The 243902-nt window shown below is 44.6% G+C and overlaps 6 protein-coding genes across 39 annotated transcripts; 2 read left to right on the plus strand and 4 right to left on the minus strand.

Moving 5' to 3' along the window:
- The first annotated feature begins 59903 nt into the window (after window positions 1-59903).
- On the plus strand, window positions 59904-62699 carry ERVV-2 (endogenous retrovirus group V member 2, envelope). The gene has a single exon (XM_054466015.2). It carries the CDS (start codon window positions 60282-60284, stop codon window positions 61887-61889), a length of 1608 nt encoding a protein of 535 aa, XP_054321990.1. The 5' UTR covers window positions 59904-60281; the 3' UTR covers window positions 61890-62699.
- Window positions 62700-84237: 21538 nt separating this feature from the next.
- Window positions 84238-121149, minus strand: ZNF160 (zinc finger protein 160). Of its 7 annotated transcripts, none has more exons than XM_063658353.1 (8): window positions 120984-121046; window positions 109126-109209; window positions 103933-103992; window positions 103684-103780; window positions 102822-102877; window positions 92661-92787; window positions 91744-91872; window positions 84238-87886 (listed from the first exon to the last, which is right to left on the minus strand). In XM_063658353.1, exons 6-8 carry the CDS (start codon window positions 92692-92694, stop codon window positions 85701-85703), a joined length of 2349 nt encoding a protein of 782 aa, XP_063514423.1. In that variant the 5' UTR covers window positions 92695-92787; window positions 102822-102877; window positions 103684-103780; window positions 103933-103992; window positions 109126-109209; window positions 120984-121046; the 3' UTR covers window positions 84238-85700. The 7 variants fall into 7 exon arrangements, with proteins under 7 accessions (XP_063514423.1, XP_063514422.1, XP_054321983.1 ...); XM_063658352.1 differs by having other exon boundaries at window positions 103569-103780; XM_054466008.2 differs by lacking the exons at window positions 102822-102877; window positions 103684-103780; window positions 109126-109209 and having other exon boundaries at window positions 120984-121149.
- Window positions 121150-125648: 4499 nt separating this feature from the next.
- ZNF415 (zinc finger protein 415) lies at window positions 125649-151469 on the minus strand. 16 transcript variants are annotated; one of them, XM_054462078.2, is made up of 5 exons: window positions 151407-151457; window positions 141181-141262; window positions 135789-135946; window positions 134787-134907; window positions 125649-128659 (listed from the first exon to the last, which is right to left on the minus strand). In XM_054462078.2, exons 4-5 carry the CDS (start codon window positions 134818-134820, stop codon window positions 127128-127130), a joined length of 1566 nt encoding a protein of 521 aa, XP_054318053.1. In that variant the 5' UTR covers window positions 134821-134907; window positions 135789-135946; window positions 141181-141262; window positions 151407-151457; the 3' UTR covers window positions 125649-127127. The 16 variants fall into 16 exon arrangements, with proteins under 16 accessions (XP_054318053.1, XP_063514044.1, XP_063514045.1 ...); XM_063657974.1 differs by having other exon boundaries at window positions 135789-135911; window positions 151407-151427; XM_063657975.1 differs by lacking the exon at window positions 151407-151457 and adding an exon at window positions 151300-151317 and having other exon boundaries at window positions 135789-135911.
- Window positions 151470-158152: 6683 nt separating this feature from the next.
- On the minus strand, window positions 158153-194869 carry ZNF347 (zinc finger protein 347). Of its 10 annotated transcripts, XM_054462056.2 has the most exons (6): window positions 194749-194869; window positions 180565-180741; window positions 174959-175019; window positions 170478-170604; window positions 169918-170049; window positions 158153-163347 (listed from the first exon to the last, which is right to left on the minus strand). In XM_054462056.2, exons 3-6 carry the CDS (start codon window positions 174971-174973, stop codon window positions 161099-161101), a joined length of 2523 nt encoding a protein of 840 aa, XP_054318031.2. In that variant the 5' UTR covers window positions 174974-175019; window positions 180565-180741; window positions 194749-194869; the 3' UTR covers window positions 158153-161098. The 10 variants fall into 10 exon arrangements, with proteins under 10 accessions (XP_054318031.2, XP_054318033.2, XP_063514034.1 ...); XM_054462058.2 differs by lacking the exons at window positions 180565-180741; window positions 194749-194869 and adding an exon at window positions 180233-180307 and having other exon boundaries at window positions 169918-170046; XM_063657964.1 differs by lacking the exons at window positions 180565-180741; window positions 194749-194869 and adding an exon at window positions 180233-180307.
- On the minus strand, window positions 181345-209034 carry ZNF665 (zinc finger protein 665). Of its 3 annotated transcripts, none has more exons than XM_063657970.1 (4): window positions 208915-209034; window positions 202225-202284; window positions 194749-194875; window positions 181345-187567 (listed from the first exon to the last, which is right to left on the minus strand). In XM_063657970.1, the coding sequence occupies exons 2-4, from the start codon at window positions 202237-202239 to the stop codon at window positions 185673-185675; spliced, it is 2037 nt and encodes a 678-aa protein (XP_063514040.1). In that variant the 5' UTR covers window positions 202240-202284; window positions 208915-209034; the 3' UTR covers window positions 181345-185672. The 3 variants fall into 3 exon arrangements, with proteins under 3 accessions (XP_063514040.1, XP_054318037.2, XP_054318035.2); XM_054462062.2 differs by having other exon boundaries at window positions 202225-202280; window positions 208915-209033; XM_054462060.2 differs by lacking the exon at window positions 194749-194875 and adding an exon at window positions 207233-207420 and having other exon boundaries at window positions 208915-209022.
- Window positions 209035-212864: 3830 nt separating this feature from the next.
- On the plus strand, window positions 212865-231292 carry LOC129019475 (zinc finger protein 160-like). 2 transcript variants are annotated; one of them, XM_054462068.2, is made up of 4 exons: window positions 212865-213059; window positions 216409-216487; window positions 219775-219901; window positions 228593-231292. In XM_054462068.2, the coding sequence occupies exons 2-4, from the start codon at window positions 216473-216475 to the stop codon at window positions 230122-230124; spliced, it is 1674 nt and encodes a 557-aa protein (XP_054318043.2). In that variant the 5' UTR covers window positions 212865-213059; window positions 216409-216472; the 3' UTR covers window positions 230125-231292. The 2 variants fall into 2 exon arrangements, with proteins under 2 accessions (XP_054318043.2, XP_054318044.2); XM_054462069.2 differs by lacking the exon at window positions 219775-219901 and having other exon boundaries at window positions 228593-230124.
- Window positions 231293-243902: the final 12610 nt, after the last annotated feature.

Raw genomic sequence — 243902 nt, forward strand, 5'->3', positions numbered from 1 at the left:
TAGAAGTTCTTTAGTGTCATTTCTGACTTTAGTGTGACTTTCTGTAACATTTTCCAGATGTTTGTCAATTTGATGAAGATATATCACTTCCTACTTCACTATTTTTAGGTAACATTATTTCCTGTTAAATACTGCCAATTTTTTTTGCATTTATGAATGTGGGCACCTTATTTTTCTCTTCATTCCTATAGCTGATATAAACTCTGGCAGTGGATTTCTTAATATTAAATGTCACCTGCATTTGGGGCATAAATTATATTTGTTCATTATATATTATTTTAAATTAATAATTACAAATTTTTTGATAATATTTTACATAGGATTCTCTTATGTATATTCAGACTCTAGTAGTTTATGTACTATTTATTACAGTAATTTTATTATTTTTATTTTTTTGAGACAGGATCTCACTGAGTTATCCATGCTGGAGCACAGTGGCATGATCTTGGCTCAGTGCAACCTCCACCTCCTGGGCTGAAGCAAGCCTCCCAGTTCAGCCCCCCAAGTAGCTGGGCCCACAGGCGTGTGCCACCATGCCCAGCTAATTTTTAAAAATTTTTTTCTAGAGATGGGGTTTTGCCATTTTGCTCAGGCTGGGCTTGAACTCCTGGGCTCATGCCCACCTCACAAAACATGTCAATTTCTTCAATGGATATGGTTCTGTTTGGATTTTCTGTGTCAACTAATGTCAATATGGGGAGAGTATATTTCCTAGGAAGTTGCCATTTCATTAGATAATTCTAAAACTTATCTGCAAAGGGAGAGAAACTAGAATAGCAGAAACATAAGAAAAAGAATAAAGTGGGTGAAATCATTGAACATGGTATCAAGATTTGAAAAGTAGTAAACATAGAGGCCAGGTGCAGTAGCTCATGCCTGTAATCCCAGCACTTTGGGAGGCCAAGGTGGGTGGATCATGAGGTCAGGAGATCGAGATCATCCTGGCTAACATGGTGAAACCCCATCTCTACTGAAAATACAAAAAATTAGCCAGGTGTGGTGGCAGGCACCTGTAGTCCCAGCTACTCGGGAGGCTGAGGCAGGAGAATGGTGTGAACCCAGGAGGCAGAGCTTGCAGTGAGCCAAGATCACGCCACTGTACTCCAGCCTGGGCAACAGAGCAAGACTTGGTCTCAAAAAAGAAAAAGAAAAGAAAAAGAATAATAGTAAACATAATCAAGATTGGGGACGGGTGTGCTGGCTCATGCCTGTAATCCCAGCACTTTTGAGAGGCTGAGGCAGGCAGAGCAACCTGAGCCCAGGATTTTGAGAGCAGCCTAGGCAACATAGAGAGACCTCATCTCTACAAAAAAATACAAAACTCAGCCAGGCATGGTGGCACATGCCTTTGGTCCCAGCTACTCAGGAGACTGAGATGAGAGGATCATGTGAACTTGGGAGGGGGAGGTTGCAGTGAGTCAAGATCATGAACACTGCTCTCCAGCCTGGGTGACAGAATGAGACCTTGCATTAAAAAAAAAAAAAAAAAAAAAGAGTGCATGGCATTGGTGGAGAGCAATATATATATCCATGGAACAGAACAGAGAATGCAGAAATATTTCCCTTTTGACTGATATTTGATAAAGATACCAAGGCAGGCTGGGTGTGGTGGCTCACGCCTATAATCCCAGCACTTTGGGAGGCTGAGGCAGGCGGATCATGAGGTCAATAAACTGAGACCATCCTGGCCAATGTGGTGAAACCCCATCTCTACTAAAAATACAAAACTAGCTGGGTGTGGTGGCCTGTGCCTGTAGTCCCAGTTACTTGGGAGACTGAGGCAGGAGAATCACTTGAACCTGGGAGACGGAGGTTTCAGTGAGCCGAGATCATGCCACTGCACTCCAGCCAGGCAGTAGAGTGAGACTCTGTCTCAAAAAAAAAAAAAAAAAAAAAAAAGATACCAAAGCAATTGAAAACAGGACTTTCAAATAATGGTGCTGGACCAAATGAATATCCACAAATGAAAAAAGATGAATCTGCATCTAAATTTTACACTCATTCAAAAAGGATCATATTGTTAAATGCAAAATAAAGAAACCATAAAATGTTAATCTATCAAGAATTAGAAAAACATACTGTAAATTAATTGGGAACAAGCACACCAAAGAGTTCATAGATATGACATCAAAAGCATGGATAAAAATGAGAAATGAAACTTTGTCAAGTTAAAACTTCTGGTCTGTGATACCAATGGAACAGAACAGAGAACCCAGAAATAAGGCCACAAGCCTGCAACTATCTGATCTTTGATGAAGCTGACAAAAACAGAAACAAGCAATGGAGATAACACTCTCTATTTAATAAATGATGCTGGGATAACTGGCTAGCCACATGTAGAAGACTGAAGCTGGACCTCTTCCTTATACCACATAAAAAATTAAGTCAGGATGCATTAAAGACTTAAATGAGAAATCTCAAACTATAAAACACATGGAAGACAATCTAGGTATTACCTAGATTGTCTTCCTAGGCAATACCATTCTGGACATACAAATGGACAAAGATTTCATGACGAAGACACCAGAAGCAATTGCAACAAAAGCGAAAATTGACAAATGGGATCTAATTACACCAAAGGACTTCCACATAGCAAAAGAAACTATTGCAGTGAATAGAAAACCATACAGAATGTGAGAAATTTTTGCGCAAACTATGCACCTGACAAGAGTCTAATATCCGGCATCTATAAAGAACTTACACAAATTTACAAGAATAAAACAACCCCATTAAAAAATGGGCAAAGGACATGAACAGACACTTTTCAAAAGAAGACATATGGCCCATCCCAATGGCTCACACCTGTAATCCCAGCACTTTGGGAGGCCAAGCCAGGTGGATCATCTGAGGTCAGAAGTTCACGACCAGCTTGGCCAACATGGTGAAACCCCGTCCCTACTAAAAATACAAAAATTAGCCAGGCGTGATGGCTCACGCCTGTAATCCCAGCCACTTGGGAGGCTGAGGCAGGAGAATCACTTGAACCCAAGAGGCAGTGGTTGCAGTGAGCTGAGATCGTGCCACTGCACTCCAGCCTGGGTGACAGAGTGAGACTATGTCTCAAAAAAAAAAAAAAAAAAAGAAACATAAAAAGAACCCAGAGCACAGGAAAAGGGAAAGAGGCCTGTGTGGCTGGAACAGAGGGAGTGAGGCATTCACTAGCAGGAGATAAGGTGAGAGATGTTCTGCGGGAGCAGATCAGGTAGGGACAAGGTCTTCAAACCACTCTCTCCCACACCACAAAAGAACCTGGAAATGATTTATTTCCTCACCTGTTTTAAGTAAACATTTAATTTTTTTCTTTCTTGTATAAAATGACACATAAATCTGTCATATTTTCTATAATCCTCATAAATGTTGATATGTTAGCTAAGCCCGAGGAAATCCAGGGTTGCCCTCATCTGAGATGTGCAGTACTGCAGGGGAATGCATTTGGGGAGTTCAGGAACTAATTTTTGGACATATGATGGTAGAGATGCCAGCTGGACCCCCAGAGGAGAGTTGAGGAGATAACTAGACACAGGATTGTTGAACTCAGGGGAGAGGTTTGCAGGAAACACGGAGCCATGCAAGTGGGGTTTAAAGCCATGAGATGAGATGATAAGGAAAGGCAGTGGGTGTGGACAGAGATCAGAAGTCATCCAAGGACTTAACTTTGGGTCACTCTACATTCAAAGAAAGAAGTTCAAAACACAGTAGAAGAGGAAAATGTGAAGTGATCAGGGAGGCAAGAAGAAAAGTAAAAGAAGCAGATTTTTTAAGGTTGATGGGATGTCTTCAAAGCCAAGAAAATAGAAGAGAAACTGATCAACTGTACCACATACTACCAATAGGAAGAGAAAGATGAGGACAGGAAGTTAAATATTGCATTTAAAAATGGGGAGGTTTGCTGGGCGTGGTGGCTCACACCTGTAATCCCAGCTCTCAGGGAGGCAGAGGCGAGAGGATAGCTGGAGCCCAGGAGTTCGAGACCTGCCTGGGCAATATAACGAGACCCCGTTCTCCACAAAAAGGAAAAAAAATAAAAGACAAAAAAAGTGTAAAAATGGGGAGGTTGGCTGGGCTCGGTGGCTCACACCTGTAATCCCAGCACTTTGGGAGGCCAAGGCGGGCAAATCACCTTAGATCAGGAGTTTGAGACCAACCTGGCCAACATGGTGAAACCCCGCCTCTACTAAAAACAGAAAAATTAGCTGGGTGTCATGGTGCATGCCTGCAATCCCAGCTACTACGGAGGCTGATGCTGGAGAATTGCTTGAATCCAGGAGGTGGAGGTTCAGTAAATAGAATGTACCATCGGGTTTCACACTGAGACATTCCATTCCCAGGGACGAGCAGGAGACAGATGCCTTCCTCTTATCTCAATTGCAAAGAGGCCTTCCTCTTTCACTAATCCTCCTCAGCACAGACCCTTTATGGGTGCCGGGCTGGGGGACAGTCAGGTCTTTCCCTTCCCACAAGGCCATATCTCAGGCTGTCTCAGTGGGGAGAAACCTTGGACAATACCCAGGCTTTCTTGGGCAGAGGTCCCTGCGGCCTTCCGCAGTGCATTTTGTCCCTGGGTACTCCAGACTGGAGAATGGTGATGACTTTTACCAAGCATACTGCCTGCAAACACATTTTTAACAAAGCACATCGTGCACAGCCCTAAGTCCATTAAACCTTGAGTCAATACAGCACGTTTCTGCGACCACAGGGTTGGGGCTAAGGTTACAGATTAACAGCATCTCAAGGCAGAAGAATTTTTCTTAGTACAGATCAAAATGGAGTTTCTTATGTCTTCCTTTATCTACATAGACACAGTAACAGTCTGACCTATCTTTCTTTCCCCCACAAGATAGGAGAGTAGAAGGGAAAAAAATGGCTTTATTTTGTGTGTGTACATGTGTGTTTATGTGTTTTTTAAGGGAGAAGACCACCATCTGGGTACACTGATGAATATAAGTCCTTTGAGCCGGGCGTGGTGGCTCATGCCTGTAACCCCAGCACTTTGGGAGGCTGAGGCGGGTGGATCATGAGGTCAGGAGTTCGAGACCAGCCTGACCAACATGGTTAAACTCCGTCTCTACTAAAAACACAAAAATTAGCTGGGTGTGGTGGTGGGCACCTGTAATCCCAGCTACTCAGGAGGCTGAGACAGAAGAATTGCTTGAACCCAGGAGGCAGAGGTGCAGTGAGCTGAGATTGTGCCATTGCACTCCAGCCTGGGAGACAGAGTGAGACTCTGTCTAAAAAAAAAAAAAAAACGAAACAAAAACCAAACAAACGAGAAAAAGAAAATAACGCCCTTGAAGTAAAAACTGATGACATCATGGAGGAAGGATGCCACACTGTCCTGAGACTGCAAGTGGGGCTGACCCGTGGTGCACAATCCCAGGGACAGCCACAGCCATGGGCAGGGATAGACTATTCCCAGTCACTACCGAGTAGAGATCACAGGCCCTGAGGCCGGTGGGTGGGCCCATTGGAGATCACTTTATTTCGTTTTTTTTTTTTTTTTTTTTGAGACGGAGTTTCACTCTTGTTGCCCAGGCTGGAGTGCAGTGGCAGGATCTCGGTTCACTGCAACCTCCGCCTCCCGGGTTCAAGAGATTCTCCTGCCCCAGCCTCCAGAGTAGCTAGGATTACAGACATGCGCCAACACACCTGGCTAATTTTGTATTTTTACTAGGGATGGGGGTTTCACCATGTTGGTCAGGCTGGTCTCGAACTTCTGACCTCAGGTGATCTGCCTGCCTCGGCCTCCCAAAATGCTGGGATTACAGGCATGAGCCACCATGTCTGGCCCCGTTAGTCTTTAGACAAAAAAATAACAAACTGTTTTTCCTGCTCTCACAACACAGAATACTTCACCTCTAATCACCAAAATGTATATGTGGTTTTTCTGCACAATGACTTGCTCCAGTGGCTCTCAGCTGGGTGTTCTACACTTTAACTCAATTCTGACAGTGTCTACAAGGCCATAGCATTAGATGCCACAGGTTAAGATCTCAGTCCCATAAGCAGGTCCCTCACTTCCGGTGCTGTATGCAAATAGCAGTTGTCACTTACATTTCTGAGTGACTTAATAAATACTGTGGTTCTCATAACCACTGCTCCAGTTTAATTAAGTTGGTAGCATAGCTCCTCCATATGGCTGTTTATCTGTATCCTTTGTAATATCTTTTTTTTTTTTCAGACGGAGTCTTGCTCTTGTCGCCCAGGCTGGAGTGCAGTAGCGCAATCTCTGCTCACTGCAACCTCCGCCTCCCCGGTTTAAGTGATTCTACTGCCTCAGCCTCCTGAGTAGCTGGGATTACAGGAACCCGCCACCATGCCCAGCTAATTTTTGTACTTTTAGTAGAGATGGGGTTTCTCCATGTTGGTCAGGCTGGTCTCAAACTCCTGACCTCAGGTCATCTGCCCGCCTCAGCCTCCCAAAGTGCTGGGATTACAGGCGTGAGCTACCGCACCCAGCCTGTAATATCTTTTATAACAAATGAGTAAAGATAAGTATGGAGTTTTCCTCAGTTCTGTGAGCAGCTCTGGCAAATTAATAGAACCCAGGAGGGGGTCAAGGGTTGCCTAATTTATAGTTGGTTAGTCAGAAGTTCATGTTGCAAACTGAGACTTGCAAGTGACACCCATAGTGTGCCAGCCTTGTGGAACTGAACCCTCAAACAGTGGAACCTGATGCTACCTCCAGGTACACAGTGACACAGCTCCGTTACATTACAGGACACCCACCTAATGTATGATGGAGAATGGGTTGTTGGTTGGAGAAATCCCCACACATTTTGATGATCGGCAGTGAAGTAATCTGTGTTGAGTCTTCACTGTCACATTGAGTGTGACAGGAGAAAAAGACAGGAAAAATGCTGTTTTTCCCCTTAGTTCATAGACTCACCCATACCCTACCCTATCCCAGGAAAAGAGAGTGACCAAAAACTAAATGCATGAAGTCACCGCCTTTAGAATGAATAGGGATTTCAAAAGAAGCTATAGCCTGATACCAAGATAGGAAAAATGCACATCTTATAGATAGGAGTTTTTGCAATTCTCACCAATATCCACATATTTTTTAAAAAATTTAAAATTTGTTATATTATAAACACAGAAATCAATATGTCACAATTTAATCAACACATCCAATCAACTCCCCCTATTGCTCATTATTCTGTTTCCCTCCCTCCCTTATTCCTGACACATCTCTCATTCTCACCTTCTTTCTGTAACTCTTGGGAGCTTTTCTGTTTCCCCGGGTTTCTGCTCCTCATTTTGCGCCCCTCTCCTCTTCTGCTGTTTCTACGCTTCTTCCCTCTATTCCATCTCTTCCACCTTCTGGAACTTGTTTCACCTCTTTCTCCCCAATCACATGATTGTCCTCCATCTCCATACCTTTCTGCCTCTGTCTTCCCCCATCTCTGCTTCCCCTGTTAAATTCTCTTCCCTGTTTACACCCCTTTGTCCTCAGTCTCTAGCACCCTCAGATCCCTAGGCTTACACTGAGGTCTATGATCCATTCTGAGTTAATTTATGTACAAAATGTGAGGTCTTTGTCTGGATTTTTTTTTCTTCTGCATTTGGATTTCAAGTTGTTCCAGCACCAAAACTCACTCAAAGAGACAATCTGAACAGGCCTATACCTTTTAATGAATTTGAATCAATAATCCCCAAGAACCTTGTGGGGTTCTCTCTGCTGCCCTCTGTGCCACTGCTGCCACTTCTTGCTGTCCCAGCACCTTGCTGCTGTCTGCCCTGGCTCGAAATCACTCCACCTCTTCCCGACTCTATCTCTCCCTATCTTGCTGTCCTTCGTCTCTTTGACATCAACCTTTTCTCTACATTTCTTCTTTTATTTTCTTCTTCTTTTTTTTTGAGACAGAGTTTTGCACTTGTTGCCCAGGCTGGAGCGCAATGGTGGATCTCGGCTCATTGCAACCTCCTCCTCCCGGGTTCAAGCAATTCTCCTGCCTCAGCCTCCTGAGTAGCTGGGATTACAGGAATGCGCCACCACCCCGGCTAATTTTTGTATTTTTAGTACAGACGGGGTTTCTCCGTGTTGGTCAGGCTGGTCTTGAACTCCTGACCTCAGATGATCGTCCTGCCTTGGCCTCCCAAAGGAGCCTCGGCCTCCCAAAGGAGCCACTGCGCCTGGCTTTTTTGTTTTGGTTTGGTTTTTTGGTTTAGACAAAGTCCCGTTCTGTCGCCCAGGCTGCAGTGTAGTGGTGCAATCTCGGCTCACTGCAACCTCTGCCTCCCGAGTTCAGGTGATTCTCCTGCCTCAGCCTCCTGAGTAGCTGGGATTACAGACCCACGCCACCAGGCCCAGCTAGTTTTTGTTTTTTGTTTTTTGAGACGGAGTCTCGTTCTGTCGCCAGGCTGGAGTGCAGTGGTGTGATCTCGGCTCACTGCAACCTCGGCCTCCCAGGTTCAAGCGATTCTCCTGCCTGAGCCTCCTAAGTAGCTGGGACTACAGGAGTTTGCCACCATGCCCGGCTAATTTTGTATTTTTAGTAGACTATTTTTAGTAGAGACAGGGTTTCTGTCTGACCATGTTGTCCAGGCTGGTCTCGAACTCCTGACCTCGTGATCGGCCCACCTCAGCCTCCCAGCGTGTTGGGATTACAGGCGTGAGCCACCGCACCCAGCAATTTTTGTATTTTTAATAGCGACGGGTTTCGCCCTGTTGACCAGGCTGGTCTTGAACTCCTGACCTCAAGCGATCTGCCCACCTTGGCCTCCCAAAATGCTGGGATTATAGGTGTGAGCCACCGCGCCCGACCCCCAAATTTAATTTTAATATAGTCAGTGGAAAACTCACTCGTGGAGGAGCAACTTCCATTCCGGTGAACTGCTTCCGGGTCTGCAGGAAACTGCACGCACAGGGCGGAAACCAGGATTGGACAGGTCCAGCCAGCGAGATGCAGAGTGGGGAGAGAGGAAGGGAGGGGGCGGGGGCAGAGCGGAAAGGCGAGACCTGTGCTTTCCTCTTCTGGCTGGCTGGGCATCTCTATTTTACGGGTTTAGGGGGCGACATTTACCAGTGAGGCTGAAGCAACTCGGCAGGATCTCCCTGGGACAGAGCAAACTGTTGGTGATTGGATCCAGGAAAATTCTTGCTATCGAAATTAAGCTTAGCAATTTAATTTAAAAGCCCTAGAATTGTCTGACAGGAATGTAAGCTGGAATGTGAAAGGCAAACCCTCCATGGGGTGATGGTGGAATTCTGTGCTGTTACCCCACAGAACAAAATAGAAATTGTTACATTTTCTAGTCTCCATTCACTCCAGAAAGAGTCAACCCTGTACTCGTTTCCAGAGACTTTCATAGGGACAACACCTGGGGTGCAAGGCGTGGGAAGATAGGTCTGTCATCATCCGGATTCATCTTGCCTCTGCCCAAGAGCCAGTGCATTGAAAACAGTGGGGGTTTGCAGCAAAGAACGAGTTTAATAATCGCAGGGCTAACCAGGTCAAACAAGTGGGAGAGAGGGAAGTTAATTCTCAAATCCGTCTCCCCAAAACCTGGAGACTAGGGATTTTGAGGATAATATGGGGAGCAAGGGGCTAGGTAATTGGTGCGGCTGATTGATGGAAGAGGAAATCTTAGGAGTGTCCAAAACAGCCTTCCTGAGCTGAGTCAGTTTCTGCATGGGGATCACAGGATTTGTTGGTGCCAATTCTCTGGGACCAGTGAAGAAGAGGCCCAGGTGGCCTGAGCTGCTCTGCCCAATTGGAAATGTCTGAAAAATACTTCAAAGATCAATCTTAAATTTTGACAGTAATGATGTCTATAGGAGCAATTGGGGAAATTACAAATCTTTTGATCTCTATGATAATGACTGGTTATTGTTTATGCCTACATTTTAGCAGAATTCAGGTAGCTTTCATAATCCTAACCTTGTTGCCTTTTTTTTTTTTTTTTTTGAGGTGGAGTTTCCCTCTTGTTGTTCAGGCTGGAGTGCAGTGGCGCGATCTTGGCTTGCCGCAACCTCTGCCTCACCGCAACCTCTGCCTCCTGGGTTCAAACGATTCTCCTGCCTTAGCCTCCCAGGTAGCTGGGATTACAGGCATGTGCCACCGCGCCCGGCTAATTTTGTATTTTTAGTAGAGACAGGGTTTCTCCATGTTGGCCAGGCTCGTCTCAAACTCCCAACCTCAGGTGATTGGCCTGCCTCGGCTTCCCAAAGTGCTGGGATTACAGGCGTGAGTCACAGTGCCCAGCTCTTTTTTTTTTTTTTTTTTTTTTTTGAGATGGAGTCTCCTTCATTTGCCCAGGCCTGGAGTGCAGTGTTTGCCCAGGCCTGGAGTGCAGTGTTGTGATCTCAGATCACTGCGACCTCTGCCTCCCAGGTTCAAGTGGTTCTCCTGCCTCAGCCTCGTGAGTAGCTGGGATTACAGGCGCCCACCACCATGCCCAGCTAATTTTTTGTATTTTTAGTAGAGACGAGGTTTCACCATGTTAGCCAGGCTGGTCTCAAACTCCTGACCTCAAATGATCTGCCCACCTCAGCCTCCCAAAGCACCAGAATTACAGGCGTGAGCCACCATGCCTGACCCTAGTGCCTTTCATTAGTCTTACAAAGTTGGTTTTAGTCACCCAAGAAGGTCACTTTGGGGAGGGTCAACTATCATCCTTGCTTGAAAGTCATAACTATAAACTGAATTCGTCTCACACTTAGCTGGACCAACGTCCAGGAATGAAGAAACACAGCTTGTGTGGTTAGACGCAACAATTATGTTAGATTTCTCTAATGATTTTGCAAAGGCGGTTTCAGGTTCAGTGATAAGTTAGATCACCAATTTATGCTCTAAATAACAAGCAATAACTTTTGAAAAGTAGATATTACATAGCTTTTCCTTACACATGTTATTTATTTATTATTATCTTTTTTGAGATGGAGTCTCACTCTGTTACCCAGGCTGGAGTGCAATGGTACAATCTCGGCTCACCACAACTTGTGCAATCGATTCTCCTGCCTCAGCCTCCCGAGTAGCTGGGACTACAGGTGCGCACCACCACACCCAGCTAATTTTTGTATTTTTAGTAGAGATGGGGTTTCTCCACGTTGGTCAGGCTGGTCTCAAACTGCTGACCTCATGATCCACCCACCTTGGCCTCCCAAAGTGCTGGGATTACAGGCGTGAGCCACCGTGCCCAGCCTATTTATTTGAAACAGAGTCTGGGACGGGCAAGGTGGCTCACACCTATAATGCCAGCACTTTGGGAGGCCAAGGTGGGCGGGTCACCTGAGGTCAGGAGTTTGAGACCAGGCTGGCCAACTTGGTGAAACCCCATCTCTACTAAAAATACAAAAATTAGCTGGGCGTGGTGGTGGGCGCCTGTAATCCCAGCTACTCAGGAGGCTGAGGCAGGAGAATCCCTTGAACCTGGGAGGTAGAGGCTGCAGTGAGCCCAGATGGTACCTATGAACTCTAGCCTGGCAAACAAGAGCAAAACTCCATCCCAGAAAAAAAAAAAAAAAAAAAAAAGGCCGGAAACGGTGTATCATGCCTGTAATCCCAGCACTTTGGGAGGCTGAGGCGGGTGGAACACGAGGTCAGAAGTTCGAGACCAGCCTGACCAACATGGTGGAACCCCCATCTCTACTACAAATACAAAAAATTAGTCAGGTGTGGTGGCACATGCCTGTAATCCCAGCTACTCAGGAGGCTAAGGCAGGAGAATCGCTTGAATCTGGGAGGCAGAGGTTGCAGTGAGCTGAGATTGCTCCACAGCACTCCAGCCTGGGCAACAGAGCGAGACTTCATCTCAAAAATAAAATAAAATAAAATAAAATAAAATAAAATAAAATAAAATAAAATAAAGAGTCTGGCTCTGTTGTTCAGCCTGTAGTGCACTGGTGCAATTATGGCTCACTGCTGGAACTTCCAGGCTCAAGTGATGCTACCAACTCAACCTCCTGAGTAGCTGGGACTACAGGCATAAGTCATCGCACCCTGCCAATTTATTTATTTATTTATTTATTTGAGATGGAGTCTTGCTCTGTCACCCAGGCTGGAGTGCAGTGGTGCAATTTTCGCTCACTGCAAGCTCCGCCTCCCGGGTTCATGCCATTCTCCTGCCTCAGCCTCCCGAGTACCTGGGACTACAGGCGCCTGCCACCACACCCAGCTAATTTTTTGTATTTTTGGTAGAGACGAGGTTTCACCGTGTTAGCCAGGATGGTCTCGATCTCCTGACCTCATGATCTGCCCACCTCGGCCTCCCAAAGTGCTGGGATTACAGGCGTGAGCCACTGCACCTGGCCAATTTTTTTAAAAGAAGGATGGGGTCTCACTGTGTTGCCCAGGCTCGTCTCCCATTCCTGGCCTCAAGCAGTGCCCTCACCTCAGCCCCCCAAAGTGCTGGGATCATAGGCGTAAGCCACTGTGCCAGATTTTTTTTTAAATTTTAATTTTAACGTTTTTGACATGGAGTCTTGCTCTTGTTGCCCAGGCTAGAGTGCAATGGCACAATCTCAACTCACTGCAAATTCTGCCTCCTGGATTCAAGTGATTCTTCTGCCTCAGCCTCCCGAGTAGCTGGAATTATAGGTGCTCACCACCATGCCCAGCTAATTTTTTGCCTTTTTAGTAGAGACGGGGTTTCACCATGTTGCCCAGGATGTTCTTGAACTCCTGACCTCAGGAGATCCACCTGCCTCGGCCTCCCAAAGTCCTGGGACTACAGGCATAAGCCACCGTGCCCAGCCAGGAAACATAATTTTAATGTTAAAATTTTAATATATATATATTTAAGATCTTTTTCTTTTTTTTTTGAGATGGAGGTTCACTCTTTTCGCCAAGGGTGGAGTGCAATGCTGTGATCTCAGCTCGCCACAACCTCTGCCTCCTGGGTTCAAGCAGTTCTCCTGCCTCAGCCTCCCAAGCAGCTGGGATTACAGGCATGTGCCACCACGCCCAGCTAATTTTGTATTTATTTATTTATTTATTTATTTATTTTGAGATGGAGTCTCGTTCTGTCACCCAGGTTGGAGTGCAGTGGTGCGATCTCAGCTCACTGCAACCTCCGCCTCCCGGGTTCAAATTATTCTCCTGCCTCAGCTTACTAAGTAGCTGGGATTACAGGCACGTGCCAACATGCCCAGCTAATTTTTTTCTATTTTTAGTAGAGATGGGGTTTCACCATGTTGGCCAGGCTGGTCTCAGACTCCTGACCTTGTGATCTGCCCACCTTGGCCTCCCAAAGTGCTGAGATTGCAGGCTTGAGCCACAGTTCCCGGCCGCTAATTTTGTATTTTTATTAGAGACGGGATTTCTCCATGTTGGTCAGGTTGGTCTCAAACTCCCAACCTCAGGTGATCCGCCTGCCTCGGCCTCCCAAAGTGTTGGGATTACAGGTGTGAACCACTGCGCCTGGCCTTATAGCTTTTGTTTTCTCTTTCTCAATGTTTCTTTTTCTTTCTTTCTTTTTTTTTTTTTTTTTTTGAGATGGAGTCTTGCTCTGTCTATTGCCTAGGCTGGAGTGCAGTGGCACGATCTCGGCTCACTGCAACCTGCGCCTCCTGGGTTCAAGCAATTCTCCTGCCTCAGCCTCCTGAGTAGCTGGGATTATAGGCTCGTGTCAGCACTCCTTGCTAATTTTTGTATTTTTTATTCGTTTGTTTGTTTTGAGACGGAGTCTCGCTCTGTCGCCCAGGCTGGAGTCCAGTGGCGCGATCTTGGCTCACTGCAAGTTCCGCCTCCTGTGGTCACGCCATTTTCCTGCCTCAGCCTCCCAGGTAGCTGGGACTACAGGCGCCCACCACAAGGCCTGGCTAATTTTTTGTATTTATTTTTTTTTAATAGAGATGGGGTTTCACTGTGTTAGCCATGATGGTCTCAATATCCTGACCTCATGATCTGCCCACCTCGGCCTACCAAAGTGCTGAGATTACAGGCATGAGCCACCGCTCCCGGCCTTAGATCATTCCTTCATTTTCTCTTTCTCAGTGTTCTGTCATGTGTGGATAACAAGGCCTATAAAATAGACAGGCCTATGACTATTCAGAAGTCATTTGGATTTATTTTTCACTAAAGAAAATTAATTGCCAGGAGCGGTGGCTCACGCCTGTAATCCTAGCACTTTGGGAGGCCGAGGCAGGTGGATCATGCGGTTAGGAGATCAAGACCATCCTAGTTAACATGGTGAAACCTTGTCTCTACTAAGTGTACAAAAAAAAAAAAAAGAGAGAGAGAGAGAAAAGAAAATTAATTTTGCAATATTTCTAAAAATATATGGCAGACAGGTTATTTTCTTTCATATGAACGCTAAAGAAAGTACAACTCAATTATCAAAGTTTAAATAGGCTCATTTCTATTGGCAATAATTCTATGGCAATCCCTAACTTAGCATTTAATAGGAAGTATGCTTTTCTCTCACATCATTATAATTTGGTATTGTGAAATATTGCTAAGTAGCTACATTCCCAAAAATGAACTTTGAGCCTGGACCTCTATGATCCCATGCAAAACAATGAGTTAATTGTGAAGCTTCTTGTGAACCTCAGAACAGTAGATGAGAAGCTGATTATAACTGAAAATCACAATTTCATTTAGTATATCGGAAATTTTCTTGCTTCCAAAAATATCCAGGAAGCAACATGGTCATGCTGATTCACAAAAAATTTAAAAGAATATTTCCCGAATCACAGAAAGATTTTGACGTATCTTCTGTAACATCATTGTACAAGAAATGCAAATTAATAAGGATTTTTTTTGAGACAGAGTCTCCTTCTGTTGTCCAGGCTTCAGTGCAGTGGCATGATCTTGGCTCACTGCAACCTCCACCTCCCCGGTTCAAGCAATTCTCCCTGCCTCAGCCTCCCAAGTAGCTGAGATTACAGATGCCTGTCACCATGCCCGACTAATTTATTTTATTTTATTTTTTATTTTTAGTAAAGATGGGTTTTTGCCATGTTGGCCAGGCTTGTCTCAAACTCCTGACCTCAGGTGATCCACCTGCCTCAGCCTCCCTAAGTGCTGGGATTACAGGCATGAACCACCATGCCCGACCTAGAATTTTTTCAAAACAGTTTAAGTAGAAACTACTTTTTTGTTTGTTTTGTTTCATTTTGTTTTCTTGAGACAGGGTCTCACTCTCTCTTTCAGGCTCCAAGGCAGTGGCAAGCTCTCAGCTCACTGTACCCTCAACCTCACAGGTTCCACTGATCCTCCCAACAGAGCCTCCTGAGAGCTGGGACTACAGACACATGCCATGACATCCAGCTACGTTTCTGTATTCTTGGTAGAGATGTGGTTTCACCATGTTACCCAGACTGGTCTTAAACTCCTGAGTTTTGGCAAACCGCCACCCTCAGCCTCCCATTGCACTGAGATTACAGCTGTGAGATACTGTGCTTGGCCTTCACAAGAAATGTAAGGATATTTTCTCAATCACAGAAAGATTTTGACATATACTTCGGAAAATCAAGAGTATCAGAGACGGGTCTCAACCAACGTCGAAAGTTTATGTTGCCAAGGCCTAGGACACACCATGACACAGCCTTCTGATGACATATGCCCAAGGTGGTTTGGGTACAGTTTGGTTTTGTACATTTTAGGAAGACATGAGACATCAATCAATATATGTAAGATGTACATTGGTTCACCCAGAAAGGCGGGACAACTTGAAACACGGAGGGGACTTCCAGGTCATAGATAAAAGACAAATGGTTGCACTGAGATTCCGATTAGCCTTTCAATGGACATGTGATTTACAGGAATAGTCACTTATGCTTTAGTCTGACTTAGTGAAACAACAGGACAAAGAAAGCAATCAGATATGTATTTGTCTCATGTGAGCAGATGGTTGACTGTGTTCTCTCTGTCCTTTGTCCACAAGGAATTTCCTAGTGGACAGATAGCAAGGGAGGTATGTAGTTTCTTATCTTTGTAGCATTATTTTATTTTATTTATTTTATGTTATTTATTTTATTTTATTTTATTTATTTTTATTTTATTGTTTTGAGATGGAGTTTCGTTCTGTCACCCAGGCTGGACTGCAATGGCGCGATCTCCGCTCACTGCAGCCTCCGCCTCGCAGGTTCAAGCAATTCTGCCTCAGCCTCCCGAGTAGCTGGGATTACAGGCGCACACCACCATGCCCAGCTAATTTTTTATATCTTTAGTAGAAATGGGTTTCACCATGTTGTTCAGGCTGGTCTCAAACTCCTGGCCTCAGGTGATCTGCCCGCCTTGGCCTCCCAAAGTGCTGGGAATACAGGTGTGAGCCATCGTGCCTGGCCTCTTTTTCATTTTAAAATCTTTTGGAGAAAGCATTTTAGAAGAAAATTAGTCTCTGGTCTCAGGTTTTTTTTGTTTGTTTGTTTTTGTTTTTTAATCTCTTGTGGCTAGGGTGATTCATTCCTAGATGGGTAGGTCCCAAGTTATTAGGAAAGCTCATTTTTAGCAGGTTGTAAAGTCTCACATTCTACAAGGAGAAAACAGGGGTAGGAAGGTAAAAAAACAACAAACAAAAAACAATTCTGGAAAATTTATACACATGATATTACTCTGAAGTCCATACATCAATAGGCAGGTATGAAAGTTGCTATATATGTAAACTGGTTGTTGTTATTTTCTTCTAAAGTTTCAGTTGTCTAGCTTCAGTCTGCAGGGCCTTAAGAAAGCACAGTTTAGTTTTCAGTGATTTCTAATCAAGAAAAGTGGGAGAAAAAAAGAAAGAAGAAAGAAAATTGAAAACATATTTTGCAGATTTGTAGCTGGAAAAATATTACTAATAGAATTTAGTCCAGGCGAGGCACAGTGGCTCACGCCTGTAATCTCAGCACTTTGGGAGGCTGAGGTGGGCAGATCACCTGAGGTTGGGAGTTTGAGACCAGCCTGACCAACATGGAGAAACCCCTTCTCTACTAAAAATACCAAAAAAATTAGTGGGCGTGGTGGCGCATGCCTGTAATCCCAACTACTCGGGAGGCTGAGGCAGGAGAATTGCTTGAACCCAGGAGATGGAGGGTGCGATGAGCCAAAATCACGCCATCGTACTCCAGCCTGGGCAGCAAGAGTGAAAATCCATCTCAAAAAAAAAAAAAAAAAAAAAGAATTTAGTCCAAACTGTAGAAAATAATAAAAATTGAAAAACACAGGCAAGACTAGAATCTAATAACATGTGAACTGTACTTTATTTTGAAACAAACTTCTCTCTCTCCAGTTCCTGTTTTCATTAAAGCCAAATAATAGGATAAATTCATTTGAAAAATAAGTTTTAGTCTTATTATACTTAGCCAGAATATTTGCATAAAGTCAGCAAAAAATAATTATTTGCCATATAGGCTCTTTTTCTTTTTTTTTATATGAACTTTGCTGGAACTTTATTCTATAAGGAATCTCAAATTTGGCTTCAATGCCTTAAGCCATCCTGTGCCTGCAAGTACCTGTATTAACTTGGTGAATTCCTAACCTTGAGATCCCAAGAAAATCTGGGTCTTCTAGGCCTGTCAGAAGGTGACACTCTTTTTTTTTTGAGACAGTGTCCCACTCTGTCACCAAGGCTGGAGTGCAATGGCACAATCTTGGTTCACTGCAACCTCTGCCTCCTGGGTTCAAGTGATTCTCCTGCCTCAGCCTCCTAAGTAGCTGGGATTACAGGTGCTCACCACCACACCCAGCTAATTTTTTTACTTTTAGTAGAGACGAGGATCCACCATGTTTGTCAGGCTAGTCTCGAACTCCTGACCTGGTGATCCTCCGACCTCAGCCTCCCAAAGTGCTGGGATTACAGGCATGAGTCACCACGCCCGGCCAAGGCCAAGTGACACTCTTTACTTTCCACAGGTCCAGAACCTGTATTGGAACTGAGTAGACAAGGTATGAAGCTAGCATTTGCAAGGGGCTTTTTTTGGCTCTATAAATCAACTTTGATTCCTTAAACGAGTCTGTATGTGATATGCCATTCCAGTCAAAACCTTGGTAGACTAACCAATGTCTCCAACTGTGTCCTGTTTAAAAAAAAAACCAAAAACAGATTCTTATTACTCTTACACAAATATCTATACTGCATTAAGTTAAGAATACTCAACACTAAGCCAGGCCCAGTGACTCACACCTGTAATCCTAGCACTTTGGGAGGATGAGGCAGGTGGATCACCTGAGGTTGGGAGTTTGAGACCAGCCTGACCAACATGGAGAAACCCCATCTCTACTAAAAACACAAAAATAAGCCCAGCGTGGTGGCGCATGCCTGTAATCCCAGCTACTCGGGAGGCTGAGGCAGGAGAATTGCCTGAACCCGGGAGGCGGAGGTTGCGGTGAGCTGAGATCATGCCATTTCACTCCAGCCTGGGCAACAAGAGTGAAACTCCATATCAAAAACAACAACAACAAAAAAAAAACAGGCTGGGCGTGGTGGCTCACGCCTGTAATCCCAGCACTATGGGAGGCCAAGGTGGGCAGATCACGAGGTCAGGAGATCGAGACCATCCTGGCTAACACAATGAAACCCCGTCTCAACTGAAAATACAAAAAATTAGCTGGGCATGGTGGTGGGCACCTGTAGTCCCAGCTACTTGGGAGGCTGAGGCAGGAGAATGGCGTGAACCCGGGAGGTGGAGCTTGCAGTGAGCCAAGATCATGCCACTGCACTCCAGCCTGGGAAACAGAGCGAGAGACTCTGTCTCAAAAGAAAAAAAAAAAAAAGAATACTCAACACTAGTTTCTAAATTTGGGAGAAATCAGGTGGAGAGAAATTTGCCCCCAATATTGTTCATAGGAGTATACTTTACTCAATTGTTAAAAGCTGTAAAGTACTCAAAAGAAGTTTTCTTGGCTCTTTAAAACAACGTTTTAAGCAAAAAGTCATAAAAGGATGATTTCAGTCTTCTATTAGTTCAGCTCAGGAGTTAACTCCTGTTTGACTGAAATTGATGAATATGGAAGTCTTGGAAGTTTTTTCTGTATTCTAGTGTCACAACCTGTAAAACTTGCATTCAAGAGAACTCGTCATAGTCCTATGTTGATTATGAAATCACTTTTTTTTTTTTTTGAGACTTATCCTCACTCTGTCGCCCAGGCTGGAGTGCCGTGGTATAATCTCAGCTCACTGCAACCTCCGCCTCCTGGGCTCAATCAATTCCCATGCCTCAGCCTCCCAAGTAGCTGGGATTACAGGCACCTGCCACCATGCTAGGCTAATTTGTGTGTGTGTGTGTGTGTGTGTGTGTGTGTGTGTGTGTGTGTCTGTGGGTCTGTGTGTCTGTGTGTGTGTATTTTTAGTAGATACAGGATTTCACTATGTTGGCCAGGCTAATCTTGAAGTCCTGACCTCAAGTGATCCACCCAGCTCAGCCTCCCAAAATGCTGGGATTACAGGTGTGAGCCACTGCGCCCCAGCCTAATAACTAATTTATTTTAATTAATTAATTTTTTTTTTTTGAGACAGAGTTTCGCTTTTGTTGCCCAGGCTGGAGTGCAAAGGCGTAATCTCAGTTCACTCCAACCTCTGCCCCCCAGGTTCAAGCGATTCTCCTGCCTCAGCTTTCTAAGTAATTGGGATTACAGGCATGCACCACCACACCCGGCTAATTTTGTATTTTTAGTAGAGATGGAGTTTCTCCATGTTGGTTAGGCTGGTCTTGAACTCCCAGTCTCAAATGATCCGCCCACCTCAGCCTCCCAAAGTGTTGGGATTACAGGCATGAGCCACTGTGCCTGGCCCCCCAGCCTTCTTTTACCTTGTTTTACACATTGCCTTTCAATAAGCTTTGAATTAGACAGAAATTATTTACCTTTTAGGAAGAACAGAGTTTCTTTTAGAAAGAATGTTTTTCTTGTGTGTGTGTATATATATATATATATATTTATTATTTATTTATATTTAATTGGAACATACTCAATTAATAAATATCTATTATTTTATTTAATATGACTTTAAATTCTAAATTATGACAGGTTTGCCTATAAGTATTTATTTTATTACATTTTCCTTGAAGGGCCTTGGAGAAAAAGGGAAGCCTAAGTAAGGTTTGATTAAGACAAGTCAACAAACACTGCTTTCATTGAGTGAGAACAAACAATTGAGTAATCTTTGATGAGACAAAGGGTGGGAAATTGGAGCTTTTTCCTATGTAAACAAAGAGGCTATCGTTAGACTTGAAGTAGTTTGGGGAAAGTGTGATTATTTAAAGTAAGCCCTTTGGTTGGGCAGGGGAGTGGTTTCTGGTAGTTTTTTTTGTTTTCGTTTCTTTTTCCCCAAGGCACAGTCTGAAGAGGTCCTGAGAACACGTGCCCCTCTGGTGGGTCCTTCAAACTTTGCTATTTACTAGGTTTTTTTTTTTGTTTTTTTTTTTGAGACAGAGTCTCGCTCTGTCACCAGGCTGGAGTGCAGTGGCGTGATCTCAGCTCACTGCAACCTCCGACTCCCTGGTTCAAGCAATTCTCCTGCCTCAGCCTCCCGAGTAGCTGGGATTACAGGCATGCACCACCATGCCCAGCTAGTTTTCGTGTTCTTAGTAGAGACAGGGTTTCACCATGTTGGCCAGGATGGTCTCGATCTCCTGACCTCGTGATCTGCCTGCCTTGGCTTCCCAGTGCTGGGATTACAGGTGTGAGCCACCTCCCCCAGCCTGCTATTTACTAGGTTTACAGGGTTGTAGTAAACGTCCACATTGTCACCACATATTATATCATCAAACAGAATTCTAAAAGTGATAAATACATGTGTTGTCTTTGAAAAATAAAACTTGGGAGGCTGAGGCAGGAGAATTGCTTGAACCCGGGAGGCAGAGGTTGCAGTGAGCCGAGATTGCGCCATTGCACTCCAGCCTCAGCAACAGGAGCTAAACGCCATCTCAAAAAAAAAAAAAAAAAAAAAAAAAAGAAAGAAACGAAAAATAAAAACAAAACTAGAGATAATAGAAACAGTAGCAGACTTGCCCCCTATCACATACAAAAGACATCAGTAATTGTTGGGAGATATGGCTCTAAATTTCCAACTTCAGAAGTCTATGTAACTGTTAAATTGAATAAAAAGCTAGAGTTATAGTAGGAAATAAAGTGTTCCCTTTTCCATTTTTCCGCTGATCATGGAAAAACACATTCTCACAGCTTCATGAATTCTTGGGTCACAATTAGATAATTCAAGCACTAATTTACATATCAGATCCCTGTCACATTCTCACATTGATCTAAATTTTCTTTTTCTTTCTTTTCTTTTTTTTTTCTTTTTTTTTTTTGAGATGGAGTCTCACTCTGTCACCCAGGCTGGAGTGCAGTGGTGCTATCTCGGCTCACTGCAACCTCCGCCTCCCAGGTTCAAGCAATTCCCTGCCTCAGCCTCCCAAGTAGCTGGGACTACAGGCACCTGCCACCATGCCCAGCTAATTTTTGTACTTTTAGTAGAGACGGTGTTTCACCATCTTGGCCAGGTTGGTCTTGATCTCCTGACCTTGTTGATCTAAATTTTCTTGACATCCTTTTAGCTACCAGCTGAGCCCTGATGAAGATGTTTTCTTTTTTTCGAGATGGACTCTCACTCTGTTACCCAGGGTGGAGTGCAGCGGCATGATCTCGGCTCACTGCAACCTCTGCCTCCCAGGTTCAAGCAATTCTACCTACCTCAGCCTCCTGAGTAGCTGGGATTACAGGTGCTTGCCACTACGCCCAGCTAATTTTTGTAGTTTTTAGTAAAGACAGCCATCTTGGCCAGGCTGGTCTGAAACTTCTGACCTCAAGTGGTCTGCCCACCTCAGCCTCCCAAAGTGCTGGGATTACAGATGTGAGCCACAATGCCTGGCCTGATGTTTCCTTTCTCTTGATGAGAAAAATAAGCTTAGGAGAATAAACTTTGTTTGTTTGGGTATTATTTGTTTTGTTTTTGATACATGGTCTCACTCTCTCATCCAGGGAGTACAGTTGTATAATCACAGCTCACTGCAACCTCCCCCTCATAAGTTGTAAGTTGTAGTGATCCACCTCAGCCTCCCCAGTTGCTGGGACTACAGGCACATGCCACCACACCCAGCTAATTGTTGTATTGTTTGTAGAGACAGGGTTTCACCATGTTGCCCAGGCTGGTCTCAAACTCCTGAGCTCAAGTGATCCACCCACCTCAACCTCTCAAAGTGTGAGGATTACCCATGTGAAACACCATCCCCAGCAGAGAATAAATAATAAGGTGAAGAAAGTTCTGTTTCTTTCTGTGACCTGGGGTGAAGAAAGTTCTCTTGTTTTCTGTGACCTGGGGGAAAAAGCTGTATGTAAATTTGCATTTAGATTGGTTATGGAGAAAACATACATAGGTGGATGAATTAGATACTCTTTCTTTCTCTCTCTTTCTTTTTTTTTGAGATGGAGTTTCACTCTTGTTGACCAGGGTGGAGTACAATGGCACGATTTCAGCTCACTGCAACTTCTGCCTCCTGGGTTCAGGCAATTCACCTGCCTCAGCCTCCTAAGTAGCTGGGATTACAGGTGTGCAGCACCACACCTGGCTAATTTTTTATTTTTAGTAGAGACGGGGTCTCGCAACCCCTTATTTACTGAGAAAGCTCACAAGAACTGCTAACTCTAATCCCCATGTCTAACAACATGGCTTTCTCAACTTTGAAAGGATAACAGCTATCCATTGGTCTTAGGACCCAAAAATTTTGGTGCAACTCCAAATAAAAGTAATAACCATGTTTACTACCATAACTATCCTCACCCTAACTGCCTTACACCATGTTGGTCAGGCAGGTCTCGAACTCCTGACCTCAAGTAATCCACCCACCTCGGCCTCGCAAAGTGCTGGGATTACAGGTGTGAGCCACTGCACCCAGCCTAGATATTATTTCAAAAGTCAATGTGTCCACAAACCAGCTGAAAGTGTTGGAGTACACAGGTAGCCAGGCATGAGCAGGCAAGGGAGCCCCTGGGAAAGGCATGTTTAGAAATGCAGCCCACTGACAGTCTCCTTGAAGACGCTGCCCACTGAGACTAAGCAAAAAAAAAAGGCAGTGGACCATGTGTGTATCCCCTGCACCTGGCCTTGTGGCCCAGGAGCGGACTTATCAGGCCATAGCCAGATATAATGGAGGTAGGGAATTTTCCCCAGTAATGTACATGTGTACTGCTCTAATAATTTTCCCTAGAATAGTCTTTTGATGATTATAATACCAAAAAATAGGCCGGGCGTGGTCGCTCATGCCTGTAATCCTAGCACTCACCTGAGGTCAGGAGTTTGAGACTAGCCTGGCCAACATGGTGAAACCTCATCTCTACTAAAAATACAAAAACTAAGCCAGGCGTGGTGGCAGGCACCCATAATCCTAGCTACTCTGGAGGCTGAGGCAGGAGAATCACTTGAACTCAGTGGGTGGAGGTTGCAGTGAGCAGAGATCATGCCACTTCACTCCAGCCTGGTAGGAACTGCGAAACTCTGTCTCAAAAAATAATAAAAAATAAATAAATACATACATACATACATAAAAATAAGACTGGATGTGGTGGCTCACGCCTGTAATCCCAGCACTTTGAAAGGCCGAGGCGGGCGGATCACTTGAGGTCTGGAGTTCAAGATCAGCCTGGCTAACAAAAATTTGCTGGGCGGGGTGGCAGCTACTCTGCCACCAGCTACTCTGGAGGCTGAGGCAGGAGAATCCTTTGAACCCAAGAGGCAGAGGTTGCAGTGAGCTGAGATCATGTCACTGCACCCTGGGTGACAGAGTGAGACACAGTCTCAAAATAAATAAATAAATAAAAATAAAAAACTTATCTCCTTTTCCTCAAATATTATCCTAGGAAACAAAAAACCACACACCCCTGAATGGAGACTTGAGGTGCTAATGAGACATGTGACATGTGTGCCAGCATAGAGAGTCACAGCACATTCCTGCCCAGAGGACTTCTGGAAACATGCTTATTAGAAACATCCCTGCACAGCCCCTTCATGAATAATCACGTCAGATTCTCATAAAAAGGCTCTGCCCAGGATGAGTGGGGACAGACTTCTTTTCAGGAGCTCACCCTGTTTCTTCATTCAGGGCATCTCTTCTTTTTAAGCTCCTGTCTCTTTAAATAAAGGGCACTTACCCTTTAACTCTCTGCATGTCTCTTGACTGAATTCAAGAAGACCGAGACCCAGAGGACTTCCACGCCCCTCCTGGTAACGTCTGCTGTTTTCCCCTGGTGGCCTGTGAACTGTTCTTCTGGGTAAGTGCCAAAAAGATGGTGCCAGATTCTCTAGCTGACGACCTCTGCTTCTTTCTGCACTGAAGAACCTCCTGCCCTAATGCAGTTCTTCCAGCTTTAAGGGGAGGGGTTTTTCCTCTCGGGCTCTGTTCACTAACAACTGCCCAGTACCATTTCCCTTCAGCCACTGTCACTCTGCTTCCTCTGGCTGATTTCTCAACTTGCCCTGAGGGGTGACAAGCAGAGGAGGGAGGACTTTAAACTCCACAGTGAGTAGATCTGAGACATGGGGACCCTCCCTGCAGGAGGCTTGTGAAGGTGGCAGACAATCCACCCTGGCTGTGCAGTGACTGGGGAGCTTCATATCTTTCAGCTAAAACTACTATCCCGTGTTGAGTCGGCTCCTCTACTTGCTGTTCACGGCAGTTCATTCTCCTGGACACAATATGCAGCCCCTGGTGAATAATCCCCCAGGTCACTCTGCTTATTCTTTGCTGTCCCTGTCCTTGCCGCCGGGCTTCCTCGAATTCCTCCTGTGTGCAAGTACCTTGTAGGGCCTGCTTGTCCGGGACCTGCTGCATTTGCTTCACTGCCAGACGCCAGAAGGCTTTGGGGACTTGTGCTGAACTTTATACTTTTTTTCTTTGAGAATGAGTCCCACTCTTGTTGCTCAGGCTGGAGTGTAATGGTGCAAACTTGGCTCACTGCAACGTCCGCCTCCTGGGTTCAAGCAATTCTCCTACCTCAGCCTCCCCAGTAGCTGAGATTACAGGCATGTGCCCGCATGCCTGGCTAATTTTTGTTTGTTTGTATTTTTTTTCAGACAGAGTCTTGCTCTGTTGCCCAGGCTAGAGTGTAGTGACATGATCTTGGCTCACTGCAACCTCCACCTCTGAGCTCAAGCGATTCTCGTGCCTCAGCCTCACAAGTAGCTGGGATTACAGGTGCAGGTCACCACATCCAGCTAATTTTTGTATTTTTAGTAGAGATGGGGTTTCACCATGTTGGCCAGGCAGGTCTCAAACTCCTGACCTCAGGTGATCCACCTGCCTTGGCCTCCCAAAGTGCTGGGATTACAGGCATGAGCCACTGCACCCAGCTCTAATTTTTTTTTCCTTTTTTTTTTTTTTTTTTTTTTTGAGATGGAGTCTCACACTTTCGCCCAGACTGGAGTGCAGTGGCGCGATCTCGGCTCACTGCAACCTCTGCCTCCTGGGTTCACACCATTCTCCTGCCTCAGCCTTCCCAGTAGCTGGGACTACAGGTGCCTGCCACTACACCCGGCTAATTTTTTGTATTTTTAGTAGAGATGGGGTTTCACCGTTTTAGCCAGGATGGTCTCGATCTCATGACCACGTGATCTGCCTGTCTCGGCCTCCCAAAGTGCTGGGATTATAGGCGCTAGCCACTGTGCCTGGCCTAAATTTTTTTTTTTTTTTTTTGGATGAACTCTTGCTCTGTCATCCAGGCTGGAGTGCAGTGACATGACCTTGGCTTACTTCAACCTCTGCCTCCTGGGTTCAAGCAATTCTCCTGCCTCAGCTTGCTGAGTAGCTGGGATTACAGACATGTGCCACAATGCTCGGCTAATTTTTGTATTTTTAGTAGAGATGGTGTTTTGCCATGTTTGCCAAGCTAGTATCAAACTTCTGACCTCAAGTGATCTGCCAGCCTCAGCCTCCCAAAGTGCTAGAACTACAGGTGTGAGCCACCATGCCCAGACTTTCAACTTCTTGGCTAAAAGAGGATACAGAGCTTCCAAACAGAAGGCCCAATTAATCCAACAACAATTAATCTCATTCTTACTCCAGGAAAACTCAGGCTCTCACCTGAGAAAATACAAGTCATTCAACAAATACCTCACCCTAGCATTCAAATGCAACTTAGAACTTTCCTGGGGCTAACAGAGATTGTAGACTTCGGGTTTTGGAATATGAAGAAATGGCTAAGCCCATTTATGAATCTCACAAAGGAGGGAATGATAAAGAACCCTCATCATGGGCACCCTCACAAGACCAGGCACTTATCCAACTTAAAATTAGTCTACTGCAAGCCCCAGCACTGGGGCTGCCCCAAGTAGACAGCCCCTTCCAGCTTTATACATATATATACATTTTTTTTTTTTTTTAGACAGAGTCTCACTCTGTCACCAGGCTGGAGTGCAGTGGTGTGATCTCAGCTCACTGCAACCTCTGACTCCCTGGTTCAAAAAATTCTGAAGCCAGGCATGGTGGCTCATGCCTGTAATCCCAGCACTTTGGGAGGCTGAGGTGGGTGGATCACTTGAGGTCAGGAGTTCAAGACCAGCCTGACCAATATGGTGAAACCCTGTCTCTACTAAAAATACAAAAATTAGCCAGGCGTGGTGGCACATGCCTGTAATCCCAGCTTCTTGGGAGGCTGAGGCAGGAGAATTGCAAGAACCCAGGAGATGGAGGTTGCAGTGAGCCAAGATTGCACCACTGCACTCCAACCTGGTGACAAAGCAAGACTCCATCTCAAAAAAAAAAAAAAAAAAAAAAAAAAAAAAAAAAAAATTTCTGCCACAGCCTCCCGAGTAGCTGGGATGACAGGGACCCACCACCACGCCCAGCTAATTTCTTGAATTTTTAGTAGAGACAGGATTTCACCATGTTGGCCAGGATGGTCTCTATCTCCTGACCTCGTGATCTACTGGCCTTGGCCTCCCAAAGTGCTGGGATTACAGGCATGAGCTACTGTGCTCCAACTTTACAAAATGAAAATAGAAGGATAGCAATGGGAGTTTTAATACAGACTCTGGGTCCCACAAGGTGCCTGGTGGGCTATGTCTCTCAAAGGCTTGATGGTGGCCCAAAGATGGCCTAGCTGCCTTAAGGCAAAAGCTACCACCACTCTCAGTAGAAGGGGCTTCCAAAATCACAATGGGCCAAATCACTGAGATCTTTACCTCACATCAGATAGCCACTGTGCTGGAATGAAAAGGCTCACACTGGTTGATGGGCAGCTGACTTTTAAAATACCAAGATCTTCTGCTAGCGAATCCAAAATCACCATTCAGGGATGTCACACTCTCAATCCTGCCATTATACTACCCCTTCCCAAGGACACGAAGCCCCTTCACTCCTGTTATGAGGTAAAAAGCCAGGTAGAGTCATAATTCCTCATCAAAACTTGGAGAGATGGGTCACCCGGGTCTCAACTAACTCCTTTATGGAAAGGCTCCTTTACTGTCTTACTTTCCATCCCAACAGCTATCAACATTTCTGGCATCTCCAGTAGGATACATCGGTCCCGAGTAAAACTGTAGGAAGGTCCTGAAGAACCAACAACAGAATCAGCACCTGAGCATTCTTGTGAGCCACTGGAGAACTTAAAATTCTCTTCAAGTGAAAAGATAAGTAAAGCCTTCTCTCCTTTCACCCAAAAGGAAGGTCATCTCAGTACTGGGAATCTTGGTTGCAGTGGCATTGGTTATTCTCCTTATTTTGGCCCTCGCTTGCATGCTACCCAAAGTTCTGATAACAGCCTGTTTTATCACTAAACACTCCATCATCTAACCATTTAATTATTTTACCTCCTATTTTCATCACTTTCATTCTGCTTTCAGAAACTTAAGGGAGAATTGGCTATAACATGGAAATACCTTTTCCTTTATCTTTACCTCCTTCACGTACCCCTACTCTCACAAGCACAATGGGGTGATAATTCCCTTGTCAATTTTTCCAAAATAAATGCTTTGGGAAACCACCTAAGCAACTGTTGGATTTGTCATGGCTTCATGACCAGGTCCTCATCTTACCAATGTATTTTGTTGAGAAGTCTTGCTTTAAACCTAACCTTAGGTTCAGAAATTCCTGATGGCCAACATAAATCTGTTGTGCTCTATTCACTTGCTAACTTAGTGTACCAAGCCCCTTGTCTGGATCTCACTCCACCTTTGAATCAAAACTATAAAACTTTTGTGTATATGTTCGTATGCTCTTCTCTAAACCAAACGCGTTGTCCATGCCCTCAAGGACACTGTGACTGGAATGCCATCTTTGAGGAGGGATTCTCCACTCCCACTATTCATCCCATGAGTTTTTTCCTCAACAGGTTTCCACCCTATCTTGACTCACTGGTGTCCAGCTGTCCATAAGCAAATGAATGGTAATCAAGACAAGTCACCCCAAAATTGACGGACAGCTTGAGGAAGAAAAGACCTAATAACTTGGAGGGTTCTATATTTGCCTCCCAAGGCACACAGGGCCCCCAGCTGGGCCAAGAAATCCTGTCATTGAGAAAAGACCTCTATCCCCTACATGCAATTCCAACTCAGTGGAAATTTCTCTTAAATAGGTGGTTCAACACCAGCATCCCCCAGTAGGCCTGTACCCCTTTTGGCTATATATTTTTATGTAGGCCAATACAAAACAAACTGCACTTTGAGGGAAGTCCTAAGATAACTTATTTAACCCCTCCTCTTGCAAGCCTTTTTACTTGTATCCAACATATGAAGAAATGTGCTGTGGGACTTTTGAAACCATGAGGAATAGGTGTAACCATTTATAACACCACCAAACCAAGATAGAAAGGAGCTCTGAGTCTAATATTGTCAGAAATAGAAGTGGCTATAGGAATTATCATTCCATGGGGAGGGTTCACTGATCTTGAAGTCACCCTTGGAAATCTCTCCACACAAATAGGAAACTTGGCTAAGGATATCAGAAATAACTCAAGGTCTCCCTACACCCTCTAGTAAACATGGTCATGGACAACAAGATTGGTCTTAGATTACCTTTTAGCAGAACAGGGTGGGTCGGTGTGGTGATCAATAAGTCCTGCTGCACTTATGTCAATTACAGTGGGCAAACAGAGGAGGGTATAAAAAAGATCTATGACCACGCTACATGGCTCCTTGACTTTAGAACAGGAGGTGTTTCAGCAGGGGCCATTTGAAAGGCTGTGAAGTCTGCTCTCCCCTCTCTCAAATGGTTCATTTCTTTACTCTGATGAACTACATTTATACTCCTCCTTCTCCTTTTTGGCCCTTATCACTTTAATTTACTGATTAAATGTGTCTCTTCTAGGATACAGCAATTTCACATACAGCTCGTAAAAATGGAAAAACATCAGTGAATCATCCCTGGGTCCCCAGCACCTACAAGCATGTCTCTCTCTTGGATGTCAGTGGGTAATGATTCCAGGAAACTACAGAGGGGCTCCTTCCCTGACAGAGAGCAAGAGAAGGAGACCCTGATGATTTCTTCATCACATGTCAGCAGGAAGTAGTTACAAAAGACCCACGACATCCTTACACCCAAAGCTTTTCAGGGTCTCCATCTCTTAGGGGGGGAAATGTTAGTGCAGGCAGGTAGCCAGACATGAGCAGGAAGAGAGCCCTTGGGAAAGAAATCTTTAGAAACACAGCCCACTGATGGCCTCCTTGGAGATGCTGCACTCTGAGTCAGCAAAAAGAGGACAGCAGCTACATTGGCTACATCTGGCCTTGCAGCTGGGCTTGTTTGGCCCTGAAGAAAACTTATCAGCCCAGCCAGAGATTACCAAGGTAGGAGCTATTCCCCACTAAGGAGCATGTATATTTCTCTAATAATTCACGCTAATACAGTCTTTTGTTCATTATAATACTAAAAAACACCCCGTATGCAGATTTTAGATGCTAATGAGTCAGGTCACATGTATACTAGCATGTACACTCAGTGCTTATGTGCCCAGAGGGCTTTCCAAAACATGCTAACTAATAACAGACCTGCATAGTACTTTCATGAACAATTATGTAAGATTCTCATAAAAAGGGTCTGCCCAGTATTAGTAATGGCACATTCACTCTTTTGAGCAGCTTACCCTGTTTCATCTTTCAGGGTGTACTGTTTGTATAGGTTAAAGCGCTCATAAAAACTCCTTCTAAGGCACTAGTGCCGGCTTACTCTCCCAAGCAGCCAGTTCTGTCTCTTCTTGATCTCCTGTCTCTTTAAATGAAGGTTGCTTAGCCCTTTAACTCCGTGTGTCTCCTGACTGAATTCTTTACATCAGTAAGCCCAAGAACTGAAGAACTTTCACACCCCTCCCAGTAACAAAAGGTGTGTAAAGGATTTAGTGTATCAAAACTAGTAAATACAAACTGCACTCAATTATCCAAAAAAATCATACAAGAAATGCCCTTTACTTCATTTTAAAAAGTGGGAAAATATAATTAAAAGCAAAATAATTTTCTGTTGACCCAAAAATCCTCTCTCCACACACACACATGCATGCACACACACACACACCCCACAATAATCCCAGTTGTTGGGTGGTGAATGCCTCTACCTTAATCAATACATGTTTTGAAGCCATCAGCTTCTATTTTCTCATGAAAGATGATGCCACAGAATCTACTCTTTGCTCTGCCTGGTAGATGAGGAATACAGAATTCCTTAATCTTATCAGAAACATGTAAATTGACTGTTTTTGCATGATATTTACTAAATTTCTTTACTCATCTACTGTGGACACCTACCACAATATGAAATAGAGACCACTCTTGGGCTGGGCGCAGTGGCTCATGCCTGTAATCCCAGCACTTTGGGAGGCGGAGGCGGGTGAATCACGAGGTCAGGAGTTCAAGACCAGCCTGGCCAAGATGGTGAAACCCCATTTTTACTAAAAAATACTAAAATCAGCTGGGCATGGTGGCGGGTGACTGTAATCCCAGCTACTTGGGAGGCTGAGCAGGGAGTTGCTTACACCCAGAAGGCGGAGGTTGCAGTGAGCCAAGATCACACCACTGAACGCCAACCTGGGTGACAGGGCAAGACTCCATTTCAAAAACAAAAAAAAAAAAACAGAAAAAGCAGTGGCTCACGCCTGTTATCCCAGCACTTTGGGAGGCCGAGTTGGGCAGATCACGAGGTCAGGAGATTGAGACCATCCTGACTAACACGGTGAAACCACGTCTCTACTAAAAATACAAAAAAATTAGCCAGGCGTGGTGGCGGGCACCTGTAGTCCCAGCTACTTGGGAAGCTGAGGCAGGAGAATGGCATGAACCCGGGAGGCAGATCTTGCAGTGAGCCGAGATTGCACCACTGCACTCCAGCCTGGGTGACAGAGCAAGACTCCATCTCAAAAAAAAAAAAAAAGAAAAAGAAAAAGAAAAGAAATAGAGGAAACCACTCTCTTGTATTATAACTTACACAGATTGAGCTTCTTCTCCAGAACCATAAATATTAATAGCAATACTAATTAAAATATTAAGTAATTTTATGTAAGTAGGTGTAGAATTAATAATTCATTATTATTTTCAGCTTTGAAATAAGTAAAATTACAGAGAATGGATTTTTCATTCATTTACTTTAATCATCATGGATTAGAGATACAGCTATTAAAAGTGCAATCGAGCAGCACTATTCACAATAGCAAAGATATGGAATCAACCCAAATGCCCATCAATAATAGATTAGATAAAGAAAATGTAGTACATGTACACCATGGAATACTACGCAGCCATAAAAAGGAATGAGATCATGTCCTTTTCAGGTATATGGATGAAGCTGGAAGCCATTACCTTCAGCAAACTAACACAGGAACAGAAAACAAAACATTGCATGTTCTCACTTATAAGTGGGAGCTAAACAATGAGAACACATAGGCCCAGAGACACAAACAACACACACTAGGGCACAATGGAGGGGTGGAAAGAGGGAGAGCCCCAGGATAAATAGTTAATGCATGTGGGGCTTAATACCCAGGGGATGGGTTGATAGGTGCAGCAAACCACCATGGCACACGTTCACATATGCAACAAATTGCATGTCCTGCAGATGTGTTCTGGAACTTACATTAAATTAAAATAAATAAATACTCTATTGCTTAAAAAAATAAAAGTCCAGGCCTGGCATGGTGGCTCACGCCTGTGATCTCAGCACTTTGGGAGGCTGAGGAGGGCGGATCACAAGGTCAGGAGTTCGAGACCAGCCTGGCCAATATAATGAAACCCTGTCTCTACTAAAAAATACAAAAATTAGCCGGGTGTGGTGGTGTGCACCTGTAATCTCAGCTATTCTGTATCTCAGCTAATTCTGTATCTCAGCTAATTCTGCTGAGGCAGGAGAATCACTTGAATCTGGGAGGCAGAGGTTGCAATGAGCTGAGATCGCCCCACTGCACTCCAGCCTGGGCGACAGAGCGAGACCCCATCTCAAAAAAAAATAATAATAATAATAAAACTCCATTTGAATATAACCATACAGATAGAATAGGCCAGGTGCAGTGGCTCACACCTGTAATCCCAGCACTTTGGGAGGCTGAGGCAACGGGATCACCTGAGGTCAGGAGTTCAAAACCAGCCTAGGCAACATGGCAAAACCCCATCTCTACTAAAAATTGCGCCACTGCACTACAGTGTGGGTGATAGATGGAGACTCTGTCTCAAAATAAATAAATAAATAAAAATGAAGAAGAATAGACTGGGCATGGTGGCTCATGCCTGTAATCCCAGCACTTTGGGAGGCTAAGATGGGCGGCTCACCTGAGGTCAGGAGTTCTAGATCAACCTGACCAACACAGAGAAACCCCGTCTCTACTAAAAATACAAAAAATTAGCCAGGCATGGTGGCGCATGCCTGTAATTCCAGCTACTGGGGAGGCTGAGGCAGGAGAATTGCTTGAATCCCGGAGGTGGAGACTGCAGTGAGCCGAGATCGTGCCATTGCACCCCAGCCTGGGCAATGAGAGCAAAACTCCATATCAAAAAATAAAAATAAAATAAAAGAAGAAGAATATAACCAGGCCAGGCACGGTGGCTCCTGTAATCCCAGCATTTTGGGAGGCCAAGGTGGATGGATCACAAGGTCAGGAGTTCGAGACCAGCCTGGCCAACATAGTGAAACCCCTTCTCTACTAAAAAGACAAAAATTAGCCAGGCATGGTGGTAGGTGCCTGTAATCCCAGCTACTCAGGAGGCTGAGGCAAAAGAATAACTTGAAACCAGAAGACAGAGTTTGCAGTGAAGTGAGATCATGCCACTGCACTCCAGCCTTGGCGATAGGGTGAGACTCCATCTCAAAAAATAAATAAATAAATAAAAAGAAAAAGAATAAAGGATGAAAAGGAATGAACAAAACCTCCAAGAACTATGATATTATGTAAAGAAACCAAATCTATGATTCACTGGTATCCCTGATAGTGATGGGGAGAGTGAAACCAACTTGGAAAACATATTTTAGTATATCATTCATGAGAAATTCCCCAACCTAGCTATAGAGGACAACATCCAAATTCAGAAAATGCAGAGAACCCGAGTGAAATACTTCGCAAGAATATTATCATCAAGATGTATAACCATCAGATTCTGCAAGGCTGAAATGAAAGAAAAAAAAGGAAGTTAGAGAAAAAGGTTGGGCCAGTTACAAAGGGAAGCTTATCAGGTTAACAGTGGATATCTCGCAAAAACCCTAGGAGCCAGAAAAGGCTAAAGGCCATTATTCAATATTCTTAAAACAAAGAATTTTTTTTTTTTTTTTGAGACAGAGTTTTGCTCTTGTTGCCCAGGCTAGAGTGCAATGGTGGGATCTCGGCTCACTGAAACCTGTGTCTTCCAGGTTCAAGACATTCTCCTGCCTCAGCCTCTGGAGTAGCTGCGATTACAGGCATGCACCACCATGCCCAGCTAATTTTGCATTTTTAGTAGAGACGTGGTTTCTCCATGTTGGTCAGGCTGGTCTCGAACTCCCAACCTTAGGTGACCCACACACCTTGGCCTACCAAAGTGCTGGGATTACAGGCATGGGCCACTGTGCCTGGCCAAAACAAAGAAATTTTAACCCACAACTTCATATCAACCAAACTAAGCTTCACAAGTGAGGGAGAAAAAAGGTCCTTTCAAACAATAAATGCTGTGGGAATTCATTACTACCACACCTGACTTACAGGAGTTCCTAAAGGAACCACTAACTATGGGGGAAAAAAAAGACTATTACCAGCTACTACAAAAATACACCAAAAGACGCAAATCACTGACACTCTACCAGCTATCATTGTGATGACAGGACCAAATCCACACATATCTATACTAACCTTAAATATAAATGTGCCACATGCACAACTAAGAGACATGGTGTGGGAAACTGGATAAAGAACCAAGACCTACTGGTATGCTGTTTTCAAGAGACCCATCTCACATGCAATGACACATATAGGCTCAAAATAGAGGCATGAAGAAAAATCTACCAAGCAAATGGAAAACGGCAGGGATTGCAATCCTAGTTTCTGATTACATGGATTTATTTATTTATTTATTTATTTATTTATTTATTTATTTATTTTCTGAGATAGAGTTTTGCTCTGGAATGCAGTGGCACATTCCCGGCTCACTGCAACCTCCACCTCCTGGGTTCAAGCGATTCCCATTTCAGCCTCCTGAGCAGCTGGGATTACAGGTGCCTGCCACCAAACCTGGCTAATTTTTTATATTTTTAGTACATATGGGGTTTCACAATGTTAGCCAGGCTGGTCTTGAACTCCTGACCTCAAGTGATCCACCTGCCTTGGCCTCCCAAACTGCTGGGATTACAGGAGTGAGCCACCATGTCCGGCCTCTGACAAAACTTTAAACTAACAAGAATCAAAGAAGACAAACAAAGGCATTACATAAGGATAAAGGGTTCAATTCAACAAGAAGACCTAGCTATCCTAAATATATATGCACCCAACAGAGGAGCACTGAAATGCATAAAGCAAGTTCTTAGAGACCTTCAAACTGACTTCAACTCCCATACAATAATAGTGGGAAACTTTAACACCCCATTGACAATATTAGATCACTGAGATAGAAAATTAACAAAGATATTGAGGACCTGAACTCAGTACTGAATCAAATGGACCTGAGAGATATCTATAGAACTCTTTACTCCAAAACAACAGAATATACATTGTTCTCCTTGCCATATGGCACATACTCTTAAATCAATCACATAATTGGAAGTAAAACCCTCCTCAGCAAAGGCAAAATAACTGATGTTATAACAATCTCTTGAACATATTCCATTCAAATTAGAAATTTAGACTAAGAAATTTACTCAAAACCACACAATTATATGGAAATTGAATAACCTGCTCCTGAATGACTTTTGGGTAAATAATAAAATTAAGGCGGAAATCAAGAAGTTCTTTGAAACTAATGAGAACAATGATACACAATACCAGAATCTCTGGGACACAGCTAAAAAGCGTTAAGAGGAAAATTCACAGCACTAAATGCCCACATCAAAAAGTTAAAAAGATCTCCAATTAACAAGCTAATATCACAACTAACAGAACTAGAGAAACAAAAGTAAACAAATCCCAATGTTAGCAGAAGACAAGAAATAACCAAAATCAGAGGTGAACTGTAGGAGATTAAGACACACACAAAAAACTTCAAAAGGTCAACAAATCCAGAAGGTTGTTTTTGAAAAAATTAATAAAACAGATAAACCATTAGCTAGACTAATAAAGAAGAAAAAAAAGATTCAGATAAACACAATCAGAAACAACAAGGGGGATGTTACCACTGGCCCCACAGTAATACAAAAAATTATCTGAGAATATTACAAACATGTCTTTACACATAAGCTAGAAAATCTAGAAGTAATGAAAAATTATTGGACACATACACCCTCCCAAGACTGAGCCAGGAAGAGGCTGAATCTCTGAACAGACCAATAATGAGCTCTGAAATTGAATCAGTAATAAATAGCCTACCGACTAAAAAAAGCCCAGGACCAGAAAGATTTACAACTGAATTCTACCAGAGCTATAAAGAGCTGGTATCATTCCTGCTGAAACTATCCGAAAAAAATTGAGGAGGAGGGACTCCTCCCTAATTATTTCTAGGAGGCCAGCTAGCATTATCCTGATGCCAAAACCTGGCAGAGATTAAAAAAACAAACAAACAAACAAAAAACCACTTCAAGCTAATATCCTTGATGAACATTGATGCAAAAATCCTCCACAAAATACCAGCAAACCAAATCTAGCAGCACATCGAAAAGTTTATCTAGCCAGGTGCAGTGGCTCATGCCTGTAATCCCAGCACTTCGGGAGGCCGAGGTGGGTAGATCCTGAGGTCAGGAGTTCAAGACCAGCCTGGCCAACATGGTGAAACCCCGCCTCTACTAAAAATACAAAAAAAAGTAGCCAGGCCTGGTGATGAGTGCCTGTAATCCCAGCTACTTGGGAGGCTGAGGCAGAAGAATCACTTGAACCTGGGAGGTGGAGGTTGCAGTAAGTCAAGATCACATCACTGCACTCCACCCTGGGTGACAGTGTGAGACTCCATCTCAACAACAACAACAAAAAAAACATATGGACCTAGAAAGAGATCCTGAATAGCTAAGGTAATCCTAAGCAAAAAGAACAAAGCTGAAGGCATCATGTTACCCCACTTTGAACTATACTGCAGGGCTACAGTAACCAAAACATCATGGCACTGATACAAAAACAGACACATAGACTAATGGAACAGAATAGACAGCCCACGTATAAGGCCACACACCTACGACCATCTGACCATGGAAAAAGCTGATGAAAACAAGCAATGGAGAAAAGAGTCCCTATTCAAGAAATGATGCCATATGCAGAAAATTGAAGCTGGACCACTTCCTTACACCATATACAAAAATCAACTCAAGATGTATTAAAGATTTAAATGTAAAACCCAAAATTATAAGCGCTCCAGAGGACAACTTGGGCAATACCATCCTGGACATAGGAACAAAGATTTTATGACAAAGACACCAAAAGCATCAGAAACAAAATCAAAAATTGACAAATGGGATCTAGTTAAACTTAGGACCTTTTGTACACATTAAAAACAACTGGATCTTGGGTAAACTCACTCAAGAACTTACTACCAAGGCAACAGAGCTAAGCCCCCAAAATTTGGGGAAAAGCAAAAGAAACTAACAACAGGGTAAACAGACAACCTACTGAACGGGAGAAGATTTTTGCAAACTGTGCATTTGATAAAGGTCTATGTGATGGTTAATATTAGGTTTCAACTTGATTGAAGGATGCCTAGATGACTGGTAAAGTATTGTTTCTGGGTATGTCTGAGGGTGTTGTCAGAGGATACTGACATTTGACTCAATGGACTGGGCTAGGAAGACCCACCCTCAATGTGGGTCAGCACCATCCAGTTGGCTGCCAGTAAGGCTAGAACAAAGCACCCAGAAGGTGAGATAAGCTGGACTGCTGAGTCTTCTGGCTTTCATCTGTCTCCCACACTGGATGCTTCCTTCCATGTGTCCTGCCTTTGGACGTTAGACTTCAGGTTCTTCAGCCTTTGGACTCTTGGACTTATAGTGGTTTGCCAGGTGCTCTTGAGCCTTTGGCCACAGACTGAAGGCTGCATTGTTGGCATCCTTACTTTTGAGGCATTTGAACTTGGACTGGGCCACTACTGGCTTCTTTCTTCCTCAGCGTGCAGATAGACTATTGTGGAACTTGGCCTTGTGATCGTGTGGGCCAATTCTCCTTAATAAACTCCCTTTCTTATATACATATATCCTATTAGTTCTGTCCCTCTGAAGAACCCCAATACAGATTTTGGTATCGGGAGTGGTTCAAGAGGAACAGAATTTTAAGGATGTATATCTTTAGTTGATTTGGGGTCTCTAGAGTTGGCTGTTTAATCTGATTAGACCCCAAAATGCTAAGGACTCTACTTCGAATAGTATGGAGAACACTGGTAGTTATTGGCATAAGCTGTTTAATAGTTATGTAAAATAAATGCATTTGATACATCTGATTCACCACTCCTGAGAGGTAAGGAGTTTAGTGACTCTATACATGATACCTTTGACCATATGTTGAGAATCAAGGAATATAATGAAGTTGGTTGATTGCTCATAAGTTTGCTGCACAAATAGATGAAAGAAAAAAAACGAGCTCAGGGATTCCATCTCCCAGCACCAGAAGCGCATATTTAGCCTCAAATCTAAGATTGCCCCGGGTGGGAGTCTAATCTCCTTTAGACAAAGGGCTGAAATTGAGGAAAACCAGACACAAGCTCATACCATGCAAGTGGATGACCTGCAATGAAATGTGACTGTCAGCCTTGTCAGGTGTCTACTGTTAAAGTGAGGCCATTCATTGGAAAATAATGATAACCTGTAACTTGGAATGAGGCTGTGAGGAAGGACCCTGATGAAGCTGGGGGTACTGAGCCTCTAAATTCTGATTTATTTATTAATTTTTTTTCCAGAGGAGACAGCCTCCCTACCCTCAGTGGTGGCAACTTCCCCTTCCTCACCCAGGCTGCCATCAGTCTCTCCACCTTTGTCTGAGGAGATTAACCCTGCACTGGCTGAGGCAATGGCAAGGGTCTACCCTGGGACAGTTGCTAGGCAACACTATACTGATTCTCCTCAGGACCCACAATTTTTGCTTCCAGACCTGTCACTAGACTCAACTCCTGGCAGGTTCCTAGAGGGGAGGTTCAGAGTGTGACCCACGTGGAAGTGTGCTATACTCCAGAAGAAGTGCTTGAGTTTTCTAATTTATGTAAGCTGAAGAACAAGTATGGGAATGGATATTAAGGATGTGGGGTAATGTTAGAAGGAACACAAAGTTGGCTCAGGCTGAATTTATTGATATGGGCCTACTAAGCAGAGATTCTGTATTAAAAGTTGCAGCTCAGGGAGTTAAAAAAAAAAAGGTTCTAATATTTTATTTGCTTGGTTAACTGAAACATGGATTGAAAGCTGGCTTACTGAGTGAGCTGGAAATGCCTGATCTCCCTTGGTTTAATGAAGAGGACGGGATCCTAAGCCTTAGGGAGATTGGAATGCTAGAGTGGATTAGTCAATTTAGACCTACTCATCCCAATTAGGAGGGTCCAGAAGACATACTCTTTACCAATACCTTGTGTTGACGAAGAGAGTCAAACTCTGTAAAATATTTGAAAAGATTTATTCTGAGCCAAATATGAGTGACCATGGCCCATGACACAGCCCTCAAGAGGTCCTGAGAACATGTGCCCAGGGTGCTTGGGGTACAACTTGGTTTTATTTTAGGAAGGCATAAGACATCAATCAAATACATCTAAGAAATGCATTGGTTTGGTTTAGAAAGGCAGGACAACACAAAGCAGGGGGTTTCCAGGCTAAAGGTAAATTTAAACACTTTCTGGTTGACAGTTGGTTGAGGTTATCTGTAGACCTGGGATCGATAGAAAGGAATGTTCAGGTTAAAGATAAAGGTTTGTGGGCCAGGTGCGGTGGCTCACGCCTATAATCCCAGCACTTTGAGAGGCTGAGGTGGGCGGATCAAAATGGCAGGAGTTCAAGAGCAGCCTGACCAACATGGTGAAACCCCATCTCCACTAAAAATACAAAAATTAGCCAGGCTTGGTGGCACATGCCTGTAATCCCAGCTACTCAGGAGGCTGGGGCAGGAGAATCGCTTGAACCCGGGAGGTGGAGGTTGCAGTGAGCTGAGATCATGCCACTGCACTCCAGCCTGGGCAACTGAGCAAGACTCCATCTCAAAAAAAAAAAAAAATCAGAGCTTAGTCCTCACTTGTGAAATAGATTTGTGAAGGGAGCACCTGCATCCTTGGAGAGCTCTGTGACTGATCTTCTCTGTATGCCAGATCTTACAGTGGGAACCAGTCACTCAATTGAAAAACTTAAATGCAGTGAGGATAACTGGATCTTAAAGAGGTAGGGGCCAACTAGCGAGACTTATGGCCCCTCAATCAATTTCCAGACCTGAGCCAGTTTACAGATCCAGGACCCCTTGAATGAAAGGGAAGCTGGATTTCCTTAAGAAAGGATCTCACTGCATGACCATTTATACTGTCAATCTTTCTCCCACCCTTTTCCAAGGAGACCTCTGGCCTTTTACCAGGGTAAATGTGCATTGGGGAAATTGGAATGATCAGACCTTTTGGGGACTAGTGGACATGGCTCTGAGCTAACGTTGATTCCAGGGGACCCAAAACATCATTTTGGTCCTCAGTTAGGGTACAGGTTTATGGGAGATCAGATAATTAATGGAGTTTTAGCTCAGGTCTGATTTACAGTGAATCCAGTGTGTCCCCAGACTCATCCTGTGGTCATTTCCCCGGTGCCAAAATGCAGAAATGGAATAGACATACTTAGCAGCAGGCAGAATCCCCGCATTAGCTTGCTGACTAGTAGAGTGAGGGCTATTATGGTGGGAAAGGCCAAACGGAAGCCACTAGAGCAGCCTCCATCTAGAAAAATAGCAAATAAAAAAAATCACAGGCCAGGTACAGTGGCTCACACCTGTCATCCCAGCATTTGGGAGGCTGAGGGAGGTGGATCACGAGGTCAGGAGTTCAAGACCAGCCTGACCAATGTGGTGAAACTCTGTATCTACTAAAAATATAAAAATACAGCCTGGGCACGGTGGCTCACGCATGTAATCCCAGCACTTTGGGAGGCCGAGGTGGTCGGATCACGAGATCAGGAGTTGGAGACCAGCTCCAACAGTAAAACCCCATCTCTACTAAAAATACAAAAATTAGCTGGGCACGGTGTCATGTGCCTGTAATCCCAGCTACTCAAGAGGTAGAGGCAGAATCGCTTGAATCTGGGAGGTGAAGGTTGGAGTGAGCTGAGACAGCGCCACTGCATTCCAGCCTGGGTGACAGAGCAAGACTCTGTCTCAAAAAAAAAAAAAAAAAGACAAAAAAACCCACAAAAATTAGCTGGGCGTGGTGGCGCGCACCTGTAGTCCCAACTACTTGGGAGGCTGAAGCAGGAGAATCGCTTGAACCTGGGAGCTGGAGGTTGCAGTGAGCCGAGATCGCGCCACTGCACTCCAGCCTGGGCAATAAAGCAAGACTCCGTCTCAAAAACAAACAAACAAAAACAACAACATCACATCTCTGGACTTGAAAGATCCAGGGGTGGTGATTCCCACCACATCTCCATTCAGCTCTCTTATTTGGCCTGTGCAGAAGACAGGTGGATCTTGGAGAATGACAGTGGATTATCATAAGCTCAACCAAGTGGTGCCTCCAATGGCAGCTGCTGTACCAGATGTGGTTTAATTGCTTGAGCAAATTACCACACCTCCTGGTAATTGGTATGCAGCCACTGATTTGGCTAAATGCTTTTTTTTCCTTCCATTCCTGTCCATAAGGCCCACCAGAAGGAATCTGCCTTCAGCTGGCAAGACCAGCAATATACCTTCCCTGTCCTGCCTTGGAGGAATATGGGCTCTCCAGCTTTATGTCATAATCTTGTTCACAGAGATCTTGATCAGTTCGTTTTCATAAGATATCACACCGCTCCTTTACATTGATGACGTTATGCTGAGTGGACCCAGTGAGCAACAAGTAGCAACCACACTGAATTTATTGGTGAGACATTTGTATGCCAGGGGATGAGAAATAAATCTGGGTAAAATTCAGGATCCTTTTGCCTCAGTGAAATTTCTAGGGGTCCGGTGGTGTGGGGCTGGTCAAGATATTTCTTCTTCTTCTTCTTTTTTTTTTTTCTTAAATGGAGTTTTGTTCTTGTTGCCCAGGCTGGAGTGCAATGACTCAATCTCGGCTCACTGCAACCTCTGCCTCCCAGGTTCAAGCAATTCTCGTGCCTCAGCCTCCTGAGTAGCTGGGATTACAGGTATTCGCCACCATGCCCGGCTAACTTTTTGTATTTTTAGTTAAGACGGGGTTTCACCATGTTGGTCAGGCTGGCCTTGAACTCCTGACCTCAGGTGATCCGCCCGCCTCAGCCTCCCAAAGTGCTGGGATTACAGGTGTGAGCCACTGCTTCCGGCCAAGATCTTCCTTCTAAGGTGAATGATAAGTTGCTGCATTTGGCCCTTCCTACAACAAAGAAAGAGGCATAACGCCTAGTGGGCCTGTTTGGATTTGGAGACAAGACATTCCTCATTTGGGTGTGTTACTCCGGCCCATTTATCAAGTGACCCAAAAGGCTGCCAATTTTGAGTGTGGTCCAGAACAGAAGACTCCACAACAGGTCCCAGCTGTTGTGCAAGCTGCTCTGCCACTGGGCCATATGACCCAGCAGATCCAATGGTACTTGAAGTGTCAGTGGCAGATAGGCATGCTGTTTGGAGCCTTTGGCAGGCCCCTAAAGGTGAATCATAGTGGGGCCTCTGGGATTTTGGAGCAAGGCCCTACCATCCTCTGCAGATAACTACTCACCTTTTGAAAGACAGCTCCCAGCCTGTTGCTGGGCCTTGGTAGAGACTGAATATTTGACTATGGGTCACCAAGTTACAATGACACCTGATTTGCCTATCATGAACTGGGTATTTTCCGATTCATGGAGCCATAAAGCTGTGCATGCGTAGCAGCATTCCATCATCAAATGGAAATGGTATATACGTGACTGGGCTCAAGCAGTTGCTGAAGGCCCAAGGAAGTTACATGAGAAAGTGGCTCAAATGGCCAGGCATGGTGGCTCACACCTATAATCCCAGCACTTTGGGAGGCCAAGGTGGCTGGATCGCTCGAGGTCAGGAGTTCCAGACCAGCTTGGTCAACATGGCAAAACCCCATCTCTACTAAAAATACAAAAATTAGCCGGGTGTGGTGGTGCATGCCTGTAATCCCAGCTACTCAGGAGGCTGAGGCAGGAGAATCGCTTGAACCCGGGAGGTGGAGGTTGCAGTGAACTGAGATTGTGCCACTGCACTCCAGCCTGGGTGACAGAGTGAGACTCCATCTAAAAAAAAAAGAGAGAAAGTGGCTCAAATGCCTATGATTTCTACTCCTGCCACCCGCCTTCTCTCCCTCAGCATCAACATCCTCACGGGGGGTTCCCTATGATCAGTTAACAGAGCAAAAGAAGACTAGGGCCCAGTTTACAGAGGGTTCTGCATGATATGCAGGTACCACCTGAAAGTAGACAGCTGCAGCACCTTCTAGGACATCCCTGAAGAATAGTGGTGAAGGGAAATCTTCCCAGTGGGCAGAACTTTTGAGCAGCACACCTGGTTGTGCACTTCGATTTGAAGGAGAAATGGCCAGATATGTGATTATATACTGATTCATGAGTTGTAGCTAATGGTTTGGCTGGATGGTCAGGGACTTGGAAGGAGCATGATTGGAAAATTGGTGACAGAAAAATCTGGAGAATTTCCATCCAAATGTTGATGGACCCGAGTGGTCAAAAACAGTGAAGATATTTGTGTCCCACATGAATGTTCACCAAAGGATGACCTCAGCAGAGGAGGATTTTAATAATGAAATGGATAGGATAACTCATTCTGTGGATACCACTCAGCCTCCTTCCCCAGCCACTCCTGTCATCACCCAATGGGCTCATGAACAAAGTGGCCATGGTAGCAGGGATGGAGGTTACACATGGGCTCAGCAATATGGACTTCCACTCACCAAGACTGACCTGGCTATGGCCACCGCTGAGTGCCCAATTTGCCAGGAGCAGAGACCAACATTGAGCCCTCAGTATGGCACCATTCCTTGGGAGTGATCAGCCAGGTACTTGGTGGCAGGTCTTCCATCATGGAAAGGGCAGCAGTTTGTCCTTACTGGAATAGACACTTAGGCCAGATATGGATTTGCCTTTCCTGTGATTCTCCCACCTTGGTCTCCCGAGTAGTAGCTGAGATTATAGGCGTGCATTACCACGCCCAGCTAATTTTTGTTTTTTCTTTTTTTTTTTTTTTGAGACGGAGTCTCGCTCTGTCACCCAGGCTGGAGTGCAGTGGCGTGATCTCAGCTCACTGCAAGCTCTGCCTCCTGGGTTGACGCCATTCTCCTGCCTCAGCCTCCTGAGTAGCTGGGACTACAGCTGCCCGCCACCACACCTGGCTAATATTTTGTATTTTTAGTAGAGATGGGGTTTCACCATGTTAGCCAGATGGTCTCAATCTCCTGATCTCGTGATCTGCCCGCCTCGGCCTCCCAAAGTGCTGAATTTTTGTATTTTCAGTAGAGACGGGGTTTCACCATGTTGGCAAGGCTGATCTTGAACTCCTGACCCCAGGTGATCCGCCCGCCTCGGCCTCCCAAAGTGCTGGGATTACAGGTGTGAGCCACAGCGCCCGGCTGACTGCTGAACTTTTTTTTTTTTGAGATGGAGTTTCGCCTTTGTTGCCCAGGTTGGAGTGCAGTGGCACGATCTCAGCTCACCACAACCTCTGCCTCCCAGGTTCAAGTGATTCTCCTGCCTCAGCCTCCCAAGTAGCTGGGATTACAGGCATGCACCACCATGCCTGGCTAATCTTGTATTTTTAGTAGAGACGGGGTTTCTCCATGTTGGTCAGGCTGGTCTCGAACTCCCGACCTCAGGTGATCTGCTCACTTTGGCCTCCCAAAGTGCTGGGAATAATAAGCCACCAAGCCCAGCCCCAAGAAAAAAAGTTTTTTTTTTAAAAGCTGAAGCCTAGAAGAACATATAGGTGACTAAAAATTAGACAAAAAGAAAAAAAAAAAACAGAAAAAAAGTCAATGTAATACACTGCACTGACAAAGTGAAGGACAAAAATCACGTGATCATCTCAATTGATGCGTAAAAAGTATTTGAGAAAATCCAATACTGTTCATGATTTTAAAAAACCATTTAAACTAGAAAGAGAAGAAAATATCAGAACTTGAGATTTAGCTGTGATTTCTTGGATACAATATGGAAAGCACTGGCAGAAAAGCAAAAATAGATGAATGGAACTACATCTAAGTGAAAAACTTCTGTGCATCAAAAGAGAATGCTCCAGCAAGGATGTAGAAGAGCGAGCTCCTGTTTCCCAACACAAAAGTAAAATCTCAAAACTTGCAGGTTAAAATATCACAATAAAACATTCACTGAAAAACATGTTTTAAATCTCATATCGATGTATAAATACGTTACTATAAATCTTGTGCTGACTCTTGCCATGAACTGAGAACGGTGGTTCTCCACTGAGATGAGCAGGAGGAAGGAAGCTGAACAGAAAAGAGGATGTGTTACATCTTAGTGCCTAAGCTATAAGTTTGGAGTTTTACTATAAAACATTCACCATGTGATGTTCAAAATAAAATAGAATATTTAATAATTATTGGGTTAAAAAAATGGTTCAATTCTCTCCAATGGCAAAGAAGCTCTGATTCACTGTATGAGCAACAGTGATAACCATTCTCACCTAAAACACGGTTCACAGGGATTCCTCCAGGAATACAACATCTCTGTTCTGGTCTGTCTGAAAATAGTTTAATGTATCTCCTGCTGTTTGACATTTATGTTGACTTCATATATTAAAATGTGTGGAATGAAAAAATCCTATCACTGATGTCTCCATCTAAACTTTCCATTCCATTCCGTCATTAAGAGTTTGAACTCAGAAACACAGTGACTCACTTGTTGAGTTCCAAATATAATAAAAATAAGGAGGAAAGATTTCCCCATAGTGTACTCATTTTAAAGCATTCAACAGGAACTTGTGCATATTAATACCTGACTTCATGGGCAACTTCTTGAATCCTGGTCTACAAAGAGGTGGAATACATCCAAATGTGGCCCCTAAACAATCCCTGCTCCCCAGAAGCACTGAAACCACAAGGCCCACACCCCATCTCCAATCCATGTCTGGGTGTCAGCCCTTCCAAGACCATGCCCAGCAGAGCCTCTTCAGAAATTCATGTCACTAGGTCATGCAGGATGGAATCTAAGTGAGATGAGAGGGACTGAGGGAAGGCATGCGTGAGTGAGCAAACATGTCAGGCAGGATGTTTGAAAGATTTGCAACTCCAAAGAATGACATTTTGTTACAGTAGGTAGCTTACCTGGTATGAGAGGGAGAGGGCTCCCCCTCCCCATTCACACACATCAGGAATGAGGCAGGCAACCATCAGGTGATGGTCAGGTGGTTGTTAACTGTCTCTCTAAAATAATAATTAGTCACAGCCGGCGCCAGGGAAAGGCATAGATAGAAAACACCTGAAACTGGTGATCAGCCTCTTCCCATGAGATCTCAGGAGTTGGGCAAGTGGACTAAAGCATGTGCATGTGGACAGCCCACCCCAAGGAAAGGACAGCCCACCCCAAGGAAAAACAGCTCACCCCAAGGAAGCAAGAACGTATGCCAACATATAAAACTCTAAGTCAAAAGGTCAAACTGCACATTTGCCTTTCAAATCGTCCACTTGGCCCTCTTCCAAGTGTACTTTCCTTCCTTTCATTTCTGCTCTAAAGCTTTTTCTTTTCCTTTTTTTTTTTTTTTTTTTGAGTCAAAGTCTCACTTTGTCGCCCAGGCTGGAGTGCAGTGGTGTGATCTCGGCTCACCACAACCTCCACCTCCAGGGTTCAAGCGATTCTCCTGCCTCAGCCTCCTGAGTAGCTGGGACTACAGGCGTGCACCAGTAGGCTTGGCTAATTTTTGTATTTTTAGTAGAGACGGGGTTTCACCATCTTAGACAGGCTGGTATTGAGCTCCTGACCTCAGGTGATTCGCCTGCGTCGGCCTCTGAAAGTGCTGAGATTACAGGCATGAGCCACCGCGCCCAGAAAAAAATTTAATATGTGTTATATTATAAACAGAAAAATCAATATGTCACAATTTAATCAACTCATCCAATCAACACCCCCACCTTGTTCATTATTCTGTGTTTCCCTCCCTTATTCCATACATATCTCTCATTCTCATCTTCTCTAACTCTTTCGTTCTTTTCTGTTTCCCCCTGGGTTTTTGCTCCTCATTTTGAGCCTCTCTCCTCTCTTGCTGCTTCTCTACTTCTTCCTGCTATTCCATCTTTTCCACCTGTTCTTCTCCAGTCTTGCAACTTGTTTCACCTCCCGTCCCTCTTTCTCCCCAATCACTGGATTGTCCCCAGTGTCCATACATTTCTGCCTCTGTCTTCCCCCATCTCTGCTTCCCCTGTAAAATTCTCTCTTCCCTGTTTACACCCCCTTGTCCTCAGTCTCTAGCACCCTCAGATCCCTAGGCTTACACTGAGGTCTGTGATCCATTCTGAGTTAATTTATGCACAAAATGTGAGGTTTTTGTCTGGATTTTTTTCTTTTTTGCATTTGGATGTCCAGTCGTTCCAGCACCAAAACTCAAAGAGAAACAGACAATCTGAACAGGCCTATAGCTTTTAATGAATTTGAACCAATAATCCCTGAGAACCCTGCTGTGGTTCTTCCTCTGCTCTCCTTGTCACCAGCTGCCCCTTCTTGCTGTCCCAGCACCACGCTGCTGCCTGCCGTGGCTCCAAATCCCTCCTCTCTCTCACTTTCTGTCTGAGGAGCCTCCCCTCAGCTGCCCCTCTCCCTACCTTGCTGTCCTTCATCTTTCTGGACATGGAGCTTTTCTCTGCATTTCTCCAGTTGTTTCCCCATCCTGTTACTTTCTCGGCTCCTTCTTTCACTCTTCCTGTCTCTTTGCGAATCCCCCACGCATCCTCCATTTTGCCATCTGTTTATGGGTTTCGCTCATTCTCTGTCTCAGTTTGTCTACTTCTCTCACAGTCCCTGTTTCCAGATCCCCTTGGCCCACACATTCACAGGAGGGTTTGGAGTAAGACGCCTGCATCCCGCAGGGGCACATTTTCCAGGGGGTGGAGCTGGGAAGGCAATAACACCGGGTGTCACAGGACAGGCCCCAGGCACCTCCCTAACGCGGGCTCAGGGGAAGCGGGGACTGCAAACGAGAGGCCTGGGGAACAGCAGGGCCCGACACGAGGAGGAGGGAGGTGGGGGGCGAAGGCGCCTTAGGACAGGGGTGGGGTCTGCAGGATCCCGCCAGGCAGAGGACGCAGCCTCCCTGGGACTGGGGCTGCGGGGCCCACGAGGGCGAGGCTGGAAAGCGCCCAGGACGCGACTCCACCTCGCGGGTGAGGACTTGAAAAAGTGCGGGGCAGGAGGAGGGGTCAGTAAAGGGTTTTGAACGGAAAAATTTAAGGAAAGAACATGTCTACATGACCTGAAGGCAGAAACACCGGCGACGGAACCAGCCTCAGAATGATTTTACCCCAAATCATTGAAACGACCCCAAGAGTCTCATAGCGATGTTGTGACTTACTAGCAGTGAGGGGAGCGGTATGAGAATTTTCAGGGGTGTACGAACCTCCAAATCCGGGGTATGGAGGTGAGAGGACTGCGAAGCCCAAGTGTAATCTTAATAATAGACAGAGGGAAATCCACGGGCCGCCATACAAGGTTCACTCCGCGCGATGTGTTTCCGGGTCTGCAGGAAACTAAGCGCAGAGCGGAATCCTGGGCTGGTCCCGCGAGCGACAGCGTCCGGAGGGAAGAAGGAAGGGGGCGGGGCCTCCGCGGAGGGGCGGGGCCTATGCTTTCCTCTTCTGGCTCCCATGGCATCTCTATTTTTCGGGTTTAGGAGGCAACATTTACCAGTGAGGCTGAAGCAACTCAGCAGGATCTCCCTGGGGCAGGGCAAACTGTTGGTGATTGGATCCAGGAAAATTCCTGCTATTGAAAACGTTTAGCAACTTAATTTAAAAGCCCCAGAATTGTCTGTGAAGGGGATGCAAACTGGAATGTGAAAGGCAAACTCTGCATGGGGGGATGGATCAATCCCGTGCTGATGTCCCACAAAACAAAATAGAAATCCTTTATTTATTTTTTTTTTTTTTTTTGAGACTGAGTCTTGCTCTGTCACCCAGGCTGGAGTGCAGTGGTGCGATCTCGGCTCACTGCAAGCTCTGCCTCCCGGGTTCACGCCATTCTGCCTCAGCCTCCCAAGTAGTTGGAACTACAGGCGCCCACCACTACGCCCGGCTAATTTTTTGTATTTTTAGTACAGACGGGGTTTCACCGTGTTAGCCAGGATGGTCTCGATCTCCTGACCTCGTGATCTGCCTGCCTTGGCCTCCCAAAGTGCTGGGATTACAGGCGTGAGCCACCGCACCTGGCCCTAGAAATCCTTTTATTTTCTAATCTCCATTTACTCCAGAGAGTCAACCTTGTACTCGTTTCCAAAGACTTTCTTTGTTTTTTTTTTTTTTGAAACGTAGTTTCAAATCTGTCAGCCTCGGCTTCCCAAAGTGCTGGGATTACAGGCATCAGCCACTGGGCCTGGCCTCCAGAGACTTTCATAGACGCAACACCTGGGGTGTTAAGCATGGAAAGTTAGGTCTGTCATCACCCTGGATTCATCTTGTCTCTGCCCAGAAGAGACAGTGCACTGAAAACAGGAGAGTTTTGCAGCAAAGAGTTTAATTATCACAAGGCTAGCCAAGTGGAACAAGTTGGGAGAGGGGGAAGTTAGTTCTCAAATCTGTCGCCCAAAAAGTTGGGAGACTAGGGTTTTGAGGATAATTCGGAGAGCAAGGGGCTAGGGAATTGGTGTGGCTCGTTAGTTGTGGAGAAAATCATAGGAGCATTCAATACAGGCCTCCTGGAGCTGAGTCAGTTTCTGGGTGAAGGTCACAGGACCGGGTGGTGCCAGTTCTCTGGTACCAGTGAAGAAGATGTCCAGGTGGCCTGAGTGACTCTGCCCAATTGTAAAAGTCTGAAAAATACCTCAAAGACCAATCTTAGGTTTTCACAATAGTAGTGTTATCTACAGGAGCAACTGAGAAATTACAAATCACTGGTTATTGTTTCTGTCTACATTTTAGCAGAATTCAGTTACCTCCCATAATCCTAACATTGTAGCCTTTCATTAGTCTTAGAAAGTTGGTTTCAGGCACCTGAGAGGGTCACTTTGGGAGGGACTAGTATCATCCTTTCTTCAAAGTCATAACTATAAACTGAATTCCACCCATAATTAGCTGGGCCAATGCCCAGTAATGAGCAAACACAGCTTGTGTGGTTAGAAGCAACAATTAGGTTAGATTTCTCTCACTATCATGATTTTTGCAAAGGCGGTTTCAGGTTCAGTGATAAATTAGATCACCAATTTTTGCTTTAAATAATAAGCAATGGCCGGGTGCAGTGGCTCATGCCTGTAATCCCAGCACTTTGGGAGGCTGAGGCGGGTGGGTCACCTGAGGTCAGGAGTTCAAGACCAGCCTGGCCAACATGGCGAAACCCTGTCTCTACTAAAAATACAAAAAGTAGCCGGGTGTGGTGGTGCATGCCTGTAATCTCAGCTACTTGGGAGGCTGAGGCAGAAGAATCACTTGAACCTGGGAGGCAGAGGTTGCAGTGAGCCAAGGTTGTGACATTGTACTCCAGCCTTGGCGACAAGATTGAAACTTCCTCAAAGAAAAACAAAACAAAACAAAAACCTAAAACATCTGATGGGAGAAAGACCACACAAACAATAACACAAAACCCCCAAACAATATGATTACTGAGTGTTCTAATGGTAAGGAGAAATTTAAACTAGCTGGTTATTAATCTTAACTTTAGCCAAGACAGAACCCCAAATTCGCCTACATACCTACGAATGGGTATACCATCCTAGGAGCAGGAAAAAAACTCAAATTCACCTTCCCAATTGGAAGCGAGCTTAAACTTTAGAAAGGAGTTACCTGCCTTCTATTGTCATGGAAGCAGGAAAATGTGCCTTCCTTATTGGAAGCAAGTAAAACTCCAGAAAAAGATGTACAGCAAAATAAAGTTAAGATCTCAACCAAATTTTGGTAGATCAGGGATTATCTAGAGAGGGAGCTCCCAGGCCTCAGCCAATTGTCCTACTGGTTTGAGCCATAAGGATAGCTCAATCTGGTACCAAGCACCAATAGGAGATTGTCAAAGGTCAGGGCCCACTCCACTCAGAGTTACTTCCTTGGGTCACCAATTTGTCAACCAAGAGTACCTGAGACAGGTCTCAATCAATTTAGAAAGTTTATATGGCCAAGGTTAACAACATGCCTGTGACACAGCCTCAGGAAATCCTGATGACGTGTGCCCAAGGTGGTCTAAGTACAGTTTGGTTTTACACATTTTAGGGAGACATGAGACATTAATCAATATATGAAAGATGTGGGCCGGGCGCAGTGGCTCATGCCTGTGATCCCAACAATTTGGAGGCCAAGGTGGGTGGATCACAACGTCAGGAGTTGGAGACCAGCCTGGCCAACATGATGAAAGACTGTCTCTACCAAAAATACAAAAATTAGCCGGGCATGGTAGCACGTGTCTATAATCTCAGCTACTTGGGAGGCTGAGGCAGGAGAATTGCTTGAACCTGAGAGGTGGAGGTTGCAGTGAGCTGAGATAGGGCCACTGCACTCCAGCCTGGGTGACAGAGTGAGACTCTGTCTCAAATTTAAAAAATAAAATAAAATAGAAATATATGAAAGATGTCCATCGACTTGGTCTGGAAAGTCACACAACTCAATCAGGGAGGAAGCTTCTAGGTCATAGGTAGATAATAGACAAACTGTTGCATTCTTTTGGAGTTTCGGATTAGGCTTTCACTGAATTCGTGATTTACAGGAATAGTCACTTATGCCTTAGTCTGGCTTAGTGAAACAATAGGACAAAGGAAAAAATCAGATACACATTTGTCTCATGTGAGTAGAGGGATGACACTGAGTTCTGTCTGTCCTTTGTCCACAAGGAATTACCTTGTAGGTAAATTTTGAGGAAGGTATGTAGCTTTTAAAAATCTTTGTAGCTATCTTATTTAGGAATAAGGAATAAAATGGGAGGCATATTTGCCTGACAGAGTTCCCAGCTTGACTTTTCCCTTGGCCAAGTGATTTTGGGGTCTGAGATTTATTTCCCTATTACACCTCCTTGTAATATCATTATCAGAGAAATGCAAATTAATATGGATTTTTTTCAAATAACTTAAAGTAGGAACTACTTTCTCTCTCTGTGTGTGTGTGTGTGTGTGTGTGTGTGTGTATGTGACAGAATCTCATTCTGTCACCCAGACTGGAGTGCAGTAGCATGATCATGGCTCATTGCAGCCTCAACCTCCCCAAGCTCAGGTGATCCTCCCACCTCAACCTCCTGGTAGCTGGGACTACAGGCATGTACCATCATGCCTGGCTAATTTTTGTATTTTTTGTAAAGACAGGATTTTGCCATGTTGCCCAGGCCAGTCTCAAACTCCTGGTCTCAAGTGATCCTCCCGCCTCAGCCTGCCAAAATGCCAGGATTACAGGCATGAGCCACTTAGCCCATCCAGGAAGTACTTTCATCTCTTGAGTATATATTATAGCCTGTGTCACAAAAAAAAAAGAGGATGTACATATTCTAACACAGACGGAACAATGAAAATGTTTACTACTGTCAAAGAACAAATTTGGACATTGGTTAGAAGAGATTCTATTCAAAAAGTATATTGTGGTAGGGAGAATGCTCCAACCACAAGATCTGCAAATGTTTGAGTCACAAGAAATGGGCTTTTCTTTTCTCTATAGAAGGAAGCAAGGCTAGAAAGCACCAGGTACAGGGCAGAGGATGAGCATCTGCTGTGACCTATTCAGGGAATTTTTTTTTTTTTTTTTGAGACAGAGTCTCATTCTGTTGCCCAGACTGGAGTGCAGTGTCATGATCTCAGCTCACTGCAACCTCTGCCTCCCAGGTTCAAGCGATTCTCCTGCCTCAGCCTCCTGAGTAGCTGAGACTACAGGTGCATGCCATCATGCCCAGCTAATTTTTGTATCTTTAGTAGAGACAGGATTTCACCATGTTGGCCAGGATGGTCTCAATCTCTTGACCTCATGATCCGCCCACCTCGGCCTCCCAAAGTGTTGGGATTACAGGTGTGAGCCACCGCACTCAGCTCAGGGAATGTTTTATCCTAAGGTCAGCCTACTCTTGGGAGGGGATATTAAGGAGGAGAAGTCGTTCTAAATCACAGTGGCCAAGTGTGATTAAGGAGGAGAGGCTGTTCTGAATTTCAGTGCCCAAGAGTGACTCAACAGTCAGAGGCTTTGAAGAGAGAAGCCTAAATAAGGTTTGATTAAGTCAAGTAAACAAGCATTGTTCCCATTGATAATGTGGACAAACAACTGAGTAATCTCTGATGAGACAAAGGATGGGAAATTGGAGCTTTTTCCTATGTAAGCAAAGAAGGTATCATTAGACTTTAACTACTCTGGGGAAAGTGGGGTTCAAATATGAACTAAGCTCTTAGGTTGGTCAGGGGAGTGGTTTCTGGTAGGTTTTTTTTCTGTTTTGTTATTTTTCCCCAAGGCACAGTCTGAAGAGGTCTCGAGAACATGTGCCCTTCTGGTGGGTCCTTCACCCTTTGCTATTTACTAGTTTTACAGGGTTGTAGTAAACTTCAACATTGTCACCACATATTACAACATCAAACAAAGATTTTAAAAACTAATAAATACATGTGTTCTACTTGAAAAACAGAACTAAAAGTAACAAGAACAATAGCAAACTTTGCTCCTTACCTCAGTTTCTGAATGACATTGAAGGGTCCTCAGTGTGCATTTTGGCTGTGTGGTATTCATTTCTATCACATGCAAGACACTGATCAGTTATTGTTGGAAGATACGGCTCTACATTTCCAACTTCAAGGGTCTCTGTAACTGTCCAATTAAGCAGAAAGCTAGGGTCATATTAAGAAAAATAGTGTGCCCTTATACATTTTTCTGCTGATCATGGGAAAACATTCTCACAGCTTCATGAATTCTTTGGTCACAATTTGAAAATAAAAACACTAATTTATATGTCAGATCCATGTCACATTCTCATATTAATCTAAATTTTCCTGACATCCTTTTTGGTACCAGCTGAGCCCTGATGAAGGAAGGTAATTCAGAGATATTTTCTCTTGTGATCAGAGAAATAACCTAATGAGAATAAACTTATTTTTATTGGGTTTTTTTTGTTTTTTGTTTGTTTGTTTTTGAGATAGGGTCTCACTCTGTCCCCCAGGCTGGAGTGCAGTGGCATGATCACAGCTCACTGTACCCTCCACCTCCTGGGCTCAAGCCATTCTCCCAGCTCAGCCTCCTAAATAGCTGGGACTACAGGGTCACGACACTATGCCCAGCTAATTTTTTTGTCTTTTTTGTAGACATGGGGTTTTGTCATGTTGCCCAGGCTGGTCCCAAACTTCTGAACTCAAGTGATCTGCCTGTGTCAGCCTCCCAGTGTGCTGGGATTACAGGGCACCACCATGCCCAGCTGAAAATAAAATTAAGGTGAAGAAAGTTGTTCTCTGTGATCTCAGGGGAAAAGCTTTAGGTAAATTTGCATTCAGGTTGAATAGAAGAAACATACAAATGTGGATGAACTAGATACTACTTTAAAAGCCTTTCTAGCGCCAGGCGCATTGGCTCATGCCTGTAATCCCATCACTTTAGGAGGCTGAGGCGGGCGGATCACGAGGTCAGGAGATCGAGACCATCCTGGCCAATGTGGTGAAACACCATTTCTACTAAAAATACAAAAATTAGCCGGGCGTGGTGGCATGTGGCTGTAATCCCAGCTACTCGGGAGGCTGAGGCAGGAGAATCGCTTGAGCCAGGGAGTTGGAGGTTGCAGTGAGCCGAGATCACACCATTGCACTCCAGCCTGGGTGACACAGTAAGACACCATCTCAATAAATAAATAAATAAATAAATAAATAAATAAATAAATAAATAAATAAAGTCTTTCTGCCAACAAATCAGCTTGGAGTAGGTAGGTAGCCAGGCATGAGCAGTTAAGGGAGCCCCTGGGAAAGGAATCTTAAGAAATACAACCCACTGGGCCGGGCACGGTGGCTCACTCCTGTAATCCCAGCACTTTGTGGGGCCGAGGCGGGCGGATCACGAGGTCAGGAGATCGAGACCATCCTGGCTAACACGGTGAAACCCCGTCTCTACTAAAAATACAAAACAAGTTAGCGGGTGTGGTGGCGGGCGCCTGTAGTCCCAGCTACTCGGGAGGCTGAGACAGGAGAATGGCGTGAACCCGGGAGGCGGAGCTTGCAGTGAGCCGAGATCGCGCCACTGCACTCCAGCCTGGGCAACAGAGCCAGACTCCGTCTCAAGAAAAAAATAAAAATAAAAAAAGAAACGCAGCCCACTGACAATCCCCTTCTGACAGCAAAAGCAGGACAGTGGCTACATTGCCTACACTTGTGCTTGTGGCTGGGCTTGTCTGGCCCAGGAAGGGAATTATCAGGCCCTAGCCAGAAATAACCCAGCTAGGGGATTTTGCCTATTCAGGAGCATGCGCACTCCTCTAATAATTCATCCTAGAATGGCCTTTTGCTCATTATAATACTGAGAAACACATCCCCCTTTTTTCAAATATGATTTTAGAAAAAAATAAATAAGGGCCGGGTGCGGTGGCTCATGCCTGTAATCCCAGCACTTTGGCAGGCCAAGGCCGGCAGATCACGAGGTCAGAAGATCGAGACCATCCTGGCTAACACGGTGAAACCCCGTCTCTACTAAAAATACAAAAAGAAAATTAACCGGGCGTGGTGGCAGCGCCTGTAGTCCCAGCTACTCGGGAGGCTGAGGCAGGAGAATGGCGTGAACCCGGGAGGCGGAGCTTGCAGTGAGCCGAGATAGCGCCACCGCACTCCACCCTGGGCGACAGAGCGAGACTCCGTCTCAAAAAAAAAAAAAAAAAGAAAAAAAAGAAAAAAGAAATAAAAGCCACACCCCTGGGTGGAGATTTGAGATGCTAAGGAGACATGTGATGTGTGCATGAACAGTCAGAGCACATTCCTGCCCAAAGGACTTCCCACAACATGCTTACTAATAATGCCTGTGCACGGCCCCTTCATGAATAATCATGTCAGGTTCTCATTAAAAGGGTCAGGCCAGCATTAGTAAGGACAGACTCCTTTTCAGGAGCCCACTCGGTTCTGTCGTTCAGGGTGTCTCTTCTTTCTGAGCTCCTGTCTCTTTAAATGAAGGGCATTTACCCTTTAACTCTTTCTGCGCATCTCTTGAATGAATCCAAGAAGACCAAGAACCAGAGGACTTCCACACCCCTCCGGGTAACATCTGGTGTTTTCAGCTGGTTACCTGGTTACCTCGCCTGGTTATCCGGGTAAGTGCCAAAAAGCTGGTGCCAGATTCTCTGGCTGACGACCTCTGCTTCTTTCTGCACTGAAGAACCTCCTGCCCTAATGCAGTTCTGGCAGCTTTAAGGGGAGGGGTTTTTCCTCTTAGGCTCTGTTCACTAACAACTGCCCAATACCATTTCCCTTCAGCCACTGTCACTCTGCTCCCTCTGGCTGATTTCTCAGCTCACCCTGAGGGGTGACAAGCAGAGGAGGGAAGACTTTAAACTCCACACTGAGTAGCTCTGAGACACATGGTGACCCTTCCTGCGGGAGGCTTGTGAAGGTGGCAGGGAATACACCTGGCTGTGCAGTGACTGGGGAGCTTCACATATATACTTTTTTTTTTTTTTTTTTTTTTTTTTTTGGGACAGAGTCTCACTCTGTCGCCCGGGCTGGAGTGCAGTGGTGTGATCTCGGCTCACTGCAACCTCTGCCTCCCGGGTTCAAGCGATTCTTCTGCCTCAGCCTCCCGAGTAGCTGGGACTACAGGTGTGTGCCACCACGCCCGGCTAATTTTTGTATTTTTAGTAGAGACGGGGTTTCACCATATTGGCCAGGCTGGTCTCGAACTCCTGACCTCGCGATCCGCCCACCTCGGCCTCCCAAAGTGCTGGGATTACAGGCGTGAGCCACTGCGACCAGCGCATATCTTTTAACTAAAACTGCAATCCTGTGTTAAGTCAGCTCTTACACTTGCCGTTCATGGCCGTTCACTCCCCTGAACACAATATGCCCCCACCGTTGATTAATCTCCCAGGTCACTCTGCTTACTCTTTGCTGTCCCTCTCCTCGCCGCGGGGATTTCATGAATTCTTCCTGCAGGTGCAAGCCTCTTGCAGGGCCTGTTTATCCAGGACCTGCTGTGTTTGCTTCACTCAGGCGCCAGAGTCCTTTGAGGGCCTATGCTGATGTTTATACTTTTTTCCTCAGAAATGAGACAGCTTTGTCCTTTCCCTTGCCTCCTTTTTCACTGGAGGGACCAGCACTGGGAGGATGCCTGCTTAAAGAAATCCCTCATTTTGGCTGGGCACGGTGGCTCATGCCTGTAATCCCAGCACTCTGAGAGGTTGAGGGGGGTGGATCACCTGAGGGCAGGAGTTCAAGACCAGCCTGGCCAACATGGTGAAACCCCATCTCTACTAAATATACAAAAATTAGCCGGGCGTGGTGGTGCACGCTTGTAATCCCAGCTACTTGGGAGGCTGAGGCAGAAGAATCGCTTGAACCCGGGAGGTGGACATTGCAGTGGGCCGAGATCGCACCATTGCATTCCAGCCTGGGTAACAAGAGCCAAACTCTGTCTCAAAAAAGAAATCCCTCATTTATTATTGGGTCCTTCTCCGCCTGCCTACTCTTCAAGAATGCCTCATTCTGGGACTCCTCAACAGAACTGCCTGGCTCCTCCAGAGGGTCACCTGTGACCACTTCCTTACTCTCTAGTTTCTCTGTACAACCAGGGTTTCCAATGGGCCACAGGGGACCTCTTTCTCCACCTCATTAGGCCATTGTAACAGACCCATGAAGTACTCAGGTCCTTTTTGCTTTTTGTTGAATAAGCTGATAGAAAATGCTTCTCACATTCCCCTTGCTGTTTATGTGATCATATAATCAACTTAACAGCCCAGTTCACTAACTCTGAGCCCCAGGGGGGCTTCCATGCTTTTTAAGCATTTTTTTCTGTATAATCCCCAAGGAACCTTTTAAGAGTGGGGGAAGATACAACATCTTTTCCGTTCCTGTAATCATCAGTATTAGCCCAATATCATTATGTATTAAGAAGACCTAGGCCGGGCGCATTGGCTCACGCTTGTAATCCCAGCACTTTGGGAGGCCAAGGTGGGCAGATCACCCTAGGTCACGAGTTCGAGACCAGCCTGATCAACATGGAGAAACCCTGTATCGGCCGGGCACGGTGGCTGACGCCTATAATCCCAGCACTTTGGAAGGCTGAGGCGGGCAGATCATGAGGTCAGGAGTTTGAGACCAGCCTGGCCAATATGGTGGAACTCTGTCTCTACTAAAAAATTAGCCGGGCCTGGTGGCATGGATCTGTAATCCCACCTATTCAGGCGGCTAAGGCAGAAGAATCGCTTGAACCCTGGACACGGAGGTTGCAGTGAGCTGAGATCGTGCCACTGCACTCCAGCCTGGGTGACAAAGTGAGACTCCATCTCAAAAAAAAAAAAAAAAAAAAAAAAGAAACCCCATCTCTACTGAAAATACAAAAATAGCTGGGCATGGTGGTGGACACCAGTAATCCCAGCTACTCAGGAGGCTGAGGCAGAAGAATCTCTTGAAGCCAGGAGGCGGAGGTTACCGTGAGCCAAGATAGCGCCATTCCACTCCAGCCTGGGCAACAAGAGAGAAACTGTCTCAAAAAAAAAGGACTTTAGAAGTCCCTTCTCTGCAGAATTCAGCAGGGGCACAACTACTGGGCTTCCTGCAGAACCAAGGTCACTGGGAACACGAGAGAAGAGAAGAGAACTACTCTCATGGCAGACGTTCTTCCACCCATCCTTACCCAACACGGAAGAGTGGAAGGCATCACTGCTGGGCATCCCTAAGAAATCCTTCTGAGCAAAACAATAGGAAGGAATGCAAACAGGAGAGCACATGGTAGGGCTAATTCCAGAGCTCCAAGGTGAAGGACACTTCACCCTTGCAGGCAGAGGCATGAGACACCTCATTTAGGTCAAGGATTGGAATGCCTGACCTTTATGAGTCACCAAATAGGTAAAGGGACACTTCCTCTATCCTGCATTCTCCCTTGTCTTGTCTTTCAGATGAGTAATCAGATATTTATATCCCAGGATTCCCCTCCTGGATCCCCCTGGAATCTGGGATAAGGTTGATCCCCACATTGTAAAACAAAAGAGACTGATTTTCCTTTGCAATATAGTTTGGTCAAAATATGAACTAGAAGGGCCAAAGGTGGGGAGCTTAAATGTTAATACCATATTCCAGCTTGACCTTTACTGCCAACACCAACACAAATGGTCAGAGGTCCCTTATGTGAAAATCTTCATGATCTCGTGGGAAAACCCTGATTTTTGTAAAGGCTGCAAAACAGGCTCAAAACAAAAAGAAAAAGAAAAGAAAAAGGAAACAGTCAAGTGCAGTGGCTCACGCCTGTAATCCTAGCACTTTGGGAGGCCAAGGTGGGCTGATCACCTGTCAGGTGACCAGGTGGCCAGATGACCAGGCTGACCACCTGATCAGGTGACCAGGCTGGTCAGGAGTTTGAGACCAGCCTGGCCAGCATGGTGAAGCCCCATCTCTACTAAAAATACAAGAAAATTAGCCGGGCATGGTGGCAGGCACCTATAATCCCAGCTACTCGAGAGGCTGAGGCAGGAGAATCACTTGAACCCAGGAAGCGGAGGTTGCAGTGAGCTGAGATCGCACCATTGCACTCCAGCCTGGGAGACAAGAGCAATACTCCATCTCAAAAAAATAAAAATAAAAAATAAAAAAGGCCAGCCACAGTGGCTCATGCCTATAATCCCAGTACTTTGAGAGGCTGAGGCAGGCAGATCATCTGAGGTCAGGAGTTCAAGACCAGCCTGACCAACGTGGAGAAACCTTGTCTCTACTAAAAATACAAAATTAGCTGGGCATGGTGGTGGGAGTCTGTAATCCCAGCTACTCGGGAGGCTTAGGCAGGAGAATCGCTTGAACCTGGGAGGCGGAGGTTGCGGTGAGCCGAGATCCCGCCATTGCACTCCAGCCTGGGCAACAAGAGCAAAACTCCGTCTCAAAAAAAAAAAAAAAAAAATACAAGCCATTCAAGAGTTTGGACAAAAGGAACTGCCTGCTCTCAACCCTTTCAGGAATCAACACCCATTATACCAACCAGGGTCAAAAAACCTGATCAAAACCTGGAGAGACGGGTCATCTGGGTCTGAACTCCCTTATAGAAAGGCCCCTTTACTGTCTTACTTTCCACCCCAACAGCTATCAACATTTCTGGCATCTCCAGTTGGATACATCAGTCTCAAGTAAAACTGTGGGAAGGTCCCGAAGAACCACACAAACAGAATTCAGCACCTGAGCATTCTTGTGAGCCACTGGAGAACTTAAAATTCCACTTCAAGTGAAAAGATAAGTAAAGCCTTCTCTCCTTTCACCCAAAACTAAAGTCAATCTCAGTACGGGGAATCTTGGTTGCGGTGGCATTGGTTCTTCTTATTTTGACCCACACTGGCATGCCACCTGAAGTCCCGATAATAGCCTGTTTTCTCACTAAACACTCCATCTAACCATTTCATTATTTGTCTCTCCTATTTTCACCACTTTCCTTTTGCTTTCACAAAGGTTAAGGGAGAATCAGCTATGACAGAGAAATTCCTTTTCCTGTATCTTTCCCTCCTTGCCATGCCCCTACTCTCACAGGCACAGTGGGGTGAAAATTCCCTTGTCAGTTTTTCCAAAATAATTGCTTCAGGAAACCATCTAAGCAACTGTTGGATCTGCCACAACTTCATCACCAGGTCCTCATCTTACCAATATATTTTGGTAAGAAATTTTTCTTTAAACCTAACATTTGGTTCAGGAATCCCTGAAGGCCAACATAAATCTGTTCCGCTCCAGGTTTCGCTTGCTAACTCAGCGCACCAAGTCCCCTGCCTGGATCTCACTCCACCTCTCAATCAAAGCTCTAAAACGTCTTTCTATTTCTACAACTGCTCTTCTCTAAACCAAACCTGTTGTCCATGCCCTGAAGGACACTGTGACAGGAAGAACACCTCTGAGGAGGGATTCCCCGGTCCCACCATCCATCCCATGAGCTTCTCCTCAGCAGGCTGCCACCCTAACTTGACTCACTGGTGTCCAGCTAAACAAATGAACGATTATCGAGACAAGTCACCCCAAAACCGCTGTGCAGCTTGGGAAGGAAAAGAGCTAATCACATGGAGGGTTCTATATTCGCTTCCCAAGGCACACACTGTCCCCACGTGGCCAAAAACTACTGTTCCCCTGGGAGGGCCTCTATCCCCTACATGCAATCGAACTATTCCAGCAGTGTGGAAATCGCAGTTACACAAGTGGTTCGACAGCCACATCCCCCGGTGGGCCTGTACCCCTCCTGGCTATGTATTTTTATGTGGACCGCAAAAAAATAAACTGCCCTTTGACGGAAGTCCTAAGATAACCTATTCAACCCCTCCCACGGCAAACCTCTATACTTGCATTAATAACATCCAACATACGGGGGAATGTGCTGTGGGACTTTTGGGACCACGGGGAATAGGTGTGACCATTTATAACACCACCCAACCCAGACAGAAAAGAGCTCTGGGTCTAATACTGGCAGGGATGGGAGCGGCCATAGGAATGATCGCCCCATGGGGAGGGTTCACTTATCATGATGTTACCCTCAGAAATCTCTCCAGACAAATAGAAAACATAGCTAAGAGTAGCAGAGATAGCATCTCTAAACTCAAGGCCTCCATAGATTCTCTAGCAAACGTAGTCATGGACAACAGATTGGCCTTAGATTACCTCTTAGCAGAGCAGGGTGGAGTCTGTGCAGTGATCAATAAATCCTGTTGCGTTTATGTCAATAACAGTGGGGCGATAGAGGAGGATATAAAAAAGATCTATGACGAGGCTACGTGGCTCCATGACTTTGGAAAAGGAGGTGTTTCAGCAAGGGCCATTTGGGAGGCGGTGAAGTCTGCCCTCCCCTCCCTCAACTGGTTTGTCCCTTTACTGGGACCAGCAACAGTTATACTCTTACTTTTTGTCTTTGGCCCTTGTTTCTTTAATTTACTGATTAAGTGTGTCTCTTCTAGGATAAAGCAATTTCACATGAAGTCCCCCCAAATGGAAGGATATCAGCTAGCTGTCATTGGAGGCCCCAGCACCTATAAGCACATCTCCCCCTTGGATGCCAGTGGGCGAAGATTCCGGGAAACTATGGAGGAATTTCCTCTCTGAGACAGAGCAAGAGAGGGAGACCCTGATGACTTCTTCGCCCCATGTCAGCAGGAAGTAGTTACAGAAGACCCACGACGTCCTTACACCCAAAGGTTTTCAGGGTCTCCATCTCTTGAGGAGGAAAATATTAGGGTAGGCAGGTAGGCAGGCGTGAGCAAGCAAGAGAGCCCTCGGGAAAGGAATCTTTAGAAACGCAGCCCACTGATAGCTGTAGTGATGCTGCCCACAGACAGTCAGCACTTCTCTAATAACCCATCCTAGAACAGCCTTTTGCTTTTTTTTTTTTTTTTTTTTGAGACAAGTTCTTGCTCTGTCTCCCAGGCTGGAGTGCAATGGTGCAATCTCGGCTCACTGCAACCTCCACCTCCCAGGTTCAATTGATTCTCCTGTTTCAGCCTCCTGAGTAGCTGGGACTACAGGCATGCGCCGCCATGCCCGGCTAATTTTGTATTTTTAGTAGAGATGGGGTTTCACCATGTTGGTCAGGCTAGTCTCAAACTCCCAACCTCAGGTGATCCGCCCACCTCGGCCTCCTAAAGTGCTGGGATTATAGACGTGAGCCACTGCACCTGGCTACTCGGAACACTTCTGAATGGCACGTTCATGAATAATCATGTAAAGTTATCATAAAAACATCTGCCCAGCCATTAGTAGGAGTAGACATATCCTTTCAATCAGCCCACCCTGTTCTGTCTTTCTGGGTGTACTGTTTTGATGACTTTAAAAGCTCCCATAAAAACTAAGGCATTAGGAGCTGGCTCATTCTTCTGATGTCCTCTCTTTTTAAATAAAGGTTACTTAACCCTTTAACTCTTTCTGTGTGTCTCCTGACTGAATTCCTTCTTTGAGGAAGACCAAGAACTGAAGGATTCCCCACGCCTCGTGGTAACCATAGCTCTATGAAGGATTTAGTGCATCTGAACTAGTAAATACGGGCTGGGCGAGGTGGCTCACACTTGTAATCCCAGCACCTTGGGAGGCTGAGGCAGGCGGATCACCTGAGGTCAGGAGTTCGAGACCAGCCTGGCCAAAATGGTGAAACCCCATCTCTATTAAAAATACATATATTAGCCAAACGTGGTGGTGGGCACCTGTAATCTCAGCTGCTCGAGGGGGTGAGGCAGGAGAATCGCTTGAACCAGGGAGGCGGGGGTTGCAGTGAACTGAGATTGCACCACTATACTCCAGCCTGGGCGACAGAGCAAGACTCTATCTCAAATAAATAAATAAATAAATAAATAGATAAATAAATAAGCTAGTAAATACAAACTGCACTCAACTGTCCAAGAAATACTCTTTATTTATTAAACATTGGGAAAATATAATTAAAGGCAAAATAATTTTCTCCTCACCCAGAAAACCTGTCCACAAAGGAAAACAATAAATTGATAATCCCAGCCCAGTTAGTGGCTGGTGAATGCCTCTACCTTAATCAATACATGTTTTGAAGCAATCAGCATCTATTTTTTCATGAGAGATGACTCCAGAGAACCTGGTCTTTGCTTTGCCTGGTAGGTGAGGAATACCTTAATCTTATCAGAAATATATAAATTGGTCGGGTGTGGTGGCTCCCGTCTGTAATCCCAGCACTTTGGGAGGCCGAGGCGGGTGGATCACAAGGTCAGGAGATCGAGACCATCCTGGCTAACACGGTGAAATCCTGTCTCTACTAAAAATGCAAAAAATTAGCCGGGCGTGGTGGCGAGTGCCTGTAGTCCCAGCTACTCAGGAGGCTGAGGCAGGAGAATGGCGTGAACCCAGGAGGCAGAGCTTGCAGTGAGCCAAGATTGCACCACTGCACTCTAGCCTGGGCGACAGAGCAAGACTCTGTCTCAAACAAAAAAAAAAAAAAAAAAAAAAAAAGAAATATATAAATTATCTGGTTTTGCACAATATTTACTAAATTTCTCTACTCACCTACTCACCCACTGTGAAGACAGCACAATTTGAAATGGACACCATTCCCTTGTAATGGAACACAGACTCAGCTTCTGCTCCACAACAATTAATAGTAATAGCAATACTAAATGAAATATTAAGTAGTTTCATGTAAGTACATATACAATTGATAGTTTGTTATTATTTTCAGTTTTGCAATTGGTACAAATTCCACAGAATAATTTTTTTTCTTTCTTTCTTTCTTTTTTTTTTGAGACTGAGTTTTGCTCTTGTTGCCCAGGCTGGAGTGCAGTGGTGTGATCTTGGCTCACTGCAACCTCCGCCTCCCAGGTTCAAGCAATTCTCCTGCCTCAGCCTACTGAGTAGCTGGGATTACAGGCATGCACCACCACCCCCACTAATTTTTTTTGTATTTTTAGTAGAGACGAGGTTTCTCCATGTTGGCCAGGCTGGTCTTGAACTCCCGACCTCAAGTGATCTGCCTTCCTCAGCCTCCCAAAGTGCTGGGATTACAGGCGTGAGCCACCGCGCCCGGCCTTTTTTTCTTTCTGAGATGGAGTCTGGCTGTGTCACCCAAGCTAGAGTGCAGGGGCGCAATCTTGGCTCACAGCAACCTTCACCTCCCAGGTTCAAGCGATTCTCATGCATCAGCCTCCCAAATAGCTGAGATTACAGGTGCCTGTTACCATACCAAGCTAATTTTTGTAAGTTTTGTAGAGATGAGGTTTCACCATATTAGCTAGGCTGGTCTCAAACTCCTGACCTCGTGATCCACCCGCCTCGGCCTCCCAAAGTACTGGGATTACAGGCGTGAGCGACCGCGCCCAGCCTCTATCTTAATTTCTTCTGTGTTCATGAGCTTGTGGCAGACATGTGGCTCTCCACTGTCCTACCTAGGAATTGTGCCTTAGGAATTAGAGTTTGAATTGAAAGAAGCCACCTTAATGGTGTTTGGTTGTTGTTCATTCTCCTCCGGCTGGCAGGAGATAAGGACAGAGTCCCCAAAGCTGCTAGAGAGCTTAAGGTGAATATAAAACATTAAAACTTCATTTACTTGAAAAGCCAGCAGCCAAGAAGCTGCTCAAGATTAATGCCAATGATGTCTTGCTTCCTGGCATTCAGGAACATTCTTTTCCCCTAACCCTGACTCTTTCCTCCCTCTCTATCCCAATCTCGGTCACCTTAAGGAAATGTTGAGTATTCTGAACATTTTGGGGGAAAAGAGAGATTCAAACTTTTGTAGCTCTGTTGGTAAGAGGTCTCGCAACCACCATCAGAGGAGAAATGTTAGGTGCAGGAGTGTCTCAAACCACCAAGACCTGTGGGGCCAAGCATGTATGGGGCCCAAAGGAAGAAGCCACTGAGCCTCAGGACCCTCCAGATGCTGGGAGGTACATGCAACAGCAAGCAGTATTATGCTTGTATCAAGCACTCAAGGACAAAATAAGGCCACCTAGCTGTCCCAGCCTTCCCTGACATGATTTTCACCTATGGCTCTGGGTTTCTTTGGGGACCTTCAACATAAATGTAATTCCTCCTTCTCCTTCATAAGCTTGAAATAAGAATAGGTTTGCTAGCAGTCTTTTTTTTGAGACAGAGTGTTGCTCTTATCGCCAAGGCTGGAGTGCAGTGGCGCGATCTCAGCTCACTGCAATCTTCGCCTCCTGGGTTCAAGCGATTCTCCTGACTCAGCCTCCCAAGTAGCTGGACTGCAGGCGCCCGCCACCACGCCCAGCTAATTTTTTGTATTTTTAGTAGAGACAGGATTTCACCATGTTGGCCAGGCTGGTCTTGAACTCCTGACCTTAGGTGATCCGCCCACCTCAGCCTCCCAAAGTGTTGGGATTACAGGCTTGAGCCACCACCCCCAGCCTGCTAGCAGTCTTTTTTAAAAGACTGGTGCCACTCCTGTTTATAAGACAATAAGAAGGCACCAAGACCTGCACCCACCAGAACCCCACCCCAGAACCGACCTCCAGTGCAACCATGCACACAGTCTCCAGAAGGTGCCCCCACCCCTGACACAGCGGCATTGTCTCTGCCACTGTGGTGAATGCTCGCATGGAGGCAGGGAACACAGCACTCACTGACACTTTGCCGCAGCTGCTGCACTTCAGCTCCTGCAGCACAGATTACAAACCTTGAGAAGCCAGGGAACAAAGTCAGTGTGCAATACAAGTTTCTGAGATTTAGAGCATGCACTCCAGGAGTTGGGAGCTGAGCATTGGTGTCCCTAAAATCTTCCAGAAACGAAACCGGTTGGCTAAATCCACCTTCTACCACAATCAAATGCTCAAGGTCATCAAACAGAATAAAAGGAAAGGCCGGGCGCAGTGGCTCACGCCTGTAATCCCAGCACTTTGGGAGACCGAGGTGGGCAGATCACTTGAGGTCAGGAGTTCAAGACCAGCCTGGCCAACATGGTGAAACCCTGTCTCTACTAAAAATACAAAAATTAGCTAGGCGTGTGGGTGGCACATGCCTGTAGTCCCAGCTACTAGGGAGGCTAAGGCAGGAGAATAGCTTGAACCTGGAAGGCGGAGGTTGCAGTGAGCTGAGATCGCACCATTGCACTCCAGCCTGGGCAACAGAGCAAGGCTCCATCTCAAAAAAAGGAAAAATAAAAGAAAAATAAACTCATCCAAAGATCAGTTTCCTCAAAGACTGAAGGTAGATAAGCCCATAAAGATGAGAAAAAAAATCAGCGCAAAACCCCTGACGACTCAAAACGCTCCAGAGCTTCCTTTCCTAGAAGCAAACAAATCATCTTTCCAGCAAGGATTCTGAACTAGGCTATGATGACTGATATGACAGAAATAGAATTCAGTATATGGATAGGAATGAAGATCACTGAACTACAGTACATTGGAACCCAATGCAAGGAAAGGAACCCAATGCAAGGAACCCAATGCATTGGGTTTCAATGCAATTTGACAATCATGATAAAACAATGCAAGAACTGACAGACAAAGTAGCCATTAGAGAAAAGAATGTAAGCAATCTGATAGAGCTGAAAAACACATAACAAGGATTTCATAATGCAATCACAAGGACTAGTAGCAGAACAGACCAAGCAGAGGAAAGAACCTCAGAGCTTGAAGGCTGGCTTTCTGAAATGAGACAGCCAGACAAGAATAGAGAGTAAATGATGAAAAGGAACAAACAAAACCTCCAAGAAATGTGGGATCATCCAAAGAGGCTGAATCTGTGACTCTCTGGTATCCCTGAAAGAGATGGGGAGAGTGGACCCAACTTGCAAAACATATTTTAGGACATCATCCATGAGAAACTCCCCAACCTAGCTATAGAGGACAACATTCAAATTTAGGAAATGCAGAGAACCCCAGTAAGATATGGCACAAGAAGATCATTCTCATGACATATAATCATCAGATTTTCCAAGGTTGAAATGAAAGAAAAAATATTAAAGGAAGGTAGAGACAAAAGTCTAGTCACCTATAAGACCATTAGACTAACAGTAGACATCTCAGCAGAAACTCTACAAGGAAGAAGAGATTGGGAGCCAATATTCAACATTCTTATTTATTTATTTATTTATTTATTTATTTATTTACTTATTTATTTATTTAGAGATGTAGCCTTACTGTCACTCAGGCTGGAGTGCAGTGGCATGATCTCGGCTCACTGCAACCTCTGCCTCCCAGGTTCAAGTGATTCTCCTGCCTCAACCTCTCAAGGCCTGGGATTACAGGTGCCCACGATCATGCCTGGCTAATTTTTGTATTTTTAATAGAGATGGGGCTTCACCATGTTGGCCAGGCTGGTCTCAAACTCCTGACGTAAAGTGATCCATCCATCTCAGCATCCCAAAGCACGGGGATTACAGGCACGAGTCACTGTGCCCAGCTTAATATTCAACATTCTTAGAAAAGAAATTCCAAACCAGAATCTCATATTCAGCCAAACTAAGCTTCATAAGGAAAGGAGAAATAAAATCCTTTTCAGACAAGCAAATGCTGACGGATTTTGATACCACCAGACCTGCCTTACAACAGCTCCTGAAGGAAGCACTAAAAATGAAAAGTAAAGATCATTACCAGCCACTACAAAAACACACTGATGTTCACAGATGAGTGATACTATACCAGCTAACACGATGACAGGATCAAATCCACACATATCAATACTAATCCTAAATGTAAATCGGTTAAATGCCCCATTTAAGAGACACAGAATGGCAAACTGGATAAAGAGTCAAGACCCAGGGCCGGGCACAGTGGCTCACGCCTGTAATCCCAGGACTTTGGGAGGCCGACGCAGGTGGATCAGGAGGTCAGGAGTTTGAAACCAGCCTGACCAACATGGTGAAATGCCATCTCTACTAAAAATACAAAAGTTAGCCAGGTGTGGTGGTGCACACCGGTAATCCCAGCTACTCAGGAGGCTAAGGCAGGAGAATCGGTAGAACCCGGGAAGCGGAGGTTGCAGTGAACTGAGATCATGCCACTGCACTCTGTCTTGGGTGACAGAGGGAGACTTTGTCTCAAAAAAAAAAGGGTCAAGACCCATTGCCATCCTCTCTTCAAGAGACCCACCTGCAATGACACACACAGGGACAAAATAAAGGCATGGAGAAAAATCTACCAAGCAAATGAAAAACAGCAGAGGTTGCAATCCTAGTTTCTGACAAAACAGACTTTAAACCAACAAAGATCAAAAAAGACAAACGGGGCATTATGTAATGGTAAAGGGGTCAATTCTTCAAGAAGACTCAACTATCCTAAATACATATGCACTCAACAGAGCAGCATCCAGATTCTTGAAGCAAGTTCCCAGAGACCTTCAAGGAGGGTTAGATTCCCATATAATAATATTGAGAGACGTTGACACTGCACTGACAATATTAGACAGATTATCAAGACAGAAAATTACCAAAGACATTCAGGGCCTGAACTCAGCACTGGATCAAATGGACCTGACAGATATCTACAGAACTCTCCACTCAAAGGCATATATGTCCAAGAATTTATCCATTTCTTCTAGATTTTCTAGTGTATGTGAATAGATGTGTTCATAATTCTTTTTTTTTTTTTTTTTTTTTTTGAGACAGAGTCTAACTTTGTCACCCAGGCTGGAGTGCAGTGGTGCGATCTCGGCTCACCGCAAGCTCCACCTCTCAGGTTCACACTATTCTCCTTCCTCAGCCTCCCGAGTAGCTGGGACTACAGGCACCCGCCACCACGCCCGGCTAATTTTTTGTATTTTTAGTAGAGACGGGGTTTCACCGTGTTAGCCAGGATGGTCTCGATCTCCTGACCTCGTGATCTGCCCACCTGGGCCTCCCAAAGTGCTGGGATTACAGGCGTGAGCCACCACGCCCGGCCAATTTTGTTTTTTTTTTTTTTGAGATGGAGTTCCACTCTTGTTACCCAGGCTGGAGTGCAATGGCACCACCTCGGCTCACTGCAACCTCCACCTCTTGGCACTACAGGTGCCTGCCACCACGCCCGGCTAATTTTGTATTTTTAGTAGAGACGGGATTGTGCCATGTCAGCCAGGCTGGTCTCGAACTCCTGACTTCATGTGATCTGCCCGCCTCGGCCTCCCAAAGTGCTGGGATTATAGGTGTGAGCCACCACGCCCGGCCACGTGTTTGTAATATTATCTCATGGTTGTTTGGTTTCATGTGGAGACAGTGGTAATATCTCCCTTGTTGTTTCTGATTGTATTTATTTGAATCATCTCTTTTCTTCTTTATTAGTTTACCTTCACAAGACTGAACCAGGAAGAAATTGAATCCCTGAACAGACTAATAACAAACTCCGAAATTGAGTCAGTAATAAATAACCCAGCCAGGTGTGGTGGCTCACACCTGCAATCCCAGCATGTTGGAGGCGAGGTGGATGGATCACTTGACGTCAGGAGTTCATTCCCAGCCTGGCCAACATGGTGAAACCCCATCTCCACTGAAAACACAAAAATTAGCTGTGCGTGGTGGTGTATGCCTGTAATCCCAGCTACTCAGGAGGCTGAGGCAGGAGAATCGCTTGAACCCAGGAGGTGGAGGTTGCAGTGAGCTGAGCTCACGCCACTGCACTCCAGCCTGGGCAACAGTGTGAGACTCTGTCTCTAAATTAATTAATTAATTAATTAATAACCTATCAACCAAAAAAGGACCAGGGCTAGAAAGATTCATAACTGAATTCTACTAGATGTATAAAGAAGAACTGGTATCATTTCTGCTGAAACTATTCCAAAAAGTTGAGGAGAGATTCCTCCCTAACTCTTTCTACGAGGCAAGCATCATCCTAATACCAAAACCTGGGAGAGATAAAACAAAAAAGAAAACTTCAGACTAATATCCTTGATGAACATTGATACAAAAATCCTCAACCAAATACTAGCAAACTGAATCCACCAGCGCATCAAAAAGCTTACCCAACATGATGAAGTAGGCTGCCTAATTTTTGTATTTTTAGTAGAGGTGGGGTTTGCACCATGTTCGTCAGGCTGGTCTTGAACTCCTGATCTCGTGATCCACCCACCTCAGCCTCCCAAAGTGCTGGGATTACAGGCTTGAGCCACTGCGCCTGGCAATAAATTATATATTTCTAGAGATTTATTCATTCTGCATAATCTTACTTTATTGGCATATATATATATGCCAGCAAAGCCTACTTGATCATGTTGGGTAAGCTTTTTGATGCACTGCTGGATTCAGTTTGCTAGTATTTGGTTGAGGATTTTTCTATCAATGTTCATCAAGGACATTATCCCTGAGATGCAAGGTTGGTTCAACATACGCAAATCAATAAATGTGATTCATCACATGAACAGAACTAAGGACAAAACCCACATGATTATCTCAATAGCTGCAGAAAAAACTTCTCAGGCTGGGTGCAGTGGCTCATGCCTGTAATCCAAGCACTTTGGGAGGCTGAGGCGGGCAGATCATCTGAGGTTGGGAGTTCGAGACCAGCCTGACCAACATGGAGAAACCCCGTCTCTACTAAAAAAATACAAAATTAGCCAGGCATGGTGGCGCATGCCTGTAATCCCAGCTACTCAGGAGGCTGAGCCAGGAGAATCACTTGAACTTGGGAGGCGGAGGTTGTAGTGAGCTGAGATTGTGCCATTGGACTCCAGCTGGGGCAACAAGAGTGAGACTCTATCTCAAAACAACAACAACAACAACAACAACAAAATATTATATATATGCCAATAAAGTAAGATAATGCAGAATGAATAAATCTCTAGAAATATATAACTTAACTGCCAGGCGCAGTGGCTAATGCCTGTAATCCCAGTACTTTGGGAGGCTGAGCCGGGTGATCACGAGATCAGGAGTTCAAGACCAGCCTGACAAATATGGTGAAACCCCGTCTCTACTAAACATACAAAAATTAGACAGGGATGGTGGTGCGTGCCTGTAATCCCAGCGATTCAGGAGGCTGAGGCAAGAGAATTACTCGAACCCGGAAGGCAGAGGTTGTAGTGAGCTGAGATCACGCCATTGCATTCCAGCCTGGGCGACAGAGAGGTACTTTGTCTCAAAAAAAGAAAAGAAAAAGAAAAAAAAAAAAGAGGCTGGGCGCAGTGGCTCACGCCTGTAATCTCAGCACTTTGGGAGGCCAAGGCGGGCGGATCACGAAGTCAGGAGATCGAGAACATCCTGACTAACACGGTGAAACCCCGTGTCTACTAAAAATACAAAAAATTAGCCGGGCGTGGTGGCGGGCGCCTGTAGTCCCAGTTACTTGGGAGGCTGAGGCAGGAGAATGGCGTGAACCCAGGAGGCAGAGGTTGCAGTGAGCCGAGATCGTGCCACTGCACTCCAGCCTGGGTGAGAGTGAGGCTCCGTCTCAAAAAAAAAAAAAAAAAAAAAAAAGTCCCAACAAAAGAGACCAAGTATAGACACATAATGTGTAATCACTGCATAATTCTACTGAACATTTAATAAAAAATTAACACTGAGAACAGTGGTTCTCCATTAAGATGAGCAGGAGGAAGGAAAGCTGAACAGAAACGTCTTAGTGCATAAGCTGTATGTTTGGGGTTTTACTATAAAACAAATATATTAATCATGTGATGTTTAAATAAGTAGAATATTTCACAATTACTGGGTTAAAAAATGGTTCCATCCTCTCTAATGGCAAAGAAGTTCTGATCCTCTGTCTGAGAACAATGATAACCATTTTCACCTAAAACACATTTCACAGGCGTTCCTCCAGGAATACACAGACTGTGGTCTGTGTTCTGGACTATCGGCAAATAGTTTAACATTTGCTGTTTGACATTTACATGGACTTCATATCTTAAAATGGGTAATGAGATGAGAGCATCTTATCACTGATGTCTGTGTCTCAGCTTTCCATTCCATTCCCAGTCATCAAGAATTTGGAGTCAGAAGGCCAGGTGCGGTGGCTCACGCCTGTAATCCCAGCACTTTGGGAGGCCGAGGCAGGCAGATCACGAGGTCAGAAGATCGAGACCATCCTGGCTAACACGGTGAAACCCCGTCTCTACTAAAAATACAAAAAAATTAGGCGGGGGCGTAGTGGTGGGCGCCTGTAGTCACAGCTACTCGGGAGCCAAGATGTTGAAACCCCATCTCTACTAAAAATACAAAAAATTAGCCAGTCATGGTGGCGGGCACCTGTAGTCCCAGTTACTCGGGAGGCTGAGGCAGGGGAATGGCGTGAACCTGGGAGGCGGAGCTTGCAGTGAGCCGATATCGTGCCACTGCACTCCAGCCTGGGTGACAGAGCGAGACTCCGTCTCAAAAAAAAAAAAAAAAAAAACAGAATTTGGAGTCAGAAACACAGTGACTCACTTGTAGAGTTTCAAATATAATATAAACGAGGCAGGAAAGCTTTCCCCTTAGTGTTCTAATTTTAAAGCATTTAGCAGGAACTTGTGCACAGTAATATTTGACTTCAGGGGCAGTTTCTTGAATCCTGTTCTGCAAAGAGGTGACATGCATCCAGATGTGGCCCCTAAACAATCCCTGCTGCCCAGCATACAACCCACACAAATATACAACAAGAAAACAAAACTGTAGACCAGTATCCCTGAAAATATTGGTGAAAAAGTCCTCAACATAATATTAGGGGGCCCACACCCCATCTCCAATCCAGGCCCCAGTGGAGCTTCTTCCCAAGTTCATGTCACTAGGTCACGGGCAATGGAATGTAAATGAGATAAGAGGGACTGAGGGACGGCATGGGTGAGTGAGCAAACATGTCAGGCAGGATGCTTCAGACTCAAAGACTTGCAACTCCAAAGAATGACATTTTGTTATTGTAGGTAACTCCTCTGGTATGAGCAGGGCAGGGCAGGGCAGGGCAGGAGAGGGCTCCCCCTCCCCATACACACATCAGGAATGTCAGGCAACTATCAGGTGATGATCAGGTGGTTGTTAAACAGCTAAAATACTAGTCACAGCTGGCACCAGGGAAAGGCAAGCTCCTCATAGATAGAAAACACCTGAAACTGGTGATCTGCCGCTTCCCATGAGATCTCAGGAGCTGGGCGAGTGGACTCAAGTATGCGCATGAGGACAGCCCACCCCAAGGGAAGAATCAGGGAAGCAAGACTCTGGAAGTATGCCAATGTATAAAACACCAAGTCAAAAGGTCAAACTGCACACTTGCCTTTCAAGTCACCCACTTGGCACTTGGCCCTCTTCCAAGTGTACTTTCCTTCCTTTCATTTCTGCTCTAAAGCTTTTTTTTTTTTTTTTTGAGACAAGGCCTTGCTCTGTCACTCAGGCTGGAGTGCAATGACATCATCTTGGCTCACTGCCAATCTCCACATCCAGGGCTCAAAAGATTCTCCCGCCTCAGCCTCCCAAGTAGCTGGGACTAGAGTCACGCACCACCACACCTGGCTAATTTTTATCTTTTTTGTAGAGATGGGATTTTGCCATGTTGCCCAGGCTGGTTTTGAACTGCTGGACTCAAGCAATACGCCCACCTCAGCCTACCAAAGCATTGAGATTACAGGTGTGAGCCACTGCGCCTGGCCATTTCTGCTCTAAAACTTTTTATTTGTTTATTTATTCATTCATTTATTTATTTTTGAGATGGAGTTTCGCTCTTGTTGCCCAGGCTGGAGTGAAATGGTGCGATCTCGGCTCACTGCAACCTCCTCCTCCCACATTCAAGCGATTCTCCTGCCTCAGCCTCAGGTCAGGCTGATTTCGAACTCGAGACCTCAAGTGATCTGCTGCCTCAGGTCAGGCTGGTCTCGGACTCTCGACCTCACATGATCTGCCGCCTTGGCCTCCCAAAGTGCTAGGATTATAGGCATGAGCCACCGTGCCTGGCCCTGCTCTAAAACTTTTTAATAAACTTTTGCTTTCACTCCTGCTCTAAAACTTGCCTCAGTCTCTCCTTCTGTCCTATGCCCCTCAGTTGAATTTTTTCTTCTGAGGAGGCAAGAATTGAGGTTGGTGCAGACCTGTATGGATAGGGATTCACCACCTGTAACAATTTCAGAAATAAGAGAAATAAAAATCAACCGATACTATTACTTTACCTGAGTAAGAGCCATCCCTGTTTCCTTTTCTTTCCCTTCTTCCTCTTCTAGGCATCTTCCTTGGGTAACATGAAAAAGCCTTTAGAATTCAATCCTGAATGTCTAAAATATGCCGTTTAATGACTGGAATCAACACCCTCATTTTTGTGCCTCAAACACCCATTCAGGAAAGCCCTCACTGTGGAAAGCCAGTTCTCTGGGAGTCATTGCACCAGATGGGACACAGGGACGACAGGCTCCTACAGGAAGACCAACAGGTGAATTTTGGGCCCATTTCTTCAGAACTCGCTCCCCTCCCAGAGAAGCCCACACACACACTGCAGCAGTAGGGATCTGGGCTGGACTGAGCTTCTCTTCAGGACACAGACCCAGCCCTGACCAAACCCCATGCAGAGCACAGCCCCTCTCACCCATATGTGGATCACAGGCTGATTTCAGCCCTTAGAAACGAAGGGCGGAGCCTGGGTGCTCAATGCTGAACACCCATGGAATCACCTTTAAATATTATTAAGGACAGGTCCCAATGTATTTGAATGAAAACTTCAGGTAAGGGGGCACCAGAGGTGTACCTGCAAAATGCCCCAGATGCCTGCTGGACTCCCAGAGGAGAGTTGAAGAGACAACTGGACACAGGATTCCAGTGTTCAGGGGAGAGGTCTGCAGGGAACATGGAGCCGTGTAGGTGGGTTTAAACCCATGAGATGAGATGATAAGGGTAGTGGGTGTGGGCAGAGATCAGAAGTCCAAGGGGTAAGCTGAGGGTCACTCCACATTCAGAAAACAGAGCTCAAGACATACTAGAAAAATGTAAAGTGATCAGGGACGCAAGAAGAAAATTAAGAGAAATATATTTTTATTTTTTTAATTAAACAATTTTTTGACATGGAGTCTTGCTCTCTCGCCCAGGCTGGAGTGCAGCGGCACGATCTCCGATGACTGCAACCTCCGTCTCTCGGGATCAAGTGATTTGCCTGCCTCACCCTCCGAGTAGCTGAGATTACAGGCGTGCAGCACCACACCCGGCTAATTTTTAGTAGAGACAGGGGTTTCACCATGTTGGCCAGGCTGGTCTCGAACTCCGGACCTCAACTGATCCACCCGCCTCGGCCTCCCAAAGTGCTGGGATTACAGGCGTGAGCCACCGCGCCCAGCTCCTTCCTTCACTCTTCCAGTCTCTGCGAATTCCGACCCGTCCTCTACTTTGCCATGTGTTTATGGGTTTCCTTCATTCTTTCCTCTCACTTTTTCTAATTCCCTCTCAGCCCCTCTCTCTGTTTCCTGATCCCTTTGGCCCACACATTCACAGGAGGGTTTGGAGTAAGACGCCTGCATCCCGGAGAAGCACATTTTCCAGAGGGTGGAGCTGGGCAGGCAAGAACACCGGGTGTCACAGGACAGGCCCCGGGCACTGCGAAGGGGAGGCTGGGGAGCAGCAGAGCCCGGCATGAGGAGGAGGGAGGTGGGGGGCGATGACGCCTTAGGACAGGGTGGGGTCTGCAGGAGCCTAGGACCAGGCAGAGGACGCAGTCTGCGGCGCTGCGCTCCAGGGCCGACGACGGAGAGGCTGGGAGGCGCTCAGGACGGGAATCCACCTCGCGGGTGAGGACTTTAAAAAGCGCGGGGCGGGAGGAGGGGTCAGGAAAGGGTTTTATGGGGGAAGAAGACGCGAAAGGCAGGGGACAGGGACTGGTCTCAGAGCGAGTTTTACCCACATGGCGAGGTCTGTATTTACCTCGGGTGAAGGGCGCGATGCGGAGATTTTAAGGTCAGCAGAGCGGGTGTGGAAAAGGGGGACGGCGAATCGAAGGCTTAATCTACACGTAGGTCTTGCTCGGCGGCGTCACCTTCACACACCGCGATCCGCTTCCGGGACTTCAGGAAACTGCACGTGCGCGCAGAGCCCGGGTAGCCTGGGGCGGAGCCGGGGGAGAGGCGGGGTCTGCGGAGGGACCGCGGGGGCGGGGCCTGTGCAGTTTTAAGGTAAAAAGCATAGAGTTGTGTGGGCCCCTTATGTTGGAAAGCAAAATGTTTTCTTCCCACCAAGATGAAAACGGTTTATCTCAAAACTATTTTTGCCAGCGGGTTGGACCCGATCCTGCTAGGGAGTCTCCTGCAGCTCAGCGGTCTGGGAACTGGGAATTCGGTGGGGGGAGGGGGGTCCAGGAGGATCAGTGAGTGATTAGATCCAAGAAATTTCCTGCAATTCAAATTAATTCGAGTAACTTACTTTAAAAGCCCTGAAATTATCTGTGAAGGGGATGCAAACTAGACTGTGAAATGCAAAACTCTGCCCGGAATGAATGTGATACGTAATGCTATTGCCCAAAGGATCCTCCTTTCCATTTCTATCCCACACTTGTCCCAGTAGAAGAGGCAAGTCTGTGCTTCCTGAGACTTTTATAGGACAACACCTGGACCGTGGGCTGTGGACCGTGGAAGGCTAAAACCCGCACTAAGCTAGATCACCAACTGCTGCTTTAAAACACGCAATAACTTTTAAAAAATAGATATAAATTGCATTGTTCTTCCTTATACTTGTTATTCGGTTCCACACTTGACAAAACCTCAAATAACTTTGAGATAAACTTCTTTTTTTTTTTTTGAGATGGAGTCTCGCTCTGTCCCCCAGGCTCCTGGAATGCAATGGCGCGATCTCGGTTCACTGCAACCTCTGCCTCCCAAGCTCAAGCGATTCTTTTGCCTCAGCCTCTGGAGTAGCTGGGATTACAGGCGCGTGTCACCACGCCCGGCTAATTTTTGTGTTTTTAGTGGAGACGGGGTTTCACTATGTTGGCCAAGCTGGTCTCAAACTCCTGACCTCAAGTGATGCGCCCACCTCGGCCTACCAAAGTGCTGGGATGACAGGCATCAGCCAAGGAGCCCGGCCGAGATAAACTTTCTTTAAATCATAATATGCTTAAATCGATAATATCTAAACATAATTTTTTTTTTTTTGAGATTGAGTTTCGCTTTTGTTATGCAGGCTGGAGTGCAATGGCATGATCTCGGCTCACCGCAACCTCCGCCTCCCGGGTTCAAGCGATTCTCCTGCCTCAGCCTCCCAAGTAGCTGGGATTACAGGGATGCGCCACCACACCTGGCTATTTTGTATTTTTAGTAGAGACGGGGTTTCTCCATGTTGGACAGGCTGGTCTGGAACCCCCCAACCTCAGGTGTTCCACCCGCCTCGGCCTCCCAAAGTGCTGGGATTACAGGCGTGAGTCACTGCGCCCGGCATTTTTTTTTTTTTTTTTTTTTTTTTTTTTAGGATTAGGAAACAGACGTCAGAAGCAGCCAAATCAGGTCTGTAAGGTGGATGCCTAATGATTTCTCATTGCAACCCACTGTTGCAAAACTGCCGTTGTTTGATTAGAGGAATGACCAGGAACATTGTCATGGTGGAGAGGGACGCTGGTGAAGTTTCCCTGGACATTTTTCTGCTAAAGCTTTGGGTAACTTTCTCAAAAATGCTCTAAAAATAAATAAATGTTATTCTATGTCCCTCTAGAAAGTCGACAAGCAAAATGCCTTGTGCATCCCCCACTGCCAAAAAAAAAAAAAAACAAACTATTGCTATGACCTTTGTTCTTCACCGCTCTGCTTACTTTAATTAATTAATTATTGAGAAAGAATCTCACTCTGTTGCCCAGGCTGGAGTGCAGTGGCGCAGTCATGGTGCACCACAACTTTGACGTCCTGGGCTTAAGTGATCCTCCTACCTCAGCCTCTCAAGTAGCTGGAACCACAGGCACACAACACCATGCCTGGCTAATTGTTTTGTAATTTTTTGTAGATACAGAGTCTCCTTATGTTACCTAGGGCTAGTCTTGAACTCCTAGGCTCAAGCAATCATTCTGCCTCCATCTCCCAGAATGCTGGGATTACAGGTGTGTGCCACAGAGCACTGGTTAGCCTTTTGCTTTGACTGGACTATTTCCACCTCTTGGTAACCATTGCTTTGATTGTGGTTTTTTCAGCATTGTACTGGTAAAGCCATGTTTTATCTTCTGTTAAAATTCTCCTAAGCTACCTGGAGTTCAGACAGCTGCACTATTCCTTTATTTTTTTATTATTATTATTTTTTGAGACAAAGTTTCACTCTGTTGCCCAGGCTGAAGTGCACTTGTGCAATCTCGGCTCACTGCAACCTCCACCTCTTTGGTTCAAGTGATTCTCCTGCCTCAGCATCCCAAGTAGCTGGGATTACAGGCATGTGCCACAACGCCCGACTAATTTTTTTTTTGTATTTAGTAGAGACAGGGTTTCATCATGTTGGTCAGGCTGGTCTCGAACTCCTGGCCTCAAATGATCCACCTGCCTTGGCCTCCCACATTGCTGGGATTACAGGCATGAGCCACCGCACCCAGCCCTGCACCGTTCCATAGAAAGAGCTTGTGTATGGCCGGGTATGGTGGCTCATGCTTGTAATCCCAGCACTTTGGAAGGCCAAGGCAGATGGATTGCTTGAGCTCAGGAGTTCAAGACCAGCCTGGGCAACATGATGAAACCCCATCTCTACCAAAAAAAAAAAAAAAAAAAAAAGAGGAGGAAAACATAAAGAGTTCATGTAGACCAGGTGCAGTGGCTCACACCTGTCCACCATTTCCCAACTGAGCTACTGCAGCTCCCTACCTCCTGGGAGCAAGCTACCTAGGAGACACTCCATCACCCACTTCCCTGTTTTGGCTGGGCCACACCCCTGGCTACTTAAAGCCCGAAAACACGGTGCGTGAACCAACCTCGTTGGGTTTTGGACATGTAAGTTACCTGAGATACCCACCACATATATACCTCTTCAACGTAACTCCTCGCTTGCTGTTGGACACTGGTGGGAACGGTGCATCTTACGGCCAGAGCTCTGCGTTACCCTGTAACATGAACTGCCCATTCTCACTCGGGTGCTCACAAACCTTACCAATAAAATTGGACAGGCTCAATAGAGCTCAACTATAAAATGGAACTGGCATATTCGAGATGAGGCACAGCAGAACCTCAAGGGACCAGTATACTCCATGAACAAATGGGTAGCTTACAAGAAGGGTTCAAACAATCCTTAAAGGATCCTCTGGCTCCTCTTGTGGCTACCTGGTACCCAAGATTCACATATATGCCCACCAAGTGTATGGCATGGTTTACTGATGTCTCTGCAAAACAATAAACACACAGGGTCTACTGGGCTTCAGCCCAGTGGATGGCCATTCTTTGACCCAGTGAACGGCCATTCAGCCAGTGGGTGGCCATTCTTGACTAAGATTAGACATAGACATTCTGCCAAATTAGCCAAACTGCATGCATTGGTAATGGCCCCTGCAGTCCACATCCACCACCGTATCTCATCACATTTTCATGACTCATGAGCCATGCAGACTTGTGTGGAACCCTTTAATGCTGCAGGACAGCAGGGGCTCCTTTGGTCCATCCAATCTTCGAAACTGTTGTATTAAGACCTTTGTTTCAACTCCATCAATTTCCATTTCCATTTTACTCATCCCATTTTTTTTTTGAGACAGGGTCTCTCTCTGTCACCCAGGCTGGAGTACAGTTGTCCAATCAATGCTCACTGCAGCCTCCACCTCCTGGGCTCAAGTGATCCTCCCATCCTGGCCTCCTGAGTTAGCTGGGACCACAGAAGTTCACCACCACACCTGACTAATTTTTGTATTTTTTTGTAAAGATGGGGTTTCGCCGTGTTGCCCAGGCTGGTCATCCCATTTCTTAATTACCATCTAAAGATTTCCACTCTGCTGGGAGGAGAGCCATGACTCTCCCCTACCTTTCCCCGCTTAGTTTCATTTTATGAATGCTTTTTTTTTTTGAGACGGAGTCTCGCTCTGTCGCCCAGACTGGAGGAGTGCAGCGGCACGATCTCGGCTCACTGCAACCTCCCCCTTCCAAGTTCAAGCCATTCTCCTGCCTCAGCCTCCAGAGTAGCTGGGATTACAGGTGTGCGCCACCACACCCAGCTAATTGTTTTGTATTTTTAGTAGAGACGGGGTTTCACCGTGTAGGCCAAGCTGGGCTAGATCTCCTGACCTCAAGGGATCCACCCACCTTGGCCTCCCAAAGTGCTGGATTGCAGGTGTGAGTCACCATACCCAGCCCATGAATGCTTGCTTTATTCACCTTTTTTCTTAATGATGATTTTAAAATTTCCCCCTTCATGAGAGAAGTCCTTTGAATCTCCACTATTTTCCCTCATCCATTCTCTTCTTAACTTGATATTAATTGGCACTTGAAAGTTCCAACAGCAGATGTGGAGACAGCAAATTTGATAAGGCTTCCTGAGCTGTCTTTTGGTTTTGTAGAAGTAAGGTACCGTGGGATGTATACATTAAAGGAACAAACTTATTTTTCTCCCCTTCCTTACTTGTAGTTCTCAAGAATAACTTCAGAATGTATTGGGAAGGTAACACCCTGAAATATGAAGAAACTGGCCAAAGCAGCCTGGGCTCCATTCCAGAGCCTCCTGCCCCCCTTTCAAAGAACAGGATGTCCTTCAGTGCTTTAGGGTGGCTCATCACGGGGCCATGTGCCCTAAAACCTAGGGTGGGTGCTCTCTGGGGTCCCTCAGCATCAGTGTCGGTGGGACACCAGTAGATGAGACTCCATCTTCCCCAAGCAGTTTTCCTGAGCCTTGGGGGACCAGCTTGCAATGAATCAATCCTAGGCTTCTACTGCCCCTTGTTGCCTGTCAGTAGTAAACTCACTTTATTGAACTTGTGTGCATGGGTTCTGTCTCACTGTAGTCAGACATTTGGTAACCAGTGCGAAGTGAACCTACTTCACAGGCAAGGAGAGTTTGTAATCCTCCTACGCTTGGCAGTGGGAATGTACAATGGCACACCCACTATGGAAAACAGTATGTTGGAAAACTTCCTCAATAGGGTACCTACAAAACCTTACAGCAAACATCATATATCATGGTCAAAAAGTGAAAGTTTCCTTCCCAGGGTTGGGCACAAGGCAAAGATGTACACTCTTACCACTTCTATTCCACATAGTGTTAGCAATTCTTGGCTGAGGGTAGTGGCTTATGTCTGTAATCCCAACACTTTGGGAGGCTGAGGCAAGAGGACTGATTGAGTCCAGGAATTTGAGACCAGCCTGGGCAAGATGGGGAGACCCTATCTCTACAAAAAAAAAAAATTGAAAATTGGCTGGTGGCTGGGCGAGGTGGCTCACACCTGTAATTTAAGCACTTTGGAAGGCTGAGGAAGGAGGATCCCTTGAACCCAAGTGTTCAAGACTGCAGTAAGGTCTGACTGCACCACTGCACTCCAGCCTGGGTAACAAAGCAAGACCCCATCTAGAAAAGAATAATACTAGTAATTGAAATAAGAAAAATAATAGAGACCAAAAAGGAAGGCATAATAGTGTACACGATGTGATGGTTGTGGTAAGCTAATGACCCCCACCCCCAAAGATACACATACAAAGGATTTCTGTATCAATAGCCCTATACCCTGTATTACATGGTATCTCAAAGCAGAGTTTGCAGATGTGATCTGGCTGAGGATCTTGAGATGGCAGAATATCCAGGATTATCCGGTTGAAGCAACATAATCACAAGAGTCCATATAGGAAAAATACAGGTGTACTTAGAATCACAGAGAATTGACAATGCTTGCATAGCAAAGAGACAAAGAGATTTTATGACACTACCTTCTGACTGTGAAAACGGAGGGATGTAGACCATGAGGTAAAGGATCTAAGTGGCCTCTGGAACCTAGCAGGGGTAAAGAAATAAACTCTCCCCTAGAGAGTCAAGAAGGATCATAGTTCTGTAAACCTGTTTGACTTCTGACCACCACACATTAACAGCATAAATTTGTGTGTGGTTTTTTTTTTTGAGACAGAGTCTTGCTGTGTCGCCCAGACTAGAGTGTGGTGGCGTGATCTTGGCTCACTGAAACCTCCGCCTCAAGCAATTCTCCAGCCTCAGCCTCCCGAGTAGCTGGGATTACAGGCACGCGCCACCGTGCCCAGCTAATTTTTGTAGTTTTAGTAGAGATGGGGTTTCACCATCTTGGCCAGGCTGGTCTCAAACTCCTGACCTCATGATCCACCTGCCTCAGCCTCCCAAAGTACTGGGATTACAGGTGTGAGCCACCATGCCCAGCCTAAATTTGTGTTGTTTTAAGCCACTCACTTTGTGGTAATTGTTACAGCAGCAATGGGAAATTAACAGTTATGTAGAAAACCCTAAGAAATCTAAAAAATCTGGAGAACGAGATTTTAAGGAAATAGACTACCAAATTAACATACAAAAACTACTTTATTTCTATATACTAGCAATTAATACATGGAAATTGAAAATAAAATACAATACTCCTCTGGTTTGAATATCCCCAACAAAACTCATTTGGAAACTTGATCCCCAGTGTGGCCATATTGAGAGGTGGGGCCTTTAAGAGGTCATTGGATCATGAGAGCTCTGCTGTCAAGAATGAATCAATCCATGCACAGATTAATGGACTGTGTTATCACGGGAGCAGAAGTGATGGTTTTATAGGAAGAAGAGAGACCTGAGCAAACAGTATACTCAGTGCTCTCACAATGATGTGCTACATTGCTTCAGGATGCTGCAGAGTGTCCACCAAGAAACCCTAACCAGCATTGACCAAAGGTCAAAAAATGTCTAGTAAGGAGACCTTTATTTCTTACACAGAGTTGCAGCCTGCAGGCTGGGAAGCATGGTCTCTACCAGAAACAACACAGGCAGTTCAGAGGAGGCAAGCTGCAGCAGGAATTTATACTGAATAGGAATATGTTGGATATTAAGTAAACATACTCAACAGGTTATGGGAGGGTCATGCGTGTGTGATAAGCAAACATACATGTTCCCAGTTTATCTACCAGAACAAAATAAAATTCTCATTTTCTATATTCACTCTTAAGAGGAAACTCATGAACATTAATCTTTTCAAATTATATCAATATTCCAAGAACATCATGAAGAAGGTTTTATCTTTATTCTCCACCTTTTTTTTTTTTTTTTTTTTGAGACGGAGTTTTGCTCTTGTTGCCCAGGCTGGAGTGCGGTGGTGTGATCTCAGCTCACTGCAGCCTCAGCCTCCTAAGTAGCTGGGATTTACAGGCATGCGCCACCACACCTGGCTAATGTTTTTGTATTTTTAGTAGAGACGGGGTTTCACCACGTTGGCCAGTCTGGTCTTGAACTCCTGACCTTAAGTAATCCACCTGCCTCAGCCTCCCAAATTGTAGGGATTACAGGCGTGAGCCACCATGCCCAGCCAACTTTTTTTTTTTTTTTTTTTTGAGAACGAGTTTCGTTCTTGGTGCCCAGGCTGGAGTGTAATGGAATGATCTCGGCTCACTGCAACCTCTGCCTCCTGGGTTCAAGCGATTCTCCTGCCTCAGCCTCCCAAGTAGCTAGGACTACAGGCATGCACCACTAAGCCCAGCTAATTTTGTATTTTTAGTAGAGATGGGGTTTCACTATGCTGGCCAGGCTGGTCTCTCCTGACTTCAGGTGATCCGCTTGCCTTGGCCTCCCAAAGTACTGGGATTACAGGTGTGAGCCACCGTGCCTGGCCTAATTTATATTTCTCATATTCTTACTATGTATTTTCACTTCATGGAAACCAAGATGCATAGCATGGGTCTTATTTGGCACACAAGAAACTGATATGGAAATAATATGGTGCATATGCATCAATGGCAATGCAGATTTTGGGGTTTAAGAATGTGAAATTAACTTTCAGTAAGATTTTCATCATACCCCAGTAAGTATCCTAAGCCACAGTGTGGGGCACATAATTCAAGCACAAAATGCGTTTATAGGTTTCCAAAACTGTGTTATTTGATTTCACCATGAAAAAATTGTTCTTGATCTTTTAAGAGCCTAGTGGTGCACTGCTATTATGTTATGAAGTATCCTACTGAGACAGGATAAAACTATGTTGGCAGAAAGAATGTGATTCATTCATAGAGAAAAACCATTCTATTTTATTAGTTAAAACATTATATCTATGATACATTCTGAATAAAACATTAGCAAAATGTGCTTCAAGCAGATAATGTGAGCTCTACTAAAGAGTATGTTACTCTACTTCTGTTGATTAAACTCTTCACTCTGACAACTATTCTCTCTTCAATTTCTTTCTTTTTCTTCTTTAGATGGAGTTTTGTTCTTGTTGCCCAGGCTGGAGTGCAATGGCATGATCTTGGCTCACCACAACCTCCGCCTCCTGGGTTCAAGCGATTCTCCTGCTTCAGCCTCCCAAGTAGCTGGGATTACAGGCACCTGCCACTACGCCCGGCTAATTTTGTATTTTTAGTACAGATGGGGTTTCTCCATGTTGGTCAGGCTGGTCTCGAACTCCCGACCTCAGGTGATCCACCCGCCTCAGCCTCCCAAAGTGCTGGGATTACAGGTGTGAGCCACCATGCCTGGCCTCTCTCTTCAATTTCAAAACAAGATCAATTTTTCATCACTCTTTGCTAAACAACAGGTATTGCTCTTTAATGGATAAGGGGGCAATCTTTTCCCCTGCAGTATTTCTACCACACAGTGTCTAATTATCTATTACTCTCCTCCCACAAAAATCCCAATGTCCTAGGGTCTTGGCCTGCTCCATTTCATGTTCAGTTGATAGACCATTTCTTTCCTCTAAGCCACAGTACTCTCCTGGTAGGAGAAAGGCACCCTGAACATTATCAGAATGGTGAGTGACATCATAGTTTTACATTGCTTTTCGCCACTCCCAAATGCTAATTCAGGTGATACTTAATTTTAAAAGCAAAGTCCTCCTTCTTCACAAATTGGATAGAAATAATCCTTCACCTAATCAATGATCTTCACCCAATCAATGATCCTTCCATCCCAATGATGTTTCCAAGAAACCACCATGGAAGGTGTGTATGGATGCACAATAACAGATTTCAAAGTTCACACTGAAACTCAACAGTAGGCTTTCCAAGAAAACCTTAAATAACTCAATGAAACATTTCATAAGGTGAAGGTAACTGACTGCCTACAAATATCCTGCAACCTTTTCATATGTGAGTTAAAAATATATAATTTTTAGCATATTTGGACTTGTGAGTATTCTGCAGTGTATAATATCAAAGGCAAACAGGGAAACCAGAGACTGTTATTCCTCATAGGAATCCTCACTTACCGTCAGTCACTGGGTAATGGCCTCAGGATGCATACTACATTTGTTTGGTTTCATCAAAGATATAAATCTTGATGCCTAGTAACCTGCGAGACTGGATAAACCCTCTGCCACATATGTTTACCGGATGTCTCTTGCTTATGGCCTCTCATATCCATTAATGCTTCAACTCATGAGGGACTGGCCACTGTCACTGCATTTGTAAGGATTCTGTCAAGAATGAATTAACTGATGTGAAAGGAGTGAATGGTACCTAATGACCTCACCACACTCATTTGTAAGGTTTCTCTCCGGTATGCATTCTGTGATGACTTGCAAGATTTGAACTCTGCCTGAAGACCTTGCCACACTCATTACATTTGTAACGTTTTTCTCCAGTGTGGATTGCCATATGGGTAGTCAGACTTGACCTTACCCTAAAGGCTTTCCCACACTCTGTACACCTGTAAGGTTTCTCCCCAGTATGAATTCTTCGGTGATTTGCCAGGTGCGCATTTTGAGTAAAGACCTTGCCACATTCATTACATTTGTAAGGTTTTTTCCCAGTATGGATTGCCTGATGGGTGGTTAGGCTTGAACGAACACTGAAGGCTTTCCCACACTCATTGCATCGGTAAGGTTTCTCTCCGGTGTGAGTCCTTTGATGATTTGCAAGGTGTGAATTCTGGGTGAAGACCTTGCCGCATTCATTACATTTGTAAGGCTTCTCTCCAGTATGGATGACCTTATGGGTAGTTAGGTTTGAATGCATACTAAAGGCTTTCCCACACTCATTACACTTGTAAGGTTTCTCTCCAGTATGAATTCGCCGATGAGTCGCAAGGTATGAATTGTGCCTAAAAACCTTGCCGCATTCATGACATTTGTAAGGTTTCTCTCCAGTATGTATTGCCTGATGAAAAGTTAGGCTTGAACGATCACTAAAGGCTCTGCCACAGTCATTACACTTGTAAGGTTTTTCTCCAGTATGAACTCTCCAATGCCTTGCAAGTTGTGACGTTTGAGCAAAGACTTTACCACATTCATTACACTTGTAAGGTTTCTCTCCGGAATGAATTCCTCGATGACTTCTAAGGTGTGATTTTTGAGTGAAGCTCTTGCCACATTCAATACATTTGTAAGGTTTCTCTCCAGAATGGATTGCTTGATGGGTAGTCAGACTTGAACGAACACTGAAGGCTTTCCCACACTCATTACACTTGTAAGGTTTCTCTCCAGTATGAATTCTTCGATGATTTGCAAGTTGTGAATTTTGAGTGAAAACCTTGCTGCATTCATTGCATTTGAAAGGTTTTGTTCCAGTATGGATGACCTGATGGGTAGCTAGGTTTGAATGCATACTAAAGGCTTTGCCACATTCATTACACTTGTAAGGTTTCTCACCAGTATGAACTCTCCGATGCCTTCCGAGGTATGAATTGTACCTAAACACTTTGCCACATTCATTACATTTGTAAGGTTTTTCTCCAGTGTGGATTGTCTGATGGATTGCTAGGCTTGAACGAACACTAAAGGCTTTGCCGCACTCATTGCACTTGTAAGGTTTCTCTCCAGTGTGAATTCTCCAATGACTTATAAGGTGTGAATTTTGAGTGAAGAGCTTGCCACATTCATTACATTTGAACGGTTTTTCTCCAGTATGAATTAACTGATGGGTAGTTAGGTTTGAATGTCCTCTAAAGGCTTTTCCACACTCATTACACTTGTAAGGTTTCTCTCCAGTATGAATTCGCCGATGAGTTGCAAGGTATGAATTGTGCCTGAAGACCTTGCCACACTCATGACATTTGTAAGGTTTTTCTCCAGTATGGATGACCTGATGAATAGTTAGATTTGAACGAACAGTAAAGGTTTTGCCGCACTCACTGCATTTGTAAGGCTTCTCTCCGCTATGAATTCTCCTATGACTTGTAAGGTTTGAATTCTGAGTGAACGCCTTGCCACATTCATTACATTTGTAAGGTTTTCCACAACTGTTTGCTTTTCGTCTTTGTGTGAGTAATGAAAAATGGTTAAGTTCATGATATTTTTTAGACCTGTGGGTTTGGACACTAGAAGGAATTTGTTGAAGTGGTGACACTGAGGAACCATTGTTGGTAGACTTCTCAACTTGATTACATTCGTACATTTTCCCCTCACCTTGAAATAGCTGCAGTTCAGGCAGATGCGAATGAAAGCTTACTCCAAGCTGATTGTTCATAAGCTTGTTTTCTATGTCTCTTCTATCGCGTTGATCTCTTTTACCTTCTTTCTGGGTCATAAGCACTCCCTTGTAATTTCCTGTGTCATCTCTCCATTGACACTCAAAGTCATGCATATTTTTCTGGGGTTCCTTGAAGGAAAAGTCTTCAATTTCAGGGCTTTCGTGTCTTTCCAACACCACTGTGTGGAATACTGCTTCTGTACTGCTCTTCTCTTTTGGTAGCAAATCCTTGATTGTACATTTAGGAGGGATATCTACAAGATATAAAGAACCACATAATTTCCAATTAATTACAGTATAGAAATAAATATTTTACACTGCAAACATATTCCACCAAAAGTAATACTTATATCGAACAGACTTTGGAACTTCAGAACCATGAATTTCAATTGTTAGGAACAAAAATGTTTTTTTTTTGAGACGGAGTCTCGCTCTGTCACCCAGGCTGGAGTGCAGTGGTGCGATCTTGGCTCACTGCAAGCTCTGCCTCCTGGGTTCACACCATTCTCCCGCCTCAGCCTCCCGAGTAGCTGGGACTACAGGCACCCGCCACCCTGCCTGGCTAATTTTGTTTTTGTATTTTTAGTAGAGACGGGGTTTCACCATGTTAGCCAGGATGGTCTCGATCTCCTGACCTCGTGAGCCACCTGCCTTGGCCTCCCAAAGTGCTGGAATTACAGGCGTGAGTCACCGTGCCCAGCCAAAAGTAGTATTTTTTAACAAAGCAAATGCAGTTGCATGTAATTCAAATATTTGGGAAGGGCTGGCCGTTGTGGCTCTTGCCTGTAATCCCAATGCTTTGGGAGCCTAAGGTGGGAGGATCACAGGAGGCCACGAGTTTGAGACCAGCCTGGGCAACATAGCGAGACTCCATCTCTACAAAAACAAAATAATTTAAAAATTAGGCCAGGCGTGGTGGCTCATGCCTGTAATCCCAGCACTTTGGGAGGCTGAGGCGGGTGGATCATGAGGTTAGGAGATTGAGACCAGCTTGGCCAACACGGTGAAACCCCATCTCTACTAAAAATACAAAAATTAGTCAGGCGTGGTGGCATGCGCCTATAGTCCCAGCTTCTCAGGAGGCTGAGGCAAGAGAATTGCTTGAACCTGAGAGGTAGAGGTTGCAGTGAGCCAAGACTGTGCCACTGCACTCCAACCTCGGCGACAAAGCAAGACTCCGTCAAAAAATAAAAATAAAAAAATTAGTTCGGCATGCTGGCGTGTGCCCCCAATTCTGGATACTCACGAGGCTGAGGATGCTGGGTGCAGTGGCTCACGCCTGTAATCCCAACACTTTGGGAGGCTGAGGCGGGTGGATCACCTGAGGTCAGGAGTTCGAGACCAGCCTGGTCAATATGGCGAAACTCTGTCTCTGCTAAAAATATAAAAAATTGGCTGGGTGTGGTAGTGGGCACCTGTAATCCCAGCAACTTGGGAAGCTGAGGAAGGAGAATTGCTTGAACTCAGGAGGTGAGGTTGCGCCATTGTACTCCGGCTTGGGCAACAAGAGCAAAACTCTGTCTCATCAAAAAAAAAAAAAAAAAAGAGGCTGAGACATGAGGATTGCCTTAGTCCAAGAGTTCAAGGTTACAGTGAGCTATGACTGTACCACAGCACTACAGCCTTAGAGACAGTGAGATGTCTTAAAAAATAAAAAAATAAAAAAAATTGGGGCAGCCTAGATTCAAACTACCTATGACCAAAACACTCACACTGTGAATCCCATGTTAGCCATCAGAGGATTATTTCTCCACCAGGACCTCGTGGCACATACCAATTGGCCAAAAACATATGGCTATCTCAATTGAAGAAAAATAAGTTATACACATTTAAAGCATACTCATTATGCACAAATACATACTAAAGTACAACACAATATATTATAATGGCAAAGAGCTCACAGGAAACATAATTAAGAAGCAGGAATTTTGAACTGCAAAACCATAATAGCACTAGGAAAATGAATATTCAATAAAACTATGTCAGAAAAAAATGTGTTGAAATACTTGTTATACTATCTATATCCACACAGAGCAGAAAATTTTGCAACATTAGTAAGTGGTACATGACAGTTATATTTCTTTCTTTTTTTTTTCTTTTTTTTTTTTTTTTAGACAGAGTTTTGCTCTGTTCCCCAGGCTGGAGTGTAGTGGTGTGATCTCGGCTTACTGCAACCCCCGCCTCCAGGGTTCAAGTGATTCTCCTGCCTCAGTCTCCCGAATAGCTGGGACTGCAGGCATGTTCTATCACACCTGGCTAATTTTTGTATTTTTAGTAAAGATGGGATTTCACCATGTTGGTCAGGCCGGTCTGGAACTCCTGACCTTGTTATCTGCCTGCCTCTGCCTCCCAAAGTGCTGGGATTACAGGCGTGAGCCTCTGCACCTGGCCTGACAGTTATATTTCACAATACATGCTGAAAACCATAATGTATTAATTTTATGAAAATCAACTAATAAGATATTCTAGCAGCCTATGATAAAATGAATTGAGAGGAATAACTGCATATATAAAATGTTCTTGTTTAAGGCCATGTGTGGAAACTTAAAAAAAAAATTATTGGCCAGGCGCAGTGGCTCATGTCTGTAATCCCAGCACTTTGGGAGGCTGCACCAGGTGGGTCACCTGAGGTCAGGAGTTCGAGACCAGCCTGACCAACGTGGAGAAATCCCATCTCTACTAAAAATACAAAATTAACCAGGTATGGTGGCGCACGCCTGTAATCCCAGTACTTGGGTGGCTGAGGCAAGAGAATCTCTTGAACCCAGGAGGCAGAGGTTGTGGTGAGCCGAGATCACACCATTGCACTCCAGCCTGGACAACAAGAGAGAAACTTCATCTCAAAAAAAAAAAAAATTATTGTCTGTGGAATAATAAACAGTTTTCTCTTAAGAGAAAGAAGGATTTTTATTTAGAACCAACACAGATAATAAGAACTGGAATATGATTTTTTTTTAAATTCTATATTGACAAATTATAGTTATACATATTTACAGGAAACAAACTGATATTCTGTTATAGGTACACAATGTGGACTGATGGAAACAAGCTTATTACCATATAAGTCATCTCAAAATCCTATCATTTACTCCTAATGTTTTCACCCAGTGATCAACATCTCCCTATTCCCTCCAGTCCCCAACCTGTGGTAACCCACACTCTACTCTTTGCTGCTATTAGTTTTATTGGTTTAGATTCCAAAAGTAAGTGAGAACACGCAGTACTTGTATTTCTGTGCTAAAGCCTGGAAAAACAGAATACGCACCCCATGTAAGAATGAGGATCAATGAGAGAATGATTTTGTTAGGCGTCTTTACGGTTATGCTGAGAACAATCTCAGAAGACAGAACCCACTTGTTTATCACACACCCCCATGAAGACTGGCAAAAGCAGAATGGAAGAAATGGCTGAGGGACCTCAACAGGCAGAGACGGCTGGAGACTCTTCCATGAAGTTTGGGACAGCAGATGCCAAGGAGCAGCAGCCAATGTTTCCATCTCCTGAGCAGGTCTTCCACGCACAGGAAATGGGGTGGAACATAAATAGGTCTAGATGTCAGGACTAAGGACTATGGAAGCTTCCCCTCTGACCCACATGGACTAAGAACTGGGCACCACATGGAATTAAATACAGAGGGAGAGACCAAGAAAGAAAGCAGTCTCTTCAAAAGGACCATAGAGTTCAAATGACTTTGCCTCTATCTCTAAGGCAACTTATTTTCCCAAAGAACTCTCTCATTTGCAGAGAGTTTCCCACTTTATTTATTTATTTATTTTGAGATGGAGTTTCGTTCTGTCACCCAGGCTGGAGTGCAGTGGCATGATCTTGGCTCACTGCAACCTCCACCTCCCGGGTTCAAGCAATTCTCTTGCCTCAGCCTCCTGAGTAGCTGGGACTACAGGCACACGCCACCACAACCGGCTAATTTTTTTTGTATTTTTAGTAGAGACAGGGTTTCACAATGTTGGTCAGGCTGGTCTCGAAATCCTGACCTCAAGTGATCTGCCCGCCTTGGCCTCCCAAAGTGTTGGGATTACAGGCGTGAGCTACTGCGCCCCCTCCCACACTCTGGTTAATGAGTGGCCTTCTCTCTGCCCATGTGAGCTCTTACCTGTGACCACACCTTTGACACATTCCCGCATTCTTGGTTTTCTTGCTATTTTCACACAGCTCTTCACAGTCCAGGGCTCTTTCCCTTCCTCCAACATGGAGATAATATTCATATCAAAATGACACAGTCCTGTTTATAAAAAGAAAGGAGCACAATGTGCCGGGGCTTTTCCAGAATCCCAGCCCTATGTTTACATGAGAGGACATTACATGTGGATCTAAGAAAACTTGAAAAATTCATCCACTGGACCAGGCACGGTGGCTCACGCCTGTAATCCCAGCACTTTGGGAAGCTGAGGTGGGCGGATCACAAGGTCAGGAGATGGAGATCATGATGGCTAACACGGTGAAACCCCGTCTCTACTAAAAATATAAAAAAAAATTAGCCAGGCGTGGTGGCGGGCGCCTGTGGTCCCAGCTACTCGGGAGGCTAAGGCAGGAGAATGGCATGAACCTGGGAGGCGGAGTATGCAGTGAGCCCAGATCACGCCACTGCACTCCAGCCTGGGCGACAGAGCGAGACTCCGCCTCAAAAAAAAGAAAGAAAAAATCATCCACTGAATGCCTCCTTCTGAATACGCAGGAAACACGGTACTGCTGATAGAAGGCTCTATTCCACCAACAACTTAATCCAAAGCAGAGAGGTAGAAAACAGGAAATCTGACATTTCAAAAGTCTAACACAATGTATTATGCATACAGAAGCTCTGAAACCTCAAATGATGCAGCACAAAGGAGGCAGAACATCTGAAAAAGGGGAAGATTAAAGTCCAGGTTTCCCATGATTAAGCTTTCCATTTCAGAGTCAACAGGACTTCAATCTCAGTCAAGCAATGCAGGGGCTCTCCAGGGACTCACAAGGGAAAATGCAACAATAGACAAGAACAGATCTTGACTTCTGCAAGAAAGTCATCCTCACCCAGAGAAACAAGGTTCCAGTAGTTCTCCAGCATCACGTCCCTGTATAAAATCCTCTGAGCAGGGTCCAGGCATTTCCACTCCTCCTGAGAGAATTCTATGGCCACATCCCTAAATGTCAACCGTACCTAAAATGAAAAACACATTTCACCAAGTGGCTAAGGGGAGAGTTCAAAATTTCACATAAAAGGAGAAGAGGAGAAAACTGTGAGAATAGGTTAAATTGAAGTGGGTGAGCTGACAGATCCAGATTGTGACAATGTGACACACAGATTTGGTCCTCATCCCCCTCTCCTGACATGAGAGCTCACTTGAAATCTGTGGAGTGATAAGTATCTTTTTGTACATTAATGGGATAATTGGTGGCTGGAGCACCTAGGTAGCTTCAGGATGGAGCGGTCACTGGAACTGAGGCTCGGTGGGTGGTCACTGGAAAGACTGAGGCTCGGTTAGACTAAGCCTCTGTCCTCTCGGGAGGGCAGAGGGAATGAAGGTTCAGCTGATCACCAATGCCAATAATGGAAGCAATGCCTCCATAATGGGGCCTCCATGAAAACTCAAAAAAGACAGAATACGTGAGAGAATACATCCCAGCTCCTCACTCCTTTCCCATATCTCAACTAATAGATCACTTCCATCTAGATGTTCATCTGTGTGCTTTGTAGCATCTTCTATAATAAATGGGTAAATACAAGTAAAGTGTTTCCCTGTGTTCTGTGAGCCACTCAAGCAAACTAATCAGTTCCAAGGAGGGGGTCATCAGAATTCACAATTCACAGCTGGTCACTGAGAAGCACAGGCCACACCTGTGTTTGTGACTGGCATTAAAGTGTGTGCGCCGTTGTGGGATTGAGCCCTCAGCCTATGGGAGCTGACCCCATATCCAGACAGACAGCGTCAGAATGGAATCAAATATGGGAACACTTATTTGGTGTCTGTTGCAGAATTGTTTATTTGATGTGTAGAGGAAAACCCAATACATCCAAGATCACAGAAGTATTTGTATTATGGAAGCAAAGTAGGAGAAACTGAGTCTGTTTTTCCCATATTTTCCTACACATTAAGGAATTTGAGCAAGTTATGTCTCCCTAATTCTGTTTTATTACTCTTTTACCTAACAGGTTGTGATATCCTCTATATCAGTGTCGATTTCTCAGTTTTATGGGCAATAAGTATACAAATAAAAAACTGAAAACAAGGTTATCTCTATGGAAGTGTTAGATATTATGTTTGACATACTGAGTGATATTCAATATCTACATGAACTAAATAAGCACAACAGATATCTTAAGAAATGATAATGCGGCCGGGCGTGGTGGCTCACGCCTGTAATCCAGCACTTTGAAAGGCCGAGGCGGGTGGATCACTTGAGGTCAGGAGTTCAAGACCAGCCTGGCCAACATGGTGAAACCCCGTCTCTACTAAAAATACAAAAATTAGCCAGGCGTGGTGGCAGGCGCCTGTAATCCAAGCTACTCGGGAGGCTAAGGCAGGAGAATCACTTAAACCCAGGAGGTAGAAGTTGCGGTGCGCCGAGATCACGCCACTGCACTCCAGCCTGGGCGACAGAGTGAGACTCCATCTCATAAAAAGAAAACTGTACTGAAGTGATGCTGTCTATAAGAGAGAGGAGTAGGAAGTCCCAAGCACTACCCATGGAGACACAGATTTAATAACACTACACGGACCAAATTGTCTTTGTGGGAAATCTGGCAACCACATCAGAGGTCAGAACTCTTTTGAAACACCTACTCACCTGAGGCCCTACCCTGGCATGATGTAGTATCACTGTGAGAAAACCACACTTCCATTTTCTCCTGGGGAGAGAAAGTATGGGAATATCCATCTAACATTCTGACTTTTTTTTTTCTCTTTTTTCCTGTAACACAACACAAGGCTCATAACGTTCTGACTTTTCAGGGCACTGCTAAGGGACAAGTTTCTGTCTTGCCTGAATATAAACACTGAAGTAACAGGACCCCAGGTAAGGAAGCTACTGAGAACAAAGCCATCCATCATAAACCAGAGCTTGTAGCAACGTAGGCAGACACTAGGTGGCGGTGCAGCCCCCAGCTTACTAGGACACCAGCGAGGCTGCGGAACAGCCAGCAGACAACAGAGGCATTCCTGCATACAAACTGGCACAACCTCTTTAGTTAAGCTACAATCAAAAAGTCCACAGAGGACGCATCCCTAGAAAAGGCTTGACGGATCTCCAGAGCCTCTAGTCAGGATGACTGTAGCATGTCTTCCCTGAAGGAAGCCAGAATCAAAAACTACAAGCGGCTGATTAGTGAAATGCTGTGGTCCCAACAGGAGATAACGAGATATCAAAAGAAGCCGGGCACGGTGGCTCACACCTGTAATCCCAGCACTTTGGGAGCCGAGGAGGGTGGATCACGAGGTCAGGAGTTCGAGACCAGCCTGGCCAAAATGGCGAAATCCCGCCTCTACAAAAAATACAAAAATTAGCCGGGTGTAGTGGTGGATGCCTGCAATCCCAGCTACTCGGGGGGCTGAGACAGAGAATCGCTTGAACCCGGGAGGCGGAGGTTGCAGTGAGCTGGGATCTCACCACTGCACTCCAGCCTGGGCGACAGAGTGAGACTCCGTTTAAAAAAAAAAAAAAAAAAGCAAAAGAAAAAAAGAAACACGGACCATATGCAGCAACATATTAAATCACCACAAAGTAATACTAAAGAAGCAGATATATGTATATACATTATCAAAGAAATAACAATAAGACTCCTAAAGTTGCTCAATGTATTAAGACAGTACTCATAAACAACTTCAGAAAATCACAAAAACAATAAATATGAGATTATCAACAAAGAGATAACTATGAAGAAGAAACAGAAATTCTAGAGCTGAAAAACATAACTGAATTAAAAAACACACTAGAGCCAGGCGTGATGGCTCACGCCTGTAATCCTAGCACTTTGGGAGGCTAAGGCGGGCAGATCACGAGGTCAGAAGTTCGAGACCAGCCTGGCCAACATGATGAAACCTCGTCTCTACAAAAATACAAAAACTTAGCTGGGCATGGTGGCGGGCGCCTGTAATCCCAACTACTTGGGAGGCTGAGGCAGGAGAATAGCTTGGACCCAGGAGATGGAGGTTGCAATGAACTGAGATCGCACCATTGCACTCCAGCCTGGGAAACAAGAGTTGCCATCTCGGGGGAAAGAAAAATACACAAAATTAGCTGGGTGTAGTGGCATGAGCCTGTAGTCCCAGCTACTCAGCAGGCTGAGGTAGGAGGATCATTTGAGCCTAGGAGGTTGAAGGTACAGTAAGCTATGATCATGCCACCGTATTCCAGCCTGGGCTACACAGTGAGACCCCGTCTGTAAAATAAATAATAAATAAAAGGAGAAAATGAAATAGAAGAATGATGAAGATAGCCAGGCATGGTGATGCGTGCCTGTAATCCCAGCTACTCAGGAGGCTGAGAGAGAAGAATCAGTTGAACTCAGGAAGCAGAGGTTGCAGTGAGCCAAGATCACACCACTGCACTCCAGCTTTGGGTGACAGAGTGAGACTGCATGTCAAAAAACAAAAAAAAGAAAAGAGAAAAGAAAAATGAACAAATGAACATAGCCTAAGGGAATTGTGGAACACTATCATGTGTGTCAACTCCAATGTCAAAGTAAGAAAAAGGAGTATAAAAGAACTTAACCTACTGTGTCTGAGTGAAAAAGAAAGAAAAAGTCTGTATACCCTCGTAAGTAGTAAGGCAATTGGAGCAGTAATCAAAAAAAAAAAAAAATCCTAGAACAAAGACCAGGAACAAATGCATAATTCATAAGCACTGTACAATTCTACTCAATGTTTAATGAAGAATTAACAATTCTCAAACAATTCCAAATAAGTGAAGAAGAGGAAACAACAAAAAACAATTGTATGATAACACCCTTAGTCTGACACCACCCAAGCAAATATATGACAAGGAAACAAAAGTGTAAGATATTATTCGTGATAAACACTGATGCAAAAGCCCTCAACAAAATACTAGGAAACCAAATTGTAAAGACATTAACAGAATTATAGCCCATGACCAAGTGGACTACACACTGGGAAGACACGAGTGGTTCAACAGAAGAAAGTCAATGTAATACACCACACTGACATGGGGAAGGACAAAAACCACATGCTCATCTCAATCGGTGCAAAAAAAAGTTATTTGACAAAATTCAACATAGTTCATGATAAAAGTGCTCAACAATTCGGGCACGGTGGCTCACGCCTATAATCTCCGCACTTTGGGAGGCCAAGGCAGGTAGATCACCTGAGGTCAGGAGAGTTCGAGACCAGCCTGACCAACATGGTGAAACCCCGTCTCTACTAAATACAAAAAATTAGCCAGGCATGGTTGCACATGACTGTAATCCCAGCTACTTGGATGGCTGAGGCGGGAGAATCTCTTGAACCCGAGAGGCGGAGGTTGCAGTGAGACTGTGCCACTGCACTGCGCTCCAGCCTGAGCAACAAGAGCAAAACTCCATCTAAAAAAAAAAAAAAGGCTCAACAAATCAAGGAAACTTCAGAATATTAGATTTGGCAAAGATTTCTTGGCTATGACACCAAAAGCAAACACAACAGCAGCAAAAAAAAAAAAAAAAAAAAAAGGGACTGCATCCAACCAAAAAACTTTTGTGCATCAACAGATGCTACTAAGAGTAAAACAGTATGCCTGTGACAAGTCCTAGCCAGAGCAATCAGGTGAGAGAAACAGAAGGCATTCAAATAGAAAGAGGGCCTGTAATCTACAAAAAAGAGGGCCTGTAAAACTACAAAAATAGTTTGCACCTGTAATCACATCACTGTGGGAGGCCAAGGTGAGAGGATAGTTTGAGTCCAGGAGTTCGAGACCAACAACATAGTGAGACTCTGTCTCTATTTTTTAGCAACGACAACAAAAACAACAAACGAAAAGGAAAAGGAGGAAGTCAAATTATCTCTCTTTGAGAAGGATATGATTCTGTATCTAAAAAACCCTAAAGATTCCAGTAAAAGACTCCTAGACCTGATAAATGACTTCAGCAAAGTCTCAGGATTTAAAATCAAGGTACAAAAATCAGCAGGATTCATTTTTTTTTTTTTTTTTTTGAGACGGAGTTTTGCTCTTGTTGCCCAGGCTGGAGTGCGATCTTGGCTCACCACAACCTCTGCCTCCCCAGTTCAAGCAATTCTCCTGCCTCAGCCTTCCTAAGTAGCTGGGATTACAGGCATGCACCACCACGCCCAGCTAATTTTGTATTTTCAGTAGAGACTGGGTTTCTCCATGTTGGTCAGGCTGGTCTTGAACTCCCGACCTCAGGTGATCCGCCTGCCTTGGCCTCCCAAAGTGCTGGGATTACAGGCGTGAGCCACCACGCCAGGCCCAGTCAGCAGTACTCTTAAAACCAATAATGTTCATGCTGAGAAACACATCATCAAGAATGCAATCCTATTAAAAATAGCCACACCCCTCAAAAAATGCCTAGGAATATGTCTAACCAAGGTGGTGAACTATCTCTATGAGGAGAACTACAAAATACCAGTGAAAGAAATCAGAGACAACACAAACAAATGGAAAAGCATTTCATGCTCATGGGCTGAAAGAATCAATATCAATGAAATGTCCAAACTGCCCAAAGCAATCTATAGATTCAACAGTATTCTTATTAAATGACCAACATCACTTTTCACAGAATTAGAAAAAACTTCTAAAATGTATATGAAAGCAAAAAAGAGCTCAAAGAGCCAAGACAATCCTAAGCAAAAGGAATAAAGCTGGATGCATCAAATTACCTGCCTTCAAACTATATTGCAAGGCTACAGTAAACAAAACAGCATGGTACTGGTACAAAAACAGACACATATACCAGTGGAATAGAACAGAGACCCCTAAAATAAAGGCCCACACCTCCAACCAACTGATCTTCAACAAAATCAACAAAAATAAACAACGAGGAAAGGATACCCTATTCAATAAGTGGTGCTGGGAAAACTGGCTAAACATATGCAGAATAATGAAACTGGACCCCTATCTCTCGCCATATAAAAAAATTAACTTGAGATGGATTAAATACTTAATATAAGACCTCCAAAATCCTAAAAGAAAACCTAGGAAATACTCTTCTAAGACTTTGGCCTAAGCAAGGCCTAAGCAAGGAATTTATGAAGACCTCATAATATATGCAGCAAAATAAATGCAGCAAATAAAAGGAATTTATGAAGACCTCATAATAAATGCAGCAAAATAAAAAATAGACAAGTGGAACTTAATTAAAGAGCTTGTACACAGAAAAACTATCAACAGAGTAAACAATCTACAGAATGGGAGAAAATACTTGCAAACTACGCATCTGACAAATGACTAATATCCAGAATCTATAAGAAACATAAGCAAATCAACAAGAAGAAGACAAATCACCCCACTAAAAAGTGGGAAAACAGCATAAACAGACACTTCTCAAAAGAAGTCGTACTACTGGCCAACAAGCATATAAAAAAATGCTCAACACCCCAATCATCAGAGAATGCAAATCAAAACCATAATGAGACACCATTTCATACCAGTCATAATGGCTATTACTAAAAAGTAAAAAAAAAAAAATAACAAATATTGACAAGGCTTCAGAGAAAAGGAAACACTTTTACACTCATACACTTATGGGAATGCAAATTTGTTCAGACCATGTGGAAAGCAGTTTGGAGATTTCTCAAAGACTAAAAATAGAATTACAATTCAACCCAGCAATCCCATTACTGGATATGTACCCAAAGGAAAATAGATTGTTCTATCAAAAAGACACCTATATTCATATGTTTATTGCAGCACCATTTACAATAGCAAAGACATGGAATCAACCTAGGTGACCATCAACAGTGGATCAGATAAAGAAAATATGGTAGATATATACCCTATGGAATATTATACAGCCATAAAAAAACAAAAAATCACATCCTTTGCAACAACATGGATGCAGCTGGAGGCCATTATTCCTAGCGAATTAATGCACAAATAGAAAAACAAATACCGAATGTTCTCACAGTGGAAGCTGAACACTGAGTGCACACGAACACAAAGATGAGAACAATAGACACTGGGGACTCCAAAAAGGAACAGGAAGGAAGAGGGGAAGGGCTGAAAAACTATCTATCGGGTACTATGTTCACTACTTGGGTGATGGGATCTTTGGAAGACTAAACCTCAACATCACAAAATATACCCACGTAAGAAACCTCACGTGTACCCCCGAATCTAAAATAAATAGTATAAAATGAATCAAATAAAAGTATGTACCAATGTACACACAAAAATTCAAATCCATGAGACACATTCTGTGGAAAAATGAAATTGCTTTACCTACTATAATCTCAGAAAATGCTTCTAAAATCAGATGTGGCCAGGTGCAGTGGCTCATGGCTATAATCCCAGCACTTGAGGAGGCCAAGGCAGGAGTACTGCTTGAGCTCAAGAGACCAGCCTGGGAAATACAATGAAACCTCATCTCTACAAAAAAATCAAGCTGGGCATGGTGGTGCGTGCCTATAGTCTCAGTTACTCCAGAGGCTAAGGTGGGAGGATCACTTGAGCCCCAGAGATCAAGGCTGCAGTGAGCTGTGATCACACCACTGGACTCCAGCCTGGACAACAGAGTGAGACCCTGTCTCAAAACAATAAACAAACAAACAAATAATAAATAAACAGATGTATAGTAGTTTTCCCCCATACCAGCAATCAATCAATTGCGCAGCAGACACCACCTCGGTGTCCTCCAACCCCAGTTCAGTTTCAACACCATCTACCTGGAGATAGTGGCAAATCCCACAGGTTGAGGGTTCAGTCCCACTTCGGGTGCCAATAGCAAGCCCCAGGTTGTTTTTCCTGTGCTTTTGACAGACTGACTATTAAGCAGGGTTCCTGTAACTCCCTCATTGGGTTCAATTAATTTGCTAGACCTCACAGACCTCAGGGAGACACTTTATGTACATTTACCCATTTATTATAAAGGATATTACAATGAATACATATGAAGAGATGCATACAGTGAAGTATTGGAAAAGGGGCTGGAACGTCCATGCCCTCCCTGAGTATGCCACCCTCAGGATTCTCCACGTGTTCACCTATCCTGAAGCTCTCTGAACCGTGTGCTTTTGCGTTTTCATAGAAACTTCATGAAGTAGGCATGATTAAACCATTGGCCACTGGTGATCAACTTAACCTTCGTCACCTCTCCCCCTCCCTGGTAGCTGAGGAGTAGAGTTTAAAGCCCCAATCTTCCAATCTTGCCTTGGATATTCTGGTGACCCAGGCCCCATCCTGAAGCTTGTTGGAGGCTGCCAGCTATCAGTCAATACATCAGCACGCAAAAAGACAAGACTTTGGAAATTCTATAGATTTTAGGAGCTGTATATGCCAGGAACTGGGTCAAAGACAAAGGCCATGTGAACAATCCACTGGTAGATAAAGATAAAGCATACCATTTCATTTCGTAAGGCCTTCCAAAACAAGATAAACTGAACGAATAATTGAGAAAGGGGTAAGCAAAGAAAGATCATTTTTACAGTAGAATAATGTGTAATTGAAAGGAAGACAACAGTGCGTATATAAAGAATTAAACCAAGCCAGGCACGATGGCTCATGCCCATAATCCCAGCACTTTAGGAGGCACAGTCAGGAGGATGGCTTGGGCCCAGGAGTTTGAAACCAGCCTGGGCAACATAGTGAGACCCTGTCTCTACAAAAAACAAAAACATAAAAAATTAGCTGGGTGTGGCAGCACACAACTGTGGTCCCAGCTACTCAGGAGACTGAAGTGGGACAACTGCTTGGGCCAAGGGGGTCAAGGCTACAGGGAGTCATGACTGTACTATAACCGAGTACCCTCATTTTTCTAAGAAAAAGGGAGTGAGTTATTATTTTTTTCTCTTATTTTCTCTTTTCTCCATTTTTCCCTGTTCCCTACTTCCTACTTAGCCCTTCAGAAATACACTTATAACCTTTTACCTCCCCTTCACCAGATACTCTCTACAGGGCAAGTTCATCTAACTATGTGCTTCGAGCTCCAGAGGGGAATCTCACTTGCCAGGTTACCTCGAGAAACAGAAATCAATCTACAACCCAAAGTCCTGCTACAAAACTCTCTCCCACCCGGAGAGTTTCAGCCACTTTTACAACCTAGTTCTGCCCACAAAGGCACCAGTGGCTGTCAGCTCAACCCCCCGGTACATAAGGCACAGAAGCAAGTAAGGGGGACCCCCACCTGCTTGCTTCCTCTCCTTAGTGCCATTCATGCCAAGCCTGCCTTTTAAAAGCGCCTGCTTTCTGCTCCAAAAGCAACATAGTACCTTAAGGCAGGAAGCCTGTACTTCTTCCCCAAAGCTAGCTTTGGAATAAAAAGTCACTGTCTTTCTACCAGACCTTGCTCTTGTTAACTGGACTCTGCAAGCAGCGAGCAACTGAACCTGCATGTCAGTGACAGAGCCTCTGTGCTCCAGCCTCGCTCCAGCAACAGAGTGAGACCCTGTCTCAAAAAACGTAGTAAAAGTTAAAAAGAAAATAAACCGCAGAATACAACATAGCTCCTGAATTCCAGGAACGGAAAATGGAGCAAAGTATAAAAATTCATTTCCTATATACGCATCCACAAAGTAATGCAACCCACTCAGACTCACAAGGAATAAGAAAATGAAAATAAAATGGGTTGCATTATCCCCAGATTTTCATAATATCAAATGAACACAGTGGCAAGTTTGCTTAACGAGGGGGAAATCTGACGTGGCACTGGTGGGAGAGGGCACCTCTGCACCTGGGGGAGGGATAGAACCTTGCCAGATCTAGCAACACAGGAAATGCACCATCCTAGAAGAGATCACTCTTCCAATCACCCAGCCTGGAGGAACCCGCCACGATCTGTAGTGAAGTCGACATGGTCACAGGCAGCCAGGGCAGCACCTTTTTTTTTTTTTTTTTTTTTTTTGAGACAAGGTCTTGTTCCATCACTCAGGCTGAAGTGCAGTGGCACTATCATGGCTCGCTGCAGCCTCAATCTCTGGGGCTCAAATGATCCTCCCACCTTGGCCTCCACAAGTGCTGGGATTACAGGTGTGAGCCACCGTGCAGCACCCTGTGTGGCATTCTTTATAAAAGTAAGAAAGTTAAAAGATCCACCTGTCTTCATTCCCAGAATGCTCCAACAAGGATGTAGAAAAGTGAGCTCCTGTTTCCTAACACGAAAACATGTCAATGTTCAAAACTTGCAGGTTAACATATCACAACCAAACATTCACTGAGGAATTTGTTTAAATCTCATAATGATGTCAAAATACATTTCTACAGGACTTGCACTGACCCTTCTCACAGAATTGAGAACAGTGGCTCCCCACTAAGATATGAGGGAGGGTGGAAGGCTGGACAGGAAAAGGGATGCTTTACCTCTTGGTGCATAAATGTATCGTTTCACTATAAAACAAATATATACATGATGCCATGTTTAAAATAAAAGAAACAAAATGTTGACTCATAACTGGTAAAACAAAAATACAGTTCCATTCTCTCTAATGGCAAGGTTGTTCTGCTCATATGCCATTCTCACCTACAATACCCGAGGGACAAAGGTTCTTGTAAGAACATCACAGTCTCCGTGGGATAGTTTCTGACACTAGTTTAATGAATCTTGTGTTGTTACACATTTACATTGATGTCATACATTAAAATGGATGATGGAATGAAAGGATCATCTATCTCCAATGTCAGTGTCTCAACTTTCCATTCCGTTCCCAGTCTTTATGAGTTTGGAGTTGGAAACCCAATGACTGACTTGTTCGGCTTCAAATGAAGTTACCAATGAGGCAGGAAAGCTTTCCCCGTAGTGTTCTTATTCTATGCCAGTGAGCAGGTACGTGTGCACAGTAATACCTGACTTCATGGGCAGCTTCTCTTATCACGGTTTACACAGAGCTGACAGTGCATCCAGATGTGGCCCCTGAACAATCCCTGCTGCCCAACAGCACTGACACCATGGGACCCTCACCCCGTCTCCATCCATGTCTGGGTGTGAGCCCTTCCCAGGACCATGCCCAGTGCAGCCTCTTCCCAAGCTCATGTCACTCGGTCGCGGGAGATGGAATCTAAACGAGATAAGAGGGACTGAGGGAAGGCACGGGTGAGTGCCAGCAAACATGTCAGGCAGGATGCTTCAGACTCAGAGAAGACTCGCAGTGCCAATGCCAGGCATTTCAGGAAGAAATAAAAGAACAATCCACCAGGAATATCACTTTACCTGAGTAAGGGCCATCCCTGACTCCTTTTCTTTCCTCTTCCTCTTCTTCCAGACTTCTTCCTTGGGTAACATAAAAGAGTCTTTAGAAATCAATACTGAATATCCAAAATATGCTGCTTGGGGCTGACAATCTATACATCCCCTTCATGTGCCACAATCACACGCACAGAAGATCTCACCCTGTGGAAAGATGGTCCTCTGCGCCCCACTGCACCAGGGGGAATACGGGGATGAGAAACTCCTACAGGAAGAAAGTTTCTGACCCCTTACTTCAGAACCCGCTCTCCTCCTGGAGAAGCCCACACACACACTGCAGCGGTGGGGAGCTGGGCTGGACTGAGCTCCCCTTTAGGACACAGACCCAGCCCTGACCAAACTCCATGCAGAACACAGCCCCCTCACCTCTCTGTGGATCCCAGGCTGAGCTCAGCCTTCAGAAACAAAAGACAGGGATTGGTACTATGCTGGCTACAGAATAGAGTCAACTTTAAATATTACTCAGCTGGGCTCTAAAACACTGAAATGAAAATACGTCAAGTGGGTACAAGAGATGTTTCTGCAAAACGCCTGGGCACTCTAATATGAAGCCAGGGTTGAGCTCCACTGAGGGGGCGAGCCCAGCACAGCCCCACCTTCTGGCTCTGCTCTCCTGTTGGGGACTTGTTCTCACCAGCATCCAGACTGGATATTGAAGGAGCAAAAAGAATCACACAGAACAGGCAACATGGACCAGAGGTGGGGGTGAAGGTGGGGCTGCAATGTCAAATAGGAGGCTGTGGGACATCACAAAGGTTTCCACGGAGGAAGTGATGTCAGAACAAAGACCTCAGGAAGAAAGGCTGCTTGTCACTTGCAGCTGAGAGGCCAGAGAGTTCTAGGCAGAGGGCCAGCCCACATGGAAGCCTTGAGGCAGGAGCAACCTTGGCTCCAGGAAAAGGAAAGGGGCCTGTGTGGCTGGAGCAGAGGGGGCTGGGAGGACACAGGAAGGAGATGACGTCCGAGAGGTCCTGAGGGGGCAGATCACGCACGGAGAGGTCTTCAAACATTCTTTCTCCCATACGTCAAAAGAATTTATGAAACCACGTATTTCCTCACCTGTTTTAAGTAAATGCTTAATTTTTTCTTCATTTTACAAAGTAACACACTTACAACGTAGTATCTTACATATTTTAAACACGACAAGAAGTTCAGCTGAGCCCCAGGAAGTACAGGGTTGCCCTCAGCTGAGATGTGCAAGACTGCAGGGGTGAACATGTTTGGAGGAGTTTGGGAAGTCACTTTTATTTAATTAATTAATTTATTTATTTATTTTTGAGACAGAGTTTCACTCTTGTTGCCCAGGCTGAAGTGCAGTAGCGTGATCTCGGCTCACTGCAGCCTCCGCCTCCTGGGTTCAAGCGATTCTCCTGCCTCAGCCTCCTGAGTAGCTGGGATTACAGGCGCCGGCCACCACGCCCGGTTAATTTTTTGTATTTTTAGTAGAGACAGGGTTTCTCCATGTTGGCCAGGCTGGTCTCAAACTCCTGACCTCAGGTGATCCACCTGCCTCGGCCTCCCAAAGTGCTGGGATTACAGGCGTGAGCCACTATGCCCGGCCAGGAAGTCACTTTTAGACATATGAAGATGGAGATGCCTGTTGGGACACCCCTGTAGAGTGTTTTGGAGACAACTAGACACAGGATTCTAGACCTCAGAGGAGGGTCTGCAGGGGACATGGGGCTGTGTATTAATAGGTGGGGCATAAAGCCATGAGATGAGACAGTAAGGAAAGGCAGTGGGTGTGGACGGAGACAAGAAGAGGTGTAAGGACTGAGCCATGAGCACTTGCACATTCAGAGAACAGAAAGTTCTGGAGACACCAGAAGAGGAAAGCAGAAAGTGATCAGAGTGGCAAGAAGATTGAATAGATTTGTAAAGGTTAACGGGGTGTCATAAAAGCCAAGACAACAGAAGAGGAAGTGATCAGCTGTGCTACATGCTACCGATAGGAAGAAAAAGATGAGGACAGGACATGAATTACGGCATTTAGGAATGGGGAGGTCACTGATGACTGAAAAAGGAAGAATCAGTGGAATGCTGGATGTGAAAGCCAGATTCAAGCAACAATTCAAAGGTTCAAGCAAGAATTGAAGACAAAGTAAAACTAGGTTTTAGAATATTATGCTCTTAAATAGAGCATAAATAGGTACTTATTACAGACGGAAATGTAGTTGAAAGTATTTTTTTGTCTTAAAGATGGAAGAGTAGAAGAAAAAAAGGCTTTATTATGCGTTGGAGATCTGTTCAGAGAGGAAAAAAATCGTTCATACTACTCTGACACTCAACACAGAATATTTTACCTCTAGTCACCAAAATGTGTGTCATTTTCCCCACAATGACAGGTTCTCCAGCAGACTCCCAGGTAGGGAGTCCTGCCGTTTTACTCAATTCTGACACTGTCTACAAAACAGAATCAGACACCACAGCTCGAGGGCTCAGTCGCACAAGACTGCCCTTGCTTCATATGCTGTACGCTCTGACTGACCTGGTCAATGTGCTTCCCTAACACTTTCCTTGGGTTTGAGTAACTAGTTAGCACAGCTTTTCCATCTGGCTGTTCATCTGTGTCCTCTGCAACATACTTTATAACAAATGAGTAAACTAAGTGTTGTCCTGAGTTCGGTGAATGACCGTGGCAAATTACTATAACCTGACGAGGGGGTCAAGTGAATCCCCAATTTACAGTTGGTCGCCCAGAAGTTCAGGTCTCAACCTGCGACTTGTGACCGGCATTTGAAGTGGGGGGCAGCCCTGTGGAACTGACCAACCAGTAAACAGCATCTGATCCTAATTCTAGCTGGACCGTGTCAGAATTGAGTTGAACTATAAGGTCACCCAGTTAGTGTCGGATGGAAAATGCATTGCTGGTGGGAAGAAGTTCCTCCACATTTCGGTGATGAGTTTTCTGTGTTGAGTGTTCACTATCATATTGACTATAATCAGCATCATATAATACTAAATATTATGTAATCAGTATTACATTAACTCATATTCTCGCCCCTACCCAACCCCATCCCAGGGAAAGGGAGGAAGAGGGTGGCCCACAAATGAATGAGTCAAGTCACTGCCCTCTGGCTAAAAAGGTTACAAGTGGAAGCTAACCTCTGATGCCATAATTATAAAATTCATAGCCTTATAGACAAGTTTTGCAATTCTCATCTTTATCTGTGTATTTTAAGCATATTTAAAATCTGTTAGATTATAAAGACAGAAATCAACATGTCACAACTAAATTACCCATATTCAATCAACTCACCACTCACCTGAACCAAGGTCCCCTGCTTCTTCCTTCCTGTGTGTTTCCCTCTCTCATTCTGTACATATCTCATCCTCACCTTCCCTCCCTGGCTCTTTTTTTTCTGTTTCCCCCCAGGTTTCTGCTCCTTATTTTGAGCCCCTCTCCTCTCCTGCTCTTTCTCCCCTTCTTTCCTCCATTCCTTCTCTTCCGCCTGTTCTGCTCCATTCCTCCAACTTCTTCCACCTCTTATTCCTCTTTCTGCCCAATCTTTTCATTGTCCCAATCCCTATCTCCACATATTTCTGCCTCTTTCTTCCCTCATCTTTGCTCCCTCTCTGTTCCCCCTATTAAATTCCCTCTTCCCTGTTACACCCCTTGTCCCCACTCTCTGGCACCCCTAGATCCCAAGCCTCCCCATACTGTGGTTCTCCCTCTGCTCTCCTTGTCACCAGCTGTCCCGTCTCGCTGTCCCAGCACCATATTGTTGTCTGCCCTGGCTCCAAATCACTCCTCCTCTCCCCCACTCTCTGTCTGAGGAGCCTCCCCCTTTCTGCCCCTCTCCCTATCTTGCTGTCCTTCATCTCTCTCTGGAGACCCAGCTTTTCTCTACATTTCTCCAGTTGCTCCCTGTCCCACACTTTCTCAGCTTTGTCTTTCACTCTCAGTGTCTGTCTGCAAATTCCCCACCCATCCTCTGCGTTGCCATCTGTTCATGGTTCTCACTCGTCCTTTTCACTCCTTCTGTTTTTCTGTTTCCTCTCTCTTTCTCCTGATCCCCTTTGGCCACATATTTACAGGGAAGGGGATGGAATAAGATGCCCACCTACTGAAAGCACATTTTCTAGTGGAGTGGAATCAGGGACAAAAGAACATTGGAGGTAAACAGACAGGCCCAAGTCACCTCCTTCAACGCTGGGTCAGAGAAAGCCATGCTTATGAGGGGGAGGCCGGCAGGATAGAGGGCAAGGCTCAATGAGAGCAAGATGGGTGGGTGTCTCAGGGGAGGGGTGGGATCTGTGGAATCCCAGGACCAGGGCGAGGACTCTCTTGCACCGGAGCTGCGGTGCTGCTGTGCAGACGCAATGAAGGGCGAGGCTCAGGGGACCCAAAGGGTGAATGCACCTCGCGGGTGAGGACCTTACAAGGCACAGGATGGGAAGTGAGTAAAGGGTTTCAAGCAGGAAATGGCGTGAAAACTGTCTACATGGCCTGAAGGCAGAAATATTGCAAGCAGGACCTGTCTGTGTGGTTCAATGGGAAGTGACCCCTGACCTCTCATGGACACCTCTGAATTTACTTGGGAATGAGAGAGCCATGAGGGGATATTAAGGTCTATAGGACCCAGAGTGATGGCTCACGCCTGTAATCCCAGCACTTCGTGGGCTGTAATCCCAGCCCAAGCGGGAGGATCACTTGAGCCCAGGAATTTGAGACTAGCTCAGGCAACACAGTGAGACCTCCTGTCTACTAAATATATATTAAAAAAATTATTTAAACGTGGTGGTACACACTGGTGGTCCCAGCTACTCAGGAGGCTGAGGTGGGAGGATCGCTTGAGCCCAGGAGGTCCAGGCTGCAGTGAACTACAATCACGCATATATACATGTATGTCTCTGAGGACGCCTGCAAATTGAGTATGGATGTGCAGGAGCCTGGGAAGCTCAAGTTTAACCTAAACAGAGGGAAACTCGCGTGTGAGGCCTTCACTGCAGGTGATCAGCTTCCAGCAGCTGCTAGAAGAGCTGGGTCCCCTGTAGGTGGGGCCCAGGGCAGGCGCCTGGTGCAGAGGGGCCAGGAGTTCGGAGGTGCCTGAGGGATGAAGTGGGCAGGGGGCTTGGGGAAAGGGGGCGGCGCCCGCGCTTCCCTCCCTCTCACTCCCAGGAGTCTGTTTCCAGAGCTTTAGAGGAGAGACCTACCAGCGAGGCTGAAGCCACTCAGTGGGCTGGGAGCTGGGATCTCTCTAGGTTGTCGGGGGGCAGTGTTCGGATCCAGGAACGTTTCTGCAATTAAAATTAAGCATTTAAAGAAATGCTGTAACTGAATGAGATGCAAACTAGAATGTGAAAATGCAAAACTTGAGCTTAGCAGGGAGTGTACAATTCCATGCTGATCAGCAGAACCTCCTTTCCATTTCTATTCCCTGCGCACCCAGGAAGGACAGTGTCAACTTCGGTTCCAGAGCAGGGATAAGGCCTATGTATTAGTTAGGTCAATAACTTGCTTTTTAAAAAGCAGTAACTTTTTACAAATAGAAATAAATTCCATTGTTCTTCCTTTATCCCATTCCACTCTTGAGATGACACAGCCTCAAATACCTTTGAGATAAACTTTGTCATCATAATATGCTTATGTCAATAATTTCTACATATAGTGTAAGTTGAAATTCACTTTACACGCATTCCAAAAGTACTTGAAGAAATAGAAGAGAAACCAAAGAACACAGATTACAATATTTAAATAAAAATTGTTTTCTAAGTACTTATTTTAATCTGTTGTAGAAAAAAAGCCTGTAAAATCGTCTTCAGAAAACATTTACATTTATATTCACCTCAAGGGTAATTAATTTTGCAAGATTTTAAGTGTATTTGATAGGATTTTTTTTTTTTTTTTTTTTTTTTGAGACAGAGTCTCCCTCTGTCACTCAGGCTGGAGTGCAATGGTGCGATCTTGGCTCATTGCAACCTCTGCCTCCTGGGTTCAAGCAATTCTCCTGTCTCAACCTCCCAAGTAACCGGGATTACAGGTGCACGCCACTATGCCCAGCTAATTTTTTTTGTATTTTTAGTAGAGATGGGGTTTCACCACATTGGCCAGGGTGGTCTCAAACTCCTGACCTCAAGTGATCCACCTGCTTTGGCCTCCCAGAGTGCTGGGATTACAGGCATGAGCTACCATGCTGGCTGGATATTCTCCTTCATATGAACCCTATACAAAGTAAAACTAGATTATCAAATATTAAATGCATCGTATCTACTAGCAATAATTCTTTATGTCAACATCTGTGAATTTACCTCTACTTTGAAGTATGTTTGCCTCTCACATCCCCACATGTGGAAGATTTCATCAACGGAAAAGTGGTGATTAATTGAAAATACAATTGTTTAGACAGGAAAAATAGCATATTTCACAACTACATCTACACAGTTTCAAAAGATATGGTGTCTAGGATAGATTTGGGGACTTTTGCAAGGTAGACAGCTCTGTGTTATGCAATATTGCTAAGTACCTATGTTGCCAAGAAAACAGTTTCAGCATGGACTTCCATAATTCCAAGCAAAGAAATGATTTGATTTTGGATCTTTTCATTAAATTGAGAATAGTAGGGGTGAATCTGATTATAGATGAAAGCCTTGAATCCATTTTGTATATGCAGAGTTTAAATGCTTATAAAATTTTCATTGAAGCAAAATCAACATATTCACAAGAGATTTAAAAAGGATATTTCTGGCCGGGCACGATGGTTCATGCCTGTAATCCCAGCACTTCACTTTGGGAGGCCGAGGCAGGTGGATCACCTGAGGTCAGGAGTTCAAGACAAGCCTGGCCAACATGGTGAAACCCTGTCTCTACTAAAAATACAAAAATTAGCCAGGCGTGGTGGCAGCGCCTGTTATCCCAGTTACTAGGGAGGCTGAGGCAGAAGAATCACTTGAACCCGGGAGGCGGAGGCTGCAGTGAGCCGAGATCCTGCCACTGCACTCCAGCCTGGGCGAAAGAGCAAGACTCCATCTAAAAAAACAAAAACAAAAAAAAAAAAAAGAAGAAAGGATGGAGGGGGGAGACTTAACCTTTGCTATTTGCTAGGATTAGAGGGTCAAAATCAGCTTCTACATTGTCAACACACAACACCAAGTGAAACTCAAAAATAATGAATACACATATATTTGAAAATTGGAATATGACAAACTTTAAACTTGCCCTGGTACCTTGGCCTTTGAGACTTGGCACTGAATCCAGCCTGGGCAACATAGTAAGACCCCATCTATACAAAAAAATTTAGAAATCATCCAGGTGTGGTGATGCATGTCTATAGTCCCAGCTATTCAGGAGGCTGAAGTGAGTTTGAGATTGCAGTGAGCTATGATCACACCACTCCAGCCTGGGCGACAGAGCCTGTCTCAAAAAACAAAAAACAAAAGAAAAAAGCTTTGAAGGGCACTCAGTCTTCACTGTGGGTGTACTGAATGTTCCTGTCACACATAAGAGACATCATTAACTGCTAAAAGAGAATTTCAGCTAATTGAAAAAATTAGATGCACCAAGTTTATTTCAAAGCCATATACATTTAAAATTCCCTTACAATTGTGTAATAGATCAACAATTGAAATATAAGGAAACAAGGCATTAGTGATGCACATGCTCCAATGAGACCCCGATATCATACAAGGTAACACTCCAAACTATCATTTTATCTTCCAAAATGCATCTGAAAGCTTCTTGATCTACAACACAAAATACTCCAAAATACCAAAGGTAACCCAGAAATTTATCTCTGAGATTTTTCCTATAATTCCTCTATTTTAAAAAGTATTCTTTATGTTTAAGGGAATGGTTGGCGACCTAAATTACCAGATACCCTTCCTCCACATACCCTGGTCCAGGGTCCTTGAAACGTCCCTGGACCTAAGCCCAGAGTTCTCTTTCTTCCATCCCGGTGCCTGGCAAGTAGAAATGGAAACGATGTTCTGATAGTTGTCACTATGAAACTGAACACAGCACAAGTAGAAATTTCACCTTTGTTTCATCCTCTAAACAGACAAATCAGGTCCCGGATTAATTAAACGGTTCTAATTGCCAGTTCCAGGATGAAACCACTGCCCCACAGGGACCATCCGCTGATGCCCCTGCACCCCTCCTGATACCCTGAGCTGAGTTGTGATCCTCTTAATGGTAGGATGCCTGTCTCCACCTGCAAACAAAATGAGTTTTTCACTTAAATCGTTTTCAATGTAAGAGTAAAAAAACCTTAGCCTTCAATTAAGTGGCCCAGTACAACTCTGTTCTTTTGCGTTAAATTGTTTGAAATGTTGGATTAACTGAAAATAAGCAGGAAGCATCCCCGCCTAATTTCAATTAGCTGAAATTTTATTTTAGCAGTGCAATGCTGTTGATCCAGTCTTAGTGGAGAGAAAGGCTGGCATAGCAGAAAATGACCTGGGGCCAAGAGGAGTAGAGCCCAGACCTGCTCCTTTCCCGGCCCTGCCCGCTTCCCACAGCCCAGACTGCACTATAGCAGCTTCCACCCTCCCATCCCGCCGCCCTCTTCCACCCCTTTCCCATTGCCCAGACCCCGCCCCAGGGCAGCTTCCACCCTTCTCACCCCGCCCCCTCCCCACTGTCCAGGCCCCACCCCCACAGTAGCTCCACCCTCCCACCCCGCCCTCTTCCACCCCTTTCCCATTGCCCAGACCCCACCCCAGGGCAGCTTCCACCCTTCTCACCCCGCCCCGTCCCCACTGTCCAGGCCCCGCCCCCACAGTAGTTCCACCCTTTCCCATTGCCCAGACCCCACCTCATGGTAGCTTCCACTCGCCCAACCCTGGCCCCTTGCCACTGTCCAGGCCCCGCCCCCACGGCGGCGTCTACCCTTCCTACCCCGCCCCTTCCCAATGCCCAGGCTCCGCCCCACAGCAGTTCCACCCTCCCACCCGACCCTCTTGCACCCCTTTCCCATTGCCCAAACCCCACCTCACGGTGGCTCCCACCCTCCCCACTCTGGCCTCTCCCCACTATCCAAGACCCGCCTCTCGCTGGCCACAGCTCCCGCCCAGAATCCGCTTCCAGTTTTCTCACCGGCAGGAGAGCATTCAAGCCTGCCTTTCAGGGCACTCCAGCCCTGTCCAACCACACTCGGAATCCACCATCCCACCAGACGTTAAAATCCCCAGGTGCGCTCATGGGATTGGTAGCGAGTCCCAGCGTTCCCGCGGGAAACTCTGAGACCCGGTGGCTCTGCAGCTTTTCTATGATTTGAACCCTCTCCTGGATTTGGAGACTGGATTGCTGTTTTTAAGACTCCCAGCTGGTGGCTGGTGTGCTTCCCAGCTGTCTGTCCGTTTGTTCTCACGAGAGATGACTCCACAGTGTCTAGTCTTTGTTTTGCATAACGGATGAGGAATACAAAATGTCTTAATCTTATGAATATATAAATTGGCTGTTTATGCACAATGTTCAGTCGTTTATTCACTCATGTCCCGTGGAATCCTAAGCACAATTATAAGAGTCACATTACATGAGATCAGCATCTAACACAGACAAAGCTTCTGTCTCAATAACAGTAAATAATAATAGCAACATTAAATGAAATATTAGTATTGCTAAAATGGGAGTGTAGTAAACATTAAATAAGTAATTAAAAGTAAATGATATATGGCCAGGCGCGGTGACTTATGCTTGTAATCCCGGCACTTTGGGAGGCCGAGGTGGGCAGATCATATGAAGTCAAGAGTTCAAGACGGCCTGACCAACATGGTGAAACCCCGTCTCTACTAAAAATACAAAAAAATGACCCAGGAGTGGTGGCACATGCCTGTAGTCCCAGCTACTCCAGAGGTTGAGGCAGGAGAATTGCTTGAACTCAGGAGACAGAGGTTGCAGTGAGCTGAGATCGCACCACTGCACTCCAGCCTGGGAGACAGAACGAGACTCTGTCTCAAAATAAATAAATGAATGAATGAATGAATCAATGAAGTATTAGGCCATTTTTATGGTCTTCACTCTGGGAGACTGATGTATGCAGGGGTCTTGTTTGTCCTTGGGGTGGTCTTTATCGTGAGAAGGGAGCTGAGCAGGACCAGCTGAGGGGCAGAGCCAAGGGCCCTTCATGGAGACCACTCTGCTTGCCCACCTGTGGAAGGGCAAGCGCAAGTCCACCCAGAAACACATCTGGCTGACTATGGGGTCGCTGTCTGAGGCTCAGCAGACCCACCTGGCCAATAAAAGACCCTAAACTCTGCAAAAAGAAGAGTTTGTCTCTGTGCCCAGGCCCCTCCATGGAAAAAAGGTCCTGGGGTCTAAGATTTCTCACTTGGCAATGATGTTGGCTTGAGTATTATTCACAGACCCAGATCCTTGGGTCTCGTGTGGGGCAAACTGACCGCAGAACTGCAGGAAGTGAGAGTCTGAACAGAGCAGCAGAAAGGCAGGCAGAAGACTTGAGGGAGGGGAGAAAGGAGAGACACAAACAGACCAACCCCTCCTCTCCCTCAATCACCCGCCTGGGGAAGCATTAGATTCCCGTCTTAGAGAAGCATTAGATTCCCGTCTTAGAGAAGACAATGGGGAAAGGGAGAAGTGTGTGCATAGGATGAGATGTGTGTTGGGTGGACAGAAAGACTCCTTTCCCTAAATGTGACCTCATTAGCTCACCCCATTCTATTGCATGAATTCCTGAGCAGAGGGGCACCCTGTGGGGATGAACACAGCTCTTCCTTCCTCCAGTTCCTGCGTCTCCCTGCCATGACCAGGGCTGTAATCCTCCAACTCCCTTCCCAGGGCCCCGTGGCCCCTCTGCACTGGAGAAAGATCCGTGTTCCACAGCAGGTTTCAAGGACCTTGCCCCTCAGCTCCCCAGCTGCCCCGTGACTCTGTGACTCTGTTATCTTGGATTAAACAGGGAGAGGCCACTGGCCTGGCAGCAAGAATGTGGCAGCTTTATCTTCCCAAGGACAGTGCCAGTGGAAGCCTTTGGGCTGCAGGTCAGTGTGCTGTGTTTCACTCTGATTCTTGGAGAAATCTTTCCCTTACTCTGGGACCCTGATAACCACTCCCTCTTGAGTTGTACCCACAGACGCCCCCACAACAAACCCTCCCTAATGAAATCCATCTGCGCCTGATTCTTAGGACCCCTGTTGCCCTTCTGGACCCAGACATGCTTACAAACTCCCACACTCCCCATATATTTCATAAAGATCCCACAATCCCCAGATACTTCATAAAGATCCAGAAGCCCTGTTATGAAATCTCACAAGCCCCAGTAACTCATGGAATAATATACACAAACACTCCAGGAACTCACTGACCCAGGGCAACGTATTTCCACTCATAGTGACTCCACCCCACAGGGGAATACCACTAAAACCCACCAATAAAACAGAGATGTCTCTAATGATGCAATTAGACCCCAACATCAGGAAAGGAAACACTCCAAATGATCATTTCATCTTCCAAAACACAACCGAAAGCTTATTGATCTGCAACTGAAAATACCCCGAATGCCAAAGGCAACCCAGAAAATAATCTCTGAGATTCTTCCTATCTTTCCTCTATGGGTTTCAGGATGGTTTTTGCACTTCCCAAAGCCTCCGCAGAAATCACCCCGTGGAGCGGATGCTGTGGAGCAGCTCTGGGATCCACACCCTCAGGCCAAGGCACCCATCCTCCTGCTGCTGAAGCTCCCTATGGGCTCAGCTTAGGTCTTGGTTCTAAGTATACTTCAGGATGTTTCTCTCTGCCTGATTCCACTGCCTTCAGTCCTCTTCACTGTGATGATGAGTTTCCGAATTGAATTCCTGCATGCAAATCTCTGTGTCAGCATCTGTTTCCCAAGTAACCTGAGCTGAGACATCAGGGCATTACAAAATGATCCTGCAGCCCCACAACCACCCCAAATCCCACTTCCAGGTGCTACAGCCAGACCTGAGACTTCTTTCCAAGTGTGCCACACACCCCGTGAGCCTACAGCCACCTGTGGGCCAGGTGCATGCAGCATTCATCCAGCTCCTCTAGAGGCTCACCATTGCTTCCACGCCTCACTCAACACCTCTAAGGACTTCTTCACCTGCCCCCCGTTTTTCTACTTCTCTTCCAGCCTGAGGAGCACACTGGATTGAAAGGCCTCTGGACACAAGCGATGCGGCAGGAATGGACACAAACTGCTATCTGCAGGACAGTGGGCCTCAAGTCTAGATTCTAGAAGTTGGCCATGCTGGAAGGAATTGCCAGCAATTCGGGGACACCATGGAGTCTAGTTTAAAGGCAGGTGAAGATTGGCCAGACTGAGCTGACGGAGGATGTCCAAGAAAAAGAGAGGCCCCAGATCTCATGAGGGAGGCTGCCATTGTCCCCTTGTCTCTCTATTCACAGTCCCCTGCAAAATTCCCCCGCTGTTTAGGGAGTGCCTCCTTCGTGGCCCATTTAGCTTCTGAACTTCTCACCACCCTTCCTGAAGGGAATCCAGGACCCCTGACTGTGAGCACATCACCTGCTGGAAGGCAAAGCCCCTGCCCAGGATGGCCACTGGGCCCTGCTGATGTGCAGAGCGTGGAAGACCTGGGAGCTGGAGTAAGGCGGTGGGGACGCCTCGGCACTGGCTGAAGACACAGGGTCTGCGGGGCTTTTCAGGCCTCAGTGAGGCCTTCTGCTCTTATATAGACTGGAATAAATAGCCACAGGAAGTTTACACCAATTACGGATGAAATTTCCAGAATATGAGACCATCCTCACTATCCGCCCTATCCTTTTGGTCTTCCCTGAGGACTCTTCAGCCCGACCCCAGTCCCAGCATCTGAACCACAACCCCAGAGCAGGTGCTACAGTCGTCCCGTGGCCAAGATGGAGACTGTGTCCTCCAACGGAGGGAGACACAAACCACTCAAAATAATCCATGCAGAAGACTGTCCGATGTGGTGATGGATGCGGAGACAGTGAAACCTGAGTAACGTGATGGAGACTGACAGGCAGAGAGAACTTCAGATGGGGGTGCAAGAGGGTGGGAGACAGCTCTGAGGCTAGACCCGAAGGAGAAGAAAGGGACAGAGCTGTGATGATTTGGGGACATACGGTAAGAGGAGAGACAAAGACTGAGACAGGAAAGGTTTTGATGTTTGGGAAAAGAGAAAAAACAAATGTCACTAGGGCAGAGGGAGTCATGGGATGAGGGCAAGCTCCCAGGAGGAGGCTGGACACTGGCAGGGGCCCTGGACACAGGGCTGTGGAGCCACAGTGAGGAGTTGGGCTTTTGTCCTGGGGAACACGGGAAGCCGGCGGAGGGTTCCCTGCCAGGCACTGACATGACTGCTTTAGATTTAGCCATAACTCTAATGCAGAGAAAGGCCTCCGAAGATGGTCTCTCTGCCTCTGAGTCTACGACCCGGCTTCCATTCTTGTGGTTTTGGTTTTGTTTTAAATTTTAAAGGACTGAGTCCCATTTAAATTTTTAATTGCAGTGGGCACTCCCCACTTCCTAGAAGAACTGCAAAACACAGATGGACACCCAATTCTGCCAAACATTAAGGGGGTCAGTGTTGCTCAGACTGAGGTATATTGACTGAGTCCCTCATCTTCATGTTGCAGGTGGATTTACTGAGGGCTAGAGAAGGAGACGTCTCACCAAGTCATCGAAGTTGAATTAGAAGATGTATGTGACTCTACGATGGCCTCGAAGGGCCAATGGGCAACACTAGACTTTCTCACGCCTCCCCTGGAAAATTCCAGGATGTTCTTTCACGTACCTGGGCAAAAGAAACTTCCCTCTCATGGCTTTACCACATTGATCCCAAACTTAATTCCTCTTTTCCAGAAAAACACAACATACTAATGAAACGCAGAACTGTGAGAACATGGCTATTGGTGTTGAAAACAGTGAAAGACTGTCAGCTATAGAGATGAGCTCTCTCCGCAAATTTTTTCATGAACACATAAGCTCTGCTGGAATAAGGTTTTGAGTCAATCCAGCCCATCCTTCCACATCTACAGAAAAATAGAACTGACAAAAGGGACTTGAGGGGGACATCTACTTAGTAGTTCACAGGTCACTATTTTAAGAGGTGACATAAGGGAAGAAAACTGACTAGTAACAAATTAGTTGGCCGAGCACAGTGGCTCACGCCTGTAATCCCAGCACTTTGGGAGGCTGAGGCGGGTGGATCACAAAGTCAGGAGATCGAGACCATCCTGGCTACCGTGGTGAAACCCCATCTCTACTAAAAATACAAAAAATTAGCCAGGCGTGGTGGCGGGCACCTGTAGTCCCAGCTACTCAGGAGGCTGAGGCAGGAGAATGGCATGAACCCGGGAGGCGGAGCTTGCAGTGAGCCGAGATTGCACCACTGCACTCCAGCCTGGTCAACAGAGCAAGACTCCGTCTCCAAAAAAAAAAAAAAAAAACCGAATTAGTTAATAGGTTCTTATGTTAACATTAAAAAAAAAAAGCGTCATTGATATCTTTACCAAATACACATTGATACTATCTAAAATTCCTACTAATGGCCGGCATAGTGGCTCACGCCTGTAATCCCAGCACTTTGGGAGGGATCACTTGAGATCAGGAGTTCGAGACCAGCCTGGCCAATATAATGAAACCCTATCTCTACTAAAAATACGAAAATTAGCCGGGTGTGGTGGCAGGTGCCTGTAATCCCAGCTACTTGGGAGGCTGAGGCAGGAGAATCACTTGAACCTGGGAGGCGGAGGTGGCAGTGAGCCAAGGTCACATGAGTGCACTTCAGCCTGGGCGACAAGAGTACCTCCATCTCAAAAAAAATAAATAAGGGCCGGGCGCAGTGGCTCACGCCTGTAATCCCAGGACTTTGGGAGGCCGAGACAGGTGGATCACTTGAGATCAGGAGGTCGAGACCAGCCTGGCCAACATGGTGAAATCCTGTCTCTACTAAAAATACAAAAAATTAGCCAGGCGTGGTGGCACACACCTGTAATCCCAGCTAGTTGGAAGGCTGAGGCAGGAGAATCACTTGAACCTGGGAGACAGAGGTTGCAGTGAGCTGAGATCACGCCACTGCCCTCCAGCCTGGGTGAAAGAGCAAGACTGTCTCAAAAATAAATAAATAAATATATAAATAAATAAACAAAAATGAATAAAATTACCTACTGACTACCAAAGAGAATTTCCAATATACGATAAAGAGTAGAAAGCATGCAGACCTCAATCTGAACTCAACACAATTAACTTCAAATGGAAACCATTTTGAAAATATATATACATATTATTTAATATGTATATATTATTAAACTATATATGGAATTCTACAAAGGGAAAAAATTGAAAATATATCACATTTAGAAAAGAATGACATGAGCCAATATAGGATTCCACAAAAGCTTACTTCAGCAATAATTACATATAGAAAAAGAGACTGAATTAGATAAAGCTTCATCTCAACCTTCAGCATGAACTGTGAGATGAAAGGTAAATACAAGGCACCAGGCAGTGACACAGTCAGTCACTCCTTGCCCCTCTTCACTGCCCCACACCCTACCCCATCCTAGGAAACGGGAAGAGGGAGACCTACAACTGAATGAGGCAAGTTACTGCCCAATGGCTGAACAGCATGGACAAATGAAAGCTAGCCTCTTATGCCATAATTATAAAATGCACAAGCCTTTTACACAGAGCTTTATAATTCTCATCCTTATATGTAGAACTTAAACAATTAGATTACAATTTAAATGTAATACATTATAAATAGAGAAATCAAATTGTCATATCCAATCTCAACTCACCTCTCATCTGGCCCCAGGGCGCCTCTCTTTCGTTATAACTATGTGTTCCTCTCCCCCATTTTGTCCCTCTCACTTTCACCTTGTCTCTCCAGCCCTTCTTTTTCCCCTTTTATTATCCCCCTAGGATTCTGACGATTTTGTGCCTCTTTTTTCTTCTGCTGTTTCTCCCTTGTTTTTTCCCCTTATATCTGTTCTACTCCATTCTTCCAATTTGTTTCACCTCTTGTGGCGTTTTCTTTCCAATCTTTTCATCGTCCCAATCTCCACCTATTTCTGCCTCTTTCTTACCCCATCTCTGCGCCTCCTCTGCTCTCCCTGTTAAATCCCCTCTTCCCTGTTACACCCGCTTATCCCCACTCTCTGGCACTCCCAGATCCCAGGCCTCCCTGTGTTGCGGTTCTCCTTCTGCTCACCTTGTCACCAGCTGTCCCCTCCTGCTGTCCCAGCACCACGCAGCTCTGTCTGCCCTGGGCCAAATCCTTTCTCCTCTCCCCCACTCCCTGTCTGAGGAGGCTCCTTCTTTGCTGTCCCTCTCCTTATCTTGTTGTCCTTCATCTCGGGACATCGAGCTTTCCTCTACATTTCGCCAATTGCTTTTCTGCCCCTGCTACTTTTTTGACTGCTGCTTTCACTCTGTCGCTGCAAATCCCTCACCCATCCTCCACTTTGCCATCTGTTTATGGGTCTCCCTCATTTTTCTTTTCTCTTTCTTGGTTTTTCCATCTCCTCTCAGTGGCTCTTTGTCTCTCTTTCTCCTGATTCCCTTGGGCCACACATTCACTGGAGGGTTTGTAGTAAGATGTCTGCATGTTGGAGGAGTACATTTTCCAGAGGGTGGAGCTGGGCAGGCAAAAACACCGGGTGTCACAGGACAGGCCCCGGGCACCTCCCCAACGAGGGCTCAAGGGAAGCGGTGACTGCGAAAGGGAGGCCTGGGGAGCAGCAGGGCCCGGCACGAGAAGGAGGGAGGTGGGGGACGACGGCGCCTTAGGACAGGGGTGGGATCTGCAGGATTCCAGGACCAGGCGGAGGCGCGGCCTCCCAGGGACTGGGGCGGCGGCGCTGCGCTCCAAGGGCCGACGAGCGCGAGGCTGGGAGGCGCCCAGGGCAGGCGGTGAGGACTTTAAGCGATGGGGGCGAGAGGAGGAGTCAGTAAAGGATTTTAAGCAGGAAAATCCTGCTTAAACGTTTAAAAAACCGGGAAAGGCCGTGTTTACTTGGCCCAAGGCAGAAAGACCGGGGGCAGGGACCAGCCTCAGGGCGACTTTAACCCAAAAGGAAGCGTCTCTGGGCCCACACCGCAAGGCCTATTTACCTGAGGTGGAGGGTGCGGTGCGGCGATTTCAAGTCCGTAGCGACCCCCGGGCATCGGGTGTGCGAATGGGGGACGGCGAGGCGCAGGTTGAGTCTACACAGAGGAACACTCATACGCCATGGTGTGATGCTTGCTCTGCACGATCCACTTCCGGGTCTGGGGGCAACTGCGCGGAGGAAAGCGACCGAGCGGCCTGGGCGGGGTCCGAGATGGGCGGAACCGGAAAAGGGCGGGGCGTTGAGAGAGCCGGGCTGAGGCAGGGGCCGCGGGGCAGGGATCCCAGGGAAGGAACGGGGAGGAGCCACCGGGGAGGGGCGGGCAGTGACCAAGTGGAGGGACCCGGGGGCGGGCCGGGGAGGAGCCGCCGGGGAAGGGAGGGGAGGAACCCTGGGAAGGGACCGCGGGGGAGGGAGGCAGAGGGACCGCCAGGAAGGGACCCGGGGGAGAGGCGGGGCTTGACGGGACACGTTAGGGTCTGCGATTTCGTGTGATACCCACAGCCCAGCGCCCAGAGCCCAGAGCCATCTGTAGTGTCTTGTGGAACGGCGTAGATGTTTCAAACGGTTTCAAGTTAAAAGCACAGTTGTGTAGGTTATTTTGGAAACCAAACTGCTTTCCTCTTAGAATGGAAACGGTTTATGTTGAAACCATTTTTTTGCTAGCGCGTTTACCCAGTAATGTTATTGACGCTGAAGCAGCCCAGGAGTCTGGGAACGTGGGTCGACACGGAGCGGTGATGGCATCCTGGAAAGTTTCTGCGATTAAAATTAAGTAATTTAAAAGCCCATATAAATTGCATTGTCCTTTTTTATACTTACTATTCTATTCCGTGCGAGATTACAACCTCAAACGCCTATACTTTTTTTTTTTTTTGAGCCGGAGTCACGCTCTCTCGTCCAGGCTGGGGTGCAGTGGCATGATCTCTGCTCACTGCAAGCTCGGCCTCCCGGGTTCAAGCAATTCTCCTGCCTCAGTCTCCCAAGTAGCTAGGATTACAGGCGCTCTCCACCACGTTCTTTAGTGGAGATGAAGTTTCACCATGTTGCCTAGGCTGGTCTCGAATTCCTGACCTCAAGTGATCCACCCGCCTCAGCCTCCCAAAGTGCTGGGATTACAGGCGTGAGCCACCACACCTGGCCCCAGGAACTACTTTCACCTACTGAATATATATTAAGTCCTTTGCCACAAAGAGATAATATACATAATTTATCTCAGAACAATTAAGATATTTACCACTGTAAATGACAAATTCAGACTCAGAGAAGGAAAGATTTTATTCAAAAGGACTATTGCAATAGAGAGAATGTTCCAATCACAAGATCTGAAAATGTCCGAGAGACACAAACTAAAAAGCTTTTTTTTCTTTTTTCATATATGGAGGAGTAAACAAGGCTAGAAAGCACAAGCACAAGTTATGAGGCTGTGGATGAGCACTTGGCATGACTACAGTTATTCAGGGAAAGTTTATGTTATGTTATGTTATTTCTTGGAGAGAGTCTTGCTCTGTCCACGTTATGTTATTTCTTGGAGAGAGTCTTGCTCTGTCCACCCAGGCTGGAGTGCAGTGGCGTCATCTCTGCTCACTGCAACTTTTCATCTACCAGGCTCAGGCAATCCTCCCACCTCAATCTCCCCAGTAGCTGGGACTACAGGCACACGTCACCACGCCTAGTTAATTTTTGTACTTTTTGTAGAGACGGGGTTTCGCCATGTTGCCCAGGCTAGCCTCGAACTCCTGAGCTTGAAGGATCCCCCACACCTTGGCCTCCCAAAGTGCTGGGATTACAGGCGTGAGCCACCGTGCCCGGTCGATTTATTTTTTGAGAGAGCATCTTGCTCTGTTGCCCAGGCTAGAGTGCAGTGTCAAGACCATAGCTCACTGCAGCCTTCAACTCTGGAATCAAGTGATCCTCCTACCTCAGTCTCCCAAGTAGCTGGGACTACGGGTTTGCACCGCCACACTCCACTAATTTTTTTACTTTTTGCAAAGGCGGATTCTCACTGTGTTACCCAGGCAAGTCTTGAACTTCTAGCCTCAACTGATCCTCCTGCCTTGACCTCCCAAAGTGTTGGGATTACAAATGTGAGCCTGGCTCATCATGGAATTCAAGACCAGTTTGGGCAACATAGCAAGACTCCCATCTCTACAGAAAATTTTTAAAAATTAGCTGGGCATGGTAGCACACACCTGTAGTCCCAGCTACTCAGGAAGATTGCTTGAGCCCAGGAGTTCGAGGCGGCAGTGAGCTATGATCCTGACACTGCACTCCAGTCTGGGCAACAGAGTGAGAACCTATCTCTCTTTCAAAAAAAAAAAAAAAAAAAAAAAAAGCCTACTCTTGGGAGGGGCTGTTGTTAAGGAAAAGTTGTGCCAAATTACACTGAAGAAGAATGGTTCAGAGGGTTGGGCATGGTGGCTCATGCCTGCAATCCTTGCACTTTGGGAGGCCGAGGCAAGCGGATCACATGAGGTCAGGAGTTCGAGACCAGCCTGGTCAACATTTCGAAAACCCGTCTCTACTAAAAACAAAAATTAGCCAGGCGTGGTGGCGCACACCTGTAATCCCAGCTACTCAGGAGGCTGAGGCAGGAGAATTGCTTAAACCAGGGAGGCAGAGGCTGCAGTGAGCCAAGATTGTGCCACTGCACTCCAGCTTGGGTGACAGAGCGAGACTCTGTCTCAAAAAAATAAATAAATAAACAAATAAGCCTGGGAGCGGCGGCTCACGCCTGTAATCCCAGCACTTTGGGAGGTTGAGGAGGGTGGAACACGAGGTCAAGAGATCGAGACCATCCTGGCCAACATGGTGAAACCCCGTTTCTACTAAAAATACAAAAATTAGCTGGGTGTGGTGGCCCGTCCCTGTAGTCCCAGCTACTCAGGAGGCTGAGGCAGGAGAATTGCTTGAAACCAGGAGGCAGAGGTTGCAGTGAAATGAGATCATGCTACTGCACTCCAGCCTGGCGACAGAGTGAGACTCCATCCTATAAATGAATGAATGAATGCATAAATAGTGAATTAGTAATCAAAAACCTCAAAAAAGAAAAGTTTGTAGCTGGGCGTGGTGGCTCACACCTGCAGTCCCAGCACTTTGGGAGACCAAGGCAGGCAGATCCCTTGAGATCACGAGTTTGAGACCAGCCTGGTCTACATGGCGAAACCCTCTCTACAAAAAATACAAAAATTAGCCAGGTGTGGTGGTGTGCACCTGTAGTCCCAGCTACTTGGGAGGCTGGGATGGGAGGATCACTTGAGTCCAGGAAGTTAAGGCTGCAGTGAGCCAAGGTTGCACCACTGCACTCTACTGGGCAATAGAGCAAGATTCTGTCTCCAAAAAAAAAATACTGTCTAAAAAGTTCTGGAGTTTGTGTAAGTTTTGGAGAAACTCCTGCTGAGCCATACCCTCTGCACTAGAGAAGGAAATATTATACTAAAATACACAAATCAATAGACATTCCCTGATATGACAGTTCCACACATTGCAAATTTAAAACTGTGAGTACTAAGGTGTCATCAACAAAACTGCTGATTAAATAGAAAGCCAGGTTCATTTATAATACATGGAAATGCACAAGAAGAAAGTAGCAGTGCTGGAGTGACATCAGCAACGTGGTTGACTATACAGGCCCAGTAAAAATCATATATAAGAACAAAATAATTTTACTAAAGTTGAAAATAAACCTTGGCATTATCACTGTCGATACTGAAACTAAACTTTAGATGGAGTTCACTGCAGTTCCTGTAAAGTGGCCACAAGTTAAAATTCCTAAAAACGTTATCAGGATGAATATATAATTTCTACTTTATCCACCAAAACAAAACAAAATTCACATTGTATATGGTAATTTTTAAAAGGAAGTTCATAAACAATAATTAGTCTTTTCAAATTATGACACTGAACACTCTAAGGACAAAAAAAAAAGTGCTATTTTTATCCTTATCCCCCATATTTAAAACATTTTAGGGTATTTTCCATATTCTTACTATATTTGTACTTTCCCTTCATGTAAATCAAGGTGTACTCCTTGGGTCTTATTTGACACACAAGAGGCATGTAGAAAAATAATCATACAGTGCATAGTCACCAAGAGTGATACAGCTGGCCAGGCACGGTGGCTCACGCCGATAATCCCAGCACTTTGAGAGGCTAAGGCAGGCAGATAACCTGAGGTAAGGAGTTTGAGACCAGCCTGGCCAACATGGTGAAACGCTGTCTCTACTAAAAATACACAAATTAGCCGGACGTGGTGGCGGGTGCCTGTAATTCCAGCTACTCGGGAGGCTGAGGCAGGAGAATCGCTTGAACCTGGGAGGCGGAGGCTGCAGTGAGCTATTGTGCCACTGCACTCCAGCCTGGGCGACAGAGCAAGACTCCGTCTCGAAAAATAAAAATTAAAAAAAAGAGTGACACAGCTTTCATGGCGTAAAATAACTTTCTTGGGATTGTCACTATATTCACATAAGTATCCTGAGGGAGGGTATGGGGAGAACAACTCAAGTGCACTCTGTAAGTGTATGTTCCCAACACTCTATTTAATTCCAAGAAAAAAAAAATGGTTTTATCTTTCAGCCTTAAGAGTCTAATGGTGTGTTGTTATTGTCTGTTACAAAGTAACACTGAGGTGGGATAAAACAATGTTGGCAGAGAGAACATGATGCATTCATAGTTATGCAAAAATCAGATTTTATTAATTAGCACATGAGATCTATGATACATTCTGAATAAAACAGTAGCCAAATGTAATACCAGCAGTAAATGTGAATCCTAATCAATAACATGCTATTTTGGTCCATCTGAGGTTGTGGTTTCTATTGTGGTTTCAATCTTGGCTATGTAACAGCCATGGCCATTCCATGCAGAAGGTGGCCACCGTCTCCCCCTGAATTATTTCCACCATGTAATCAGTCACTAATAACCCATTACGCTCCTCCCACAAATCCCAGTGTCTAAGGTCTTGGTCTGCTCTGATTTTTTTTGAGACAGAAGTCTCTCTCAGTCACCTAGGCTGGAGTGCAGTGGTGCAATCTCGGCTCACTGCAACCTCCGCCTCCTGGGTTCAAGCGATTCTCCTGCCTCAGTCTCTCAAGTAGCTGGGATTACAGGCGCCCACCACTACGCCCAGCTAATTTTTGTATTTTTAGTAGAGACGGGATTTCACCATCTTGGCCAGGCTGGTCTTGAACTCCTGACCTCATGATCCACCCACCTCAGCCACCCAAAGTGCTGGGATTACGGGTGTGAGCCACCGCGCCCGGTCGTGGTCTGCTCTGTTTCATGGTCAGTTTGTAGGTCATCTCTTTCCTATAACCCAAAGTGCCATCTGTCAGGAGAACATCCTGAACACAATAAGGATGATGATGAACATCATCGTTTTGCATTATTCTCTGCCTGCCCCCATGCTTGGTAATTTGCCAAGGCAGAGTCCTTATTCTTCAAAGAATCTGAATAGAAATGATCCTCATCTAATGCAGTGAGCCCTTCCATCTTACTGATTCTTTCCCAGACATTGCCATGAAAGGCAGGTAAGGAGGCCTATCGACAGATTTCAAGGTTTCGGTTGAAAGTCATAAATCCTAAAGTATAAAGTAGTAGCCTTGCAAGACACCTAAAATAAATAAATAAAATATTTTAAAATCTGAGACAACCAGTGACTTCAAACATCCTGCAACCTTTAATATACATCATGTTGTGTGAGTTTTAACACATTTGGGCTTGCAGTTGTTCTACAATGTGTAATATGAAAAGTTTATCAGCACAACTAGACTGAATTATTCCTGACATAAATCCTTGGATGTGTTACAGTTTTGTTCCTTGGTTAATAGCTTCAACATGCACAAAATATACAAAGATGTGTACACATTTTGATGTCTAGTGAGTTGTGAGACCTAAATGAAGCCTCTGCCACACACTTAGGTGTATATGATTTCTCTTTAGCATGGACTCTGATGTCAATGAATGCGTGAACTCATGATGATGGGTTTGCTGTTCTCGTAAGGATCCTCTCAAGAATGAAATTCTCTGATGCTGTGTAGGAGTGAATTGTGACTGAAAACCTTGCCACATTTATTATACTTGTATGGTTTCTCTCTGGTATAAATTCTTTGATGACTCACAAGATTTAAACTTTGAAGACCTTGCCATATTAATTTCTTTTACAAGGTTTCTCCTTAGTATGGATAATTTGATGTCTGAAGAGGTTTGGGCGCACACTAAAGGACTTCCCACAATCAGTACATTTGTAAGGTTTCTTTCCAGTATGGATTATCTGATGTCTAGTGAGGTTTGGGCGCACACTAAAGGATTTGCCACACTCATTACATTTGTAAGGTTTTTCTCCAGTATGGATGACCTGATGGGTAGTTAGGCTTGAATGCACACTGAAGGCTTTGCCGCACTCATTGCATTTGTAAGGTTTCTCTCCAGTATGGATGACCTGATGGGTTGTTAAGTTTGAATGCACACTAAAGGCTTTGCCACACTCCTTACACTTGTAAGGTTTCTCTCCAGTATGAACTCTCCGATGACTTGCAAGGTGTGAATTGTAACTGAAAACCTTACCACATTCATTGCATTTGTAAGGTTTCTCTCCAGTATGAATTCTCCAATGCCTTGCAAGGCTTGAAGTCTGACTGAAGACTTTACCACATTCATTACACTTGTATGGTTTCTCCCCAGTGTGAATTCTCTGATGAGTTGCAAGGCTTGAAGTCTGACTGAACACCTTACCACATTCATTGCATTTGTAAGGTTTCTTGCCACTATGAATTACCTGATGGTTGGTGAGTGTTGACCTCACACTAAAGGCTTTGCCACACTCATTACACTTGTAAGGTTTCTCTCCAATATGAATTTTCTGATGTAGTGCAAGGCATGAATTTCGACTGAAGACCTTGTCACATTCATAACATTTGTAAGGCTTCTCTCCAGTATGAACTCTCCGATGTAGTGCAAGGCATGAGTTGCGACTGAAACCTTTGTCACATTCATTACATTTGTATGGTTTCTCTCCAGTATGAACTCTCCAATGGCGCGTGAGGTTTGATTTTTGACTAAAGACCTTGCCACATAGATCACATTTATATCGTTTCTCTCCAGAATGACTTACCTGATGTACAGTCATGTGTGAGCCATGATTCAAGGCTTTGTCGCAATGAATATATCTGTAAGGTTTTTCCCTAATGCATAATTTCTGTTCTTGTGTGAGTAATGAAGAACAGATGAAATCAGTCCCATATTTATTAGAAATATGGGTTTTGACGGTAGAAGAAATTATTTGGGGTGGTGAAACTGAGGAACCATGGTTGACAGACATCTCAACATGGTTACATTCATAAATTTTCCCTTCAGCTTGAAACTGCTGCAGTTCAGGGGGATGTGATAGAAAGCTTAATCCAAGCTGATTTTTAATAGACTTGTTTTCTATACCTCTTCTATCGTGTTGGTCTCTTCTACAAGTAAGATTTTCTTTTGGTGCCATAGTCACTTTGTTGCAATTTCTTTCATCATCTCTCCACTGACAGTCAAAGTCATGTATTTTTTTCTTGATTTCCCTGAAGCAAAACTCTTCAATGTCATGTTTTTCATGTTGTTCCAATGTCACTGTTTGGAATACTTTTCCTGTGTTACTTTCCTGTTGTGGTGCTAATTCCTTGATTACACAGTTACAAGAGAGATCTATAAGAAATAAAAAACCACAGGTTTCCAATTAATTAGAGACAGTATATAAATATTTCATACTGAATAACAGAATTACACAAAAAGCAACATTTATATACAACAGAGTTATAAAACTTCCCAATCATGATCTTTAATTTTTACGAACACAAAGGAATCACATTCTTTAGTAAAAAAAAAAGGGTGATTACATGGCATTCAAATAAATTCTAGGGAAGGACAGATTCAAACATCCTATGACCAAAACACATTGTACAAACCTATGTTAGCCCTGAAAGGAGTATTTTTTTCACCTTGACAGCAAAGTACACACCAATTGGCAGAAAATACGTGGCCATCTCATTACTGAAATAAATATTACATTTTACCTAGCTACAGCATATTTACTGTGCCCATATAAATGAAAAAAGTACTACACGATATATCATAATGGTAACTAAGCTGCAACAAACTTATGGAATGAATAAGGTACATAAATGATAATTCTGAATTGCAAAACAGTAATAGCACTGAGAAAATGAGACAAAAAATAATAAAACGCTGTTAAAAATAGCTAATTTTTCTGAATACCTGTTATGAAAATATCTGTACCCACCTAGACCAGGCATTTTTGACATTAATGAGTGATGCACGTCAGTTATATTGCATGAAACTTACTAAAAACCCATCATCTGTAAATCATAACAATTAATTAATAAAACACTGTAGTAACCCATGATAAAACCAGCAAAACAAAAACTAGTAACTACACTTGTACAAAGTTATAGCCTGTAAATGATTCTCTCCTAAGAAAAATGCAAGAACTATTTCAGAACCAGCACACAACCTGTGAACTGGAATATATGTTAAGATCTCTGACATTTGATGCATGAGGTCAGGTAAATACATAGCATTATAAAGAAGAATTGAAGAACAAAGTCAGAAATGACAATTATGACTTCACACCTGCACTTATGTAACAAACAGCCAGTCAATAATGCAATTCCCTACATATGCATTGCCCTTTCACGACCTAGTTCATCAGCCACACAATATACATAAGAGTTTGTACTTGGAAAATTTATTAACTGAAATCAGAGAACACAATGTTTAGAACGAATTGAAAATAAAAACAAACAAAATATAATGCAGTCTCTATGGTCTGAATATGTTGGCCAAAATTCATATGCTAAGGTCCTATCCCCCAGTGTGATGTTGTTGCAGATGGGGCATTTGGGATATAATTAGGTCATGAGGTTGGACTAGTCAAAAATAGGATTACTGCCCTTACAGGACAAGACATAAGAGCTTGTTTTCTCTTGCCCTTTGCATCATGTGGGACAGTCAGCAGGCCTGTACCAGGAACTGATTCACCTGGCTCCTTAATTTTGACTGCCCAGCTTCCAGGTCTGGGAAATACAAATTTCTGTGGTTTAGTTCTCCTAGCTTATGATATTTCTTTCTTTTTTTTTTGAGATGGAGTTTTGCTCTTGTCACCCAGGCTGGAGTACAATGGCGCAATCTTGGCTAACTGCAACCTTTGCCTCCTGGGTTCAAGCGATTCTCCTGCCTCAGTTTCCCAAGTAGCTGGAATTACAGGTGCCCACCACCATGCCTGGCTAATTTTTGTATTTTTAGTAGAGACGGGTTTTCAATATGTTGGCCAGGCTGGTCTCGAACTTCTGACCTCAGGTGATCTGCCCACCACAGCCTCCCAAAGTGCTGGGATTACAGGCGTGAGCCACTGCGCCCGGCCCGCCTATGATATTTCTTATGGCACGATGAGTTATATAAGACAGAAAAAGGACAATCTCATCACAATCATCACAGAAGGCTGATCAATCTTATTAAACAAAGAAACTTTGGGACTTCACTGTAAGACATGCAGTATTCCAAGTAATCACACACCACCACCTTGTTTTAAAAACTTTCAAGTAAATTGTTATTATTTTTCAAATAAACACATTAGGTCCACGGTATTCATGTATCTAACCTAAATTTTCACCCAAAATAAGAGAGAAAAACAGGACTAAATCCTGGGCCAGCAGGCTCAGACATTTTTTTTGTTTGTTTGTTTGTTTTTTTGAGACACAGTCTTGCTCTGTTGCCCAGGCTGGAGTGCAGTGGTGTGATCTTGGCTCACTGCAACCTCCGCCTCCCAGGTTCAAGCAATTGTCTTGTCACAGCCTCCTGAGTAGCTGAGATTACAGGCACCTGCCACCATGCCCAGCTAATTTTTTTGTATTTTTAGTAGAGAAGGGGTTTAACCATGTTGGCCAGGCTGCTTTCGAACTCCTGACCTCAAGTGATCCGTCCACCTCAGCCTCCAAAAGTACTCGGATTACAGGCGTGAGCAACTGCGCCGGGCCATCAGACATGTTTTTAAGCACATGTCCACCCAGGCAGTGTGGAAAACCTGGGTGGACATGAGCAGTGTGGAAAACTATCAGTCACAGCAAGAATGCACCCAGGCAAGGAGCATATGAAGAAAAGGAAATACAAGAGCTGGGCTGTGTTGATAATAGTGTTATTCAGTCAGCTCTCATGGAAGACAGCTATGCTCACCACTACACCACCAATGCATCTAGTCAGTCAGCTCTCATGGATAATGGTATCTGAGTCATCACTTCCTACACATACTGATTTAGGCAGATCCTGACTTATAAAGCGGTTGAGTAGCATTTTGTCTTGCATAGTGAGAGTAGTGTGGAGGGTGAGGAAGTCCTGTGGCAATTGGGGTTTTCAGGAATACAAAATCAATATGCTAAAAAGCAACAGTATATTCCATGCAGATCAAGGTATCATGTGAGGATAGGAGAGAGGAAGGGCAAGAGCACAGGGAGGGAGTAATGGGCATGTCGGAGGAAAATCTGCATGCACATCTGTGGGATATAATTCCACTAGGACAGTTACAATTCTGACCTTGGGGCCAGGCGTGGTGGCTCACGCCTGTAATCCCAGCACTTTGGGAGGCCAAGGTGGGTGGATCACATGAGGTCGAGAGTTCAAAACCAGCCTGACCAACAAGGAGAAACTCTGTCTCTACTAAAAATACAAAATTAGCCAGGTGTGGTGGTGCATGCCTGTAATCCCAGCTACTCAGGAGGCTGAGGCAGGAGCATCGCTTGAACCTGGGAGGCAGAGGTTGCAGTGAGCTGAGATCGTGCCATTGTATTCCAGCCTGGGCGACAAGAGCGAAACTCCATCAAAAAAAAAAAAAAAAAAAAAAGGTATCATAAAAAATACAGAATTTACGACTAAATGAAAAAGATGTTCATTTATACCACATGTAAATGTACAAGATGAAACTAGCAGTGGCTTAAACAAATGACACTGGACTTTAAAAACCGAGGCATGACAGCGGTGTAAAGCAAAAAAAGAACAAACAAAAAAACACCAAGGCATCATTCAGCTTCACAAGCTCCCTCCGCAAGTTGTGATGTGTCAACACTGTATTTGTTGTAGGTTTGAATCTACAACAAATTGAATCCAGGCTGAACAAAGGTTTGTTGATGAGAATGAACAATGGTGCACACAGGATGGAAAATGAACAAATGTGGCGTGAACAATAGTTTAGTCAAGAGCCTCACACATATGACGCTGTGAACTTGAACAATGTCATCGCTAGGAGAAACTCCCACACCAACTGTCGGCTTAGGGGAGATGATCATTAGTTTATGTGTCCAGTGCCATCACAGTGTCCTTCAGGTACACTTTTGTGAGGCTCCTCAAAACTAGGACAGCTGGAAACACTTGTCAGTCAGGCTCGCCTGATATTTTGTATCTTACATCCTGAGCCATGCTGACGATTTTGCTCAACGCTTTAAGGGGCATCTCTACATGTAGCAGGATGCTATTCAATTATATTAAAGAGTTTTCCCTCATAAATTTTCTGTTATCATATAAACACCCTCCATAAGAGACTCCAGGAGAAGGTATGCATAACCTATAGGTTGGTTATCATAGCAGAAATACAGAGAAATGACAGACCCCAGGAGTGTGTATATCAAAAGCTGGGTTTGTTTTTTTTTGAAACGGAGTCTCACTCTGTTACCCAGGCTGTAGTGCAGTGGTGCCATCTCAGCTCACTGCAACCTCTGCCTCCTGGGGTCATGTGATTCTCCTGCCTCGGCCTCCTGAGTAGCTGGGATTACAGGTGCATGCCACCACACCTGGCTAACTTTCGTATTTTTAGTAGAGACGGGGTTTCACCATGTTGGTCTTGAACTCCTGACCTCAGGTGATCCGCCCACCTCGGCCTCCCAGAGTGCTGGAATTATAGACGTGAGCCACCGCACCCAGTCAAAAGTTGGTTTTCAGAGAAAAAATCATGCAGACTTAAGAGAAAACAAAATCAGGAAGAGCCAAGGTTTTTCTACATTCATATAGCAATGAGACCAATGGAAAAGAGAGAAAAATACAACATATGAAGCTAGATTTTGAAAGATCTTGAGATGGGATTGTCTGCTCTGCCTACAGATGGATCCTAAGCTAAGAGCCTGAAAGACTAAGACATACTCCCTGTGTAGGATGGGGGATCCCAGTGAAGACCTGTTAACTGTTCTTACAGTTCTGCTGAGTAACAATCTCAGAAGATCCAACCCCCTCCCCTGGTCCACACCCCCATGAACTGTGGCAAAAGCAGAACAGAAGAAATGGCTGAGGGACCACAACAGGTAGAAAGGGCTTGAGACAGCTCCTTGCAGCTCCCGGGGCCTCAGATGCAAAGGAGGAGCAGCCAGTGTTTCCCATCTCGTGGGCAGGTCTTCCAAGCATCGGAAATGGGGTGGAGCATGGATAGCTCCAGGCATCAGGACTGTGGAGGCCTCCCCTCTGATCTATATGGAAAGCGAACTGAGCATCAGGTGGCATCAAGAACAGGAGAGACCGGCCGGGTGCGGCAGCTCAAGCCTGTAATCCCAGCACTCTGGGAGGCCGAGACAGGCAGATCACCTGAGGTTGGGAGTTTGAGACCAGCCTGACCAACATGGTGAAACTCCATCTCTACTAAAAATACAAAATTAGCCAGGCGTGGTGGCGCATACCTGTAATTCCAGCTACTCGGGAGGCTGAGGCAGGAGAATCATTTGAATCCGGGAGGCGGAGGTTGCAGTGAGCCGAGATTGCACCATTGCATTCCAGCTTGGGCAATAAGAGCGAAACTCCATCTCAAAAAAAAAGAACAACGACAACAAAAGACCAGGAGAGACCAAGGGAGAAGTTGACCCTTGTGATGCAGCCCCTCCCGGACCCCTCAGAGTGAAGGAGCCAGAGAGTTCACAGAAGTCAGAGGGCAATGTTGTCCATCATGATGAGCACTGCCATTTGTCTCTGTTTGAGCTGCAGGCCCCACTGGACAGCAAAAGGATCAACTATGACACGTCTCAAGAGCAGAGGTAGAAGTAGGGGAAGTTTAAAATTTCCTCTAAGAGCTCACAGGATATAAACATTTGTTTTCCTACAGAACTCTCCCACTTGCTGAGAGTTTCCAAACACAATGTAATGGTGTGGCTTCCTCTCCCCCCATCTGAGGTCTTACCTGTTTTCACACCTTTGATCCATTCCCACCCTTTTAGTTTTCTTGCTATTTGTACTTGGCTTTCTATGGTCCAGGGCTCTTTCCTGTGCTCCCACATGGGATAATACACTGGTCAGGAAGAGAATTTCCTGCTTATAAAATGAATGGAACATGATGTGCTGTGGCTTTTCAAGAATCTCAGCCCTTTGCTTGGATAAGAAGACAGGCTATCACAGATGGATCTAGGAAAATATTTCACAAATTGTTTCACTGAATGCCTACTCCGAATGCTTAGGGAAGACTGGAATATGCAAATATCTGGCTCCCTTCCAAGAACTACTGAACCAAAGCACAGGGGTAGAAAACAAGAAGTGAGTATTTCAGAAGTCTACCATAAGCTTTCATGGATACTTCAGCTCTGGAACCACCACTGTTGTATCATGAAGGGGTCAGAACATCTGGAAAAAGGGGATGGTTAAACTCCAGTGTCCACATTATGGAGCTTTTCATTTCAGAGTCAACAAGGCCTCAAACTCAGTCAGGCAATGCAGGGGCTCCCAAGAAGCACACAAGGGAAAATGGAAAGATACCAAGGGCAGATTTTGACTTCTGGAAGAAAATTATCCTCACCCAGGGAGACCAGGTTCCTGTAGTTCTCCAACATCACATCCCTGTATAAAGTCCTCTGTGTAGAGTTCAGGCATTTCCACTCGTCTTGAGAGAATTCGATGGCCACGTCCCTGAATGTCAACTGTCCGTAAAATAATAAACACATTTCACCAAGGGGTTATGAAGGGAGTTACCATCTTCACACAAAATAAGAATAAAAGAGAATTTAAGTATAGATTTAATTGAAGTGTGTGTTCGATAAATCCACACTAAGGTATTTTTGAGTACATATCTCCCCCTAATTGTGGTTTTTTTTTTCTCTTTCTTTCTTTTTTGTTTGAGACAAGGTCTCGCTCTGCTGCCCAGGCTGAAGTGCAGTGGCATGATCATGGCTCACTGCAGACTCAATCTCCCAGGTTCAAGTGACCCTCCAACCTTAGCTTTCCAAGTAGCTGGACTATAGGCATGTGTGTACAAAGTACATTTGAAAACTTCAACAATGAACTAGGGATCAAGCAGAAGAAAAAATTTCAGAACTTGAAGACACGTCTTTTGAAATAAATGAGTCAGACAAAAATAAAGAAAAAAATAAAAAAGAATGAACACAGCCTATGTGACATATGGGGCAGGCACCATAAGGTGACCAAATATTTGAATTTTTGATGTCCCAGAAGGTGGAGAGAAAATCAAAAGGATAGAAACCTATTTAACAAAATAATAACCAAAAACTTCCTAAGTATAGTAAAAGGTTTAGATATCTAGATACAGGAAGTTCATAGATTCTCAAAGAGATACAATCCAAAAATGTCTTCTCCTTGGCACATTATAGTCAAACTGTCAAAAGTCAAAGAAAAAGAAAGAGAATTCGGCTGGGCGTGGTGGCTCATGCCTGTAATCCCAACACTTTGGGAGGCCAAGGCGGGCAGATCACCTGAGGTTGGGAGGTTGGGACCAGTCTGACCAACATGGAGAAAACCCATCTCTACTAAAAATACAAAATTAGCTGAGCATGGTGGTACATGCCTGTTATCCCAGCTACTCGGGAGGCTGAGGCAGGAGAATTGCTTGAATCTGGGAGGTGGAGGTTGCGGTGAGCCGAGATCACGCCATTGCACTTCAGCCTGGGCAACAAGAGCGAAACTCCGTCTCGAAAAAAAAAAAAAAGAAAAAGAAAGAGAATTCTAAAAAAAACAGCAAGAGAAAAGCATCTGGTTACTTATAAAGGGTGCTCCATAAAACAGGAAATTTCTCAATAGAAACCTTACAGGCCAACAGAGAATGGTATGATACATTAAATGTGCTGAAAGAAAAAAAAACCCTGCCAGCCAAGGATACTATACTCAGCAAAATTATCCTTCATGAAAAGGAGAAATAGTCTTTCCCAGAGAAGCAAAGCCTGAGGGAATTCTTCACCACTAGACTGGCCCTACAAGAAATGCGTAAGGGATCCCTACATCTAGAAGCAAAAGGACAATATTGGCCATCATGAAAACACACAATACTATAAAACCCACTGTTAGAGTGAACATGCAAGTAAGGAAAGGAGTCAAATGTAAATGTTACCATTATAGAAAACCACCAAACCACAATGAAAAACAATTAGAGAAAGAAAGGAGCAAACATACCAAACAACCAGAAATCAATTAATAAAGTGACAGTAATAAGCCCTCACATATCAATAATGAACTTTATGTAAATGGATTAAACTTTCCACATAAAAGATACAGACTGGCTAGATTGATACAAGCGTATATAACCCAACTATATGCTACCTTTAAGAAACTCATGTCAACTGTAAAGACACAAATAGACTCAAAGTGAAAATATGAAAAAAGATATTATATGCAAACGAAACCAAAAGCAAGCAGAAGTACCTCTACTTCAATCTAACAAAATGAACTTTAAGTTAAAAACAGTAAAAGAGATGAAAAAGGTCATTATATAGTAATAAAGAGATCAATTCAGTAAGAGGAATATAACAATTCTAAACATATATGCACCCAACACTGGAGCATCCAGACATATAAGGTAAATATTATTAGATTTAAAGGGAGAGATACACTCCAAAAATAATAATAGTTAGGGATTTCAGCATTAGACAGCGGATTTAGACAGAAAATTAACAAAGAAACACTGAATTTAAACTGCACTTTAGATTAAACAGACCTAAGAGATATTTGCAGAACATTTCATCCAACAAGTACAGAATACACATTCTTTGCATCAGCGCACAGAACATTCTCCAAGACAGGCTATATATTAGAACACAAAACAAGTCTCAACACATTTTTAAAATATCAAAATCTTAATAAGTATATTCTTAGAACAACAATGGAATAAAATTAGAAATCAATACCATGAGAAACTTTGAAAACTGTACAAATACATGGAAATTAGACAACATGCTCCTAAATGACCACTGGGTCTAGGAAGAAATTAAGGGGGAAATTAAAAAATAAATCTTGAAACAAGTAAAAATGGAAACACAATATGTCAAAACCTATGGAATACAACAAAAGCAATGCTAAGAAGGAAGTTTACAGTAATAAACACCTACTTGAAAAAAGTAGAAAAATTTCAAATAAGCCAGGCACGGTGGCTCACTCCTGTAATCCTAGCACTTTGGGAGGCCAAGGTGGGCGGATCACCTGAGGTCAGGAGTTCAAGACCACCCTGGCTAAGATGGTAAAACCCCGTCTCTACTAAAAATACAAAAATTAGGCCGGGCGCAGTGGCTCACGCCTGTAGTCCCAGCACTTTAGGAGGCCAAGGCGGGTGGATCATGAGGTCAGGAGATCAAGACCATCCTGGCTAACATGGTGAAACCTCGCTTCTACTAAAAAAATACAAAAAAATTAGCTGGGTGTGGTGGTGGGTGCCTGTAGTCCCAGCTACTCCAAAGGCTGAGGCAGGAGAATGGCGTGAACCTGGGAGGCGGAGCTTGCAGTGAGCCAAGATTGAGCCACTGCACTCCAGCCTGGGCGACAGAGGGAGACTTCGTCTAAAAAGAAAAAAAAATACAAAAATTAGCCAGGTATGTGCCTGTAAGCCCAGCTACCCTGGAGGCTGAGATGGGAGAATCGCTTGACCCAGGGACGTGGAGGTTGCAGTGAGCCAAGATTGCGCCACTGCACTCCAGCCTGGGTGACAGAGCAAGAGTCCGTCTCAAAAAAAAAAAAAAAAAAAAAAATTCAAATAGTCTAACAATGCACCTCAAGGAACTAAGATAGCAAGAACAAATCAAACCCAAAATTAGTAGAAAGAAAAAAAAACAAAGATCAGAGCAGAACTAAACAAAATAAATACTACAAAAACACAAAGGATCAACAAAACGAAATGTTGGTTATTTTTAAAAAAGATAACATAATCTATAAACTACTAGCTAGATGAATCAAGAAGAGAGAAGACCCAATAAACAAAATCAGAAATAAAATGGATACATTATAACTGATAACACAGAAATACAAAAGATCATCAGAGACTATTATAAATAACCACACACTAACAAACTAGAAAATCTAGCGGAAATGGATAAAATGCTGGACACCAAGCACCAAGACTGAATCAGGAAGATTCAGAAAACCTTAACAGACCAATAATGAAATTTAATCAGGAATAAAAAGTCTCTGAACAAAGAAAAGTCTGGGACCAAATGGCTTCACTGCCGAATTCTATCAAACTTTCAAAGAAAAACTAAGACTGATTCTCTTCAAACTATTTTACAAAATTGAAACGGAGGGAATTCTCCTTAACTCATTCTATGAAGCCAGCATTCCTGATACCAAAACCAGAAAAGAAAAAAAAAAGAAAACTATAGGCCAAAATCCCTCATGAACATAGATGTAAAAATCCTCATCAAAATACTAGCAAATTGATTATTTTGCTATATTCCCAACACATAAAAATGATAAATACTCAAGGTAATAGACACCTCAAATACCATTACTTTATTATTACACATTTTATGACACATGTAACAAAATATCACATCTGCCCCTTAAATATGAACCAATATTATGTATCAACTTGAAAAAGGAGCAAGCTATCCTTGTTCCTTAATATGAAAACGCGTAAATATTCAAAACTTGCACGATAAAATACCCTAACAAAACATTTATTGACAATTTTCTTCTAAAATCTCACAATGATTAAACACATTTCAACAGGGCTTGAGCTGTCGCTTCTCACAGAACTGGAAATAGTGACTCACCACTGAGACCTGTGTGAGGGTGTAAGGCTTGACAGGAAAAGGGATGCTCTATATCTAAGCACCTCAATGTATCTCTATTGAGAGTTTCACCATAAAACAAATATATACATCATGTGATGTTTAAAATAAAAGCAGCATAATACTTAATAACACTAGATATAATAAGAATATGGATATATCCTCTTTAATGAAAAAGGAGTTCTGCTCTGATGTCTGAGCAAAACTGTTACCATTTTTACCTAAAACATCTGATGCCTAAGAGACCCTGCAGGAATAGCACCACCTCTGTGGTATGCAAGAGGTGCATACCTCTTTAAAATGGTTTAAAGAATGGTTTAAAAACTTAGCGGGGCACGGTGGCTCACGCCTCTAATCCCAGCACTTTGGGAGGCCGAGGTGGACGGATCACGAGGTGAGGAGTTGGAGACCAGCCTGACCTACATGGTGAAACCCCGTCTCTACTAAAAATACAAAAATTAGCCAGGCGTGGTGGCGGGCGCCTGTAATCTCAGCTAGTCAGGAGGCTGAGGCAGGAGAATTGCTTGAACCTGGAAGGCGGAGGTTGCAGTAAGCTGAGATCACGCCACTGCACTCCAGCCTGGGCGACAGAGCAAGACTCAAAAAAAAAAAAAAACAGGTCCTACAGCTGGCCGGGCACGGTGGCTCACACCCGTAATCCCAGCACTTTGGGAGACTGAGGCAGGTGAATCATACGGTCAGGAGTTCAAGACCAGCCTGGCCAACATAGTGAAACCCCATCTCTACAAAAATTAGCCAGGCATAGTGGCAGCCGCCTGTAGTCTCAGCTACCTGGGAGGCTGAGGCAGAGGAATCACTTAAACCTGGGAGGTAGAGGTTGCAGTGAGCCGAGATCGTGCCACTGCACTCCAGCCTGGGCGACAGACTGAGACTCCGCCTCAAAAAAAAAAAAAAAAAAAAAAAAAAGTCCTACAATTATACTTTATTTTTGTCGTTGTTGTTGTTGAGACAGAGTCTCGCCCTGGCACCCAGGCTGGAGTGCAGTGCAGTGGTGCGATCTCCACTCACTGTAAACTCTGCCTCCCGGGTTCAAGTGATTCTCCTACCTCAGCCTCCTGAGTAGGTGGGATTACAGGCATGCGCCATCATGCCTGGCTAATTTTTGTATTTTAGTAAAGACGGGGTTTCACCATGTTTGCTGGTCTCAAACTCCTGACCTACAATGATCCGCTCACCTCGGCCTCCAAAGTGCTGGGATTAGAGGCCTGAGCCACCGTGCTCGGCCTTACAGTTACACTTTTACATTGACTTTATGTTTCAAAGTCAATAAAGGAATAAAACGCCCTCTAGTACTGATGTCTGTATCTCAACTTTACATTCCATTCCAAGTCATTAACAGTCTGGAGTCAGAGACATACTGATATACTAGTTTTATCTGGATTACAAAATCAGGCACAAAATATATCCCCTTATTGGCTGCCTTTTCCAGGATTTACCAGGTATTTGTCTACACTAATAAGTGACTTTAGGCCAGGCGCGGTGTCTCATGCCTATAATCTCAGCACTTTGGTAGGCCGAGGCGGGTGGATCACCTGAGGTCGGTAGTTCGAGACCAGCCTGACCAACATAGAGAAACCCCCGTCTCTATTAAAAATACAAAATTAGCCGGTTGTGGTGGTGCATGCCTGTAATCCCAGCTACTCGGGACACTGAGGCAGGAGAATCACTTGAACCCGGGAGGCAGAGGATTCAGTGAGCCGAGATTGCACCATTGCACTCCAGCCTGGGCAACAAGAGCGAAACTCCATCTCAAAAACAAACAAACAAACAAACAACAACAACAACAAAAAACGTGACTTCCATGGACAACTTCTCTATTCCTGGGCTACGGAGAGCTGACAGTACATCCAAATGTGGCCCCTGAACAATCCCTGCTGCCCAACAGCACTGACATCACGGGACCCTCACCCCATCTCCATCCATGTCTGGGTGTGAGCCCTTCCCAGGACCATGCCCAGTGGACTCTTCAGAAGTTCATGTCACAGGGTCAGGGTGAAACGGAATCTCAGTAGAGATGAGAGGGACTGAGGGAAGGCATGGGTCAATGTGAGCAAACGCGTCAGGCAGGATGCTTCAGACTCAGAGAAGATTTGCAGCTCCAATGCATTGTCTCCCGCCTTTCTGAAAGGAGGGAGACAGAAGGATCCACACAGAATCTTTCTTTACCTGAGTAAGAGCCATTCCTGACTCCTTTGCTCTCCTCTTCTGGGTTTCTTCCTCATGTGCCAAGAGTCTTTAGAAGTCAATGCTGAATAATAACAACAAGTGCTGTTTATTGCTTAAAAATAACACACCCCCTCTTGTGTGACAAGCACACACATACGCAGGGAGGAGCTCACCCTGTGCAAAGACGGTCCTCTGCCGCCCACTACACCAGGGTGGCCCCAGGGACAAGAAACTCCTACAGGAAAACCAATACATGAGCCTTCTGACCCCTTTCTTCAGAACCCCCTCCCCTCCTGAAGAAGCTCACACACACGCTGCAGCAGTGGGGAGCAGACCCAGCCCTGATCAAACCCCATGCAGAGCACAGCCCCCTTTCCCTCTCTGTGGATCCCAGGCTGGGCCCAGCCCTCAGAAGTAGAGGACACAGAGCCTTGGTGTTCAGGCTGGATATAGATTAGAATCATGTTGGGCACTGTATTATCGAGGGCGGGTCCCAACCTATGTGAATGGGAATCTCTGGGACAGGGATGGGGGCACAAGAGGTATATCTGCAAAGTACCTCAGCACTTTATACGAAGCCAGGGGTGAGCTCTACTCAAACACGGTCAGCCCAGCATAGCCCCCACCTTCTGACTCTATTCTCCCCTTGGGACCTTGGTGTCATCAGGATCCAGACAGTGGAAGCAGAAAGAATCGAGAGAAGCATGCAGAGCAGTAATATGGACCAGAGGAAGGGGTGAGGGTGTAGCTGGAGTGTTAAATGGGAGGTGGGTCACAGAAGTCCCCGCTGAGAAGGTGATATCACAACAGGGACCTGGGGAAGGAGGGGTGTTTGCACCTGCAGCTGAGGGGCCAGCGAGTTCCAGCAGAGGGACAGCCCACGTGAAGGCCTTGAGGCAGGAGCAACCTCGGCCCAGGAACAGGAAAGATGCCTACGTGGCTGGAGCAGAGGGAGGGAGGAGGACACAGGCAGGAGATGAGGTCAGAGAGGTCCTGGGAGGGCAGACAAGGCAGGGCAGATGCTTTCAAACATTTTTCTCCCACACCTCAAAAGAATTTTGGAAATGATGTATTTCCTCACCCATTTTAATTAAACATATAATATTTTCTTTATAAATTAACCCACTTACAATGTAATATCTTATATATTTGAAAGTCCCAGGAAATATATGGTCCCCCTCATCTGAGATGTGCAGGACTGCAGGGGAATGCATCTAGGGAGTCAGGAAGTCACTTTTGGACACCTGAAAGTGGAGATACCTGTTAGATGTCCTGGCAGAAAGTTGAGGAGAAGGCTAGGCGTGGCGGCTCACACCTGTAATCCCAGCACTTTGGGAGGCCGAGGAAGGTGGATCACCCGAGGTCAGGAGTTCGAGACCCGCCTGACCAACGTGGTGAAACCCCATCTCTACTAAAAATACCAAAAAATTAGCCGGGCATGGTGGTAGGCACTGGTAATCCCAGCTACTCGGTAGGCTGAGGCAGGAGAATCGCTTGAACCCGGAGGGCAGAGGTTTCGGTGAGCCGAGATCGCGCCACTGCTACAGCCTGGGCAACAAGAGCAAAACTCTGTCTCAAAAAAAAAAAAAAAAAAAAAAAGAGGTTTATTTGGCTCATGGTTCTGCAGGCTGTACAAAACACGGTGCCAGCATCTGCCTATGATGAGGGCCTCAGGAAGCTTCCGTTCAGGATGGAGGGTGAAGGAGCGCAAGCAGGGCAGATGAAATGGCGACAGAGGAGGCGAGAGAGAGAGAGAGAGAGAGGTCAGGCTTTTTGACAACCAGCTCTCAGGGGAACTAAGAGTCAGAACTCACTCCCTAGAGAATGACATCAAGCCATTCCCAAGAGATCTGCTCCCATGACACTCACCAGACCCTACCTCCAACTTTGGAAATCACATTTCAGCATGAGAGTTGGTGGGGCAAAACAAATCATATCCTAACAATTGCACATTCTGAGGCTATGAGTGGGGCTGGCATGTGGTACACAATTGGAGGGTTACTAGCAGCCAGGAGTAGGAACAGACCATTCCCAGTCACTGCTGAGCAGGGATCCCAAGCCCTGAGACGGGTGGGTGGGTAAGTTGGAAAAGATCTCTTCCTTGCTTCCAGGGGCTCAACAGTGAAAAAAACCAAGGCCTTTAAATGAGTAAAAAGAAGAAAGAAAAGCTCCAGAGACAAGGTGCAGAACAGAAAAATAGGAGAAAGGAAGAGGTGCAGGGCAGGAATTAAATGACACCAGGAAATCTGGTTGTATGTTTTCTCCAGGCTGTGATCAGCTACACAGGGACAGAAGCGGAGTAACAGAGTTGGATGTGGGGATGTCTGGGAGAAACAAATGATTTAGTGCACTTGACTTGCAAATCATCTAGTAACTGAAAGGGTCTGTTTATATCCAATGTTTTTTTTTTTTTTTTTTTTGAGACAGAGTCTCACTCTGTCACCAGGCTGGAGTGCAGTGGCGTGATCTCGGCTCACTGCAACCTTCGCCTCCCCGGTTCAAGTGATTCTCCTGCCTCAGCCTCCCGCGTAGCTGGGAATACAGGCACATGCCACCATGCCCAGCTAATTTCTGTATTTTTAGTAGAGACGGGATTTCACCATGTTGGCCAGGATGGTCTCGATCTCCTGACCTCATGATCTGCCCGCCTCAGCCTCCCAAAGTGATGGGATTACAAGCGTGAGCCACCATGCCTTGCCTTTTTTTTTTTTTTTTTTTTTTAAAAAAAAAACAGGATCTTGCTCTGTCGGCCAGGCTAGAGTGCAGTGATGCAATCCTGGCTCATTGCAGCCTCAACCTCCTGGGCTGAAGCAATCCTCCCACGTCAGCCTCTCGAGTAGCTGGGACTACAACAGGCACGAGCCACCACATCTGGCTGATTTTTAAATTTTTTATAGAGACAAGGTCTCACCATGTTACCTAGGCTGGTCTCAAACTGGGCTCAAGTGAGTGTCCTGTCTCAGCCTCTGAAAGTGCTGGGATTACAGGCGTGAGCAACCACGCCTGCCATATCACTATCATTTTAAAAATAAACTGGGGCCAGGTGCGGTGACTCACACCTGTAATCCCAGGACTTTGGGAGGCCGAGATGGGCAGATCACGAGGTCAGGAGTTTGAGGTCAGCCTGATCAACATGGTAAAACCCCATCTCTACTAAAAATACAAAAATTAGCCGGGCATGGTGGTGCGTGCCTGTAGTCCCAGCTACTCGGGAGGCTGGGGCAGGAGAATTGCTTGAACCCGGGAGGCGGAGTTTGCAGTGAGCTAAGATCACACCACTGCACTCCAGCCTGGGCAACAGAGTGAGACTTCATCTCAAAAAATAAAATAAAATAAAATAAACTGGATATGACAGAGGCACATATTCTTTTGTTTTACCATTTTTATTCCTGGTGTAGACAAAAAAAAGAGCCTGGCATATAACGGAGTATTTGTTGAATAAATGAGCAGAATGATACAGGGTGAAACTAGTGCACCCTCCAGTACGGTGTTCACTTTGAGGGACTGATGTGTGCAGGGGTCCTGTTTGACCTCAGGATTGTCTTCACCGAGAGTGAGTGGGGAGCTGAGCAGGACCAGCTGAGGGGCAGAGCCAAGGGCCCTTCATGGAGACCACTCTGCTTGCCCACCTGTGGAAGGGCAAGCGCAAGTCCACCCAGAAACACATTTGGCTGACTATGGGGTCGCTGTCTGAGGCTCAGCAGACCCACCTGGCCAATAAAAGACCCCAAACTCTGCAAAAAGAAGAGTTTGTCTCTGTGCCCAGGCCCCTCCATGGAAAAAAGGTCCTGGGGTCTAAGATTTCTCACTTGGCAATGATGTTGGCTTGAGTATTATTCACAGACCCATATCCTTGGGTCTTGCGTGGGGCAAACTGACCGCAGAACTGCAGGAAGTGAGTCTGAACAGAGCAGCAGAAAGGCAGGCAGAAGACTTGAGGGAGGGGAGAAAGGAGAGACACAAACAGACCAACCCCTCCTCTCCCTCAATCACCCGCCTGGGGAAGCATTAGATTCCCGTCTTAGAGAAGCATTAGATTCCCGTCTTAGAGAAGACAATGGGGAAAGGGAGAAGTGTGTGCATAGGATGAGATGTGTGTTGGGTGGACAGAAAGACTCCTTTCCCTAAATGTGACCTCATTAGCTCACCCCATTCTATTGCACAAATTCCTGAGCAGAGGGGCACCCTGTGGGGATGAACACAGCTCTTCCTTCCTCCAGTTCCTGCGTCTCCCTGCCATGACCAGGGCTGTAATCCTCCAACTCCCTTCCCAGGGCCCCGTGGCCCCTCTGCACTGGAGAAAGATCCGTGTTCCACAGCGGGTGTCAAGGACCTTGCCCCTCAGCTCCCCAGCTGCCCTGTGACTCTGTGACTCTGTTATCTTGGATTAAACAGGGAGAGGCCACTGGCCTGGCAGCAAGAATGTGGCAGCTTTATCTTCCCAAGGACAGTGCCAGTGGAAGCCTTTGGGCTGCAGGTTAGTGTGCTGTGTTTCACTCTGATTCTTGGAGAAATCTTTCCCTTACTCTGGGGCCCTGATAACCACTCCCTCTTGATTTGCACCCATAGACGCCCCCACAACAAACCCTCCCTAATGAAAGCCATCTGCGCCTGTTTCTGAGGACCCCTGTTGCCCTTCTGGACTGACACACTAACTCCCATGGGGTCTTGCACTCCCCAGATAGTCCATAAAGGTCAGGCACTGCCTGAGGACACAGGGTTTATAGAAGCCCTGCTACAAAATTTCGCAAGTCCCAGTAACAATGAAATAATACACATAAATATCTTAGGGTCGCACTGACCCACAACAACGTATTTCTTTCCACTCATGGTGACTCCACCCCACACAAGAGTACCACCAAAGCCTACCAATAAAACAGAGATGTCTCTAACGATGCACGTGCCCCAGTGAGACCCTAATATCTTCCAAGAAAACACTCCAAACTGGTATTTCTGTCTTTCAAAACGCATCTGAAAGCTTCCTGATCGGCCAGGCGCGGTGGCTCCCACCTGTAATCCCAGCACTTTAGGAGGCTGAGGCAGGCAGATCACGAGGTCAGGAGATCGAGACCATCCCGGCCAACATGGCGAAACCCCGTCTTTACTAAAAATACAAAAATTAGCTGGGTGTGGTGGCAGGTGCCTGTAGCCCCAGCTACTCGGGAGGCTGAGGCACGAGAATCGCTTGAACCTAGGAGGTGGAGGTTGCAGGGGTCCAGGATCGCACCACTGCACTCCAGCCTGGCAACAGAGTGAGACTCCGTCTCAAAAAAAAAAAAGAAAAGAAAAAGAAAAAGAAAAAGATAATAGGGCTTTCCAAACTATTCCATGCAGTCCCATAACCACCCATAAACCCACGTCCATGTGCTACAGCCAGACCTGAGACATTCCTTTACAATTCCACTCACTCCTTGATCCCACAACCATGCATGGGACAGGTGTACACATCATTCACCCGGCTCATCTAGAAGCCCACCTTGCTTCCATGCCCCTATGTGACACCTCCAAGAATGCTTCTTCACTTTCCCTCATTTTTCTACTTCTCTTCCATGCATGAAGAGCACACTAGACTGAAAGGCAAAAGGGCCTCTGGACAAAAGCAGGAATGGACACAAACTGCTATCTGGACAGTGGGCCTCAAGTCTAGATTCTAGAAGTTGGCCATGCTGGAAGGAATTGCCAGCAATTCGGGGACACCATGGAGTCCAGTTTAAAGGCAGGTGAAGATTGGCCGGACTGAGCTGACGGAGGATGTCCGAGAAAAAGAGAGGCCCCAGATCTCATGAGGGAGGCTGCCATTGTCCCCTTGTCTCTCTATTCACAGTCCCCTGCAAAATTCCCCCGCTGTTTAGGGAGTGCCTCCTTCGTGGCCCATTTAGCTTCTGAACTTCTCGCCACCCTTCCTGAAGGGAATCCAGGACCCCTGACTGTGAGCACATCACCTGCTGGAAGGCAAAGCCCCTGCCCAGGATGGCCACTGGGCCCTGCTGATGTGCAGAGCGTGGAGGACCCGGGAGCTGGAGTAAGGCGGTGGGGACGCCTCAGCACTGGCTGAAGACACAGGGTCTGCGGGGCTTTTCAGGCCTCAGTGAGGCCTTCTGCTCTTATATAGACTGGAATAAATAGCCACAGGAAGTTTACACCAATTACGGATGAAATTTCCAGAATATGAGACCATCCTCACTATCCGCCCTATCCTTTTGGTCTTCCCTGAGGACTCCTCAGCCTGACCCCAGCCCCAGCATCTGAACTATAACCCCAGAGCAGGTGCTACAGTCGTCCCGTGGCCAAGATGGAGACTGTGTCCTCCAACGGAGGGAGACACAAACCACTCAAAATAATCCACGCAGAAGAGTGTCCGATGTGGTGATAAATGCGGAGACAGTGAAACCTGAATAATGTGATAGAGAGTGACGGGCAGAGAGAACTTCAGATGGGGGTGGGAGGGCACAGGAGACAGCTCTCAGCCTAGACCCGAAGGAGGAAAAAGGGACAGGGTCATGATCATTTAGGGACACAGGGTGAAAGCAGGGACAAAGCCCGTGACAGGAAGGGTTTTGACATTTGGGAAAAGAGAAGAGCAAATGTGACTGGGGCAGAAGGAGTCAGGAGATGAGGGCAAGCTCCCAGGAGGAGGCTGGACACTGGCAGGGGCCCTGGACACAGGGCTGTGGAACCACAGTGAGGAGTGGGGCTTTTGTCCTGGGGAACACGGGAAGCCGGCGGAGGGTTCCCTGCCAGGGACTGACATGACATGCTTTAGAGTTAGCTGTGATATCCTCATACAGAGAAAGACCCCGAAGATGGTCTCTGTGTCTGAGTGCCTGCTTCACATTCTTGTGCTATTTTTTGTTTTCTTTTTTAGAGGAAGAAATCCAAATAAAAATTTTAATTACAACTGGCTAGTCCCCCCACATACAACTGCCAAACAAAATGCACACCCAATTTTGCCCTAAATTTCAGGAGTCAGTGTTGCTCACATTGAGGTTTTGTGGTCTAGTCCCTTATCTCTATGTTACAGGCGGGCTCACTGAGGCTGAGAGAGGGAGTCATTTCACCAAGTTATCCTGAGAGGTCTGAGTTGAGTGAGAAGGAGGAGATGTGGCTGAATTATGATGTCATGACCTGGAAGGGCCAATGGACTATGTTTGTCTTTATCACATCTCCCTTAGAAAATTCCAGGACTGGCCAGGCACGTTGGCTCATGCCTGTAATCCCAGCACTTTGAGGCCGAAGGAGGGGAGATTACTTGAGGCCAGCCTGGCCAACAAGATGAAGGCTCGTCTCTATCAAAAAATACAAAAATTAGCCGGGTGTGGCGGCATGTTCCTGTAATCCCAGCTACTCAGGAGGCTGAGGCAGGAGAATCACTTGAACCCGGGAGGTGGAGGTTGCAGTGAGCCAAGATTGCGTCACTGTACTCCAGCCTGGGTGAAAGAGCAAGACTCCAGCTCACCAAAAAAAAAAAAAAAAAAAAAAAAAGAAAATTCCCAGACCTTCTTTCACATATCTGAGCAAAAGAAACTTCTTCAAGGTTTTATCACATTGGTTCCAAATGCAGCTCACAGCTATTTTAACAAATTACACAAAAGAAGAAAATTGAATAATAGACTAGTTAAACTAGGTTTCGATGTTAAGGTAAAAACATCATTGACATCTTTATCAGGTACACATTGAAACAATCTAAAATTACCTACTAGTCAACAAATAATGCTTCTATTATATGATAAAGAGCAGAAAGCATGCAGACCTCTATCAAAACTGGACACAATTAATTTCAAAGGGAAAGATTTTGAAATTGTTAAGAAATCTGATGAATTTTAGAGCTAAAAAAAATTGAAAACACATTATATTTAGAAAATGACATGAGCTGATTATAGGATGCCACCAAAGATCACTTTGGAAATAATTATATACAGAAAAATAGAGACTGAATTAATGAAGATCTATCTCAAGTTTCAAAATGAACTATAAATGAGATGAAAGGCAATTACTAAGAAAAAAAGCAAATCAATTACAAAAAGCAACAACACTTTTTTTGTTTGTTCTTTGTTTTTTTGAGACGCAGTCTTGCTCTGTCACCGGATCTCGGCACTTGGCTCACTGCAACCTCCGCCTCTCGGGTTTACACAATTCTTTGCCTCAGCCTCCTGAGTAGCTGGGATTACAGACCCGTGTCACCGCACCTGGCTAATTTTTGTATTTTTAGTACAGATGGGGTTTCACTATCTTTGCCAGGCTGGTCTTGAACTACTGACCTCGTGATTCACCCACCTCGGCCTCCCAAAGTGCTGGGATTACAGGCATGAGCCACCATGCCCGGCCTCAACACTTTTAATGTTCCTTTAGAGCAAGGTTGTCCAATCCACAGCCCAGGAAGGCTTTGAATGCAGCCCAACACAAATTCCTAAACTTTCTTAAAACATTTTGAGATTTTTTGCAACTTTTTTTTTTTTTAGCTCATCAGCTATTGTTAGTGTTAGTGTACTTTATGTGTGGCCCAAGACAATTCTTCTTGCAATGTGGCCCAGGGAAGCCAAAAGATTGGACACCCCTGCTTTAGAGAGACACTATGTAGTGACAGAGTCTTTCACTTTCTGCCCAGCTTTACTCTCCCACTCCCCCTTCCCCTCCCCCTGCCCCAATGCCAGGGAAGGGGAAGAGGGTGACCTGTGGGATTAATGAGTCAAGTCACTTCCCTCTGCCTTAACATGGATTGCAAGTGGAAGCTAACTTCTGATGCCATAATTATAAAATGCACCAGCCTTAATAGACAGGGGTTTTGCAATTCTCATCATCTGTGTATTTTAAACTTACAAAGACAGAAATCAACAGGTCAAAACGTAGTCATCACATCCAGTCAATTCACAACTCACCTGGACCCGGGGTCCCCCTCTTTCCTCATTACGGTGTTTCCCTCCCTCATTCCATACATCGCTCTCATTCTCACCTTCTTTCTCTAGCTCTTTGCTTCCCCTTTATTTTCTTCCTAGGATTCTGCTCATTTTGAGCCCCTCTCCTCTCCTGCTGTTTCTCCCCTTCTTCCCTCTATTCTTTGTCTTCCACCTGTTCTTTCCATTCTTGCTGTTTATTTAATTCCTCTTTCTTCCTGATCTTTTCATTGTCCCAATCTCCACGTATTTCTGGCTCTTTCTTCCCCATTTCAGCACTCCCTGTTAAATTCCCTCTTCCCTGTTACACACCGTTGTCCCCACTCTTTGGCACCCCCAGATCCCAGGCCTCCCCGTGCTGTGGTTCTCCCTCTGCTTCTCCTTGTCATCGGCTGCCCCCTCTCGCTGTCCCAGTACCACACTGCTCTGCCTGCCCTGGCTCCAAATCCCTTCTGCTCTCCCCCAGTCTCTGTCTGAGGAGCCTCCCCCTTTGCTGCCTCTCTCCCTACCTGGCTGTCCTTCATCTCTCTGGATACTGTGCTTTTTCTCGAAATGTGTCTAGTTACTCTTCTCTCCCTGCTACTTTCTCGGCTTCTTCTTTCACTCTTACTGTCTCTTTGAAAATCTCTCACCATCCTCTACTTTGCCATCTGTTTATTGGTTTCCCTCATTCTTTCCTCTGTCTGGTTTTCTACTGCTCTCTCTGTCCCTCTGTCTCCCGATCTCTTTGGCCCACACATTCACAGGAGGGTTTAGGGTAAGACGCCTGCATCCTGGAGGAGCGCATTTTCCAGGGGGTGGAGGGGGACAGGCAAGAACACCGGGTGTCACAGGACAGGCCCTGAGCACCTCCCCAACGCGGGCTCAGGGGAGGCCTGGGGAGCAGCAGGTCCTGGCACGAGGAGGAGGGAGGTGGGGGGCGACAGCGCCTTCGGACAGGGGTGGGGTCTGCAGGATCCCAGGATCAGGCAGAGGACGCGGGCTCCAGGGGACTGCGGCTGCAGCTGCGGCGCTGCGCTCCAGGAGCCGACGAGGGCGAGGGGATGCGCCCAGGACGGGAATCCACCTCTGGGGTGAACACTTTAAAACGCCCGGGGCTGGAGGAGGGGTCAGGAAAAGGTTTTAAGCTGGAGAAAGAAGCAAAAGGCCGGGGACAGGGAGCAGCCTCAAAGCGACTTCAACCCAAAGGGAAGCGACTCCGGACCCACACTGCGAGGCCTGTATTCACCTGGGGTGGAGTGTGCGGGGATTTTAAGGCCCGTATCGACCCTGGACATCGGCTGTGGAAATGGGAAACAGGGAGCGCAGGTTTAATCTACACAGAGGGACACTCACGCTCGACGCCGTCACCTTCACCCAACACGGTCCGTTTCCGGGACTGTAGGAAACTGCGCATGCGCGGAGAGAAGAGCCGGGGCAGCCTGGAGGAATGGCTGGAGTGGGCGGGGCCTGCGCCGTTTTAAGGTAAAAAAATCAGAGTTGTGTGGGCCACTTATGTTGGAAACCAAAATGTTTTCCACTTACCAAGTTGAAAACGGTTTATGTTAAAACTATTTTGCCTGCGGGTTGGACCCGATCCTGCTAGGGAGTCTCCTGCAGCTTAGCAGTCCGGGAACTGGGATTTCGGTCAGGGATCCACAACTAGCAGTGATTGGATCCATAAAAGTTACCAAAAAACAAAAATAAAGTGTCTGGAATCACTCCACTGGATTTCAAGACTACCAATATAGGAAAGGTAATAAAAATTGTGTGGTTTTGGGGCAATAAAAGACATATGGATCGATGCAATACAATAAGAGAGTGCAAAAAATAGCCTCTACAGGTACTTCCAACTGATTTTTGACAAAGTTACCAAGGGAATTGAATGAAAGAAGAATTTTTAAAAACTGGTGAGGGGCTAACTTAATATCCACAGCAGAAAAGAAGTCATCTCTACTCAAACTTCACAACCTTACAGACATTAGCTCAACACTGACCACAGCCTAAATGTAAAATATCACATCATAAAATGGTATCCTGTAGGAGACTGAAAGAAAAAATTACTCACAATAAAATCGTAAGAATCAAGAGCTTGTTCAAAAATTCTTAGCCATAGCAGCAAAAGCATGATTCATTAAAGAAAAAAAAAAACAACTGGTATTTACCAAATTAAAAACTTTTGGTCTGTGAAAGACCTTAAGACAATGAAAGAAAAGGTATTTGATATGGTTTGGCTCAGTGTCCCCATCAAATCTCATCTTCAAGTATAAACCTCAGGTGTTGAGGGAGGGACCTGGTGGGAGGTGACTGGATCATGGGGGTGGTTTTCCCCATGCCGTTCTCATGATAGTGAGCTCTCAGGAGATCTCATGGTTTAAAAATCTGCGATAGTTCCTCCTTTGATCGCTCTCTCTCCTGCTGCATGCGAGACGTGCCTTGCTTCCCCTTTGCCTTCCTCCATGATTGTAAGTTTCCGGAGGCCTCCCTAGCCATGCGGAACTGTGAATCAATTAAACCTCTTTTGTTTATAAATTACCCAGTCTCAGGTTGTGTCTTTATGGCAGTGTGAAAATGGACTAATACAGTACTGAATAATAGAAAATATTTGCCTACCATATATCTGACATAAAACTGGTATGTGGAATGTATAAAGAATTCTAGAACAACTTAAAAACAACAAAAAAAAAGCAAAATAATCAAATTAGAAAATGGATAGAACTATGAAGAGACATTTCACTGAAGCAGATATACGGAGATAAATGGGCACATAAAAAGATTTCCAACATCACCATCCATCAAATCTCAGACCTCAGCATATTCTGCTTTCTCCATGTGAACCCCTGGATGCTGTCAGAGATCATGGGAAACACAGGAGCTTCTACTGAACAGTCTAGTTGATGTGTATTAGCAACCTGTAATTGTTTCTGGAAACTAACAATGGAAACACAGATAAAAAAAATTCTCAGCTCAATAAATATGCACTGTCTTTGTCATTATTAGTGATTTTTTTTTTTTTTTTTTTGAGACGGAGTCTTGTTCTGTCACCCAGGCTGGAGTGTGGTGGTGTGATCTCAGCTTACTGTAACCTCTACCTCCCAGGCTCAAGCAGTTCTCCTGCCTCAGCCTCTTGAGTAGCTGCGACCACAGGCGCGCGCCACCACACCTAGCTATTTTTTGTATTTTTAGTAGAGATGGGTTTTCGCCATGTTGGCCAGGCTGGTCTCCAATTCCTGACCTCAGGTGATCCACCTGCCTTGGCCTCCCAAAGTGCTGGGATTACAGGGGTGAGCTACAGCGCCTGGCCACCACTAGTGAATTCTTAAACTAACACCTCAGGTACTGGATGCCTCCTTCGAAAGATTTGATAATCTTTCTTATAGGATTATGTGGTAATGAGTGTCTCTGTCATTCATTTAGGCAAGATGCATAGGCAATAGGGATCTATAAAATACAGACTTAATTGATCTATAAAAATATAGATTTAATACAAAGTTACCACAATCACAATGATATATGAAGATAAACCATTTAAAAATTACAAGAGATACTAACAAAATAGGTATAGATGGTGAGTAAAGGACAAAAATAACTAGCATTGTTACTGTAGTATCATCATTAAAAGCTTTGTCTTTGCAACCAGACAACATGGATTCAAATCTCGATTCTGCCTCTTACTGAAATGTGACAAGATGAGTCTTTTAAAGCAGAATATGCTGAGATCTGAGATTTGATGCATGATGATGTTGGAAATCTTTTTATGTGCCTATTTATCTCAGTATAACTGCTTCAGTGAAATGTCTCTTCATAGTTCTATCCATTTTATAAATATATATATATAGAGAGAGAGAGAGAGAGAGAGATGGAGTCCCACTCTGTCACCGAGACTGGAGTGCAATGGCGGGATTTTGGCTCACTGCAACATCCGCCTCCCAGGCTCAAGCGATTCTCCTGCCTCAGCCTCCCGAATAGCTGGGATTACAGGTGCCTGCCACCACACCCAGCTAATTTTTGTATTTTTAGTAGAGACGGGGTTTCACCATGTTGATCAGGCTGGTCTTGAACTCCTGACCTCAGGTGATCCCCCTGCCTCGGCCTCCCAAAGTGCTGGGATTACAGGCATGAGCCACTGTGCCCGGCCTAATTTGATTATTTTGCCTATCTGTCCTAAGTTTCCTCACCTCTGAAATGAGAATATCATTAATACTTATTTCAGGAGCTGACGATTCAGTTGTTACACATAAAGCATTAATAACTGTGATTCTTACTCTAAATGTGATTGATATAAAATATATATGCAAAGATAAATCACTTATTAAAGAATATATATCAGTTTTTTAAAATGGAAACAAATCTAAGGGGAGTATATTAAATGGCAGCTGTCATGGCAAAAGTTGCACAAATATCATGTTTTGCTGTAAGATCCTCTGGCTCAGAACAGAAATACCAGCCACAGTGGGAAGTTGAATTGCCTCCAGGGATTCACTGAGAGAAATTATCTCCTTTGCATAAATGATAATTAATATATTGGGGACTCTCTTATTAAGTGTGTTTTCATTTACTTCTCCAGATGCTGGTTAACCTCCAAACGCTTGATTTTCAAGCATCTGATCTTTGATAACTTACATATTAAGAGAATTCATTTCACCATCTAGTATCCCTGTACTTTAATTGAACTAAAGATTTACAAAGACACTCCATTTTCCTATTTACAGAGAAACTAGTCTGTTCCTGCCATTGTCTTACATACATTTTCATGTCACAAAATTTTATTTCCAAACAACACCCTCATTTATGTATTTTCTAAGTGTTCACTGGAGTAACACAGAGAAGTGCAGTAAACATATAATTTGGATTAAAATGTATGGAAGGAAAAAATCCTTAAAGTAAAAATCATATACAAAAACAAAAAGTCATTTTACTACTATTGGCTCACAGCTGTAATCCTAGCACTTTGGGAGGCTGAGGCAGGAGGAATGCTTGAGGCCAAGAGTTCAAGACCAACCTGGCCAACATAGCAAGACCCCACGTCTAAAAAGAAAAAGAAAAAAAAGAAAAGAAGCTATGGAATATGTTACACAATACCATAAACTGAACATGACATGAACATAACACAGCCTTTGGAAAAATACCCTTTGGCTAAAATTGCTTGATCATATTATGTAATAAACTTTTCCACAAATTCATTTGCATTGAACTACTGTAAAAATATTTGAGGCAATTTAAACAGCATTTCACAAATATTTTCAAGAACGACGTTGTGTAATGGGCCCTATGGGTTCAGCAGAAGGGAAGACTATTATCTACTATTATGAAGAAAGCGGAGGTCTTTCCTAACAAAGAGTTAGAAATTTCTTTTCTTTTTTTGAGAGTCTCACTCTATTGCCCAGGCTGGAGTGCAGTGGTGAGATCTCAGCTCACTGCAACCTCCGTCTCCCGGGTTCAAGTGATTCTCCTGCCTCAGCCTCCCTGGTAGCTAAGACTACAGGTGCACGCCACCACACCTGGCTAATTTTTCTATTTTTAGTAGAGATGCGGTTTCACCATGTTGGCCAGGCTCATCTTGAGCTCCTGACCTAAGGTGATCCACCTGCCTCAGGTTCCCAAAGTGCTGGGATTACCGGCAGGAGCCACCATGCCTGGCCAGAAATCAGAAGTTTCAAGTGTAAATATTCAGTGTTGTGCTACAGTCAGTTTCCATTTTGTGATTTTTGTCTTATAACACCATTTATACCTATGCACTCCCTCTTCTTATTCTGCCCATCTGGCCAAGCTGATAATGCCCGTGTTCCCTCCTTTGGCACTAGATGGAAGTTCAAATCACGTGTGGGACCCTCACCCCAACCCCACCCTTTTACTAAAGGTTATTACCATAACACCCCAAGCAAATTATTTATCCCTGCTCTCTCAAGCCATTTTGGACCAGTTTGGGAAGTCAATCCTGCTTCTCACAGAAAGCCTCATTATGCAATACACATTTCTCTAAAACTTCATTGTTTGGCATCATCATTTTCCGTATCTAAAGCAAACTGTAGATGGAGTTCAATACGCTTTCTGTGGAGAGGTGACAAATTAACATTACTAAAAACGTGATAAAGCTAAATTTATGAAACTTCTAGTTTACCTACCAAAACAAAATGAAATTTCCATTATGTATGTTCATTTTTAAGAGGAAACTCATGAATATTAGTCTTGTCAAATTATGTCACTGAGCATAGCATTCTTAGTTTTTTGTTATTCTGCACTATTTATGATTTCATAATTTTTTTTTTTTTGAGATGGAGTCTCACTCTCTCACCCAGGCTGCACTGCAGTGGTGTGATCTTGGCTCACTGCAACCTCTATCTCCTGGGTTCAAGTGATTCTCCTGCCTCAGCCTCCTGAGTAGCTGGGATTACGGGAGTGTGCCACCACGTCCAACCAATTTTTTTTTTTTTTGGTATTTTTTAGTAGAGACGGGGTTTCACTGTGTTGGCCAGGGTGGTCTCTATCTTCTGACCTCATGATCCACCTGCTTCAGCCTCCCTAAGTGCTGGGATTACAGGTGTCAGCCACCGCGCCCAGCCAATATTTTTCATACAATTGTTTTTTTTGAGACAGGGTCTTGCTTTGTCACCCAGGCTGGAGTGCAATGGCGCAGTCTTGGCTCACTGCAACCTCTGCCTCCAGGCTCAAGTGATCCACCTGCCTCAGTCTCCCCAAGGAGCTGGAACTACAGGCATGAGCCACCCTGCCTGGGTAATTTTTCTATTTTTTTGTAGAGACAGGGTTTTGCCATGTTGTCTTGGCTGGTTCGAACTCCTGGACTCAAGTGACCCTCCTGCCTTGGGCTCTCAAAGTGCTAGGATTACAGGCATGAACCACCACACCCAGCCTACATTTTCTATATTTGTATTTTCACTTCATGTAAATAAAGATGCATGCCATAGTTATTTAGCACACAAGCATGTAAAAATATAATGCAGTATATATTCACCAACAGTGTGGCAGCTTTCAGAGTGTAAGAGTATGAAAATTGCACTTTCTATGGGATTTTCATGATATCCATATAAATATTCTAAGGCAGAGTGTAGACAGAATAATTCAAGTGCAGAGTATGATTACAGTTTCCCAAAATTGTATCTTGTTTGATTCCACAAAGAAAAAAAAAATTGTTCTAGATCCTCCAACCTAAAAGACAGAGTGTATTGTTATTATCTGTTATGAAGTATCCTACTGAGATGGGATAAAACGGTGTTGGTACAAAGAATGTTATTTGTTTACAGTTATAAGAAAACGTTGAATTTTTTTTTGGCAAAACATTATGTCTGTGACACAATCTTAATAAAACTGTAGCAAAATGTAATTCCAGCAATTAGTGCGAATTCTACTAAAAAAAAAAAAAACAAACAAAAAGAAAACCATGGTATTCTGGTTTTTCTGACCAAGCTCTCCACTCTAATAACTGTTATCTCTTCAGTTTCAAAAATAAGCCTATTTTTCATCAATCTCTGCTATAAAACAGCTATTGCCATTCAGTAGAGAAAGTGGCAACCACTTCCCCTGCAATATTCCTATCACATAATCAGTCACTAATAACTTATTACTCTCCTCTCATAAAAATTCCAGTGTCCTGAGGTCTTGGCCTGCTTAATGCAGGTAGAGCCTTACTTCCCTAAAACCCATGGTGTCTTTCTCTCAGAAAAGCACCCTGAACACAATCAGTATGATGATTGATATCATAGTTTTACATTATTTTCTGCCCCTAAACCATGGTCTGTCAATTGAGAGAATATTTAATTTTACAATGCAGAGTCCTCCTTCTTCAATAAACGTGGATAAAAATGATCCTCATGTAATGAAGTAAGCCTTTCCATACTGTGGTTCTTTCCCAGACAGGCACCACGAAAGGTGTTTAAGGATGCAAAATAGCCACAAACAGTAGCCTTTTTGAGAAACCTCAAACAATGGAATAAAAGATTTTTTTTTTTTAGTAATTTAGATCTCTTTTACTGTTTCAGTCATAATTTTGCAAAGGCTCTTTCAATCCCTTGATCTTTCTCTTTCTCTGCAGTGTTACCGACACATAGCACTGCCCATGATGGCTACATATATACATATATATATTTTTTTTAAATTAAGTATTTATTGATCATTCTTGGGTGTTTCTCGGAGAGGGGGATATGGGAGGGTCATAGGATAATAGTGGAGAGAAGGTCAGGAGATAAACACATGAATAAAGGTCTCTGGTTTTCCTAGGCAGAGGACCCTGCGGCCTTCTGCAGTGTTTGTGCCCCTGGGTACTTGAGATTAGGGAGTGGTGATGACTCTTAAAGAGCATGCTGCCTTCAAGCATCTGTTTAACAAAGCACATCTTGCACCGCCCTTAATCCATTTAACCCTCAGTTGACACAGCACATGTTTCAGAGAGCACGGGGCTGGGGGCAAGGCCATAGATCAACAGCATCCCAAGGCAGAAGAATTTCTCCTAGTCAGAACAAAATGGAGTCTCCTATGCCCACCTCTTTCTACACAGACACAGCAACAATCTGATCTCTCCTTCCTTTCCCCACACTTCCCCCCCTTCTCTTCAACAAAACCGCCATCGTCCTCATGGCCCGCTCCCGATGGTCGCTGTCTCTTCGGAGATGTTGGGTACACCTCCCAGACAGGGCGGCCCGGCAGAAGCGCTCCTCACCTCCCAGACAGGGCGGCCGGGCAGAGGCGCTCCTCACTTCCCAGACAGGGCGGCCGGGCAGAGGCGCTCCTCACTTCCCAGACGGGGTGGCCGGGCAGAGGCGCTCACTTCCCAGACGGGGCGGCCGGGCAGAGACGCTCCTCACCTCCCAGACGGGGCGGCCGGGCAGAGGCGCTCCTCACTTCCTCCCAGACGGGGTGGCGGCCGGGCAGAGGTGCTCCTCACCTCCCAGAGGGGGCGGCCGGGCAGAGGTGCTCCTCACTTCCCAGACGGGGCAGCTGGGCAGAGGCGCTCCTCACTTCCTCCCAGACGGGGTGGCAGCCGGGCAGAGGTGCTCCTAACCTCCCAGACGGGGCGGCCGGGCAGAGGCGCTCCTCACTTCCCAGACAGGGCGGCCGGGCAGAGGCGCTCCTCACCTCCCAGACAGGGCGGCCGGGCAGAGGCGCTCCTCAATTCCCAGACGGGGTGGCGGCCGGGCAGAGGCGCTCCTCACTTCCCAGATGGGGCGGCCGGGCAGAGGCGCTCCTCACTTCCCAGATGGGGCGGCCGGGCAGAGGCGCTCCTCACCTCCCAGACAATGGGCGGCCGGGCAGAGGCGCTCCTCACCTCCCAGACGGGGCGGCCAGGCAGAGGCGATCCTCACTTCCCAGACGGGGTGGCGGCCGGGCAGAGGCGCTCCTCACCTCCCAGACGGGGCGGCCGGGCAGAGGCGCTCCTCACTTCCCAGATGGGGCGGCCAGGCAGAGGTGCTCCTCACTTCCTCCCAGATGGAGTGGCGGCCAGGCAGAGGCGCTCCTCACTTCCCAGACAGGGCGGCCGGGCAGAGGCGCTCCTCACTTTCCAGACGGGGCGGCCGGGCAGAGGCACTCCTCACTTACCAGATGGGGTGGCCGGGCAGAGGCGCTACTCACTTCCTCCCAGACGGAGTGGCAGCCGGGCAGAGGCGCTCCTCACCTCCCAGACGGGGCGGCCAGGCAGAGGTGCTCACCTCCCAGACGGGGCGACTGGGCAGAGGCGCTCCTCACTTCCCAGACAGGGAGGCCGGGCAGAGGCGCTCCTCACATCCCAGACGATGGGCGGCCGGGCAGGCACGCTCCTCACTTCCTAGACGGGGTGGCGGCGGGGCAGAGGCTGTAATCTTAGCACTTTAGGAGGCCAAGGCAGGCAGCTGGGAGGTGGAGGTTGTAGCGAGCCGAGATCATGCCACTGCACTCCAGCCTAAGCAACATTGAGCATTGAGTGAGCGAGACTCCGTCTGCAATCCCAGCACCTCGGGAGGCCGAGGCGGGCAGATCACTCGAGGCCAGGAGCTGGAGACCAGCCCGGTCAACACGGCGAAACCCCGTCTCCACCAAAAATACAAAAACCAGTCAGGTGTGGTGGCGCGCGCCTGCAATCCCAGGCACTCAGCAGGCCGAGGCAGGAGAATCACAGGAGCCCGAGGCAGGGAGGTTGCAGCGAGCCGAGATCACGGCAGTACAGTCCAGCTTCGGCAACAGAGGGAGACCAAAAAAAGGAAAGGGAGACCGAAGAAAGGAGGGAGATGGAGACGGAGAGGGAGAGGGAGAGGGAGAGGCGGAATCAAAGATTTTATAACCTGAAGGTAAGTAGCCATTTCCAAATGTCCTTTGACCTCTGAAATATATAATGTCTTAAGTTTTGCCATATTGGGACACGTAATTATTGTGCAGTTTATCATGTTAAAAGTGAATCAAAGAACTAGAGACTGAGTCACTCTTTACATGAATCCTCACCTACAGTTACAGTCTTAGAGTAAGAGCTTCAGGATGCTCTTACACATTACATTTGTGTGGTGCCATCAAATACGTAGATTTTAATGGCTGCAAAGCTGTGAGGCCTGAATAAAGCCTCTGCCACACACAGTACATTTATGTGATTTCTCATTATTATGGACTCTTGGATGTCTATTAATACTTGAACTCATGAAGAGTTTGCCAGAGTCATTGCATTTTTTTTTTCCTTTAAGATGGAGTTTCACTCTTTTTGCCCAGGATGGAGTGCACTGGCACGATCTTGGCTCACTGCAACCTCCGCCCCCTGGGTTCAAGTGATTCTCCTGCCTCAGCCTCCTTTATAGCTGGGATTACAGGCGCACGCCACCAGGCCTAGCTAATTGTGTACTTTTAGTAGAAATGGGGTTTCATCATGTTGGTCAGGCTGGTCTTGAACTCCTGACCTCAGGTGATCCACCTGCCTTGGACTCCCAAAGTGTTGGGATTACAGGTGTGAGCCACTGCACCCAGCCAGTCATTGCATTTTCAAGGAATCTCATGGGCATAAATTCTCTGATGTTGTCAAAGGAATGAATTCTAACTGCAAAAGTTACCACCTTCATTTGTAAGGTTTCTCTCCACTATGAATTCTGTGATGACTTGCAAGGTTTGAACTCTGACTTTAGAACTTTCCACACGTTACATTTGTAAGGTTTTCCACCAGTATGGATTGTCTGATGTGTAGTTAGGCTTGAAGAGATACTAAAGGGTTTCCCACACTCATATGGTTTCTCTCTGGTATGAACTCTCTGATGCCTTGCAAGTTTTGAAGTTTGACTAAAGGCTTTGCCACACTCATTACATTTGTAAGGTTTCTCTCCAGTATGAATTCCCCGATGTCTTGCAAGGTGTGAATTCTGAGTGAAGACCTTCCCACACTCATTGCATTTGTAAGGTTTTTTTCCAGTATGGATTGCCTGATGGGTAGTTAGGCTTGAACGGACACTAAAGGCTTTCCCACACTCACTACACTCATATGGTTTCTCTCCAGTATGAACTCTCTGATGCCTTGCAAGCTTTGATGTTTGACTAAAGGCTTTGCCACATTCATTACACTTGTAAGGTTTACCTCCAGTATGAACTCTCCGATGTCTTGCAAGGTGTGAATTCTGAGTGAAGACCTTGCCACACTCATGACATTTGTAAGGTTTTTCGCCAGTATGGATGACCTGATGGGTAGTTAGGTTTGAATGTTCACTAAAGGCTTTGCCATACTCATTATACTTGTAAGGTTTCTCTCCAGTATGAATTCGCTGATGCCTTGAAAGGTATGAATTATGCCTAAAGACCTTGCCACATTCATTACATTTATAAGGTTTCTCTCCAGTATGAATTCCCCGATGTCTTGCAAGGTGTGAATTCTGAGTGAAGACCTTGCCACATTCATTACATTTGTAAGGTTTTTCTCCAGTATGGATGACCTGATGGGTAGTTAGGCTTGAATACACACTGAAGGCTTTGCCGCACTCATTACACATATAAGGTTTCACTCCAGTATGAATTCTTTGATGATTTGCAAGGTGTGAATTTTGAGTGAAGACCTTGCCACATTCATTACATTTGTAAGGTTTTTCTCCAGTATGGATGACCTGATGGGTAGTTAGGTTTGAATGTGCTCTAAAGGCTTTGCCGCACTCATTACACTTGTAAGGTTTCTCTCCAGTATGAATTAGCTGATGCCTTGCAAGGTGTGAATTACGCCTAAAGACCTTGCCACATTCATGACATTTGTAAGGCTTTTCTCCAGTGTGAATTACCAGATGAATAACTAGGCTTGAACGAACACCAAAGGCTTTGCCGCACTCATTACACTTGTAAGGTTTCTCTCCAGTGTGAATTCTCCAGTGATTCGTAAGGTGTGAATTTTGCGTGAAGACCTTGCCACATTCATTACATTTGTAAGGTTTTTCTCCACTGTGGGTTGCCTGATGGATAGCTAAGCTTGAACGAGCTCTAAAGGCTTTCCCACACTCATTACACTTGTAAGGTTTCTCTCCAGTATGAATTCCTCGATGTCTTGCAAGGTGTGAATTCTGAGTGAAGACCTTGCCACATTCGTTACATTTATAAGGTTTCTCTCCAGTGTGAATTTTCCGATGTTGTGAGAGTTGTGAATTTCGACTAAAGACCTTACCACACTCACTACATTTGTAACGTTTTTCGCCAGTATGGATCACCTGATGGGTAGTTAGGTTTGAACGTGTTCTAAAGGCTTTGCCACACTCATAACATTTGTAAGGTTTCTCTTTAGTATGATTTCTCTGATGACTTCCAAGGTGTGAATTTTGAGGAAAGACCATGCCACATCCGTTAGATTTGTAAGGGCTTCCCCAATTATTTGCTTTTTGTCCCTGTGTGAGTAATAAAGAAGAGATAAAATCTTTGAGATATTTCTTAGAAATGTGGGTTTTGACATTATAAGGCATTTGTTGAGGTGGTGAAACTGAGGAACTATTGTTGAAAGACTTCTCAACCTGATTACATTCATAAATTTTCCCTTCATATTGAAAAAGCTGCAGTTCAGGCAGATGTGACTGAAGGCTTAATCCAAGCTGATTTTTAATAAGCTTGTTTCTTGCATCTCTTTTGTCATGTTCATCTCTTCCACGAGTGAGATTGCCTTCTTGTGTCAAAAGCACTCCTTTGTAATTTCCTTCAGCATCTCTGCATTGATACTCAAGGTCATGCGTATTTTTCTGGACTTCCCTGAAAGAACATCCTTCAATGTCATGGCCTTCCTGTCTTTCCAACATCAGTGTTTGGAATACTTCTCCTGTATTACTCTTCCCTTTGTGTGGTAAATCTTTCATTACAAATTCAGAAGAGAGAGCTACAAGATATAAAGATCCATAGGTTTCCAATTAATTGTAGTATGTAAACAAGTATTTTACACTGAAAAACAATATTAAACCAAAAGCAATTCTTATATTGAACAGATTTATGAAACTTCAGAACAATAATATTCAATTTTTAGGAACACAAAAGAAAGAGGATTGTTTAATAAAGAAAAGTTGATTCCATGTAATTCAAATTAATAGTATGGAAGCCTAGTTCCCAACCTACAATACTGTAGCCAGCAAAGCAACTGTTCAGTCATAAAGGAGAGAAAGTCTTCCCCAGACAAACAAAGCTAAGGGAATTTACCATGATCAGACCTGTTTTACAAGAAATGATAAAGGGAGTTCTTCAAATCCAAAGAAAATGACACAATGCAACTGTTACACTAATATTAATATCATAATCATGGTGTGCAAACCATTTATATATTTACTAAGAGGGCTAAAAGATAAAACTATTAAAAATAAGCACAATAATTTGTCAAGTGACAGGCAGTACACAACATAAATTGCGACATAAAAAATTCAAAATGCAGGGTGAGAAGGGAACGAACACACAGAGAGGTTTTAGTTTCTTTGTTTTGCAATCAAAGATAAGTTGATATTGATTTGAGATAAATTGTTAAAAGCTATAGTATGTTTTTATAAGCCTTATTTATTTATTTATTTTTTATTATACTTTAAGTTTTAGGGTACATGTGCACAACGTGCAGGTTAGTTACATATGTATACATGTGCCATGTTGGTGTGCTGCACCCATTAACTCGTCATTTAACATTAGGTATATCTCCTAATGCTATCCCTCCCCCCTCCCCCCACCCAACAGTCCCCGGTGTGTGATGTTCCCCTTCCTGTGTCCCTGTGTTCTCATTGTTCAATTCCCACCTATGAGTGAGAACATGTGGTGTTTGGTTTTTTGTCCTTGTGATAGTTTGCTGAGAATGATGGTTTCCAGCTTCATCCATGTCCCTACAAAGGACATGAACTCATCATTTTTTGTTGTTGTTGATTTTATTTTTATTTTTTTTAATTTATTTATTTTATTTATTTATTTTTTATTATTATTATACTTTAGGTTTTATGGTACATGTGTGCAATGTGCAGGTTAGTTACATATGTATACATGTGCCATGCTGGTGCGCTTCACCCACTAACTCGTCATCTAGCATTAGGTATATCTCCCAGTGCTATCCCTCCCCCCTCCCCCCACCCCACAACAGTCCCCGAAGTGTGATGTTCCGCTTCCTGTGTCCATGTGTTCTCATTGTTCAATTCCCACCTATGAGTGAGAATATGCAGTGTTTGGTTTTTTGTTCTTGCGATAGTTTACTGCGAATGATGATTTCCAATTTCATCCATGTCCCTACAAAGGACAGGAACTCATCATTTTTTATGGCTGCATAGTATTCCATGGTGTATATGTGCCACATTTTCTTAATCCAGTCTATCATTGTTGGACATTTGGGTTGTTGGACATTTGGGTTGGTCATTGTTGGACATTTGGGTTGGTTCCAAGTCTTTGCTATTGTGAATGGTGCCGCAATAAACATACGTGCGCATGTGTCTTTATAGCAGCATGATTTATAATCCTTTGGGTATATACCCGTAATGGGATGGCTGGGTCAAATGATATTTCTAGTTCTAGATCCCTAAGGAATCACCACACTGACTTCCACAATGGTTGAACTAGTTTACAGTCCCACCAACAGTGTAAAAGTGTTCCTATTTCTCCACATCCTCTCCACCACCTGTTGTTTCCTGACTTTTTAATGATCGCCATTCTAACTGTTGTGAGATGTAAGCCTTATTTTATGGTCACCACAAAGTAAAAGCCTGTAATAGACATATTAATAATAAAAAGCAATGAATTAAAACATACTGCCATTTTGTTACTTCTTTTCTAATTGTTTTCTAACTTCTCTCTTGCTTTCTTTCTTACTGTCTTCCTTTGTGTTTAAGTGATTTTCTCTGGTAGTATAAGTCCTTACCTATCAATAATAACATTAAATAGAAATGGACTAAATTCTCCAATTACAAGAGAGAGGCCTGCTGAATGGATTATAAAACATACAGCTAACTATATGTTGCCTACAACAAACTCACTTCACCTATAAGGATACATGTAGACAAAAAGTGAGGGGATGGAGAAAGATATTTCATGGAACTAGAAATCAAAAAAGAGCAGTAGTAGGTATACTTAGATAAAATAGACTTTAAGTCAATAAGTGTAAAAAGAGACAAAGTCAGTATATAATGAGAAAAAGATCAACTTAGCAAAAGGATATAATAAATATGTACACACCCAAATATGTAAAGCTAATGTTAATAAATCTAAAGGGAGAGACAGGTAGCAATACAATAATATTAGGGGACTTCAAAACACAATTTTTGGTAATGAATAGGTCATCCAGGCAGAAAACCAATAAAAAAAATTAGAGTTAAAATATACTGCAGACTAAATGGACCTAAAAACAGACTTTTTGAATTTTTTTTCTATTTTAAACAGATGGGATCTCCCTGTGTTGCCCAGGCTGTGGTCCAGTGCCTATTCACAGGTGAGTTCACAGTGCACTGCAGCCCTGAACTTCTGGCCTTAAGCATTCCTCTCTCCTCAGCCTCCCAAGTAGCTAAAATTACAGGTATGTTCCATGCCCTAACAGACATTTACAGACCATTTTATCCAACTGTTGCAAAATACATATTCTTCTCATCAGCACATGGATTATGCTTCAGGATAGATTATATGTTAAGACACCAAACAAGTCTCAATAAATTCAAAAAAGTCAAAATTGTATCTAGTATCTTTTCTGACCACAATAAAATAACACTAGAAACCAACAAGAAGAGCCTCGGAAGATACACAAACATGGCTGGGCATGGTGGCTCACACCTGTAATCCCAGCGCTTTGGGAGGCCAAAGTTGGGCAGATCACCTGGTGTCCAGGAGTTCGAGACCGGCTTGGCCAACATGGTAAAACCCTGTTTCTACTATAAACACAAAAAGTAGCCAGGCGTGGTGGCACACACCTATAATCCTAGCTACTCGGGAGGCTGAGGCAGGAGAATTGCTTGATCCCAGGAGGTGGAGGTTGCAGTGAGCCAAGATTGTGCCATGCACTCCAGCCTGGGTGACAGAGCAACACTCTGTCTAGAAAAAAAAAAAACAAGAGAAGATACACAAACACATGGAAATTAGACAACATATTCCTGAACAGCCATTGAGTTAATGAAGAAATTAAGAAGGAAATAAAACATTTCTTTTTTTTTTTTTTTTGAGATAAGGTCTTGCTCTGTCACCTACACTGGAGTGCAGTGGTGTGATCTCAGCCCACTGCAACCTCCACTTCCTGGGCTCAAGTGATCCACCCACCTCAGCCCCCCAAGTAGCAGAGACCACAGGCACACGCCACCATGCCCAGCTAATTTTTGTATATTTTACCAAGACGGAGTTTGAACATGTTGCTCAGGCAGGTCTCAAACTCCTGAGCTCAAGCAATCCGCCCACCTCAGCCTTCTAAGGTGCTGGGATTACAGGCATGAGCCACCATGTCTGGCTAAAAATTTCCTGAAACAAATTAAAATGCAAAACAGCACAATCTACAGGATACAGAAAAAGCAGCAAAAAGAGGAAAGTTTGTAGCAATAAACACCTATATGAAAAAAACGGTAAGTCAACAAATAAAGCAACTAATGATACAACTCAAGGAACCAGAAAAGCAAGAACAAACCCAACCCAAAAGTAGTACAGGGAAAGGAATAATAAAGATCACAGTAGAACTAACCAAAATAAAGACTAAAAAAAAAAATCTAAGATCAATAAAATGAAAAGTAGGATTAAAAAAAAATTTTTTTTTTTTTTTGAGATGGAGTTTTGCTCTTGTTGCCCAGGCTGGAATGCAGTGGCGTGATACTAGCTCACCACAACCTCCGCCTCCCGAGTTCAAGAGATTCCCCTGCCTCAGCCTCCCGAGTAGCTGGGATTACAGGCATGTGCCACCACGCCCAGCTAATTTTGTATTTTTAGTAGAGATGGGGTTTCTCCATGTTGGTCAGGCTGGTCTTGAATTCCCGACCTCAGGTGGTCCACCCACCTTGGCCTCCCAAAGTGCTGGGATCACAGGTGTGAGCCACCGCGCCCGGCCTAAAAAAATTTTTTTTTTAGAGATGGGGTCTACCTCGCTCACACAGGCTGGAGTGCAGTGGCTCAGTCATAACTCACTGCAGCCTTGAACTCCTGGGTTTAACTGATCCTCCTCCCTCAGCCTCCCAAGTAGCTGGGACTACAGAAACGCACTACCATGCTTGGCTAATTTTCGTTTTATTTTTAGAGACGGGGTCTCTTACTATGTTGCCCAGGCTGGTTTGAACTCCTCACCTCAAGCAATTCTCCTTCCTCAGTCTCCCAAGTTCCTGGGATTACAGGCATGAGGCACCATGCCTAGCTTGAAAAGTAGGTTTTTTTAAAAGATAAGCAACATCGACAAACTTTTAGCTAAATTGAAATAAAAGGTGGGGGGAGGTACACTCAAATTAATAAAATCAGAGACAAAACAGAAAACATTAGAACTGATACCATAGACACAAAAAGGACCATTAGGGACAATTATGAACAACTACATACAAATTTAAACACCTAGAAGAAAGGGATACATTTCTTGACACATACAACCTATCAAGATTGAACCATGAAGAAATAGAAAACCTGAAGACACCAATAACAAAATTGAAGCTGCAAAAAAAAAAAAAAAAAAATTCATGCAGAAGAAAAGCCCAGGATTGAATGGATTCACTGCTGAATTCTACCAAACACTTGAAGAAGAACTAATACTGGCTAGGCATGTTAGCTCACACCTGTAATCCCAACAGTTTGGGAGGCTAAGATGGGAGGATTGCTTGATGCCAGAAGTTTGAGAGCAGCCTGGGAAACACAGCAAGACCTCAGCTCTACTAAAAAGTAAAAAAGGATTTGATCAGGCACGGTGGCTCACGCCTGTAATCCCAGCACTTTGGGTGGTCAAGGCAGGTGGATCACCTGAGGTAAGGAGTTCAAGACCAGCCTGGCCAACATGGTGAAATCCCATCTCTATTAAAAATACAAAAATCAGCCAAGTGTGGTGGCACACGTCTGTAATCCCAGCTACTTGGGAGGCTGAGGCAGGAGAATTGTTTGAACTTGGGAGGCAGAGGTTGCGGTGAGCCAAGATCACGCCACTGCATTCCAGCCTGGACAAGAAAACAAGACTCCATCTCAAAAACAAACAAACAAAAAAACACAATTAGTTGGGCATGGTAGTGTGTGCTTGTAACCCCAGCTACTGGGGAGGATGTGGAGGGAGGGTCAGTTGAGCCCAAGAATTTGAGTTTGCAGTAAGCTATGATTGTGCCACTGAACTCCAGTCTGGGTGAGATAGAGACAGAGAGACTATCTCCAATAATAATAATAATAATAATAATAATAATAAAGAAAGAAAGAAAAGAAAAAATAAAGAATACTAATTCTACTCAAACTATTTCAAAAATTGAAGGAAGCACATATTTCCAAACTCATTTTATGAGGCCAGCATTACCCTGATACCAAAAAGCAGACAAGGACACCACGACAAAAAGAAAACTATAGGCCACTAACCCTGATGAATATACATGCAAAAATCCTTGACGAAATAGAATTCAACAACACATTAAAAAGACATTCACCATGATCAAGTGGGATTTATTCCAGGAATGCAAGGATAGTTTAATACACACAAATCAATTAATGTGATTCATCACATCAACAGAATCAAGGACAAGAAGCATATTATCATTTCAATAGATGCTGGGAAATGACTCAATAAAATCATTATCTCTTCATAATAAAAAGTCTCAACAACTTGGGTACAGAAAAAACATACCTAAGCATGATAAAAGCCATATATGACAAATCCAGAGGGAATGTACTAAACAAGAAAAAATTGAAAGCCTTTCCGCTAAGATCTGAAAGACAAGGATGTCCCCTTTCACTACTTCTATTCGACATAGCATTGATGTTCTAGCCAAAGCCATTAGGCAAGAGAAAGAAATAAAAGGCATACAAATTGAAAAGGAAGAAGTCAAAATATACTTCTTTGCAGATGACATGATTTTATATTTAGAAAAACCTAACAACTCCACTAAAACACTCTTAAAATTTAGCTAACTATATAGAATGTGGATCTATATGACTGAGAACTGGGCATCAGATAGAATCAACTACAGAAGGAAACACCAAAGGAGATCAAACAACCCTTTTGTAACAGCCCTCCCTGTGCCACACGGAGTCAAGGAACCAGAGTTCTCAGAAGCTAGATAACAGTGTTGTCCATCATGATAAAGACTTTGCCTTTGTCTGAGCTGCAGCACCACTGGAAGGTGAAAGGATAAACTAGTACAAGTCTAAAGGATAGACAAAAGGGGGCAAATAAAGATATCTGTTCAGAGGTCACAGGATTCAAACTTCTGTTTTCCCATAGAACTCTCAGATTTGCATAGAGTTTCCCAAACACTATTTAATAAACGGCACTTTCTCTACCCATCTGAACTCTTACCTGTGATCACAGCTTTGATCCATTCCCATCCATCTGGGTTTCTTGCTATTTGTACTTGGCTCTCCACAGTGAAAGGCTCCTTCCCTTGCTCCAACATAGAGATAATACTGAGGTCAAAACAAGAGATTCCTGCTTATGAAAAGAAAGGAAAACAATGTGCTGTAGATTTTCCAGAGTCCCAGTCCTACGTTTACATGAGGAGGGAGGACTTTACAGCTGTATCTAAAAAAACACTTCAAAAATTTATCCACTAAATGCTTCCTTATAAATTGTTAGGAAACACTATAATATGCAAATATATAGCTCTCATCCCAAAACCACTGAATCAAGGAATGGGGATAGAAAACAGGGAATTGGATATTTTAAAAGTCCTGAAACCCTCCAGTGACATCAGGAAGAGGACAATTAAAATCCAGTTTCCACATTATGGAGATTTTCATTTTTCAGTCAACACAGCTTCAGTTTCAGCCAAGCAATGCAGGGGCTCCCAGGAGACCCACATGGAAAATGAAAAGATACACAGGGGCAGATCCTGACTTCTGGGAGAAAGTCATCCTCACCCAGGGAGGCCAAGTTCCTATAATTCTCCAACATCACGTCCCTGTACAAAGTCCTCTGAGCGGGGTCCAGGCATGTCCACTCCTCCTGAGAGAATTCTATAGCCACATCCCTGAATGTCACCTGTCCCTAAAATGAAAAACACATCCACCAAGGGGATATAAGAAAAAGTTCCAATCTTCTAAAATGAGAAGACAGAATAGATTAAACTGAAGTGAGTGGGCTGATATCCTAGTTGTGATATAATAAAATATACATATGGTCTTCATCCCCCTTTCCTGACATACATCTCACTTGGAATCTCTGGAGTGGTAAGTGCCTTTGTAAGCTAATGAGATGACTGGTGGCTGGAGGCCCCAAGATAGTTTCAGAATGCGGGGCGGGGGGTGGTCACCAGAAAGACCGAGGCTGGATTACAGAGTTGGGACTTCGGGCCCCATCCCCCAACCTCCCCTGAGGGGACAGGGGCTGAAGGCTCAGCTGATCACCAATAGCCAAAGATGTAAGCAATCATGCCCACGTAATGAAGCCCCCATAATAACCCGAAAGGACAGGGCCTGAACAAGCTTCAGGATAGGGAAACACATGGAGGCTCTGAGGACGCCCCACTGACCCCCACCAAAGACAGCACTCAGCCTCCCAAGTAGTTGGGATTACAGGTGTGCACCACCACGCCATGCTCCTTCTCCCATACCATACCCAATAGACTGCTTACATCTGGCTGTTCATCTGTATACTCTGTAATATCCTATATAATAAATGGGTCAATATAAATAAAGTGTTTCCCTGATTTCTGTGAGCCATTCTAGCAAATTAATCAAACCTGAGGAGGGGGTCATGGGAATTCATGAAGTATAACCCAGTCAGTGAGAAGCAAAGGCCATCTGTGTTTGCAACTGGCATTAAAGTGGGTACATACTTGTTGGATTGAGCCCTCAACCTGTGGGATCTGATGCTATGTCCAGGTAGAGAGTGTCAGAATTGAACTGAATAGGAGGTCACTCAGCTGGTGTCCAGTGCAGAATTGCTCGCTTGGTGTGTGTGGGAAAACCCAGGACATCTGGGATCACAGATGTGTTCTCCGTTGTGAGAGTATAGTAGGAGAAACTGGGTCTGTTTCCACCACATTCTCACACACACAGGTATTTTTGGACAGAATGTTTCCTTAATTCTGTCTTCTTATACTTTTCTATAAGAGGTTATGATAGTCTTTAAGTCAGTGTTGATTTCTCAGTTTTGTAGACAATACAAAAAATACACAAATATACAAATAAAAAACCAACACCGGGTTATCTTTATTGAAGTGCTATATATTACGTCTGACACACCAAGTGATATTCAGTATCTAGATGATCTAGAGCATGAGTGATGTCTTACGAGATGAAAATGTGTACAGTGACTTTAAAGAAAGACAGGTCAGAATCTAAAAACTGTGATCATTGTAATAACAATGACAGATGTTTCTGAGCACTTCCCAAGTGCAAGGCATTATTCTATTTATTTATTTACTTACTTACTTATTTTTTTGAGACAGAGTCGCTCTATCACCCAGGCTGGAGTGCAGTGGCATGATCTCAGCTCACTGCAATCTCTGGCTCCTGAGTTGAAGCGATTCTCCTGCCTCAGCCTCCCAAGTAGCTGGAATTACAGGCACCCACCACCACACCCGGCTAATTTTTGTATTTTTAGTAGAGACGGGGTTTCACCATGTTGACCAGGCTAGTCTCAAACTCCTGACCTCAGATGATCCACCCGCCTTGGCCTCCTAAAGTGCTGGGATTACAGGCACAAGCCACAGTGCTCGGTCTGGCATTATTCTAAATAAATGTCTTGCACGTACTAACTTGTATATGAATATGATAGCCCATGAGAGAAAGATCTGTTCCCATCTTACTAGCAGATAAATGTATATGACAGACACTCTAAGAAACTTGCGTCAAGTCAAAGAGCTAAAATGTCGGAGCAAGCACCTGAATCCAGGTGTCTGGGAATAAGAATTAAACCTAAAGAATCAAATAGTTGGCCAGGTGTGGTGGCTCATGCCTGTAATCCCAGCACTTTGGGAGGTCAAGGCAGGCGGATCACGAGGTCAGGAGATCAAGACCATCCTGACTAACACGGTGAAACTCCGTCTCTACTAAAAAAATACAAAAAATTAGCCAGGCCTGCTGGCGGGCACCTGTAGTCCCAGCTACTCAGGAGGATGAGGCAGGAGAATGGCGTGAACCCAGGAGGTGTAGCTTGCAGTGAGCCGAGACTGCGCCACTGCACTCCAGCCTGGATGACAGAGCAAGACTCTGTCTAAAAACAAAACAAAACAAAACAAAACAAATAGTTAAGTAAAAGAACATGAAAAGTATCTAAATGAGCAAAGTTGAAACAAGTTCATGAATAACATGGAACTTCATAAAAGGTAATTACATATATACACACATTTATTTATGCCCATAATATGTTACTATTCTTACTATTAAATCATTAATGTGATAGCTGAGAACAAATTTAAGGGCACAGAAAATATTTAAGATACAATTTGAATTGCTAAAAAACACAAAACTTATTTAAAATCATGATGTGTGGGCTGGGTGCAGTGGCTCACACCTGTAATCCCAGCACTTTGGGAGGCCGAGGAGGGCGGACCACGAGGTCAGGAGTTCGAGACCAGCCTGACCAACATGGTGAAACACCATCTCTACTAAAAATACAAAAATTAGCCGGGTGTGGTGGCGGACGCCTGTAATTCCAGCTACTAGGGAGGGTGAGGCAGGAGAACCGCTTGAACCCAGGAGGCAGAGATTGCAGTGAGCCGAGATCGCACCACTGCACTCCAGCCTGGGTGACAGAGTGAGACTCCGTCTCAAAAACAAAAAACACGATGTGTGCTTAATAAAAAAACACGCACTCACATCACATATACACAGTTTAGTAATAACAACAGTGAAAAGTTAATCCTCTGTCCTCATTCAGAGAAGGCTCCAATAAAGATGTAGAACGAGCTATACATCTTTCCTAACATGAAAACATGTAAATGTTCAAAATTTGCAGGCTAAAATGTCACAACAAAACATTCACTGAAGGGCCAGGCATGGTGGCTCATGCCTGTAATCCCAGCATTTTGGCAGGCCAAGGTGGGCTGATCACTTCAGGTCAAAAGTTTGGGACCAGCCTGGCCAACATGGTGAAACCTTGTCTCTACTAAAAATATAAAAACTAGCTGGGCGTGGTGGCATGCAACTGTAGTCCCAGCTACTTTGGAGGCTGAGGCGAAAGAATTGCTTGAATCCGGGAGGTAGAGGTTGCAGTGAGCCGAGATTGCACCACTCCAGCCTGGGCGACAGAGTGAGACTGTCTCAAAATAAATAAATACCATAAATAGAATATTTTAATAATTGGTAAAACAGGCCAGGCGCAGTGGCTCACGCCTGTAATCCCAGCACTTTGGGAGGCTGAGGCAGGCGGATCATGAGGTCAGGAGATCAAGACCATCCTAGCTAACACAGTGAAACCCCGTCTCTATTAAAAATACAAAAAAATTAGCCGGGCATGGTGGCAGGCGCCTGTAGTCCCAGCTACTTGGGAGGCTGAGGCAGGAGAATGGTGTGAAACCAGGAGGCGGAGCTTGCATTGGGCCAAGATCATGCCACTGCACTCCAGCCTGGGCGACAGAGCAAGACTCCGTCTCAAAAAAATAAAAATAATAATAATAATTGGTAAAACAAGAATGTGGTTCTATCCTCTCTAATGGGAAAGAAGTTCTGCTCCTATAACTGAACAAAATAATAACCATTCTCACCTAGCACCAGTAGCACAAGGGTCCCTGCAGAAACACCAGTCTCCATTGTGTGGGTTTTCTGAGAATAGTTCAATGATTCTCCTGCATTTTCCATTTAGGTTGATTTCATGTATTAAAATAGATGATGGGATGAAAGAACCCTCTGTCACTGATGTCTGTCAGTCTAAAATTCCCATTCCATTCCCAGTCATTAATAAGAGTTTGTGGTTAGAAACACAGTGACTCACTTGGTGAGCTTCAAATGAAATGTAAATGAGCCAGAAAAATTTCCCCTTATTAGTCTTATTTTACATAATTTAGCAGGTGTTTGTGCACATTAACACGTGACTTCCATGTGCAGCTGCTCTAATCCTGCTCCACAGAGAGGTGACAGTGCATCCAGATGTGGCCCCTGAACAATCCCTGCTGCCCAACAGCACTGACACCACGGGACCCTCACCCCGTCTCCATCCATGTCTGGGTGTGAGCCCTTCCCAGGACCATGCCCAGTGCAGCCTCTTCCCAAGTTCATGTCACTGGGTCACGAGAGACGGAATCTAAGCGAGATGAGAGGGACTGAGGGAAGGCACGGGTGAGCGCGAGCAAACCTGTGAGGCAGGATGCTTCAGACTCAGAAGATTCCCAACTTCAAAGAATGACATTTCAGGAAGAAATAAGAGACAGCACAATCCACTGATAATATTACCTTACCTGGGTGAGCGCCATGCCTGACTTCTCTTTCTTTCCTCTTCCTCTTCTTCAAGGGTTCTTCCTTAGGTAACAGGAAAGTGCCTTTAGAAGTCAATATTGAATATCCAAAATGTGTTGTTTATTGCTCAGAATCAACACATCCCCTTCCTATGCCACAATCACACACACACAGGGAAGACCTCATGCTGTGGAAAGATGGTCTCAGCTGCCCACTGCACCAGGGCGATGCAGGGACAAGAAGCTCCTACAGGAAGATCAATAAGTGAGTTTCTGACCCCTTTCTTCAGAATCTACTCTCCTCCTGGAGAAGCCCACACACACGCTGCAGCAATTGGGAGCTGGGCTGGACTGAGCTCCCCCATTCAGGGCACAGACCAAGCCCTGACCAAACCCCATGCAGAGAACAGCCTCCCTCACCTCTCTGTGGATTGCAGGCCAATCTCAGGCCTCAGAAACAAAAGGTAGAGGCTGAACGTGGTGGCTCACACTATAATCCTAGCACTTTGGGAGGCTGAGGCAGAAAGATCAATTGAGGCCAGGAGTTCAAGACCAGCCTAAACAACATAGCGAGACCCCATTTCTCTTAAAAAAAAGAAATAAATTTAGCCATGCACGGTGGCTCACGTCTGTAATCTCAGCACTTTGGGAGGCCTAGACACAGGATCTAGAGTTCATAGGAGAGGCCTGCAGGTGACATGAAGCTGTGCAGGTGGGGTTCAAAGCCATGAGCTGAGTTGATAAGGAAAGGCAATGAGTGTAGACAAAGAAAAAAAGTGGCTGGAGGACTAAGCCCACATTCAGAGAACAGAAAGTTCTGGAGACACAAGAAGAGGAAAGCATAATGTGATCAGGGAGGCAACAAGAAAATTACAACAAATAGACGTGTAAAGCTTAACGGGATGTCCTAAAAGCCAAGAAAATAGAAGAGAAGGTGAGCAACTGTGCCACATGCTACTGATAGGAATGGAAAGATGACAGGAAATTAAACATTGAATTTCAAATGGAGTCATCACTGGTAAAGGAAAAAGAAAGGATCAGTAGAATGTTGGGTATGAGAGCTTGATTCAAGCAAGAGTTCAAGCAAGGACTGAAGGCAAGAATTGAACACAAAGTAAAAAAAAAATTGTAGTGTATTGTGCTCTTAAACGGAGCATAGAAGAGGAGTACTTACTACAGTGTGAAAGGTAGCTTAGAGTTTTGTTTTGTTTTTTTTTTTTGAGATGAAGTCTCACTCTTGTCACCCAGGCTGGAGTACAATGGTGCGATCTCAGCTCACCGTAACCTCCATCTCCCAGGTTCAAGTGATTCTCCTGCCTCAGCCTCCCGAGTAGCTGGGATCACAGGCGCATGCCACTATGCCTGGCTAATTTTTGTATTTTTAGTAGAGACAGTGTTTCACCATGTTGGCCAGCCTGGTCTCGAACTCCTGACCTCAAGGGATTCACCTGCCTTGGCCTCTCAAAGTGCTGGAATTACAGGCGTGAGCCACCGTGCCTGGCCAATTTAGAGTATTTTTTGTTTTAAAGATGGAGCATAGAAGAAAAAAAGACTTTATTCTGTGTGTGTGTGTGTGTGTGTGTGTGTGTGTGTGTGTGTGTGTGTGTTTTTGTTTTTTGTTTTTGAGACAGGGTCTCACTCTGTTGCCCAGGCTATAGTGTGATGGCATGAACGTGGCTTACTGCAGCCTCAAGCTCTTGTGCTCAAGCGATTCTCTCACCTCAGCCTTGCAAGTAGCTGGGACCACAGGTGCAAGCCACCACATCCAGCTTATTTTTTTCTATTTTTCATAGAGATGGAGTCTTACTATGTTGCCCAGGCTGGTCTCGAACTCCTGGACTCAAGCAGTCCTCCCACCTTGGCCTCTGAAAGTGTTGTGATTACAGGTGTGAGCCACTGTGCCCAGCCCCGTGTACGTGTCTTAATGGAGAACATCACTCCCTGGGTACAGGGATGAATTCCCTTGAAGTTAAAATTTTGAAAGCTTTACGGATTGTGAAGAAAAAAAAAGTTAAAATTGATGGCATGCATATTGTCCTGAGACTGTGAGTGAGGCTGGCACGTGGTGCACAATTGCACGGCCAGCAGCAGCCAGAAGCAGGAACAGGCCATTCCCAGTCACTACTGAGTAGAAATCACAGGTCCTGACAGGTGGGTGGGCCACTTGGAGGTCTTTTCCTTTAGTCTTTGAGATAGGAAAAAACCCAGCTCTACATTCTGCTCTCACACTAAACACAGAATACTTCACCTCTAGTCACCAAAATGTGTGTGTGGCTTTCCCCACAATGACCAGGGGACTCCCAGGGGACTCCCAGCTCCGGGGGCCGGTGGGGGGAGCGGTGAGGCGGGCGTCCTACAATTTCATCCAACTCTGACATTATCTACAAGACAACATGGGCCGGGCACAGTGGCTCATGCCTGTAGTCCCAGCACTTTGGGAGGCCAAGGCAGGAGGATCACTCGAGGCCAGGAGTTCGAGACCAGCACGGCCAACATGGCAAAACCTCGTCTCTACTAAAAATACAAAAATTAGCTGGGTGTTGTGGTACACACCTGTAATCCCAGCTACTTGGGAGGCTGAGGCAGGCAGGAGAATCGCTTGAACTCGGGAGGCAGAGGCTGCCTTGAGCCAAGATTGTGCCACTGCACTCCAGCCTGGGCAACAGAGCGAGACTGTTTCAAAAAGAAAAAAAAAAAAAAAGACTGCATGACGAGGTGCTACAGGTTCAGAGCTCAGTCTAAAACTGCCCCTCACTTCAGACACAGTATGCAAGTGGTAACTGTCACTTATACATTCGAGTGACCGGATAAATACCGTGGTTCTCTCAACCCCTCCTCGGCTTTGATGAACTTTCTAGGACGGCTCTTCCTTCTGACTGTTCATCTGTATCCTCTGTAATATCCTTTATAACAAATCTGTAAACTAAGTGAAGTGTTTCCCTGAGTTCTTTGAGCCGCCCTCACAAATGAATAGAACCTGAGGTGGTGGGGAGGGGGATGTGAAGGGAATCCACAATGTACAGCTGGTCGCTCAGAAGGTCAGGTACCAATGTGAGACTTGCAACTGCCGCCCGGTGCGGGGGCGATTTCGTGGAACTGAGCCTCAATCAGCGGGATCTGATGCTAACTCCAGGTACAGAGTTTCAGAATTGAGTTAAACTATAGGACACTCAGTTAGTGTCTGATAGAGAATGGGTTGTTGGTGGGAGAAATCCGCACACATTTTCGTGAGTGGAGGGAGACATTGTATAGAATGTGCACTGTTGTATTGAGTGTGACAGGAAGGAAAATCAAAGGAAAAATATTTTTTTCCTCTTAGTTCATACACTCGCCCACACCATACCCTATTCCAGGAAAAGGGAAGTGGGTGGACTCAAAACTAAATGAGCGAAGTCACTGCCCTCTGGTTTGAATAGTGATTGCAAATGAAGCTATACCCTAATACTAATCATTGTCAAATGCACGTCTTACGCATTTTACATAAAGGAGTTTCTTCAATTCTCATTTGCAACCGCATAATTTAAGTAAACGTATTTTAAATGTGTTGCATTATTATAAACCCAGAAACCAATGTCACGATGTAATCATCACATCTAATCAACACACCACTCACCTGGACCCAGGGTCCCTCTCTTGCTTCCATACTGTGTTTACCTCCCTCATTCTCTACATAGCTCTCATTCTCACATTAGCTTATTTTTTATTTTCTGTGTTTTTTCCCTGGTTCTTTGCGCGTCGTTTTGAGCCCCTCTCATCTCCTGCTATTTCTCCCCTTGCACCTGTTCTGTCCCATTCTGGGGCCTTGTTTCAACTGATTCCTCTTTCTCCCCAATCTTTTCATTGTCCCCAGTCTCCATATATTTCTGCCTCTTTCTTCTCCCATCTCTGCTCCCTCTGTTAAATCTCCTCTTCCCTGCTACACCTCTTGCCCCACTCTTTGGCACCCCCAGATCCCAGGCCTCCCCCTGCTGTGGTTCTCCTTCTGCTCTCCTCGTCACTGGCTGTCCCCTCTTGCTGTCCCAGGACCACGCTGCTCTGTCTGCCCTGGCTCCAAATCCCTCCTCCTCTCCCGGACTCTGTGTGAGGAGCCTCCCACTTTCCGCCCCTCTCCCTCCCTTGCTGTCCTTCATCTCTCTGGACATCGAGCTTTTCTCTACATTTCTCCAGTTGCTTTTCTCCTTCTGCCTTCTCAGCTCCTTCTCTTACTATCTGCAAATCCCTCGTCCATCCTCTACTTTGCCATCTGTTTACGGGTTTCCCTCACTCTTTCCTCTCAGTTTTTCTACTTCTCTCTCTGTCTCTGCCCCTTTCTCTGTCTGCTAATCCCCTTGGTCCACACATTCACAGGAAGGTTTGGACTAAGACGCCTGCGTCTTGGAGGAGCGCATTTTCCAGGGGCTGGAGCTGGGCAGGCAAGAACACCGGGTGTCACAGGACAGGCCCCAGGCACCTCCCCAGCACGGGATCAGGAGAAGCGGTAACTGCGAAGGGGAGGCCTGGGGAGCAGCAGGGCCCGACACGAGGAGGAGGGAGGTGGCGGGGCGACGGCGCCTTAGAAGAGGGGTGGGGTCTGCAGGATGCCAGGACCAGGCAAAGGACGTGGCCTCCCGGGTACCGGGGCTGCGGCGCTGCGCTCCAGGGGCCGACAAGGGCGAGGCTGGGAGGCGCCCAGTGCGGGAATCCACCTCGCGGGTGAGGACTTTAAAAAGCCCGGGGCGGGAGGAGGGGTCAGGAAACGGTTTTAAGCGGGAGGAAGACGCGGAAGGCCGGGGACAGGGAGAAGCCTCAGAGCGACTTCAACCCAAAGAGAAGCGACTCCGAACCCACACCGCGAGTCACCTGGGGTGGAGGGCGCGGTGCGGGGATCTTAAAGTCTGTAGCTGCCGGGCGCAGTGGCTCACGCCTCTAATCCGAGCACTTTGGGAGGCCGAGGCCGGCGGATTACCTGAGGTCAGGAGTTCGAGATCAGCCTGGGCAACACGGTGAAACCCCGTCTCTACTAAAAATACAAAATTAGCCGGGCGTGGTGACACATGCCTGTAATCCCAGCTACTCGGGAGGCTGAGGCAGGAGAATCGCTTGAACCTGGGAGGCGGAGGATGCGGTGAGCCGAGATCGCGCCATTTGCACTCCAGCCTGGACAAGAGTAAATCTCTGTCTCACCAAAAAAAAAAAAAAAAGAAGAAGAAAAAAAAAGGTCTGTAGCGAGCCCGGGAACTGGCTGCGGAAACGGGGCACGGCGGTTCACAAGTTTAATCCATACTGAGGGACACTCACGCTCGGCGGCGTCACCTGCACCCAACACGATCCGCTTCCGGAACTGCAGAAAACTGCGCGTGCGCGGAAAAGAGCACGGATGCTCTGGGGGCGGGGCCTGGGGAGAGGCGGGATCTGCGGACGAAACGCTGGGGCGGAGCTGGGGCGGGCGAGCCGGGGCGGGGTCTGCGCTTCTCTCAGCCTCCCTAGCCCGCAGTTTCATTTTTCCCGGTTTGGAAACGGAGTGTTCACCATGTCCCCGGGAGCACCGTTGCAATTTGAAGCAGTTTTAAGGTGAAAGAATAGACTTATGTGGACCACTTATGATAGAAACCAAAATGATTTCCTCTTACCAAGTTGAAAACGGTTTATGTTAAAGTTGTTTGCTGGCGGGTTGGACCCAGTTCTGCTAGGGAGTCTGCTGCAGCTCAGGAATGGGGATCTGGGAATCGGGGAATCGGGGATCTCGGTCTGGGAACTGGGATCTTAGTGGAGGATCCACGAGGCACGGCGATTGGATCCAGCAATTCCTGCAATTAAAATGTATTTAATTTAACTAAAATGTCTGGAAATTATCTCTGAGGATGATTCAAAGTAGAATGGGAAATGCAGCATTCTACCTGGACGGATATGCAATTTAATGCAGTAGCCCAACAGAACCTCCTTTGCATTTCAAATCCCCATTCTCCCCAGTGGAAGAGTCAAGCCTGTGCTCAATTCATGGGAAGGTTAAGGCCCCCGATAAGTTAGATCACCAAGGGCTGCTTTATTGTTCTTTAAAACATATATTTTTGTAAAGATGGGAGTCTCGGCCCAGGCTGGTCACCAACTCTTGACCTCAAGCAATCCTCCTGCCTGGGCCTCCAAAATTGCTGGGATTACAGGAGTGAACTACTGTGTCCAGTCAACTACTGATTTAAACCATGTGAATTTTTAAAAAATAGAGATAAACTGCATTATTTTTGCTTATATTCGTTATTCCGTTCCACACTTGAAATGACTTAACCACAAACAACTTTGACATAATCTTTCTTTGCATCAAAATATGCTTAAGTCAATAATTTCTAAATATCATGTAATTTCAAATTCACTTTATGAGCATTCTGAAGGGAACTTGACACAGTACTTTTTATTTTAAAATTGTAATCTACATTGGGTCTATTTTTTTGTTTTCTGTTTCTTAATGTTCTATCAGATGTGGATAACAGAGTGTGGAAAATAGTCACCACATGACAATTGGATTTATTTTCGCCTAAAGAATAATTTTCCAGCATTTCTAACGTATCATCCCAGTACATTCACTGAACTAAAGACTCACAGGGATACCCTTTTTTCATGTTTATAGAGAACCTAGTTTATACCTGCTATTGTCTTATGTACATTTTCATGTCACACAATTTTATCTCCAAACAACACCCTTATTTATATACACCCTATAGTTTTCACTTTAACAAAATATTAAACGTTTCATCTGGGTTACAATGTATGAAAGAAAAAAATAAAAGGGAAAATCATATTAAAAAATAAAAAGTAATTTTACTACAATTGAACATAAACCATGAAATATATTGCTTAATACCATAAACTGAAAGTAACATTTCCATAGCCTTTGGAGAAATGCCCTTCCAGTAAAACTGCTTAATCACATTTATTATGTAATAAACTTTTCCACAGATTTTCACTTAGTATAAAAACATCTTAGGCATTATAACTAAACAGGATTTCAAAAACATTTTCAACAGTTGTGTTATTTTTAATGAGTCCTATGGGTACCGCAGACAAATAAATGTAGAATATTACTATGAAGAAAACTAGGGCAGGGCGTGGTGGCTCACACTTTGGGAGGCAGAGGCGGGTGGATCACTTGAGGTCAGGAGTTCGAGACCAGCCTAGCCAACATGGTGAAACTGTCTCTACTAAAAATACAAAAATTAGCCAGGCGTGGTGGCACATGCCTTGTAGTCCCAGCTACTTGGGAGGCTGAGGCAGGAGAATCACTTGAACCTGGGAAGTGGAGGTTGCAGTGAGCCGAGATCACACCACTGCATTCCAGCTTGGGTGACAGAGCAAGCCTCTGTCTCAAAAAACAAAACAAAACAAACAAACAAAAAAGAAAGCTGGGGTCTTCCCAAACCAAGAATTCAGGAGTTTCCAGAGTAAATAATTCAGTGTACTAGTGTCAGTCTCCATTTTGTGATGTTGTACTACTAACACTTTTACAGCTCTGCACCTCTTGTTCTGCCCATTTGGTCAAACTGATCATGCTTGAGTGCTTCCTCCTTTGTCACTAGATGGACGTTCAAACCACACAAAGCTTCATCTAACCCATCCCCACACCTTATCAACCATAACACACCAAGCAAGTTGCTTATCTGGGCTCTCAAGCCATTTCTGGACCAGCTTTGGAAGTCTACCCAGCTTTCCCCAGAAACCCACATTATGTAATCAACAGTCTCATAACACTTCTCAACCAAACTTTAGGTGAAGTTTGATACAGTTCCAGTAGAGAAGTCACAAGTTCAAATTATCAAAATGTTATGAGGGTGAACATATAAACTTTGTAGTTTATCTGCCAGGAAAAAAAAATCTGTATGTGTTATGTTCTTTCTTAAAAGAAAATTTATATATATTAATTTTTCCAATTGCCACTGAGCATTCCAAGGGTAAAAAAGAGATGTTGTTGTTTTTATCCATATTCCCTACACTTTTTTGTTTCCTAATATGTCATATTTTTACTATACTTGTATTTTCACTTCAGGTACATCAAGATAAATGCCATAGGTGTTATTCGGCATGCAAGAAAGAGACATACAAAAATATAATAATACTGTGCATATGCATCAAGAGCAATGCAGACTTCAGGGTGTGAGAGTCTGAAATATCCTTTCTATGGGATTTTCATTATACCACATAAGTATCCCAAGGCAGAGTGTGGAGAGAATAATTCAAGTACAAAATACAATTAGTTTCTGGGCTGGGCATGGTGGCTCACACCTGTAATCCCAGAGCTTTGGGGGGCCAAGGCAGGTGGATCACTTGAGTTCAGGAGTTCGAGACCAGCCTGGCCAACATAGTGAAACCTTGTCTCTACTAAAAATACAAAAACTAGCCAGGCGTGGTAGCGGGCACCTATAATCCCAGCTACTTGGGAGGCTGAGGCAGGAGAATTGCTTGAACCCGGGAGACAGAGGTTGCAGTGAGCCGAGATCACGCCGCTGCACTCCAGCCTGGGTGACAGAATGAAACTCCATCTCAAACAAACAAACAAAAAAACCAAAATACACTTAGTTTCTGAAAATTATATGTTGTTTGATCCAACAATGGAAATCATTGTTCCAGATCCTTCGATAGCTTAATGGTGCACTGTTGTTATCTGTTATGAAGTATGCTACTGAGGTAGGATAAAACTATGTTGGCAAGAAATGATTCATTCATACTTATAAAATACATCAAATTTTATTAGTTAAAACATTAAATCTATGATGCATTCTTAAATAGTAGCAAAATGTGATTCCAGCAGTTAATGTAAATCCTAGTAACAAACATGGGATTCTGGTTACTTTGATTAAACTGCCTATGCTCGGCCGGCCGGGCACGGTGGCTCCAGCCTGTAATCCCAGCACTTTGGCAGGCCAACGTGGGCGGATTATGAGGTCAGGAGTTCGAGACCAGCCTGGCCAGCATAGTGAAACCCCGTCTCTACTAAAAATACAAAAATTAGCCAGGCGTGGTGGTACATGTCTGTAATCCCAGCTACTTGGGAGGCTGAGGCAGGAGAATCGCTAAAACCCAGGAGGCGGAGGTTGCAGTGAGCTGAGATTGCATCACTGCACTCCAGTCTGGGCAACAGAACAAGACTCCATCTCAAAAAAAAAAAAAAATCAATCTTTGCTATGCAACAGCTATTGGCATTTGATGGAGAAGGTAGCCTCCACTTTTCTGCATTATTTGTACCACACATCAGTCCCTAATAAGCTATTACTCTCCTCTAATAAAAATCCGAGTGCCTTCCTGGCTCTATTTCATGGTCTGTTGGTAGAGAATTTCTTTCTTTTTTTGAGTCAGAGTTTCGCTCTTGTTGCCCAGACTGGAGTGCAGTGGCACGATCTCGGCTCACCACAAACTCTGCCTCCCGGGTTCAAGCGACTCTCCTGCCTCAGCCTTCTGAGTAGCTGGGATTACAGGCATGCACCAGCATGCCTGGCTAATTTTGTATTTTTAGTAGAGATGGGGTTTCTCCATGTTGGTCAGGCTGGTCTCGAACTCCCGACCTCAGGTGATCTGCCCGCCTCGGCCTCCCAAAGTGCTGGGATAACAGGCGTGAGCCACCGTGCCCGGCCAGTAGAGAATTTCTTTCCATACCCACAGTGCCCTTCTGTCAGAAGAAGGGCACCTGGAGTGCAATAAGGATGACGAGTGACATCGTAGTTCATTATCCTCTGCCCTTTCCAAGTGCTCTCTAATTCAGACTATATTTAATTTTAAAAGACGGAGTCTTTCTTCTTCAGGAGCTTGGAGAGAAATAATCCTCACCTAATGAGTGAGCCCTTCCATCCTTTGATTCTTCCCCAAACAACACCATGTAAGGCATATAATCATGTATAAAATCAGCAGATTGCAAAGTTCTGGTTGGAAGTTATAAATAGTAGCCTTTTCAATAAATCTTAAATACTTCAACAAAACATTTTATAAGCTGAAAGTAATTGGCCATTTCCAAACATCCTACAACCTTTGATATGTATCATGTAATGAGTTTTAACACATTTGGACTTCTGATTATGCTGAAGTATATAATATCAGAGGGTTATGAGGAAACTAGAGACTGAGTTCTACTCTTCCTATGAATCCTCACCTACAGTTGTGGTCCAGGAGTAATAGTCTCAGCACGCATGTTACATTTGTGTGATTTCATCAAAGATGTATCTTTTGATGCCTATTGAGCTCTGAGACCTGGATAAAGCTTCTGTCATACATAGTATATTGACAGGATTTGAACTCTGATGTCTGTTAATGCTTAAACTCATCAGGAGTTTGCCACAGTCACTGTATTTGTAAGAATTGTCTCAAGAATGAATTCTCTGATGTTGTGAAAGAAGTAATTTGTGGCTGAAGAACTGGCCACACTCCTTTGTAAGGTTACTTTTTTTTTTTTTTTTTTTTTTTTGAGACGGAGTTTCACTCTTGTTGCCCAGGCTGGAGTGCAATGGCATGATCTCGCTCACTGCAACCTCCGCCTCCTGGGTTCAAGCGATTCTCCTGCCTCAGCCTCCCGAGTAGCTGGGATTACAGGTGTGCACCACCATGCCCAGCTAATTTTTGTATTTTTAGTAGAGACAGCATTTCACCATGTTGGCCAGGCTGGTCTCGAACTCGCAACCTCAGGTGATCCCCCCACCTTGGCCTCCCAAAGTGCTGGGATTACGGGCATGAGCCACCATGCCCAGCGTCCTTTGTAAGGTTTCTATCCACTATGAATTCTTCGATGTTTTGCAAGGTTTGAATTTTGAGTAAAGACCTTGCCACATTCGTTACATTTGTAAGGTTTGTCTCCAGTATGGATTGCCATATGGGTAGTTAGGGTTGAGCGAACACTAAAGGCTTTCCCACACTCATTACACCTATAAGGTTTTTCTCCAGTGTGAATTCTTCTATGATTTGCAAGATGTGAATTTTGAGTAAAGACCTTGCCACATTCGTTACATTTGTAAGGTTTTTCTCCAGTATGGATGACCTGATGGGTAGCTAGGTTTGAATGTACACTAAATGCTTTGCCACACTCATTACACTTGTAAGGTTTCTCACCAGTGTGAATTCTCTGATGAACTGCAAGGTACGAATTGTGCCTGAAGACCTTGCCGCAATCATTACATTTGTATGGTTTTTGTCCGGTATGTATTGTCTGATGGGTAGTTAGGCTTGAATGAACACTAAAGGCTTTGCCACACTCATTACACTTGTAAGGTTTTTCTCCAGTATGAACTCTCCAATGCCTTGCAAGTTGTGATGTTTGACTGAAGGCTTTACCACATTCATCACACTTGTAAGGTTTCTCTCCAGAATGAATTCCCCGATGACTTGCAAGGTGTGAATTTTGTGTGAAGACCTTACCACAGTCATTACATTTGTAAGGCTTTTCTCCAGTATGAATTGCCTGATGGGTAGTTAGGCTTGATCGCACACTAAAGGCTTTGCCGCACTCATCACACCTGTAAGGTTTCTCTCCAGTATGAATTCTTCGATGATTTGCTAAGTGTGAATACTGAGTGAAAACCTTGACGCATTCATTACATTTGAAAGGTTTTTCCCCGGTATGGATGATCTGATGCTTAGTTAAGTTTGAATGCATACTGAAGGCTTTCCCACACTCATTACACTTGTAAGGTTTCTCACCAGTATGAACTCTCCGATGCTTTGTAAGGTATGAATTGTGCCTGAAGACCTTGCCACATTCATTACATTTGTAAGGTTTTTCTCCAGTGTGGATTGTCTGATGGGTAGTTAGGCTTGAGCGAACACTAAAGGCTTTGCCACACTCATTACACTTGTAAGGCTTCTCCCCAGTATGAATTCTTCGATGACTTGCAAGGTGTGAATTTTGAGTGAAGCACTTGCCACATTCATTACATTTGTAAGGTTTCTCTCCAGTATGGATAACTTGATGTGTAGTTAGTTTTGAATGTGCTCTAAAGGCTTTGCCACACTCATTACACTTGTAAGGTTTCTCTCCAGTATGAATTCTCTGATGACCTGCAAGGTTTGAAGGTTGACTGAAGACCTTTCCACATTCATTACATTTGTAAGGTTTTTCTCCAGTATGGATGACCTGATGGATTGTTAGGTTTGAACGAACAGTAAAGGCTTTGCCACACTCATTACACTGGTAAGGCTTCTCTCCAGTATGAATTCTCTTATGACTTGTTAGCCGTGAGTTTTGATTGAAGACCTTGCCACATTCATCACATTTATAATGTTTTCCTCGATTACTAAGAGACTTTTCAACTTGATTGTATTCATAAATTTTCCCTTCACCTTGAAATTGCTGCAGTTCAGGCAGATGTGACTGAAAGCTTACTCCAAGCTGATTTTCAACAAGCCTGTTTCCTGCAGCCCTTCTATCACGTTGATCTCTTCTACCAGGGAGATTTTCTTTTTGCAACGTAAGTACTCTTTTAGAATTTCCTTCATCATCTTTCCACTGACACTCAAAGTCATATGTATTTTTCTGAACTTCCTGGAAGGACAAGCCTTCAGTGTCATGGCTTTCAAGTCTCTCCAACTTCACCGTGTAGAATGCTTCTCCCATATTGTTCTTCCCCTTTGGTGGCAAATCCTTGTTTACACATTCACAAGAGATATCTGTCAGATATAAACAACCATAGGTTTCCAGTTAATTATAGTAGGTAAATAATTATTTCCCATTGAAAAACCTGATGTCACACCAAAAGTAATAGTTATGTTGAACAGACTTACGATTCTTCAGAACCATAATTTTCCAGAACACAAAAGGAACAGGATTCCTTATCAAAGGTGATAACATGTAATTCAAATAGTAGGGGATCCTAGTTTTAAACAATCTGTGAACAAAACACTCATATTGTGCAAACCCATATTAGCCCTGAAAGGAGTATTTTTCAACCATGACCCAAGGCTACCAATTGGCAGTATGTTTCACATGGCTGTCACAGAATTCAAGACAAAGAATTCTTATATTGTGCCTATTTAAAGCGTATTTGTTATGCATAAGTAAATGCTAAAGCACAACATGATATACTCTAATGGTAAATAACTCACAGCAAACATATGTAATGAATAATTAAAGAAGTAGTAATTTTGAATTGGAAAACAATAATAGCACTGAAAAAATGAGGAGGAATTCAATTTTAAAATGTCAGAAAAAACTATTTTTCTGAATACCTGTTATAAAACTACATACCCCTATATACCCACACAGAGCAAACATTTTGCAACATTAACAAGTGGTATATAACAGTTATATTTCTTTCTTTCTTTTTTTTTTTTTGAGAAGGACTTTTGCTCTTGTTGCCCAGGCTGGAGTGCAGTGGTACAATCTCGGCTCACCGCAAACTCTGTCTCCCGGGTTCAAGCGATTCTCCTGCCTCAGCCTCCTTAGTAGCTGGGATTACAGGCATGCACCACCACGCCAGACTAATTTTGTATTTTTAGCAGAGACAGGGTTTCTCCATGTTGGTCAGGCTGGTCTCGAACTCCCGACCTCAGGTGATCCACCTGCCTCAGCCTCCCAAAGTGCTGGTATTACAGGTGTGAGCCACTGCACCCAGCCCCAACAGTTACATTTCTTACACACGGTGAAAAACCATCCTCTATCAATAATAATCAAAATTAAGAAAATATTTTAGCAACTCAGGATATACGCAGTAGGCAAGAATTAGTAACCGTGTTTACAGGAAGTTATAGTCTGTGGATTTGTCAACAATTTCTCTCTTTTTTTTTTTGGGAGACAGAGTCTTGCTCTGTCGCCCAGGCAGTGGCGCAATCTCGGCTCACTGCAAGCTCCGCCTCCCGGGTTCACGCCATTCTCCTGCCTTAGCCTCCCGAGTAGCTGGGACTACAGGCACCCACCACCACGCCCAGCTAATTTTTTGTATTTTGTTTAGTAAAGACGGGGTTTCACCGTGTTAGCCAGGATGGTCTTGATCTCCTGACCTCGTGATCCACCCGCCTCAGCCTCCTAAAGTGCTGGGATTACAGGCGTAAGCCAAGGTGCTCAGCCAACAATTTCTCTTGAGAAAAGAGGAGTTTGCTGGGCGCGGTGGCTCCTGCCTGTAATCCCAGCACTTTAGAAGGCCGAGGCAGGTGGATCACGAGGTCAGGAGATCGAGACCATCCTGGCTAACACAATGAAATGCCATCTCTACTAAAAATACAAAAAATTCGCCATGCGTTGTGGCAGGCGCCTGTAGTCCCAGCTACTCAGTAGGCTGAGGCAGGAGAATGGCGTGAACCCAGGAGGTGGTGCTTGCAGTGAGCCGAGATCGCGCCATTGCACTCCAGCCTGGGCGACACAGCCTGACTCCCTCTCAAAAAAACAACAAAAAAGAGGAGTTCTACTTCAGAACCAGCACAGGATATAAGAACCGGAATATAATTTTTTAAAGAAAACTTACATTGTATAATGGCAAACTACAGGTGTATATATTTATGGGGAACAAAATGTCATGATGCATATATACAATGTGGAATGATGGAATCACGCTTATTACCACATCCATCATGTGAAAAACGTGTCATTTACTCTTGTTTAATTGAACCTTTGTGTTGAAACGACAAACATCTTCCTAATCTCCCCAATCCCACCCTCTTGTAACCAACGTTCTTCTTTCTATGAGTTCAAGAGGTTTAGATTCCACATATAGGTAAGAAGGTGCAGTACTTGTACTTCTGTGCCTAGATTATTTCATTTAGCAAAATATCCTCGGGGTCCATCCATGTTCTGGCAGACAGAACTTCCTTCTTTTGAAGGCTAAACAGTGTTCCATCGTTTTCTTTATCCATTCATCTGTTGATGAACACGTAGTTTGATTTCATAACTTGACTATTGTGAACAATGCTGCATTAAACATGGAATGCAGATATGTCATAGATATGCTGATTTAAATCCTTTGGATATATACTTGACCCTTAAACAATGTAGGGGTTAAGAATGCCAACCCTCCACTCAGTTGAAAATCTGTATATAACTTTTGACTCCCCAAAAACTTAACCACTAATAGCCTATGATTGACTGGAAGCCTTACTAACAAACATATAATGTCGATTAGAATGTATCTTGTATTTTTTATGTTATATGTATTGTATACTGTATTCCTTTTTTGTTTGTTTGTTTGTTTTTGAGATGGAGTCTTGCTCTGTCACCAGGCTGGAGTGCAGTGGCACAATCTCAGCTCACTGCAACCTCCACCTCCCAGGTTGGAGCAATTTTCCTGCCTCAGCCTCCCAAGTAACTGAGATTACAGGCGCCCACCACCATGCCCAGCTAATTTTTTATATTTTTAGTAGAGATGGGGTTTCACCATGTTGGCCAGGCTGGTCTCGAACTCCTGGCCTCAGATGATCTGCCCACCTTGGCCTCCCAAAATGCTGGGATTACAGGCGTGAGCCACCACACCCTACAAGAGATCACTTTTTATTATGATATGCAATTTACTGAAGAGATGAACTACTTACATAAAGATGATTAGCGCTACAGAGTGTATTAAGCAAATACTTGCAACACTTGAGCTCCATGTAATAGCAATAGGAGGTGGCTATGAAATTGTATGGCAGTACACTATGTACTAAAATTAGTTCTATATAATTATGATTATTATATCTTTACATTTGTGTGTATATATATTTAATATATAATATATATTATATATAATATAATATATATTATATATATTATATATATATTATATATATTATATATATTTTATATTATATATATATATTTTTTAGATGGAGTCTCGCTGTGTCACCCAGGCTGGAGTGCAGTGGCATGATTTCAGCTCACTGCAACCTCCGCCTCCCAGGTTCAAACAATTCTCTGCCTCAGCCTCCTGAGTAGCTGGGATTACAGGTGCCTGCCACCACGCCCAGCTGATTTTTGTATTTTTAGTAGAGACAGGGTTTCACAATCTTGGCCAGGCTGGTCTTGAGCTCCTGACCTCGTGATCCACCTGCCTCAGCCACCCAAAGTGCTGAGATTACAGGCATGAGCCACTGCGCCCAGCCTGTTTATATTATTCTTGACTGCAAATGGTGTCACATGCAGTAAGTGTGTGTATAAGTTTTGATAAGTTTTAATTTTTTATCATAGATTTGTGTTTTTATTTTGAAAGAGAGTCTCATTCTGACACCCAAGCTAGAGTGCAGTGGTGTGATCTCAGCTCACTGCAACTTCTGTTTCCCTGGTTCAAGTGATTCTCCAGCCTCTGCCTCCCAGCTAGCTGGGATTACAGGCATGTGCCACCATACCCAGCTACTTTTTGTATGTTTAGTAGAAACAGGGTTTCACCGTGTTGGCCAACTGGTCTCAAAATCCTGACCTCAGGTGATCTACCCACCTTGGCCTCCCAAAGTGCTGGGATTACAGGCGTGAGCCACCGCACCCCGTCAGATTTGTGTATTTTTTATGGTGGTAAATAATAGAGTAATAATTTATGCATTCATGACATACCTAATTTTTTCTTAATTTTTATGATATTTTTAGGTTATGCAATTTGTCTGCTTTTTCAAATTGTTGCAAATGTCTTTAAAAATTTCCAATATATTTACTGGAATAAAACCCATATATAAGATGACCCATGGAATTCAAACCTGTGCTGTTCAAGGGCCAACTGTATACCCAGAAGTGGGATTGCTGGATAATATAGTACTTTTATTTTTATTTTTTTGAGAAATTTCCATATAATTTTTCATAATGCCTGGACTAATTTACATTCAACCAATAGTGTATTGGTTGAACCAATATGTGTAAAGATATGGAGAACCCCCAGTCTCCATATCTTTGCTAACACATATCTTTTGTCCTTCTGACAGTAGCCATTCTGACAGCTATGTGATATTTTATGCTGTTTTAAATTTGCATCTCTGCAAGTAGTGATGTTGGCTGTTTGTCTGTCTTCCTTCAAGAACTGTATATTGAGGCTCACACCTGTAATCTCAGCACTTTGGGAGGCCAAGGTAGGTGGATCACCTGAGACCAGGGGTTTGAGACCAGCCTGGCCAACGTGGTGAAACCCTGTCTCTCCCAAAAATGCAAAAATTAGCCAGGCGTGGTGGTGCACGCCTGTAGTCCCAGCTACTTGGGAGGCTGAGGCAGGAGAATTGCTTGAACCTGGGAGGCGGAGATTGCAGTGAGCCGAGATCACGCCACTGCACTCCAGCCTGGGTGACAGAGCGAGACTCTGTCTCAAAAAAAAAAAGGAAATAAAATGTATATTGAGGTCCTTTGGCCATTTTTTAATTGGTTTGTTTTCAAGCTATTGAGTAGTTTCGATTTCTCATACATTTTGGACATTAAATTGGTGTCAAATATACAAATTGCAAATACTTTCTCACAATCCGTAGGTTGTCTCTTCATTATGTTAATTGTTCCCTTTGCAGTGCAGAAGCATTTTCAGTAGATGATACCCCATTTATCTGTTTGCTTTTGTTGCATAAGCTTCTGGGGTCAAGGCCAAAAAATCATTGATAACGTCATGTAGGTTTTCCTCTATGATTGCTTCTAGTAGTTTTACATTATCAGGTCTTATGTTTAAGTATTTAATACATTTTGAATCAATTTTGGTATCTGGTGTGAGATTAACATCCATTTCATTCTCCTGTGTGTGGATATTGCGTTTTTCTAGCAACACTTATTGAAAAAACTGTCCTTTTTTCATTGTGTGTTCTTGGTACCTCTGTCAAAAGGCAACTGGCCGTATATCCATCTTTTTTTTTTTTTTTTTACTCTTTTTTTTTTTTTTTTTGAGATGGAGTCTCGCTCTGTCACCAGGCTGGAGTGGAGTGCAGTGGCACAATCTCAGCTCGCTGCAACCTCTGCCTCCTGGGTTCAAGTGATTCTTCTGCCTCAGCCTCCCGAGTACCTGGGACTACAGGTGTGCGCCACCACACCTGGCTAATTTTTCTATTTTTAGTAGAGACAGCATTTCACCATATTGGACAGGCTGGTCTTGAACTCCTGACCTCGTGATCCACCCACCTCAGCCTCCCAAGGTGCTGGGATAAGCCACCGCATCCGGCATTTTTTACTCTTTCTATTCTGTTCCACTGGTTGATGTGTCTATTTTTAAGGAAGTACTATCCTGTTTTAATTACTATATCTTCATAATAAGGTATATGATGAAATAAGGTAGTGTGATGCCTCCAGGTTTGTTTTGTTCAAAGAATCCCATGCTCAAGTGTGAAAAAAATAGGATACACGCCCCATGTAGGACTGGGATCAAAGAGAGGACATTTCTGTTCACTGTACTTAACATTGGCTAACCATCTCAGAAGATCCAACCCACTCCCCTTGTCACCCACACCCACAAACTGTCACAAAGTGGAAGAGAAGAAGTAGCTGAGACCTCAACAGGCAAGGAAAGCTTAAGACAGCTCCGTGAAGTTTCCGGGGCCCCAGGTACAAAGGAGGAGCAGCCAATGTTTTCTATCTCTTGGAAGTAGGTCTTCCAAGCTTATGAAATGGGATAAAATATGGATAGGGGCACTTGTCGAAACTATGGAGGCCTCATGTATGTCTCTGTGGACAGAAAAATAAGGATTTTTGATTGAATCAAGCACAGAAGGAGAGACTAAGGAGGAAAGCAACCCTTTTGAAAGGAACTAAGAGTTCATAGAAACCCAGTAACAGACGGTTGTAGATCATGACCAAGACTTTGCATGTGTTGCTGTTTGGGCTGTAGCACCACTGCAGGTTGGAACGATAAAGTTTTACACATCTAAAGAACAGGGTATTAAGTGGTAGGGAAAAAAATTCTTATCAGTGATCACAGGATATAAACTTTTAAACTTTTATTTCCCAAAAACTCTTCCATTTGCAGGGTGTTTCTCAAACACTGTCTAATGAGATGCTTTCTCCCTGCCCATCTGAACTCTGACCTGTGATCACACCTCTGATCCACTCCCAGTTTCTATTGTCTCTTGGTTCTCCACATTCCGGGGCTCCTTCCCTTGTTCCAACAAGGAGATAATACTCATATCAAAAGGAGAGATTCCTGCTTATGAGAAGAAAGAAGGCCAGGCATGGTGGCTCACGCCTGTAATCCCAGCACTCTGGGAGGCTGAGTTGGGCAAATCACCTGAGGTCAGGAGTTCGGGACTAACCTGGCCAACATGGTGAAACCTCGTCTCTATTAAAAATACAAAAATTAGCTCGGCATGGTGGCTAAAGCCTGTAATCCCAGCTACTCGGGAGGCTGAGGCAGGAGAATCGCTTGAACTCAGGAGGCGGCAGTTGCGGTTGCAGTGATCCGAGATCATGCCATTGCACTCCAGCCTGGGTGACAAGAGTGAAACTCCGTCTCAAAAAAAAAAAGAAAGAAAAAAAAAAGAAAAAGAAATATAATGTGCTGTGGCTTTTCCAGAATCGCACCCTTAGGTTTACGTGAGAAGAGAGGAAACTGCAGATGGATTTGGGAAAACATTTCAACAATTGATCCACTGAATGCCTCCTGAGTGGTTGGGAAACACCACACTACGCAGATATCTAGCTTTCTTCCATGAACCACTAAATCAAAAGCACAGAAGTAGAAAACAGAAAATCAAACATTTTAAAAGTCTGGTACAAGGTATTACGCATACAAAGCTCTAAAACTCTTCACAAAGTGGGCAGATCATCTCGAGAAACAGCAAGATTAAAGTCCAGATTCTGCATGATCAGGCTTTTCATTTCTGAGTCAACAAGACATCCATCCTCATCGAGCAACGCAGGGGCTCTCAAGAGACTCACAAGGGAAAATGAAAACATACACAAGAACAGACCCTGACTTCTAAAAGAAAGTCATCCTCACCCAGGGAGACCAGGTTCCTATAATTCTCCAACATGACGTCCCTGTATAAAGTCTTCTGAGCAGGGTCCAGGCATGTCCACTCCTCCTGAGAGAATTCTATGGCCACATCCCTGAATGTCAACTGTCCCTAAAATGAAAAACACATTTCACCAAGTGACTATGAGGAAAATTTGAATCTTCACATAAAACGAGAAGAGGAGAGAGCTGTAAGAATAGGTTCAAGTCAGCAGACTGACACATCCAGGCTGTGATCACGGTACATACAGATTTGATCTTCATCCCTCTTTCCTGAAAAGAGCTCACTTGAAATCTGTGAGGTGATAAGTATCTTTTTGTACGTCAATGAGACTAACTGGTGGCTGAAGGCCGCTAGATAGCTTCAGGGTGTGCGCTGGACACTGCAAAGGCCAAGGCAAGATTACAGGGTTAGGGCGGGCGCCATAGCTCATGCCTGTAATCCCAGCATTTTGGGAGGCCAAGGCCAGTGGATCACTTGAGGTCAGGAGTTTGAGACCAGCCTGGCCAACACAGTGAAAAAACCATGTCTGTACTAAAAATACAAAAATTAGCTGGGCATGGTGGTGTGTGCCTGTAATCCCAGCTACTCAGGAGGCTGAGGCAGGAGAATCACTTGAACCTTGGAGGCAGAGGTTACAGTGAGCCGAGATCACACCACCACACTCCAGCCTGGGCGACAGAGTGAGACTCTCTCAAAATAAGTAAATAAAAATAAAAATAAATAAAAGATTACAGGGTTGGGACTTTCAGGCTCAATCTCCAACACTGCAAAAGGGAAGAAGGGCTGAAGGTTCAGTTGAACATCCATGGCCAATAATTTACACAGTTATGCCTATGTAATAAAGCTTCCATAAAAATGCAAAAAATTAAGGTTCTGAGGAGCATCTGGGACAGATGATAACATGGAGGCTCTTTGAGTGGTGCACCCACAGAGGGCATGGAAGCTCAGAGTCCCTTCTCCCTATCTCACCCAATAGATCGCTTCCATCTGCATTCTTTGTTATATCCTCAGCAATAAATGAATCAATATGAATCAAGTGTTCCCCTGAGTTTTGCGAGCCACGCTAACAAATTAATTGATCCCAACGAAAAGGTGATGAGAATTTACAACTTAAGCCAGTTAGTGAGAAACCCAAGCCACAACCTGTGTTTGCGAATGGCAATGAGGTGGCTGCACCCTTGTGGGACTGAGCCCTACACCTGTGGGATGTGATGCTATATCCAGACAGCATCAGAATTGAACTGAATGGGAGGACACCCAGGTCATATCCACTGCAGAACTGCTTGATTGATGTGATGGAAAACCCAACACATCTGGGAGAACAGAAGCGTTCCGTGTTGCAAGAGGACAGTAGAAGAAACTGAATCCGGCTGGGCGTGGTGGCTCATGCCTGTAATCCCAGCACTTTGGGAGGCCGAGGCGGGTGGATCACCTGAGGTCAGGAGTTCGAGACCAGCCTGGCCAATGTGGTAAAACCCCGTCTCTATTAAAAATACAAAAATAGCCAGGTGTGGTGGGGGGCACCTGTAATCCCAGTTACTCGGAAAGCTGAAGCAGGAGAATCATTTGAACCTGGGAGGCGGAGGTTGTGGTGAGCCGAGATCACACCATTGCACTCCAGCCTGGGCAACAGAGCGAGACTCTATCTCAAACAAAAACAAACAAACAAACAAACAAAAAAAAAAAAAAAAAGAAACTGAATTAGTTTTTCCCTATATTCTCACACACTAAGGTTTATTTGAGCAAGTTATGTCTGCTTAATCCTGTTTTATTATTCTTTTCCCTAAGAGGTTATGATATCCTCGAAATTAGTGTGAATTTCTGTTTTGTGGACAATAAATAAATATACAGATACAAAATTGGCTGGGCGCAGTGGCTCATGCCTGTAATCCTAGCACTTTGGGAGGCCAAGATGGGGGAATCACTTGAGGTCAGGAGTTCGAGACCAACCTGGCCAACATAGTGAAACTCTGTCTCTACTAAAAATACAAAAATTAGCTGGAAATTGCTTGAACCCGGGAGGCAGAGGTTGCAGTGAGCCAAGATTGTGCCACTGCACTCCCGCCTGGGCAACAGGGAGGCAAACAAAACAAAACAAAACAAAAAAGCCCAGCACAAGTTTATCTCTAGCAGTGTTAGACAGATATTGTGTCTGACACATCAAGTAATATTCAGCATCTAGATGACCTAGAGAATGAGTGGTGTCTTCAAGGATGACAGCATCCACAGTGGCTTTGAAGAAAAAACAAGTCAGAGTGTTAAAACTATGATGAGAGCAATAGCGATGACAGGGATTTAAGAACAATGCCCATATGCGAGGTAGGATTTTAAATCCTTTATGTGTACTAACACATACAACACTGTAGCCCATGAGAGAAAGATCTGCTCCCATTTTACTGTGGGGACAACTGTTTCACAGACACGCTGAGAAACCTGTCTCAGGTCAAAGGGCTAAAAATGACAGAGCAAGTACCTGTACCCAGGTGTCTAGGAATTAAAATTAAACCTAAGCAATCAGTTAAGCAACAGGCAAGCTACCTGGAAGAGCAGCTCACAATGACCTGAATAATCTTCCAAAGAGGGTAAGTGGGCGGTTTGGAATGCTAAAGCATTAAGGAAGGCTACATAGTCAAGAGCCTTCAGAGTTTTCATTTTAGAATCTCAGTGTCTGAGATCAGCACAAAGGAGTCAATGTATCTGTCCAAGGTTCTGAAAGGGTGGTCATTTTGGAAGAATTCATTTATGTAACGACGTGTACCAATGTCTAATAGATTCCCAACATCCTTTTGTGCAACATCTATCAGCAGCTGCCCACAGCTCTTTGGTTTACCATTCTACCGTGGATGACTGACATGTAGATTGGTCTGAATAGTTTCTTGGTCATTAAACTGGTTAGAAAAGAACTTTCCCAGTCTTTTAGATGCTACACGGTGGCTGAAATCCTCAGAATTACTGTGAAAATGAGGTTTAAAAAATAAAGAAATTGGCTGGGCATGGTGGCTCATGCCTGTAGTCCCAGCACTTTGGGAGGCCGAGGCAGGCAGACTGTTTGAGCCCAGGAGTTTGAGACCAGCCTGGGCAACACAGCAAGACCTTGCTTCTACAAAAAAGTAAAAATCAATAAATACAAATAAATAAAGAAGTACAAGAAATGAGAGAATGTTGGAGAATGAAGGGTAAAATGATGTCGAGCAAAACTGGCCACAGAATGTGTTAATATATTCAAGTTCAAATAGTGTTTTATGAAGAAAGAGACTTTAAAATCTCAGGGGTAAGCAAATTTAAACTGAAAACAGAATAAAAAGTCCTAGAAAGATACAGTAAAAAGTAGTGTCTGTCTCTTTGCATGAAGTAGTATAATATAGTTTGCATAAAGTAGTGTAATATAGTTTGCACACATTTGGAAGACAACCAGCTGGCAAGGGAATTATCTCAAAGAACTACACAGGAGCCAAATGAGATTATCAAGGACAACAAACCACTTCCTTTATTACAAGGTCACACTTACAGAAAAAAGCACATGTAAAAGCCTAATTTCAGCCCTGAATTCAGGACTTTCTCACTGGAAATTTGGGTAGACTCAAAAGAGAAAACAAAGATAAAAGTGGCTATGAGTTTTGGCTGAGCACAGTGGCTCACGCCTGTAATCCCAGCACTTTGGGAGGCCGAGGCAGGCGGATCACGAGGTCAGGAGATCGAGACCATCCTGGCTAACACGGTGAAACCCCGTCTCTACTAAAAATACAAAAATAAATTAGCCGGGCGTGGTGGCGGGCACCTGTAGTCCCAGCTACTCGGGAGGCTGAGGCAGGAGAATGGCATGAACCTGGAAGGCGGAGCTTGCAGTGAGCCGAGATCGCACCACTGCACTCCAGCCTGGGTGACACAGAGCGAGATTCCGTCTCAAAAAAAAAAAAAGTGGTTATGAGTTTTGTATGACTATATAAATTTCTTTCTTTTTTTTTGTTTTTTTTTTGAGATGGAGTTTTGCTTTGTCACCCAGGCTGGAGTGCAGTGGGTTCAGGGAGCTTCCAGAGGGCTGACACGTGGAGGTTCCTGGAGGACGGCATACCCAGGGAGGGCAGGGAAGCTCTGCACCCCTTTCCCCATACCTCAACCTTATGCATCTCTTCACTGGTATCTTCTGTAATAGTATTTATAATCAACCAGTAAAACTGAGTGTTTCTCTGACCTCTAAGAGTTGCTCCAGCAAATTAATCCAACCCAAAGAAGGGTTCATGGTTCGGAACCTCAACTTGAAGTTGGTTGGTCAGAAGTTTCAGAGACCTGGACATGCAATTGGGAACTGAGCCATCAATCTGTGAGATCTGACACTGTCTTCATGCAGACAGTGTTGGAATTGAACTGGAGGACAGCCAGTTGGTTGCTCGCTGTTTGTTGGTGGGGAGAAATCCCTCGCATTTGGCCACAGAAGTCTTCGGTGTGGATTGTGGTGTTGGTGTGAGACCAGAGGAAAACATGGTTTTTGAGTTGTTTTTCCTAAACAGCACCAAAAGTAAATTGACATGAGGTCACCTAACTGAGAAAAACTGAAACAAGTTCAAGGCTAACAATATGGAACTTCACCAAAGGTCATTATATACACAAACGCATTTATGTCCATATATTACTATCCTATTAGTTCATTAATAGATAGTAGAGAACAGGCTGGGCGCGGTGGCTCACACCTGTAATCTCAGCACTTTGGGAGGCCGAGTTAGATGGATCACCTGAGGTCAGGAGTTCGAGACCAGCCTGGCCAACATGGTAAAACCCCGTCTCTACTAAAAATACAAAAATTAGCCAGGTGTGGTGGCAGGCACCTGTAATCCCAGCTACTCGGGAGGCTGAGGCAGGAGAATTGCTTGAACCTAGGAGGCGGAGGTTGCAGTGAGCCGAGATTGCACCCCTTCACTCCAGCCTGGGCAAAAGAGTGAAACTCCATCTCAAAAAAAAAAAAAAAGACAGTGGAGAACAAATTTAAGGCCACAGAAAATATTTAAAATATGACTTCAAACGATAAAACACATACAATTTATTTAAATGATGGTATGTCTTTTATAAAACCATGGGCGTATGCATCTATATATTCATGTGTACACATCACATATACCAGTTAAATTAAGTGAAATAAGGAGATGTGTCTCAATGATGTATTTTTTTTGATGATATCTTTAGTTGTTTTTTTTCGCTCATGTGCTTTTCAGAAAGTCTGGGACAATTAAAATGCATGAATTGTACTTAATGTAGTTTACAAACATTTTTGTAAATTAAGCTGTAAAAACGCTAAAACAAAAATATGTAAGAACTTGTACTCCAATTGGTATTAAATACAAATATTAAAAATACAGATACCATTTTTTCCCAGTTAAATTTAGATATTTAGGCATTAACAAAAGCCCAATGGAGGTTTTAGTTTATTTTACTCATGAAATCATAACATAAGATTAGGACATTTTTTAATACCATACATTAATTTAATAGATTTAAGAAGTACATATTGCAACAATACTTACTCAAAGAAATTATTGGATAACTAAAAATCAGTCCAAAAAGGAAATTTGAAAAACACCAAAAGCTAATATTAAACAAGAAAATTTCACCAAACATCATAATCAAGCAGTAAATGCTGGATGCATTTGCTCTAAATTAAAATGGAGAAAATGGGCTGGGTGTGATGGCTCATGCCTGTAATCCTAACACTTTGGGAGGCCAAGGCGGGTGGATTGCTTGAGCTCAGGAATTCGAGACGATCCTCGGCAAAATAGTGAGACCCCTATCTTTACAAAAAATATAAAAATTAGCTGGGTGTGGTGGCATACACGTGTAGTCCCAGCTACTTGAGAGGCTGAGGTGGGAGGCTGGCTTGAGCCCAGGAGGTGGAGGTTGCAGTGAGCCAAGATTGCACCACTGCACTCCAGACTGGGCGACAGGGCCGGACCTTGTATCAGAAAAAAAAAAAAAAGGAGAAAATGGGGCTCACCAAGGCTCCAGCTAAAGCCCACTTCAGAGCATGCCTGAGCTGAGACCAAGAAAAAGGTAAAGTAGGAGCTGGATCTGTTAAAACTAACAGATGACATACTCACAACCCAGGAGAAGAATGCATTGAAGTATAAGAACTAATAACAATACTGTGAAAACAATCTTCATTCTTTCTTTAGCAGCTCTCATTAAACACAAACACACAATGCATCTCACGAGTACATTAGGAATTATACAATGCTACCTATTAAAATACGTTTCCAGACCTATTTAAAGAAATTATAAAACTGTACTAAAGTGATGTCAATAAAATAGAGGAATAGAACTCCCAAACACTACCTCCACCATGGAGACACACATTTAGTAGCAACATATGAACCAATTGCCTTTGTGAGAAATCCAGTAATCATGTAAGAGGCTGGAACTCTTAACAGAAGTCTAGTAGGAAAATACAGGACATCTGCTCACAGAGGCCTCATCCTGGCATGATGCAGTGTCACTACAAGAAAAACACCCATTTCCCATTTCTCCTGGGAGAGGAAACGTATGAAAACATTCATCCAATATTCTGCCTTTCCAGGGTGCTGCCTGAGGGATAAGTTTCTCTCTTGGTTGAATATAAGTAATGAAGGCTGGGCGCGGTGGTTCACACCTGTAATCCTAGCACTTTGGGAGGCCAAGGCGGGTGGATCGCTTGAGCTCACGAGTTGGAGACCGGCCTGGGCAACATGGTGAAACCCCATTTCTATTAAAAATACAAAAAAATAGCCGGGCGTGGTGACGCACGCCTGTAGTCCCAGCTGGGCGTGGTGACGCACGCCTGTAGTCCCAGCTACTCAGGGGGCCATGGCAAGAGAATCACTTGAGCCCAGGAGGTGGAGGTTGCAGTGAGCTGAGATCGCATCACTGCACTCCAGCCTAGGCGACAGAGCGAGACTCTGTCTAAACCAAAAAAAAAAAAAAAAAAAAAAAAAAAAAGGAGTTTGGTTTGGAGTCAGAAACACAGTGACTCACTTGTTCGGCATCAAATGCAATATAAATAAGGCTACAAAGCTTTCCCCACAGTGGTCTCGTTTTACAGCATTTCATGGGTGCTTGTACACAGTAACATCTGACTTCATAACCAGCTTCTCTTATCACAGTTTACACAGAGCTGGCAATATATTCAAATATGGCCTGAACAATCCGTGTTGCCCAACAGCACTGATGCTACAGGACCCTCACCCCATCTCCATCCATGTCTGGGTGTGAGCCCTTCCTAGGACTATGCCCCGTGCAGCCTCTTCCCAAGTTCATGTCACTGGGTCACAAGAGATGGAATCTAAGTGAGATGAGAGGGACTGAGGGAAGGCATGAGTGAGTGTGAGCAAACCTGTCAGGCAGGATGCTTCAGATTCAGAGAAGATTCCCAACTCCAAGGCCCAGTGTTTCTGAAAGGAAGGAGACAGAACAATCCACCGAGAATATCATCTCACCTGACGAAGAGCCATCCCTGACTCCTTTGCTTTCCTCTTCCTCTTCTTTCAGGGTTCTACCTTGGGTAACATGAAAGAGACTTTAGAATTCAGTCCTGAATGTAAAAAATATGCTGTTTATTGGTTAGAATCAACACACCCCCTCCTGGGCCATAACCTTATACACAGGGAAGACCTTATACACAGGAAAGATGGTCCTCTGCTGCCCACTGCACCAGAAAAGATGCAGGGATAAGAAACTCCTATAGGAAAAACAAGTGAGTTTCTGACCTCTTTCTTTAGAACCCACTCCCCTCCTGAAGAAGCCCCCACACAGGCTGCAGCAGTGGGGAGCTGGGCTGGAATGAGCTTCTGTTCAGGGCACAGACCCAGCCCTGACCAAACCCCACGCTGAGCACAGCCCCCCTCCCCTCTGAGGGTCACAGGCTGATCTCAGCCTTCAGAAACGATCAGCAGTGCCCTGGTGCTCAATGGCAGATACACAATAACAGAACAGAACCAATCTTAAATGTCATTGAAGCTGGGCTGCAACTTATTTGCATGAAAATCTCTGCTAAGGGGGCGTAAGAGACGTATTTGCAAAATGCCTCAGCGTTCTTGAGCTCCACTGAGAGGGGCCAAGCCTGGCACAGCCCCCCACCTTCTGGCTGTACTCTCCCTGGGGGCCTTGTTGTCACCAGGATCCAGACAGTGGAAGGAGAAGCAGCACAGAGAAACACGCAGAACAGCCAACACAGACAAGAGGTGAGGGTGGGGGTGGGGATGGAATGCTGAAGCGGGGGTCAGGGAGAGGGCCACAGAAGTCCCCACTGAGGAAGTGATATCAGAACAAAGACTTGGGTTAGGAAGGGTGTTTGCACCTGCAGCTGAGGGGCCAGAGTCCTAGGCAGAGGGACCACCCATGTGAAGGCCCTGAGGCAGGAGTAACTTGGGGACCCCGGAAAAGGAAAGGGGCCTGAGTGGCTGAAGCAGAGGGAGTGAGGACATAGGCAGGAGATGAGGTCAGAGAGGTCCTGGGGGAGCAGGTCAGGCAGGGTTGAGGTCTTCAAACAATTTTTCTCCCACATCTCCAAAGAATGTTTAGGCGGGATGCAGTGGCTCTTGCCTGTAATCTCAGCACTTTGGGAGGCAGAGGTGGGTGGACTGCTTGAGCTCAGGAGTTTGAGACCAGCCTGGGCAACATGGCAAAACCCCATCTCTAAAAAAGGTACAAAATTTAGTCAGGTGTGTTGGTACGGGTCTGTAGTCCCAGATACTTGGGAGGCTGAGGTAGGAGGATCGCTTCAGCCCAGGAGGTGGAGGTTGCAGTGAGCCCAGATCACTCCAACCTGGGCGACAGAGTGAGACTCTGTCTCAAAAAAAAAAAAAAGACTAGAAGAAATAATAAATAAGTTTTTAAACAATGTATTTCTTTAATTCGCTTATCTTATTTTTAACTCACAAATAATGTCCTATCTTCTATATTAATACATGCTGACATGTTCAGCTAAGCCCTGGGTCTTAGCTGAAGACCCCTACCCACGCTGGGTGTGCTGGGGAACACCTTTGGGGGAATTCAGGATGACCCTTTTGGACATACGAAGGTGGAGATGCCTGTTCCACCTCCTAGCAGACTGTTGAGGAGACAACTGGACAAAGGATTCCAGTGTTCAAGGGAGAGGTCTGCAGGGAACAGGGAGCTGTGTAGGTGGGTTTAAAGCTGTGAGATGAGATGATAAGGAAGAGCAGTGGGTTGCAGGGTCCAGCCCCACAGGGTCGGTGGGTTTTCTCCTCGTGTGTGGGGACGAGACAGCGTAGAAATAATGACACAAGACAAAGAGATAAAAGAAAAGACAGCTGGGCCCAGGGGACCGCTACCACCAAGACGCGGAGACCGGTAGTGGCCCCGAATGTGAGGCTGCACTGTTATTTATTGGATACAAGACAAAGGGGCAGGATAAGGAGAGTGAGCCATCTCCAGTGACAGGTAAGGTCACATGGGTCACGTGTCCACTGGACAGGGGGCCCTTCCCTGCCTGGTAGCCGAGGCAGAGAGAGAGAGAGAGAGAGAGAGAGAAAGAGGGAAACAGCTTACATTATTATTTCTGCTTATCAGAGACTTTTAGCACTTTCACTAATTTGCTACTGCTAACTAAACGGCAGAGCCAGGTGTACAAGATGGAACATGAAGGCAGACTAGGAGCATGACCACTGAAGCACGGCATCACTAGGCCTCTGGATAACTGCGTCCGAGCCTGACTAATGTCAGGCCCTCCACAAGAGGTGGAGGAATAGAGTCTTCTCTAAACTCCCCTGGGGAAAGGGAGACTACCTTTCCCCGTCTGCTAAGTAGCCGGTGTTGTTCCTTGACACTAACGCTACCGCTAGACCATGGTCTGCTTGGCAACGGGTGTCTTCCCAGACGCTGGCGTTACCGCTAGACCAAGGAGCCCTCTGGTGGCCCTGTCTGGGCATAACAGAAGGCTCGCACTCTTGTCTTCTGGTCACTTCTCACTGTGTCCCCTCAGCTCCTATCTCTGTATGGCCTGGCTTTTCCTAGGTTATGATTCTAGAGTGAGGATTATTATAATATTGGAATAAAGAGTAATTGCTGCCAACTAATGATTAATGATATTCATATATAATCATATCTAAGATCTATATCTTGTATAACTATTCTTATTTTATTATACTGGAACAGCTTGTGTCCTCGGTCCCTTGCCTCGGCACCTGGGTGGCTTGCCGCCCACAGCGGGTGTGGACAGGAACCAAGAAGCTCACGGAGTAAGCCGTGCACACTCCACATTTAGGGAACAGAAAAATCAAGAGACACCAGAAGAGGAAAGAGTGACGTGATCAGCGAGGTATCAAAAACTTGAAAACAAATAGTTTTAAAAGGTTAATGGAATGTCCCTAAAGCCAGGAAAACAGAAGAGAAAGTGAGAAAAGAAAAAAAAAGAACACGAAGTTTTTGTGTACTATTCTCTTAAACAGAGCATAGAAGAGGGGAACTTACTACAGAAGGAAAAGTAGTTAAGGATTTTTTGTTTTTTTTTTTTGAGATGGAGTCTCGCTCTGTCACCCAGGCTGGAGTGCAATGGTGTGATCTCGGCTCACTGCAAGCTCTGCCTCCTGGGTTCAAGTGATTCTCCTGCCTCAGCCTCCCAAGTAGCTGGGATTAAAAGCACACGTCACCACGGCCAGCTAATTTTTGTATTTTTAGTAGAGAGGAGGTTTCACCATGTTGGCCAGGCTGGTCTCGAACTCCTGACCTCAGGTGATCCGCCTGCCTCGGCCTCCCAAAGTGCTAGGATTGCAGGCGTGAGCCACCGTGCCCAGCCTTATTTTTTGTTTTAAAGTTGGAAGAGTAAATGGGAAAGAAAGGCTTTATTTTCTCTGTGTGTGTGTGTGTGTGTGTGTGTGTGTGTGTGTGTGTGTGTGTGTGTGTGTGTGTGTGTGTGTGTGTGTGTGTGTGTGTGTGTGTGTGTGTGTGTGTGTGTGTGTGTGTGTGAATAGACAAGACCACTAATCTGGATATGCTCATCAAAATAATTCCCTTGAAGTAAAAGTTGACGCAGTGGAGGAGGAAGCCACACCGTCCTGAGACTGTGGTGCAAAATTGAAGAGCCAGCAACAGCCCCGAGCAGGGACAGACCATTCCCAGTACCTCCTGCGTTGAGATCGCAGGCCTTAAGACAGGTGGGTGGGCCTGTTGGAGAGCTCTTCCCTTTACTGTTTGAGACAGGAAAAAATCAAACTGTTCATACTATTGTCACATTCAACCCAGAATACCTCACCTGTAGTCACCAAAATGTGTGTAGTTTTTCCCACAATGACCAGTTGTGCAGTGCACTCCCAGTGGTGGGTCCTACAATTTCACTCCACTCTGACAGTGTCAGATCTCCCAGGTGAAGATCTCAGTGTGCTACATGCTACTAGTAGCTGATGGCTACACTCTCACCAGATAAATACGGTGATTCTCTTAACCCCTTCCTTGGATTCAATTAACTTGCTAAAACCATTCATCTGTATGCTTCGTAGTATCCTTTGTAACAATTAGGTGGGCTGGGTGCGGTAGCTCATGCCTGTAATCCCAGCACTTTGGGAGGCCAAGGTGGGTGGGTTACGTGAGATCAGCAGTTCAAGACCAGCCTGGCCAACATGGTGAACCCCCTTCTTTACTAAAAATACAAAAATTATCCAGGCATGGTGGCGGACGACTGTAATCCCAGCTACTTGGGAGACTGAGGCAGAAGAATTGCTTGAGCCCGGGAAGTGGAAGTTGCAGTGAGCAGAGATCGTGCCATTGCACTCCAGCCTGGGTGACAAGAGCAAGACTCCGTCTCAAAAACAAACAAACAAAAAACAATTGGGTAAACCAAGGAAAATGTTTCCCTGAGTTCTATGAGCTGCTGTGGCAAATTAATAGCACCTCAGGAAGGGATAAGGAGAATCCCAAATTTATACTCAATGGGTCCGAAGCTCAGAATCTGGGACTTAGGGCTGGTATCTGAAGTGGGGACCCTCAACTAGTGGGATCTAATGCTGACTCCGAGTAGATAGTGTCCGAATTGAATTAAATTATAGGACAGTCAGGTAGTGTTTGTTGAAGAACTGCGTGTTGGTGAGGAGAAATCCCCACCCCACACGTTTTGGTGATGAGAGGCGATGCATTCTTTGTTGAGCGTTCATTACTTGATTATGAGAGTAGGAAAAACACTTTGGTTTTTCCTCCTCACTCATACACTTGCCTACACATTACCCCATCCTAGGAAAAGGAAAGAGGGTGACCCACAACTGAATAAGTCACTGCCCTCTGGTAGAACAGAGATTGCAAATAGAAGCTAACCTCTAATGCCAGGAATTATAAAATGCACGTCTTACAGACAAAACTTTTGCAATTCTCACCAGCATCTCCATAACAGAAACAAAATACATACATATAAAATTTGTTATATTATTAGGGGCTGGGCACAGTGGCTGATGCCTGTAATCCCAGCACTTTGGGAAGCTGAGGTGGGTGGATCACCTGAGGTCAGGAGTAGTGAAATCTCGTCTCTACTAAAAATACAAAAGTTAGCCAGGTGTAGTGGTGCATGCCTGTAATCCCAGCTACTCGGGAGGCTGAGGCACGAGAATCGCTTGAACACGGGAGGCAGAATTACAGTGAGCTGAGATTGTGCCATTGCACTCCAGTCTGGGAAACAGAGTGAGACTCTGTCTCAAGAAAAAAAAAATTTGTTAGATTATGGATACAGAAATCAATACATCACGATGTAATTACCCGTATCCAGTGAAACCACCACGCATCTGGGCCAAAGTCCCCCTCTTTCTTCCTTCCTGTGTTTCCCTCCCTCATTCTGTACGTCTCTCTCATTCTCTTCTTCTCTCTCCTTTTTTCTTTTCTGTGTTTCAGCCTGGGTCTCTGCTCCTCATTTTGAGCCCCTCTCCTCTCCTGCTGTTTCTCCTTCCCTCTATTCCTTCTCTTCCACTTGTTCTGCTCCATTCTTGCAACTTGTTTCACCTTATTCCTCTTTCACCCCAATCTTTTGGTTGTCTCCAATCTCAATATATTTCTGCCTCTTTCTTCCCTTATCTCTGCTCTCCCTGTTAAATCCCCTCTTCCCTGTTTCACTTCCTTGTCCCCACTCTTTGGCACCCCCAGATCCCAGGTGTCCCCCTGCTGTGGTTCTCCCTCTGCTCTCCTTGTCACCGGCTGCCCCTTCTTGCTGTGCCAGCACCATGCTGCTTTGTCCGTCCTGGCTCCAAATACCCCCTCCTCTCCCTAACTCTCTGTCTGAGGAGCTGCCCCTCTCCCTACCTTGCTGTCCTTCATCTCTCTAGACATCGAGCTTTTCTCTACATTTCTCCATCCTGTTACTTTCTCAGCGACTTCTTTCACCCGTACTGTCTCTTTACAAATCCCGACCCATCCTCTACTTTGCCATGTTTATTGGTTTCCCTCATTCTTTCCTCTGTCTCCGTTTTTCTACTTTTCTCTCAGCCCCTCTCTCTGTCTCCTGATCCCCTTGGCCCACACATTCACAGGGAGGGTTTGGAGTAAGACGCCTGAATCCTGGAGGAGCACATTTTCCAGCGGGTGGAGCTGGGCAGGCAAGAACACCGGGTGTCACAGGACAGGCCCCGGGCACCTCCTCAACGTGTGCTCAGGGGAAACGGTGACTGCGAAGGGGAGGCCTAGGGAGCAGCAGGGCCCCGCACGAGGAGGAGGGAGGTGGGGGGCGACGGCGCCTTAGGAGAGGGGCGGGGTCTGCAGGATCCCAGGACCAGGCAGAGGCGCGGCCTCCCCGGGACTGGGGCTGCGGCGCTGCGCTCCAGTAGCCGACTAGGGCGAGGTTAGGGGACAGTAAAATCCTGCACCCACTTCGCGGATGAGGACTTCACAGGGCGCAGGTCAGTAAAGGGTTTTAAGCAGGAAAACGCAGGTCAGTAAAGGGTTTTAAGCAGGAAACGGCGCAGGAAAGGAGGTGTCTGCATGGTCTGAAGGCCGAAAGACCACGGGCAGGACCAGCCTGTGTGATTTTAACCCAAAGCGACGCGACCCCCAGAGTCTCGCGACAACGTCTGAATTTACTTGGAATGGAGGGAGCTGTGCGGGGACTTTAAGGGCTATAGGAACCCCCGGACATCGGGTACGGAGGAGCAGGGGACTCCGAAACGCAGGTTTAATCTAGATAGAGGGAAACTCACGCGGCGACGAACAGCCTTCACTCCAAGAGATCTGCTTCCGGGTTTGCAACAAACTGCGCGCGCAGTAAACGGAGCCGGCGGCCTGGGGGCGGGGCCTGGGCCGACCGGTGCAAAGTGGCGGGTTGCGGTGGGGAAAGACCAGGCGTTGGGAGGGACTGAGAGCATAGGGTGGGCGGGGCCGGGGCGGGCCCTGAACCCGGGAGGCGGAGGTTGCAATGAGCCGATATCGTGCCATTGCACTCCAGCCTGGGTGTCAGAGTGAGACTTCGTCTCTCCTAAAAAAAGAAAAAAAAAACTTAGCCTATCTAAAAGTTTAACCAATGGCCAGTAATATATGCAATCATGCATATGTAATGAAGGCTCCATAACAACCCAAAAGGAGAGGATTCAGAGGAGCTTCTGGATAGGTGAACACTGGGAGGCTCCTACAGTGTGATGCACCCAGGGAGGGCACCAAGGCTCAACGCCTCTTCTCCCATGCCTCACCTCACTGATCCCTTCCATCTGCCTGTTCATCTGTCAACTTTGTAATATCCTTTATAATACGTAAATCTATGTAAAGTGTTTCCCTGTATTTTGTGAGCCACTCTAGCAAATTCGTTGAACCCGAGGAGGGGGTCAAGGGACTCCTGGATTTATATCTGACCCGTAAGCACAGGTCACAACCTGTGCGTGAGACTGGCATTGAAATGTGTGCACTATTGTGGGACTGAGCCCTCAACGTGTGGGATCTGATGCCATGTCCCGGCAGAATGGAACGGAGTGAGAGAACACGCACCTGGTGTCTGTGGCAGGATTGCTTGCTTGGTGTGTGTGGGAAAACCCAGTACCTCTGGGCTAACAGTAACATTCTGTGTTGTGAGAGAACTGTAGAAGAAACTGAATCAGTTTTTCCTATATTCTTAAATATGAATATGTGAGGGTTTTTTTTTTTTTTTTTTTTAGACAGAGTCTTGCTCTTGTCACCCAGGCTGGAATGCAATGGCATGATCTCGGCTCACTGCAACCTCCGCCTCCCGGGTTCAAGCGATTCTCCTGCCTCAGCCTCCCGAGTAGCTGGGATTACAGGTGCCTGCCACCACACCCGGCCAATTTTTGTATTTTTAGTAGAGATGGGGTTTTGCCATGTTGGCCAGGCTGGTCTCGAACTCCTGACATCGTGATCTGCCCGTCTCGGCCTCCCAAAGTGCTGGGATCTCAGGCGTGAGCCACCGCGCCCGGCGTGAAGGCATTTTTGAGCAAGTTATGTCTCCCTAATTCTGTTTTATTGTACTTTTCCCTAAGTAGTTATAATAGCCTCTAAATCTGTGTGGAGTTTTCAGTTTTGTGGACAATACAATAAATATACAAATAAAACCCCAAACACAAGCTGATCTCTATAGAAGTGTTCGATATTATTTTCAACACACTAAGTGATACTCAGTATCTAGATAAGCTAAAGCACGAATGATGTCTTCCGAGGTGACGAGGTCCACAGTGGCTTTACAGAAACACTGGCCAGAAGTAAAAACTGATGATAATAGCAATAGCTATGATAATGGCAATAGCAATGACTAACTTTTCTGAACACTATGTGCAAGGCATTATTCGGAATACTTTACCTGTATTAACTCAAATAACAACATAATAGCTCATGAGAAAAAGATCTTTTCCTATCTTACTAGGAAACAACTGTGTCGGCCGGGCGCGGTGGCTCACGCCTGTAATCCCAGCACTTTGGGAGGCCGAGGAGGGCGGATCACGAGGTCAGGAGATTGAGACCATCCTGGCTAACACAGTGAAACCCCGTCTCTACTGATAATACAAAAAAATTAGCCGGGCGTGGTGGCGGGCGCCTGTAGTCCCAGCTACTTGGGAGGCTGAGGCAGAAGAATGGCGTGAACCCGGGAGGCGGAGCTTGCAGTGAGCCGAGATCGCGCCCTTGCACTCCAGCCTGGGCGAGAGCAAGACTCCGTCTCAAAAAAAAAGAAACAACTGTGTCACAGATACGCTAAGAAAGTGGCCTACGGTCCAACAGCTAGAAATGACAGAGCAAGCCCCGAACCCAGGCATCTAAGAATTACAATTAGGCTGAGAGCAGTGGCTCACACCTGTAATCCCAGCACTTTGAGAGCCTGAGGCAGGAGGGGTGCTTGAGCCCAGGAGTTCAAGACCAGCCTGGGCAATATAGTGAAACCCCATTTCAACAAAATAAAGACAAAACAAAAACAAAAAAGACCTCAACAATTACAATTAAACCTAAAGAATCAGTTAAGTAACAGAAGTAACATCAAAAGTGACAGGATGCCAGGTCAGGGAAACCATTGAGAACAAAGGCAAGCAACATAAACCAGAGTCTGCAGTAACGCAGGCAGACACTAGGTGGAGAACCAGACCACAGCTTACCATGAAAACACAGGTACTGCAGAATTGCAGACTGTCAACAGGAGAGCTCCTGAAGAAAAACTGGCAAACCTCAGGTAACTACAAGCAAAAGCCCAGAGACGACACATTCCCAGAAAAGCCTTCAGAGGTCTCCAGAATCTCTAGTCAGGCTGAATAGAGAGGGTCCTCCCTGAAGGAAGCCAGAAATAAAAAAGTAGGAGTGGCTGATTAGTGAAATGCTGAGGTACCAAGATAACAAGACATTCAAGGAGAAAAGGAAGCATGATCCACACAAAGGAACAAATGAAACCACCACAAACTGACACTAAAGAAATGAAGATGTATGAATTATCAGACAAAGAATTGAAAATAAGAGTCACAAGATGGTCAATGAATTAAGAGAGCACACACAGACAACCACAGGAAATCAGGAAAACAAGATATGAGCAAAATGAGACTATCAATATAGAGACAGAAGCTATAAAGGAGAAACAGAGAAATTTTAGAGCTGAAAAATGTAATCAGAAACGCAGAACACAGAGCCTTGGTGCTCAATGCTGCACACAGATTACAATGCCCTGGGCCACCATAGTTATTATTGAGGATAGATCCCAACTTGACCATGGGAACAGGAATCTTGGGCAAAGGAAAGTTGAAATGGTTAAACTTATACGTTAATACGTTAAAATACGTTAAAAGGTATTTTTGCCAGCGAATGGGACAGAAGTTGAAATGGTTCACGTTGAAATGGTTATTTCTGCCAGCAGGTAGGACAGAAGAGCTGCTAGTGAGACTGAAGCAACTCTGGGTGGGGATCTGGCTTCTCTGGGGGTGTCGATTTGGGGTAGATTGAATCCAGGAAAGTTTCTGCAATTTGAATTAATTTAAACAACTTAACTAAAAAGCCCTGAAAATGACTGTGAAGGGTATGCAAACTAGAATGTGAAATGCAAAACTATGCCTGGGCAGAATGTGTAAGTAATTTCAAGTCACCTCGCAACAGAACTTAATGCAATTGCCTCCATATTCTACACCCATTCACCATGGAGGGAGAGAGTCAGCGCTGTGCACAGTTGCAGAGATTTTCATATGGTAAATACCTGGGGTGTGGAGCGAGGAGGGCTAATACCGGTGACATTAACTCTTGCTTTAGAAAAAGCAGTAACTTTTTAAAAATAGTTGAGCAACTTAAGTTTCCAACTTAGGAAAACATCTTAGTTTCCAACAGAGATGGCCCACATAACTCTAAGGGTTTACCTTAAAATTGAAACATTAACTTAAAATAAGCAGAAAGCAAAACTGCGCCGCAGGACACGAAATAGACTTGTGTTCCCAAACCCAGAAAATAGGGACGCTCTGGGAACCAGGTGGCTGGAAACGCAGGCTCCCGCCCGCCTTCCTTTGGTCCCTCCCGGCCCCGCCCCCTGCCTGTCCAGGCCCGCCCCACCCTCCGCGTTTTCTCCCCGGCCCCCTCCCTGTGCCGGTCGCGCCCCGCATAGGCCCCGCCCCTAGGCCGCCTCAGCCCTCTCCGGCCCCGCCCCCTGCCGGTCTCTCCCTGGCCAGGCCCCGCCCCTTCCCCGCCCCCAGGCCGCCCAGTCTCAGCTGCGCGCGGTTTTCTGTAGACCCGGAAGCGGATCGTGCGGAGTGAAGGCTGCGCCGCCGAGCCTGAGTTTCGTTCTCTAGATTGTATCTGCGCTTCGCAGTACCCCTTCTTCCATCCCCCGGGTCTGGAGGGGGTCCCTACAGATCTTAAAATGACCGCACCGCGCCCTCCACCCCAGGTAAATTCTGACGTTGCTGTAAGAGTGCGGAGATCGCTTTCCCTTTGGGTTAAAGTCGCTCTAAGGCTACTTCCTGAATCTGGTCTTTCTGCCCTGCGCTAGGTAAACATGGCCTTTCGTGTCTTTTGCTGCCTAAAATCCTTTACCGATTTTTCTTCCCGCCACGCGGGAGGGCACTTTTTTTTTTTTTTAAGACGGAGTCTCGCTGTGTCGCCCAGGCTGGAGTGCAGTGGCGCGATCTCGGCTCATTGCAAGCTCTGCCCCCCAGGTTCACGCCATTCTCCTGCCTCCGCCTCCCAAGTAGCTGGGACTACAGGTGCCCGCCACCACACCCAGCTAATTTTTTTGTATTTTTTTTAGTAGAGACGGGGTTTCACGCGTGTTAGCCAGGATGGTCTCGATCTCCTGACCTCGTGATCCGCCCGCCTCGGCCTCCCAAAGTGCTGAGATTACAGGCGTGAGCCACCGCGCCCGGCCGGGAGGGCACTTTTTAGAGCCCTCACCTGCAACGTGGATTCAGGTCTATCCGGTTCTCCAAGACCTGCCCTTGTCGGCCCCTGGTGCGCAGCGCTGCAGCCTTAGTCCGGAGGGGCCGCGTCCTTACTTGGTTCTGGGATTGTGTAGACCCCACCCCTGTCCTAAGGTGCCACCTCTGTCTTTCTCACCTGATATCTTTCTCAGGAAGGGCCTTCAGCTCCCAAGCCCCTCTAGGCAGTTACCTTCCGTGGTGGGAAGGTGAGCTGGGCTTGTCCTGTGACACTCACGGTGGAGGAGGAGGTGACCTGGGCCTGTTCTGTGACACCCAGTATGCTTTTTTTTTTTTGAGAATGAGTCTCCCCCTCTGTTACCCAGGCTGGCGTGCAGTGGCGCGACCTCAGCTCACTGCAACCTCCACCTCCCAGGTTCAAGCGATTTTCCTCCCTCAGTCTCCCGAGTAGCTGGGATTGCAGGCATGTGCCACCACGCCCAGCTAATTTTTGTATTTTCAGTAGAGTCGGGGGTTTCACCATGTTGGCGAGGCTGGTCTCCAACCCCTGACCTCAGGTTATCCGCCCGCCTGGGCCTCCCAAAGGGCTGGGATTACAGGCATGAGCCACCGCGCCCAGCCAACCTATAACACTTCTGACAGCAAATGTGTGGGAGTTTTTTTCCCACACACTAGGCAGTTCTCCAGTCTACACCAGTTGTGTGTCCTATAATTCAATTCAAGTCTGACACTGTGCACCTGGAGTTAGAGTCAGATACAACAGGTTAAGGTCTTAGTCCCACAAGACCACCCCCCCGCCCCACTCTGCCACCACTTCAGACATCAGTCAGAAGTAATAGGTTGTCACCTCTCCTTAAAACTGACCTATATATTGGGGCTCCCATGACTCCCTCTTTGGGTTTGATTAATTTGTGAGGACAGCTCACAGAACTGCTGGAAGCACTTACTTATGTTTACTGATTTTTGTGCAGTCATTCCTCACTTAATGTTTTCTATAGGTTCTTGGAAACCAGGTCATGAATGAAATGATATACAGCAGGTCCTCGAATAACGTTGTTTTTTTCAATGTCATCATTATCATTATTATGATTATTATTATTTTGAGATGGAGTCTAGCTCTGTCACCAGGCTGGAGTGCAATGGCGCAGTCTCTGCTCATTGCAACCTCCACCTCCCAGGTTCAAGTGATTCTCCTGCCTCAGCCTCCTTAGTAGCTGGCATTACAGGCACGTGCTGCCATGCCCAGCTAATTTTTGTATTTTTAGTAGAGACAGGGTTTCACCATGTTAGCCAGGATGGTCTCAATCTCCTGACCTCTTGATCCGCCCACCTTGGCCTCCCAAAGTGCTGGGATTATACAGCATGAGCCACCGCGCCTGACCATTCAATGTCATTTTTTATGTTGATGAGGAAAAGAAGTTGCCATTTCACTTAAAGTTCCGGTTCCCAAGAATCTATTGATAACATCAAGTGAGGATTTGGTGTATTAATAAAGGATATCATAAAAGATACCCATGAGCAGCCAGATGAAGAGATACGTATGGTGAGGTCTGAGAATGTTCTGAGCACAGGAGCTTCTGTCTTTGTGGATTTGGGTGCACCCACCCTCCTGGCATTCAGATGTGTTTATCAACCAGAAAGCTCTCCGAACCCTATAGATCAGGAATTTTTATCGAGGCTTCATCCTGTAGGCATGAGAGATTATTAACTCAGTCTTCAGCCTGCTCCACTCTTTCGGAAATAAGTGATGGAGCTGAAATTTCCAAGCTTCTAATCATGGCTTAGTCTTTCTGGCAACTGGCTCTATCCAGGAGCCCACCAAGACTTGCCTCATTGGAACAAAAACACTCCTATCATGTAGAAAATTCCAAGGGATTTAGGAGCTTTGTGCAAGGACCCGGGGTCAAAGACCAAATATGAGAACCAAAGATTCTCCTAACACCCCTTTCTGTGAGGGGTTTAGGATCTATGTCCCAGGAACCAGGGGCAGAGACCAAAAATATATTTCTTGTTATTTCACACTCCCTCTGAGTGGAGCTCAATCCTGGTTTGACTTGAGAGTACTGAGTCATTCTGCAAATAAAACTCTTGTGCCTCTTTACCTGAGTTTTCCATTCATGTAATGGGGTTGGAGTCCAGCCTTGATAGTAGTTATGTTACCCCAGCTGATTCTAATCTGTGTCCAGCATTGATACTGAGGCTCTGTGTCCTCCATTTCTTTTTTAAACATTTTTTAGATGGAGTCTCACTCTGTCGCCCAGCCTGGAGTGCCATGGGGCAATCTCAGCTCACTGCAACCTCCGCCTCCTGGGTTCAAGCGATTCTCCTGCCTCAGCTTCCCTAGTAGCTGGGACTACAGCACGCACCATCACACCCAGCTAATTTTTGTATTTTTAGTAGAAACAGGGTTTCACTGTGTTGGCCAGGCTGGTATCGTACTCCTGACTTCAGGTGATCCGCCTATCTCGGCCTCCCAAAGTGCTGGGATTACAGACTGTTTCCTCCATTTCTGAGGCCTAAGCTCAGCCTGGGATCCATAGGGATGTGAGGGCGGCTGTGCTGTGCGTGAGGTTTGCTCAAGGCCAGGTGTGCACCCTGAAGGGGAGTTCAGTCCAGCCCAGCTCCCCACCGCTGCAGCATGCATGTGGGCCTCTCTAGGAGGAGAGTGAGTTCTGAAGAAAGGGATTACAGACTCACCTGTTGGTCTTCCTACAAGTTTCTTTTTCCTCCATCACTCCTGGTGCAGTCGGTGGCAGAGGACTGTCTTTGCACGGGGTGAGGTCTTCCCTGTGTGTGTGGTCGTGGCACAGGAAGGGGGTGTGTTAATTCTAGGCATTAAATAACTTCTTTTTCACATTCCAGATTAACCTTTAAAGACTCATGTGGCCGAGGAAGAAGTCCAGAAGGGAAGAAAGAGGAGACAGGGATGGCTCTTTCTCAAGTAAAGTGATATTCTTGGTGGATTGTTCTGTTTCCCTTTTTTTTTTTTTTTGGAGACAGAGTCTTGCACTATCGCCTGGGCTGGAGTGCAGTGGTGTGATCGCTTACTGCAACCTCCGCCTCCCGGGTTCAAGCAATTCTCCTACCTCAGCTTCCCTGGTAGCTGCAATTACAGGTGCCTGCCACCACGCCTAGCTAATTTTTTGTATTTTCAGTAGAGACAGGGTTTCACCATGTTGGCCAAGCTGGTCTCCAACTCCTGACCTCGTGATTCACCCGCCTCGGCCTCCCAAAGTGCTGGGATTACAGGCGTGAGCCACCGTGCCCAGCTTGTTCTGTTTCTCTTTCCTTTCTGAAATTTCATTCTTTGGAGTTGCACATCTTTGAGTCTGAAGCATCCTGCCTGACACGTTTGCTCGCACTCACCCGTGCCTTCCCTCAGTCCCTCTCATTTCACTTAGATTCCATTGCCTGTGACCCACTGATATGAACTTGGGAAGAGGCCCCACTGGGCATGGTCCTGGGAAGGGCTTACACCCATACATGGATGGACACGGCATGTGAGCCCCGTAGTGTCAGGACTGTTAGGCAACAGGGATTGTTTAGCGGCCACATCTGGATGCACTGTGAGGTCTCTGTGGACCAGGAGTAGAGAAGCTGCACATGGAAGTCATGTACTAATGTGCACAAGTACTTGGTAATTCCAGAAAAGGAGGCTGATGAGGGGAATTCTGGCACATTGTTTGTCTGATTTAAGAATACAATCGAAGATAAATACATGAATCTGTATGTTTTTGGCTCCAGAATTGTTATGATTTGGAATGGAATGGAAAGTTCAGAAACACCTTAGTGAGGGGAGGGTGTTTTATTCTAGCACTGATTTGTTTTTTTTTTTTGAGATGGAGTTTCACTCTTGTTGCCTGGGTTAGAGTGCAATGGTGTGATATTTGCTCACTGTAACCTCCGCCTCCCGGGTTCAAGTGATTCTCCTGCCTCAGCCTCCCAAGTAGCTGGGATTACAGGCATGTGTCACCATGCCCGGCTAATTTTGTATTTTTAGGAGAGACGGGGTTTCTCCACGTTGGTCAGGCTGGTCTCAAATTCCCAAACTCAGGTGATCCATCCGCCTCGTCCTTCCAAAGTGCTGGGATTACCGGCGTGAGCTACCACACCTGGCTCCACCAATTTTAAAATATGAAATCAATCTAAATCTCTTTTTTTTTTGAGACAAAGTCTCACTCTTGTCCCCTAGGCTGGAGTGCGATGGTGCGATGTTGACTCACTGCAACCTCCGTCTCCTGGGTTCAAGCGATTCTCCTGCCTGGGCCCCCTGAGTAGCTGGGATTACAGGTGCTTGCCACCACACCAGGCTAATTTTTGTATTTTTAGTAGAGTTGGGGTTTTACCATGTTGGTAAGTCTGGTCTTGAACTCCTGACCTGAGGTGATCCACCTGCCTTGGCCTCCCAAAGTGCTGGGATTACAGGTGTAAGCCACCGCGCCTGGCCAGAAAACAATCTAAATCTCTAACAGAAGGAGATTCTTTAAGTCATTTTCAGCACATCCTTCTCTTGGAGGTTGCTTTTCAGTCTCTTGATTCTTTCTTTTGATGCAGAGATGTTTGTAAGTTTGATGTAGTCCCTTTGCATATTGTTGCTTTTCTTGCCTGTGTCTTTGGTGTCATATCTTAGAAATGATTGCGAAATTCAGTTTCACAAACCTTTTCTCCTACACTTTCTTCTAGGAGTTTTATCATGTTAGGTCTTATGTTGAGGCTTTTAATTCATTTTTCTTTTTTTTTGTTTTTGTTTTTTGTTTTTGTTTGTTACCCAGGCTGGAGTACAGTGGTGTGATCTCAGCTCACTGCAGCCTCTGCCTCCCGGGTTCAAGTGATTTTCCTGCCTCAGCCTCCCGAGTAGCTGGGACTACAGGTGCCCACCATTTCACCATTTTGCCCAGGCTGGTCTCGAACTTTTGACCTCAGGTGATCCTCCCGCCTCAGCCTCCCAAAGTGCTGGGATTACAGGCATGAGCCACTGCGCCCAGCCTAAATATTTAAATTTAAATGGATAGAATTTTATTTGTAGTTTGACTATAACTATTTCATAGGGATTGGAGTTAAAGTTTTAAATATTTTTTCATGTTTTTACCATTCTTTTATTGGCATTATATAACATAATGTTGACAAACTAAGTTAAATACAACTTATACACTTTACTGTCCCCAAGATGCTGAAATGCACATGAGGAAAAATGATAATGAAAAAGTCATAAAAAATATGTCATTGAGAGGCATGTTTTCTCTTTGTCAATTTACATTTGTGTATATACGTGTGCATGAATGTATGGATGAACTATCCTATGGCTTTTATAGAAGACACATCACCATTTCATAAATCAGTTCCGTATTTTTATTTATTTTATTTTATTTTATTTATTTTTTTTGAGACAGAGTCTTACTCTGTTGCCCAGGCTGGAGTGCAGTGGCACGATCTCGGCTCACTGCAACCTCTACCTCCTGGTTCAAGTGATTCTCCGCCTCAACCTCCCGAGTACCTGAGATTACAGGCGTGCACCACCACACCCAGCTAATTTTTGTATTTTTAGTAGAGACGGGGTTTTACCATGTTGGCCAGTATGATATCAATCTCTTGACCTCGTGATCACCAGCCTTGGCCTCCCAACCTGCTGGGATTACAGACGTGAGCCACCACGCCCGGCCACACTTTTTAGCTTCTGACCTTTCTTTCTTTAAAGACACCATGGACATTGTCATCTCTGAAGACAACACACTTCTTCCGGCTCATCCAGATACTGAATATCACTTTGTGTGTCAAACATAATATCTAGCACTTCTATAGAGATAGCTGTGTGTTCATTGTTTATTTCTACGTTTCTTCCATTGTCTACAGAAAGAGCAATCCACACTTATTTAGAAGATATCATAAGCTCTTACAGAAGAGTATAATAAAATACAATTAGGGAGACATACCTAATGTTCTTCGTAACATCCCTAAATGCCCCAAAATACCTTAGCATGGAGCTGCCAGAACTCTCCCTTCAGTAAATCAATACAATTCTTTTTCTCATTTTATGTAAAGATGATAACTCTCCCCCATGCGCTTGGTAAAATGTGTTTTTCAGACACAGTTTGCCTGAAAATACCTTTCCATGGATTTCCCAGAACGTTCATTTAAACTAAATTGACTTATATCTCTCTTTTTGTCGTTTTGTGTGAAGATAACAGCTCTCCCCATGACTTCTTGGTGAAATGTGTTTTTTCATATCAGGGAAGGTTGACATTCAGGGATGTGGCCATCGAATTCTCTCAGGAGGAGTGGAAATGCCTGGATCCTGCTCAGAGGGCTTTGTACAGGGATGTGATGTTGGAGAACTACAGGAACCTGGTCTCCCTGGGTGAGGATAATGCCCCTCCAGAAGCTGGGATCTGCTCTGCTGTATCTCTGCATGTTCTCTGGTGTGCCTCTTGGGAGCCCCTGCATTGCTCAATTAAGATTGAAGCTATGTTAATTCTCAGATGAAAAGCTTAATAGTGCAGCATCTGGACTTGTTTAATTATCCTGTTTTCAAATGATCTACCCCCTTCAAGATACATCATTGGTGGTTCCAGAGCTTAAGTAGAAATAAATCCTATGGTAGACTTTAAAAATCTCTACTTTGGGCCGGGCACAGTGGCTCATGCCTGTAATCCCAGCAGTTTGGGAGGCTGAGGCGGGTGGATCACGAGATCAGGAGATCGAAACCATCTTCGCTAACATGGTGAAACCCTGTCTCTACTAAAAATACAAAAAAAATTAGCTGGGCGTGGTGGCGGGCACCTGTAGTCCCAGCTACTCAGGAGGCTGAGGCAGGAGAATGGCGTGAACCCAGGAAGCAGAGCTTGCAGTGAGCCGAGATCTCGCCACTGCACTCCAGCTGAGCAACAGAGCAAGACTCCGTCTCAAAAAATATATATATATATCTACTTTGGGCTGGGCACGGCAGCTAACGCCTGTAATCCCAGCACTTTGGGAGGCCAAGGTGGGTGGATCACCTTAGGTCAGGAGTTTGACACTAGCCTGGCCAACATGGTGAAACCCCATCTCTACTAAAAATACAAAAAATTAGCTAGGCATGGTGCCAAGCGCCTGTAATCTCAGCTACTTGGGAGGCCAAGGCAGGAGAATCACTTGAACCCAGGAGGCGGAGGTTGCAGTGAACCAAGATCGCGCCACTGCACTCCAGCCTGGGCAACAAGAGCAAAACTCCATCTCAAAAAAAAAGAAAAAAAAAATACACTTTGCTGTTTTCTACCCCTTTGCTTGTGATTCAGTACTTCTTAGAGGACAGCTCAATGTCCATATCTTACCATGTTCCCCAAACATTCAGAAGGAGGCGTTCAGTGGGTGAATTTGTGAAATATTTTTCTAGATCCATTTGTAATGTCCTCTTTCCTCCTCTAAACAAAGGGCTGGGATTCTGTAAAAGCCACAGCACATTACATTCCTTTCTTTTTCTAAGCAGGAATCTCTCTTTCTGAAATGAGTATTATCTCCATGTTGGGGCAAGGGAAAGAGCCCTGGACTGTGGAGAGTGAAGTGAAAATAACAAAAACATCAAATGGTTGGGAATGCATCAAAGGTGTGAACACAAGTAAGAGCTCAAATGGACAGAGAGGAAGCTGTACTGTTGTATTCGGGTAACTCTTTCTGAGTTGAAGAGTTCTATCGGATAAAAAGGGTTTAAATCCTGTGAGCTCTCAATGGAAACCTTTCTTTGCCCTCATTTATCCCTCTGCCCTTCTGACGTGTAGTAGTTTATCCTTTCACTCTGCCATGGTGCTGCAGCTCAAACAGTGACAAAGGCAAAGTCTCTGTCATGATGGACAACACCCTGTCATGTGGCTCCTGTGGCCTCTTTGGTTTCTTCACTCTGAGGGGCACAGGGAGGGTTGTGTCTCCTGTGTTCTCTCCTGTACCTGCATCTGATGCTCAGTTCTCTGTCTATACAGATCAGAGCTGAGGCCTCCATAGACCTGCCCCCTTGACCTATTCAGGCTTTGCCCCATTTCCTGTACTTGGGAGACCTAATCAGGTGATGGGAAAACATTGGCACCTTCTCCTTTGCATCTGGGGCTCCAGAAACCTCATGGTGCTGTCTCCAGTGCTCTCTGTCTGTTGAAGTCTTTCAGCCTCAGTCATTTCTTCTGTTCTGCTTTTGCCACAGATTGCAGTGTATGCTACAGGGGAGTACACTGGGTTTTCTGAGATTGTTTACTCAGGTCTGGAATGGCACTAGACAGAGAGGTCCTCTTTTTTTTTTTTTTTTTTTTTTGAGACAGAGTCTGGCTCTCTTGCCCAGGCTGTGATGCAGTGGTGAGATCTCAACTCACTGGAACCTCTGCCTCCCAGGTTCAAGTAATTCTCTTGCCTCAGCCTCCTGAGTAGCTGGAACTACAGGTGCATGCCACCACACCTGGCTAATTTTTGTATTTTTTTTTTTAATTATTATACTTTAAGTTTTGGCATACATGTGCAGAATGTGCAGGTTTGTTACATAGGTATACATGTGCCATGGTGGTTTGCTGCACCCATCAACCCGTCATCTATATTAGGTATTTCTCCTAATGCTATCCCTCCCCTAGCTCCCCATCCCCTCGACAGGCCCTGGTATGTGATGTTCCCCTCCCTGTGTCCATGTGTTCTCATTGTTCAACTCCCACTTATGAGTGAGAACATGCAGTGTTTGGTTTTCTGTTGTGTTAGTTTGCTGAGAATGATGGTTTCCAGCTTCATCAATGTCCCTGCAAAGGACATGGACTTATCCTTTTTTATGGCTGCATAGTATTCCATGGTGTATATGTGCCACATTTTCATTATCCAGTCTATCATTGACGGGCATTTGGGTTGGTTCCAAGTCTTTGCTGTTGTGAACGATGCCACAATAAACATACGTGTGCATGTGTCTTTGTAGTAGAATGATTTATAATCCTTTGGGTATATACCCAGTAATGGGATTGCTGGGTCAAATGGTATTTCTAGTTCTAGATCCTTGAGGAATCGCCACACTGTCTTCCACAATGGTTGAACTAATTTACACTCCCACCAACAGTGTAAAAGCATTCCTATTTCTCTACATCCTCTCCAGCATCTGTTGTTTCCTGACATTTTAATGATCAGCATTCTAACTGGCATGAGATGCTTTCTCATTGTGGTTTTGATTTGTGTTTCTCTAATGACCAGTGGTGATGAGCTTTTTTTCATATGTTTGTTGGCCACATAAATGTCTTCTTTTGAGAAGTGTCTGTTCATATCCTTCGCCCACTTTTTGATGGGGTTTTTTTTTCTTGTAAATTTGTTTAAGTTCTTTGTAGATTCTAGATATTGGCCCTTTGTCAGATGGATAGATTGCAAAAATGTTCACCCATTCTGTAGGTTGCCTGTTCACTCTGATGATAGTTTCTTTTGCCGTGCAGAAGTTCTTCAGTTTAATTAGATCCCATTTGTCAATTTTGTTGCCATTGCTTTTGATGTTTTGGTCATGAAGCCCATGCCTATGTTGTGAATGGTATTGCCTAGTTTTCTTCTAGGGTTTTTATGGTTTTAGGTCTTATGTTTAAGACTTTAATCCATCTTGAGTTAATTTTTGTATAAGGTGTAATGAAGGGATCCAGTTTCAGCTTTCTGCACGTGGCTAGCCAGTTTTCCCAACACCATTTATTAAATAGGGAATCCTTTCCCCATTGCTTGTTTTTGTCAGGTTTGTCAAAGATCATATGGTTGTAGATGTGTGGCATTATTTCTGAGGCCTCTGTTCTGTTCCATTGGTCTATATATCTGTTTTGGTACCAGTACCATGCTGTTTTGGTTACTGTAGCCTTATAGTATACTTTGAAGTCAGGTAGCGTGATGCCTCCAGCTTTGTTCTTTTTGCTTAGGATTGTCTTGGCTATATGGGCTCTTTTTTGGTTCCATATGAAATTGAAAATAGGTTTTTCCAATTCTGTGAAGAAAGTCAATGGTAGCTTGATGGGGATAGCATTGAATCTATAAATTACTTTGGGCACTGTGGCCATTTTCACAATATTGATTCTTCGTATCCATGAGCATGGAATGTTTTTCCATTTGCTTGTGTCCTCTCTTATTTCCTTGAGCAGTGGTTTGTAGTTCTTCTTGAAGAGGTCCTTCACGTCCCTTGTAAGTTATATTCCTAGGTATTTTATTCTCTTTGTAGCAATTGTGAATGCCAGTTCACTCATGATTTGGCTCTCTGTTCATCTGTTATTGGTGTATAGGAATGCTTGTGATTTTTGCATATTGATTTTGTATCCTGAGACTTAGCTGAGGTTGCTTATCAGCTTAAGGAGATTTTGGTCTGAGACAATGGGGTTTTCTAAATATACAATCATGTCATCTGCAAACAGAGACAATTTGACTTCCTCTTTTCCTAATTGAATACCCTTTATTTCTTTCTCTTGCCTGATTGCCCTGGCCAGAACTTCCAATACTGTGTTGAATAGGAGTGATGAGAGAGGGCATCCTTGTCTTGTGCCGGTTTTCAAAGGGAATGCTTCCAGTTTTTGCCCATTCAGTATGATATTGGCTATGGGTTTGTCATAAATATCTCTTATTATTTTGAGATACGTTCCATCAATACCTAGTTTATTGAGAGTTGTTAGCATGAAGGCTGTTGAATTTTGTCAAAGGCCTTTTCTGCATCTATTGAGATAATCATGTGATTTTTGTCATTGGTTCTGTTTATGTGATGGATTACATTTATTGATCTGCATATGTTGAACCAGCCTTGTATCCCAGGGATGAAGCTGACATGATCATGGTGGATAGGCTTTTTGATGTGCTGCTGGATTCAGTTTGCCAGTATTTTATTGAGGATTTTCACATTGATGTTCATGAGGCATATTGGCCTGACATTTTCTTTTTTTGTTGTGTGTCTGCCAGGTTTTGGTATCAGGATGATGCTGGCCTCATTAAAATGAATTAGGGAGGATTCCCTCTTTTTCTGATTGGAATAGTTTCAGAAGGAATGGTACCAGCTCCTCTTTGTACCTCTGGTAGAATTCGGCTGTGAATCTGTCTGGTCCTGGACTTTTTTTGGTTGGTAGGCTATTAATTACCGCCTCAATTTCAGAACTTGTTATTGGTCTATTCAGGGATTCGACTTCTTCCTGGTTTAGTCTTGGGAGGGTGTATGTATCCAGGAATTTATCCATTTCTTCTGGATTTTCTAGTTTATCTGCGTAGAGGTGTTTATAGTATTCTCTGATGGTAGTTTGTATTTCTGTGGGATTGGTGGTGATATCCCCTTTATCATTTTTTATTGCATCTATTTGATTCTCCTCTCTTTTCTTCTGTATTAGTCTGGCTAGTGGTCTATCTATTTTGTTGATCTTTTCAGAAAACCAGCTCCTGGATTCGTCTATTTTTTGAAGGATTTTTCATGTCTCTATCTCCTTCACTTCTGCGCTGATCTTAGTTATTTCTTGTCTTCTGCTAGCTTTTGAATTTATTTGTTCTTGCTTCTCTAGTTCTTTTAATTGTGATTTTAGGGTGTTGATTTTAGATCTTTCACGCTTTCTCTTGTGGGCATTTAGTGCTATAAATTTCCCTCTATACACTGCTTTAAATGTGTCCCAGAGATTCTGGTATGTTGTGTCTTTGTTCTCATTGGTTTCAAAGACTGCCTTCATTTCCTTATTTACCCAGTAGTCATTCAGGAGAAGGTTGTTCAGTTTCCATGTAGTTGTGCAGTTTTGAATGAGTTTCTTAATCCTGAGTTCTAATTTGATTGCACTGTGGTCTGAGAGACGGTTTGTTATGATTTCCATTCTTTTGCATTTGCTGAGAAGTGTTTTACTTCCAATTATGTGGTCAATTTTAGAATAAGTGTGATGTGGTGCTGAGAAGAATGTATATTCTGTTGATTTGGGGTGGAGAGTTCTGTAGATGTCTATTAGGCCTGCTTGGTCCAGAGTTGAGTTCAAGTCCTGGATATCCTTGTTAGTGTTCTGTCTCATTGATCTGTTTAATATTGACAGTGGGGTGTTAAAGTCTCCCACTATTATTGTGTGGGAGTCTAAGTCTCTTTGTAGGTCTCCAAGAACTTGCTTTATGAATCTGGGTGCTCCTGTATTGGGTGCATATATATTTAGGATAGTTAGCTCTTCCGGTTGCATTGATCCTTTACCATCATGTAATGCCCCTCTTTGTCTCTTTTGATCTTTGTTGGTTTAAAGTCTGTTTTATCAGAGACTAGGATTGCAACCCCTGCTTTTTTTTGCTTTCCATTTGCTTGGTAGATATTCCTCCATCCCTTTATTTTGAGTATATGTGTGTCTTTGCACGTGAGATGGGTCTCCTGAATACAGCACACCGATGGGTCTTGACTCTTTATCCAATTTGCCAGTCTGTGTCTTTTAATTGGAGCATTTAGCGCATTTACATTTAAAGTTAATATTGTTATGTGTGAATTTGATCCTGTCATTATGATGCTAGCTGGTTATTTTGCTCATTAGTTGATGCAGTTTCTTCATAGTGTCGATGATCTTTACAATTTGGTATGTTTTTGTAGTGGCTGGTACCAGTTGTTCCTTTCCATGTTTAGTGCTTCCTTCCTTATAAGGCAGGCCTGGTGGTGACAAAATATCTCAGCATTAGCTTGTCTGTAAAGGATTTTATTTCTCCTTCACTTATGAAGCTTAGTTTGGCTGGATATGAAACTCTGGGTTGAAAATTCTTTTCTTTAAGAATGTTGAATATTGGCCCCCACCCTCTTCTGGCTTGTAGAGTTTCTGCTGAGAGATCTGCTGTTAGTCTTATGAGCTTCCCTTTGTGGGTAACGTGACCTTTCTCTCTGGCTGCCCTTAACATTTTTTCCTTCATTTCAACCTTGGTGAATCTGACGATTATGTATCTTGGGGTTGCTCTCCTTGAGGAGTATCTTTGTGGTGTTGTCTGTATTTCCTGAATTTGAATATTGGCCTGTCTTGCTAGGTTGGGTAAGTTCTCCTGTAATAATATCCTGAAGAGTATTTTCCAACTTGGTTCCATTCTCCCCATCACTTTCAGGTACACCAATCAAATGTAGATTTGGTCTTTTCACATAGTCCCATATATCTTGGAGGCTTTGTTCATTTCTTTTCACTTTTTTTTCTCTAATCTTGTCTTCTCACTTTATTTCATTAAGTTGATCTTCAATCTCTGATATCCTTTCTTCTGCTCGATCGATTCAGTTATTGATACTTATGTATGCTTCACGGAGTTCTCATGCTGTGTTTTTCAGCTCCATCAGGTCATTTATGTTCTTGTCTAAAGTGGTTATTCTAGTTAGCAATTCATTTAACCTTTTTTCCAGGTTCTTTTCTTCCTTGCATTGGGTTAGAACATGCTCCTTTAGCTCAGAGGAGTTTGTTATTACCCACCTTCTGAAGCCTACTTCTGTCAATTCGTCAAACTCATTCTCCTAGTTTTGTTCCCTTGCTGGTGAGGAGTTGTGATTCTTTGGAACAGAAGAGGCATTCTGGTTCTTCTTGTGCTGGTTTCTCCCCATCTTTGTGGATTTATCTACCTTTGATCTTTGATGTTGGTGACCTTCAGATGGAGTCTCTGAGTGGATGTCCTTTTAGTTGATGTTGGTACTATTCCTTTCTGTTTGTTAGTTTTCCTTCTAACAGTCAGGCCCCTCTGCTCCATGTCTGCTGGAGTTTGCTGGGGGTCTACTCCAGACCCTGTTTGCCTGGGTATCACCAGCGGAGGCTGCAGAACAGCAAAGATTGGTGCCTATTCCTTCCTCTGGAAGCTTCATCCCAGAGGGGCACCCGCCAGGTGCCAGCCAGAGCTCTCCTGTATGAGGTGTCTGTCGGCCCCCAACTGGGAGGTATCTCCCAGTGAGGATACATGGGGGGCCAAAGACCCACTTGAGGAGGCAGTCTGTCCTTTATCAGAGCTCGAACGCCACTGCTCTCTTCAGAGCTGTCAGGCAGGGATGGTTAAGTCTGCTGAAGCTGCTCCCACAGCCGCCCCTTCCCCCAGGTGCTCTGTCCCAGGGAGATGGGGGTTTTATCTGTAAGTCCCTGACTGGGGCTGCTGCCTTTTTTTCAGAGATGCCCAGCCTAGAGAGGAGGAATCTAGAGAGGCAGTCTGGCTGCAGTGGCCTTGCTGAGCTGTGATGGGCTCTACCCAGTTCAAACTTTCCGGCGGCTTTTTTTACACTGTGAGGGTAAAACCACCTACTCAAGCCTCAGCAATGGCGGATGCCCCTCCCCCCACCAAGCTCAAGTGTCCCAGGTCGACCTCAGACTGCTGTGCTGGCAGTGAGAATTTCAAGTTCATGGATCTTAGCTTGGTGGGCTCTGTGGGGGTGGGACTCCCCAAGCCAGACTACTTGGCTCCCTTGCTTCAGCCCCCTTTCCAGGGGAGTGAACAGTTCTGTCTCACTGGTGTTCCAGGTGCCACTGGGGTATGAAAAAAAAAACTCCTGCAGCTAGCTCGGTGTCTGCCTAAACGTCCAACCAGTTCTGTGCTTGAAACCCCGGGCCCTGGTGGCACAGGCACTGGAGAGAATCTCCTGGTCTGCCAGTTGTGAAGACTGTGGGAAAAGCACAGTATCTGGGCCAGAGTGCACCGTTCCTCATGGCACAGTCCCTCACAGCTTCCCTTGGCTAGGGAGGGAAATCCCCCAACCCCTTGCACTTCCCTGGTGAGGTGACACCCCACCCTGCTTTGGCTTGCCCTCTGTAGGCTGCACCCACTGTCCAACCAATTCCAGTGAGATGAAGTGTGTACCTCAGTTGGAAATGCAGAAATCACCCACGTTCTGCGTCGATCTCGCTGGGAGCTGCAGGCCAGGGCTGTTCTATTCGCCATCTTGCCAGCAAATCCTTAATTTTTGTATTTTTAATGGAGATGAGGTTTCACCATGTTGGCCACCTGGTCTGCAACTCCTAACCTCAGGTGATCTGCCTGCCTTGGCCTCCCAAAATGCTGGGATTACAGGCATGAGCTACCATGCCTGGCCAATATCTTTTTCAATATGAACTACTGATTTGCCAACTGTAGTTAATAGAAAACCTGTTTTTTAAATATCTTGTAGATGTCTCTCCTACACATATGATCAAGGAATTACCACCAAAAGAGAACAATAGCACAGGAAAAGTATTCCAAGCAGTGATGTTGGAAAGACATGAAATCCATGACATCAAAGATTTTTACTTCAGGGAAATGCAGCAAAATATTCATGACTTTGAGTGTCAGCGTCACAATGATGCAAGAAATTACAGAGAAATACCTGCAATTAAAATTAAAAACATCACTGGAAGAAGAGATCAACGTGATGGAAGGAATGCAGGAAACAAGCCAGTTGAAAATCAGCTTGAACTAAACTTTTGGTCACATCTGGCTGAACTGCAGGGATTTCAAATTGAAAGGAAAATTTATGAATGTACTCAAATTGAGAAGTTTGTCACCAGTGGGTCCTCAGTTTCATTACTTCAAACAAATCTTCCTCGTGTCAACACCAGCATTTCTAATATATATAGGAATGATTTTATGTGTCCTTCAATACTCACACAAGACCAGAAAGCATACATTAGGGAAAAACATTACAAATGTAGTGATGGTGGCAAGGCCTTTAATCAGAGGTCCAACCTTACTACACATCAGAGAATCCATACTGGACATAAGCCACATAAATGTGACATATGTGGCAAAGGTTTCAGGCGAATTGCAAACCTAGAAAGTCATCATAGAATTCATACTGGAGAGAAACCTTACAGATGTAATGAGTGTGGCAAGACCTTCAATCAGACGTTCAACCTTACTACACATCAGAGAATCCATACTGGACAGAAACCATATAAATGTGATATATGTGGCAAAGGTTTCAGGCAAATTGGAAACCTAGCTAGTCATCATATAATTCATACTGAAGAGAAACCTTACAGATGTAATGAGTGTGGCAAGACCTTTAATAGGATGTTCCACCTTACTAGACATCAGAGAATCCATACTGGACAGAAACCATATAAATGTGATATATGTGGCAAAGGTTTCAGGCAAATTGCAAACCTAGCAAGTCATCATAGAATTCATACTGGAGAGAAACCTTACAAATGTAGTGATTGTGGCAAGACCTTTAATTACAGGTCCCACCTTACTAGACATCAGAGAATCCATACTGGACAGAAACCATATAAATGTGATATATGTGGCAAAGATTTCAGTCAAAATTCATACCTTGAAAATCATCAGAGAATTCACACTAGAGAGAAATCTTACAGATGTAATGAGTGTGGCAAGACCTTTAATAAGATGATCAACCTTACTACACATCAGAGAATCCATACTGGACAGAAACCATATAAATGTGATATATGTGGCAAAGGTTTCAGGCAAATTGCAAACCTAGCAAGTCATCATAGAATTCATACTGGAGAGAAACCTTACAAATGTAGTGATTGTGGCAAGACCTTCAATAGGATGTTCCACCTTACTAGACATCAGAGAATCCATACTGGACAGAAACCATATAAATGTGATATATGTGGCAAAAGTTTCAGTCAAAATTCATACCTTGAAAATCATCAGAGAATTCACACTGGAGAGAAATCTTACAAGGGTAATTAGTGTGGCAAAGCCTTTAGCGTGCACTCAAACCTAACTAAACATCAGGTCATCCATACTGGAGAGAGATCTTATAAATGTAATGAGTGGGGCAAGGCTTTTTTTTCAGAGTTCAAAATTGTAAAACATCAAAGGATTCATTCTGGAGAGAAAGAAAACAAATGTAATGAATGTGGTAAGGCATTTATTCAAAATTCAAGTCTGGTGGACCATCAGAGAATTCACGCTGGAGAGAAAACTTACAAGTGTAATGAGTGTGGTAAAACCTTTATTGGGCATTCAAGCCTAACTAACCATCAGGTAATTCATACTGGAGAGAAACCTTACAAATGTAATGACTGTGGAAAGGCTTATATGAAGTGGTCCCACCTGAGACATCATGAGAGTATTCATACTGGAGAGAAGCCATACAAATGTACCGAATGCAGCAAGGCCTTTAGACAATGGGCGGACATCAGGATTCACCAAAAAATCCATGCTGGAGAGAAACCTTACAAATATGATGAGTGTGGGAAAACCTTTACCCAGGCCTCTCACCTCACTATACATCAGATCATCCATACTGGAGAGAAACCATATGAATATGATATATATGGCAAAGTCTTCAGTCAAAATTCACATTTCGAAAGTTATCGTAGGATTTGTACTGGAGAGAAGCCTTACAAATGTGTGTGGCAAGGTCTTCAGTCAAAATTCACACTTGTAAATCATCCGATAATTCATACTGGAGATAAATCGTACAGATGTCATGAGTGTGGCAAAGCCTTTACTCGAGGCTCACGCTTCATTAATCATCAGATAGTTCATACTGGAGATAACTTTCCAAATGTACTGAATGTAGCAAGGCTTTTAAGCATGGCCCTAAACTCAGGACTCACCAAATAGATCATACTTGTAAATGCAATGAATGTAGCAGTGTTTTAAAGTAGTGCTCACTACTTGTTAGATAAGAGTATCTAATATATCTTGGGGCAAAGGCACACAAATGTAATGTGTGTGACAAGGATTTTATCTGAGGATCAGAAGTTGGGGAACAGAATAATTCATACTGGGGAGAAACCTTAGAAATCCAATGAGCATGTGAAAAACTTTACCATGAGTTCAAGTACTACATGACATCAGAGAGTTCATATTGAAGAGAAACCATGTAAATATAAGGTATGTGGCAGAGGCTCTAATCAGGCTTTACAGTGCACTGGACATCAGAGTATACATCTTTTGCCGGGCGCGGTGGCTTACGCCTGTAATCCCAGCACTTTTGGGAGGCTGAGGTGGGAGGATCACCTGAGGTCAGAGGTTTGAAACCACCCTGGCCAACATGGCGAAACCCTGTCTCCATTAAAAATACAAAAATTAGCTGGGCATGGTGGTAGGTGCCTGTAATCCCAGCTACTCAGGAGGCTGAGGCACGAGAATTGCTTGAACCCAGGAGGCGGAGGTTGCAGTGAGCTGAGATTGCACCACTGCACGCCAGCCTGGGCGACACAACAAAACTCCATCTCAAAAAACAAAACAAAACAAAAAAACAGAGTATACATCTTTTACAGAAATCATAAAAAAGTTACATGCATGGTTGGCACATGTATACATATGTAACTAACCTGCACATTGCGCACATGTATCATAAAACCTAAAGTATAATTAAAAAAAAAAAAGTTACATGCATGCTAAGGCTTTTTTTTTCTTTTTGAGACAGAGTCTCACACTATCGCCCAGGCTGGAGTGCAGTGGCCTGATCTCGGCTCACCACAACCTCTGCCTCCTGGATTCCAGCAATTCTACCTCAGCCTCCCAAGTAGCTGGGACTACAGGCACGCGCCACCACACCCGGTTGATTTTTCTATTTTTTAGTAGATACGGGGTTTCACCATATCGGCCAGGCTGGTCTCGAACTCCTGACCTCGTGATCCGCCTGCCTCAGCCTCCCAAAGTGCTAGGATTACAGGCTTGAGCCCCTGTGCCCAGCCTATGCTAAGTCTTTTACCCAGTGGTCAAAACTGGCACATCACAGGATTTATACTGGAGAGCAACCTCACAAATGTAATGAAAGTGATAAGGCTTTTTATCAAATGTCCTTGTCTTTTGGGTCATGAGAAAACTCATACAGAATCTATTAAAAATGTACTAAACATGGAAAGACCTTTAAGCAACAGTGATGTGATGAAGGTGGTAGTTTTTTAAACGAACTCCCACAACAGCCTACACACCATAGAATTCATACCAGGAATCACAAAGTCTCTAATTTTCCAAAGTTAACTGGAAATATTACGAACTGCAGAATAATTCCAGGCCAAAATATGTTAAATTCATAACATGATGTATATCAAAGGAAAAAAGGACATGTGGAAATGACACATTATCTTCAGTGTATAAAATATTTATGTGAAGTTTCTTGGAAAGGCTACACTACTATTACTGGTTTCCATCTGATGTTTGAGATCTGTTGATTTTATGCTTTTCTTACACGCCTTTCATTATGATCTTTGGGAAGGAATCAATAAAATGATAGGGCCTGCTTCGTTAGGTGTGGTTCATTCCTATTCATGCTCCCTGGAAGAACAAGAATGCTGAATTTTGAAATTTAATATTGTATGAATTAGCCTCAGGGAGAGGTGGAGAATAATACAAAACTAAAAGTCATGCTTATTGTGTTCAGTGTGTCCTTCTCCAGAGGGCCACTGGCATATAGGAAAGGATTGCTGTTCTACCAGTTGACCATGAGATGGCATGCCAGGACATTAGGACACTGCAGTTTTGTTTTTGGTTTTTTTTTTTGAGATGGAGTCTCGCTCTCTTGCCAGGCTGGAGTACAGTCGTGCGATCTCGGCTCACTGCAACCTCCACCTCCCAGGTTCAAGTGATTCTTCTGCCTCAACCTCCCAAGTAGCTGGGAGTACAGGCGTGTGCCACCACCCCCAGCTAACTTTTGTATTTTTAGTAGAGACAGGGTTTCACCATGTTGGCCAGGATGTTCTTAATCTCTTGACCTCGTGATCCGCCCGCCTCCACCTCCCAAAGTGCTGGGATTACAGGCGTGAGCCACTGTGCCTGGCTGACACTGGGCTTTTTATGAGAGTGATAGATTACTAGGACCTCATTATGTGGTAGAAGCAATCATCTTTTTTTAAAAGCAATAGCTGTTGTATATCAACGATAAATGAAAAATTAGTTATTCTTGTAAATTGAAGAAAGAATGGTTATCATAGAGGGTAGTTCAAGTAAGAACCAGGGCTGGGTGTGGTGGCTCACATTCTGTAATCCCTGTACTTTGGGAGGCCAAGGCAGATGGATCTCTTGAGGCCAGGAGTTCGAGACCAGCCTGCCCAACATGGCAAAACCCCGTCTCTACAAAAAATACAAAAATTAGCCGGACATCGTGGTGGATGCCTGTAATCTCAGATATTCGGGAGGCTGAGGGGAGAATCACTTGAACCTGGGAGACGGAGGTTGCAGTGAGCTGAGATCACACCACTGCTCACCAGCCTGGGCAACAGAGTGAGACTGCCTCAAACAAAAACAAAACCAAACAAAAGAACCAGAATAGCATGTGCACGTGTACGTAGACGTTTCACAACTGTCATTATGTTTTGCTACTGTTTTATTTAGAATGTATCACAAGTTTTATGCTTTAATTAATAAAATTTAATCATAGCTTTTAATGAATCATGTTTCTTCTGCCACCACAGTTTTATCTCACCTCAGTTGGGTATTTCATAACAGATAGAAATAGTGCACCATTAGGCTGTCTAGGTTGAAGGAGTCTTGCAGGGGAACATGAGGTTTGTGCTTTAACTGTGGCAACTGACATCCGGTATCCTCGCCTTTAATTTGTTCCCATCCAAAACTAATCCATCTATTTTTCTTTAATAAGTGATTTTTCAAGTTTGCACTTATTTTTTCCTTTACATTACACTTTAAGAGTCACTGTTATTAGTGCTTCATGTGTAATAACAACCTGTGAGATAAGTACTGATGTTATTCACATATCACAAACGAGGAAACTTAAGGCCAAGATGCTTTAAGGACTCATCCACATCCCTGTAAGTGGGTGAATCAGGATTCACGTTTGGCTGCAAAGATGAGTGATATAGTTTGCATCTGTGTCCCTGCCCGGATTTCCTGTCAAATTGTAATCCCCAGTGTTGGAGGTGGGGCGTGATGGGAGGTGACTGGATCATAGGGGCAGATTCCCCTGTGGTACTGTTCTTGTGATAGTAGGTGAGTTCTCATGAGATCTGGTTGTGTAAAAGTGTGTGGCACCTCCCCCTCTGTCTCTTCCTCCTGCTCTGGTCATGTGAAGTGCCTGCTCCCACCTTGCCTTCCCCAATCATTATAAGTTTCCTGAGGCCTCCTCAGAAGCTGAGCAGACGCCAGCATCATGCTTCCTGTACAGCATGCAGAACTGTGAGCCAATTAAACCTCTTTTCTTCATAAATTACCCAATATCAGGTATTTCTTCATAGCAGTGCAAGAATGGACCAATACAATGAATGTCTTAACCATGGCGATCCACTAACACGGCTAGTTATTTTTCTTTTCTTTCTTTTTTTTTTTGAGATGGAGTTTCCCTCTTGTTGCCCAGGCTGGAGTGCAATGGTGCAATCTTGGCTCACTGCAACCTCTGCCTTCTGGGTTCAAGCAATTCTCCTGCCTCAGCCTCCCGAGCAGCTGGGATTACAAGCATGCACCACCAAGCCTGGCTAATTTTGTATTTTTAATAGAGACGGGGTTTCATCATGTTGGTCAGGCTGGTCTTGAACTCCTGACCTCAGATGATCCACCCGCCTCGGCCTCCCAAAGTGCTGGGATTACAGGCATGAGCCACCATGCCCAGCATGGCTAGTTATTTCTCTTTCATGTACTCGACATCTCGACTTAATTTTGTTAGTATCTTTTGTCATAGTGGTTTATCTTCACACGTAATTGTGACTGTAGTAAGTATTATGTCTATATTTTTATTTCATGGGCCAAATTACTATAAATACATACTTAAATAAGATGTAAATACACTGATTACCACGTAATCCCAGAAGAAAGATTGTCCAAGATGAAACTGCATTTATTGACCCAAGAATGGTTCACTATTTATGATGGAGAGAGATTTTCCTCAAGCAAGGAACAAGATTCAAATGATACCAGCTGTTGAAATAATTGCACTATATTGTGGTGAGCCAAGCTATAGAACCTGAAACATAAGACATAAAACATTGGCCAGGCGCAGTGGCTCAAGCCTGTAATCCCAGCACTTTGGGAGGCCGAGGTGGGTGGATCACGAGGTAAGGAGATCGGGACCATCCTGGCTAACACGGTGAAACCCCCTCTCTACTAAAAATACAAAAAATTAGCTGGGCCTGGTGGCACACGCCTGTAGTCCCAGCTACTCGCGAGGCCAAGGTGGGAGAATCACTTGAATCTGGGAGGCGGAGTTTGCAATGAGCCAAGATTGTGCCACTGCACTCCAGCCTGGGCAACAGAGTGAGACTCCATCTCAAAAAATAAATAAGTAAAGAAAAAAAAAAATTTTAGCGTACAGACTAAATTATTGATTTTAGATAATATAATTATTTGTTCGTTAATGGATGGCTACTAACAGCAACTTTATTATAATTAATGTAATCATTGAAATATACTCAAAAGATGTAAAATTGTACCTGGAAGGTATGGAAATGTGTTCATTAAGTAAATTGATATAGTTAGATTTGTAGTGAGTTCAGAGTTAACACTGGAATTTAAAAAACAGGTTTGTTGAGATCTAATTTATATCCATAAAATTGTTTCATTTTAAGTATATAATTCAATGACTTTTAATACACTTGCTATAAGTTGTGAAACCATCCCCCACATTCAAATCTTAGAACATTCCTATCAGCTGCCCCCGAAAAGATGTTTTTTTAACAAAAAAAAGAAAAATATCACATGATATATTTGAATGTGTAAACTGCCGAAGTTATATTGGTATGAAAGCCACATTGGTGACATTGTTTTCTAAAATGTTTCTTTTGTGAACTCCAGAGGGAAGTTACTCTCACTGTAGTCACCAGACAATAGAGATGTCCTGTTTAAATGCAATTATTGTCTCCGTTTAGCACAAGGTAAGGCCAGCATTGGAGAAAAGATGCATATTCTAGCCACGTTCACCCAGACACATAGTTTCTGTAATAATGAGTCACTATTCCATTTTTAACATCATTGTATGCATAGAGGTTTTACAATAATTACTCTATTATCCTGAAAATAATATCAAGGACTCTCGTATGGCAGGTAAATCAGGGTTTAAAACCATAGAAAAGTTTATTCTCACATTGAATGCTATATAGATAAAATATCAGTAGTCACCATCAGAGATTGGTGTGGGGGATAGGACCTCTAGTCTGTCTCCACAGACTGAGTCTGTATCTCAGAAATTATTTCTCCTACTTTTGTATCTTTGCCACAGGAACAGTTTCTACTCCAGAGGAATCTCCTTTTTCAGATGTGAGCACTCACAGAGACCCAGCATACTCCTGTTTCCTTTACATAAAGACTCTGCCTCACATTCTAAAACAGAAAATACTCATCTGATTTCTTCTTAATGCCAGGACTTTGGGCTTAGTGTGATGTCCTAGTGTGTGTGTGGGAAGGGAGCCAGCCAGTCTCTGAGGTATGAGTTTGTCATTCTGAGATATCATCTTTTCATAGAACTACAATGGTCAATTCACCATGAGTGCATGCTTGGTGAGGTGACAATACTTCTGAAAAACTTTTCATTACCAATTATCAGAAACAACTTCAAGTTCCTAATGAACATCACCAAAGAGATATTTGGAGTGTTTGGTAGAGGCCGTTCTGTTTCCAAGATCCCTGAAGACAGACTGTGGCGCTTATGGAGGAAGCAGAAAATGCTGAGGTCTGAACACTTGAGGACAGTAATGCTGAAAATCTTTGTATTTGCCTATAGGGTTTGTGTATCTGCTTCAGTGAAATGTTCTTAAATGTCTTTGCCTTTTTATAATTCATTTTAAATAGACTTTTTAAACAGCAGTTTTAGGTTTACAACAAAATTAAGCGGAAGGTAGAGAGATTTCCCATATACACTGTACCCCCACACAAGGACAGCCTCCCCCATTATTAACAACCCACCAGAGTGGTACATTTGTTACAATCAATGAACCTACATTGACGTGTCATTATCACCCAAAGTTCATAGTTTACATTAAGGTTCACTTTTGTGTTGTATAGTCTGAGTTTGGACAAATGTATGATGACATGTGTTTACCATCATGGTATCATACAAGGTACTTTTACTGTCCTCAAAATCCTCTGTGCTCCACCTAGATTGTCTTCTTTCTTTCAGTTCTATCACTTGTTTCACATATTTTGCAGCTCTCTGTCCTATATTGTCAATTATTCCCAATTAATTATCACCCTCCTATGAAATTACACATCTCTGCCCTTTGATATCAGGCATGGCCCTTGGCTTGAGGCAATGCTTCAAGTCAAGGATTGAAATTCCTTGCCTACTTTATGACAGGCTTGGCTTTCTGCGTTCCTTGGCCAATTTGGTGTGAGTGGAGATGACATGTTTACATTTAAAAACAATTTTTTTTAATGAGAAACTGTCAATAAGTTGGAGAAACTGTCAACTTATTTGTTGATTGTCCCTGTCAATTTTCTCTAATTATAATCATTTTGACTATTTTCAGCTCCTTAAAAAATTGTTTATCATGGGTATGTCCTTTGGTTGATATAAGCCACCTTCCTCAAGTAGCTCAATGTCATTCTTGTAGCTTTTTTCTTTATTCTTAGGCTTATTGCAGGAATGATACAAAATTCTTCTTTGCTCAGAGAAAATAACTAAAACTCCCCTAAAGGCAGTTGACTCACCAGAGTTCTCAAATGACTTGGAAATCGGTAAAATGCAGATTCCCAGGCCGCATTAGGCCCAGCTGAATTCATCTGGACAGTGTTTTTGTTTTCAACAGTTTTACTGAGGTGCAGTTGATACATAGTTATGCACTGCATAACAATGTTTTGGTCAATAAAGGACTGCATATACAATGGTGGTCCCATTAGAATACTGTATTTTTACCATACCATTTCCATGTTTGGACACGTTTAGATACACAAATACCATGGTGTTACAGTTGCCTATGATAACATGCTGTCCCCATTTGTAGCCTAGGATCAACAGTCTATATGGTGAAACCCTGTCTCTACTAAAAATACAAAATTAATCGGGCATGGTGGTGCGTGCCTGTAGTCCCAGCTACTCGGGAGGCTGAGGCAGGAGAATCGAACCATGGAAGTGGAGGTTGCAGTGAGCTGAGTCTATTGTAAATTATTGTAAAAAGTCTACATGGTTTAGCCTAGGTGTGTAGTAGGCGATCCCATGTAGCTTTGTGTAAGCACACCCTATGATGTTAGCACAATGATGAAATCAACAAATTTCTCAGCACATATCCTCATCATTAGGTGGCCCATGACTGTGCTATAAAAGGCTGCACATATTGAGGGTTAGGTCAGCTTGGGGCCCCACTTGCTCAAGGGGCAGGCTCTACCCAGACAGCTGGCACCCCTCAGCTATGTGCATCCATCCTTAGGCAGGGCAAACTCAAGAGTCATCTCTACTCCCTGCTGTGCGCAACCCTTTGAGTACCTGGTTCTGCCAAGAAAGCTACAAAATTGTGTGGCTCCAGGGCAGCAACTTGTGGATCATGCTCCCGAGGCCTGGTGAGAGAAACTTGCATGTTTGAATTTAAATGGAAGCTAGAAGAGGCTTCATTTGCTTCCTCTAACCCTCTCTTTTCTCTGCTACTATGGTATGTCCTGATAGAGACTGAATTTTACCCTGAATCCCAGCATCACATTGTGGAACTAAGAGGTGAATAATGATAGTTCTGAGGAAGCAATAAATGTTTGTTCTTGCAAGCCTCTAAGAATTCAAAGATATTTGCTACCACATTACAACTTCCAGAAAGCTGAAAGTACACTTTCAATGACCTGTTTTTTTCTTTACTCACCTTAACCTTCCAAATCCACAGTCACAGATAGTAGCTCATTATCTCCACTAATTGTAGTAACTTTGAAATCTGCATTTGAGAATTCTCTTCATATGATTACTTTCTTCCCTTCCATTTTATATGTTCTACTTCCATTAGAATAACCATTTATTTTAGGCTGGGTGCAGTGGCTCACACCTGTAATCCCAGCACTTTGGGAGGCTGAGGCGGGCGGATTACAAGGTCAGGAGTTCAAGACCAGCCTGGCCAACATGGTGAAACCCTGTCTTTATTAAAGATACAAAAAATTAGCTGGGCGTGGTGGCACGCGCCTGTAATCCCAGCTACTCCGGAGCTGGGCAGAAAAATTGCTTGAACCCGGGAGGCAGAGGTTACAGTGAGCCAAGATTGCACCATTGCACTCTAGACTGGTGACAGAGTGAAACTCCGTCTCAAGAAAAAAAAAAAAAAAACCATTTATTTTTAATTCATCTAGAAATATATTACCTTTTATTATGTGACCACCCTCAATGAACTATTTGTTCTCTCACTTATAACTTTATCCAATTGGTTTATCATCATCAGATATTTGTAAATGTCAAGAAACTTGCCCTCTTTCACTCTGCCTCCTTCACCTTACTAATCCTCAGAATCAGATATGCTCAGTTACTGACTATGGTCCCCTTACAACCAGGAAGCTCACATTGATGACAAAAAAACAAAAAGAAAAGCCCAAGCAAACAAACAAATTTTAAAAAACCTCTAGGCTTGGGGGCTTTGTGTTAAATTTGAGTTAAAATAAAATTGCCGACGTTCATCCAAGGGTGCTGTTTCCCAATTTGTCATATGGTAATGGAAAATTTCTTCCAACTGGGGTGTTTAGACCACTTCCTTTTAAAGTGATTATTATATGGTTAAACTATCTTGGTATTGGTTTTATGTTGTTGGCTTTGTTCTTCTCTTTTCTTTCGTTTCCTTTGGGTTTTTAAGTGGCTCTCTTTCAATTCCTTTTTTGGCTTTAGTGTTAACGATAACCAAATTTTTAGCATTTGCTTTAGGGGGGTTATACTATACAGCTTATCACAGCCTACCTTCCAGTGATTCCATACAACTTCATGTAAAGCATCAGATCCTTACCCAAGTATACTTTCATTTCACAACTGTTGGTGTGTGTGCTGTCATTATCATACATCTAACTTTTAGATAACCTACAAGCGGCTCCAGGGCAGCAACTCATGGATCATGCTCCCGAGGCAGATTGTTATTTTCTAAACAGTTACATTTTAAAGAGATTTAAAAGGAAGAAATACATTTAAAATTTACCCATGTGGGGCCGGGTGCGGTGGCTCATGCCTGTAATCCCAGCACTTTGGGAGGCTGAGGCGGGCAGATCACGTGAGGTCAGGAGTTTGAGACCAGCCTGACCAACAAGGAGAAACCCCGTCTCTACTAAAAATACAAAATTAGCCGGGCATGCTGGCGCAGGCCTGTAATCCCAGCTACTCGGGAGGCTGAGGCAGGAGAATCGCTGGAACCCGGGAGGTGGAGGTTGCGGTGAGCCGAGATCTCACCGTTCCATTCCAGCCTGGGCAGCAAAAGTGAAACTCCCTCTCGAAAACAAAAAACGAAAAACAAAAACAAAAAAATTACCCATGTGGTTACTATTTCTGGCACTCCTCATTCTTTTGTGTAGATCATGTGTTACGAAACACAAGTCAAATATGAATTACTGAGAGAGGAGGCAGGACTCCAGACCAGATTGGACTCCAGACCAGATTGAAAACTAGCTGAAACAGGGAAGAGGCAAAAGCACCTCTCCATAAGACATGCCCTCCATTGCCATGTCAGTTTACCATTGCCATCGAAACACCTGGAAGTGACCACCCCTTTCCACTGCAATGACCTGGAAGTGACCACACCCTTTCTAGAAATTTCTGAAAAACCTGCCCCTTAGTTTGCACGTAATTAAAAGTGGGCATAAATAATGACTGCAGACCTGTCTCTGAGCTGCTACTCTGGGCACACTCCTTTTGGGGTAGCCCTGCCCTGCAAGGAGCCGTTCGTTCATCTGCTGCCGCTGTTGCCGCCACTCCAATAAAAGTTGCTACCCCACTTTGGGAGGCTAGGGCGGGTGGATCACCTGAGGTCAGGAGTTTGAGACCAGCCTGACCAACATGGTGAAGGCCCGCCCCCATCTCTACTAAAAATGCAAAAATTAGCTGGGCGTGGTGGCACAAGCCTGTAATCCCAGCTACTCAGGAGGCTGAGGCAGGAGAATCGCCTGAACTTGGAAGGCGGAGGTTGCAGCGAGCTGAGGTAGTGCCTTTGCACTCCAGGCTGGGCAACAAGAGCAAAACTCCGTCTCGGGAAAAAAAAAAAAAAAAACGCGCTACCCACTACCAGTTCACCCTTGAATTACTTCCTGAGCGAATCCCCAGTTTGGGGGCTCGCCTGCCCTGCATCATCACCATCTGTTTTTAAATAATGTTTACTTGGAACATGGCCAAACCCACGTGTAGGTACTATTGATCCATTAAAGGCAGAGTAGGGTATTTGCAACCGTATGGCCTGCAAAGAATAAAATACCACTTGGCCCTTTAAAGTTTGTCAATTTCTCACGTAGAGTCATATTCTCTTTTTTCTTTTGAGACCGAGTCTTGCTTTTGTCACCCAGACTGGAGCGCAGTGGTGTGATCTCGGCTCACTGCAACCTCCATCTCCCGGGTTCAAGTGATTCTCCTACCTCAGCCTCCCCAGTAGCTGGGATTACGGGTGCTCGCCACCACGCCCGGCTAATTTTTGTATTTTTAGTAGACATAGGGTTTCACTATATTGGCCAGGCTAGTCTCGAACTCCTGACCTCAGGTGATCCACCCACCTTGGACTCCCAAAGTGCTGGGATTGCAGGCGTGAGCCACCGCACCTGGCTGAGTCATATTTTCATCACATATCTGAATTACAATAAAGTTGGGGAAATAAAGTATACAGTCAGTTTTGTAGTCCAGTGCAAGGGGGACACAAGGTTTCTCCTAATTGGAAAAGAATAACTGGTAGGTCTTTTCCCTTATACCAGGGAAAACATAGGAAATATGTGATTGTGTTGCTATTTGATTTGAAACTACAGTAATGGCTAGGCGCAGTGGGTCAGGCCTGTAATCCTGGCACTTTGGAAAGCCGAGGCGGGTGGATCACCTGAGGTCAGTAGTTTGAGACCAGCCCAACCAACATGGAGAAACCTCGTTTCTACTAAAAGTACAAAAAATTAGCCCGGCGTGGTGGTGCATGCCTGTAACCCCAGCTACTCAGAGAATTGCTTGAACCCGGAAGGCGGAGGTTGCGGTGAGCCGAGATCACACCATTGCACTCCAGCATGGGCAACGAGAATGAAACTCCATCTCAAAAAAAAATAAAAATAAAAAAATAAAGAAAGAAACTACGGTATTTTATGTGAAAATAATTTTTGATGACATTGACAGTAAAGATATAAACTGGGGCTTAAAAACTCCACTAATTTTACTTGCTGCGCATTCATAAGTGGAAGTAGCAATATACCCCTAAGTGGCCCCAGGGGTAGATGACAGAGGTGTGTATCCTAACAAGTCTTTGCAGAACTGGTACCATCAAATCTCTCAGACAGTTTTGACAAATGGTATTTACTATCTTTTCATTAACTCATTACCTCACCCTACCCCTACGTCTTCCCAATAGCTACGAGGCTCCTGTAAATAAATTTGTCTGTGCATTCCACAAATAGGTCATCATGATTCTGGATCCACACTTGTATCTTAACCCCTCTAGGAAAAGAATTGTTGTTAGAAGAATCAACATGCAAAAATATACACAGTTTATATAGGTGTTTTGACTTTTAGTTCCCCAAAATAAAAAAATTATGAACCATAAGAAGTCTCAAATTTTAAATGTCTCCAACAGATGATCACACACCTCACCAAGCCACATGCTGATTGTGGATATTCCTCAATCATTATAAATATGTTCCCAACCTGACAATTTTCTCCATTTCCTCTGCCCAATTATTTTTCCCCATTTGTATCTATATGACAGAGTCCAATTACTGATTTTGCTCAAGTATCATCTTATCCTATGGGCATTTCCTGAACAGTTTAAATTAGGACATCCTGTCATTCTGTCACTACATGTACACTTTGTTGAACTTATCCTCATATTATAATTATTGCTGACTTACCCGTATAGAACATAAGCTACTTGAGAGCAGGGAATTGGTTTAGTTTCTTGCTAGATCATCAATGATTAGAATAATCCCTGAGAGCAGGGACTCTGTGCATTTGTGTTGAATGAATGAATGAATGAATGCATGCATGCACTTTTTTTGATGCAAAGAAGAAAGTTACTGCAATGCATAGTAACTTTCTCATAGATTAGCAGGTCATAGATTCTACTTTTATTCCCACACTTTGTATCTCAGGCAACATGAGCTAAATAGATCCACCTAAGCAATGGAAAAAGGTTTTCATGAAGTTTTTCTAAGCCATGAAAATGGAAGATTCACTCTCAAATGCTCCATTCTATTCGCAGTGAAAAATAACAATCTTATTTGTCAGGTAGAAAAATTTTTGTGAGTAACGACAATCTGAAAAACAGGGACTAAAAAACAAGTAGGAAGTTTATCTTTCTCACATAATAGCAAGTCCAGAGGCTGCAGTTTGGGATGTGGCAGGTCCTCTGAGAAGTCCATTCTGCCTACTCTACCTCCTCAGCATTCCTTCTCCTTGAGGAGAATGCAGATGGCTGGTGTATGACTGAGAAGGGTATAGGATGAGGGGC

This window comes from Pongo pygmaeus, chromosome 20 (assembly GCF_028885625.2).
Source record: "Pongo pygmaeus isolate AG05252 chromosome 20, NHGRI_mPonPyg2-v2.0_pri, whole genome shotgun sequence".
Classification (NCBI taxonomy): Eukaryota; Metazoa; Chordata; class Mammalia; order Primates; family Hominidae; genus Pongo; species Pongo pygmaeus.

What these genes read in the sequence shown, in the direction of transcription:
- ZNF665 (XM_054462060.2), bottom strand. Translation starts at nt 207,389, where the DNA reads ATGGCACAATCTCAGCTCACTGTAATTCTGCCTCCCGTGTTCAAGCGA. An exon ending in TTCACTACTCCTGACCTCAG is followed by an intron (nt 202,285 to 207,232) that starts GTGATCCACCCA and finishes ATGTTACCCAAG; the next exon opens with GTAGAACCCTGAAAGAAGAG. An exon ending in CAGGGATGGCTCTTCGTCAG is followed by an intron (nt 187,568 to 202,224) that starts GTGAGATGATAT and finishes TATATCTGACAG; the next exon opens with ATATCTCTTGTGAATGTGTA.
- ERVV-2 (XM_054466015.2), top strand. Translation starts at nt 60,282, where the DNA reads ATGACAGAGAAATTCCTTTTCCTGTATCTTTCCCTCCTTGCCATGCCC.
- ZNF347 (XM_054462056.2), bottom strand. An exon ending in TAGGAACTTGGCCTCCCTGG is followed by an intron (nt 170,050 to 170,477) that starts GTGAGGATGACT and finishes TCTTTTCATAAG; the next exon opens with CAGGAATCTCTTGTTTTGAC. An exon ending in GATCAAAGCTGTGATCACAG is followed by an intron (nt 163,348 to 169,917) that starts GTAAGAGTTCAG and finishes TATATCTTGTAG; the next exon opens with CTCTCTCTTCTGAATTTGTA.
- ZNF415 (XM_054462074.1), bottom strand. An exon ending in CAGGAACCTGGTCTCCCTGG is followed by an intron (nt 128,660 to 134,786) that starts GTGAGGATAATT and finishes TATTTCTTATAG; the next exon opens with ATCTCTCTTGTAACTGTGTA.
- LOC129019475 (XM_054462068.2), top strand. An exon ending in CAGGAACCTGGTCTCCCTGG is followed by an intron (nt 219,902 to 228,592) that starts GTGAGGATAATG and finishes AATATCTTGTAG; the next exon opens with ATGTCTCTCCTACACATATG.
- ZNF160 (XM_054466008.2), bottom strand. Translation starts at nt 121,037, where the DNA reads ATGCCCGGGGGTCGCTACGGACTTGAAATCGCCGCACCGCACCCTCCA. An exon ending in CTGGAACCTTGTTTCTCTGG is followed by an intron (nt 91,873 to 92,660) that starts GTGAGGATGACT and finishes TTTTATAAACAG; the next exon opens with GACTGTGTCATTTTGATATG. An exon ending in TGTCAAAGGTGTGGTCACAG is followed by an intron (nt 87,887 to 91,743) that starts GTAAGAGCTCAC and finishes TATATCTTGTAG; the next exon opens with ATATCCCTCCTAAATGTACA.